The sequence below is a fragment of the Trachypithecus francoisi genome, unplaced genomic scaffold (assembly GCF_009764315.1).
Source record: "Trachypithecus francoisi isolate TF-2019V2 unplaced genomic scaffold, Tfra_2.0 Lachesis_group12, whole genome shotgun sequence".
Lineage (NCBI taxonomy): Eukaryota > Metazoa > Chordata > Mammalia > Primates > Cercopithecidae > Trachypithecus > Trachypithecus francoisi.
Genome location: NW_022681457.1, coordinates 101,688,549 through 101,976,906, shown reverse-complemented (window position 1 = coordinate 101,976,906; position 288,358 = coordinate 101,688,549). Strand labels below are relative to the sequence as shown.

The 288,358-nt window shown below is 44.3% G+C and overlaps 5 protein-coding genes, 1 non-coding gene and 1 pseudogene across 11 annotated transcripts in view; 3 read left to right on the top strand and 4 right to left on the bottom strand.

Moving 5' to 3' along the window:
• The window catches only part of LACTBL1 (lactamase beta like 1), a 21,367-nt gene extending 264 nt beyond the window's left edge, over positions 1-21,103 (bottom strand). Inside the window, exons 1-8 of the mRNA XM_033229346.1 lie at positions 20,821-21,103; positions 20,314-20,440; positions 12,966-13,101; positions 10,788-10,897; positions 7,763-7,920; positions 6,511-6,749; positions 2,004-2,109; positions 1-718 (exon numbers count right to left, since the gene is read on the bottom strand). The exon at positions 1-718 is cut by the window's left edge and continues 264 nt beyond it. Coding sequence (XP_033085237.1) covers positions 1-718; positions 2,004-2,109; positions 6,511-6,749; positions 7,763-7,920; positions 10,788-10,897; positions 12,966-13,101; positions 20,314-20,325 — 1,479 coding nt within the window. The 5' untranslated portion in view covers positions 20,326-20,440; positions 20,821-21,103. The remainder of the gene's footprint in view (positions 719-2,003; positions 2,110-6,510; positions 6,750-7,762; positions 7,921-10,787; positions 10,898-12,965; positions 13,102-20,313; positions 20,441-20,820) is intronic.
• Positions 21,104-52,751: 31,648 nt separating this feature from the next.
• On the bottom strand, positions 52,752-63,024 carry TEX46 (testis expressed 46). Of its 2 annotated transcripts, none has more exons than XM_033227899.1 (3): positions 62,882-63,024; positions 55,789-55,951; positions 52,752-53,119 (listed from the first exon to the last, which is right to left on the bottom strand). In XM_033227899.1, exons 1-3 carry the CDS (start codon positions 62,887-62,889, stop codon positions 52,817-52,819), a joined length of 474 nt encoding a protein of 157 aa, XP_033083790.1. In that variant the 5' UTR covers positions 62,890-63,024; the 3' UTR covers positions 52,752-52,816. The 2 variants fall into 2 exon arrangements, with proteins under 2 accessions (XP_033083790.1, XP_033083789.1); XM_033227898.1 differs by lacking the exon at positions 62,882-63,024 and adding an exon at positions 62,632-62,872.
• An 83-nt stretch (positions 63,025-63,107) lies between these two features.
• KDM1A (lysine demethylase 1A) lies at positions 63,108-130,666 on the top strand. Of its 2 annotated transcripts, XM_033227896.1 has the most exons (20): positions 63,108-63,612; positions 75,048-75,213; positions 89,369-89,428; positions 95,291-95,424; positions 99,082-99,160; positions 100,706-100,798; positions 101,875-101,981; positions 103,451-103,532; positions 104,827-104,921; positions 114,392-114,534; positions 114,895-114,985; positions 117,381-117,515; positions 118,596-118,669; positions 119,768-119,879; positions 124,000-124,132; positions 125,732-125,919; positions 126,289-126,403; positions 128,173-128,300; positions 128,939-129,085; positions 130,175-130,666. In XM_033227896.1, exons 1-20 carry the CDS (start codon positions 63,262-63,264, stop codon positions 130,358-130,360), a joined length of 2,619 nt encoding a protein of 872 aa, XP_033083787.1. In that variant the 5' UTR covers positions 63,108-63,261; the 3' UTR covers positions 130,361-130,666. The 2 variants fall into 2 exon arrangements, with proteins under 2 accessions (XP_033083787.1, XP_033083788.1); XM_033227897.1 differs by lacking the exon at positions 89,369-89,428.
• A 290-nt stretch (positions 130,667-130,956) lies between these two features.
• LUZP1 (leucine zipper protein 1) lies at positions 130,957-229,363 on the bottom strand. 4 transcript variants are annotated; one of them, XM_033227893.1, is made up of 5 exons: positions 220,010-220,112; positions 157,913-157,978; positions 157,349-157,454; positions 138,401-141,591; positions 130,957-136,261 (listed from the first exon to the last, which is right to left on the bottom strand). In XM_033227893.1, the coding sequence occupies exons 4-5, from the start codon at positions 141,470-141,472 to the stop codon at positions 136,136-136,138; spliced, it is 3,198 nt and encodes a 1,065-aa protein (XP_033083784.1). In that variant the 5' UTR covers positions 141,473-141,591; positions 157,349-157,454; positions 157,913-157,978; positions 220,010-220,112; the 3' UTR covers positions 130,957-136,135. The 4 variants fall into 4 exon arrangements, with proteins under 4 accessions (XP_033083784.1, XP_033083786.1, XP_033083785.1 ...); XM_033227895.1 differs by lacking the exons at positions 157,913-157,978; positions 220,010-220,112 and adding an exon at positions 229,165-229,363; XM_033227894.1 differs by lacking the exons at positions 157,913-157,978; positions 220,010-220,112 and adding an exon at positions 228,773-229,152.
• On the top strand, positions 213,383-213,489 carry LOC117093990. The gene has a single exon (XR_004441332.1). It is a non-coding gene; the product is annotated as a U6 spliceosomal RNA (small nuclear RNA).
• On the top strand, positions 214,952-215,048 carry LOC117094009 (annotated as a pseudogene).
• Positions 229,364-244,333: 14,970 nt separating the features above from the next.
• HTR1D (5-hydroxytryptamine receptor 1D) lies at positions 244,334-246,508 on the bottom strand. The gene has a single exon (XM_033229345.1). It carries the CDS (start codon positions 245,737-245,739, stop codon positions 244,606-244,608), a length of 1,134 nt encoding a protein of 377 aa, XP_033085236.1. The 5' UTR covers positions 245,740-246,508; the 3' UTR covers positions 244,334-244,605.
• Positions 246,509-288,358: the final 41,850 nt, after the last annotated feature.

Genomic DNA, 288,358 nt, shown 5'->3' with positions numbered 1-288,358 from the left:
GCGTGGCCCGAACTGGCGCAGGCGCAGCTCGCCCGCCGGCCCGGCGCGCACCTCGTAGAAGGTCAGGTTAGCGAAAGTGAAGTAGCCGGCGAAGGGGTGCGCGCTGGGCGGCGGGGCCGGGCCGGGCTCGGCCTCCCGGAGGGCGCGCTCCAAGGCGGGCAGGAGCTCATCGTAGGCCCGCGTCACCAGGTCGGGCCCGGGCGGCCGCGGCCCTGCCAGCAGCAGCACCAGGCCCAAGCGCAGCGGCGGCACCAGCGAGAAGGTGGCGGCGTAGCCGTCCAGGTCGCCGTCCTTGCGCACCACCCGGTAGCCCCGCTGCGCGTGGAACTCCCAGGGCGTGCCCGTCTCGTTGGCGAAATAGGCGCCTGGGCAGGCCAGCAGCGGCGCCAGCAGCGTCTTGGCCGCGTCGGGCCTCAGGAGCCGCCGGGGCCCGCTGCCCAGGAGCGCCACGGCCAGCTTGGCCAGGTCGGCGGCGGTGGAGTACATCTGGCCCGACGGGCGGTACCAGCCCAGGTCATAGAGTGGAGCTGGCCGCCCGCTGCCGTAGAAGCCCGCGGCAAGGCGCGCGCGCACGGCGGGCGTGAGGTCGAAGCCGGTGTCTGCCATCCCCAGCGGCTCCAGCACGTTCTCCGAGACCCAGCGCTGGTAGTCGCCCTGGGCGGTGTGAGCTGCCAGGACGTGGGCCAGGAGCGAGAAGGCCAGCGTGCTGTAATGGCACCTGGAAGGAAAGCAGTGTCAACTGGGATGAGGCCCCTTCTCACCTGCCCACACTGTCTGAAATGCCACCAGTTTCATGGGACTGGGGTGTGGGCTGGGAAGGAACCTGCTCCCCTGCATTCCAGGTGGTCAGACCTGTAAAAGACTTTGGAGCATTGACTCTAACTCTCTCTTCTACCTCTGAGAAGACCAAGGCCCAGAGAGAGGCAGGAAATTGCCAGGGGTCATACAGCAGGTTGGAAGAGGGCTGGGCTCAGCGGTGCACCTGGGAAAGCTGTCACACAAATCTTATTGGTCCTTCACACTTTAGTATGATTTACCTTAACTAATGGAAAATTAAAGGCTTACACTGCTCTGGGGAAACAAAAATGATAGTGACCATGTATGAGGCCCCTCCCTTCTTCCAGGCTGCAGCAGATACCAGTAACCAGCAAGAGGCCTCTTTTCTTTCCCAGAGCAAATACAGTTTCAGAATCTCTAAAATAGTGCCTCAGAAAGGTGCAAGGATGGGTGAAAATTCACAAATTCTACTAGGCATTCCTGAACTCTAGGCCAACTTCCTTATTTTTGCAGATGAGGACGATTAGTTAGATGAGTTTCACAGAGATAAAGTGCATCACCCAAGGTCACACTGCAGTAAGTTATTCACAGAGCTGAGAGGAGGACTCCGGCCTGAAGATGTCCAAGCATCTCCTCTCTGCATCACCTGGATCCTTTCTTCCTTAAGAGAAGTGGGTCCTGAGGTTCAGCATTTGGAGAAGCAGAGGGACAAATTTGGAAAAGGGTCACTGACCGGAGGCTCAGAAGGGGGCCCCTGAAGCTGGGGAGTGCCAGCTGTCCTCTTTCCAGCCCCACAGCCCCACTGCTCCCAGAGTGGGGCTTCTCTGTTCAGTGGCCACCTAGCTACCCACTCCTCATCTGGTCAGTAACCCATTTATTTCCAACCTGGCAAAATCTGTATTCACCTTGCTTGTTTGCTCAGTGTCTCCCTCACAAGAGTGCAAACTCCACGAGGAGCAAACTCGGTGTTTAGCACCTTCTGAGCAAAGTAGGTGCTCAATAAGGTGAATGGAAAAATCATTCCATTCGAACAGAACAGGATTCTGGGCCCAGCTCTCGCCTGCCTTGCTGGCCTCCCCTCTCTAGGCCTTGGCCTTTCCAGCTGGGGAGCAGGTCTGTCCTGGCTCTGACTACCTAGGATGAGGTGATGTGGGCTCTTTCCCAGGCAGCTGTGTCTCCCCAGGAGGCTCCTAACGTGAGGCTGGGCATCAAATTATCCTCCTTACCTGGTTCCCGGGTCCACCACCAGCACATCATCCTTGAGCAGGTTCAGGGCCTCCTGGGTGCTGCCCTTCCACAGCAGCGAAGTGGAGCGCAACCTTCTGGGCAGCCCTATGGAGGAGCAGTGGTCAGACTTACCGGGCCTGGCTGAGGGTGGGATGGTGGGCCCCTGGGTGCACTCCCTCCCCACCTTCCGTGAGTTGAGAGATAACAACAACAAATGGGTTTTTTAAAAAAAGAAAATCAGCTTAGCGTGGACTCCAGTCCTGCCTTCTCCTCCCGCCTGTGTGTCACTGGGCAGGTCACTGGGCCTCTCTGAGCCCCAGTCCTTCATCTGTAATATAAGGGAAATAATCCTTGTATCCAAGGGCTGATTAGATTAGATAAAATGTTTAATATGGTGCCTGGCACATACTAACTGCTCAAAAAATAATTGCTATCATCGACTATAGAAAGTTTGGGGTTGCCGGGCGCGGTGGCTCAAGCCTGTAATCCCAGCACTTTGGGAGGCCGAGACGGGCGGATCACGAGGTCAGGAGATCGAGACCATCCTGGCTAATACGGTGAAACCCCGTCTCTACTAAAAAATACAAAAAGCTAGCCGGGCGAGGTGGCGAGCGCCTGTAGTCCCAGCTACTCGGGAGGCTGAGGCAGGAGAATGGCATAACCCGGGAGGCGGAGCTTGCAGTGAGCTGAGATCGGCCACTGCACTCCAGCCTGGGCGACAGAGCGAGACTCCGTCTCAAAAAAAAAAAAAAAAAAAAAAAAAAGAAAGTTTGGGGTTAAGGCTGGGCGCGGTGGCTCAAGCCTGTAATCCCAGCACTTGGGAGGCCGAGACGGGTGGATCACGAGGTCAGGAGATCGAGACCATCCTGGCTAACATGGTGAAACCCCGTCTCTACTAAAAAATACAAAAAACTAGCCGGGCGAGGTGGCTGGCGCCTGTAGTCCGGCTACTCAGGAGGCTGAGGCAGGAGAATGCGTGAACCGGGAGGCGGAGCTTGCAGTGAGCTGAGATCGGCCACTGCACTCCAGCCTGGGCGACAGAGCGAGACTCCGTCTCAAAAAAAAAAAAAAAAAAAAAAAAAAAAAAGAAAGTTTGGGGTAAGGCTGGGCGCGGTGGCTCAAGCCTGTAATCCCAGCACTTTGGAGGCCGAGACGGGTGGATCACGAGGTCAGGAGATCGAGACCATCCTGGCTAACATGGTGAAACCCCGTCTCTACTAAAAAATACAAAAAACTAGCCGGCGAGGTGGCTGGCGCCTGTAGTCCGGCTACTCAGGAGGCTGAGGCAGGAGAATGGCGTGAACCCGGGAGGCGGAGCTTGCAGTGAGTGGAGATCCGGCCACTGCACTCCAGCCTGGGTGACAGAGCCAGACTCCGACTCAAAAAAAAAAAAAAAAAAAAAGAAAGTTTGGGGCTGGGCGCAGTGACTCATGTCTGTAATCCCAGCACTTTGGGAGGCAAAGGTGGGCAGATTGCCTGAGGTCAGGAGTTGCAGATCAGTCTGGCCAACATGGTGAAACACCATCCCTACTAAAAATACCAAAAAAGTAACTGGATGTGGTGGTGGGCACCTGTAATCCCAGCTACTCAGGAGGCTGAGGCAGGGGAACTGCTTGAATCAGGGAGGTGGAGGTTGCAGTGAGCCGAGATCATGCCAATGCACTCCAGCCTGGGCGACAGAGCAAGACTCCATCTCAAAAAAACAAACAAAAAAAAGAGTTGGTCCAGGTGGGGTGGCTCACGCCCGTAATCCCAACACTTCAGAGGCTGAGGCGGGAGGATCACCTGAGGCCTGGAGATTGAGACAAGCCTGGGCACCATAGCAAGACCCCATCTCTACAAAAAATAAATAATTAGCTGGACTTGGTAGCACGTGTCCTAGCTTCTTGGGAGGCTGAGGCAGGAGGACTGCTTGAGCCCAGGAGGCCAGGTTGCAGTGGGCCATATTCATGCCACTGCACTCCAGCATGGGACACAGAGTGAGACCCTGCCAAAAGAAGAAGGAGAAGGAGAAAGAGGAGGAGGAGGAAGGAGCCCTAGTTCTGTGTGTGGGAGTGACACCTACCACATCCATTGACTAAGACTCAGGCCTGAACACACTTTGTAAAAAGAGGACGCCGTGGGCACTTGAGGGATTCCTACTTTTTGGGGTTGATGGGTTTATGACTGCAGATATGACCAATCAAAGGCATTTGGGGTGGGGCAGATGGTACCTGCCTTCTCCTGCTTGGCTGTGTCAATCACAGCGAAACACAGCACCCCTCCCTCTAAAGACCAACAGTGGGTCCCTCAGAAGCTTTCAGAGCAATCCCTGCACATCCACCTTGCTTTGTTCCTGATCTTGCCCTGCCCAATTCCTGTGCCCTGGCTTCATCTTCCAGTGCCAGCCTGCTCCTGCCCCCAACCTTGTTGACTTCATCTTGACTTTTTATCACAGCTTTATGATTATAAAATAATTTATTTTAATAAGTAATTAATTGACATGATTCAAGATTCAAAGGAAATCAAAGAGCATACAACGAAAAATTTTCCTCTTACCCTTTCCCCTAGTTACCCATTTCCCCTCCCTGGAGGCAACCTAATGTTTCAATCTCTTTAGCTCCCTTCCAAAGATATCTGATGCATATATAAGCTAATATATACACTAAATATTATATATAATATTATTATATATATAACCTAATACATATACCTGTGTTATATAATATGTACATTACACATATATTCATATACACATATCCATTATATATGTATATATTATTTTAATTATTTATATGGTGGCATATAAAATATGCTGTTACACGCTTTTTTCCTACTTAGTATTCTCTCTTATTCCATCTCAGTACGCGCAGAACATGATTATCCTTTTCTTAGGGCTATACAGTGTTTGATTGTACAGCTGTGTCATAGTTCATTTAGCCACTCCCATATTGATGGACACTTAGGTTGTTTCAGTCTTCTGCTATTACAAACAGTGCTGTAGTGATCAACTGTGTATTATACATCCTCCATGCAAGACATGGGTGAGTACATCTATAAGAGAATTTCCTAGAAATGAAATTGCTGAGTCAAGGGGGACATACGTTTTAAATTGTGATATTACCAGTTGCCCTCCATACGGCTGCACCAATTTAAATTCCCAGCATTGATGGGTAAGAAGGCCTGTTTTACCAAGACCTCACTAACTCAGGGCGTCCATCATGTTCATCTTTGCCAGTCTAATGAAGGAAAACATATCTCATTATAGTTTTAATTTATATTTATGTTGTTATGAATGAAGTTGAGCATCTTTTAATATGTCTTAATTTTTTTTTTTTTTTTGAGACAGAGTTTCTTTCTAGTCACCCAGGCTGGAGTGCAATGGTGCCATCTCAGCTAACTGCAACCTCCACCTTCCAGGTTCAAGCGATTCTTCTGCCTCAGCTTCTAGAGTAGCTGGGATTATAGGCGCAAGCCACCATGCCTAGCTATTTTTTTGTATTTTTAGTAGAAACAGGGTTTCACCATGTTGGCCAGGCTGGTCTCAAACTCCTGAGCTCAGGTGGTCCGCCTGCCTTGGCCTCCCAAAGTGCTGGGATTAAAGACGTGAGCCACTACACCCAGCCCTTAATATTCTTTTTTTTTTTTTTTTTATACTTCAAGTTCTAGGGTACATGTTCACAACGTGCAGGTTTGTTACATATGTATACATGTGCCATGTTGGTGTGCTGCACCCATTAACTTGTCATTTACATTAGGTATATCTCCTAATGCTATCCCTCCCCCCACCCCCTACTCCCAGCCCTTAATAGTCTTAAGAGTATTTTCTGTGAGCTGTCAATTCTGTTCCTTTCCTTTACCCATTTTTCTGTTGGGCTGTTGGTCTTTGCAATAATTTGTAGGTGACTTTTATATATTAAGGGAAATTAGGTCTTCCTTGTAGAATTGTTTACAAATATAGGCTTTTGTTTTTAGAGACCGGATCTTACTATGTCATCAGTCATAGCTCAGTGCAGCCTTCAACTCCTGGGCTCAAGTGATCCTCCCACCTCAGCTTCCCAAATAGCTAAGACTACAGGTGTGTGCCCATCATGCCTGGGCTGTTTTGTAAAATTTTTAGAGACATGGTCTTACTATGTTGCCCAAACTGGTTTAGAACTCCTGGGCTCCTCCCACCTCGGCTTCCCAAAGCACTGGGATGACAGGCATGAGCCTCTGAGCCTGTCCTCATATTGACTCGTTGACGTGCTCTTGCCTTCTCAACTTGATTTTGACCTGCATTGATGGGTAAGACCTGCCAACTCATCTTGATGTTTCCACTTGGTCTAAATGTCCAGGCTTCAGTTCAGCTTTTACCTCTAGAGATGTTTCTTTCCTTGGCCCACCACCCACGTCCCGTGAGTGGGACGTAGGGCCAGTTCAGAAAGCAGAGACAAGAGTGAGCCCAGCCTGGCTGGATGAGAACCTGCTCCTCAGCTTCCCCACCTGAAATGGTTTGGGTCAGCCTGAGTCAGCTCTGAGACTCACCTGAGAGCTGGCTGGCCATCCTTCGAAGGGTGACAGGCGAAGGCCTTGGAGCGGGGCCCACCTGCTCCAGCCAGTCCATCAGGCCCTGCTGTTTGGGGGCTGATGCCAGACCCAGCGGGTTGTTAATGGTGAAGGTGCTGGCGTACCGCTCCAGAGGGTCGTCTAGGGAGGCCACAATGCCCTCCTCCCACAGACGGTACAGCATGAGAACGGGAAAGATCTTGGAGATGCTGGAGATCCTAGATAATGTGGGGAACACAAGGGGTCAAAGGGCATCCTGTTGGTCCCACAACCCACCTCCTGCCCCCAGCCTGCAACTTTTTAGTGTTCTAGAAAAGCACTGCATCCCTGCTTAAGTCAACATTTCCAACAGAAATTAACCAGCCTCTGTGGAGCTGCCTTTGGGATGCTTGAGAACGTAACCAGAAGCCGAGGGGCTGAGGTGGGATGGATACCCTGTGCCAGGCTCTTTTCCAGCCATTTCCCATTCAAGGACAGACCTGGGTTTGGATGGTGCCTCTGCCTCTCACTGGTCATGTGGCCTTGGGCAAGTTTCTAGACCCATCTAAGATTCAGTTTCATTGCCTGCTTCACCGGTTGTATTAATAAAAGGATGGAACGAGGTTGTGCGTGCAAAGTGCCTGTCTACATACCTGGGAGGTGGTAAGTGCTCAATACATGATAGCACATATAGCTATTGGCCCCATGCCAGGCACAGAGCAGGTGCAGTTTAAGTGCAATTCCCTCTGGACTCCTGTAAAACCCACAGTGTCCCCAGGAACAAATGTGTTCACTCTGCATCGTGAGCTTTGAGGATCCTGCAGGCAACACGCAGGAGGGGAGACTCCATGTATGCAACTGAATGTCTCCAGCTGTTTCCATCTGGGCCACTGCTGCCACTTGAAGGGACCTGCGGCAAGGACTCAGGAACTGGTTATGGTTCCTTTGTGGCACATGGTCAGGGTTGGGGGGATGGGCACAAGGTGGCCTTTTCTAATTTGGGAGGTTTAGGGCTAAGGTTCTTTCCAGAAGGGATTCCTTCCCGATCTTTTACCCCTGTGATGTAACACTGGGCACTCACTGGTCCTCTCTGGACTTCAGTCTCCTCTTCTATAAAATTGTCAAGACTTCATAATAGGCCCTGGCAGATTAGACCCCCGCCATGTTTCTCTTCAGTATCCTTATCTCCTAGGTTCCCCTTGCCCTCCCATCCCTTACCCCTCCACGGGACCCTAGAGATCGCCCAGCTGACCTGTACATGGTGTACTCATTGGGGGCCCCAGAAGCCGGGTCTGAGCCATTCTTCTTCCCAAAGTTCCCTGTCCAGAGCACAGTGTCATTGTGGATGACAACTGCAGACATGGCAGCCACGCCTGGGGCAGACATTGCCTGGCGCAGGATGTGGTCCACCTTGAGGGAGAAGAACAGGTGCGGTGACAGGCCCCCCTGCCCTCACCCTCAGTAATCATCGTGCACAGGCACCCTCTTCCACAGCCACACCCTGCATGCAGCACCCCAGGGAGCAAATCATGCCCCATGGGCTGGGGTCCCCACGGTTGGGCTTCTTCATAAGATGTTTTCTCAAAGAAACAGTTTCTTAACAAAATTCAAAAGGAGAGGGGATTAAAACAACTGCTTTAAGGCCAGACATGGTGGCCCATGCCTGTAATCCCAGCACTTTGGGAAGCCAAGGCACGCGGATCACCTGAGGTCAGGAGTTCAAGACTAGCCAGGCCAACATGATGAAAACCTGTCTCTACTAAAAATACAAAAAATTAGCTGGGCATGGTGGCAGGCACCTGTAATCCTAGCTCCTTGGGAGTCTGAGGCAGGAGAATCGCTTGAACCCAGGAGGCGGAGGTTGCAGTGAGCCAAGATCTCACCACTGCACTCCAGCCTGGGCAATAAGAGCAAAACTCCGTCTCAAAAAAAAGAACTACTGTTTTAGTCAGACCCATGTCTGATGCCCTAGAAAACCTCCAATACAGGCACATGCTACCACACCCAGTTCATTTTTTAATTTTTTTGTAGAGATGGCATCTCACTTTGTAGACCAGGCTGGTCTCCAACTCCCGACCTCAAGCAGTCCTCCCACCTCGGCTTCCCAATGTGCTGTGATTACAGGTGTGAGCCGCCTCACCTAGCCTGAACATTGATTGAAAATACCTCATAACTTTCAATGTTGAAGTGCAATGATGATGATAACAGCTGACATTTATTGGACATTTAGAATGTGCCAGGCATGGCATAAAGTGATTTTCATATATTGTCTCCTTTCATCCTCATGAGTCAATGCTAACTTCTGCCCATTTTACAGATGAGAAATGAGAGCCTGTGAGTTAGGAGGTGACTTGCCCAAGTGGCTACTGGCTGATGGAATCAAGATTGGAACCCTGTGCTAAGTCCAGCCCCACTTCTTTTTTTGTTGTTTTGATTTTTGGTTTTTGGTTTTTTGAGACCAGAGTCTCGCTCTGTCGCCCAGGCTGGAGTGCAGTGGCATCATCTCTGCTCGCTGCAGCCTCCGCCTCCCAGGTTCAAGCGATTCTCCTGCCTCAGCCTCCTGAGTAGCTAGGATTACAGACATGCGCCACCACATGCAGCTAATTTTTGTATTTTTAGTAGAGACGGGGTTTCACCATGTTGGTCATGCTGGTCTCGAACTCCTGACCTCAGGTGATCCGTCCACCTAGGCCTCCCAAAGTGCTGGGATTACAGGCGTGAGCCACTGCAGCTGGCCCCTACGTCTTAATTAACCACCAGACCACCTTGCCAAGTGATTTTACATATCCTTGGCTGAGCTCAGTCCACCTCCACTTTCCATCCCTGCACTAACTTTGCCCTTCTTTTTTTTGTTTTTTTTTTTTTGTTTTTTTGCTTTTTGTTTTTTGTTTTGAGACAGAGTCTCACTCTGTCACCCTGGCTGGAGTAAAGTGGCACAATCTCAGCTCACTGCAACCTCCACCTCCTGGGTTCAAGAGTTCTCCTGCCTCAGCCTCCTGAGTAACTGGGATTACAGGCATGTGCCACCATGCCCAGCTGATTTTTTTATATTTTTAGTAGAGACAGGCTTCCACCATGTTGGTCAGGCTGGTCTTGAACTCCTGACCTCATGATCCACCCATCTCGGCCTCCCAAAGTGCTGGGGTTACAGGCGTAAGCCACCGCGCCCGGCTCTAACTTTGCCTTTCTGAGCCTCTGTCTCCTACTCTATAGATAGGGATTCATGAGGAATGCATGTAAGTGGTTACGTGGCAATCGCACATACCAGGTGCTCAACAGAAGGCAGCATAGTTATTATTGTTGCTTTTTTGAAAATTTGCTATAACTCCTGAAAGCCACATAGCACCCTTCTGTTCTCTCTCCTTCACAAAAACCTTTCAGGTATTTGCAAGCAGTGATTTTGTCTCTGCATTGGCCCACGCTTTCTCTTCTCGGGACTCAACAGCCCTTTCCCTTTAACTGTTCCTCGGATGACAGTTTCGAGTCTCCCCCACCATGCTGCGGCTCATATACTTCTGATCATGTTTCACTTGTCTCCATGTCTTCCAAGGTAGGTAACCCAAGTGGCTGGGGTCTGATTGGCACAGACTAGAGCTGACTGACACCTCCCTCTAGGGTTTGGCCATCCTGCAATGGTAAATGTTGTGCTGGAGGGCATGGAGTGTTTAATAGTATCGCGGTGGCCTCTGCAATATGGGTTCTGTCATCCTCTCCCGTCTCAGCTTCCCTACCTCCCACCTATGGCCTCTCAGTTCTCTGTATGTGTCATGTACTTGCTGCAGCCTCCAGGCCCTTGCACGTGCTGTTCCATCTGTCTGGAGCACACCTCTCCATCCCCAGGCTCCCTCACCACGCACATGTCATCTGGGCATCTGCTACTTGTTCACATCTCAGACTAGACACCACTTCCTCCAGAAGCCCTCCCTAACTCTAAGGCCCGTTCCTTTGTGCCTCCAAAGTCCTCTAAACTTTTCTTACCCTCACTCTTGCCCCAGAGTTATAAACGTTTGGTAGCTTCACTGTTTCTCTCACTTCCAGATTAGTAATTTCTTGAGAGCAGGTCAGTGTCTTCTTCCTGCCATATCTATAGTGCCTAGCACAGAGTAGATGCTCAAGAAATACATGTTGGATGGATGGATGAATGGATGGATGGATGGATGGATGGATGGATGGATGGATGAATGAATGAATGCCACTGCCAGCTCAGAAGGACTGCCCTCCGCTTCATCACCCAGGCCCAGCCCCCATGCCCAGTTCCCTCCTGGGTCATCACTGACCTTTTCCAGGGCCTCCTTCAACACGGGGAGTGGGTGGGCCAGGGGCACAGGCTCAGGGTGCCGGGGACACATCCTCACAGGGGCAGAGGTCTCCACTGGTCCCAGGGAACCTGGAGGGAACATCACATGGTGAGGAGGGGACAGACATCAGGATAGGAATCTAGGGGGAAAGTGGCAGCAAGGGCCAGAGCAGTGCCTCGAGGACAGCCCTCCCCAGCCGAGCCAAGCCAGGGGATATTAGGGTGCAGAGACCAGCCATAGCTCCTGAGAGGCTTATGGAGCAGCATGTGTCCTTGGGGAGGAGGCACAGCCCTGCAGGCCACAGCTCCTGGTTGGTGGACACTGTACTCCCCTCTCTCTTGCTTAACAAACTTCCCATCTCCCTGTGGTCAGTGGACTTAGACCATTCTGGCTGCGTGGGGCAGGCTCAGCCATGTCTATCTGTCTGTCTGACTTGCCTTCATCCTAATTATATGTTTGGATGGACTTCGAGCCCGCTTAGGACCCAGGCCTAAACCACAGCGACAACTTATTCTCTCGCCAGAGCTAAGCATTGGGGCTTTGGGGGCCTGAGTCAGTTCTGCCTTTGTCCGGGTGTGTGACTTCCTCGGCACCTCAGGGGAGAAGGTGAGGTGCTGGCAGGACAGGATTCAGGCTGTGATATCATCACAGCAGCACCCAAGCCTTTTCCTCTAAGTCTGGATGGAGTGTGAAGGAGGATGAGCACCCTCCAGGACTATTAATACATCCTCCTCGTCTTCCACTGCACCCTGAGACTCCATCCAAAACTGAGACAAGGTCCCTGTGGTAGGTTTCATATGACCATAAATTCTTTTTTTTTTTTCTTTTTTTTTGAGACAGAGTCTCACCCTGTTGCCCATGCTGGAGTGCAGTGGTGCAATCTCAGCTCACTGCAACTTTTGCCTCCCGGGTTCAAGCGATTCTCCTGCCTCAGCCTCCCAAGTAGCTGGGACTACAGGCGTGCACCACCATGCCCGGTTCATTTTTGTATTTTTAGTAAAGCCAGGGTTTCACGATATTGGTCAGGCTGGTCTTGAACTCCTGACCTCAGATGATCCACCTGCCTCCGCCTCCCAAAGTGCTGAGATTACAGGCAGTGCTCAGCCATATGACCATAAATTCTGTCAGCTCCTTCCACCTTCTAAGATGGCTGGCTTTGTGGCTGGCCAAAAGAATGAGGCCGAACAAATTGCAACCTGCCTAGGCTAGACCTTACGGGGCTTACGCCCTGCGAACACTGCCACCTTGTGGACGGATCTGGGATAGCGGCCTTGAGAGCGAGAGTCCACGCTGAGGGAGAGGTCCCTCCTCCATCCACCACCCCGCCGCCTAAGCTGACTTGCCCGCTGCACCGGAAAGAGCCCAGGCTAGACCAGCAGCAGAGCTACCAGCCATCCCACAGAATTATGGGAAATAATCACTTGCTTTGTCTGAAGCCAGTAGGCTTTGGGGTGATTTGTTACTTAGCAATAGATAACCGACACAGTCCCAAACAGGAAAATTACAAACCTTAGGGAGGATTTCTCAACAACCCATGACATGGGTTTCACAGAATAGGGTGGTCCCAGCTACAGCCTAGGCTTTGCTCAGCCTGAGACCCAAGTAGGGGCTGGTGTCGACAGTGGTGCTCCTCCCACTTTAATTGGGAAACAGAGGGCCTGGTAGGCATCACTAGCAGTGGTGGCTCCTTTATTGAGCCTTGACCCACCCAGGAAGGAGAGGCTCCAAGGCTTGGCAGCTGCTGCCCCTGAACACCTGTGAGTTGTTCCTATTGAGGTCTTAGATACATCTGCAGGAAGGTCTTGAAAGGGGGCTAGAGCCCGGAGATTCCATCATGGTGGCCAAAGGCAGAGGAAGGGAAACACCGTTTGCTCTTTCTTTGGTGTCCTTGAATTTTACCCCCAAACTGGGTGTCTTGAAGAACCCCAGTGGCATCAGGATCCTCATTTTATACACGAGAGCATCAAGGCACAGAGAGGACACAAGACTGTCCCAAAGATGCACAGCTAGTAACAGCTGGACTCAGAATGGAGGCCAGAGTTTCTGAGTCTAAATCTTATAGTCCTCCCCTGCACCCTAGAATCAGGGTGGCAGCTCGAAGCCCAGGAGGACCCACGGGGACTATGGGGAGGAACTCTAGGCTGTCTCTGCACTCACCAGTCTTCAGCTTGGGGAGGTGATACTGCCACAGGAAGCAGCCAGTCATGACCACTGAGAGCAGGCAGAAGAAGCTACAGATGGCCGGGAGGAGCCACTTCTTCTTCACTTTCAGCAAGTTGGACCGCCAGCCAACCTCGGAGAGCAAGGACATAGGGTATAGTCCCCTTGGGGGTCAGTCAGAGGGAAGAGAGGGACCCTAACCCTGGCCCCTCCTAGGCCTCAGGTTAGCCAGACGTCACAAGAGCCCACAGCTTTGGATAAATTTCGCAGTTGTGAAACCAATGCCCTTCCCAGTGTGACTCTTTCAATAGTTCTGCCCTGCAAAAGCACCCACCCCTCTGCTTGCTGTACCTCGTTCCTCTATGGACTTAGTGAAATACCGTAAGACCAGCTGAAATGCCACCTCCTCCAGGAAGATTTCCTCAACTCTCCTGTATTAGTCTGTTCTCAGGCTGCTAATAAAGGCATACCCTTTATTAGCCTTTATATTTATAAAGGAAAGAGGTTTAATTGACTCACAGTTCAACATGGCTGGGGGGGCCTCAGAAAACTTACAAGTATGTCACATATTTCATTCTTCTACTTATATAAAATGTCTAGATAGACAACCCATAGAGACAGAAAGTACATTACTGGTTGCCAGGGATGGGGGGTAGCAAGGAATGAAGAGTCACTGCTAATGCCTTTGAGTTTTTTGGGGGGTGATGAAAATGTTCTAAAATTGATTGTGGTGCTGACAGCACAATCTTGTAAATATGCTATAACCACTGAATTGTACACTTAACAATGGTGAATTTTATGTCATATGAATTATATCTCAATACAATTCCTTGAAAATAATAGTACCTACTTGTATTCAGTTGCAAGGATTAAATGAGTTAATAAATTAGAAGACTAGCTGGCACATGATAACACTACATATGTGTTAGCTATTATTGAATGCCTCCTATGTGCTAGGCACTGAGCCAGATATTGAGGATATACTGATGAACAGAAAGGAACTCTTCCTTGCCTTTTGGAGGTTTACAGTTTTAGGAGGAGATGGGTGTTAACCAAATATTTCATTAACTCCTCCTTGCCTACCTCCCTTTCTCAAAAGCACCTCTTCCACTTCTGTCCTACAAACATGGTATTTGTCCGCCTTGCCTCCTCTATCCTCAGTACACACACAATCCTTCGGTGGTGAATTACCAAATCAGAAATGAAAGGAGGCATCACTACAGCTCCTACAGAGAAATATTATGAACAACTTTATGCCAATCCATTTGACAGTTTAAATGTGGACAAATTCCCTGAAAGACTCAATCCCCAGGTGATCTCATGCACAAGGACATCAGTCACATGCTAATGGTTTCCGATTCTCTCCTGCCCAGCTCTCTCCCCTCTACTTCAGACTCCCATTTCAACTGCCTGCAGAGCATTTCCACCTGGAAGTCCTCAAGCATCTGGAACTCAACATCCGGAGCAGAAAACTCACTTGTTTCACCCCCTCCTCCTTCTCTCGTATTTTCAACATCAGTTTGTGGCACCTACCTCCACTTAGTCATGCTTCAGGGTCTGCCTGGGCCCCTCTATGTCCTTCAATCCCTACCTCTAGTCAGTCATCAAGCCCTCCTGGCCTGTTACAATTAGAAAATATTTCAACGTTACTGAAAAATATACACTGGGCCCAGCGGCTCACTCCTATTATCCTAGCACTTTGGGAGGGCAAGATGGGAGGATCACTTGAGCCCAGGAGTGTGAGACCAGCCTGGGCAACATAGTAAGACCCTTTCTCTACAGAAAAATTAAACATTGGCTGGGTGAAGTGGCTCACACCTGTAATCCTAGCACTTTGAGAGGCCAGGACGGGTGGATCACTTGAGCCCAGGAGTTCAAGACCAGCCTGGGCAACATGGCAAAACCCTGCCTCTACAAAAAATAGAAAAATTAGCCAGGCATAGTGGCACGTGCCTGTAATACCAGCTACTCAAGAGGCTGAGGTGGGAGAATCACTTGAAGCTGGGAAGTGGAGGTTGCTGTGAGCCAAGATCACACCATTGCACTCCAGCCTAGTGACAGAGGGAGACCCTGTCTCAAAATAAATAAATATAAAAATAAAAATTAGCTGAGTGTGGTGGTACATGCCTGTGGTCCCAGCTACCCAGGAGTCTGAGGTGGGAGGATTGCTTGAGCCTGGGAGGTTGAGGCTACAGTGAGCTATGATTGCACCACTACATGCCAGCCTGGACAACAGAGCAAGACCCTGTTCCTTGCTCTCTCTGTCTGTGTCTCTCGCTCTCTCTTTCTCCATATATATATATATATATATATATACACATACACACACACACACATACACATATATACACACATATATATACACACACACGTATACATATATAATGGTGCCATATATATATAGAGAGAGAGAGAGAGAGAGAATTCATTATAATGTAATGAATTCTTGGGCACTTAACACTCAACTTTGTTGAATCTTAACATTTTATCATAGTTTTCTCATATATTTACATTTTTCAAATATACTATGTCATTACTTATTTACTTTGTCTGTTCAGTTTCCCCATCCCATAAGGATTGTTGTTTGTTTTGTTTACTGAGGTATTCCCAGTACCCAAAACAGTTCCTGGAACATAGCAGACCCTAATACATATTTGTTAAATGAATGACTGGATGAAAATAAAACGTTCTAGGTGGAGTTGAAGCCCTGTGTACCTTTCATGGATCTCAGTCCCTTCCCACTCTCCCCAAATGTAACACCCATGCTGATCTTGGTGTTTATCATAATTATGCACATGTTTATTCTTTTACTATTTCTTTATGTTTCCATAAACAGCATGTAGTATTGTTTGGCACATTTTTGAACATATATAAATGATTTCATACTGTATAATCCTCCTGCAACTTGCTTTTTTTTTTTTTGAGACGGAGTCTTGCTCTGTCGCCCAGGCTGGAGTGCAGTGGCCGGATCTCAGCTCACTGCAACCTCCACCTCCCGTGTTCTCGCCATTCTCCCGCCTCAGCCTCCTGACTAGCTGGGACCACAGGCGCCCGCCACCTCGCCCGGCTAATTTTTTGTATTTTTAGTAGAGACGAGGTTTCACCGTGTTAGCCAGGATGGTCTCGATCTCCTGACCTCGTGATCCGCCCGTCTCGGCCTCCCAAAGTGCTGGGATTACAGGCTTGAGCCACCGCGCCCGGCCTGCAACTTGCTTTTTATTCAATTAGCTAACTACAGTTCTGGGTTATTCATTTTGACTTCTGTGGAGTGTGCTGTTGTATAAACATACTGAGTAGTGTAGTAGTTAGAGCCTGGGGCCAGACTATCTTAAAAACGTGACTATTTTACAGTCCAGTTGGGAATCCTCTGCTACAAGTGAAATTTCTGGGTGGCAGGGTACAGCCATCTTCAACTTAGCCACATACTGTTCTGTTCCTCTCTAAAGCTGTCATTCCAATTTTTACTCGTCCCACCTTTGATTCTCGTTGCTATTAATATTTTTAATCTGCATCTTCTTGGCGGCTAATAACGTTGAATACCTGTTCATGTGTTTATTGTACGTATTTGGGTTTGATTTTCTTCGGCTGGACTGTTCTCCTTTGCCTGGTCTTTTTCTATTCTCTTTTCTTTACTTATTAGAGTTCTTCATACACTCTTGTTTGTGGCTTGATTTTCACTCTGTGTTGATAACTTTTGTGGAGAGGTAGAATAGTGTAGTGGTGAATCCGTGGCCAGATTGCCTGATTCGCAATCTTAGCTCAGTCACTTACCATTGTGGGACCTTAAGAAAATCAGTTAACTTCTCTGTGCTTCTGTTTCCTCACCTGTAAAATGGGGATGATAATAGTGCCTAACTCATACATTTGTAAGGATTACATGAGTTAATATATGAAAATAACACTCTCTGACACATCGTAAGCCCTATTAGCTATTGCAGAATTTTGGGATTGTTTTGAGACAGTCTCACTCTGTCACCCAGGCTGGAGTGCAGTGATGTGATCAGTTTTTGCATTTTTTATAGCGACAGGGTCTCACTATGTTGCTCAGGCTGGTCTCAGACTCTTGGGCTCAAGCAATCCTCCCACCTTGACTTCCCAAAGTGCTGGGATTACAGGCATGAATCACTGTGCCTGGCCAGCTATTACAGTATTTTTGAATAGGAGGGCTTTTGGTTTTGGTTTTGGTTGTTGCCAAATTTACCAGTATTGTTGTTTTGGTTTGCGTTGTGTATATAGTGCATGTGTGTGCTTAAGAAATCTTTCTTTTCATGGAGGTCAGAAATAGAGGTTTTTGTACTTTCACACACAAAAGAATTTTTGGTTATAGAATAAAGTAGCGATCCAATTTTATTTTTCCATATGGATAATCAGTAGTCCGGCACTATTTATTAAATACACCAACCTGTCCCCCACTGACTCGTATGCCAACTCTGAAATATATCAACAGTCTGTACATACAGACATCTGCCTTCTGGGCTCTGTTCCAGGAGAGTCTCGCTGAGTTTATGTTCCATCCCTCCCTGTCCAACCCTGCACTCTCTTCCACAACAAAGATCGCTCACATGTTGAGCACAGTGTGCCAGGCTCTGTTCCACAGGAAACAATCTGGCAAGAGAGACTTTCTATGATCCGACTCCAACAAACTCCACCAGCCCATTCCCTGCCTCTCCCCTGGCTCCTGTGTCTTTATGCCCCTACCTACCTCCTGCATCATTGCCCCTCTCTGTACTTTTGCACCTGCCATTCCCTGGGGCTGTGGTTTCCTTTTATCCTTTTGCATCAGACAAACTGTGTTCTTCCCTTAACACCCATAGGCATCTGTGAAGCCTTCTCATTCTCCCCCAGACAGAGCTGCTCATGGTAACTGGCTACTACTGGCTTCTTTGTCTAGGTCCCTATGAGGTAAGGATTCTCTGCAGCACCAGCAGAGAATTCTGTCCTGGCTCTTATGCCTTGGACACCCGGTACCCCACCGGGCACTAGCAGGTTCTCAGGAAATTCTTTTGAACTTTACATGGTCCTGCAAGTTGAAAGACTTGGGTTCAAATCTTAGCTCCACCTCATGAGTCAGTTGTAACTCTGGACAAGTCTCTTCCCCTCTCTGAGCCTCTACTTCTCCAGGTGTTGAAGAGGGTTGAGCTACTTGTAAAGAGTTTACTTTTATATCTGGAAATCTTGTGTGATTTCAAAAGTGTCTTTCAGCTGTAGAATCTGGGGTTCTCACTGAAATCATCTTTGGTCATAATATCCAAAGACTGGAAACAACCCAAATGCTCCTCAATTGGTGAGTAAACAGACCAACTATAGTAAATAGACATCTACACAAGGGAGTACTACTCAGCAATATAAAGGAATGAGCTACTAATACATGCAATAATGTGGATCAACCTCAAAGGCAAGATGCTAAGTGAAATAAGCCAGACTAAATGGCTGCAGACTATAGAATACAACTTATAGAACATTCTGGAAAAGGCAAAATGATAGGAACAGAAAACAACTCAGTGGTTGCCTGGGGGTAGGGATGGGGTAGACTACAAAAGAGCAGAAGGGACTTTGGGGAGGTCATGGAACTGTGCTATATGTTTATTGTGGTAGTGGTTATGGTATCGTATACATTTACTGAAACTCATAGAACTCTGGGAGGCCGAGGCAGGAGGATCACTCGAGGCCAGGAGTTTAAGACCAGACTGGGCAACATAGCAAGACTCTGACTGTACAAAAAAATAGAAAAAAATTGCACCTATAGTCCCAGCTACTTGGAAGGCTGAGGTGTGAGGATTGCTTGAGACCAGGAGTTAGAGGCCGTAGTGAGCTATGATCATGCCACTGCACTCCAGCCTGGGCAACAGAGGAAGACCCTGTCTCAAAAAAAAAAACACCTCATAGAACTGCACAGATTTTATTTCATGTAGATGATACCTCAATTTTTACAAAATAAAGCCATTAAAGATCCCAAAAGCACTGAGATTCTCCACCTGTTGGAAGAGTAACCCCAGATACAAAGGAGTAATGGAAGGCTCTCAGATATTGCTGCAGGATCACATGGAAGATACTCCCCTCCTAGCATGAACACAGAGCTGCAGGGGCAGTGAGGACCCCTTGGTGGGAAGGCAGCCTGCTATCCCCTAACTGGCACCTAAGGTGTGACCAGCAGATCCTTAGCTTATTTTTAGGTGAAGAATAAAATTCAGAGACATTAATTGACTTGCTGAGTTCACGGGCAGTGAATGGCAGAGCTGATTCAAGCTCTGTAAGATGCACCACTCCGCTCCTCCTCCAAACGCAGCTGGGATCTCTGCATCCCCAATTTGTAGCCCTCCTCTGGGGCCCAGCCTCATCTCAAGTCTGTCTCCAATCTCAGGATTTATTCCAACAGACCCAAAGGTGGGTCAGTATTTAATCTCTAAGCTGCTTGCCAGCTGCTCACAGTTTGACTTGCAGTAGACACTAGAAATCTCTCTCCTTTCCCTTCCCAGCTGGAAAATTGCTGGCAGCAGGGGAGGGCCCAGGAAAAACCAGGCTTTCTCAAACCCCAGCTATACCACGGCTCCGCCACCCCCCAACCCCTGCTCCTTCTCAGCTGTTCTGTGCCCCAGTCACTCTCACCTCCTTCCTCATGCTCACAGTTCACTCTGGGACGACTACTCTTTGTCCAGTCATTCATTCAGCAAACAATCCCCGAGGGCTTGCAGTGTGCTGGGCCCCCACGGAGCCAGCAGGTTGGTGGCATAATCAGACACAAGGGCCTGGGGCCAGGGAAGCAGGACTTGACTCTGGCTCTACCACTCGTTCTGGACAAATGACCTCACCCTTTTGAGTCTCAGTTTTCTCATCTGCATAATGCAGATAACAATTCTTCCTACATCTTACAGGGTTTAGTTGAGAATAAAGAAGATAGTGCATGCAAAGCCCATAGAGAGCTGTTCACCAATTGGTAGCTAGAGGTGTAATAAAGGGCTTCAGGGCTCACATATACAGATGAGCTCAGCCTAGGGGGAGGGAGGAGGAGGAGAGAGTCATTGAACAGGTAGTTGGGAATGAGCTTGGGTCACTCCAGACAGAGGCCTCTGGGGATGTACAAAAGGAAGAGGAGTTAGTTTCTGGTTTGTTTTGAGAATTCAGTGAGTTTATGTGAAACATTTGAAACTGTTCTTAAAACATTTGAAACAGTTCCTGGCCTGCAGGTGCAAGCTCTAGAGATGATGATGATGATGATGATGATGATGATGATGATGGTCATGTGGGGGGGATTTAGCCCAATATTTGAAGCCAGCAGGACGGTGGCATGGTCAGACATGTGTCAGAAGCTGACACATGGTGATGGCTTCTTGGGGCTCTGCCTCACCTCGGTCTTCATTCTCTCCAAGGCATGGAAGATTCTGGCTCTTTGAGGATTCGGCTCTACACCACAGGAGATCCTGTAAGCATGAAACTGAGTCAGAGGAGTGAAGGCAAAAAGAGGTCCTGAGGGGCTGGCAAAAAGAGGTCCTGAGGGGCTGGCAAAAAGAGGAGGGGAACAGAGAAAAGCTAGAAAACAAGGAGGGTAGCCAAGGATGCAGGGGACCAAAGTAACCCTCCCCTTCACATGCCCCCACTCCCAGGTGAGAGAAACAGCAGGCTCAGAAATCCCTGCCAGGTGACCCACCATCCCCGTTTGTCCAGGACTGTCCTGATTTTAGCACCAAAAGTCCTGCATTCCCAGAAACCCCTCAGTCCCAGGTAAATGGACCGTTGGTCACCCTGCGTGCCCCTGCATTGAATTCCAGCTCCTCTTCCCCCCACCGCCTGCCACCCCCCTATGCCTGCTCAGAACAATCTTGGTTAGGCCCTCAGGCTCTTGGCTACCACTTACCCTCTTCAGAAGGTGCCAGCAAGAACAGGGCAGTTCAGGCCCCAGCTTGGCCAACCAGTGCCTCTGGGAGTCCCCTGTGTTCCAGAGGACAGGAATGGCTTCCCAAGCTCTGAGGCACAGGCTTTACCAAGCTCTCCAGGGGCCGGCAGATGTGGCGCCTGATTTCCCCAGCGCTAATCCCTCAGAGTGCCTGCTGCCATGGGGATTAGCTTCTGGGGTCCCCGAGCAGCGAGGAAGCGGGGGGAGAGCTGTCAGGGAACATTGGGTAGCACCGTGTGACCTGAGTGCTCCAGGCTGGTGAAGAAAGGAACGCTCTATCCAAAATGAGTCTCTGCCAAACCCAGTGTGGACAAGGGATGTCAGGAGGCCACCAGGGTCACTTCCAGCTGGGAAGGGAAAGGAGAGAGATTTCCAGGCTTGGTCTGACCCCACACAAGCTCCTCAGGCACCTCTGAGGAACCCAGAGCTCCAAGGAACCAGTTTGAAGACCACTGGGGTCAGCCTAGTTGTGAAACATTCAGATAACCTGGGTTCAAATATTAGTCTGTCACTGCCAGTGTGAGCCTGTGTGACCAGGGCTCATAACCTCTTTGCCTCACATCTATAAAGTGGGGACAATAATACCACCTTGGTTAGTGTGCAGGTTAAATGGAATGTGCTCATGAAGCAGGCAGCCCAGAACCTGGCACCCAGTAAGTGCTCCATAAAGTTTGGCTTCTTATTATGGACTTGGCATTTTTTTTTTTTTTTTTAAGACCAGGTCAGCTGGGTATGGTGGCTCATGCCTGTAATCCCAGCACTTTGGGAGGCCAAGGCAGGAGGATGGCCTGAACCTAGGCGTTTGACACCAGCCTGGGCAATATAGTGAGATCTCGTCTCTACAAAAAATTTAAAAATAGCCAAGTGTGATGGCATTGCCCTGTAGTCCCAGCTACTCTGGAGGTTGAAGCTGAAGCATTGCTTGAACCTGGGAGGTGAAGGCTGCAGTGAGCCGAGATGAGATTATGTCAGTGCGCTCCATCCTGGATGACAGAGTGAGACTGTCAAAAAAAAAAAAAAAAAAAAAAAGTCGTGCTCTGTCACCTAGGCTAGAGTGCAGTGGTGCAATCAAAACTCACTGCAGCCTCCAACTCCTGAACTCAAGCAATCCTCCTGCCTCAGCCTCCTGAGTATCTGAGACTACAGGCAGGCACCACTATGCCCAGCTAATTATTATTTTTTAATTGCTTTTGGTACAGATGGGGGTCTCCCTTTTTTGCCCAAGCTAGTCTTAAACTCTTGGCCTCAAGCGATCCTCCCATCTCTGCCTCCCACAGTGCTGGGATTATAGGTGTAAACCAAAAATAAAATTCTAAGGCCCCCAACCATCTGTGAATGAACTTCCTTCTCAGCCAGCGCACTCTTAACGTAACCTGAAAGATCGAAAGACTGCTTTAAGCCTTGATGGGAAGTAAGGGTCAGATGTGCCTCATCATACTTCTCCAGCATAACATCACATAACAAAGAAAGAAAGAAATCAAAATAATTTAACCCCAAATATATTTCCTTGTTGTATCTCGAAATTGCCCTGCAAAGTTTGTCTCTTGTGGGAAAAATCTGCATTCTGTAGAGAATCCTCTTCCTTTTCCATTTCCAGACCCAGGAGATAATCAACACTCAGGAACCCTTTTAAGTCCCATAAGAAAACATTGTATAACCTATTCTCTCTGAAGCCTGCTAGCCATAAGCTTCCTCTGCACAATAAAACTTTGGTCTCCCCAATCTTTTAACCCAAACATTTCCTTTCTATCAATCTCAGTTCCTCAAACTCAACCAATTGTCAACTAGAACATTTTTAAGTTTACCTATAGCCTGGAAGCCCCCACATCGAGCTGTCCCACTTTTCTAAACCAAACCAATGTACATCTTAAATGTATTTGATTGATGTCTCATGCCTCCCTAAAATGTATAAAACCAGCCAGGCGCGGTGGCTCACGCCTGTAATCCTAGCACTTTGGGAGGCAGAGGCGGGCAGACTGCCTGAGGTCAGGAGTTCAAGATCAGCCTGGGCAACATGGCAAAACCCCATCTCTACTAAAAATACAAAACATTACCTGGGCATGGTAGTGTGCGCCTGTAATCCCAGCTACTTGGGAGGCTGAGGCAGGAGAATCACTTGAACCCGAGAGGCAGAGGTTGCAGTGAGCTGAGATCATGCCACTGCTCTCCAGCCTGGGCAACAGAGCAAGACTGTTTAAATTAAAAAAAAGCTGTACCCCAACCACCTTGGGCACATAATCTCAGGACCTCCTGAGGGCTATGTCACGGGCCATTGGTCACTCACATTTAGCTAATATTTCTCTTCAAGTATTTTACAGAGTTTTGATTCTTTTGGTCGACATAGGTGTGAGCCACCACTCCCAGCCATGACCTGACTTTCATGTCAAACTTCTACCTGGCCTCTGTGGCAGGTATCAGATCTCTCTCTGTGAACAGTCTAGAAGATTTTCTATTGATTTTAGTTGATACAAAAGATAAAACATATATTCCTTCTCAACATTAGATGAAGTTGCACATTGGGATTACTTAGGGAGCTCTTAAAAACCACTGGTGTCTGGGTCCCACTGCAGAGATCCCTGAGGCGCAGCTTGGATGCCGCAACCTTTGGAGGCTCCTTGGTGATTCCACTGTGTGGCCAAGGTTGAGAATCAGTGCCCCAGATCAGTGTGTGTCCCACTTACTTGTGTGTAGGAGCATCCTGGCGATTGTGTTACATGGTAGGTTCTGAGCCAGGGGGCCAGGGTGGGATCCGAGAGCCTACGTTTCTAACAAGCTCCTACGTGATGCTGAGGCTGGTGTGAGGACCACACTTTGAGGAGCGAGGCTCCTCTGCAACTCACGGATCACACCAGTGTCCACCTCATTATTTCAACAGAGCCTTGAATTACTATCTCCTTCTACTGATGCTCAGGGTCGGGGATGGATGGTGGCAAACCTTCTAGATCTTCTTCTGTAGCCCCCATAGCCAAAAATCTGAGTGATTTTGTCCAAACTCCACATTGTGTGGCTGGCAAAAGAGGCTCAAGAGGGAAAATGACTTACCAAGGTCACATAACAAGTTTACTGACAACAATTGACCTGGACTCTGGTCTTTTTCATTGCACTTGGCTGCTTCGTTAATCTTCTCTGCGGCTCAGAGCTGGCAGCCCACCTCTTGGACACAGACTGCCTGTTGACAATGTACCACATACGGTCCTTAGAGCCCCCTGTGCTATGTCCTCTGGTCTCCACCATCCCAGGAGGCAGCTTCTATTCTGTCTCCATTTCACATCCAAGGCAACTGATGCTCTGGAAAGGGAAGTCTCCAGGAAGTAGCAGGGCTGGGATTGGACCCAGGAGTCCTGTCGTTCCTAGACACTGACAAGACTCCTCGGTTGCTGTGAGGATTAAATGGAATGTGCTCATGAAGCTGGCAGCCCAGAGAGAGCCTGGCACCTAGTAAGGGCCCCATAAAGTTCAGCTTCCTACTATGACTTGGGTTTATTTTGTTTTGTTTTTTGAGACAAGGTCTCACTAACACTACCTAATATTAATCAGTCTACAGGCAAGGACTGTGTCTTATTCAGGTTTATGTCCCCAGACCTAGCACTCCTGGGTTCTGCAGCCCTCGCCCCCAGGACACCACCCCCTCCCTGAGAACTCCTCCCTTGCTCCTAGCCCAGTTCTGAAGGCAGCCATTTTTCACTGCAGAGACCAGCCCTGCCCCTCCTGAATTTAACTAGACGGGAACCCACAGCATGTCATACAGCACAGTGGCCCCAGGATGGCAGTAGATGCCCATGTGTAAGATCTCTGGCCCAGCCTGAGCCTCCTTTAAAGGGTAATTTACTTGCGTGTATCTCTTCCTCCAGGCCCTTGTCCAGGGGCTTTCCATCCACGAACCAAGATATTCCCCACAGTATCCCCATAGGTAGGAATTATTCATCATTGTTTACACACGAAAGATCACGTTCATCCTTTGCCCTTCATGGCTGCCTCCTACTCTTTGGGGAAAAATCAAAAACCTTACCTGCGTGGTCTAAACCTATCCAGTAGATGTCCCTGTGAGTCAGGCTGCAAGAGTTCAAAGTCCAGCTTCCCCACTTACTATCGGTATGGCTTTGGTTGGATTTCTTGGCTTCTTTTGGACCTCAATGTGCTCATCCATAAAGTGGGGTAATGAAGTAGAACCCACCTCCTTGCAGGAGGAGTGAGGATTGCATGAAATAATACACCCAAAATGTACAATACAGTAGCAAGTGCTCAGCAAATGTTAGTCACTCTTATTACCATGAGTCTCATTGGCCTCTCCTCCTGGGAGAAAGTCGGGACCTTTAAGAAAGAAGAATGTGGGCCAGGCACGATGGCTCACGCCTGTGGCTCAGCACTTTGGGAGGCCGAGGCAGGCGGATCACTGGAGATCAGGAGTTTGAGACCAGCCTGGCCAATATGGCGAAATCCCGTCTCCACTAAAAATACAAAAATTAGCCAGGCATGGTGGTGGGCGCTTGTAGTCCCAGCTACTTGGGAGGCTAAGGCTGGAAAATCATGAACCCAGGAGGCAGAGGTTGCAGTGAGCCGAGATCATGTCATTGCACTTCAGGGCGACAGCAAGATTCTGCTGAAAGAAAGAAAGAGAGAGAGAGAGAAGAAAAGGAAAGAAGGAAGGAAGGAAGGAAGGAAGGAAGGAAGGAAGGAAGGAAGGAAGGAAAGAAGGAAGGAAGGAAGGAGCAAGCTGAAAAGACATCAAATCAAAGGGCAAATTAAACTTTAAAAAGGGTCAGGCATGGTGGCTCACTTCTGTAATCCCAACACTTTGGGAGGCCAAGGTAGGTGGATCACAAGGTCAGGAGATGGAGACCATCCTGGCTAACATGGTGAAATCCCGTCTCTACTAAAAATACAAAAAATTAGCTGCTTGTGGTGGCACATGCCTGTAGTCCCAGTTACTCAGGAGGCTGAGGCAGGAGAATCGCTTGAACCCAAGAGGTGGAGGTTGCAGTGAGCCAAGATCGCGCCACTGCACTCCAGCCTGGGTGACGGAGTGAGATTTCATCTCAAAAAAAAAAAAACTTTACAAAGGAAAATGTTCCTCCTAAAGGATATATGAAGATACTTAGCATTTTCAGCAATCAGGCTTTGATTGATTCATTGACTGATCCATTCATTCACTCGCTTACCCACTGAGTCACAAGTCATGCAACAAATGTTTACTGAAGATCTGCCATTGACTGGATCTTACTCTTGGGTGTGGGGCAAAGCAGATATAGTAACAGATATTCATTGTCAATGCATTTTTATTGAGCACCTACTCAGTGCTAGGCACTGTTCTAGGTGCTTCAGATATATCAGTGAGCAACACAAAGGCCCCTGACCTGGTAGAGCCCACCTTCTAGCAGAGGCAACAGGATAAATAAGTTAAATGCTGCATTACAAAGTGATACATGGCCAGGTAGAGTGGCTCACGCCTGTAATCTCAGCATTTTGGGAGGCTGAAGCAGGTGGATCGCTTGAGGCCAGGAGCTCCAGACCAGCCTAGGCAACATAGGGGAGACTCTGTCTCTATACAACATTTTTTTTAAAAAACAAAATTAACCAGGCATGGTGGCACGTGCCTGTAGTCCCAGCTACTCAAAGAAGCTAATGAGCGAGTATCACTTCAGCCTGGGAGGTCGAGGCTGCATTGAACCATGAGCGAGCCACTGCAATCCAGCCAGGGTGGCAGAAGAAACCCTGTTTCCAAAAATAAAAATAAATTAAAAAATAAAAGAAAACAATATATGCCATGGTAAAATAAATAGAACTGGATAAGAGGGGTAGATTAGAGTATTAAATTGGGTGGTCAGAATGGGCCTCATTGAGAAAGAAGCATTTAGCAAATCACCCAAGGGAAGCAGGAGAGTTAGCTATATGGACAACAGAGGAATAGTGTTCATGGTAGAGGGAACAGCCAGTGCTCAGGCCTTAGGGTGGAATGTGCCTGGTGTGTTAAAAGAATAGCAAGGAAGTCAGTGGCTGGAGCAGACTAAGTGACGGGCAAAGTAGTAGGTGAGGTAGGGAAGTCAGAAGTCAGGATGGTCACGTAGAACCTTCTAGGCCACAGGAAGAACTTTGGCTCCCCTCCGAGGGAGGTGGGAGCCTTTGCAGAGTTTGAAAGCAGAGGAGTAGCGTGATCTGATTCACATTTTTTTTAAGGCAGGGTCTCACTCTGTTGCCCAGGCTGGAGTGTAGTGGTATGATCATAGCTCACTGCAGCCTCAAACACCTGGGTTCAAGGGATCCTCCCACCTCAGCCTCCCAAAACGCTGGGATTACAGGCCATGACTCGTATTTTTATTTATTTGTTTTTTTTTTTTTTTTTTTTTTTTGAGACAGGATCTTGCATTGTCATCCAGGCTGGAATGCAGTGGCGCAATCACAGCTCACTGCAGCTTCAACCTCCTGGGTTCAAGTGATCCTCCCACCTCAGCCTTCTGGGTAGCTGAGACTACTGGTATGCACCACTTTGCCTGGCTAATTTTTTGATTATTTGTAGAGATGGAGTCTTGCTATGTTGCCCAGTCTGGTCTCAAACTCCTGGACTCAAGCCATTGTCCCACCTTGGCCTCCCAAAGTGCTGGGATTACAGGCATGAGCCACCACGCCCAGTTGATTCTTTTTATTTTATCATTATTATTGTTCTTTTTTTTCTTTTTCCTTTTTTTTTTTTTTTTTTTTTTTTTGAGATGGAGGCTTGCTGTGTCACCCAGGCTGGAGTGCAGTGGCCCAATCTTGGCTCACTGCAACCTTCCCCTCCAGGTTCAAGCGATTCTCCTGCCTCAGCCTCCCAAGTAGATGGGATTACAGGCACACACCACCACAACTGGCTAATTTTTGTATTTTTAGTAGAGATGGGATTTCACCATGTTGGCCAGGCTGGTCTCAAGCTCCTGACCTCAGGTAATCCACCCGCTTCAACCTCCCAAAGTGCTGGGATTATAGGCATGAGCCACCATGCCTAGCCGACTTATTTTTAAAGGAGCACTCTGTTTCAAGGCCACCCTGGGCAGCATAGTGAGACCTTGTTCTCTGCAAAAAATACAAAAATTATCCAGGTGTGTTGGCACACACCTGTCTCAAAAAAAATTTTTAATTATTAAAATAAAATAAAGATGCACTCTGGCTTCAGTGCTGATAACTGACTAGAGGTAAGAAGTGGGAGTGGGGAGGCCAGTTGAGACTGCCACTCTTGTTCAGGCAAGGTATGATGGTGGCGTGGACCTCAGCAGAGACAGTGGGAAAGTGTCAGATTCTGGATATACAGTTGTCCCTCTGTCTCCATGGGGACTGGTTTCAGGACCCCTCCACAGATGCTTAAGCCCTGATGTAAAATGACATTAATATTTGCATATCACTGACACACATCCTCCTGTATACTTTAAATTATCCCTAGATTACTTATAACACCTAACACAATGTAAATGCTGTATACTTAATGGTTATACTGTATTATTCAGGGAATAACAATGAGAAAAAAAGTCTGGGCCAGGCACACAGTGGCTCATGCCTATAATCCCAGGACTTTGGGAGGCTGAGGCAGGTGGAGTTCAGGAGTTCAAGAACAGCCTGGCCAACATGGCGAAATCCCATCTCTACCGAAAATAGAAAAATTAGCCAGGTGTGGTGGCAGGTGCTTGTAATCTCAGCTACTTGGGAGGCTAAGGCAGGAGAATCACTTGAACTTGGGAGGCAGAGGTTGCAGTGAGCCAAGATCAGGCCATGGCACTCTGGCCTGGGTGACAGAGCAAGACTCCGTCTCAAACAAAAAAGAAAAGAAAAGAAAAGAAAGAAAGAAGAAAGAGAGAGAGAGAGAGGAGAGAGAGAGAGAGAGAGAGAGAGAGAAAGAAAGAAAGAAAGAAAAAGAAAAGAAAAGAAAAAAAGAAAAGAAAAGAAAAGAAAAGAAAGAAGAAAGAGAGAGAGAGAGAGAGAGAGGAGAGAGAGAGAGAGAAAGAAAGAAAGAAAGAAAGAAAGAAAGAAAGAAAGAAAGAAAGAAAGAAAATCATTGGCATTTAGAGTGTGGGCTCAGAAAAGCCTTTACTGGAGAAACGCACAAACATTCGGTGGAAGCCGAATGAGGCATTGAGTTGTTCAACCACTCATCATCGTTCGGAGAGAGGGGCAGGGAACCAGGGCACAGCGGGAAACACCATGGAGTGTGCTCCAGAAGGGGAACCCCACCTTGCTACTCTAGTTTTTGTATAGGCAAATGTGAGGTTAGTCTTGTAAGTAAAGAAAAACAGGTCTGAACTTAGACTCGGGGGAAATTGCTCGCAGTGCTGAGGACACCTGGAGCCCCCATGGGATGTAGAAGCCAAGTAGAGTCAATTCTGCTTTTGGGAAAGACGCCCTCTCTGGAATCCATCTGCTATCTGTTTACTAGGAGCCTGGAGTGAGCCCCCAGGGGCTTCCAGTACAGAGCAACTTGGTTTTCCAAGGTTTATCCCCTTACCTACAGGCTCATCAAACATAAGTATGCCCAACAGGAGTAGAAATCAACTGGGCTTATAATGGGATTTACAATGGTTGTTGGTAATGCTGGAGGAGACTCTGCAGAAGAAGGGAGACCTGGAATCATAGTACAAAGCCCACCATGGAGGCCTGAGCTACCTGACATGGAGACCATGTGAAGTCTGAGGAAAGAGCCCAAGGCTCAGACAGAGGAGTAGCCTGGAGCCATGAGGCATGGTCCCATGGTAGCTTTGGGCTTCTGGACTTGGCCAAAGGTATTCATCGAGAAACAGCAGAGGATATTGTCCAATGCAGCTAGCTACTCTCCTGGCTGGCCAAAAAGAGTGCAAAGCTGTGTGGTTATCCAGCACGACCTGAGTTCACGATAACTTCGCCAGTGAGAACCCTGGCTGTCCCTGTGGCAATTCCCTTCAGGATATCTCAGCCCATGTGGATTGTAGATTCTACCTATTACGGGAGGAAAATCTGCATAAAATGGTGAAATCTATGTACTGAATACCCAGGCATGTCTTGTCAAAAGCACCAGAGGCTGGGACTGGGAACACTGCTGTGCCCACAGGTCTTGGGTTATCATGAGGGCTCATATGCAGGTGCTATTCTTTCCAAAGAGAAAGCAAGGAAGGACATATATCCAGAGTACAAATCAAGTCCTGGGGTATACATAGGACTCCTCAATATTCTGCCAGTTCACCTCCACACCTTCCATGCAGGGGATGGGAATATGGTTGTGCCATTTACAGCTGTGGCCTGATTTCTCCCAACTGAATTCCCCCTGTGAACCAAAAATATCTGAGACAAGCCTCAATCACTTTAGAAAGTTTATTTTGCTAAGGTTAAGGACGCACCCATGACACAGCCTCAGGAGGTCCTGAAAACATGTGCCCAAGGTGGTCGGGGCACAGCTTGGTTGTATACATTTTAGGGAGACATGAGGTATTAATCGATTATGTAAGATGTAAGTTGGTTCAGTCCAGAAAGACAGGACAACTCGAAGCAGGGAGGGGGCTTCTAGGTCATAGGTGGATAAGAGACAAACAATTACATTCTTTTGAGTTTCTGATTAGACTTTCACTGAATATACAATTACTCTGAGAGGAGCATAGAGATATAGTCACTTATGCCTTAGTCTGGCTTAGTTAAACAATAAGGCAAAGGAAGCAATCAGATATGCATTTGTCTAATGTGAGCAGAGGGATGACTTTAAGTTCTCTCTGTACTTTATTCACAAGGAATTTCCTTGTGGGCAAATTGTGAAGGAGGTATGCAGTTTTCTTTTTTTGCTGTTTGTTTGTTTGTTTTTTGAGATGGAGTCTCCCTCTGTTGCCCAGGTTGGAGTGCACTGGCACGACCTTGACTCACTGCAACATTCACATACCAGGTTTAAGCAATTCTCCCTGCCTCAGCCTCCCAAGTAGCTGGGATTACAGGCGCCTGCCATCACGTCCGGCTAATTTTTGTATTTTTAATAGAGACGGGGTTTCACCATGTTGGCCAGGCTGATCGCGCACTCCTGACCTCAGGCAATCTGCCTGCCTCAGCCTCCCAAAATGCTGAGATTACAGGTGTGAGCTACCGTGCCTGGCCATATGCAGCTGTTTAATCTTTGTAGGAATAGAATGGGAGGTGGGTTTGCCTAACAGTTCCCAGCTTGACTTTTTCCTTTGGCTTAGTGGTTTTGGGATCCCAAGATTTATTTTCCTTTCACACTCTAAAGCACAGCAGTTTGTAGCAATGGCCAGCTAGGAGCAATTCCCCTGCCATGGTCAGAGAGTGAGACACCAACAAGGTCTCCCACAGCTGGGTATGGAGGACAGGGGTAGTGGTGGTGGTATATTCAGTACTGGAGGTTTGTGGAATGGAGCCTGGCCTAGGCAGCTGCTAGAGGCTGTTGAAGCTTTTCCTGTCCGAACCTGAAAGAGCAGGTGAGAGGTTATTTACTCTTCAACGCTGATCTGTTTCCTGATATCGCTTGCGTATGTTCTTGCTACATCAGCTGAGGCCTGTCATGTCCCCAGAATCAGCCAAATGATCTGTACTTTTTCTTAGAGCACTGACCTCACGGGAACCCAGCAGTCGCTATTCTGCTCTCAATGGCAGTCCCTTGAAACTGAGGATGGTGGTTGCAGAGCAGAAGGAACCTGTTGCACAGGCATAGTGACCACAGCAATGCTCTCCATTTGCAGAGGAGATGGATGGTAGGAACACTGCCCTCCTCTAGGTAAAGACAGTGTCAGAGTTGCCTGTCCGCTGTGTATGTCCATCAAGTTCCCTTCAAAAGAGATAAAAAAAAAAAAAAAAAACAGACCCAAAGTCATGTCCACCAAGTTAGCCTCAGCTAGAGCAATGTGAACTTACCAACCAATGGGCAAAGCTAATGCTCAAAAAAGAAGGGGCAATTAGGAACAGAGGTTCTGGGGTCCTGGCACATTGAGTAGACTCTTCCCCCTCCCACGTGCCTGCAAGGAATGATGAAGCAGTGGCTGATATAGCTGCTCCCTTAACCAGCCATACTAAAGCTTGATTTTACCCGCCACCTGCAAGTGGAAAGGAGAATTCCATGTTGAAATGTAATTCAGGGCCCACAGCTGTAAACACCATTCTATTGTCAGATTGTGTCATACCAGGAAACTCTAACACATGACAAAGATAATCATCACAGTCTTAAGAGTTTGGATGCTATCGGCCGGGCGTGGTGGCTCATGCCTGTAATCCCAGCACTTTGGGAAGCCGAGGCAGCTGGATCACAGGGTCAGGAGTTCGAGACCAGCCTGGCCAACATGGTGAAACCTCGTCTCCACTAAAAATACAAAAATTAGCTGGGTGTGGTGGCGCATGCCTGTAATCCCAGCTACTCAGGAGGCTGAGGCAGGAGAATCGCTTGAAACCAGAAGGTGGAGGTTGTGGTGAGCCAAGATTGTGCCATTGCACTCCAGCCTGGGCAACAAGAGTGACACTCTATCTCAAAAAAAAAAAAAAAAGAGTTTGGATGCTATCCGCTTGTTGGAAAAGAACAGCCACCTATATATCTACAGCGACGCCATGGTAATCAGAATCCGTTGTAACCAACTATCAATTTAGAATTGGTCAGATAACAAGTTATTATGCCTAGTTCACTTTGAGCCACAGGCCAATGTTGCTGGCAAGTAATGCATTCTCCATGAGCACCAGCATCTTCTTCGTAGGTCAAATGAACCCTCATTGGGCCACCTCAGACCTCCATGGGGATTTGGCTATTATAGCAGATCCAAGCATGGATCTAGTGCACCAAAGGGGATGTGATGCCCCATCATCTTGATCAGCTTTTTCATTCCAGATGCTGTCTTCGAGATGCAGTGCCTTATTGTGGTTTGTGTGTATGTCACCTGCAGATTGAGTTTGTGACTGAATTGCTGTATTTGTTTCCATGGCAGGGATTACCATATAAATAACTGGGGTCTGTCATGCCCCCAGGGATCAGTCAATGATCTGTAAAGGAAACCTGAAAGAAGACAGTCATGTAGAGGGAGGCTCCCTGGGACCCAGCCAGCCCAAAAATTGCCTAAGGTGAACCCATAGGAGGAAGCTGGGGGAGTAACCACTTCAACCTCCTCCTTCCCTCCAATCTTTTTCTAAGATTCCCTGCTGGCCAAACCCAACTGGAAGCCACAGTGCAAGGGAGCACAATGATGTAATTCATACAGATTGGCCCACTGGCAGGAGAAGGGATAGAGAGTGGACCTGGAACAGGAAGAAGAAAAAAGACACACGAGAGAGGGGTGTGACTCTAAATAGGAAGGTGAAGGGAGTCCTCGCTAAGAAGAAGTTATTCGAGCAAAGATCTGAAGGAGTGCAGTAACCCCTCTGCTATGGCCTGAATATGTCACCCAAAATTAGTGTGTTGGAAACTTAATCCTCAGTGCAATAGTTATACAACACAGAAATACATAGCCTTCTGGGAGGTGGTTAGGTCATGAGGGCTCTGCCCTCAAGAATGGATTAATACCATCATGAAAGGGCTTGACAGAGGGAGTTGGTTCCCTTTTGCCCTTCCACCTTCTGCAATGTGAAGACATAGCATTCCTTCCATCCAGAGGACACAGAGTTCAAGGCGCCATCTTGAAAGCAGACACTGGACCCTCACTAGACATTGAATCTGTGGTGCCTTGTTCTTGGACTTCCCAGCCTTCAGAACTGTGAGATATACATTTCTGTTCTTATAAATTACCCAGTCTGTCATGGATTGCTTAAGTCCAGGAGTTTGAGGTCAGCCTGGGCAACATAGCAAGATCCCATCTCAAGAAAAAATATTACCCAATCTGTGGTATTTTGCTATAGCAGCATAAAATGGACTACATCAGAAACTGGTAGCAGAGGAGTGCAGTGTTGCTGTAATAAATATCTAAAAATATAGAAGTGGCTTTGGAACTGGGTCATGGATAGAGGTTGAAACAGTTTTTTTGTTGCTGGTTTTTTTGTTTCTGTTTTTGTTTTTTTTTTTGAGATGGAGTCTCACTTTGTCACCCAGGCTGGAGTGCAATGGCACAATCTCGGTTCACTGCAACCTCAGCCTCCCGGGTTCAAGGGATTCTCTCACCTCAGCCTCCCAAGTAGCTGGGATTACAGGCGTACGCCCAGCTATTTTTTTTTTTTTTTTAGAGACAGAATTTTGCCATGTTGCCCAAGCTGGCCTTGAACTCCTTGACTCAAGTGATACCCCTGCCTCAGCCTGACAAAGTGCTGGGATTACAGGCATGAGCCACCACACTTGGCCTTTATTTACAGTTGACTCCAGATCTTTTCTTTTTTCTTTTTTTTTTAGATGGAGTCTTGCTCTGTTGCCCAGACTGGAGTGCAGTGGCACGATCTTGGCTCACTGCAACCTTCACCTCCTGGGTTCAAGGTATTCTCCTGCCTCAGCCTCCCAAGTAGCTGGGATTACAGGCGCCCACTACCACTTCTGGCTAATTTTTGTATTTTTGGTAGAGACGGAGTTTCGCCATGTTGGCCAGGCTGGTCTCAAACTCCTGACCTCAAGTGATCCTCCCGCCTTGGCCTCCCAAAGTGCTGGGATTACAGGCGTGAGCCATCGCACCCAGCCTGAAACAGTTTTGAAGTGAATGCTGGGAAAAGCTGTATTGCCATGGATGAAATATTGAGGGGATTCTGATGAGGAATCCGAAGAGTAGAGCCCCAGGGAAAGCCCCAGTCTTCTTAGAGATTGCCTAACTGGTACTGATCAGAATGCTGGTATACAGATGGACAGCAAAGGCCATTCTGATAAGATACCAGATGAAAATGAGGAGCAAGGTATTTGAAACAGAAGGAAAGTCCATCCTTGTTATAAAGTGACCAGGAGCGTGGCTGAATTGTATTAATGTCCTAGAACTTTATAGAAGGCAGAAGAGTGTGAAAGGAAAATAAGTCTCAGAACTCCAAAATCACTAAGCCAAAGGGAAAAGTCAAGCTGGAAACTGCGATGACAAACCTGCCTCCCATTCTATTCCTAAATAAGATAGCTACAAAGATTAAAAAGCTGCATACCTCCCTCACAATTTGCCCACAAGGAAATTCCTTGTGAATAAAGGACAGACAGAACTCAAAGTCATCCCTCTGCTCACATGAGACAGATGCATATCGGATTGCTTCCTTTGCCCTATTGTTTAAGCCAGACTAAGGCATAAGTGACTATTCGTTTACCCTGCTCTCACAAGTAAATTGCAGGAACTCAAAACAATACAATCATTTGTCTCTTATCTACCTATAACCTGGAAGCCCCCTACCCACTTTGAGTTGTCCTGCCTTTCCAGACTGAACCAACATACATGTTACCTATATTGATCGATGTCTCCTGTCTCCCTAAACTGTACAAACCCAAGCTGTGCCCTGACCACCTTGGGCACATGTCATCAGGACCTCCTGAGGCTGTGTTACAGGCAAGTCCTTAACCTTGGTGAAATACACTTTCTACATTGATTGAGACTTGTCTCAGATACTTTTTGGTTTACAAATTGGCAATCACGAAGGTATTCTGAATGGAGGTGGCCCTGATTTTTGACAAATCTCCTATTGGTGCTTCATACCAGCTTAAGCTATCTTTATGGCTCAACACAATAGGACAATTTGCTGAGGCCTGGGAGCTCCCCTCCTTCTAGGAAATTCCTGATCTCCCAAAATTTGGTTGAGATCTAAAGTTTATTTTGCTGTACAGCTCCTTTTCTGAAGTTTTACTTGCTTGCAACAAGGAAGGCAAGTTTTCTTGCTTCCAAGACGATAGAAGGCAGGTAACTCTGGAGGTTAAGCTAGCTTCTAATAGGGAAGCTGAGTTTGAGTTTCTTCCTGCTTCTAGGATGGTAGAGAGCAGTCTTCAGCCTGAGACTCATTTCTAGGAAACTAGTGGAATTGGGTTTTTGTTTTTTGTTTTTTTTTTCTTTTGGCTTGGAAATTCTCCTTAATGACTAAAGGTTAAAATTGACAGCTAGGTATGGTGGCTCACATCTGCAATGCCAGCACTGCGGGAGGCCAAGGCAGGTAGATAGCTCGAGCCTAGGAGTTCAAGACCAGCCTGGTTAACATGGCAAAACCGTGCCTCTACAAAAAAAAAAAAAAAAAAAAATACAAAAAATTAGTCAGGCATGGTGGCACACACCTGTAGTTCTAGCTACTTGGGAGGCTGAGGTGGGAGGATCACCTGAGCCTGGGAAGTCAAGGCTGCAATGAGCCCGATCACACCACTGTACTCCATCCTGGGTGATGGGAGAGAGACCCTGTCTCAAAAAGAAATAAAATAAAATTGACAACGGCTGGTCTTAATTTTTCCTTACCATTAGAACACTCAGTGATCATATTATTGGGTTTTTTTGTTGTTGTTCCAATCTTTGTCCCATCAGATTTTACCAATTCTCCTTAACTTGGCCAAATCCAAATGAGAATTCCAAATTATTGGGAACAAAGCCTCTGAGTTGGCTAAAATTTCCTCACAGCCACAGAAAGAAAAAAACACCATATGTTTGGTTTCTATGTTTGTTTTTTGTCTTACTTTTCTTCCACCCTATTCCCCCTTTCCCTTCACTATTGTTGGTACCAAGAAAAAAATCTAGAGAGAGAGGGCTTCTAAAGACTTGAACCCCTCAAATAACTCAAAACAAAAGCACCACTAATCGCTTTTTGGAGTGTTCTGTTTTCTTTGTGGAGTTTCAAGAGTCATGGGCAGATTCTTCTCAGGTCTAAAGCTCTGCTTTCCTGCATTGCATTACCTGACCTCTTTGGCTTTGCGGGGAGTACCAGAGATTACCTTGCACTGTGAGAGGATTTGATCTTGGCATGTGTAATGATGGACCAGAGCTACCAAGTCAGGGGCGACTGAGGATAATTTACAGGAAGTGGTCTTAGCTGTTTCCCTCCCCCGCCCCCCGCTCCTAGGAAGTTGTTGTTTAGGGTTCTAATTCTCGTTCAGAGGTGCATTCTAAAGGGTCTTCTCCATTGTCTTTCCTCTGGAAATTAATCTCAATTGGCTCGTGTGAGCATTTGCATGAAGAACTGAATTGTGGTGTTTATAAAAAAATGAGAGACTGAGTTTCTTCAGCTCCAAAGAGAAAGGGCATTTTGCTCTTCCCAGCCAAAATGCACCCCTGGGTCACTGGGGGCTGAGTGGGAGTGTCTGGGAGATTGACTCCCAGCAATGTGCCATGGCCCTACAGGAAACTCCTAACAAAATTAGTTTTAAAAGGTTAATCCAGGCTGATCTCAGTGGCTCATGCCTGTAATCCCAGCACTTTGGAAGGCCGAGGCAGGCAGATCACTTGAGGTCAGGAGTTCGAGACCAGCATGGCCAATATGGTGAAGCCCCATCTCTACTAAAAATACAAAAATTAGCTGGACATGGTGGTACATGCCTGTAGTCCCAGGTACTCGGGAGGCTGAGGCAAGAGAATCATTTGAACCCAGGAGGTGGAGGTTGCAGTGAGCCAAGATCACGCCACTGTACTATAGCCTGGGTGACAGAGCAAGACTCCATCTCAAAAAACAGAAAAACAAACAAAAAGGTTCATCCAGGAAGTAATGAGGAGCTGGTCACTCCACGCTTTGAGCCCTCCTGGAGGTGCTAGACCTCTGGACAGAGAAACAGACACATAAAAGGGCAGAAACGTCTCAGTGGTGACACACTGTGGAATCCCGCCCACAACCAGCACACTTTGACCCACTCCACTAAACCCTAGGCCACAGTTCAGTTCCTCCTTTCAAGAAAAAGATATGCAGCCAGGCACAGTAGCTCATGCCTGTAATCTCAGCACTTTGGAAGGCCGAGGCAGGCAGATTACCTGAGCTCAGGAGTTTGAGACCAGCCTGGGCAACACGTTGAAACCCTGTTGTTTGGACGAACGGAGGCAAGATGGTGCACTTCCGGGTTCTTCTTCAGCAACTTTTCCCGCATTCGCGAAAATGCAGCTGGCGCCCGGGAAGGTGCAGACCAACTGGGCATGCGCCAGGTGACGTCAATCCGAAGAGACCAAGATTTACCTGGTCGCACCTGCGGAACGCCCCCTGACACGCCCGTGCCCCGCCTATTGCCCTCCCACTCCTAGAAAAGCCGCTCCGGAGGGACACCACGCGCGGCCTTCCTCAGTCCTCCACTGCTGTCGGTATGTCAGGACTGCAGGAACTCCGTCCGAGAGCCCCACCAGGGGACTCTGTTGGCCTTCTTTGCCGGAGGCTGACAGACCTCTTCCCCACACCTTAGGTGACCAAAATAAACTTGCAGTTTTGCTCCTACACTTGCCTACTCGCTGGTTCTTTTGTGCCCGCTCTGGTGGTCTTAGAAAAACAAATCACCTGTCTCTAATAAAAATACAAAAAATTAGCCAGGTGTAGTGGTGTGCACCTGTAGTCCCAGCTAGTCAGGAGGCTGAGGCAGGAGAATAGCTTGAACCTGGGAGGCGGAGGTTGCAGTGAGCCGAGATTGCATCACTGCACTCCAGCCTGGTCGACACAGCGAGACTCCGCCTAAAAAAAAAGAAAAAGAAAAAAAAGAAAAGAAAAAAAAATGTGGGAGACAAATCATTTAAGAATGAGGATAGACAAGGACAGGCACTCCATTTGGTTTTATGATGCCTCTACTTGCAAGTGGTTGTGTAAATGGAAGGGCGTGCCCCGTTTTCTCATACTCCAGCTGGTTACACATTAGGTCTGTTCCCGTGCACATTTTAAACTGAGAGGCAAATTACATCAAGGAAAATTTGGAGCCCGAAGGTCAGCCTACAACTGTAAAGTTCCCAAGTTCGCTATCTCTCTTCTTTCTTTTCTGCTTGCCTTAAGTCTGCTGTAACTTTTCTACTGAGAGAAAATCCACTGTTGCATCCAACCAATTCTTTTTGTTATTGTTTGCAAACTGGTGAGTTTGTATTAATATCTCTTTGCAAACTGGTGAGTTTGTATTAATATCTCACGGCTAGAGCTCTGAAGTAAAAGCTATAGGATCTTTGTATGAGTGTGTATGTGTGTGTTTACATATATGTACCCATATTTTCTTATGTGGTTTTGGCCACAAGGTACCAAACTGCCTTAAAGTTAAAGGGTACTCAAGTTCAAGTCATGTGAACTTGAAGAGCATTTGGGCTTACTATTTCCTTATTTTACTTAAGTCTTATGACTTAAGTAAAATCTTTAATAAGCTAGCTTTAAAATTATTGATAAAGCAGGCTGCATACGGTGGCTCATGCTCGTAATCCCAGCACTTTGGGAGGCCAACTCTGGCAGATCATTTGAGGTCAGGAGTTCAAGACCAGCCTGGCCAACATGGTGAAACCCCGTCTCTACTAAAAATACAAAAATTAGCCGGGAGTGGTGGCGCATGCCTGTAATACCAGCTACTCGGGAGGCTGAGGCAGGAGAATAGCTTGAACCCAGGAAGTGGAGCTGGCAGTGAGCTGAGATCATGCCACTGCACTCCAGCCTGGGTGACAGAGCAAGACTCCATCTCAAATAAAATAAAATAAAATAAAATAAAATAAAATATGGTGGTAAAGCAATATTAGAAATGCCTTAAGAATGTCAGCATATGGCCGGCGCGGTGGCTCAAGCCTGTAATCCAGCACTTTGGGAGGCCGAGACGGGCGGATCACGAGGTCAGGAGATCGAGACCATCCTGGCTATACGGTGAACCCCGTCTCTACTAAAAATACAAAAATTAGCCGGGAGTGGTGGCGCATGCCTGTAATACCAGCTACTCGGGAGGCTGAGGCAGGAGAATAGCTTGAACCCAGGAAGTGGAGCTGGCAGTGAGCTGAGATCATGCCACTGCACTCCAGCCTGGGTGACAGAGCAAGACTCCATCTCAAATAAAATAAAATAAAATAAAATAAAATAAAATATTGGTGGTAAAGCAATATTAGAAATGCCTTAAGAATGTCAGCATATGGCCGGGCGCGGTGGCTCAAGCCTGTAATCCCAGCACTTTGGGAGGCCGAGACGGGCGGATCACGAGGTCAGGAGATCGAGACCATCCTGGCTAATACGGTGAACCCCGTCTCTACTAAAAATACAAAAACTAGCCGGGCGAGGTGGCGGGCGCCTGTAGTCCCAGCTGCTTGGAGGCTGAGGCAGGAGAATGGCGGAAACCCAGGAGGCGGAGCTTGCAGTGAGCTGAGATCTGGCCACTGCACTCCAGTCCGGGCGACAGAGCGAGACTCCTCCTCAAAAAAAAAAAAAAAAAAAAAAAGAATGTCAGCATACATTTTTGTTTTCATTAACTGATGAAGAGATTTCATATTTATTCCTGTCAATTACTATATGTGTCAAAATTTGGCCTAAAGGTTATTAAACTATAACCCAGCCCAAAAGAGAATGATCATTGCTTGAGTAATTTTTGATAAATAAGCCATTGATACTGATTCAGTGAAATCAACTAAAACTTGTTTAGTGAAATGACCATATATTTAATTTTATGGTTCTTACTTAGATAAACACTTGAAATTCACAAGATATAAAATGGTTGACAGGGAAATAAATTTAAATGATGACCATTGCAGTTTTCATAAATAATCTAGGTAAACTATTAAAATAAAATAATTAGTAAGGCTGAGCATATTGGCTCACACCTGTAATCCCAGCACTTTGGACGCCTGAGGTGGGTAGATCACCTGAGGTCAGGAGTTCAAGACCAGCCTGGCCAACATAGTGAAATTCCATCTCTTCTAAAAATACAAAAATTAGCCAGACATGGTGGTGGGCACCTGTAATCCCAGTTACTCAGGAGGCTGAGGCAGGAGAATCACTTGAACCTGGGAGGCGGAGGTTGCAGTGAGTTGAGACTGTACCATTGTATTCTACGTTGGATGACAAGTGTGAAACTCTGTCTCAAATTATAAAATAAAATAAAATAAAATAAAATAAAATAATTTGGTAAATGTAATGGGATAAATACTTCTAGACAAACATAATTTACAATCTAAAGTTATATTAAATTAAATCATAGATATTTCATTAAATGGGTATTTTCCAATTAAAAAATACATGTAGTAGGATAACATTCTTTCTAAAAAATGTGTGTACTTGTTAAAAGGTGAATACTTTTTGTCTAATTTGAAGCTTATTTAAAGATGCATAAAACAAGGTAAAAGGAACTAGAAAATAAGAGAGATGTAAAGAAAGTTATAGAAATAAAGAGGTATTTTTTGGTAAGAAAGCTTAAAGAAAAATAATTTTATATGAGAAAAAAAATCTTGTATGATAAATTTCTGTCTTAGAATAAAATGACTGGTTGTTTAAGAAAGAGGGATGTTCAGGTCAAACCAGAAAGTCTAAGCATGTCATGAATGGTCTGTGTAAGTCATAATAAGATTTATGGAAAAAACTTTTATATGATCAAATTGTCTATAATTGAAGGGAAATTATTTATAATAGTCTTTCCAGAGATTGGGTTTTGATTTTTTTTTTTTTTTGAGATTGTGTCTCACTCTGTTGCCCAGGCTGGGGTGCAGTGGTGCAGTCTTGGCTCACTGCAACCTCTGCATTCTGGGTTCAAGTGACTCTCCTACCTCAGTCTCCCGAGTAGCTGGGATTACAGGCACCCACATCATGTCAGGCTAATTTTTGTATGTTTAGTAGAGACGAGGTTTCGCCATGTTGTCCAGTCTGGTCTCAAACTCCTGACCTCAAGTGATCTGCCCACCTCAGCCTCCCAAAGTGCAGATTTTAATATTTTTTAAAAACCACTGATACAGTAAAGAATTAGTTAGAACAATAAAATTTTCTTAAGGTATTGCTTTATTTTTTTTTTTTTTTTTTTTTTTTTGAGACGGAGTCTCGCTCTGTCACCCGGACTGGAGTGCAGTGGCCAGATCTCAGCTCACTGCAAGCTCTGCCTCCTGGGTTTACGCCATTCTCCTGCCTCAGCCTCCCGAGTAGCTGGGACTACAGGCGCCAGCCACCTCGCCCGGCTAGTTTTTGTATTTTTAGTAGAGACGGGGTTTCAGCGTATTAGCCAGGATGGTCTCGATCTCCTGACCTCGTGATCCGCCCGTCTCGGCCTCCCAAAGTGCTGGGATTACAGGCTTGAGCCACCGCGCCCGGCCGGTATTGCTTTATTATTAATAAAATTACAAGACATTATAATTTTATTACACAAAGTTCAACTTTTATTTCTGTTTTCAGCTTTCTCTTCCTCTTTTAAAAGGCCTAAAATGATAGCTCTATCCTTCAACTCATTTTCAGCTCCTGTAAGTTTTTTTCCCTTGGGTTCTAATGATGTGGCCTGATGCTAAAAATTTTTTTTTTTTTTTTTTTTTTTTTTGAGACAGAGTCTCGCTCTGTCGCCCAGGCTGGAGTGCAGTGGCCGGATCTCAGCTCATTGCAAGCTCCGCCTCCTGGGTTTACACCATTCTCCTGCCTCAGCCTCCCAAGTAGCTGGGACTACAGGTGCCCTCCACCTCACCCGGCTAGTTTTTTGTATTTTTTAGTAGAGATGGGGTTTCACCGTATTAGCCAGGATGGTCTCGATCTCCTGACCTCGTGATCCGCCCATCTCGGCCTCCCAAAGTGCTGGGATTACAAGCTTGAGCCACTGTGCCTGGCCAAAATGTTTTATCTTAAAGGTCTAAAGGAAATGTTTCCTTCCAACGTAATATTCTGTGCTCTCAGCTTTAAATTGTTCTATGGATCCAAAAATTTTCACTTATGATGCAGGAAACACTCTTCCTGTGTCTAACTAATTCAAGTACCCTTTACATAAGTTTTGACTTGCAGTTACCTAAATGGACTCTTCATCGGGAACAGCAGTCACACCACAGAAGGTCTGTTCCCTATGGGGAGTCCATTTAGATAACTACAAGTTTTGACTCCTTAATGGTGCTTACAAAAACTTGCAGTTATCTAAATGGACTCCCCAGAGGGAACAGCAGTCACACTGCAGTTGCCTTTGGGTAACTGGCCTAACAAACAGATTTTACGCTTTATTGAAATAATTCCTGTGTAATTATTATGAAGTTTTTGTTTGCTTAGAATACATGGAGATTTTTAAAAATTATTTAAGGTTATTACATCCATGTAACTTTCTGTATGTACTGGTTTTTTTTTTTTTTTTTTTTTTTTTTTAGATGGAATCTCCTTTTGTCACCAGACTGGAGTGCAGTGGTGTGATCTTGGCTCACTGCAACCTACGCCTCCCAGGTTCAAGCAACTACCCTGCCTCAGCCTCCAAGTAGCTGGGACTACAGGCAGGCGCCACCACACCCAGTTAATTTTTTGTATTTTAGTAGGGACGGGGTTTCACCGTGTTGGTCAGGATGGTCTCAAACTGCTGACCTCGTGATCTACCTGCCTCAGCCTCCCAAAGTGCTGGGATTACAAGTGTAAGCCACCACTCCCAGCCTGTACTTTCAAAGTCCCTGTGTCATTAAGTTGCAGGGTTTTGACTCCTGCATCTAAAAAGGACACCAAGTCCTGCTAAATCTTAACTACTGGCAGCAATTAAAGCCTCATCTTCAGACCCTGTAGAAGATGCCAGTTAAAATAAACTGCATTCATGACACACAGGGCCAGCAAGTAAAACTATTCAACCCCTTAAGGCCCAGGGACTATTGTGGAAGAGGTGGGCATGTGAGATTGTAAGGGTTGATTTTGAGAGATAAATTAAGTTCAGTTTCTCTATAAATTAACCATCAATATCAAACGCACACTGATGCAAGACGAGCATATGGACCCCTGCGTCAAATTAACAAGGTTTTCTTGGAGCATTAACTTACTCCTTAATAAAAGGTTGTAAACATTATAAAAAGGCTAATGGAAATTATATCTTATGGTCAAGATGATTAAAATTGTATAGATTGTTTATAAAATTTTGAGAAACAAATTTAATTGGCCTCATTCTGTCATTATTAGGGTTTATTGTTTGGGAAATTAAGTCTCTCTCAAAGAATGAAGGTTTTTGCCTTTTTTTGAAATATTTATTACTTTCTCAAAATGAATGACTTATTTTACAATGACTTGTGACCCTATTTTGTGATATGAAGTGTTTTAATCTTTTTTATATTTGGCAAACTTTCCAAAATCAAATTCTAACTATGGTCCTCATTAATTTTTTTTTATTAGTGCCCTGAAGTCCAAAGAGACATATTCAGCTTATTCAACATAATAATATTATACAGGAAGTATTGTCAAATATGAAACAGTGTTTAACTTTCTTTGGATTATATTTATATAAATGTGTTGCTAGTATGTGTTCTAGAATTGTCTGAAATTCTTATGATTATTATGTCTTAGCATACCTTACCAGTAATAATTAAAATTATTGTGTAAAATTGTTGTATTCCTCAGAAATAGCCAAATTTACTTGTCAATTGTGTCTTTAACTATGACTGTTCTAAGACTTGTGTTTTACTTTTATCCTTTTCAAAAGGTGATTTTATAATCAGCAGAGGACTCTGACAGGTGCTTCTGAATGCAGGTTTCTGATAACTTTGGAGATTGTGACTCTAGAATAGAGGAAACACTTCTAAGACTTCCATGAAGAGCTAAGTTATTCATGAATATCAAGCAGGAGTTAATTACATAGACTGAACTAATAGGAGACTGAAATAACCCTTTTATGACTTATTGCTTAAAACATTTGATTCTTTGTTTTTCAGAGCCAAGAAAACTTCTCTTTGGAGCTATTTACAGCTGTTAATAATTCAGTAAAGTATACTTCTATAAACAATATTTGGAGCATATTTCTCTCTACCTGATTTCCCCATAATGTGGACATTAGTTGTGAGTATTCTTATGACAATATAGTTATTTGCATAAGTGCAATAAGAATCTGTTTTCTTTTGTAACAGGATACAATTGGAGACACTGGTTATTGCATCAAGGTTTTGACTGGAATAGCATGTTTTCATATATAGGCCGCTTTAAAAAATCAAAGTTGGCTGGGCATGGTGGCTCATGCCTGTAATCCCAATACTTTGGGAGGCCGAGGCGGGCAGATCATGAGGTCAGGAGTTTGAGACCAGCCTGATCAACATGGTGAAACCCCGTTTCTACTACAAATACAAAAATTAGCCAGGTGTAGTGGCATGCACCTGTAATCCCAGCTACTCAGGAGGCTGAGGCAGGAGAATTGCTTGAACCCAGGAGGCGAAGGTAGCGGTGAGCCAAGATCACACCACTGAACTCCAGTCTGGGCGACAGAGCGAGACTCCATCTCAAAACAAACAAACAAATCCAAGTTGACTTACAGAGTAAATAAAAGCCCCTTGGGAAAGCTGGCCTCATACCTTGTTTACACAGTCCCTGTACAGGTTCCTGACCTGTGGTAAGTAAAGAATGTCACTTTTTGACATGCTCAGGAGTCCCAAGTTTTCATAGGACCTTGAGGTGAGGAAATCACCCAATTAATACAGGTATTTGCAGGCACAGGCTGAGTTTAAGGCATTAAAGTTGAACCTGAGATTCCTAATGGGATAAAGGTCCAGCAAAGTCAATTTAAAAAGGGGGAGAAGCCTATATGGCAAATAATTATTATTGCTGACTTTATGCAAATACTCTGGCCAAATATAACAAGACTAAAACTAAAACTTGAAAATGACTTTGTCCTATGCATTGTCTTTAGTGAAAATGGAACTGGAGAGAGAAAAATTATATTTCAAAATAAACTGTAGTACACTTGTTGTTAGAGTCTAATCTTGCCTAATGTTTTTCCATTTTTATTATTTTCTACAGTTTAGACTGAACTCTAAAATTTTCCAGGCTAAGTCTCCAAAGTAATGTTTTCCTTTTTTTTTTTTTCCTTCTTTACTTTCCTTTTCCCTCCTATTTTTCCTGATTTGAAATCACTAAAAATTAAGCTGTGCTTTCTTAAAGCCCTGTAAACTAAAGCCAGACAATTTAAACTTCAGAAGAAAATAACAGCAATCTATTTGCATACATAAACCACTTTTATACCTGCCTACTGATGTATGGACTTAAGAGTTAATACGGCCTATATTGATTTTCCAGAATTGTTCTTCTTTTTTTGTTTGTTGTTGTTTTTCTCCCTTCTTTCCCTTATTTTCTCTTCATATGATGTGAGACTTCACAAACAGAGACCTCCAAACAGGCTTTGTGTGAGTAATAAAGGACTCAGAGCTTGGGGTTGAGACTGAAGGAACAGACAGGAGAGAAAGAAGAAAGATTTAGGATGAGTCACATTGGGAGCAGAGATTAGGGAGGGACTGATGTATAAAAGAATGCCTGGACGTCAGGCACCTCAGACCATTTGCCCATTTTTCTACAAAAATTATCTAGATCTTGTAGGATGGAGAAACCGAAAGTGCCATTTTCTGGCCATTTAGAGCCATTATCAAGTTTGTATTGTGGCCTAGCAGTATTGCAGAAGAAAATAAGGCATTTAGGTTTTTGGTCAGGTGTGAGTTCAAGGGGTGTTAAGTTTTTTACAGTTAAAGGTGGTTATCTCTTGCGGGCAGGGGTGGGGGGTCACAAGGTGCAGGGTGGGGAGATCATGAGACTCAGGTTTTGAACCTCCTGACCTCAAGTGATTTCCCCACCTTGGCCTTTCAAAGCCAATGTGCAACTTATACATATTGATTGATGTCTTCCTAATATGTATAAAACCAGGCTGTGCCCTGGCCATCTTGGGCATACATGTTGTCAGAACTTCCTGAGGCTGTGTCATGGGTGCTTTCTTAAACTCAGCAAAATAAACTTTCTAAATTCATTGAGACTTGTCTCAGATACTTTTGGCTTTACAAGAGTTGATGAACTAGGATATTTAGTAGAAGAAATCCTTAAGCAGCAAAGTGTTCAGGATGCTGCATGGCTTCTATTAACTGCTTTCAGTAAAGCCCAAGAAGAGAGAAATGATTTAAAGGCAGAACTTATAATTAAAAGGGAAGCAGGCCAGGCACCGTGGCTCACACCTGTAATCTCAGCATTTTGGGAGGCCCAGGCAGGTGGCCACCATGAGGCCAGGAGTTCGAGACCAGCCTGGCCAACATGGTGAAACCCCATCTCTACTAAAAATACAAAAATTAGCCAGGCATGGTGACGGGCACCTGTAGTTCCAGCTACTCAGGAGGCTGAGGCAGGAGAATCGCTTGAAACAGGGAGGCAGAGGTTGTAGTGAGCCGAGATTATGCCACTGCACTCCAGCCTGGACGACAAAGCAAGACTCCAACTCTGTTTCAGAAAAAGGAGGCCGGGCGCGGTGGCTCAAGCCTGTAATCCCAGCACTTTGGGAGGCCGAGGCGGGCGGATCACGAGGTCAGGAGATCGAGACCATCCTGGCCAACATGGTGAAACCCCGTCTCTACTAAAAAATACAAAAAAACTAGCCGGGCGAGGTGGCGGGCGCCTATAGTCCCAGCTACTCGGGAGGCTGAGGCAGGAGAATGGCGTGAACCCGGGAGGCAGAGCTTGCAGTGAGCTGAGATCCGGCCACTGTACTCCAGCCCGGGCTACAGAGCGAGACTCCGTCTCAAAAAAAAAAAAAAAAAAAAAAAGAAAAAGGGAGGGGGTAGGGGGGAAGCAGAATATAAACATTTGGAAATTTCTCAGGCCTGGCCATGTAAAGAATTAAAAAGTGTTTTCAGGAGAGAACACTAAACCAAGCAAAGGGCCATTTGATAAGATCAGTATGGATAGAAGGAAGCCAGATGCTATTCATCAAGACAATGGGAGAATGACCCCAAAGGCATCTCGAAGATCTTTGGGCACTTGCCCAGCCCATCACAGGCTCAGAGTGCTAAGACTTTGGAGGCAGAACAGTTTTGGAGGAGTTGCCCAGGGGACCCTGTGGGACCTCAGGGCTTGCTGTCCAGGGCCAACTCCCTGTGTTCTGGTGCAGCACTGCTCAGCCTCTGCTGGTGTGGCTAAAGCAAGTCTAGGTGCAGCTGGGGCCACTGCTCCAGAGGGCATAATCAGTGAGTCTTGGCAGCATCCATGTGGTGCTGATTCTGCAGGTGTGCAGAGTGCAGGATCTATGAAGCCATAGCTTCCTCCACCCAGATTTTAACGGATGCCTCAGAGAGCTTGGGGACTTAGGCAGTGACCTAGACCACTGCAGAGAGCCGCTCCCCAAACCCAGAGCAATGCCCAGCAGAACTGTGGGGTTGGGACCTCTGCAGAGAGTCCCGATTAGGGCAGTGCCTATTGGAGCCATAGGAATGGGAAGACCTCAGAACTGTAGAGCACTAGTGTGCTACTCCAAGCACCCACCTTCAATGTGCGTGACAACTGCAGTTAGCAAAGCCATGGGGGTAGAGTTGCCCAAACCCTTGGAGGCCCAACCCACATACCAGTGTGTCTGGGAGGCAGAACACACAGTCAAAGATTATGCAAGCCTTAAGATTTAATGTTGTTTGCACAGTTAAGTTTTGTACTTAGAGGCCAGGTATAGAGGCTCATGCCTGTAATCTCAGCACTTTGGGAGGCCAAGGCAGGCGGATCGTGAGCTCATGAGTTTGAGACCACCCTGGGCAACATGGTGAAATCCTGTCTCTATGAAAGATACAAAAAATTAGCCAGATGTGGTGGTACGCACCTATAGTCCCAGCTACTCGGGAGGCTGATGTGGGAGGATGACTTGAGCCAGGGAGGACGAGGTTGCAGTGAGCTGAGATCATACCACTGTACTCCAGCCTGGAGGATAAAGTCAGATCTTGTCTCAAAAAAAAAAAAAAAAAAAGTTTTGGACTTACTTGGGGCCTGATACTCCTGTCTTCTTTTCTATTTCTCCCTTATGGAATGGAAATACCTATCCTACGCCTGCTCCACTACCGTATTTTGGAAGCACATAATTTGTTCAGTTTCACAGGTTTATAGCTGGAGGGAAATTTGCCTCAGGGTAATTGTACCTTGAGTCTCACTCATATCTGATTTAGATGAGATTCCAGACTTTTGAGTTGATGTTAGAATGAGTGAAGACTTTGGGGGCTATCTGGATGGACTAAATATATTTTGCATGTGAGGACATAAATTTGGGGGACGAGGGAAAGAATGTTATGGTCTGAGTGTGTCTCCCAAAACACGTGTTGAAAAAAATCTCCAATGGAATGGTATTCAGAAGTGTGGCCTTTGGGGAGGTATTTAAGTCATGAGGGCTCCACCCTTATGAATGGGTCAATGCCACTATAAAATGCTTGATAGGGTTGGGCGTGGTGGCTCACGCCTGTAATCTCAGCACTTTGGGAGGCCAAGGTGGGTGGATCATGAGGTCAGGAGATCAAGACCATCCTGGCTAACACGGTGAAACTCCGTCTCTACTAAAAATACAAAAAAAAAAAAAAAGTTAGCTGGGCATGGTGGCAGGCGCCTGTAGTCCCAGCTACTTGGGAGACTGAGACAGGAGAATGGCATGAACCCAGGAGGCGGAGCTTGCAGTGAGCCCAGATTGCACCAGTGCACTCCAGCCTGGGCAACAGAGCGAGACTCTCTCTCAAAAAAAAAAAAAAAAAAAAAAAACGCTTGATAGAAGGAGTTTGTTCCCTTTTGCCCTTCCACTTATGCCTTATGAGGGCACAGCATTCCTCCTCTCCAGAGATCTAGCTTTCAAGGTGCCATCTTGGAAGCAGAGAGCCAACCTCACCAGATGCCAGAGCCTTGATCTTGGACCTCCCAGCCTCCAGAACTGTGAGAAATAAATATCTGTTTGTTTGTTTTTTTAAATAAATTATCCTGTGTCAGGTATTTGTGTGTATGTGTGGAGACAGGGTGTCACCCTATCACCTAGGCTGGTGTGCAGTGGTGTGATCTTGGCTCATTGTGAATTCGGCCTCCCAGGCTCAAGTGATCCTTCCACCTCAGCCTCCCGAGTAGCTGGGACTACAGGTGCACACCACCAGTCCCGGCTAATTTTTTTGTTTTTGTTTTTTGAGATGGGATCTCACTCTGTCACCCAGGCTGGAGTGCAGTGGTACGATCATGGCTCATTGCATCCTTGACCTCCCAGGCTCAGGTAATTCTCCCACCTCAGCCTCTTGAGTAGCTGGGACCACAGGCGTGCACCACCATATCCAGCTAGTTCTTTTGTATTCTTTGTAGAGACAGGGTTTCACCACATTGTACATGCTGGTCTCAAACTCCTGGGCTCAGGTGATTCTCCTGCCTCTGCCTCCCAAAGTGCTGAGATCACAGGCGTGAGCCACCATGCCCAGCCAGGAATTTTTTTATAGAAGCACAAACAGACTAAGACACCATCTATAAATTCTATAAGATTCATAGTGTTAATCTGCCCATTTTATAGTTAAGGACACTGAGGTACGGAAGAATAAATGATCAAGAGTTATCCAAGATCACGCAACCGAGAGCTGGTGAGTTAGGATTTAAGCCCAGGCAGTTTAGCCTCGGAGATTCTGCTTTCAAAACAAAATAGGATGTAGGAGAATCATCATAAAATGAAAGGGCAGAGAAAATGTCTGGACACCTAAGACATTGATAAGCAATCATAGAATTCCCTTTTTTTTTTTTTTGAGATGAAGTCTCACTCTTGCCCAGGCTGGCTGGAATGCAGTGGCACGATCTCGGCTGACTGCAACCTTCACCTCCCAGGTTCAAGCAGTTCTCCTGCTTCAGCCTCCTGAGTAGCTGGGATTACAGGCATGTGCCATCACACCTGGCTAATTTTTATATTTTTAGTAGAGATGGAGTTTCACCATGTTGGCCAGGCTGTTCTCGAACTCCTGACCTCAGGTGATCTGCCCACCTCTGCCTCCCGAAGTGCTAGGATTACAGGCGTGAGCCACCACGCCTGGCCTAGGTATTCTTTATAGAGCACTGCTTGTATACCAGCCACTGTGTTAGGTGCTACAGGTGGGGGAGGGACATACAGATGAACAATATTCTGTGCTTATCTTCAAAGAGCTCATAATCTAGTTGAAGCATGGGGAGGGACTGTAGTAATGTGTACAAATCAAATCCCAGCAGATTGTGAAACATTCTATTGTAGAACTGCAGATAAAATGTGGAAAGAATGCTAAGGAAAAGATTCATTATAGCTGGGTTGAGGGGAGCTTCCTAGAGTTGATGGCTTTGGAAGAAGTGAAGAACTGTGAGAGCAGAAAGGAGAAAATTAGGGATCACAGGGGAAGAAACAATGTAAGCAAAGATGTGGATGCATTTGGGGGATGGCAAGTCCTCTGGTTTGGTTAGAATGCATGTGACCTGTGTGAGAGAGACGATTTTAGGTAGAACACCAACCTAACATTAAGTCACACTGAATCAAACAGTGAGATAATGATTTCCTTTCCAGTTTTCATTATGAAGAAAAGCCTTGGCTAGGTGCTGGCTTGTCTTTCAAATGCTAACACTTGCTGATCTCACTTTTTAACACAAAACCCACTGGCTCAGATCTGTCAGTGGGCAACCGAGCTCTGGTTGAAATGTAGTAACATGAGCCGGGCATGGTGGCTCACACCTGTAATCCCAGCACTTTGGGAGGCCGAGTTGGGCAGATCACCTGAGGTCAGGAGTTTGAGTCCAGCCTGACCAACATGGTGAAACCCTGTCTCCACTAAAAATACAAAAATTAGCTGGACGTGGTGGTGGGTGCCAGAAATCCCAGCTACTCCAGAGGCTGAGGTGTGAGAATCGCTTGAACCTGGAGGTGGAAGTTGCAGTGAGCTGAGATTGCACCATTGCATTGTAGCTTGGATGACAAGAGCTAAAAACTCTGTCTCAAAAAAAAAAAAAGAAAGAAACTCAGTAACATGGTTTTTGTCTTCATGTCTTTAATTTTACAGTTGTGTTCTACTTAAACCAAGAATTTTTTTAATGTATGCAGAAATTCTTTTTTTTATTTACTTATTTTCCTTTACAGATACATTTAAGAAAAAATAGTCAACTTAAAGGGATAACAGGCCGGGCGCGGTGGCTCAAGCCTGTAATCCCAGCACTTTGGGAGGCCGAGTCGGGTGGATCACGAGGTCAGGAGATCGAGACCATCCTGGCTAATACGGTGAAACCCCGTCTCTACTAAAAATACAAAAAACTAGCCGGCGAGGTGGTGGGCGCCTGTAGTCCCAGCTGCTCGGGAGGCTGAGGCAGGAGAATGGCGTGAACCCGGGAGGCGGAGCTTGCAGTGAGCCGAGATCCGGCCACAGCACTCCAGCCTGGGCGACAGAGCGCCCTGGTTATGGCAAATATCACAAAGGTAGCATACAAATATCTGATGTTTCTGATATTCTGATGCAGAGTTTAAGGCATATGAAGAGGAGTAATGGATGGGGAAAAGGCTGAGAAGGGGTCAGGTCATGGAGAGCCTGAACACCATGGGAAGGTGGGCTTTAATCTGTCAATATGAAGGTAAGACATTGGTTCAAGAATGGGCAATTAAGCCGGGCAAGGTGGCTCATGCCTGTAATCCCAGCACTTTGGGAGGCCAAAGCAGGTGGATCACCTGAGGTCAGGAGTTCGAGACCAGCCTGGCCAACATGGTGAAACCTTGTCTCTACTAAAAATACAAAAATTAGCCGGGCATGGTGGCGGGCGCCTGTAGTCCCAGCTACTTGGAAGGATGAGGCTAGAGAATCACTTGAACCCGGGAGGTGGAGGTTGTAGTGACCCGAGATGGTGCCACTGCACTCCAGCCTGGGTGACAAGAGCGAAACTCTGTCTCAAAAAAAAAACAAAAAAATGAACAATGGACATGGTCAGAGCCAGGCTTGGCAGGGCTGGCTCCAGCCTCCGGGTTCAGGATGAGAGGGGAGACTAGGGGCTGGGGCAGGAGTGGGGAGGCTCAGAGTGAACAAGCACAGGGCCAGGGAGGAACCTGGATAGACCCAACTGCAATAGAAGGCTCTAGAAAGGGACAGTTGTAGAGCCCTGTCAGGCCATGTCACTACATGCTACCTGGTGGACCTGGTGTGTACAGATTTCTTTTCCAGAGGCGATCTTTCAGCCTCTGATCCTCTTCCTGGCTCATAGGCACCTTCCATTATGACTTACTAGGAACATTCAATGGCTTTGACTGGGTTTTACTGAGGTAAAAGGTAACATCAGCAGAGGCCAGCCCGCCTCAGCCTCATTAGCTGGGGGAGCTGGAAGTACAGTCAGACAGGGTGGGGCAAATGGACTCATGCCTCCTCATTCTGTGTTTCTTCATGGGAAAATTCCCATGTCTGCTTGACCGCCTGTGGTGATTCATTTTATTCCATATGATGAACATCTGATTTTCTAGGACCTTCAGCTTCATTTCACTGAACAAAAGCCGTTGGAAGATCTTGTCCTGGAGGGCAAAGCAGGAATGCATTCTATTGACTTCTTTTGTGTTCGTGGCCTTGTCGTTCTTGGAGTCATTTTCGGAAGTCATTGGTTTCTCTTCCTCCTTCTAAGCTCCCCACGACCAGGAAAAGGGGAAAGTTGGTTAAAAATGATAATCCCTTCCTTGCTTGAACACCTGCTCTGTGCCAGGTGGTTTACAAACATTATCTTAATAGATTCTCACAACTGCCTGCAAGGGGAGCGTCATTGCCTCATTTTGTGGAGACTTGGGACCCAGTAATAGGAAGTCACTTTCTTTTTTTTTTTCTTTTTTTGAGACAGAATTTCACTCTTGTTGCCCAGGCTTGAGTGCATTGGTGTGATCTCAGCTCACTGCAACCTCCACCTCCCAGGTTCAAATGATTCTCCTGCCTCAGTCTCCGGAGTAACTGGGATTACAGGCACGTGCCACCACACCCAGCTAGCTTTTTGTATTAGTATAAATTTTTGGTATTTGTGTTTGTAATTATTAGTAGAGACAGGGTTTCACCCTGTTGACCAGGCTGGTCTCGAACTCCCGACCTCAGGTGATCTGCCTGCCTCGGCCTCCCAAAGTGCTGGGATTACAGGTGTGAGCCACCAGGCCCTGGCTGGGAGGTCACTTTCTCAGCATCATACAGCGTCAAATTCCTGAGTCCTCCACTTGAGTTTGGTTCATAGGAATGCATGAGATGGCTCGCTAATCTGCCAGTTGCAGTGGACATATAGCCCTTAGCCTAAATATATCTCCAAAGCCTTTGTTTTTCCAGCATTTTGTCAGGCTCAGTACGATCTCAAACTGCGAAGTCTCAGGGGTCTCATGACATGCTTTTATCTCCATGATCCTCATCTCTCCCTCCCCTGGTTAATAACACTTATTTTTTTTCTTTTCGGATTCAGCTACAAACTAATGGTCTTTAAAAATATTTAAAAATTAAGCCAGGTGTGGTGGCTCATGGCTGTAATCCCAGCACCTTCGAAGGCCGAGGCAGGATGATTGCTTAAGCCCAGGAGATTGAAACCAGCCTGGGAGACATGGTAAAATCCCATCTCCACAAAAACTAGAAAAAATTAGCCCTGTGCACACATGTAGTCCCAGCTACTTGGGAGACTGAGGTGGAAGGATCACCTAAGCCCAGGGAGGTCAAGGCTGCAGTGAGCCATGGTTGCGCCACTGCATCCAGCCTGGGCCACAGAGCGAGACCCTGTCCCAAAAAACTAAATACATAAATAAAATAAGATAGTTAACTGAAAAAAATTCAACATATCAGACATGCAAAAAAGGTAAATAATACAAAAAATACTCATATTCCCATATCAACTTAAGAAATAAAATATCATAAATATAACTAAAGTTCTGTGGACTCTCCCACTTACAGCATCCTCCTCCCTCCCTGAATAGCATCACCTTAACTGTAATCCTGCATTTAAAATTTATTTTTCCATGCATTTCTTTATAAAGTAGTTCTCAATGGGAGGCATTCTGCCCTCCCCAGGGGACATTTGGCAATATCTGGAAATACTTTTGATTGTTATGAAATGGTGGGTGTGCTACTTGGCATCTCATGGGTAGGGGTCAGGGTTGCTGCTAAGCTAACAATGCACAGGTGACAGATGAGCCTCCCACAATGAAGAATTATCAGGCCCAAAATGTCAATAGTGCCAAGGTTGAGGCAGCCTGCCTGAAAATATTTTCACTGTCCATATGCCTCCATAAATAAGATAGGCTATTGTTTTGTTTTGTTTTGTTTGAGACAGAGTCTCACTACTCTGTCACCCAGGCTGTAGTACAGTGGCGTGCTCACTGCAGTCTCAACTTCTCAGGCTCGGGTGATTCTCCCACCTCAGTCTCCTGTGTAGCTGAGACTACAGGCATGCACCACCATGCCTGGTTCATTTTTGTATTTTTTGTAGAGATGGGGTTTCTTCATGTTGCCCATGCTATTCTTGAACTCCTGGCCTCAAGTGGTTGTTGACCTGCCTCAGCATCCTAAAGTGCAGGGATTATAGGTGTGAGCCACTGCACCAGGCTGTTTTGCATGGTTTTTTGCTTTTGTTTTTGTTTTTATATGGACTCTTGCTCTGTTGCCCACGCTAGAGTGCAGTGGCATGATCTCAGCTCACTGCAACCTCCGTCCCCTCGGTTCAAGTGATTCTCCTGCCTCAGCCTCCCGAGTAGCTTGTATTACAGGTGCGTGTCACCACACCCAGCTAATTTTTGTATTTTTAGTAGAGATGGTGTTTTACCATGTTGGCCAGGCTGGTCTTGAACTCCTGACTTCAAGTGATCCACCTGCCTTGGTCTCCCAAAGTGCTGGGATTACAAGCGTGAGTCACTGCGCCCAGCCTAACATGTTTTTTTAGCATTAAATGAAAGATGTCATAATCTATGTACATTTCTGCTGTCTTCATTATTCTATTTTAGAGATATATCTATGTTCATCCATTTTCATTTTTTTGATTTTTTTCACATTAAAGTAGTTGTTACTCTTGCCAAAGCATGTTGACATCAAACATGAAATAGGAGAGTCTGGGGTGGTCCTGATTAACAGCTCAGGTGAGGCAACTGACGCCTCGTGGAGGGAAGTGATTTACCCAGCACCACCTAAGAGGAAGCTGTAGAGTGGTGATTTAGACCAGAGTCTTGGATTCCTCAGTCTTGCCCCATTATTTTGACACCTACCCTGTTCCCTACCACCTAATCTAGCTGCAAATACCCCCTATCCCTGAGCTGAAGCCAAGCCCCCTCTTGCTCACCTGCTGAGGCTCTGGGAGGGTGAGCTTGTGTTCACACTTGACCAGCCAGTTGCTAAGCAACAGCAGAAGGAATAGGAACCCAAACAAGGCTGGCTTATAGCTCATCAGCCAAGCTGCCACTGCTCCTACGGTGCCCGCGGAGGCAAGTATCCCATGGAGACTCCTAAAGAGAAATATCAGTTCTGCCAGCATTATGGCATGGAGGCACACAGGCCCCAGGACCCTGCCTGAGGCCCCCCCATGACAAGAGTCATGGCCACCCACTCCTCTGAGTCATAGCCAGCTCCCTCCCCCCACCCAGCTGCCGCATAACAATAATAATAACCCCTCCTATGTCTGAAGCCACCACTATGTGCCAGACTCTTTGACAGGCAGTTTGCAAGCATTATCTCATGATGTCCTCACAACAGCCAGGTGATGTAGGCCTCCTCATTCATTCACCAGTACTTCTGGGCCTCGCAACTAGCAAAAAAAATGGCCAATACAGAGCCCCTACCATCACGGGGCAAAGAAAAGCTATTCAAACTTGGACGTAAAGGCTTTTACAGTTATACTAGCCCATCTATTGGTCACCTGATACTTTAGCGAAAGGTAACTTTGTTTAATATAATATGTAATATTGATAAGGTTTTGGACTCTGTACAGTTAGACATTAACTTTTTATTTATTATTATTTTATTTTATTTTTGAGACAAGGTCTCACTGTGTGGCCCAGGTTGGAGTGCAGTGGTGTGATCATGGCTCACTGAAGCCTCCAACTCCTGGGCTCAAGTGATCCTTCTGCCTCAGCCTCCCGAGCAGCTAAGACTTCAGGCATGTGCCACTATGCCCAGCTAATTAAAAAAAAAATTTTTGTTTTTTAGAGACAAGGTCTTGCTATATTGCCCAGGCTGGTCTTAAACTCCTAGCCTCAAGCAATTCTCCCACCTGGAGACATTAACTTTTATTATTTTATTTTATTTACTTATTTTCTTTTTTGAGACGGACTCTCACTCGGTTGCCCAGGCTGGAGTGCAATGGCGCCATCTTGGCTCCCTGCAACCTCCGCCTCCTGGGTTCAAGCGATTCTCCTGCCTCAGCCTCCCAAGTAGTTGGGATTACAGGCACGTACCACCATACCCACCTAATTTTTGTATTTTTAGTAGAGACAGGGTTTCGTCATGTTGGTCAGGCTGGTCTCGAACTTCTGACCTCAAATGATCCGCCCACCTCGGCCTCCCAAAGTGCTGGGATTACAGGTGTGAGTCCCCGTGCCCAGTGGAGACATTAGCTTTTAAAAAATGCTAGCCGGGTGTGGTGGCTTACACCTGTAGTCCCAGCACTTTGGGAGGCCGAGGCAGGTAGATCACCTGAGACCAGCCTGGCCAACACGGTGAAACCCTGTCTCTACCAAAAATACAAAAATTAGCCAGGTGTGGTTGCGGGCACCTGTCATCTCAGCTACTTGGGAGGGTGAGGCAGGAGAATTGCTGGAACCCGGCAGGTGGAGGTTGCAGTAAGCTGAGATCGCGCCACTGCACTCCAGCCTGGGCAACCACAGTAAGACTCCTTCTCAAAAAAAAAAAAAAAAAAGAAAGCATACATTGCTACAGTAATTCCATTTTGGATATTCCCAAAGAATTGAAAGCAGAGTCTTGAAGAGATATTTGTATACCAACGTTCACAGCAGAATTATTCACAATAGCCAAAATGTGGAAGCAACAAAAGTGTCCATCCATAGATGAATGGATAATAAAATGTTATATATGCACAATATTACCAGCCTTTAAAAGGAAGGAAATTCTAACCTGTTACAACATAGATGAACCTTGAGGACATTAAGCTAAGTGAAATAGTCACAAAAAAAACCAAATACCATATGATTCTACTTATATGAGCTATCTACAGGAGTCAAATTCATAGAGGCAAAGAGTAGAATGGTGGCTGTCAGGGGCTGGAAGGAGGGGCAAATGTAGTCATTGTTTAATGTGCACAGAGTTTTGCAGGATGAAAAGAGTTTTGGAGATTGTTTATGCAACAATGTGAATGCATCTAACACTACTAAACAGTATACTCAAAATGGTTAGGATTGTAAATTTTATGTTATGTGTTTTTTTTTTTTTTTTTTTTTTTTTTGAAGCGGAGTCTCGCTCTGTCGCCCGGACTGGAGTGCAGTGGCCGGATCTCAGCTCACTGCAAGCTCCGCCTCCCGGGTTTACGCCATTCTCCTGCCTCAGCCTCCCGAGTAGCTGGGACTACAGGCGCCCGCCACCTCGCCCGGCTAGTTTTTGTATTTTTAGTAGAGACGGGGTTTCACTGTGTTAGCCAGGATGGTCTCGATCTCCTGACCTCGTGATCCGCCCGTCTCGGCCTCCCAAAGTGCTGGGATTACAGGCTTGAGCCACCGCGCCCGGCCTGTTATGTGTATTTTATCACAATAAAAACATCTGAAATGAATTAGTTATTTCTGGGAAAAAACGGGTAAGTGCCACCACATCCGGCTAATTTTTGTATTTTTAGTAGAGACAGGGTTTCACCATGTTGGCCAGGCTGGTCTCAAATTCCTGAACTCAGGTGATCCACCCACCTCGGCCTCCCAAAGTGCTGGGATTACAGGCATGAGCCACTGCACTCGGCCAGGAATTCTTTTTTTTTTTTTTGAGAAGGAGTCTTGCTCTGTCGCCCAGGCTGGAGTGCAGTGGTGCGATCTCCACTCACTGCAAGCTCCACCTTCCGGGTTCACGCCATTCTCCTGCCTCAGCCTCCCAAGTGGTGGAGACTACAGGCGCCTGCCACCGCGCCTGGCTAATTTTTGTATTTTTAATAGAGTGGGGTTTCACCGTGTTAGCCAGGGTGGTCTCGATCTCCTGACCTCGTGATCCGCCTGTCTCAGCCTCCCAAAGTGCTGGGATTACAGGCATGAGCCACCGCGCCCGGCTGGCCAGGAATTCTTTATGTAAAAATATCAGTTTTAGTGACTGTGATATTCCAATATAGAATCATGCCTTGTTGGGAGGCCGAGACGGGCGGATCACGAGGTCAGGAGATCGAGACCATCCTGCCTAACATGGTGAAACCCCGTCTCTACTAAAAATACAAAAAACTAGCGGGGCGACGTGGCGGGCGCCTGTAGTCCCAGCTACTCGGGAGGCTGAGGCAGGAGAATGGCGTGAACCCGGGAGGCGGAGCTTGCAGTGAGCCGAGATCCGGCCACTGCACTCCAGCCTGGGCGGCAGAGCGAGACTCCGTCTCAAAAAAAAAAAAAAAAAAAAAAAGAATCATGCCTTGTTAGAACCATGCCTTGCTGAACGATGGGATACATTCTGAGAAAAGCGCCATTAGGCAATTTCATTGCTGTGTGAACATCATAGAGCATACTTAACATAAACCTAAATGGTATAGTCTACTACATACCATATGGTACAGTCTATTGTTAATAGGCTACAAACCTGTATGGCATGTTACTGTACTGAAAACTGTAGGTAATTCTATCTGAACACAGAAAAGGTAGAAAAGGTATGGTAAAAATGTGTTATATAATTTTATGGGACCACTACTGTATATGCAGTCTGTTGTTGATGGAAACGTTGTTATGTGGTGTTTAATTGTATTAAATTGGTTACCACTTGTTGGGGCCTTTTTTTTTTTTTTTTTAATTTTTATTGTTTTAGAGACAGGGTCTTGCTCTGTCCCAGCCCAGGCTGGAGTGCAGTGGCGTGACCATAGCTCACTGTAGCCTTAAACTCCCTGGCTCAAGCAATCCTTCCACCTCTGCTTCCCAAAGTGCTGGGATTACAGATGCAAGCCACTGTGCCCGGCCTCTGTTGGGTTTTTAGGTTAGTTCTCCTTTATTGTTATTACATATAAACTGAGATAAACAGTGTTGAAGTTAAATCTGTACACATACTGAAATGGTTCTGCCGGGCGCGGTGGCTCAAGCCTGTAATCCCAGCACTTTGGGAGGCCGAGACGGGCGGATCACGAGGTCAGGAGATCGAGACCATCCTGGCTAACACGGTGAAACCCCGTCTCTACTAAAACTACAAAAAACTAGCCGGGCGACGTGGCGGCGCCTGTAGTCCCAGCTACCCGGGAGGCTGAGGCAGGAGAATGGCGTGAACCCGGGAGGCGGAGCTTGCAGTGAGCTGAGATCCGGCCACAGCACTCCAGCCTGGGCGACAGAGCGAGACTCTGTCTCAAAAAAAAAAAAAAAAAAGAAATGGTTCCCTAGAATGCTTTCCTGAAAGTGGAGTTACTTGGTCAAAGGGTATGCATGTTTTTAAAATCTAATTTTAAGTTTTATTAAACTATTAAATGTGCAAACAAGTCAGCTAGAACTACAGGATTTAAAACAAGCTCCAATCCACTGCCTCGCCCCTTCCCCACCATCACGTTCCAAGCCTTAGAGACAACCAACTCCAACTTTTTTAGCTATTTCTTCGGTATTTACCTTGATATTTTAAATAGTATGCTTATATTGTTATTTTTTGATTTCTCAATTTAACATTATGTATTTTATATATTTTTTTAATTTTATTTTATTTATTTATTTTTTTGAGACGGAGTCTCGCTCTGCCGCCCAGGCTGGAGTGCAGTGGCCGGGTCTCAGCTCACTGCAAGCTCCGCCTCCTGGGTTTACACCATTCTCCTGCCTCAGCCTCCCGAGTAGCTGGGACTACAGGCGCCCGCCACGTCGCCCGGCTAGTTTTTTGTATTTTTTAGTAGAGACGGGGTTTCACTGTGTTAGCCAGGATGGTCTCGATCTCCAAACCTCGTGATCCGCCCGTCTCGGCCTCCCAAAGTGCTGGGATTACAGGCTTGAGCCACAGCGCCCGGCCTATTTTTTTTTTTAGACGGAGTCTCGCTCTGTCGCCCAGGCTGGAGTGCAGTGACTCGATCTCGGCTCACTGCAAGCTCCGCCTCCCAGGTTCATGCCATTCTCCTGCCTCGGCCTCTGAGTAGCTGGGACTACAGGCGCCCGCCACCTCGCTCGGCTAATTTTTTTGTACTTTTAGTAGAGACGGGGTTTCACCGTGTTAGCCAAGATGGTCTCGATCTCCTGACCTCGTGATCTGCCCGCCTCGGTCTCCCAAAGTGCTGGGATTACAGGCATGAGCCACCGCGCCCGGCCAACATTATGTATTATATTTTTACGGTGAAAGATAATTTAGCTCCCAAGCAGCACCACCCCCAACAACCTCCCTACTTCCCTAAATCCTTAAAACCTTCTCATCTTTCTCTCCACAAACTTTCTTTTTTCTCCATTCTCTTAATGTAATTCTATCACTTAGGTTAAAACAATATTCACTGCTCGGCCGGGTGCGGTGCCTCACACCTATAATCCCTGCACTTTGGGAGGCCGAGATGGGAGGATCACTTGAGGTCAGGAGTTGGAGACCTACCTAGCCAACATGGCGGAACCCCGTTTCTACTAAAAATACAAAAATTAGCCAGGCATGGTGGCAAGCGCCTGTAATCCCAGCTACTGGGGAGGCTGAGGCAGGAAAATCGCTTGAACTCGGGAGGCAGAGGTTGCATTGAGCTAAGATTGCACCCCTGCACTCCAGCCTGGGCAACAGAGCAAGACTGTCTCAAAAAAAAAAAAAAAAAGAAAAGAAAAGAAAGAAAGAAACAAAAGAAACAAAAGAAAAGAAAAAATAAAACAATATTCACTGCTTATGTTTTTATGGTCATATTAATACAGTTCACAGCTGAGCCATATGTTGTACTATGATTATATTTTCTTTTTTTTTTCTTTTTTTTTTAGAGACACAGTCTCACTATGTTGTTCAGGCTGGACTTGAACTCCTAGGCTCAAGTGATTCTCCCACCTCAGTCTCCCAAGCAGCTGGTACTACAAGTGCATGCCACCCCACTCGGATACATTTTCTTTCTTTTTTTTTTTTTTTTTTTGAGACGGAGTCTCGCTCTGTCGCCCAGGCTGGAGTGCCGTGGCGGGATCTCAGCTCACTGCAAGCTCCGCCTCCCGGGTTTACGCCATTCTCTCGCCTCAGCCTCCCGAGTAGCTGGGACTACAGGCGCCCGCCATCTCGCCCGGCTAATTTTTTGTATATTTTAGTAGAGACGGGTTTCACCGTGTAGCCAGGATGGTCTCGATCTCCTGACCTCGTGATCCGCCCGTCTCGGCCTCCCAAGTGCTGGGATTACAGGCTTGAGCCACCGCGCCCGGCCCATTTTCTTTCTTATATAGCTTTTACTCTTTTCCTTTCTACATTTGATTGCCTTTTTGTCTGGGTTTGCCTAGTTTTTTAGAAAAACTACTTAAGTACAGTTACATAAAATATACCTATTTTACGTGGATAGTTCATAGAGTTTTGACAAATACATACACCTCTGTAACCATCATCCCAATCAGGATATAAAACATTTCCATCACCCCCAGCAAGTTCTTTCTTGTTCTTTTGCAGTCAAACCTCGACCCCCATCGCAGGCAAGGGCTGATTGGAATCTATTAACTAGAGATTAATTTTACCAGTTCTTGAACATCATGTAAACGGAATAATTTTTTGACAATTTCACTTTGAAGAGACAGACTACTAAAAAGACAATTGTTTGTGTAATAAGTACAAACATGCTAAAAGTAGACAAGACCTGTTCCAGTTTTGGGTTAGCACGGGATTCCTTGAAAAATTAAAAGAATAAACCACTACTATCATTATTAGAAAGAATTAACCTGGAATAGAAAGAGGTGTTATGCCGATGGGGATGGGGGACATGGGGGATGAGGGACATGGGGGATGGGAGAAGCGCAAGACATGGGGTGCGAATGGGGTTGGGGTCCAGACAGAAGGAAAAGCATGAACAAAGGCCTGGAGACAAGAACAATTCTGTCTGGACTCAAACCTGGATTTCCTAACTTGTCTCCATTTTACTACCATCGAAACAGCTGTGCTCTCCAAGTTTTTTGCCCAGTCCAAGCAGAGCAATTATGAATGAGAAAGACGCTCTACCAACATATTTCAGTGTTTTTCCCCATTAGACTGTAAGTTCTTTGAAAGCTAGAACTTCATAATGTAACCCTTGTTACGTAGTAGGCAAGCATTAATAAATACTGGTAGAACTGACGAATAATTGGGTGAGTGAATGAACGAACGAACGCATGCAAACCGTCAAGTCCCTGGAGGAAATGGTCACCTTCGGAGGTTTAGTCTGGCCCAGAAGCCCTAAGACCACGGACAGTGCCAGGTCCCATTCCAAACACCGGGGAGACGCTCTAGGCAAGCTACACGTTCTCTGCTGCGGCGCCGCTCTAGCCGCGAGAACGCCACTCTATGGCTGCGGGGGAGGGGCGGGGCTCGTGGGCGTCTCCGGCCCTTTTTGTCCCCGCGCTGCGGGAGCGCGCTTAGCGCGTGCGTACGCGACGGCGGTTGGCGGCGCGCGGGCAGCGTGAAGCGAGGCGAGGCGAGGCGGTTCGGACCCACGGAGCGACAGACCGAGCGGCCCCTACGGCCGTCGGCGGCCCGGCGGCCCGAGATGTTGTCTGGGAAGAAGGCGGCAGCCGCGGCGGCGGCGGCTGCAGCGGCGGCAGCCGGGACGGAGGCTGGCCCCGGGACAGCGGGCGGCTCTGAGAATGGGTCTGAGGTGGCCGCGCAACCCGCGGGCCTCTCGGGCCCAGCCGAGGTCGGGCCGGGGGCGGCCGGGGAGCGCACACCTCGCAAGAAAGAGCCTCCGCGGGCCTCGCCCCCCGGGGGCCTGGCCGAACCGCCGGGGTCCGCAGGGCCTCAGGCCGGGCCTACCGTCGTGCCTGGGTCTGCGACCCCCATGGAAACTGGAATAGCAGAGACTCCGGAGGGGCGTCGGACCAGCCGGCGCAAGCGGGCGAAGGTAAGGGTGGACCCCTCCCTTAAACGACACCGCCGGGTGCCGAGCTTCCCCGAGGCTGCTCTGCCCTCCCCCACCGCCGCCCGGTCTTGGGCCCTGCGACCACTCAGACCTCCCCCTGTATCGCTGCCCACGCCACGTCCCCTCTAGCTGGACGGGTGGGTTGAGAAAGGAAAAGTCTTTGCTGGTGTTGACTGCGGTCTTTGTGCTGGGTCCCGAGCGACGTGGGAAGGGTCATCGATGATTGCTGGGAGGGGTATTTTATTCCTTAGGTCTTTCTTGCACACCTTTTCATTTTCTTGACTGGAAGATGGCTCCCTGATGTGGGGTTACGGTTGGCGTTCTTGGAGACCTCACTGGTTCACTGTCCACAGATAGGTCTGGAAGCTGTTCGGCGATATTGATGGCGTTTCAGCTGGGTGCACTAGGAGGCTGTAGGTTGATGCTAAAGAAATCGCCTTAGCTGGGGAGATGGAAAAGAAAGGGTCGTTTTTGTTTCTGTTTTTGTTTGAGCAAAACCCTGCTGTGTGGTAGGAGTTCTAGTCTTTTTTGTTTGTTTTTCTTCTTTTTTAAAATCCTCTCCGCGATCTTTTGGCGTAGAATTTTGCAGACGAGGAAGCTGCTGGTTGAAAGAACAAATAACAGTCAAAATACAAATATATGGGAAGGAGAAGATTTGACTCCGAACAGTATATACAGAGACTGCCTCAAATCTCTGTGTCCTAGATGCCGTATTCAGCGTGTCACCAACATTACCTTTTTTTTTTTTTTTTTTTTTTTGCTGAATACCAATGCAGGTATTGCTAGCCCTATTTTAGGAATGAGTGAACTGAGGCACACAATTTAAGCAACTTGCCTGAAGTCATAAAGCTAAATAAGTGATGGAACTGGAATATAATTCCCACATTCATGTTGTTAAAGGGTATCATCAGCCCTTGAAACAAAGGACCACATGGGACACTGTGTGCAGGGCACTGGGGCAATATTAGGGCGCAGACTTTAGACTTGGGCCTTTTCTGGAGATTTAATGGTCTAGTTGGAAAAAACAACCTGGATATATATGTGCGTATAATCAACATTTAAATAAAAGTTTGCAAATTATATAATTTATGCTTGAAAAAATTGTCTACATAATCTTTAAGTGTGAATACCAAGTCAGTGTGTATGGGGAGCTTCTTGAGATGAGTATTACCCAGTCTGAGAGCCCTCATATTTATCTCCCTACTTGAGCCAACTCTCTGAAGTATAACCAGTGCTGGGTAAAAGATCGTTTTGGAGGCAAGACTTTCTGGAGCTTTTAACCAAAGCATGGGTTAGAAAAGCACAGAGGTTGGTGACACCAGCCCTCAGAAATGAAATAAAGGACAGAAGTCAAGAGTGTTATTTTATGATTTCAATAGACAGGTGGCCAGAAGCCATGTATAAGATGTTTTTAAAAACAGATTTAATGGCCGGGCACAGTGGCTCACTCCTGTAATCCCTGCACTTTGGGAGGCTGAGGTTGGTGGATCACCTGAGGTCAGGAGTTTGAGACCATCCTGTCCAACGTAATGAAATCCCCGACTCTACTAAAAATACAAAAAATTAGCCAGACGTGGTGGCGGACGCCTGTAATCCCAGCTACTCAGGAGGCTGAGTTAGGAGAATTGCTTGAATCCAGGAGGTGGAGGTTGCAGTGAGCCTGGATCGTGCCACTGCACTTCAGCCTGGGCAACAAGAGCGAAACTCTGTCTAAAAACAAACAAAAAGCAGGCTTATTGGGATAATGCATGTATAATAATATTCACCATTTTAAAATGTATGATTCAGTGGTTTTTAGCGTATTTACAAGATTGTACAGCCAACACCACAAGTGATTTTAGAACCTTTTCATCATCCCCAAGGACACCTGTATCGTTACCAGTCACTCCCCATTCCTCCCTACCCCCAGTCCCTGGCATCCACTAATCTACTCTTTGTCTATGGATTTGTCTATTCTGGACATTTTATATAAAATATTACAATGTGTGGCCTTTTGTATTTGGCTTTAGCATGTTTTCAGGGTTCATTCACGTTGTAGTGCTTCCATTCAGTACTTGATAACTCTTTATGGCTGAGTAATATTCCACTGTATGGATATACCAAATTTTGTTTATCCATTCATCATTGGATGAACACTCGGGTTTGTTTCCATGTCTTGGCTATTTTGCATAATGCTGCTATGAACATTAATATACAGTTTGTTGTATGAATATGTTTTCAGTTCTCTTGGGTGTGGGCCCAGGAGTAGAATTGCTGAGTTTTATGTTAATTCTAGGTTTAACTTTTGAGGTACAACCAGTTTCCCATAGCAGCTGCACCATTTTACATGCCCATTATTAAATATATGAGGGTTCCAGTTTCTCCAATGTTCTTTTTTTTTTTTTTTTTTTAATATTTTGAGATGGAGTTTCACTCTTGTTGCCCAGTCTGGAGTGCAGTGGCGCGACCTGGGCTCACTGCAACCTCCGCCTCCGAGGTTCAAGCGATTCTCCTGCCTCAGCCTCCCAAGTAGCTGGGATTGCAGGCATGTGCCACCACGCCCAGCTAATTTTGTATTGTATTTTTAGTAGAGGCGGGGTTTCTCCATGTTGGTCAGGCTGGTCTCAAACTCCTGACCTCAGGTGATCTGCCCACCTCAGCCTCCCAAAGTGCTGGGATTACAGGCCTGAGCCACTGCGCATGGCCTTTTTTTTTTCTTTTTTTTTTTTTTTCTGAGACAATCGCTCTCTGTCACCCAGGCTGGAGTGCAGTGGTATGATCTCGGCTTACTACAGCCTCCTCCTGGGTTCAAGCGATTCTCCTGCCTTAGCCAGCCAAGTAACTGGGATTACAGGCGCCTGCCACCACCCCTGGCCAATGTTTGTATTTTTAGTAGAGAAGGGATTTCACCATGTTGGCCAGGATGGTCTTGAACTCCTGACCTCAAGCAATCCACCCACATCGGCCTCCCAAAGTGCTGGGATTACAGGCGGAGCCACCTCGCCCAGCCTCCATATAGTTCTTGACATTTAATATTGTTTGTCTTTTACTATAACCATCCTAGTGGGGGTAAAGTGGTATCTCATTGTGGTTTTGATATGCATTTCCCTAATGACTAATGATGTTGGGCATCTTTTCATGTGTTTATTGGCCATTTTAATATTTGTGTTGAAATGACTGTTCAAATCCTTGGCTCATTTTTAAAATTGAGTTGTCTTCATCATTTTCTACTAAGAGTTCTTTACATATATATTCTGGTTAGAGAAATTTTTGATTTTGATGAGACCCAATTTATTTTTTCTTTTGTTCCCTTTACTTCTGGTGTTACATCTAATAAACCATTGCCTTATCCAATGTCGTGAGGATTTACTCCTGTGTTTTCTTCTAAGAGTTTTATAGTTTTAGCTCTTGATTTATGTTGATGAAAATCTTATCTCAGTTAATTTTTGTATATGGTGTGAGGTAGAGGTTCAGCTTCATTATTTTGCAGCTTGTCCCAGCACAGTTTTTTGAAGACTGTTTTGTCCTTCAACATATAGTTAGCGCCCTCGCTGATTGATGATAAATGTAAGAGTTTATCTCTGGACTCTCAACTCTATTCCATTGATCTATTACATATTTCCATCCATTCCAGTACCACACTATCCTGATTACTTTAGTTTCATAATAAATTTTGAAATTAGGAAGTGTTCCTCAACTTTGTTCTTTTGCAAGATTATTTTGGCTGTTCTGGATCCTTTGCATTTCCATATGAATTTTAGGATGAGCTTGTCAGTTTCTGCAAAAAGGGCTGCTGGGATTCTGGTTGTGACTGTGTTGAATCTGCAGATTGATAAGTTTGGGGCACACTGTAAGATTTTACTGTTTTAAGCTATCTCCTTAAGAAAGATTTATTTTCTTAGCTAACTGATTAATTTTTTGGAGACAGGGTCTCCCTCTGTCATCCATGCTGGAGTACAGTCGCGCAATCATAGCTCACTGCAGCCTCAACCTCCCAGGCTCAAGTGATCCTCTTACCTCAGCCTACTGAGTAGCTGGGACTACAGTTGTGCACAACCACGCCTGGCTAATTTTTTACTTTTTGTAGAAATGGCTTCTCTCTATGTTGCCCCAGCTGGTCTCGAACTTCTGGGCTCAGTCATTTCTCCTGCCTCAGGCTCCCAAAGGGCTGAGATTACAGGCATGAGCCACCTCACCCAACCAAGATTTTTTTCTTTGTAATTCTCCTGTGTATATTTTAACTCATCTTACTTATCCTGTTTTGTATCCCCCATTGTAATTAGCTCTTAAACTTTCAGAAAAAAAAATTAGTTATGTGTTTGTTTGGGACAGCAGCTAGGAAGCTTAGCAACTAGCTGGTCTTGGGATCCAGAGGAAACAGACTTTAGAGGATAGTATATCCATTTAAGGAATGAAAAGCAAGCTGAGGCCAGTATAGACAGGCTGTGCTTCAGTAGTTCTTCAGTGTATGCAAGGAAAAAAGTGTATATATTTCATGACTTGGGAGCTTATCCAGTTTTGGGGACTGTGCTTTAACAGAATTATATCATTACATAATTAAAATTATGTTTAGGGTATTGGAAGGAGTTCATGTAATTGAGTGCCCCTGAAGCTCCAGTTTCATTAGTTTCAGAATAAATTCACTTTTGAGTATGTGTATGCTAAAATTATGGCAGAATATTTAAGGTTTGAAATTGATAAATTGGGCTGGAACTTCAGGAACACCATACTCCTTTAGGAATGGTGGCCTTGAGCTAGGCCATGAAATGGCAGAATTTAGAAAAGTGTTCTGGAAAAGGGTGGACTTTTTGGAGTTTAAGTATTTTATCTTCCTCTGATTCTTTTTCCTCATGTAAATAAGCCCTACCTTGTAAAGTTTAGATATAATATCAACAAAATGCTTATTGCGGTGTTTGGCATATAATTAGTAGGTGACCAGTAATTAAGGTACTACCAGTGGAGAAAAGGAAGTGGTTTGAGAAGCATCAGGGAATCCAGAGTGGACAACTGAATGTTGAGAACAGTGGTCAAATGAATTTAATTAGAAACAGGAATTGTCTAGGAACAAGATAGATTGAAGGGACCAGTAGTGTTGGGATTGTAGAGTTGTGTCCAGGTTGTAGTGAGCATTAGTTTCGTGCTATCCAGTATGGTAGCCCTTAGCCACATGTGGCTATTAAGTTTAAATTGAAATTAAAAATAGTTTCTTCAGTCACACTAGCTACATTATAAGTGCTCAGTATAGCACATGTTGAAGCCACAGAATTGGAAGCACAGATAGAGAAGTTTCCATTATGACAAAAAAGTTCATCAGACAGCCCTGAACTACATTATGAAGTGCAGACCGTAAGTACTGTGAGACTTCAGAGAAGATAAAAGATTTTTTTTTTTTTTTTGAGATGAAGTCTCACTCTTTTCGCCCAGGCCGGAGTGCAATGGTGTGATCTCGGCTCACTGCAACCTCCGCCTTCTGGGTTCAAGCGATTCTCCTGCCTGGGCCCCCAGAGTAGCTGGAATTACAGGTGCCTGCCACCATAATTTTTGTATTTTCAGCAGAAACGGGGGTTTCACTTTGTTGGCCAGGCTGGTCTAGAACTCCTGACTTCAGGTGATTCACCTGCCTTGGCCTCCCAAAGTGCTGGGATTACAGGCATGAGCCACTGCGCCTGGCAGATATAGTTTTAAAATTTAGAATAATTAAGAAATAATCTTCAGAGGAGGTGGACCTTGAGTATATGGTGTTGGATTAACAGAAAAAGATGGAAGTAGCTTTAGGAAGCTTAGAGGTTGGTAGAACAGCCTTGAGGACTTTTTCACTAGTGTGTTAGTGATTAGAATTAAATTTGAATTCAGGCCAGTCATGGTGGTTCATGCCTGTAATCCCAGCACTTTAGGAGGGCAAGGTGGGCAGATCGATTGAGCCCAGGAGTTTGATACCAGCCTTGGCAACATGGTGAAACTCTGTTTATACAAAATTACAAAAATTAGCCAGGTGTGGTGGCATGCGCCTGTAGTCCTAGCTACTCAGGAGGCTGAGGCAGGAGAATCACTTGAGCCTGGGAGGCGGAGATTGCAGTGAGCTGAGATCATGCCACTGCTTTCCAGCCTTTGTGATAGTGAGACCTGTCTTTTTTTTTTTTTTTTTTTTTTTTTTTTTGAGACGGAGTCTTGCTCTGTCGCCCAGGCTGGAGTGCAGTGGCCGGATCTCAGCTCACTGGAACCTCCGCCTCCCGGGTTCGCGCCATTCTCCCGCCTCAGCCTCCTGAGTAGCTGGGACCACAGGCGCCCGCCACCTTGCCCGGCTAATTTTTTGTATTTTTAGTAGAGACGGGGTTTCGCCGTGTTAGCCAGGATGGTCTCAATCTCCTGACCTCGTGATCCGCCCGTCTCGGCCTCCCAAAGTGCTGGGATTACAGGCTTGAGCCACCGCGCCCGGCCGAGACCCTGTCTTAAAAAAATAAAAATAAAAATAAAAAAGGCAGTGTGAATAGTCAAGGCCAGAGAGTTTATGCTGGTTTGAAAAATTTGATGTTCATCTGTTAAGCTATTAGAAAATATCACGGCCGGGCGCGGTGGCTCAAGCCTGTAATCCCAGCACTTTGGGAGGCCGAGTCGGGTGGATCACGAGGTCAGGAGATCGAGACCATCCTGGCTAACACGGTGAAACCCCGTCTCTACTAAAAAATACAAAAAACTAGCCGGGCGAGGTGGTGGGCGCCTGTAGTCCCAGCTGCTCGGGAGGCTGAGGCAGGAGAATGGCGTGAACCCGGGAGGCGGAGCTTGCAGTGAGCCGAGATCCGGCCACAGCACTCCAGCCTGGGCGACGAGCGAGACTCCGTCTCAAAAAAAAAAAAAAAAAAAAAAAAAAAATCACATAATGGGAAAATTAACGTGGCAGTTGTGCCCTAGATAAAAGGGAGAAAGGTTTTTTTTTAAATTTTTAATTATTGTGGTACGTAGTAGCTATATATATTTATGGGGTACATGAGATGTTTTGATATAGGAATGCAGTGTGAAAGGAGAAAATTTTGTGGTCTTTGTGGGTTTTTTTTTTTTTTTTTAAAGACAGTGTCTCACTTTGTCACCCAGGCTGGAGTGCAGTGGCCCAATCATGGCTCACTGCAGCCTTGACCTTCCAGGTTCAAGTGGTCCTCCTGCCTCAGCGCCCACAAGCGGCTGGAACTACAGATGTGCACCACCACCCACAGCTAATTTTTGTAGAGATGGAGTCTCGCTATGTTGCCCAGGCTGGTCTCGAATTCCTGAGATCAATTGATCTGCTCATCTCGACCTCCCAAAGTGCTAGGATTACAGGTGTGAGCCACCATGCCCAGCCCAAGAAAGATTTCTTTATAAAGACTGATGCTTTAAGGAGATTGAGGAGTAAATGAATCATTGTAATAAGGGTGGGGAGGAGAAGGAAGAGACTAAAGATTTAAATTCGAGAGTCATCAGTGTGAAAGTAAGAATAATTACTCTACCCACTCATAGTCTGCCTGTTGGGACATCTTTATGTCTGTGGTTGTAAGTAGTTGTAGAGCCTCTGAAGTCTTTGGGGTTTTTACTTAGGGGTGAGAGATTCCCAATCCTTTAGGTTCAAAGTACCCATTTTCTCAGGGGAATAGTTTTTATTAAAGTTTGTATGATTCTTTCAGATGGTTTTAAAACTTTGCTTAAATGGTCACTTCTTGGCTCTGGGCAATTTAAAAATTATCTAAAAAAAAAAAAGCTTTATTAAAGGAGGAAAGCCTTTTTTACAAAATAAAATTTTAAGCAAAAATCCCAAAATAAAACACACTACTATTAAGTAGTATTAAGAAGTTAAAATTTATAACATTTATTTTAGTTGTCAGTCTATGAGAAAATGAGGCTACTGGTGAAGCCAAATTTGAGATTGGAAATTAAGCGTGATAGTCTTGTTTTAGCCTTAGAATCCATTCTTTTCACCCAGCAACTAGACAACCAGGGAAGAATCCAATTTTGTTTCTGTATTTTGCTTTGTTTATGAAGTATTGTGGCAGTCTGGTACTGATTTGACAAGTTGTGCAAAAGGTAGGAGGTTGGTTTTGTTTGCTTGCTTTTTTTTTTTTTTTTTTTTTGAGACAGGGTCTCGACTCTGTCACACAGACTGGAGTGCCGTGTTTAGATCATAGCTCACTGTAGCCTTGACCCCCTGGGTTCAAGTGATCCACCTCAGCCTCCTTAGTAGCTGGAACTGCAGGTGCACGCCACCACACCAGGCTAAGTTTTTTTAGTTTTTTGTAAACACAGGGTTTCCCTGTGTTGTCTAGGCTGGTTTAGAAGTGGGCTCAAATGATCCTCCTCCTTCTTCCTTGGGGTTACAGGCTTGAGCCACTGCTCTCAGGTTTTTTTTTTTTTTTTTTTTTAAGCTTGCTTTGTCATCTCAGGATGCTCTCAGTTGAACAGAGATGGCAGAAGAAACTTCATTCTTAAGTCTACCTTAAATTGAGTTACCTGAGCAGCACACGTTAATATGTTGGTGGTCTCTAAAGGATTAAGATTTGTTTTAACACGAGTGTGTATTTATTTAATACATTTAAAAATTAAAATTCTAAATCTTGAAGAATCCTAGGGTTCTGTGAAACAGTTTTTTTTTTTTTTTTTTTTTTTGAGACGGAGTCTCGCTCTATCATCCAGGCTGGAGTGCAGTGGTGCGATCTCGGCTCACTGCAAGCTCCGCCTCCCGGGTTTACGCCATTCTCCTGCCTCAGCCTCCCGAGTAGCTGGGACTACAGGCGCCCGCCATCTCGCCCGGCTAATTTTTTTTTTGTATTTTTTAGTAGAGACGGGGTTTCACTGTGTTAGCCAGGATGGTCTCGATCTCCTGACCTCGTGATCCACCCATCTCGGCCTCCCAAAGTGCTGGGATTACAGGCTTGAGCCACCGCGCCCGGCCAACAGTTTTGTTTTTAATAATACCATTGGATATTATTGCTTCTACCTGTACGTATTTTTCTAATCTCTTTTGTTCCTAAAGACTAAGAACCCTTTCTAGACCAGCCTTTTCCAAGTGTTTTCCTTGTTAATTATTTCTTTGTCAAGACATTGGATTAAACAATATTGAAAAGATTGTTTTTGATGCAAAACTTAACAGTACCTTTATTTTTTATTTTTTTGAGACAGGGTCTGTGTCTGTCACTCAGGCTGGAGCACAGTGGTGCGATCATAGATTGCACCCCTTGGCCTCCTGGGCTTAAGCAGTCCTCCTGCCTTGGCATCTGCCTGCTCCCGCCTCCCAAAGTGCTGGGATTACAGGCGTGAGCCACCACGCCCAGCCTTCTCAGTACTTTTAATGTGAATTGTAACTCTCCTAGAGGGGACCTGTAAAGATTGCAGTTTCCCAGACTTGATATTGGATCCTTTAGTCCTTCAAAGAATATAGTATCTAGTGGAACATCCTTTGGGAAAAACTGAACTACAATAGAAAGGATTTTGTATTAGTCTTTGTTTTTGTCTCAAAATTTGCACATTGTCCAGTTCCATATTAGGTACTTGTTAAGTCATTATTGAGTAAATAGGATTGATGGGCAGAGGATCAAAGGACTGAATCTTTGGGGAAGGGAAGAGTCAAGCACTATTGAGGGGTAAAAGGAAAAGAAAACTGCATACTATAAAAGTTTATGGCCTATTCTGACTTCTCTCCCTCTTTGAAACTTTTTTTTCTCCTTGGTGCTTTTTCATCCATTGTCCTGAGACCTGTTTCCACAGTTTATCTCAGTTAGGATAAGGTTTAGTATAAATCATCTACATTTCTGGAGTCTTATTGCAGAGATCCTGTATGAGATGGTCATCTGATCAGGATCATTTACTTGGAACCAGATTTTCAGCTTTTTAGGGGCAGGGACACAGTCATAATTGTTTTCTCCATTGTACCATGTGCTCAGTGTTCAGTATTTGAGTAGGTGAATACAATTATTCATATATTAAATAAAATTCTTAGAGCATGGGTCAGAACTAGTCAGTTCATTCTTCTTAATTTTTGTTTCCATTTTGTAACCCAATCCCTGTTTTCGGTAAAACTCTTGTACTTCCAGCAACTATTCCCCCTCCCCCAAATCTTGTGGTCCTATCATTTAAAAAACAGAGCAAAAAGATAGTATAAAAACAGCTGGCCATCCAAAGCTATATCAAAGATGTTTAGTAAGTTAAAATGTATTACATTCACTGTAATCCACAGGACTATTCATCTTGGAAATGTAAAACATCAGATACGTGTGGAAACCACATTGTCTTTGCTTTTTTTGCACGTCTAATAAATTATCTTTTCATGGAATTAATAGTAATTAGAATCTTTTAATTGATTCCATAATAATTATCTTTTAATTGATTCCATAATAATTAGCTGTAGTTTCTTTTATTAGGAAGTCACAATGATGATTTGAGAATGTTCCAATGTTGAAAACTATTTGTAATACCATATTACACATTTTGGCTAACCAATCCATAATAATCTTTCCTGTCTTACGCTCTATTACCCTCAGTGACACATTCACTAAGACTGCTTCCTCTTTTTGCTAATGACATACCTCCCTTTCCTTTACAGCCGATGTGAATTAGTAGTAAGACCTGTATCCTCCATTTCCACGTCACTTACTCCTTAATTTATTTTATTTTATTTTATTTTTTGAGATAGAGTCTCACACCCAGGCTGCAGTGCAGTGGTTTGATCTTGGCTCACTGTAACCTCCACCTCCTGGGTTCAATCGATTCTCCTGCCTCAGCCTCCCGAGTAGCTGGGATTACAGGTGCCCGCCACCACACCCAAGTAGAGAAGGGTTTCACCATGTTGGCTAGGTTGGTCTCGAACTCCTGTCCTTAGGTGATCCGCCTGCCGCAGCCCCCCAGAGTGCTGGGATTACAGGCATGAGCCACTGCGCCTGGCCTCTCCTAAGTGAATTTTTTAAGCAAATGCACCTTTTCATAGTTTCAGTTTGACTGTTGTTATTTTCTACTCCGTGCCCTCCATTTGGTTTTTGGAATTGTTTTGCTATTTTCCGTTGGAATAGTAGTTAGAAGCACAGGCTTGGCATTAGACAGACTTGGTATTCTATTCTAGTTAACTGTATTTTTGTCTGAGGGTTATTTTAATCTTTTGTTGGAAATTCCGGTATGTGAGCATGATACACACAATTAAAAAATTTTTTAAGAAGTTGTTGAGAGCCTTAGAGTCAGTGATTTGAATGTCAGTGCTGTGATGTAAAAGTTGCAGATTAGTGTGAACCTGAACTGACACAAGATTGTTTCACGAAGGTTTTGTTTTTAATAACTACCTATTATAAGTTGGCTTGTTCCTTGTTGTATGCTTACTTCCCTTAAAATATGAAGTTAACAATTCACATTGATTGATGGTTCCAAATAGAGTCCCTAATTTTAAATGTTCACTGCATTTAGCTTTCCCTGGTATGATCTCCATATAGGTAGAATACAGAGAGATGGATGAAAGCTTGGCCAACCTCTCAGAAGATGAGTATTATTCAGAAGAAGAGAGAAATGCCAAAGCAGAGAAGGAAAAGAAACTTCCCCCACCACCCCCTCAAGCCCCACCTGAGGAAGAAAATGAAAGTGAGCCTGAAGAACCATCGGGTGAGTTGTAGTGTCCAACGACAGTTCTATTTTATCTTAGAAATAAGAATTAATGGATTTATTTCCATTCTGCAATATTATTTATGTCTTTATCTTTGGTTTATAATAAACTCTGATATTGGGGCTCCTGCCATGTGTGTCTTTGTGTGTGTGTATACATATACAGGTATATGTGTGTATGTATACACATAGATACATACGTAGTGGTACTGATATTCTTTTTGTGTGCTTGTACATATACAGGAGGAAGGTAAAGGGTGGGAATGGAAGGACAGTGGCAACATAAGGTGGTTGGAAAATAGGAGAAAATAAATGATTAGAGAAGACATACAGAAAGCTACATCCAGAGCACCAGACCTGTCAGTGACAGCTCTGATTCAGAAATTGTTCTGGCTAACTGATGGGTTTACCACGTAGTTAGATACATTATGATAAAACTTCATGGTGTGGATTGGTTTTGAGAAGTGCCTTTTCCTGGTGAACAAATATAAAAATATATTCTAGGCCAGAAAATCTAGAAAGATTATGGGAGTCTGTAGTTTTGGTTTCAGAGCTTCAAACAGCTTTCAAGAATTCTCACTAACACACCCTCAATGCTGAGTACTAGCTTTCTGAGGATGGCTGGACCAATCAGGGATATATGCCTTTCTATTTTGGAGAGCCCAAGCAAAAGCGGTGTTTCAATGAATTTTTGTAGCTCATGCCCTTAATGACATTTTATTTACTCTGTTTGACTTTGAATTTTTACTAAGTTCCTCTTCTTGAAATAAGTTTTATATTTAGAATAGCTTCAGACCCACACATCTCTCTGGTTCTTTTAGTCCTGTACCTTTTAAAAACAAAATGGTGGTTTCAGACCCCATCTGCTGTATCTTGCATGACTTACGTAGGTACCCAGATTAAGACATACTTCATTTAAGATGTTTTATCTTTTGTTTTAGCCTCTTTTTTTTAAGGGTTTTCTCCCCTATGGTGTTACTGTGAATTACCAGAAGTACTGATGCTTCACTTGAGGACATTACCAGTCAAGTGTTATTTAGGTTTGGAGCTTATCAAAGTCTGGCTAAAACTTAAAAATCAAATTTATAATTTATAGGACTGTAATAAAGTATATTAAAGGAATACAGTTTGAGAACATTCAGAAAAAAGATAGATTAGATTCTGGTTTCAGTTCCTTCAAAAGTCAGGGGTTTTCTAAGAAGAGTAGTTTTCCTAAAACTTTCTTAAAATGATTTCTTGGGCAACTCCTTGTTTGAAGGTTTCTAGTTTCAGTAGTATATTACCTTTGGGGCTAATGTCCCCCAGGCAAGTGTAGCTGCCTTTTTACTTTACACCTTCTCTCGTTATTCGTTTTTCTTCTTCCTCTTTCTAGTCTTACACATTTATCTCTCTTCTTTCTGTTCTTACCTCCAACCTTTCCCTTCACCCTGTGCTCTTTTCTTCTGTGTTCTTTTTGGTTCTTACCTTTCTTCTACCTTTGCTGTAGACCTGCTAATGAGATACTTGGGGATAACCCTTTTAATGTCTGACTTTTTTGGACTGACTTTTTAGTTCAAGTTCTCTAAGTATTACGCATTGTGGAGTGGACTGACTTTTTAGTTCAAGGGCTCTAAGTATTACGCATTGATGATCTGATATCTCAGATGCTGCCTTACCTTTTTTGTGTGGTTGTGTCTCCAGTAAATAATTGATTTACCATAGGTTCCAAGTTGATAAACGTTTCTTTGAAAATTTTAAACCGTATCTTGGTGTTGCTGTTTGCTTTTTTCTGAAAGCGTTTTTTTTTTGTTTGTGTGTTTGTTTGTTTTTAATTTCATAAATGTCAGGTATTGTTCCCACAAAAAGTAAATGTCTTAACAAAAGGATTTAGGATTTGGGAGCTGTCTTTATTGTGTTGTAGTTAATTATAATGCAGTGGTTTAGTTTAAGTTATCTTTGTTTTTGGGGGGAAGTTGAAATTTTAAGTTGAGGATGTCTTCAGTGCTTAGAGATGTGATAACAGCCAAAACTTGCTAATACATTGTTTGTGGTTATGAAAATAGTGATTGTTCCTTTAAAACAACTTAATGATTTTGAAAATTTCTGGGTTGAATTAGGGGTGTACTTTCCCTAGAAAAAGTGTCAACTTATTAGCCTGAACTACTTATGTAGTTTAGCAATAGATTGGGTCCTGATGGTGAATCATAAAATATTATCAGGTAAGTTAAATATTTGAACACTGTCCAGGGTTTCTAAGTCTTTTGTCTTATCATCTTTCGCAAAAGTTTTTAGTCAAAAGTTGAATGGAAGCATTGCTATATGACTATATTAAAAGCTTGAGAGAAGATGTAGATTTGTTTGATTTTTATTTTTTTGGAGACAGAGTCTTACTGTGTCACCCAGACTGGAGTGCAGTGGCATGATCTTAGCTCACTGCAACCTGCGCCTCCCAGGTTTAAGCGATTCTCCTGCCTCAGCCCCCTGAGTAGCTGGAATTATGGACGTGCGCCACCACGCCTGGCTAAGTTTTGCATTTTTAGTAGAGACAGGGTTTCACCATGTTGGCCCGCCTCAGTCTCCCAAAGTGCTGGGATTACCGACATGAGCCACCATACCGGGCCTGTGGGTTTGTTTCTTTACCAAACCGTTTCTTGTTCTCAGTTTTTTTATAAGGCAATCACAAGGAATTAACTTATTCTGTCAAAAATTATAGGTAAGGGCCAGGCGCAGCGGCTCCCAGCACTTGGAGAGGCTGAGGCAAGTGGATCACCTGAGGTCAGGGGTTCGAGACCAGCCTGGCCAACATAGTGAAACTCTGTCTCCACTAAAAATATAAAAATTAGCCAAGCGTGGTGGTGCGTACCTGTAATCCCAGCTACTTGGGAGGCTAAGGCAGGAGAATTGCTTGAACCCACGAAGCAGAGGTTGCAGTGATCTGAGATTGTGCCACTGCACTCCAGTCTTTGTGAGAGCAAGACTCTGCCTCAAAAAAAAATCCAAAAAACAAAACAAAAAAGTAATATTTGCATACATTTCATTCTTACCAACTTTTAAATTTGTTTAGAAATTTTTGCTTTGCTTTCTGCAGTGTGTTAATCTTAACAGGAAGAAAATATTTTGTTAATTATGAAAGCACAAGGTATCCTGAAGTCAGTGGGTCAAATTGACTGAATAAGGTTCCTCTGGGAGAGTACTGAGAGGAAGCCAGAAAGGTGGGAGCCATATTGTGAATAGCCTTGGTTGACTAAGCCAGGCTAAGGAATTTGAGCATTAGGAGTGTCAGTGGTAGCCCTGAGGTTTTTTGAGCAAGGGAGGTTACACTGAAATATGTTTTTGGAAAGACCAATCTCATGCTAAGGGTGAACTAAGGGAGTAAAGAAGCTGAGATTGGAGAGATAATTTATTGACTCTTGGTCAGTGGAAAAATGTTCTTAATATCAAAGTTGAATTTTTATGGAAAGAAAAAGTTTGGGTGTTTTTGTTGGTCTGATTGAACTTATTTAATTGGGAGGAAGTTGTCTCTGTTGACCTAAATATTGTTTTTAGATTTGTCAATTTTTGACCATAACTTAATGTGGCATTGTAGTCCTATGGTAGTCAAAATGAGTAAATAATGGATTTTTCATACCAAATATTACTGTTTATATTTTAAAACTACCTCATTTTGTTTTCCTAAACATTTCCATGTTTATATTTACTATACTTTTGCATATATTTGTTTTAACACATGGTGGTTTTACTTGGTTTCCTAGTACCTTTTCTGTGAAGGTGGAAGTTTTTCTAGGTCATGCCAACTAAACTTGAACAGGTTGTCTTTGGAATTGAGTGTTTGGTTACTAGCAGTGTCACATAATAGTGGAGAGTTTATAAAATAGAATCAAATCTCCTTCAGCTGGCCTTCATTGATTTAGGATAATAGTCCCCTGGTAAAGTACCTTTCTATTCTTTGGAGAAATGCCTTTTCCTCTCTTTGCTCAGATTGTTACCCTGTGTACATTACATTATTTTCCTCAATGAGTTTTATATTCCTGTATTAACTGATTCTCCAACACTTGGCTTTTTTATTTTCACATGGAAACATGATTCAATTTTTTCCCCCTCCACTGCCTTTCAGCGGTTAAAATTTACCAGAAAAATCTTACTAGTTAGTTCCTGGATTTAAATTTTGTATTGGGTAACTTTTCACTAGAGAACTCAAGATACATTCTGAGTTAGAAGTAACTTAGTTGTACATAGCCTGAGACTTTCATGGAAACTTATTCTAAAATAAGTAAAAGGAAATTTGAAATGGGTTATTAAGATGCCTTTCTCAAGCCGTCTTCAAGTTAATGGATTTCTCAGTAGAGACATCAGAAGTGTGCTTGTGTCTGTGTGTATATGCATGTGAATGTGTATATCATTTTTCTAGGCTCCGTGATGTCCTAATACTTAAGACTCTAATGAAGCTCAGAGGCTTCCTTTAAGTTATTGGTTAACTCTTCAAATAGATTTTGTTAGATATGATTGGTTAACAAGTCTGTATTATTACTTATTTTATGGAATGACCGTGGGAAGAATCACTTTATCTTCTTGTTTATATTCTTATTTGTACCGGAGGAAGCCCTCTTCTCTCTTATATGTGGTAATTTTAAAAGTTTGTAGGTATGTGTTTTTAAAGTCATGTAGGCTGTTTTTGTTTGTTTGTTTTGAGACAGAGTTTCCCTCTTGTTGCCTAGGCTGGAGAGCAATGGCGCGATCTCAGCTCACCACAACCTCCACCTCCCTGGTTCAAGCAATTCTCCTGGCTTAGCCTCCCGAGTAGCTGGGGTTACAGGCATGCACCACCATGCCCAGCTTGTATTTTTAGTGGAGATGAGGTTTCTCCATGTTGGCCAGGCTGGTCTCGAACTCCTGACCTCAGGTGATCCACCTGCCTCAGCCTCCAAAGTTCTGGGGTTACAGGTGTGAGCCACCACGCCCAGTTTGGCTGTTAAATAAATTAACAAAAATCATTGATGTGAGATAAAGGTATGGTAAACAATTTTGTGTGGTTTTAATAAATTTGGGGGCTTGTTCACATAATAATCATACTGTAGGTTGCAAGTATTTTTAAAATTTACCTAAAAGGTGATGTTAACCTGAATTAGTAAAAATACTAAATTACAGAAAATACACAATGTATGGGTAGAAGAATTTAAAGATTCAATGAAATTTGATCACAAATGCTGTTATGAAAATTTCATATAACAAAAGATTGAGGACCAAAAATTTGATGAATTATTTAGTAGAGCAAGTATTAAAAGGCGGTATCTTTTAGACTATTCTATAGAACTTGGCATAATAGAATTTGACCAGAGAAGAGTTGAAGATTAATTTTCTTACTTTAAAAGAAAAAGAAAAACGATACTAATATTTTCACCTTATATTAGTATAATTCTTTGTTTGTAAGATACCCTGATCTCTTCCCTGTGAGACAGTCATACTGAGTGCAGTCAGTACAGCCGTGGGTGGTGGTTGCCAAGCACTGGGTTTGGCAGCATGGATAGTAATGGCCAGAGTTCAGGTGAACCACTTTGTTTTTTTTTTAAATCATGCTGTAACTATTCTCAAGTGGCTAATCCCAGGCTTTTCTCTCTGATTTCTCTCTCTATGCCTACAAATGGAACCAGAGAAGAGGACTAGCTTTCAGGTTTAGTGAGAATTAACTCAGATTACCACCACAGGGAAGATGATAGGATTCTATTACATCCCCAAGTCCAGCAGGAGACCCTGTTTTGTAGGTTTACCAGAAGTGACTAGGGAGTTCATTCCTGACAGAGTTGTCTGTATTGTCATTTTGACATGTTAGTATAAAATAAATGCCCCAAATCATTTGAGTTCTCATTATATGAAGTATGATGCATACATTCAGAAAATAGGCATAGGGTTTGTTTTCTTGCCACCCTCCCCCTGCCTCCCCACCTTTTTGGAATAACAACATCATTTCAGTGTTCTGATTTGGATCTATGCTCCAAAATTTACTGGAGGGCTAAGGAAAAAACGTGACAGACTGAAAAAGTAATTCAACAGAATTCTTACGTTCTTATATTTTGAGGCACTATGAATAGATCAAGATAAATATGCTGTACAACACATGGTCCTCACTCTCAGATAATTTATAGCCTAGTATGAGACACAAATGTAGACATAAATGCATAATGGAAAGCAAAATACTCAAGTGTGATATCAATATAAAAATTTTAGAGGCATATAGAGGTAGGAAGGGTGAAGAGTAGAGAACTGGTAGTATGAAGGGCAAATTTTTAAAAAAATAAATGAGGCATTTTCTACAAAAATTAAGATTTCCCCCAAATGTGGTAGTTCCTCATTGACTTTATTCTACATATATTATTGTACAATGGTAATTATTTTGTCACAGTCACAGTGCTGGATTATAAGGGTTCAAAGAGAAAGATTACATCCTCCTGCAAATAATTTGTAGTCCAGTGGCTGGGTGTTGTGGTGCATTCCTGTAATTCCAGCACTTAGGGAGGCCAAGACATGTGGATCACCTGAGGCCAGGAGTTCGAGACCAGCCCAGCCAATATGGTGAAACCCCATCTCTACTTAAAAAAATTTTTTTTGAATACAAAAATTAGCTGGGAGTGGTGACACATGTCTGTAATCTCAGCTGCTCAGGAGGCTGAGGCACTAGAATCGCTTAATCCTGAGAGGCGGAGGTTGCAGTGAGCCGGGATTGTACCACTGCACTCCAGCCTGGGTGATAGAGTGAGATCCTGTCTCAAAAAAAAAAAAGGAATTTGCAGTTCATTTTAGGGTTACAGATGTTAATAAGTAGCTACAATGAAGAAACTACAATAGAAATATATAGAAAGTATGGTGAGAACTCAGAAGTTATTTTTTAATTGATAAATAAGATTGTATTTATCATGTACAGCATGATGTTTTGAAGTATAAATACATTGCAGAATGACCAAATTTAGCTGATAAACATGCGTTACCTCACATGGTTATCATTTTTGTGATGAGAACACTTACCCACTTTCTTGACGTTTTTCAAGAATACAATGTATTGTGATTAATTATAGTCACCATGTTGTACAGTATATCTCTTAGAAGCTGTTTTTAAATAATGTTTCTCCCTAAAATTGGGTTTTGAAATTTTGTGTTAAACATGAAAGGATGAAGCAGTTTTAGATCCTTGATTTTTAACTGTTTACTATTTTTGGCTGATAAAGAACCCTTGAATCAGATGCTACAAGTTTATGTTTGGTCTTTGAGAGATTGACCTGCTTTTCTTAATGATGTCATTTCATTGATTATTTTGTTGTACTTTTTATTAAGGCAAAATAGTAATTTGTTTAGCTGATCACCTTTATTTTTATAATTTATTTGAATTCTTTTTGTTGCCATCATTTATTGGGTCTGATCCTGTTGTAATAGAAGAACAAGATACTTTTTGAGGATTTTCTCATCTACGAAATGAGACTTGTTATGAGAATCAAATGAGAAAATGTGAAATCCACCTTTATGTGTAAACATCTTGTGTTTATTAAACAGAGTTGATTGAACTAAGAATAGGGTGGATTGGTGTTTTATTTAGAAAAAAATTCAGGGCAGCTTTAGACCAGACAGACACACATACTATGTTACTTTGGGAAAGTGTTGGTGGTAGGCCATTTTCAGTAATGAGTCGCTTATGAAATAGATAACTTTTTTTTTTTTTTTTTTGAGACGGAGTCTCACTATCACCCAGGCTGGAGTGAAGTGGCCGGATCTCAGCTCACCGCAAGCTCCGCCTCCTGGGTTCACGCCATTCTCCTGCCTCAGCCTCCAGAGTAGCTGGGACTACAGGCGCCCGCCTCATCGCCCGGCTAGTTTTTTGTATATTTTTTAGTAGAGACGGGGTTTCACCGTGTTAGCCAGGATGGTCTCGATCTCCTGACCTCGTGATCCACCCGTCTCGGCCTCCCAAAGTGCTGGGATTACAGGCTTGAGCCACCGCGCCCGGCTGAAATAGATAACTTTTTAATCATCTGGAACTGTTCCTGTGTGTGTGTGTGTGTGTGTGTGTGTGTGTGTGTGTAAAACTTTAATCTTGATATTAATCTTTTATGTTAAATCATGAGAATGACAGATGACTTTGGGACTTTCTAACAGTTTTTTTTCTTTCCTCAAGAGAATAATATAATTGAAATTCTTGCATCGGCTGTCGAGTTATAAGAAATATTTTGTAAGCTTTGTTATTAACCAGACACACCTTAAGCTTGGTAGTTGGACAACGTAACATCTGAAGTGTAAGCTTTCTCTGGAACGTTTTGAAAAGTGAACACAAACCAAGACTGCAGCAAAATAAGGATCAGGAAAATTTCTACTATGGAATGTGGAGGGAAATAATATGTGAAAAAGTAAATTCTTTCCATTGGCTTCTAAAGCTTTGCATTTCTCCCTAGCTTGTAGGGCCTTTTACTTTCTTTTGATGGGATCCTTGCTACTACTACGCAGTGGAAGTCTTCAAGCACAAATCTGTGGTGGTATTGTTCTTTCAGCAGTTCAGTGGAAGTTCCAGGCAAGCTCCTACTTCAAGCAAAACAATTTTTCTTTTTTTCTAAACCTTAAGAAGGCTGTTTTAGTTCAATATTTTAAATGATACTGTAACCCAGGGATTGCTATTCTAGTTGAAACTCATAATTTCATTTTGAATGCTGCTCAGGCTGATCTTGAACTCCTTGTCTCAAGTGATCCTCCTGACTTGATCTCTCCCGAAGCACTGAGATTACAGGTGTGAGCCACTGTTAATTCCTCTTTGAAACTGTGACTTTCCTTATCTTCATGAGATTAATCATGCATTTATGACTGCTTCAAATTCTCTGAGCCTGTTATTACCTCCATGCTATCTTAAAGTCTTTTAGCTGCATTCTTACTTCTGAGTTCTATTCTTTAATTTCCAGCCATCCTTAGAACATTTCCATTTAATTGTATTAGCCGGTTTCCCAAATTTCCCATTTTGTTAGTAGCATTACTAGTCTTCTGAACTTAAAACCCTAGAGTCATCCTGAAAGTTCTTTATCCCTTTTACCAAGTCTGTTATAAAGTCATACATCTTACTGTGCACAGTCTTTTTCATTTGTTAGGCCTTACCCATTTTTACTGTCACCTTTTTCTAGTGAATTTCAACTTGTATGTAAATTATTTCAATAGCCTTTCAATTGGATCTCCTTTATCTAGGTTTTCCCTCTAATCCATCTCGTACAAGGTAGCCAGATTAGTTTAACTAAAATAGCATTTGTTGTGCTGTCTTTGTGCCAAAGATCCACAGTTTTCCTCCATTACTACTAAAATCACATTCAGGTTTGGGTACTGGAAAGGGCTCGTTTTACCAATCCACTTGATCTCCCACTGCTTTTTCAGACCATCTCCTTCTGTAAGTAGGTACTGTGCAGTCCTCTGCACATACCATGTCTGTGCTTTTCTCTTTATCTTTGTAAATGATCTGTACCATAGTGGTGGTTTCACTGCCTCGTAGTCTATCCATATCTCTTGGGAATTGTTCTGAAAGCTTCCCTGATTTTCCAGGACTGTGTCAGCTTCTTGTTTCTTAACAATAACAAAAGTTTCCTTGTAGGTATTTTTCATCTTTTCTCAACTAGGTTGTAAACTCTTTAAAAACAGAGAGTCTACCTATTCTACTTTTGTATTTGTGCTTTGCAGTTTTGGGGTAGATATAGTAAACATTGTTTATTAAATAAGAAACTCAATTAGTGTCTTAATACGGTAGAGACGTATATTCCAAGTTGGCTTTAACTTTTGAAATGTTTCTTTCACCTGCTAATTTATTAAATTCAATTGAAATCAGTAGTTTGGCATTCACTTTTATTCCATAAATTTGGTCATTTTGATAAATTTATCTTGTATCGGAAAATCGTTGCTTCCTAGACTTAAAAGTTTCTTAAAATGTCTATAATTCGAATGTGATTCCAAGAAACTAGTCAAAATGTGAATCTGTGTTTCTGGAAACAACCAGTAATTTTCACCTCCTTGTTTGTTTGCCAGATAAAAGCATTTGAAAGTCAACGTAGACTTCCTTTTAAGATGTTGGAAGAGTGATCTCTTATTTTAATTCAGATGAGAAAACATTCAGTAATGTGATTATAACTACAATACTTCACGGTTCAAGAAGGACTCTTAGATCTGAAGGTCTGAAGTCAACTGAAAGGCTGTTATGTAAGATAAACCAGAAAGATCTTCATTTTCAATTTGGAGTAGCTGTGTACAAATAAACTATATGAACAGTCTCTACTTTAGGCCGATTCTGGTGGCTCATGCTCATAAGTCTGAGTGCTTTGAGAGGCTGAATTGAGAGGCTAGGAGTTCAAAAACAGCTTGGGCAACATATCGAGAACCTGTCTCTACAAAAAAAAAAAAAAAAAAAAAATTAGCCAGATATGGTGGCACATGCCTGTAGTCCTAGCTACTCAGGAGGCTGAGGCAAGAGGATCCCTTGAGCCCAGGAGTTCAAGGTTACAGCGAACTATGATGAACCACTGTACTCCACCCTGGGCGACAAAGCAAGACCTTGTCTCTAAAAAATAATTTAAAAATTAAAGAGTCTCTACGTCAAGCTTGAGGACTATTTTGTAGGTTTGGTGGTTTGGGATAAAAACAAAAGGGAGTTTCTTGTGTAGAGGTGCCAAAATCGAGGTGATATTACAAAGTTGCTTTTGAGTATTTTCATTTTCTGTTTTGAATTTGCACTCATGGAAAGCTAACAGCGCTACTTGCCTGCTTTTAATGTGTCCTGAGCCACTATCAGAAACAGAGTCCTAGGCTGGAAAGACTCAAAGAGCAGATGAATAAGGGATTTTATATATATCATAATCAGAGACTACCTGGATGAAAAGTTAGCTGCAAGCAGTGTTGTATATGTGCTGTTTTTAAGAAAATGTTCAAGAATTGGTCCATAATAGACTGCTAGTAAAGATGATCTTTCGGGTGTCTTTGGAGAAGTAGGCACCTTCAAAGTACTCTTGAGTATGATTTGAGTGAAAATAATAACTTCATTCTTTATTTCCAAACAAGTTAAACCATCATCAAGAGATAAATACCATGTTTCTTAATTTAATTTTAAGCATTTTTTTATTTTGTTTTCCATCATTTCTTATGTTATATGGAACCTTCTGCTTGGTTTTCTTCTACTCCTCTGCTTAAATAATACTTTGGGGTTTCCCTTTTTTTTTTTTTTTGAGATGGAGTCTTGCTGTGTTGCCTAGCCTGGAGTGCAGTGGTACAGTCTCGCCTCCACCTCCCGGGCTCAAGCGATTCTCCTGCCTCAGCTTCCTGAGTAGCTGGGATTACAGGCGCATGCCATAACGCCTGGCTAATTTTTGTATTTTTAGTAGAGACAGGGTTTCACCATGTTGGTCAGGCTGGTCTCAAACTCCTGACCTCATGATCCACCCACCTCGGCCTCCCAAAGTGCCGGGATTACAGGCGTGAGCCACCGTGCCCGGCCTGGAGTTTCATTTCTTTTTTGACATTTTGTTGTTATGGGATCCCCTTTAAAAATCTTTGCAGGGTATTGAATATTTTCTATATTTCCCCTGTATTTTTTTAAGTTTAAAAAAAAAAAGTATCTTTTTAAGAAGTTTTTTAATTCCTTTCTTCAGAACCAGAAGACAGGCCGGGTGCGGTGGCTCAAGCCTGTAATCCCAGCACTTTGGGAGGCCGAGACGGGCGGATCACGAGGTCAGGAGATCGAGACCATCCTGGCTAACACGGTGAAACCCCGTCTCTACTAAAAAATACAAAAATCTAGCCGGGCGTGGCGGGTGTCTGTAGTCCCAGCTACTCCGGAGGCTGAGGCAGGAGAATGGCGGGAACCCGGGAGGCGGAGCTTGCAGTGAGCTGAGATCCGGCCACTGCACTCCAGCCCGGGCGACAGAGCAAGACTCCGTCTCAAAAAAAAGAACCAGAAGACAAAAAAGACTACCTCGTTGCCCTTTTGTTCTCGTTGACCTATTGAGTACGCAAGTCAGGGGTAAGAAATCCGTCTTTTTTTGTGAATCAGAGCACCATTGATTCACACACAAGAATCAGTCAAGAGCTACCTGTAGGTTAAATTAATGAGTTTATTGTATTACATGTGTTATAGTTGGAAAAGAAGGAAAATGATAGGATTAGGAAAGATAAAGTAACTCAGGCTTAGGCTCACTTCAAAGTGTGTGTTTTTTGATTTTTTGTTTTTTTGCTGTTTTTATCTAAGTTTTTAGTGGTGAGATACCTTCATGACAAGAGACTGTTACTTTTATTTTTGCCAAGTCAGAAACATAATTTGAAAGATAACAGCTATGTTATTCCTAATCTTAAGTATGATTCTTGGAAGCTGTTTGTTTCATTGTTCTGAGTTCCTTGCTGTTCCCTTTCTTCCCCAAATACAATTCAGTTTTCTGATCCAGCTTGGTTTTATTTGGAACCAAACAAAACAATGGCAACATTTTTTTAAACCCTATGAAATTTATTATTATTATTATTATTATTTTGAGATGGAGTCTTGCTCTGTCGCCCAGGCTGGAGTGCAATGGCGCGATCTTGACTTACTGCAGCCTCTGCCTCCCAGGTTCAAGCAATTCTCCTGCCTCAGCCTCCCGAGTAGCTGGGATTACAGGCGAGCGCCACCACACCTGGCTAACTTTTGTGTTTTTAGTAGAAACGAGGTTTCACCATGTTGACTAGGCTGGTCTTGAACTCCTGACCTCAAGTGATCCGCCCACCTCAGCCTCCTGAAGTGCTCGGATTACAGGCTGAGCCACTGTACCCAGCTCTACAAAATATTTTTTATGAATAAAGTCAGAATTTACTAAGAATGAATATATCTGATTTTAAGTTTATAGTAGAGTTTAAAATACAGGACCTGTATTTTCAAGATAAGTTTTCAGATTGGATTTAGTAACCTGATCATCTCTTCATGATTGTATGCCTTTTTCCAAGGGCTATAAACAAGTATACCTTGGGCCTTGTTTGAGGAGCATAACGTTCTTGAACCTAAAGGACCCTTCAGACGAGAGCATAGTAAAATGAGTTTAGAATGAGATTCTATTCTATCTTCATAACAGGGCATATATCTTCTAGCAACACATTCTAATATCATTATCAGAAATAATGTCTTATATCTAAGTATCTTTTTATTCTCTTTGTTGTTCCCTTCTAACTCAAATGGTGGAATAATCAATCCGCTTTCTTATTGGGGCATATATTTTAAAATAAACTGTTTAATGAAGCTTGTCGGAGTTATTTAGATCATTGGGAGGTGGTGTTTTATATCTTCCAAAGATCACACTCATTTTCCTGTATTGTACCAGGTGACTAGAAGCTTAAGAGCATCATGGCATCTGTCTTGACGATAGATTTTGGAAGAGTTCAGAAGACAGTCTATTCTTTTTCAGATTGAATTTTCAAGCTTTGATTTTTTTCTTGAAGTTACTTCTACATATTAATCAGTGAGGAAAATTTCCTAACAAAGCTTATTATGTAGCATGAAGTAGAAGATTCAACTTCTTGCCTGCCTTTCTCTGTGTTCCCACAAGTGTGTGTTTATCTACAGTACTTGGCACAAGCACACAGAGTGTCTTATTATGTATTCTTTAGTTTTATTTAGGAAGTACTGGCATATTTAACTGTAGTAGTGTCTACTGTGTATAGTAAATGAAACTTCTTTGGAGACTGAGTCTTTTAATTATACTCCCTACTTTGAAAAGAAGGAGAGAATTTTTCATTAAAATTAGAAAGTTAAATGGGTATTAAGTTGATGCTGAATTGCAACGCCAGATTCTAGAGTCTATGTCACCTCCATTTCCAGTCTAGCAGCTGTTAGTAAAAGACACTTGGAATCCATTTTCCCCCATCCAGACTATTAATATTAAATAAGACTGACAGCAAGGATTTAGTGATTAAAAATACTATGTACTTTGTTCCACTGCCTTTCAACAAGAATCACCATGTAAAGTTGAAACTTCCTGACCAGAATTTGGAAGACTATGATGTAATTCCCTGGGCCTTGATTCCAGAAGAAGGAGCTCTCTGAATATGGGTTTACTAGTTGGTGGCAAATTCATGAGTCACCAACTATTAGGCCTTTATGTCCAGATATTATCCTAATTTATGGAGTAAGGTCCCTGAGTTCTCCTCTTTCCTTCCACAGGGCAAGCAGGAGGACTTCAAGACGACAGTTCTGGAGGGTATGGAGACGGCCAAGCATCAGGTGAGGGTGGCATTAGATGCTTGCCACTTAGTAGCAAGAGCCGCCAAGTAGGAATTGATGCTTGCAAGTGTTTTTGGCTGTGGTATCCACATTTTAGCCAGAAGCGCAGGTGAAATTTAACCCACAGGACATAGTAGTGTAGTAGTAGAGAGTGTAGCCAGAACAACGGCAAGCAAAACCTTTTGAAGTCCTCAGGCCGATCTCAGCCCTCCACTCTTTGTGTTTTCGAGGAGATGGCGGGTACTTTTCTCCCCAGCAGCCTTTATATTAATAGTAAACATGATATAAAACATAGACTTAGGAATCATGGGGCCCTTAAGAGAAATACAGCAGTACACACAGAGAGGAAAAGCTGCAGGCTCAAAAGTCTAAAAACACAAAGGACTGAGAGGCATTCTAGGACTAGTCAGAGAAACTACGTGGGCAAGTGACATCTTTTTAAAAATGGTTTTTACATGGTATTGGGTACCTTTTTTCAGTTAACATTACATAGTTAATCACTCTTCAGTTTAAACATTTTGTTTCTCCTGTGAAAAATGTCTTTTGAAAAGTCTGTTTGAAATACTTTTTCTGTTCAGACCAAACAGTATGAGATTTTTACTTCTAGGAAAAAGTAAAGAATTTATAGGGGCCACCATCTGGAACAGTTAAAATTTATCCCAGCAATCCAAAATAACATACCTGGATTTCATCCTTTGTCTCTTGAAGGATGTTTTTGTTCCAGTTGCTCAAAACTGGTTCATAGATATGTTTTGATAGAATTGGAATAGGCGCTACTTCACTTTTGGAGGTTGTTACTTTTCAACTGTCTTAAGTCTACTTTAAAATTATTTGTCTTGCAGTTTGCATATAACAGGTCCTGGAATTATTTGTATTTTACTCTCTCGAATTAAAGATAGTTCATTGTTAATACAGCAATTAGTAGTTAGGGGATCCAGAATGTTAGGAGAAGACTTTTAAAAATGTTGTCCCAAGGATTTCTGGTTGATAATCAGTACATGGTTATCTCAGCAAAATTAAACCCTGTTCAGAGTCTATATCTGTGGCATATAAACCTTCAAGAATGCTTTTCATCAAATGACGCACAATTAGATCTTCCATGGAACTGTTGAAGATCAGGGATGGCCTTTAGAGTCTTAATCTTGAAGAAAGAGATTGAGTTTTCTTGTTTTTTTGTTTCTGTTTTTTTTGTGTGTGTGTGTGACTGTTTGCTCTTTTGCATAAGTAAACAATATCATATATTGCTGAAAGTGAAAGCAGACTTTCATATAAAACAGTGGTGCTGCTGATTACTGTTAGTAGAACATGAATTTTGAGTGTTTCCAGGAATGATGGTGACTGTTCTAAACCCTTCAGTATCTCTCTTTGGGTATGTCATGTTCGGAAGTATGCATTTGTGAAATGATCAATCAGGGTTAGAAATGTACTTGTAAGAGATCAACATTCTTCTCTTAATGAAGCCAGATGACCCTCATGGGTATCTTGGTGCCAGGATCATATCTTGACTTCTTAAAATCCACCTCAAGTTGGTATACACATCCTAAATCTTAGAGCTACAAGAGAACTTGAGGTCATCTTGTCTAACTTCCTGCCTTCAAACAGTATTGTATTTCCCTTATTTTATGGATTAGGATCTGAAACCCAAAGAAGTTAAATAGATTGACCAGCAATACACCAGCAGTTCTGGAGAAGGAGAACCCAGGGATCTTGCTTCTTAGTGCAAAGACTATTCCTTACACCCTTAAAATCCTTTAAAATAGTGTTTGCCCTAGAAATTAAAAAATCTGAAGTATAGGAGGTTGTATAATTCTCTTTTCATTTTCTCTCACCTCCCGCTATTCCTTATTCTTTTTATTTTAAAACTATTCTAGGACTTGATATGGTACATCTCTAGTTTTCTCATTTTAAGTAAAGTCTTTAATATGTAGATCCCATCAGGCTTTTGTTTTCACGCTAGAAATCTGATTATAGTTATCTACTTGATATAAAAAATCAAAGGCAAGTAACTCTCATGGAGGCCTTCTTTCCTTTGTTAATTTTTAATATCTCTATTACCTTATTGCAGTCAAGATGTTACCTATATCTTACCAGAATCAGGAGGAAATGATTTAATGGAATAGAGGACCTGTCATCTCACCTGCCTCTCCCGCTTTTTCTCCTTCTAATTAACCTACTTCAGAAGGTCTAAATTATTCCTTCAAATATTTAACTACATTTACTATGTATTCAGAGAAAGTATAAACCAGTCAGACCGTTAGAAAGGGCAGTTCTTCTTTAGAGTGACTGCATTCTGGATGGTGATGCGGAATTTCCTGTATAAACGTGGTGAGCAGGAAGGAACTGAACAGAAGGTAAGACTGGTATTTAGGCAACCTTGGAGCTTTATAATAATTTTTGAATGTTTCAAAGACAACGTTTTGGAAAATTCTAAATTTTCAGAATACCAGATTCCATTACTTAATGGAAAACACAAACACCGAAGTACAAAACTCTCAGAGCCAAGTGTAAATTACTTGTGAATTATGTGTACCGTTTGTACTTTTAGGATGTTATTAAAATCATTTGTATTCTATAAGATTTTTCCTCTAAAAGAGATAGGTACTCATGAGTTAGATTATCCAAAGTGGTGTCTATTACTTCATTTTGATACTGTCCTATAAGAAGGATGTTTTAGCTTCTTAACAGTTTAGGTTACAAATTATATTTTTTTTTTCTTTAAGAAAAAGTTAGCTTTTTATCTTGCAGGCTTTTCACCCTGGTTTTGATAATGGTCTTCATTCCTTAAAATAAGTATCACTGAACACTAAAGGGAAGGAAATAATTATTGAGAGTTTTTAGAGACCGTTTTTCATTTTTAAAAATGATACCAGAGTATTGAGAATAGCTAGTTTTCTTAGATACTGTTTAGAAGATAGAGATGGAGAAGAATATTATTCCAAGCATACATTAATGTCACCATGTTTAGTTTCTTTAAATTCCTTTGTTTAAACTTCTGATATTTGATTTAAAAATACTTTGAAACTGCTGGATGACATATAAATAACGTTTCTTAATCATTACATGTTCTCAAAAATTCCCCAAATTAGCTAACTACATTAGAGTGATTTTTGATGAGAACATCTGAGGCCAGGCGCATTGGCTCATTCCTGTAATCCCAGCACTTTAGGAGGCCGAGATGGTGTATTGCTTGAGCTCAAGAGTTTGAGACCAGCCTGGGCAACGTGGTGAAACACCATCTCCACAAAATATTTAAAAAATTAGACATAATGGCTTGCACCTGTAGTCCCAGCTACTTGGGAGGCCGAGGCAGCCCAGCTACTTGAGCTCAGGAGGCGAAGGTTGCAGTGTGAGATTGCGCCCCTGCACTCCAGGAGCCTGGACAACAGAGGGAGACCCTGTCCTTCCCCTCACCAAAAAAAAAGAACATCTGTAGTGAGGAGGCCAATGTATTATAAAATTTGGTATTGTATCCTACATGATTTTTCTGTCATTGAAAAATAATATTTTGCAGTAGGATGTTCAATGACTACTTATTAAATGTGTAGAAGATAATGTACCTAAGAAAGAAAACTACCATTTTTGGCAGGGAGACGTGGAATTTAATAGAGATCATTTTCATGTTAATAGTATATACTTACGAATTATACCAAGAAGTAGCCTGTTTAGAGATACTTGGTTTAGATACTCAGAATTAATGTAGATAAGTTCCTTATAATGTGAGATATTTTTAGTCTTGGTTTTTTGTTTTGTTTTCAGTTTTTATTTATTTTGATTTGGGAATGGGGGCTGAGGACATCAAAGCCATGTAGTATAGAAAATTTCACATTACTGAAATAAACTGTATCCACAATAGTAAGCATTTCTTCTTTTCTTGCCTTAGTTTCATGCTCTACCTACAATATGGCTTTTACTATTTTTTCTTTTTTTTTTGGCCCAAGGAATAAATTGTCCTGACAGTCTTTAATTTTAGCTGTGGATTAATTAGATGTAAGGATTGTTGATTTGATTTAGTAACGTGAGACACAGTGTTTATGCCCTCATTATCTACAGTAAATGGATAGCTTTTCCTCCTTGTCTCTAAGAGCAGTATTTCTTAATGTGTGGCCCATAATTAGCATTAGACATTTTTGCTTGACCACTTGTTAAACATGATTTTTTTCTAGGTAGTGTTTGCCACATGAATGTCTTGTGGAAACAGACTCCTTAATAGCGTAGCTATAATTTTCTAAGTTACATCTTTACCTGCCCTGTTTTTTTAATTCTCCTAATCTTACTAATACCTTAGCATTAGTTTTGCTTCCATTGTCAGTGCTTCCAACTTCTTGTTTTATGTGCTTTAAAATAATTATATATAGCTGAGCAGGGTGGCTCACTCCTGTAATCCCAGCACTTTGGAAGGCTGAGGTGGGTGGATCACTTGAGGCCAAGAGTTCCAGACTAGCCTAGCCAACATGGGGAAACCCTATCTCTACAAAGTATACAAAAAAAATTAGCCAGGGATGGTTGTGCATTCCTGTAGTCCCAGCTACTTGGGAGGCTGAGGCAAGAGAATTGCTTGACCCCAGGAGGCAGAGGTTGCAGTGAGCCGAGATCACGCCATTGCGCTCCAGCCTGGGCGACAGAGTGAGACTGCCTCTCAAAAAAAAAAAAAAAAAAAAGATTATATATGGATATCTGGTGCCTATTTTGTTACTTATATATAATTACTTAAATGGTATGGAATTTTGAAACTCTTTAAATTTAGTCTTGATAGTTTTATAAGCTGGTGTGATAAGTGCATCCATAAGGTGATCTTATAAATATATTTGCATTTGTTGTGCTTGTGTTTTTAAGATCACCTTATAAAGGTGTACTTATCCACCAATTTATAAAACTATCAAGACAATACCCAGTTAATTAAAAGTTTGAAAATAACATATTTTTTGGGAGGTTGAGGCGGGTGGATCACCTGAGGTCAGGAGTTCGTGTCAAACCTGACCAACGATGGTGAAACCCTGTCTGTACTAAAAATACAAAAAATTAGCCGGGCATGGTGGCATGTGCCTGTAATCCCAGCTACTTGGGAGGCTGAGGCAGGAGAATCGCTTGAACCCAGGAGGCGGAGGTTGCAGTGAGCCAAGATCTCACCACTACACTCCAGCCTGGGCAATAAGAGCAAAACTTCATTTCAAAAAGAAAGAAAATAACATATTTTACTTGCAGTGTATAGTGTATGTATACACTATATGTGTATGTGTTATAGAGTATACATAGTAATATTTGTAGTATATAGTAAAGCATTTCTAATGTTTCTGCCAGAAAAGGTAAATTGCTTGCATTCTTCTGTCTTATTGTTGTCTGCTTAATTTCTCTCACTGCTTGCCAGCGTTGAATTATGATTACTAATGGATGATACTGTTGATGAGATTGTGATTTTCTGCTGTTGATTATTAAAGTCATCTTTCTGTTTCATACTGTAATCCTAAAAAGGCATGTGATTGTGTTTTTCACTCCATAGCTTCTTTTGCTTTCCTGTTAGTGCATTTTCCTTTATTCTGGTTCTTTAGTTTTAAAATTTACTGTACACCTGTCAGTAGTGCTAATTTTAATTAGATCATCTAATATAATGAAGTTATTTTATGGACGAAGAAACTATTTTAAATGCTTTGTCTCTTAAGGTAGTTGTTTCACTTAGTAAAGTATAAACTTTGGAATGTTAAGCTCAAATAAGTGGCTAATATCTAAGGAAGTTTCAGCTTTTGAGACAGTTGAAAATTTTTGAAAAGGTCAGTCTTTGAGTGAGGCAAAGGAATTTGAGCATCATCACTACCCATTTTGTATTCACTTGAACTTTTCCTAGATGTTCTTTGCTTTCTTCGTTAGGTGTGGAGGGCGCAGCTTTCCAGAGCCGACTTCCTCATGACCGGATGACTTCTCAAGAAGCAGCCTGTTTTCCAGATATTATCAGTGGACCACAACAGACCCAGAAGGTTTTTCTATTCATTAGAAACCGCACAGTAAGTTTCCATGTCAGCTTTTTCACCTGGATTATAAAAAGTACGTATGGCTTTGATAGAGAGTATGGGAAAAATAAAAAGGGAAGGAAGAATTCTATTTTTTTTTTTGAGACGGAGTCTCCCTGTGTCGCCCAGGCTGGAGTGCAGTGGCGTGATCTCGGCTCACTGCAAGCTCCGCCTCCTGGGTTCACGCCATTCTCCTGCCTCAGCCTCCCGAGTAGCTGGGACTACAGGTGCCCGCCACGTCGCCCGGCTAGTTTTTTTGTCTTTTTTAGTAGAGACGGGGTTTCACCATGTCAGCCAGGATGGTCTCGATCTCCTGACCTCGTGATCCACCCGTCTCGACCTCCCAAAAGTGCTGGGATTACAGGCTTGAGCCACCGCGCCCGGCTGGGAAGGAAGAATTCTAAAATTATCTATGATACTATTACCCAGAAATAACCTTTGTTAATAGCTATTTTTCATTTGGGTGTTTTAAAAATGTATATATAATTTTTGTTTTCATAAAATTGAGATCCTTCTTGGATACATTCTTGTGGATCCCTTTTATACTTCACAACCTCATAAATACACATTAAGAATATTTATTTAGGCCGGGCGTGGAGGCTCACACCTGTAATCCCAGCACTTAGGGAGGCCGAGGCATGCAGATCACCTGAGGTTAAGGGTTGGAGACCACCCTGACCAACATGGCGAAACCCCGTCTCTACTAAGTACAAAAATTATCTGGGCATGGTGGCGGGCACATGTAGTCCCAGCTACTCGGGAGGCTGAGGCAGGAGAATCACTTGAATCTAGGAGGCGGAGGTTGCAGTGAGTCGAGATCATGCCACTGCACTCCAGCCTGGGCGACAGAGTGAGACTCTGTCTCAAAACAAATAAACAAACCCTTTAAAAAGGCATTAAAAAACATTTAAAAAATAATAATAATAATCACTTTGTCCTTCCCTCTCAAGGTAAGAGAAATCTTTACCCTTTTCTGCTCATCTTGTTCAACCTCTTCCTCTGGTTGAATGATTTAACTTCAGTGTCTGCATAATATTTTGTCTGACAGTTGGGTTATAACTACTGGACATTTGTTGCCAATTTTGCTTTATTATAATTAACTCTGGACAGTCTTATGCATTCTTGACTCTACCTATTATTTCCTTATTATAGAATTCTAGAAGGAAAACTACCTTGTCAGAGAGTTATGAACACTTTTTAAAAGTTATGTACATATTGCCAGATTTTTTCCCAGAAAGGCTGAACCAGTCAGCTCCCCATTGCCCTGCCCATTTTTATTAAAACAGAGTTATGAACACTTTTTAAAAGTTATGTACATATTGCGAGATTTTTTCCCAGAAAGGCTGAACCAGTCAACCCCCCATTGCCCTGCCCATTTTTATTAAAACAGTCTTAATCTGTGCTCCTATAACTGGCCAAAACCATCTCTGTTCTTTTTCATTTCTTGGATTACTGAGACTGACTGCTTTTCACATTAGTCATTTGTATTTCTTCTGTAAATTTTTCTTTCATATCTTTTATTCATCAGGAATTCTTATTTAGCCATAGAGTAAGTAGATGAGGGAAAGGTGCTATTCAGAACATATTCATGTTACTCTAGGGTGATACAACACAGAAGAAATTTACCTTGTGATTCAGCTAATTTGAATATGAATATAGCTTAGAGATGTCATTGATATGTCTGCTTTTTAGCCACCACCAGTTTCTTTATTTTAGCTATTAGATTGTAAAACCACTGCTTAATTTCAGTTGTTAAATGTCATTTAGCTAGAGCAATTCATAGGTTATCCTGGGTTTTTGTAAAACAGAAAAGAACAGTGAAGATGGTGAGTTTTTAAAACAGTGAACAGAAAATTCTAAGGCTGATTTGTCTTATAATTGAATCAGTTTCTGTGTATAGCGTATCAATATTTGCTCTAAGTGGATTTTTTTTTAGACAAAATTGTCATTTTTTTGTTTGTTTTATCTGAAGAGAGTTTTCACTTTTTACTTAGATTTGAGTGATAGATTTACAGGGATCTCTGTCTTCTCTGATTCACCAAAAGTCCAGATTTGGGGAAGGGTTTCCAAACCATGTTAGATTTGTGGTCTCTGGCTGTGAAACAGAATGTAAATCAACCTCTACTGCAAGAATTTTGTCAGTTCTCTAGTCTTAAACTATAATACTTTAAAACTGAAACTTTAGGATTATTGAACTAGACTGTGACCGAAGCGTTATTTTGTAGGAGGAGGAGGAGGAAGAAGACTTGTGTTGGGCGTGAGGAACTTGGGCCCAGTGTGCACCTGAGGAAGTCCAGTTACCTTACAGTGGCCACAGAGTAGAGTATCTGTGTAGATTTGGTCATAATCCCTTAGTATTTGGTTTATTTACATATAGCCAAATTAATTTCTTCTTGGTTGAAAATTGTCTTATGGCGCAGTCTTTTTAATTTTTAGCTAAGACTTAAATATAGTAGTATTTAGTTTGTCTTGCATTTTGCAAATATATACTCACTTTGAAGAGAATTCATTTTAGAGCCCATTGATTGTACCATAATGTTTTTTATGTCTCATCTGTTTTTTCAGCAGTATTTGAAATAATTGACTGCTCCTTTCTTCTTAAACACAATACTTCCTTGGATTCGATAACTTAGTATCTGATTTTTCTCCTGCCTCCCTGGGTGTCTTCTCTGATTGCTTTGTAGGATGATCCTTAACAATTAGCCATTATGTGGACTATTTGGGAGTTCTTTCTCCTCTCGCCCTATTTTTTCCTCTGGGAATCCCTTTTCAATGCATTTGACTTCAGTTATTACCCATAAGCAGATGACTCCAGACCTCCTCTCTCTTCTGAGCTCCAGACTGTATATCCATCTATTTTATATCTCTTCTTGTTGCCTTGGAGCTGAACTCATTATCTTATTTCTTCTTTTCAGTAATTCCATTCAGTGTCTGGCATACCAGCTAGCTTAGTTGTACCAAAATGGAGATGTTGTCCTTGACACCTTTCTCCCCAGCCTCAGCATAACTAGTTGATCATTAGATTTTGTGGATTTTATCCACTTAGTATCTCTGGAGTCATATAACCCAGGTTTAAATGCCAGTTGCTCCCTGCTAGCTGTATGGACTTCGCAAGTTACTCGGTGGTTTTCTCTTTTAGGCTAAATAACCTCAGCTTCTTCAGTAATTTACTTATTTGATATGGTTTTGTGTTCATCAGTTTCTTTGTCACGAGTATAACCTCACTGTTTTAATTAAAGGAAAACCCATGTTTGGGGCCTTAAAGTTAAAAGGATGATTTTATTTATTTTTATTTTTTGAGACAGGCTCTCGCTCTGTTGCCCAGGCTGTAGTATAGTGGTATGATCACGGCTCACTGCAGCCTCGACGTCCCGGGCTCAAGTGATCCTTCTGCCTTAGCCACCTAAGTAGCTGGGACTACAGGCATGTGCTACCATACCCAGCCATGGGTATTTTGGTTGAGATGGGGCCTCACTATATTGCCCAAGCTGGTCTCAAACTCTTGGGCTCAAGTGATCCTTCCGCCTCGGCCTCCCAAACTGGTGGGATTATAGGTGTGAGCTACTGCAGCCAGCTAAAAGATGATTTTAAAGATGATTAAATGACAGATGTCTATTTGTATGTAATACAATTTATGTCATTTAAATGCAGCTGCAGTTGTGGTTGGATAATCCAAAGATTCAGCTGACATTTGAGGCTACTCTCCAACAATTAGAAGCACCTTATAACAGTAAGTAGTGTGTTCAATAGGACTAATTTTGTACTGGATTGTGAAAATTGCTGTATTCTTCTAGGAGCCTCATGGTTCCTTGATAATTTTTTCATTCATATTTCCATGTTATTTCACCTTGTGCTGTGCAAAAATAAGTCTTTTAGAAAACCTGTTTTCTGTGTTTTTATTCATCTTCTGGTCTTTAAATTGTGTTAACACATGAGTTCAAGAGATTGCTAAGTACTCTTCCTAGACCTGTTGTCCAGCTTTGATCCATGGAATACTTTGGCGCTTCATGGCTCAGTATCTGGTTTTTTTATTTTTATTTTTTTGAGACGGAGTCTGGCTCTGTGGCCCAGACCAGAGTGCAATGGTGCGATCTCGGCTCACTGCAAGCTCCGCCTCCTGGGTTCACGCCAGTCTCCTGCCTCAGCCTCCCGAGTAGCTGGGACTATAGGCACCCACCACCACGCCCGGCTAATTTTTTGTATTTTTTAGTAGAGGCGGGGTTTCACCATATTAGCCAGGATGGTCTCGATCTCTTGTCCTCATGATCCGCCCACCTCGGCCTCCCAAAGTGCTGGGATTACAGGCGTGAGGCACCGCATCTGGCCTATCTGGTTTTCTTATTTCCCGCTTGCCACCAACAATGTCATGTGATGTTTTTGCCAAAGTAAATGAGTGTTACAACTAGTTTGTGAAGGTTTGGTTTTATTCTCATTCTATTTGTGGTGGAATGAAATTCTTAAAAATTCTAAATTAGACACAGTGATGTGCCCCTATAATCTCAGCTACTCAGGAGACTGAGGTGGGAGGATTCCTTGAGCCCAGGAGTTTGAGTTCAGCCTGGGCAACATAGTGAGAGCCCTCTCTCTCAAAAAAATTAAAAATTAAATCAATACAATTCCAAAGTATGTGTTATACATTTTGGCCTGCTTCACAGACTAATAGTTCTAAGAATCACATTGATTGATTGATTGATTAGATTGATTGATTGATTGATTGATTGACAGGGTCTCCCTCTGTTGACCAGGCTGGAGTGCAGTGGCACATTCACAGCTCACCGCAGCCTTGATCTGCCAAGCACCATCATGCATGGCTAATTTTTTGTTTTTTATAGAGACGGAGTCTCTACAGTGGTTTCTGAGATCTGATCTAGCCTGGGCTAGAGTGTATTGGTACAATCATAGCTCCCTGTAGCCAGGAACTCCTGGGCTCGGGTGATCCTCCTTCCTCAGCCCCCCGAGTAAGTAGGACTATGGGCATGCACCATCATGCATGGCTTATTTTTTATAGGGATGGGGTCTTGCTGTGTTGCCCAGGCTGGTCTTGAACTCCTGGCCTCAATTGATCCTATCACTTCAGTCTCCCAAAGCCACTAGGATTATATGCATGAGCCACTGCACCCAGCCTTAGAATTACTTTTTTAAAGGAGTCACATGACCTGAAGCTTAATGGAAAAGATGTTTGTAAGGACTTCGTGATGGAGAAATAGAAGAGTTAGAAGAATATTGTTTAAACTGCTGAAAATAAAACCGTGTTTTTAATCTGCTTATTCTGTAGGTGATACTGTGCTTGTCCACCGAGTTCACAGTTATTTAGAGCGTCATGGTCTTATCAACTTCGGCATCTATAAGAGGATAAAACCCCTACCAAGTAAGGACCTCCTACCTGGCTGATAAATTTTACATTTTTTTTTTTTTTTTTTTTGAGACGGAGTCTCGCTCTGTCGCCCAGGCTGGAGTGCAGTGGCCGGATCTCGGCTCACTGCAAGCTCCGCCTCCCGGGTTTACGCCATTCTCCTGCCTCAGCCTCCCGAGTAGCTGGGACTACAGGCGCCCGCCACCTCGCCCGGCTAGTTTTTTGTATTTTTTTAGTAGAGACGGGGTTTCACTGTGTTAGCCAGGATGGTCTCGATCTCCTGACCTCGTGATCCGCCCGTCTCGGCCTCCCAAAGTGCTGGGATTACAGGCTTGAGCCACCGCGCCCGGCCAAATTTTACATTTTTAAGTTACGGTTTCAGGACTGTATATTATGTCTATGATGTTAGGATTTTATTTTGATTCATAAGACTATATTTAAAAATATTTCCAAGTTTATCTTCTTATAAGTCAAGTTTAATAAATAATAAAAAATAAAGTCTCTGAATAAATGTGCATTTCCCTTAATTTCTAGTTTGATAGCTACTTAGTAAAAGATACTGGATTTCCAATTTTAAAAAAAGAATAAAACAGTAAATTTGTTAAAAATGAGAGGAGTTCATTTTGAGGTTTTTCTCTCATTGACCCATTCTTTATGTTGTCAATAGTTGCTTTTTTTAATTCTTTAATCATTTTTTCAAAAAGAAATACTAACTTAAGACTACAAGGGTAGAGGTTAAGGGAAATAGCTTATATGCAGAATGTGTCCTAATATAATAGTGAAGCAGATTATTAACAAATTAACTAAGAATCACAGATACTGAAACACATGCCTGAGGTAATGAGAAAATAAATCTTAAGATAGTGGATTTGATTTATAAATGTTCAACACTGAATTTGAATTCATAAGTTTCAGCTGTTTGTTCATTTGTTTTCAGGTAGTTTCCATATTTTGAAAATAACTCTCTGAATTTTTTACTTTGTAAGATATTAGAATATGTTAAGAACCTAGAGGTTTTCATGAAATAAGACTGTAAGTACAAACTTTTATACCTACAACAAAATATTCTTTTTTTCATTTTTTGCTTTTAGCTAAAAAGACAGGAAAGGTAATTATTATAGGCTCTGGGGTATCAGGCTTGGCAGCAGCTCGACAGTTACAAAGTTTTGGAATGGATGTCACACTTTTGGAAGCCAGGGTAAGAATTTCCTTTTGAGTTTAGAGGCTTGACCTATTGGAAACATGGTAAGCAAATTATCTGTTGCAAATTAAGGAATTACACAACTTGAACTAAGTCAAATTGATTTGTATAGTAGAGTATTTTGGATAATGTTATTTATATTTTAAAGACATTTTTTCATATGAGTGCTTTGAAAAGTACTCTGTACTTTTCAAAAAAAAGTACTCTGTGAGGAGGGTTTTAGAGTATTTCTTTTCCTGACTGATATTTTCAGATCCTTGTTTCTTGTAGTTAGCTCTTAAATTTGGGGCCTTCATGGACATATCCTTTGTTAGGAGACAGTTATTTTTGGTGATGGAACAGAGTGAATTCCCTATTTTTGATAAAGAAAAAAAGCTGCCTCTCAGGCAGGAACCATCTTTTAGAAGCCAAGATACTGGGTTTTTTCCTGTTAGTCCTAGAGAGAGAAATGGAAACAGGAGGAGCAATAAGGGATAATGACACACAGTAGGAAAGAGAGCATCATATTAGGATGCTACTGTTCAAGCTATTTTCATGAATAATTTTTGAAATCTAATTATCTTGTAATGGCTTTAAACTGCTAATTTTTAAAAAGAGTATGGGGAAATTGAAATTAAATATTTTCCTGATATACTGTTATTAAAAATTTTATGTATTCAGGAAACATTTTTGTGCACTTTGTACATTTTGTATTGAAAAATACAATAAGGAATAATAGGACCATTATGATTCCTACCCATGAGGAGTTTATAATCTAGTGCATAGGTTTTTGTTTTGTTTTGCATTTTTGTTTGTTTGGAGTTCCAGAGTACTCTTACATTATTTATATAATCATTAAATTTTCGCTAGAACTCAGCCATACTTGAAAATCCCTGGTCAGCAGTGATAAACCTGGGCCTATTTAGGGATGAAAGGTAATGTGGACAGGCTATGTTCAGTATGGACTCCCTGCCCCTGGGCATAGGGCTGCACTGGAGAACCATTTGTCAGAAAAATTATCCTTCAGATTTTTCCCAGCTAACTTTGGGGATCAGGGTGTAAGAGTCAGATTATAGTGGTAGAAAGTTGGTATTTAAATAGTGTTGGGATTTCTGAACAAATATTTTCTATGTGGGTAGCCTCGTTCATCTTGTACATTAAAAGGTATTATAGACAGCCGGGTAGAGAGGTACCTGTGACTAAATATATCTTCCAACTGTCAAGTTGTTTTATATCACATCATTTAATTCTGTGTCATTTAGTTATATGACATTTAATTATATGTCATTTGTTGCCTGCTTCTCCTTCAAATAGTCTTCAAGTTAAACTTCATTTGTTCTTTGTGCCCATAGCACTGTTGATTGCATTCCATGTAAACTCTACATCTTTAGTTTTAAATTATAGAAGACAGAGCCACGGTATATTACTATGCCAGGTTTGTGGTTAAAACACAATTGATGATTTTGGCTATTTAATTTCTGAAACAGGATCGTGTGGGTGGACGAGTTGCCACATTTCGCAAAGGAAACTATGTAGCTGATCTTGGAGCCATGGTGGTAACAGGTCTTGGTAAGTAGCTATTGGTTTGTCCTATAGTACATGGTCTGAGACTCATAAAATAAAAAAAAATTTAAAGCCAGAGATGCAATTTTAAAGTGTATTGGTTTAGAATAGTTATCTTCTGTTAGTGAGAGGTATAGCGGTATGTGGAAAATGTAAATTGTACGTATCTTTTGACCTAGAGTACCTTTTTCTAGTTCTAGGAAATTATCCTATGAAGATAAGTAATGTGTTTGAAGCTTTGTGTGTGTGTGTGTGTGTGTGTGTGTGTGTGTGAGACAAAGTCTCGCTCTGTCACCCAGTCTGGAGTGCAGTGGCGTGATCTCCACTCACTGCAGTCCCCTCCTGGGTTCAAGCAGTTCCCCTGCCTCAGCCTCCCGAGTAGCTAAGACTACAGGCACATACCACCATGTCCACCATGCCCAGCTAATGTTTTGTATTTTAGTAGAGGCGAGGTTTCACCATGTTGGCCAGGATGGTCTTGATCTCCTGATCTCATTATTAACGTGGCATTGTTTTTGTTTGTTTTGAGACGTGGTCTCGCTCTTTTGCCCAGGCTAGATTGCAGTGGCATGATCTCAGCTCACTGCAACCTTTGCCTTCCATGCTCAAGGGATCCTCTCACCTCAGCCTCCCTAATAGCTTGGAGTACAGAAATATGCCACCATGCTTGGTTAATTTTTAATTCTTTGTAGAGATGAGGTCTCACTATATTGCCAGGCTGATCTGAATTCGTGGGCTCAAGCGATCCTCCCAAAGTGCTGGGATTACAGCCCTGGTCTCGAACTCCTGACCTCAGGTGATCCACCCACCCCACGGCCTCCCAAAGTGCTAGGATTACCACCATAATCCTATATGGGCATTAGCCAGCTTGCCCATCCCTGGCATTGTTTTTCATAGCAGAATATTAGAAACCACAGATTAGAATATTATACCATGAGCAATATACAGCCACTGAAAATCATGTAGCTCCGTATTAGCGTAAAACAATGTCCACAATATATTGCTAAGTTGAAAAGAGATTATAAAACAGTACTTACTATGATCCTTTTGTGTGTGTCTGTAATTTTATACACTTAAAATCTAGAAGAATCTATAATAAAATGTTAATTAGTGGGATTATGGGTAATTTTTTTGCACTCTTCATGTTTATCGTACATATTTTTACTTGGGGTGCTTTTTTGAGAAATAATTTACATACTGTAAGCTTTTGAGCATTTTTTGAGTAAAAATATTTTTTACTGTGAGGTTTTTGTTCTCTCTTCATAGGTCTATTGAGTTTAATTGCTTGAGTTTTTTCTAGGAGGGAATCCTATGGCTGTGGTCAGCAAACAAGTAAATATGGAACTGGCCAAGATCAAGCAAAAATGCCCACTTTATGAAGCCAACGGACAAGCTGTAAGTCAAGGACAAACAGAACTTTCAACATTTCTTTGGTTCAGTTGAAAACAATTTTAGGAGAATGGTATGGATGAGCGTATACATATATACACATACAGAGGTGTATATATATAAACTGAGGGTAGAGATGATGTGACGTTATTCTGGTTGTTTCTTAACTCTGAGCTATGTAAGAAGGGATTATTGTATGTATACACATTTACCTGTCTGTTTAACATTTATCTTTAGATATTTAATGAAGGCTAGCTAGACAGTTAATCTTTTTATTTGGCTGTGGCCCCTTACTCCAAGGGACTTGTGGAATTGAAACCTGATTCTTCGTTTTTTTTGTATTGTGCCTTCCATCATGTGCTTTAGCTCCATGTGTTCTTTATGACTTCAGTTTTGTGTTTATAGGCTAATATTTTTGATGGGCTAATAGCCAAATGGTGGTACTTACCCATATGCTTAGATAGGCTAAAGTATATTTGTTGACCAGAGGCATAGGAGCTTCCTATACTTAGTATGACTGTAGCATGGAACTGATGAATTGTATGGGGAATTGCACAGTTTAACGACTTTAAGATAGGCTTAAATTATGTCAGTCAGTCCTAATTTTTAAAAGTGAGTGAAATTCAAGTTTGTATTTAGCAGAAATTTTAGTGATTCCCTTTATCAAGATGAGAGCCCACACTTCTCAGGATATAAGCACATACTATCTTTGTATTTGGGGAAAAGGGCGATTTCCTGTGTATACAATGGGTTTAGCTACTGTTACTAAAAGTGGTAGGATCCCAGCTCTTGAATTTTGTGTGATATGTCTCAAGGAACATCCTCACTTATTCCTATCTACCTTAAGGCTTTATGGGGTTCCTATCAAGAGAAGGGCAGACTCTCAGGGAATGCTTTGGTTTCCATCCCCACCATCATGGTCCAAATTTCCCACCAGTACTTGGGTGGGGTGGGTAACAGGAGGCTTCTTGCAGAATAAACTGAGCAGAATGAGAGAGAAAGGATGAAGTAGAGATTAACTCAACAATTGAGTAAACTTCTCTTATTCTACCAAGATCTGTAAAGGATATAGAGATGAATAAGATAGTCCCTGCTATAGTGGTACTTGTACAGAAATAATTCTTTTTTCCCAACTTTTTATTATGAAAATTTAAAAACATGGACAGAAGTAGAAAGAGTACTGTAGAGAACCTGTTTTCCCAATCTTGTTTTATCTGTCCCATTCCTGCACTTTTGAGTCCAGGGGAAGTCTGGAGTATTTTAAAGCAAATCACAAACATAACATCCGTAAATATATTAATACCAGTAACATAAAGTGAAAGCCAAGGATTAGATAGAAGAGCAAATTGCTGTGGAAGAACCAAGGTGGCAAGAGAATGTATGGAGGTGTGAGGGAAGGGGCACTAAGAGATCTGGAGGGAAGAAGAACATTTGTGAATGGCAAATCAGGATTTCAACATGGGTTTATGGAAGGGAAAAGCTTTGCAGGCAGAGGAGGCTTAAGTCTAAGCTGATAAGTCTGTAAAGGAGGATGGGATTATACCAGTGAGGGTAGGAAGATAGAAAATTTAGGGTGGGGCCATGTTGTAGCAGATGTTACTTGCTAGGCTTGATTGTAGATTGGAACTTGAGAGGTTTGAGAACAGGGGAAATGACATGATTAAGTCGGCGTTGAAAGTATAATATTAATAGTAGGTAATAAGTACAGAATTGAGGTGAGGAGAAGCAAGGCTCCAGAGTAGCTATTACAGTCATCAAGAAGTGATAAGAGTCCACAGTAAAGATTAATCACTGATCATTGAGACACCATCTTTTTCTTTAGACTTTTCTGAATGTAGAGCAGGTTCATTAATTCTTTCTAACAGTAAAGAGAGAAGTTTTTTCTAGTAGAGATATCCAGAGAAATGGACTGCTTTCTTGGTATTAGATGAGCTTTAGCGCGTTTTTAAAAACACTTGTTTCTGTACCACTGCTGTCCTCAGGTGGGGCCTGCACTGGCTGCCAGTCTGTGAACTAACTGTTGATTACCAGTGTGGGATGAAATAAAGAAATTACACTGCTAACCACACTGTTAATTCAGTTGGTGATTTTTTTTTTTCCTGGTAGCAAAACTCTCAGTGAAGAAAGTGGTACATTGATTTATCCACATCTTACTAGGACCAGCCCTTTGAGTAGCACTGTAAACAGTTGTTAACCTTGTGTGTGATTTTCAGCATTTTGAATGCAAGGATATTTTCCCCAATGAAATTAGTAGTTGTCATTCAACTCTGATATGTATAGGATTTTTCTAAGTTGATACATTTATATTTGGTGCAGTAGCCAAGTGATAAGGAATATTTTAAACCATTCTCAAATTTGGGAATGGATTCTTTGCAGCTTTGAGTTATGCTTGCCTTAGTTAATCAAACATAAGGCATGCTAGTGTTTCTGTACTGCTGTCTCCAGTTGTCTGTCTCAGAGTAAGAATGGAAAACTGTTGACTAGTAAACTAGCTTTTTTTATTTTTATTTTTTATTTTTTTTTGAGACAGAGTCTTGCTCTATCACCCAAGCTGGAGTGCAGTGGCACAGTCTTGGCTCACCACAACCTCCATCTTCCGGGCTCAAGTAATTCTCCTGCCTCAGCATCCTGAGTAGCTGGGATTACAGACGTGCCCCACCACGCCTGGCTAATTTTTTTGTATTTTTAGTAGAGATGGGGTTTCTCCATGTTGGCCATACTGGTCTTGAACTCCTGACCTCAGGTGATCCACCCACCTTAGCCTCCCAAAGTGCTAGGATTACCAGCGTGAGCCACTGTGCCTGGCCTAAACTAGCTTTTGAACAAGCTTATAGGACAAGTACAAAGAGCCCCACTAATTTATGCTTATAATTACAAATACGTTTCATGGCTTTAGCAATCTAAAGAGAGGTCAGTAGCTTTATTCTGTTATTGCGGGAGAAGGAACTAAAGCTTATAGGTCAGTAGCTTTATTCTCTTATTGCAGGAGAAGAAACTAAAGCTCATAGGTCAGTAGCTTTATTCTCTTATTGCAGGAGAAGAAACTAAAGCTCACACGTGTGTTTGCCTAAAGTTATCATAATCAGTAAGTTGAAGAACCAGAATCCATTGCCTGGTGTTCTGGTTCAGATTCCCATACTTGTTTGATTACAGCCTACTGACATTTCAGGGAAGATGGGGTGAGGTGAGTGTATGCACCTCTTTCTAACTGCCTGTGTGACGACATCAGCTGAGTCTCCTTCTCTGAGAGCTTTGTTTCAGTAGTTACTCCAGGAGCCAGCAAGGCCTACCTAAAGTAAAAATTCATTCAGTCATTGATTTTTCTTTAGTAAACTGTTGGATGAAATGGGGTTGGTTCTGTTTCTGCATGCTTTGTGGACAGCTTCAGTCAAAAAAAGAGTGACTTGTTGATTCTGTTATTAGTATATAGTAATTAATGATGCCATCCTGTAGAAGGCCAGAAAGTTACTCAGAGTTGTATCACTAGTAATAATGTCTTAAGGACATATCTCCATACCCAGACATTTTGCTGCTGTAGGAAAAGAAATCATATAGCAAGTGATTTTTATTTTATGTCATTGTTTTAATCACAATCACAAGAATCCCTAAAAAAGTTGACCTCTCTGTTCTCTCTCCTATGTTTGTAGCTAGTATATTGAGTTTCTGTGTTTGTTTTTGACAAGGGACATTTATTTTATAGCTTTGGATGACTAGAACAAGGACTTCCCTAGTAAATATATTAATATGATGGATATAATATAGAGATATAAAATAATGTAGGGATACTAAGCATATCCCTCTAAATAGAAGGGATCTCCACTACCTTAAGCCTGTAAAACAATCAGAGCTAGTATAGCAGCTGCCTTCAGTTGATTGGTGATGGAGTTATACTCTGACCTATGCTGTCATCAGTAACAGCTTTAACTAGATATGGAGAAGGTTGGGAAATAGGGTAATTCATATTTCAGGGAACATTTTGCTGGTCTCTGCTGAGGGGACTGAAAACATGATTGGTCGGGGAGACAGTGGAAATGGCTCTGAATGTTTTCTGCATCTCCTGTACACCAGCTAGTAACTCATGGGCTTTACTTTTTTTTTTAGGGTATCTTAATCAAATTCCCACAGTACTGTAGCATTCTGTATCACAAGGTGTCTGGTCATTGTGTGTGTGTGTGTGTGTGTGTGTGTGTGTGTGTGTGTGTGTGTTGTTACCAGGTGAGATCTAGAGGGTCCAGTAACTACTCTGAAAAACTGAGCGTTGATTTTCTTCTTGGGAATGGCTCAGCTGTTAAGAGAATGACAGACAACATGTGAAAAGTAATGGGTGTCAGGTCTTTTACAAAGACCATTAACTATAGGTGTATTAGGTATCTATCATAACTTAGCCAGTTTTCATTTCTGTTCTTATACAGTGGTGCTTAGGTTAGTACACTTTTGACACAGACCTGTTGGCCTTTTTGGTTTTCTTCCTTTGAAGAAACATTTTCAATATCTTTATGACAGTCTTTCTCTGCCCTTTAAAATCATTACTGCCAATCCATGCTTGTTTATAAATGTGAAAATCTCATGCCTTCCTTTAATAAAGGTCCTGAAGTTGCAAATAGTTTTTGCCCTCTTAATTATAGTTATAATACTGACTTTGCTTTTCCAAACTGTTTTTATTCATTTAACAAGAATTTACTGGACTAAAAACTGCTAGAGAGAACTACTTAGACATCTTGTGTGTGCCTTTTCCATACAGTCTAATCACTGCTTTAAGGAAGTCAAAAAGATTCCTTATGGGGTGGGAGTTGGGGGAGACAACAGTCTCTATAGAATCACATTGATTATTTTGTTTTGGAGACAGGAAGATCTTGCAGTGTCACCCAGGCTGGAGTGCAGTGGCACAAACATGGCTCACTGTGGCCTTGCCCTCCTGGGCCAAAGTGATCTCCCACCTCAGCCTCCTGAGTAGCTGGGACCACAGGCACACACCCTTACACCTGGCTACTTTAAAATAATTTTTTGTAGAAATGGAGTCTCACTATATCGCCCAGGCTGGTCTCAAACTCCTGGACTCAAGTGATCCTCCTGCTTCAGCCTCCCAAGGTGCTGGGATTTATAGATAAGAGCCACTACACCCAGCCTAGAATCACGTTGAATTTTATTTGCATTAAGGATATATTCCTTCTGTAGGAATAATAGCTGTATCTCATTTCCCTTGGCTGTTGAGGAGAATCTGAATTAGAGACTCTTCAGAAGTAAATTTCTTCTTCCAGGTTTTACCAAATGAACTAATGTTAATCTTCTGCTTCACCATCATTCTAGAAGTGCTCGATGGCATGGAATGGGGAGGTGGAGATTGGCTGTGGCCTCCACTAGTCAGATTTGGCAATTACTGCTTTTTTCTGATTCTTTCTGGGGATTTCTCTGGCTAAATCTCAGACCTTTCATTACCTAGTGTACGTTGCTGCATTTAACTCCATTCTGCTCTGCTGCTGGAGAGTTTATGAAGACTGGAAGTAAGATAGGTGTAAAATGTTTTTGAAGACCTAAAGAGCTTGTTAGAATGAAACCAGAGGTAGAACTAAAGAGAGCTGTCCTTCTTCCTTTGAGATTACTTCTTGCAGGATCAGGGACCTTGTCCAGAAAGGTGTTTGGCTTTCCCACATTCTGCATGGGATAGACACACAGGCTTCCCTTCCCCTGGACACATTTAGAGATAGTCCATATAATCTACAGGACCAAGACAATCAGGATTGAACCTATTTGGAACAATGAGATTCTTCAAATTCTCTTAGTCTTGAAGGAACTATTTACCTGGAGCCTTTCATAGAGAAATAAATGGTTTCAAAAAGTCAGTCAAAATCTGTTTAAAGTGATGTCCATTTTGTTTGCTTCTTAGATAGAAGGCTCTTACATTATTGGTCCTTTCTCCAAAAATGCTTTTTAGTTTGCTGTTACAAGTTCTCACTGTGTTGCAGTGTGGAAATCCACCTGCCTTCTAATGTGGTACTTAAAACCCATTGTAATCATTCGTTGAGTTTCTTTCTCGGGATACAAGTTAAGGATCTAGATTAGAATAGTCAGGTAAGATTTAAATTATTGTGACCTATGTTTAGCGATTGCCAATATTTCAATTCCATTTTGTTGTTGTTGTTCCATAATAATTTGTAGAGCTAATAGAATCCAAGGATTCTCATCAAGGGGAAATAAATGACTTAAAGTATGGGTAGTTTGGGGTTGTCAGGGTAGTCATTTGTTAGTTCCGTTTATTGTCTGGGTATGTTAAATAGAATATTTCTAACTAGCTTGTTTTTAGAAATGATTCTGATTTAAAGGTATTAAAAACACATTTTGGTTTTCTCCCAGTCAGTATTGATTTCCTAAGGAACAAGTATTTTATGTATTATTTTCCAAATATTCCTTTAATTTCCAAGTGAAATTTTAATGTTAATGGGGGGAAAAAGCCAGGTTTCAGAGGTATCCCTGGCTGCACTTGCAATATTTCTGTAATTGCTGAGGTGGAAAATGGATGGGGCCTGGTGGCTGACAATCTCACATAATCTCATACAACTGAGCCTCGGGTTAGAATGGTGTACCGGAGATGCAGTCCTGTTATCTGGTGTCAGTCAAATGTGGCAGCAATCTTTTGGTTTGGTTTTTGTTTGTTTGATTTTGTTGTTGTTGTTGTTGTTACTGTTCTGTGTTTTTCCTTTCCTCTTTTGAGTTTTGCTTTATTCCTCACTGCTTTTTGACACTTCCCCCTCACTCCCCCGCCTTTTTTTAACTGCCTTTCTTTTGGCCATTTCTATGCCTTGACTTTCCCATTTAGTCTCTGTACTATCTGTTCCTTATTTCTCTGGTGGTTGCAGCTTCTGAGCTAACAGAATGCTTCTGTCATGCTATGTGTTTAAAGCCTTGATTTTATTGCTGTCATACAAAACTAAACTTGACGTGGCTGTTGGGCTGTTATTTACAGTTTATTTCTCTCTCTGCTGCACTGGTTAAAAGGACACTGTCAAGGTATTTTTTTCATAATTTTTCAAATCATTTTCCTCACTGTTTACAATAACCCATTAAAAGCTTGAAACCTAAATCTTTTCCTTTCAAAGATCCTCTCCATCATACATTCACACTGGTTTGTTGTTGTAGAGTTGCGCCTATATGTTGGGCTGGTGCCATTTGAGTTTTTGTCATTGAAAGCGCGTGTAAAACATTAGGTTTTTTGTGGGTGGTGTGGGTGGACTAAGGGGGAAAGTGTAATGAATCCAGTGGGCTGCTCAGCAAACAGAGGGAGGAAACAGAGGTCAAATTTGGTCCCTCTAACCTTGACAGTGTCCCTTTAAATATTTCTCTACCACACACCCTGGACCCCAGTTACTGAGCCTGAGTGCTGTGTACTTTTTCAGTATGAACTTCCCTATGTGATTGTCATCCTAGTTGCAAAGATTAAAGCTTGTCTGAAGCAAACCATCCAGTTGACACTGGAAGAGCTTTAATCTGTACCATTTGCACACTTGTGTATTGACACATTCTGCCCTATTGTAGAGGCATATGTGATCTAGTAGTCCCTCTTGCTGCTGTAGCATCCTCTTGCTAGGCATTTTAGAAGCAACACATAGAAATACCACTTTTATACTCCAAGAAAATCAGTCATACGCATTGCATCTGTGATGAATTAAGGTCTCATAACTACCTGGATTTCACATTGAAATGTAATTGTTTCCTTTTTGAAAGAAGAACCAAATTTAGATTTCCAGAACCATCTTTTGTAGCATCATTGCAGGATTTGCACTAGAAGTAGCACGTTTCTGAGCAAAATTTCGGCTTTGTTGGAGTCGCTCTGTATGACCATCACATATCACATCAGTGAGGAAAAGTAGCTGAGAAAGTAAATGAAATTCCTGACCAAAGGGTCTGTCTCTTCCATCAGCTCTCATAGCTGTGTAATAAAAGTAAGCTCTTTTTTGACCGTTGAGTTGAATGAGTAATAGGTCAGAGGTTTTTGATCCACCAGTCCTAGGTACCTTCCTGATATAAATGGCACCAAGCATCCAAAGCCTGATTCTCTGCCTCATTTAACACGAACCAGAATATTTTTAGAGATTTAGATTTTCTTTAGGCTAAGGGTAATTCTTTAATTATAAAGACACCCTGATCTCTCCCATGTGTAGTCTTTTGGAACTTACTGCTTTGAATGTGATTTTGATTAAATCAGTTATGGTGTCTGTCATATTTACAGTTCAAAGGAGAGTTGCAGTCCTCTTTCTTTTTGGGAGCAGATTGCCCTTCTTGCCAGATTCTTTCTGCCACACACTGGCTTATCTCATAGAGTGACTTGTGTGATCAGTGAAGGAGCAGAGGCCAGGGTTCAAAATCATCTGTTGAGTTGGGAAGTAGAAAAACTGTGGAGTTTCAAATGAGAGGTAGAATATTATTGGGATGGTCTTGTCAACAGTCAGTTATCTCTGATTGTAAAAGGTTGCTCCTCCTGAGTCTTAGTGTTTACTAGAATTTACTTCCATGTTTTATTTTTGTGTTACCAATTTTAGGTTGACTGTGTAGTGAAATTCTGTGTTTTGAATCACATTTCCCAGCTGATACCAGCCCAGCTTATAACAAGCAATGCTTGCCTTAAACATATTTTTTCTTTCTCTCACTTCTGCCATGAATTCAACAATAGGATTGCATATACAGTTTACTTTGGGGCTGAATTAAGCAGTAGCAGAGGGAGGATGCTTGTGAACTAACTGATGTTATCGGTAGGCAGGCACACAGCATGGCTTAGGATCATGGTCTTCCAGCTTGATGATCTGCTTTGCATTCTGTTTGCTTCATCCACATCAATGAGGAGCCAGACCTTCTGGTCCTTCATTTACTCATAGACTCTCTTAAGAGCTTTGTACATTCAATTCTGAACTTACTGGTGCCATAAAATATTATTACTGTGCAAAAGAACAAAAATGCTAGTATGTTCTTATTAGTAGCCATGAATTTCATTTCTCTTTTCCCTCCTCCCACCTGAGATTCATCTTTGAGGGGAAGCAGATACCTTGGGCTTCTTATTTTCCCATCCTGCCCTTATTCTTGGAAGGTCCTCAGATTTGTTAACATAGTTTTTGTTCTCTGGGGCTTTTCTAGTGTGTTGTTTGCATGTTAGCCAGCTCAACTTAATGCATGTCAGCTCAGTGCCACTTGTGCTCCATGTGACTTCAGTTAGCACCAGTGTGAATCTTGTGGCTGTTAATAGAGGTGGAGTCCCAGCTCTGAGGGCAGAAGTGGGAGAAGAGGAAATTGTCAGGGCCCAAACATTTCATATCTCATTTAAATGGATTTGACCACTTCATAGAAAAGAAAATTTGAATCATTGTGCTCAAAGGTTTCCCCTTTGAGATACATATTTTGACTTTTATAAACTATAGAGCATTTGTGTTTTCATGGATGGATATGTTTAGTTTTATAAGGACCAACTCTGCTATACTTCGGATTTTCAGGTTCCTAAAGAGAAAGATGAAATGGTAGAGCAAGAGTTTAACCGGTTGCTAGAAGCTACATCTTACCTTAGTCATCAACTAGACTTCAATGTCCTCAATAATAAGCCTGTGTCCCTTGGCCAGGCATTGGAAGTTGTCATTCAGTAAGTACTTTGATAGTGCTTATTGTAAAGATTTGCCATTTACATTTTAAGTTTTTCTGCAAGTCTTATTTGAGCTAGTTTTTACTTAATTTCATGTGAAACCATTGAATCCAAAATAAAAATTATTTGAAATAATTATATGATCCCTTAAGGTCCCTTTCACTTCTAAAATTCATTGCTTTTATAGTATTATACTGTATTTAACATAGCCTAGGAAATAATTTCCCACTAGCCAACTTTCTTGTTCCTAAGTATTAGAAGTTTCAGTGGGCCTTGATGCCCTTAAAGGTTTTTGATGGGCACCTGTCTTACTTTGCAAAGTTGGCTTTGAGACCAGATTATACATATTGTCTCTCTTAGGTTACAAGAGAAGCATGTCAAAGATGAGCAGATTGAACATTGGAAGAAGATAGTGAAAACTCAGGAAGAATTGAAAGAACTTCTTAACAAGGTGAAATTCTGTATTTTCTTTATAGCTGAAGAAGCTTTATTAGGAGAAAATGTCTTTAGAAATTTTAAAAGCATTTCTAAGACTTTTTTCTCCATGGAAGAGAAAGTCTGCACAGCTGGAACTCATTCTTAAGAAAATAATGACTAACAAAAGAGACTGTTTTATCTGTGAGTGTTTCAGTGTGGCATTATTGATAAATGTTACCAGAGGAAATAGATCTTTCCTCTTCTTCTGGTTCCCTTTAGCTCAGGGTTGTCCAATCTTTTGGCCTCCCTCAGTCACATTGGAAGAAGAATTGTCTTGGTCCACACATAAAATGCACTAACACTAATGACAGCTGATGAGCTTTAAAAAAAAAGAAAGAAAGAAAGAAAAGAAAATTCAGTGTTTTGAGAAAGTTTATGAGTTTGTGTTGGGCTGCATTCAAAGCTGTCCTGGGCCACGAGTTGGACAAGCTTGGTTTAGCCATTCTAAAGCTATCCCAGTGCCCTCGGCTGAATTCTAGGACTAGCAGGAGATTAGCTGTACTGGAGCCAAGTTTCCATTGGTGAAGACCAACAAATCAACAGCCAGTTCATTGGCATAATTACTTCTCTTGAGTTGCCACCACCCCCACCTCTGTTCCCCAGGGCTGAACTGTTAGGACTCTTCTCTGCCACCACCTTCCAGCGCCCCGGGCTCCAGAGCATTAAAGTCCAACCATTTGTTTCTCCTCACCCTGCCAGCTGCAAAGGTCACATGAGCTTAGGGAGAAAATAGCCCCTGGAGGGGGCCTTTATAGTGCATACTCTGGGTGTGCCTGTGACTGGACTCTTGCCTCACTCTCACCGTGCCTCATTTCTTCATCCGGTCTGATGAAGAGGTCTCCAGCTCACAGTCTTCTTGGATTGTGGTAAGGATGAAATGAGAAGAGTGACTTAAGAACTGCCAAATGGCAGGATACCTATAGGGTGCCCAGTCTCAGGCTTTGTCATTCTTGGCCTGTGTAGTATCATCAGAAACCTGAAAAAAACTAACATTAAGAATGGTTCCGGCCGGGCGCGGTGGCTCAAGCCTGTAATCCCAGCACTTTGGGAGGCCGAGACGGGCGGATCACGAGGTCAGGAGATCGAGACCATCCTGGCTAACACAGTGAAACCCCGTCTCTACTAAAATACAAAAACTAGCCGGGCGAGGTGGCGGGCGCCTGTAGTCCCAGCTACTCGGGAGGCTGAGGCAGGAGAATGGTGTAAACCCGGGAGGCGAAGCTTGCAGTGAGCTGAGATCCGGCCACTGCACTCCAGTCCGGGCGACAGAGCGAGACTCCGCCTCAAAAAAAAAAAAAATAAAAAATAAATAAATAAATAAGAATGGTTCCTTAAGATTCTTTGGCCAGGCACAGTGGCTCACACCTGTAATCCCAACACTTTGAGACGCTGAGGTGGGTGGATCACTTGAGGTCAGGAGCTCGAGACCAGCCTGGCCAAATGGTAAAACCCCTTCTCTACTAAAATACAAAAAATTAGCTGGGCATGGTAGCACACACTTGTAATCCCAGTTACTCGGGAGGCTGAGGCATGAGAATCATTTGATCCTGGGAGGCAGAGGTTGCAGTGAGCTAAGATTGTACCATTACACTCTAGCCTGGGTGATAGAACAAGACTCCGTCTCTTAGAAAAAAAAATTTTATTTGACCTTTTACATATTTAAAAAACATTTTATAGGACCAGGCGCGATGGCTCACGCCTGTAATCCCAGCACTTTGGAAGGCCGAGGCGGGCAGATCACAAGGTCAGGAGATTGAGACCATTCTGGCTAACATAGTGAAACCCCATCTCCACTAAAAATACAAAAAATTAGACGGGCGAGGTGGCGGACGCCTGTAGTCCCAGCTACTTGGGAGGCTGAGGCAGGAGAATGGCCTGAACCCAGGAGGCGGAGCTTGCAGTGAGCTGAGATCGCGCCACTGCACTCCAGCCTGGGCAATAGGGTGAGACTCTGTCTCAAAAATTAAAAAAAAACATTATGACAATTTGTTTCCGAAAATAAGTTCAAGTTACAATAGCGATATTTTCTTTTTTGTGGGTATTAAATTTATTTCAATACTGGGTTTTTTGTTTGTTTATTTAAATTAATGGGACACTCCTCATCCTTCTCATTCATTTTAGAAGGCAGCACTGATCTTACTTAGCAGATAGAGTTGTGGTACCTTTATGTCAAGCCCTGAAAGATTTCTTTCCTGTTTCCCAGATGGAATAATGTAGGTTAGAACAAGTATTTAAGAATTCTAAGGACTTTGCACTGTAGCCCTGTTTTGTTGTGATAGCAGTTTTGAGGAGCCAAAAAAGGGTACATGTGATACAGACATAAACCACATTACTATCTAGAGTGGTAAATTTGTGCTTTTCCTTCTTAGATGGTAAATTTGAAAGAGAAAATTAAAGAACTCCATCAGCAATACAAAGAAGCATCTGAAGTAAAGCCACCCAGAGATATTACTGCTGAGTTCTTAGTGAAAAGCAAACACAGGGATCTGACCGCCCTATGCAAGGTGTGGTATACATACAGGCGTAACTGGTTTTACTTGGAATCCTAAGAAATAGCACAGATGTGGGGAATTTTGGAAAAGAGAGCTACTAGCCAATCACAAGTGCCTTCAGTGCAGTGAAGACGATTTGGTACATAATGAGCCATGGGGATTTAATGGGTTAGTTTGGTTTAAGACCTGCTTGTCCTGCAGAATTCTTTTCCTGTCTTAATAATCTCATCATTTTATCTTAAATCTCAGTTTAGCCGTAACAGTTTAGAGTAAGAGTATTAAACGTGGACTTCAGAGTCATTTGGGGTCAAACTGTCTGATTCAAATCCCTAACTTGGAGTCTCGAGCCATGTAACCATGTAACCTTGGACTCCTTAATTGCCTCATCTGTAACATGGTCTTAACCACCTACCTTGTAGGGTAATTGTGAAGCTTAAATACAATTATGTATAAAATGCTTACCCAGTGCCAGGGACATGGCATGCTTATGAAATGGTACTTGCTATGATTTTTCATCCCCACTTTGTAGCACACTAATATGTTTCTTCTGTTATTTTCTCCTGTGTGCACCCTGCCTCCCCTTAATATTCCAGGCCCCCAATTGTAACTTGTCTCCAAAAACAAAAATCTCTGAGCTCTGTCTAACCCCAGCCTAAAATTGAGCCACACTTCCTATACGTGATCTGAAGAGGAAATATGATCCAGACCTTATATTTTGTGGTATAAAGAAACTAGGTGGGGCCGGGCGCGGTGGCTCAAGCCTGTAATCCCAGCACTTTGGGAGGCCGAGATGGGTGGATCACGAGGTCAGGAGATCGAGACCATCCTGGCCTACACGGTGAAACCCCGTCTCTACTAAAAAATACAAAAAACTAGCCGGGCGAGATGGCGGGTGCCTGTAGTCCCAGCTACTTGGGAGGCTGAGGCAGGAGAATGGCGTAAACCCGGGAGGCGGAGCTTGCAGTGAGCCGAGATTGCGCCACTGCTCTCCAGCCTGGGCAACAGAGCGAGACTCCGTCTCAAAAAAAAAAAAAGAAACTAGGTGGATATCTGACCCTTCAGGATAACTCAGATTCACTTAATTTTTATCAGGAATATGATGAATTAGCTGAAACACAAGGAAAGCTAGAAGAAAAACTTCAAGAATTGGAAGCGAATCCCCCAAGGTAAGGAAAACAAACACAAAAGTTCAGAGGGATAGCCTTTACTGTTCTTTCAGTTTGATTTAGAAGGAAAGTTGCAAATTATAGTGAGCTTTTATTTATGTTCAGTGAGTGGTTTAAATTGTTAAATAAATTAATGTGTGACTACTTGTGAGGTTTCTAAATCCCCTGCTCCTATACTTTAATGTGTCCTAGATACCTAAACAGATTCTTTCTAAAGAGAGAGCCTTTCTCCGTAAGATCCGATATTTGGATAAAGATGCAATAGATGGAAATTATCTTTTTTGAGGGGGTAGAAGGTGCTGTTGCTTTATACTTCCATAATTTGGGGAACTAGGGGGGCATTATACTTTATTTCCACTGGGTTTTTGACAGTGAATGCTGGTGAAATGTTTTCACTTGCATCCAGCCTCCACGTAAATCTGTTTTGTTCTGTATTCAAGGATGCTGCCCATCCTTTCTTTTTTTGAAATGGAGTCTCGCTCTTGTCGCCCAGGCTGGAGTGCAGTGATGTGATCTCAGCTCACTGCAACCTCCACTCCTGGGTTCAAGCGATTCTCTTGCCTCAGCCTCCTGAGTAGCTGGGATTACAGGTGCCGCCATCGTGCCCAGCTAATTTTTGTATTTTTAGATGGCACTTCACCTTTTGGCCAGGCTGGTCTCAAACTCCTGACCTTAGGTGATCCACCTGCCTCGATCTCCCAAAGTGCTGGGATTATAGGCATGCGCCACCGTGTCCAGCCTGCCCATCCTTTCTATAGAGTCTATGCTGTGTGTAAAATATAAGACTTTTTTTTTTTTTTTACAACTAATAAGCTTTTATGATATAAGGTAATTTCATATGAAGAATTCTTTTTTTCTCCCCCCAGACAAATGAGGCCTACAGGTAATTTGCTTTACATAGTGAGCTTGGCACTGCTCTAGACATCAGAGATAAAGAGGTTAATAAGACAGATAAGATGCTACTTTTTGATTTGTAATTTCTTCATTTAAGGCACAGCCCTGGCTTAGATTCCTCCACAGTTACTGAGATCACCTACATCACACTGAGAGAACTAGTGATATCTTTTAATAATCCTGTACTCCTTTGTTCTTTTGCAGTGATGTATATCTCTCATCAAGAGACAGACAAATACTTGATTGGCATTTTGCAAATCTCGAATTTGCTAATGCCACACCTCTCTCAACTCTCTCCCTTAAGCACTGGGATCAGGTAAGTTTCCCTTATTGTTTTTTTTGTTGCACATATCTTTGAGAGAGATTGTAAGAGAAACAGTTAATTTTGTGTCTGTGTTTTTAAACAGCTTTAGTAAGAGACATCATTTAAATACAGTGAAATTCACCTATTTTAAGTGAACAGTTTATTGATTTGCCAGATTTCAGTCATAAGCCCCCACACAATCAGGATATAGAACATTCCCATCATCCTGAAACGTTTTCTCCTGCTCCTTTGTAGTTAATCCCCCGTGCTCTGGCTCCTGGCCCTGGACAACCACGGATTTGCTTTATTACTGTAATTTTGTTTATTCTACAGTTTCATATAAAGTGAATCATACAGTACATAGCTTTTTGTGTGTGATGTATTTCACTTAGTATAGTTTTTGAGATGTGCATGAAGTTTTTGAGATTCATCTTTTTTGCCTCTATCAGTTGTTTGTTCCTTTTTATTATTTAGTAGAATTCCATTGTGTGGATGCGCCCCAGGTCGCTTATCCTTTCACTGGAGCCTGAATGGGCTTTTGGGTTGTTTCCCTTTTTTGACTTCTAATGAACGAAGCTGCTTAAGAATGTTCATGTTGGCCGGGCGCGGTGGCTCAAGCCTGTAATCCCAGCACTTTGGGAGGCCAAGACGGGCGGATCACGAGGTCAGGAGATCGAGACCATCCTGGCTAACACGGTGAAACCCCGTCTCTACTAAAAAAATACAAAAAACTAGCCGGGCGAGGTGGCGGACGCCTGTAGTCCCAGCTACTCGGGAGGCTGAGGCAGGAGAATGGTGTAAACCCGGGAGGCGGAGCTTGCAGTGAGCTGAGATCCGGTCACTGCACTCCAGCCCGGGCGACAGAGCGAGACTCCGTCTCAAAAAAAAAAAAATGTTCATGTCTTTCTCTTGAGTAAATATGAATGGAATCGCTGGGTACTATGGAAAGTGGATTTTTAACTTTATAAATCAACTTCCAAAATATTTTCCAAATTGCCTTCCTATCAGCAATGTATGAAAATTCCATTTTCTCCAAATTCTCACCAATCTTGGTAATGCCAGTTTTTAAAATGTCAGCCATTCTAATAAGTATAGTAGTATTTGCATTTCTCTGATGACTAGTGATGTAGAGCATCTTTTCCTGAGCTTATGAGCCATTCATGTGTCATCTTTGAGTAAATGTCTGCTCAGATCTTTTGCCTATTAAAAAAGTCTGATTGTCTGCTTGTTGATGAGTTTGAAGTTTATTACGTTCTTTAAATTCTAGGCAGAAGTCCTTTTTCAGATTTATGTTTTGCAAGTATTTATTTCCTTCTCATCTGGGGCTTGTCTTTAATTTTGTAAATCTGTCTCAGAGTAAAAGTTTTTACTTCAATTTTTTTCTTTTGAGACAAAGTCTTGCTTTGTTGCCCAGGCTGGAGTGGTGTGATCGTGGCTCCCTTGCAGCCTTGACCTCCTGGGCTAAAGTAATCTTCCAGTCTTGGACTCCCATTCCTATTTATAAACTTTTTCTTTTAAACTGTGTTCTTTTTGTATCCTGAAAAAAATCTTTGTCTTATGTGAGGTACAAAGATTTTATCCTGTGTTCTCTTGCAGAAATTGTATGGGTTTAGCTCTTATGTTTAGGTCTGTACTCCATTTTGAGTTAATTTTTGTGTATAAGGAAAGGTAAGTGAAGGGTTCATGTTTTTCCATATAGTTATGTAATTATTATTCCAGCACCATCCTTTTCTTCATTTGTCTTGGCGCCTTTGTTGAAAATTAATTGGCATGTAAGCATGAGTATTTAAGGTTGTCTTTTATGTTAATTTATATGTCTATCTGTATGCCACTATCATACTGTCTTGCAGGTTCTCCAACTTTGTTCATTTTTGATTGTTTTGGCTATTTTAAGGTACATATTTTCATAACAGTTCAACTTGTCAATTTCTACGAAAATCACTTTCTGGGATTTTGATGGAGTGCATTAAATTTCTAGATCAATTTAGGGTGAATTGCCATCTTAACAATATTGAGTATTCTTATCCTTAAATACAGTGTACTTCTGCAAAAATGGTTTTCTTTCATTTATGTCAGTGATGTTTTATAGTTCTCAGTGGGCAGGGCTATACCATCTTTTCTTGAATTTCAGTGTGATTTACTCTTCAAGTGAGAAATCACAGGGCTTCTTGAACCAATCTCTAAATCTGAGACTTTGACCAGACTTAAGGCAGTATAGGCTGGGTATGGTGGCTCACACCTTTTTAAACCCAACACTTTGGGAGGCCAAGGCGGGCGGATCAGTTGAGGTCAGGAGTTCAAGACCAGCCTGGCCCTGTCTCTACTAAAAATAAAAAATTAGCCAGGCGTGGTGGCAGTCACCTGTAATCCCAGCTACTTGGGAGGCTGAGGCATGAGAATTGCTTGAACCCAGGAGGTAGAGGCTGCAGTAAGCGGAGATCACACCATTGCACTCCAGCCTGGGCGACAGAGCAAGACTGCATCTCAAAAAAAAAAGGAAAAAACCAGTATGGAAGTAAATTATTAAATTTTTACTTATATATTTTAATTTACATTTTACATTTTCCTAATAAAAATTATTTTGACAGGCCGGGCGTGGTGGCTCATGCCTGTAATCCCAGCACTTTGGGAGGCCAAGGCGGGCGGATCACCTGAGGTCAGGAGTTCGAGACCAGCCTGGCCAACATGGTGAAACCCCATCTCTACTAAAAATACAAAATTAGCCCGGCGTGGTGTAGTCCCAGCTACTTGGGAGACTGAGGCAGGAGAATTGCTTGAACCCGGAAGGCGGAGGTTGCAGTGAGCCAAGATTGTGCCATTGCACTCCAGCCTGAGCAACAAGAGAAAAACTCCGTCTCGGAAAAAAAAAAAAAAATTATTTTGACTTCTTAATCTTTATAAATAATCTGATATTTTTAGTATTTGAAGAGTTGAACTTGTTAGAGGTAAAGTCTTGTGGAACTACCAGTTCCTTTATGATTTTTCATATAAATACTAAATTAGGCCCTTCTAGTCATTGATTTATCATTTGATGTTTCAATATTGTGTCTATTTGTAATAGTATAAAATTTTAAATGAGTGATTTCAACTAGAGTGTTGCTGCCAGCCCATCATTTTTATCTAATTTCCCCAAGAATTTCATGAAATTAGAAATCCTTACTAGCTTACCAAAAAAAAATGTTATACAGAAAAATTTTCAGTAAATTCAGAGAAGTAAGATCATTTTGGGGATCTTTAAATCAGGTGAAATCCTGACTTTTTTTTTACTGTGTGGACTGTCTTGGGCCACTCTTTATGATCCTAGATTAACCTGCATCTAGTTTGACTGACTTAGTTTTGGAAATCTTCCTCAACTTAAAACCTGTAAATTTAAAGAATAAAAACGGATTTTGCTCTCAGGTAAAAGAAAATGTAATCAGGACTGTGACCCTGATATCCTTCAAGTCTGTAATGTATTCAAAAGCCAGATAAAATACACTTGATGTTTAATCATCTGAATTTCCTAGATTATCATTCCCCCTACCACCTCCCTACCCTAACCACCGCAGAAGATCCGGACTTAGTGGTATTGGACTGGGATGATAAAAACTATCCAGGGAAGGCCAAGCGTGGTGGCTCATGCCTGTAATCCCAGCACTTTAGGAGGCTGAGGTGGGTGGGTCAGGAGTTTGAGACCAGCCTAGCCAACGTGGTGAAACCCTGTCTTTACTAAAAATACAAAAACTAGCTGGGTGTGGTGGCGCATGCCTGTAATCCCAGCAACTACTTAGGAAGCTGCGGCAAGAGAATCACTTGAACCCAGGAGTCTGAGGTTGCAGTGAGCTGAGATCATGCCACTGCACTCCAGCCTGGATGCCAAAGCAAGACTGTATCAGGGGAAAAAAAAAAATCCAGGGAAGAAAGAAACTTCCCTAATCTCACTGCCCAAAGATTTAGGGACATTTTGGTGTTTTCTCTTCTTTCTTCAGTTTCCTTTGATAACTGTAACTAAATACTGAGTGGTTTGTTATTTAGTTTGCCTTAAAATATGGACTGTTTCCACAAGCTTGTGTTTTCATTGTTGTACAGAACTAGTTGCAAATGACACAGATTAAGAAAAGGCTGGAAATATGTTCTTTTCTCTTCTCTTTAGGATGATGACTTTGAGTTCACTGGCAGCCACCTGACAGTAAGGAATGGCTACTCATGTGTGCCTGTGGCTTTAGCAGAAGGCCTAGACATTAAACTGAATACAGCAGTGCGACAGGTTCGCTACACGGCTTCAGGTATGTCACTGCTTTACAAAAGGTAAGAGAGAACTCTCCTGAAACAGGACTGATCTTTTGTTAGGTGTCAGGTACATTTCCTGATAGAGTGTTTAAACTATGACACCATAGGTAAAAACTGGCATTTACAGACAATCGAGCCTGTAGAGTCTTTGGTTCTAACCGTATCATTTTATAAACTGGGGAACTGAAGCAAGTCTTAGAGTTTCCAGTTTGAGCTAGTCGGATATTACTGGTGGGCAGCCCTAATCTGAAATCTGAAATCCGCAATGCCCCAGTGAGCATTTCCTTTGAGCACTATGTCAGTGCTCAAGAAGTTTTCCATTTTGGTGAGCCAGTGAGTTTGGATCTAATTTTGTTAAGTATATTCGTAACTACCAGGATTTTGGCGCCAGGGCTCCAGTAGGACCCACCCCTTCTATTTCACCATCCGCATTTTGGTCGTTGGATTCATTTTGGCCTTTTCTATTCAGCTGGGCTAATTCGCTTACGTTTGGTTCCTAGTTCTGGAGCAGTCCTGCTAATAAGTTGACTTCTTCAGAGATAGTTTCCCTGTGCTTGCTATGGGGATAGGCTCAATACTCATTATTATTGCTGGTTTCAGACTACATTTAATGTAAAGTGCAGGCAACTGTAGCGTTTTGAACTCCTCAAGATAGCTAGTCATCTCCCTCTCCGAGAACCCATGTGTGACTGTGTAGGCATGAGAAATGGAGACATAGCCATCAATCTTACCCCATGCTGCCCGTTTCCTTAGAGTTACTGAGATCACCACAGATGTTTTGGTTTTTTCTAACAATCAGTGAAACAGTTTTCCATTTAACTTTCCCATCAGAGGCAGCTTCTAGTTGACAGTGCTGAGAAGATCTGCAGCCTTGAGCCTTTTGCAGGCAGACAGAGAACAGTGAGAATAGATGTTGTGCCGTTTTCTCTAGTTCTGCAGCCACAGAAAATGAGCATGTACTGAGCTTTCATATTTATTTTGAGAGAGAGAGATATATCTCTCAAAATAAATATGGTATATAAACAGACATTCATTAAAAAATAAATGAGGAAAATGATGTTAACATAATTTGAGTACCCTCTCTGAGGTCAGCTTTGAGCTCATTCATACTCTGACAAGCTGAGGATGACTACATTCTCAAGCATAGCACGCTCCGCAGTTTTAGGCTGCATCCCCCAGATCTGCATCACAGCCTTCTTGTAGCATTCTTCTGTTGGTTGACAGTCAGAAGACATTGGTTCTGTTGGGATGAGCATTTTACTCTTTATTTTTGGTCTAAATGTACTTAACTTGAGTAAATGGTAAGGTCCTTTCATTAGTCTAGATCACCAGTGTATGGGGAGGGTAGTGTGGGGATGACAATCAAGGATTCTGAAGTTGACTACGAGGGTTTGAATCCTGGCACTTATTACCTGTGTGGCCTTAGATGTGTTATTTCACCTCTACCTCAGTTTTCTTATGTGAAACATGAAGGTAATGAAAATAGAAAAATGAGAATTGAGAGATGGATGTCCATCTGTTGTACACTAAATGTTCAGTGTCCTTATCAATGTCATATTCATCACCACTAGTCTTTTCCCACCCAACCTCTGCAGGATGTGAAGTGATAGCTGTGAATACCCGCTCCACGAGTCAAACCTTTATTTATAAATGCGATGCAGTTCTCTGTACCCTTCCCCTGGGTGTGCTGAAGCAGCAGCCACCAGCTGTTCAGTTTGTGCCACCTCTCCCTGAGTGGAAAACATCTGCAGTCCAAAGGATGGGATTTGGCAACCTTAACAAGGTAGCTTGCCTTAGACACTTCCGTCTACAGATCTGATATACAAATAGCAGTCTTAGTCATTTACTTGTTGAGGAGGGGGCCTTGCGCTTTGGGGCATTTGGCTATGCTCTCAATTGTGACATCAGGGCTGAGGCATGTCAGTTGATTCTCTTCAGTGTCTAAGTCTATCATCAAGTGTCTGTTCATACGGACTTATGGGGTCATTTCACAAACTCAAGCCTATAAAAAGAGGATCGTAAATGTCATCCTAAATAATAAGAATTTCTGGGCTTATTTTGAACGCAGATTAGAAGAGACTTCAAGGAAGTCTCTTGAAGCCAGTATTATTTGGCTCCTGTCACTAGCTCACGTGCTTCTTTCTTACGGTAGGTGGTGTTGTGTTTTGACCGGGTGTTCTGGGATCCAAGTGTCAATTTGTTCGGGCATGTTGGCAGTACGACTGCCAGCAGGGGTGAGCTCTTCCTCTTCTGGAACCTCTATAAAGGTAAATGCCTTCTAATTTTAATCTTTTCCATATCCTCACAGGAATATAGAATTTGAAATATTTTGGGTTTTCTCAATATATATGCCTTAATTTCTCTTTATTAACTCAACAAACAATTCCTGAAATATCTTCTAGGTACTGGGGTGTAAAAATACCTGCCTTCAAGGAGCTCCCAACTTAGTGGGGATACAGTAAGCGGGGAAGCAGCCTTAGAACAGGGCAGTAGGTGGCATGACGGGCTGAACGCCCAGGTTACTGGAGGTCCACTCAGACTGGAGGGACAGGCCCTGGGAGGCTTCCTACCAGGGGAAGCTTGTGTTCCTCATTCTCAGACTGACTTGCCCCAATTCTTTGCTTGCTTCTCTTACAATGTATTTAAGAAATTCCTACCTCCTGTTCAGTTATTTTCTTCTGTAATTGGACTTTATGTAGACTTAAAGTATATTTGTACACCACCTCATTCCCAGAAAAGGCTGTAAAAAGAAGACATTGGCCTTGTCACTGCAGACACATCCGCTAACCGGCTTACCCCCATCCCCAGTTCTTTCCATTACTCCTCATTGCCCCGTGGTGAATGGTCTTTCACACCCCAGCGCCTCTAACTTCACAGAGGGGGACTTGGCTCCCTGAGCACATTGCTTTCTGACAGCAGCAGCGTGTCTCTTCCCCATCCAGGCTGTCAAGTCCTGTCAGTGCCAGCCTTATAATGTCTTGCAAACCTATTTACTTTTTTCTATTGCCTACCTCCCAGTCCAAGCCATTCTTACCTATTGCGTGGACGGTTACCAATAGCTATACTGCTATTCCTGCTTCTTTTAGTGACTTTCTGCTGCTGAAAGAAAATGTTCAAACTCCTTATCTTGGCCCATGCTAAGGTTCTTCATTATCTAACTCATCTCTACTTCCTTGTCCATCCCCAGGTTCCAGGCACATTTCGCTGTTCTCACATCCTGGAAGACACCATGCTGTTTTCTGCTTCAGAGCCTCTACATGTACTGTGGTCTAGGCCTGGGGGGGCTGCTTCTCCCCCCACCCCCTCGACCCCACTTCCTTCACAGCCTGTCTTATTCAGCATTCAGGTCTTGACATAAATGTCAGTATTTCAAAGACTTCCAGGACACACACATCTCCACTGCACCAAATGTAAATTAAATTTACCCTGTATGCTTTTCCCTATAGCCTACTTTTTCTTCATAGCTTTTATCACAGTTAATAATTATCTGTGTAATTTTGCATCTGTTGCTCTATTGGAGTATATAGTTTATATCTTTTTTATCCCCCTCTTCTAGTAGTGTGCCTGCCACCTATGTCTGTTGCATAACTACTCACCAGATGGGTGACTGAAGACAGTCCTGGGCTTGGAGGGGCCTGGGATGGCTGAAAGGGAGGTAGCCATTGTCATGGAGCTATCTAAGGTAGTCAAGGTTAAGAATTCTGTGCCAAAGTAAAGGGATGCTTAATAATTCCCTTTTATTAGCAAGATCTGAAATTATATCTTCAGAACTGCTGTATTTTGTCACGTTAGAAGCAGTGAGGTGCCTGTGAATCTTACTTCACTCTGTAGTCTGCCAGCTCCTAGTGGCTGGTTTCTGGCGACAACAGTTCCATAGGCTGTTTCAGAAACATAATTTGTCTCTTTGCATTTCAGTGGTGCTGCGTGTGTCTTGTCATCAGATTTCAGAGCACCAGGAATAAGGTGGGGCCTGATAAGGACGTTTTTGAAGAAAGTCTGTAGGAAAACCCTAGAATTATCCTTTCTGTTTCCCCAGCTCCAATACTGTTGGCACTAGTGGCAGGAGAAGCTGCTGGTATCATGGAAAACATAAGTGACGATGTGATTGTTGGCCGATGCCTGGCCATTCTCAAAGGGATTTTTGGTAGCAGTGCAGTACCCCAGGTAAGTAGACAGGTGAGGTAAGCAGGGTTCAAACTCAACCAAGGTTTAATGTATTTGCAGCATGTTCTTGGTCAGGACAGTTTAAGCTAGAATTGAGGTGTGTGCCTTTACATGAATATTAATGTTTGGAGTTCATGGCCTAAGCATGGGGTTCAGAAAAGCCCCCCAGAACAAGAGCTGGGGAATCTGAAGGCTGTTAGCTACATTTCTCCTCTGGCTTTAGAGTCACACCATACCCCTGACATTTTAGACAAAATGGCCAAACTCCAGTGAGTATCTCTGGGAAGTTTTCAGAGAACCTCTTGGTACTTTTTCCTGTTCTTTGAAATACTTTAATCCCTTAGGATTCCTTTGAAGGGAAGCATATTGTGAATTTATAAAAGAGAATAAAGGCCGAACCCTGTGTAGATCTCTGGATTCACAGACAGGAAGGCAACATGGAGGCATCCTTCCTGTCTGAAGTCCTTTTGTCCACATCTATTTTAAAGCAGAGCATTCATCACTTGATCACTGGCTCTCACATCTGTTGGCCCTCTTTCTCTCACTTGTATCTCCACCCACCACTGCTTTTCCACCTTCCAAGGATTGATTTGTCCTTGGTATATCATAATGACTTTTGCTCCTGGTTTTTCTTTTAGCCCAAGGAAACTGTGGTGTCTCGTTGGCGTGCTGATCCCTGGGCCCGGGGCTCTTATTCCTATGTTGCTGCAGGATCATCTGGAAATGACTATGATTTAATGGCTCAGCCCATCACTCCGGGCCCCTCGATTCCAGGTGCCCCACAGGTGAGAACTGGCAAACTATCTGGGCTTATTTGGGAAGGGGCCAGGATCTCATGATGTCCCTGATTTTTTTTTCAGATTTTAGTCATTCTATCTTCAGACCTTTCAGATAACCAAGCACAGAGTTAAAAGGATGGCACCATTTCTGATTTCTCATCATTTGGTTTTGTAAATCTAGGCAGTCTGCATTCAGAATGGAGGAGTCCAGAGTATAAGTCAAATAACATTTTTCCTTATTCAGGTTTTCCCCCAAAAAAAGAAAACCATTTTTTTTTTTTTTTTTTGAGACGGAGTCTCGCTCTGTCGCCCAGGCTGGAGTGCAGTGGCCGGATCTCAGCTCACTGCAAGCTCCGCCTCCCGGGTTTACGCCATTCTCCTGCCTCAGCCTCCCGAGTAGCTGGGACTACAGGCGCCCGCTACCTCGCCCGGCTAGTTTTTTGTATTTTTTTCAGTAGAGACGGGGTTTCACCGTGTTAGCCAGGAGGGTCTCGATCTCCTGACGTGATCCGCCCGTCTCGGCCTCCCAAAGTGCTGGGATTACAGGCTTGAGCCACCGCGCCTGGCCAAGAAAACCATTTTTAATTGCACTTCCATTTTGTAATGGCTCACAGGATTGCTGCAAGGTCTCAATTACTAGGGGCTTCCAGGGCATTCCTGAGAAATAACCCTGGGTCCTTATCTAGACCCTTATGCCAGACCCCACTCCAAGAGCAGTAAGAATTCCTCAGTGTCATAGCCCAGACCTGCTCTGAGCTGCAAGGCTGAAGTGTCCCTGATCACCAAATGTCCCGTGCTTCAGGGTAGTGAGGCTCCCTCCCAGAAGGTACTGAGGGAAGGACGTTCTAGAATTGGGTATCTAAACTGATGAGAACACGTTAAGCATCACTTTAGGACTGAGGCTAGGTGGAGTTTTATTGTCTCATTTCTACTTGTCAATTCTGGGAAAATGCCTACTGATAAGGGAGATTCAGATAGAATGATGAATAGTAATTGGGGGGTCAGCCTTTACAAGGTCAACAGGAATTTAGTAATTTAAGTACAAGAATAAAGGTGTATGTGCAGCCTGCCAATTTTCTTTTTCCCCTAAAACAGCCGATTCCACGACTCTTCTTTGCGGGAGAACATACAATCCGTAACTACCCAGCCACAGTGCATGGTGCTCTGCTGAGTGGGCTGCGAGAAGCAGGAAGAATTGCAGACCAGTTTTTGGGGGCCATGTATACGCTGCCTCGCCAGGCCACACCAGGTGTTCCTGCACAGCAGTCCCCAAGCATGTGAGACAGATACATTCTAAGAGAAGAGGCCCATGTGCCTGTTTCTGCCGTATAAGCAAGGCTCTTCTAGCAATACTAGATCCCACTGAGAAAGTCCACCCTGGCACCTGGGCTCCTGATCGGCTGCTGGAGCTCCTGATTTGACAAGGGAGCTTGCCTCCTTTGAATGACCTAGAGCACAGGGAGGAACTTGTTTATTAGTTTGGAATTGTGTTCTTCATAAAGACTGAGGCAAGTGCTGTGAAGTAACATCTTAGTCTCTTTTTTTTTTTTTAATATATTTTGAGAATAAAACTTCATATAAAATTGGCCCATCCGTTCCTTTGGGTTGGAGTTACATACAAGATGGGGGCGTTACTCCTTTGGAAATGCCAAGTTTATCCTATGACAATAGTAATATATGTTTTCTCCAGAGAAAAATGGTTTGATCAGGTCAGAAGATAAGGTAGGGGGGCGGTCCTGTAGAAGCAGTGGATTTCTTAGTCAGTGGGACTAGACTTCCCCACTGGGGAGGGGTGTGGTGGTGTGCCAAGAACATGCGTATTAGGAAACTTTGGATGAACTTTCAAGATAAAACACGAGCTGAAACAAAGTTTGAGCCTTTGGGAGACGAGTCTGCCTTTATTCCTGATTCCCTCCATGGGTATGTGCTAAAACTTCCCAATTCTACTAAAGGTGTTGGTGTACATTTTGGGAAGCACACTACATAAGAGCAAGGGCTTAGGTAACAGCTGGTTTAACAAATTGCCACAAACTTAGTGGCTCTTAAAAAAAAAATCTAAAGTTCTGGATGCTTAAAGTCTAAAATGGGTCTACAGGGCTGCATTCATTATGGAGGCTCTCAGAGCGGGGAGGATCAGTTCATTTCCTTGCTCTTTTCAGTTTCTAGGGGTGGGAAGGCTTGTGGCTCCCACCTCCATCCGCAGAGCACCTAACGCCAATCTCTGCTTCCATCATCACATTGCCTTCTCCTGTAGTCAAATCTTTGTCTCCCTCTTAAAAGGATATATCTGTGATTACATTTAAGGCCCACCTGGATCATCTAGGATGATCTCCCTCATCCCAGAATCCTTACCGGCAAAGTCCCTTTTGCCCATATAAGATAAAAACATGTTACATGCTGGTTCCTTAACCAGGGGCTCCTGACAGATAAACTCAGTTACTACAAATCCAAGTAATGCCCCTTAAATGTGGTTTTATTCTTAGTATGAGTTAAGGGACATAATTTATATTGTTGTTCTGACTGGAAGATGAAAATGGAGAAGGCTTTTCCCCCCCGTCTTAAGAATTCATGACAGTATGGAAGAATCTGCACACCAGGATCAGGGCAAGTGGCGGAACTGATGAAAAGATGAGGGCTGTGCGCAGTGCGCAGTGCGCGGACCTCGGCATACACCTGCGTTTGAATCTGAGTTCTGCCATCAACATTGTTACTTCATGGGGATTAGCTAAGGTATCTAATCCGGGGTAGGTCCCTTAAAAAGTTTTTGTTTTTTAAACAGATGGCATAGGCAGCTTGAGAGAGAGAGGACTCTATCTGGCAACAATGGGCAAGCCTGAAAATTAAATGTTGCAAAGAAATAGCTGCTGATTATAACTCCAGTTATGTGGGTCCTACGCATGTCCTTTTCTAAGCCTCAGTTAATGTTTCCAGTCCTTGCAGTATCAGTAATTGGTTAGGTAAAATACCCAGTTTTAAGCATACAATGAAATATACTAGAGCTGCGTCAATGCATAGAAGACAGATACACAGGGATGACATTAACACTCGCATCACAGACTCGCACAGAGTATATATGGAAACGAGGGAGCTTTATTGGTTACATATCGTACTGCAGAGCCAACAGAGAGCATTCGCGCCAGAGGATACATGCAGACAGGCAGCTCCAATGATACACATGCACCCAAGGAGCCCTGAGCCACTGCTTTGCCCTGGTTTCCAGCGACAGGTTCCGGCCTCCTTGGTCCCATGCTTGGAGCAGGAATGTAGAAGCTGCTGCACCTAGACTCCAAGGGGCAGGGGTGAGACCAGAGCACCTGCCTGAGCAAGTAGGTGTGGACCAACAGACTGCCCCCAACAAAGGGGCCTATAATGCAATAACAGTTTATTTGAGGGCTACCTTCTTAGCCCTCTCAATCTTTAAAATACAAAAAAATAGACTTTATTCTCTTAAAAATACATTCCATTCAGTATGTTCTGAGCTGGGAAGCAGCAGGAAAATAGGGCCCCTTTCTCCTATGATCTTGGTTGTGAGGTTTTGAAGAGAACCCTGTTCCCCACTCGGGGTATTCAAAACATAATCCCTAAAAGCAGCTCTTTCCAAAGCAATCTTGTCAGAGAAATAACAAAACCTCCTAACAAGGTAGCGAGGGACCCAGCCTCTGGGTCCCCGTTCCTTTATTGGGAAGTGGTAGCACTTGGCACTGACCCACTAAATATAAAGAACTAAAACTGCCCCAGGACGACAAGTCCAAGAACACTATAGCACCCCCCACATCCCGAACACTCCCATGAGAGGGGTTATCTATGTGCAAGCTTGCCTGCAGCTGAGGGTGAGGTGGCATCCTTGGCCCCACTGCAGATCCCTTTAACCCACACTGACTTTTTCATTGCCACCCAAAAGCAAAAAAAACAGCCACAGCTTATTTATCCACCTTCAGCTTTCTCTGGTTTAGTATCCAAGTGGCAAAAAGCAGCAGCAGGTGGAAGAGATCAGCTGCTGGTACTAAGCCAGCTCCACTCCCTCTAACCAAGCAGCTCTATTGCCAGGTCCCCCAACTCACTAGGAACCCTCCAAAAACCATACACCTGCCAGTAAAATTTAAGAGCCAAGCTACGGAAGAAACTTGGCATAAAAGTGGGTTTGCTGACTGGGGGCAGTGAGACTATTTGGCTTGATTAAACAACTATTCAACTACAGGTCTCCCCTCTACTTGGAGGCTTCCTCCAGGACCCCTGACGATGAGGCCTGGGTCCAAACAGTCACACCTCAGTTGCTTTCCAGAAACATGCCTCCCAACTTTGGGATTTGAGAGCCAGCCTTGCCAGCCATTTGAAGCCCAGAGAAACTGAGCCTCCAGCCTTTACTTGCTATTACAATGTTATTTTCTGCAATGCTGAGGACATTTAAAAATAAAATCTATCTAGAAAGTGTGCAGATTAAAGAAACAAAATATCCTGAAATAACTGTTACAATCAAATCCTATTGCACTCAGATTTCAAGATGACAGCCCCAGCAAAAGGGCTTCACAGCTGTCCCTCTTCCACAGGACATTTTGAGTAGCAGCAGATGTTGGTGCTGCTGAAATGTGGAAAGATCCAGACTTTGGCACCAGGAGCTATATAGCACCAGAATCCAGGGCTCCAACACCCAAACACAAGAATTATTGGCGAGATCTTTTTAAGCATGGCTTGGCGCCCTTCTGTTTCCATCAGCAGAGAAGAGCCACAGACTTAGTTTCCTATACCTTCAGTTGACCACCATGGAGGTTGATTTCCTTTGAACTCTCAAGGTTGCCAACCAGTGAAGGAGAATGGCAGGGAGGCCGCAAGTGAGGGACGGCAGCCGTGAGTGAGCTGGTTTCTGGCTAGTGAGCCAGGAGAAGCAGCAGGAAGAGATCCTGGAAATAGCATCTTGAGCATTAGAGGTGGGGATGTGGAGAGGAAAGGCAGGCCACATGACAATGCCTTTAGATTGGCAACTCTAGGAAACAGAAGTATGAGCAAGATTCCTGTCCCTGAAAGTAAGGTAGGTGCTCCCCAAGCCTCCTCACTGCCAAATCTGATGCAGACAAGGGCAGGATGAACACTGATTCCCATGCTGAGTGAAGGCAGGGAAGACAAATTCCTCTGGAGGAAGTCTTGAGTCTTCCTCTTGCCAGGAGATTCATAGGAGATGCACAGGAACAGGAGATACACAGACTTGGGTACTTCCCATAACATCTAGACTCCTAGAAAGCCGGGAGATACTGTGTGGCACTGGACAAGGCTGATGCCACAAAGAGCCTCAGAGACCATCCGATCTAATCCCCTCACTTTGCAGACTGGGAAACAGGTCCAGGGAGCTTCTCTGAGCTCATCCCCATGAGATTAAAACATGAGGAAACTAAAAAAACAAGGCCCCGAAAAACAACCGAGGGCAGGGGGGGAGAACCCACATGGATGATACCTTCCAAAAGCAAAAATCATCCCATACTATTACAGATGGTGAGAACAGGTAAATCATCCCATACTATTATAGATGGTGAGAACAGGAGAACCTCAGAATACCAGATTTGGTGCCCTTAGAGATCATCCATTTCAAAGAACTCATTTTACAGACAGGGAAACTGAGGCTCCAAGAAGGCAATGACTCACCCAAGGTCACACAGCAAGGAAGTAAAGCCATGGGGAAAAAAACACAGCTTACCAGACTGCTAGTTTCATGTTCTCTCATTCTGAGGGCAATAGTGTCTGCTTCATAAAGGTAGCCTTTGAAAGAGGATCCCTTCTTTGAATTGAAAGAATGCTACAGAAAAAGCAGTGCCAAGAATATACAATTCTTTTCAACTTCCCCATATGACTGGTCTAAGGAACCTAACCAATTTATTTACGTGGCTTTCTGAAAGGTTTGCTGCATTTTGAACTACATAACCTGAGGCCCTCAGTGGGTATGTCTGTATCACCTCTCCTCCAACGAAGTCATCATGATGGTCGACTTGCAGAAATCCGGGGCCCACTTCTGTAGGAATGCATCAGCTTGGTAAAGTGCGATGCCTCCTTCATGGGGGACGGAGGAGGAGGAACAGGAGGGAGTAGTCTCATAGTCCATGCCTCTCATGGAGCTATTGCTTGTGGAGTGACTAAAGGGGAGTCACTTCGGGTCTGCTTTCCCCCGTGCTGGGCACTTCCTAGAAGGCAGAGGATGCTGGGTCAGGCCCAGCTTAGCCTAGGGATTTTCCCAAGGTGGAAACAATAAAGCAAGAGCAGGTGATGCCAGCAGCATTACTGGTGCTCGGGAAAGGAGATGCATGAGACTTGCACCTCCAGGTGCCTTTGAAAGGTGAGCAGAGAGAGCTGGGGTTGGGGAGGGATGATGTCATTCCAATGGATATCCACATGGGTATCTGCATGCTCTGCTTCCAGGAGACTGGTCAGCCAGGGGCCAGGTCAAACTTCAACCTAAAGGGTAGTCTCAATCCTTTAGAGGCAGCACAGACCCCTTTCTGCTTTAAAAGGCTGCGGAAAAGAACTCCAAGGAGAAAGAAATGAAAGCCCCCTAGATGGCGCTGATGGCTGGTAAATCTTACGGGGTACTTGAGCCCACCGGGCAAATGAGGAGTGAAGTGGATATAGTGAGACTGAGAAATCAGAACATGAACCACACAGACAGGGGCTGTCTTAGGATCCAGAAACAACCCACCAAGGAGCCGAGAAGAACTTTTGACTCCTGTGGTGTGGTGAGGACTTTTATCTTCCCCCGTTTGGGGGCCAGAATGGTCCAACTACTTGGTTGACAGGGACAAGGAGAGAGAGAGGACTCGTGCATTGGGGAAGGTTGGGCCTGGGTGACCGTCCATCTTGTAGTCTCTGATTCCCTCTGGCCAAATGGCAAAAATTACCTGAGCCACAGCCCAGCTCTACCACAGTTTCCCAGCCAAGGTTTGTGTCTTGCCTGGTTAACTGGCCTTGGATCCTTCATGGGGCAGGACAGTGGAGAGAGCTAAGAAGCAGGAGCAGAGGGTAGACAGCAGACACCCCGCAGGTTCCGTTCTCCTCAGCACAGGGCCTGGTTGGCCGTCATTGTTCCTCGGCCCGTACTCGCCCAGGTTCTGGCAGCCCCTGTTTCCCAGGCAGTTCAGACGGATCCAGGGAGTTGTGCAGTTGCCTGTAGACACTGAGTGTACAGTCTTCTCCTTCTTCCTCCTGTGCCAACAGATAACAAAAGTGCGCTGTGGAGATCAGTAAACTGAGGAACAAGACACCCTCACCTGCTACCACAATGGGTCCCTTCTAACCTAGCAGAGGCAGATATAGCCCAGACAGGCCATAAGTTAACTGCAAAGATATGCTTTTGCCTGAGTACGGGCCAATATGTAAGTTCCTTGGAAATCGGGTAGACCGGGAACTCCAAGCTGCTAGGAACCATCAGGGCAGGCTAGGAGGAGGCTCACAACGGAACAGGAGCCTTACAGAGGACAGAGCCTGGAATGGGAGCATGGGACTGGTACCCCTGAGGAGGGGCCAGCAGTCTGAGTTCTGCACATGCATGCAGGCTGCATGATTCTGGGGATGAGACCCATCCACATCCTTGGAGGGGAGCTGAAGAGAGGTCCGGACAGCTCTCTTCCTCCTTCCCACATACAAACTATCAAAAAGCTCACATGCCCGTCTCTCATCCTTTATCTCTCCTCTTAAATGTCCAAAGCTTCTGGGGCCCAAACAGCTGTCTTTCTCCCTATTCCTAGAATTCTACCTTTTTTATTTGAGATGAAGTCTCGCACTGTCTCCCGGGCTGGAGTGCAATGGCACAGTCTCAGTTCATTGCAACCTCTGCCTCCTGGTTCAAGCGATTCTCCTGCCTCAGCCTCCCAAGTAGCTTGGATTACAAGCACGTACCACCCCACCTGGTTTTTTTTGTTTGTTTTTGAGACATCATTTTGCTCTTGTTGCCCAGGCTGGAGTGCAATGGCGAGATCTCGGCTCACTGCAACCTCCACCTCCCGGGTTCAAGTGATTCTCCTGCCTCAGCCTCCTAAGTAGCTGGGATTACAGGCATGTGCCACCACACCTGGCTAATTTTGTGTTTTTAGTAGAGATAGGGTATCACTATATTGGCCAGGCTAGCCTTTAACTCCTGACCTTGTGATCTGCCCGCCTCGGCCTCCCAAAGTGCTGAGATTACAGGTGTGAGCCACCATACGTGGCCAGAATTCTATCTTTTTAATGTTCTCTTTGGTTCTCCCAAGCAAATGCAGATCAAAGAATAACATAGGCATGAGTGAGAAAGGTTAGCAGAGGAGAAAGAGCATTGGATTTAGAGACAGGAATTTTGGATTCAAGTCTTAGCTCTTCCAGTAATTCAGCTGGGTAACCTTGGGTAAGATATTTTGTGTTTCTGACCCTTAGCTTCTATATCTGAAAAATGGGGATAGTATCTGCCCCCAGGCAGATATTCAAGGGACTGAATGACACTGTGAGTAGTGAAGTACTTTTGTCCAGTGTTAAGTACCCTGTAAAGAGTCACAGGCTTTTCAAGTTAATAGTCATCTGCTTTTTTTAAAAGAAGGGAGTACTGTGTCCAGGTCCAAAGAGTTTTTCATCATCACAGGTTTCTTACTGAACAGACACTCCCAAGGGCTTCTCCAGATGCTGTTCTGACACTCTGACCCTCACACTCACGTAAGGCAGGTGGTTCTGGATTTATCAAAGCTGTAATGAGCCATACTGAACCAGCCCTGCCCTCAGACTGATGATATGAGGCAGACAGCTGTCTGGGAGAAGGCAAAAAAAGTGTCATTTGGAATTGGGTATAAGCTTATCTAAAATGGGCCCAGTGTATGCCTCGGCTCTCCTCATCCCTGAGAGGCCAGCAGCCTGTGAAGATCTGCTAACTGAGGCAGCCGAGAACTTGCTGACCTGGCTCCCCATCGCTGTGCCCTACAGACAGGGCACCAGGCCTCCTACTGTCGCCCAGAGCTCCCCAGCCGCTGTAGCTGCTTCTTGTGCTTTTCATGCTGCTCTGAGGTCCTACAGGGAGCTCCTTTAGCTGCTCTGGCAAACCAAGGGAAGAGAAGACATATTTCCTTTTTGTGTCGCCTTCATATGTGAGAGCAAAATGAAGACAACAAATTGGAAAAGGGATTTTGGAAAGTCATGCTGCCAAAAACCTTCTTTAGGAGAAAGGTCAAACCCACCTGATTTTTCAACAGTTCTTTAAGGAACCCAGTTCTACTCAGTTCTCAGGATCCTGGGTCACACAGGCCAGAGCAGAGGAGAAAAAGGAAAAGGCAAAGAAGGAAAAGGGAGAGAGAAAAGAGAGAGGGGAGAGAGGCTGGGACTCACCATGCCTGCTGAGTGGTTCCAGGCTGCGACAGTGATGGTGTCTCCTACCCGATTCCGACGGGTAAGCACCTCTGACACAGTGAGGCTACTTTGGGTCCTTCTGGAGGAGGGCTCAGGGGCATCCCCTGAACTTGGTCCTACCCTTCGAGTGCCCTGCTCAAAAAGGTAGGCCCTGGGCTGTTCAAGTTCTGAGAAGTCTGTGGAAGATCTCTGGGTGTAGGCATTGGTATTGGCAGATTCCATGGTTTTACCTATTCGAGTTGGGGGGTCTTCTAAAGATTTCAAGTCTCGCCTACTCTTCCAGGCATTCCGCACAGTAACATGTCTGGCATCTGAGGAGCCCACTTCTGAAGGGGCACTATGGCTTTTCCACCTGATTGTCTCCGCTGGAGGTGCATGGCTATTCCTCTCCACAGGATCCGATGGCTTGATTATAATGCTGCTCCGAGAGACCACTGTTTCTGGCCTGTTCTTCAGGGGCCCATCTGCCATTCTCTCCGCTTCTGCAAGCTGCAGGGTGATGTCATGTTTGTGAATGGAGAGCTCAAAAGGGGAGCTGACATGGTTGCTAAATGATGTGAGCTCTGCCGGCCCCACCTGGATATTGCTGGTGGATGTGTGCCTCTCCCTCAGGGCCTCACCCAGAGCAGCTCTGGGGCTGCTGCTGTCAGAGGGATAGATAGTAATGCTACTTGTCACTTTGTTTGGCCCTGGTTTAGAGACAGGTTTCTGTTTCTCCAACGTAGTCTCTGTTCCAGATCCTCCCATGATTTTTTTCACATCCTTATCAACAATAACAGGTTTGATGATGGCTCTAGACCGCAACGCCTCTCTGGGGCTAAAGGGCCTTTGGCTTTTTACCCCAGCACCATTGGTATCTGGGAGCTCCATGGCATTGGTGGAGGCTCTGACAGATTTCACAGATTCATTCTCTATTCCAGCATCTTTATCATTCTCAAACAGGGAGGTTCTAGGTACCCCTCGGGCTTTGGCCTTTTCTCTAGAGTTAGGCTGTGGTTTGGACTCTGGCTCTGGAGTGATGGTTGTATTTACCAGCTTGGCAGTAACAAGAGATGCTATGTCCAAGTCATCATCTGAGTCAGGCTTCTCTCTGCCACTGGATTTGATGACTCGACACCTCAAGGCTTCATGCTGACTGCTGTCTTCCATCACAACTGCTGCAGGTTGATCAACCCCTTCTCTATGTGAGACTGAAAATCCCTGAAGGATGTTCTCTTGGCTTCTAGAGCTATAAGGATACTTTGATAAAACAGGAGCCTTGGAATTTGGGGAACTGGTATCGGCCTCAAGGCCATTGGCAGCCTTTTTGCCTTTAGAGAGCCCTTCTGAGGAGGATCTTCGAGATGAGGCCAGAGCTCCAATGGCCTTAGAACAGCCAGAGTTTGCAGCCTGAGTTACTTGACTTCCATTGCCAGGCACATGTCCCCTCTTGCCAAAGACAGACTCAGAGGAGGTGTCAGAAGCCTTGTCAGCTCTACCCAATGTGTCACTGGGAACAGATCCGTGGGTGGTGTCACTAAACGTTCGTGTTGTCTTCTCCACTTTTCCCTTCAGTCCGCTCTCGGTGCCCGGCTTGGGAGTCCCCTTCCACGCTTTACTGTGCTCCTGAGCAGCTGGGGGGTAGCGACTCAGCACCGAGGGCTGCTCCCTACACTTCTTCCCTTCACTCTGGGAGGATCCGGGTGCAGATCGGTCTTCAGTTTTCTTTGTCTCCTGAGTCCCACTGTCTGTACTCACCCCCGTGTGAGAAGCTTTTGCTGCCCTCCTGTTGGCGAAACTGGGAGAAGAAACCTGCCTGTTGCTCAGAGAACAGTTTTCATTGTTGAGAGCAAACTCCCTGTTCCGGAATCGTTCCCGCTTATGCTGAGGAGACAGTTCCCGTGCTGTGTGCTTGGACAGAGGAGCCTCACTTCCGTGGCCTCTAAACTTAGTCCTCTCATGTCTGCCTTTGCTGGACAGGAAAGCATCTTCCCCTTCTACCTCCCCATTTTCTAACTCTTTCTGTTTCTTGATTTGTAGCTTTATCTCCTCCAGTTGGCTGGCTAATAATTTGTTTTTATTTTGCTCACTTAGATAATTATCCTGAAGGTCGTTATTTTTGGCCTTCATTTTCTTAAGCTCTTCTTCCAACGATTCAAAGTGTTTGATTTGCGTCTTAAGTTTCTCAATCTCTTGGTTAAGGTCTTTGACTTTGTTGTCTTCCTGATTGCGGTTCTTTTCATTTTCTGATTTGTTTCTTGTTTCATTCTCTACCTGCTTTAGGTAGTCCAGAGCACCCTTCCTTCTTGATTCTTTGGACGGCAGTGTAGAAGAGATGCCATCCTCAATCCGAAGGTCATTTCTTTCCAGATTAGAAGCATTCCTTGTATAATCTCGGTTCATTTTTTTGTTCTGCTCTAGTTTTTGAGTGAGTTCTTTTATCAATTTCTCATTTTCTTTCTCCTTTTCATTCAAGTATTTTCTCTCACTTACAAAGCTCAGAGTTAATGATTTCAGCTTTTCTAACTCTGACGCTAAACTCTGCTCAGTTTTATCCAAGCGGTCCTCAGAAGATTCTAGTTCTTTCACTTTGACTCTGAGCATTTCTAGCTCAGAGGAGATTTTCTTGGTCAGATTTCTCTCCTCGTTCAGGCTCAAACACAGCTGGGTACAGTCATTCTTACTCCTGCTGAAGGCCTCTTCTAGCTTCTCTAATTCAGCCATTCGTTTCTGAAGCCGCTCAATCTCAGATTTCAGCTCCCGGGTGAGGTTTTCTTCCTCTTCAAGTTTCTCCTTCATCAGACGACACAGATCCTCTGCTCTCTTAATTTCCTCGTCTTTGCCTTCAATTCTCAGCACCCGCTGGCGCAGCACTTCAATCTCCGCCAACATGCTGGAGTTGCTACCTTCTGCCTGAATCACCTTGTCCTGGAGATCCAGGAGCTCATCCTCTGCTTTCTGGAGGTTTTTTGTGGCTTCCTCCAACTCATCAAGGCGGCGGCTTAGACTCTGTAGCTTAAATCGCAAGTGGCGGCTGGAGGCCGTCTCCTTGTAGCTTGTAAATTCGGCCATGTCTACTGCCAGCCAGTGTGGACTCCTAGAGGCATCCAACTCCACTCAAGGGGATGAGAAATGGTTACCTTTCTCTTGGCAACCACAATCTTCTTTGACAGCTGGAGACCATCATCAATCTATAGAAGCAAAGTAGAAAGCACGTCAGTCAGCAAATGGAAAACCTGCACGTTAGCTCCCAGTTACAGAGAAGAGCTCCTATCTGTTCCCAGTGCCTGGATCATAGTGGGGGCTCAAACTCGTTGAATGAATGACAAACCTGCAAGAAAACACTGGTTCTTTATGGCCGATATTGAGTTGATAACTCGTTTCGCCCTAATAAAGAATGTCACCAGTGGCAGCATGGCAAAAAGACGTATAAGAAGCCTCAATTCTCATGGCAGGGTATAATAACATCATTACCACCTGCAACCTGCATAATCTCAGGAGAATTATTAACAATGTAAACTGAGCCTCAGTTTTACTTAGTGGTAAAATGGGCATAATGATGTCTACCATATTTCTCCCCAGTGTTGTTCTGAGATAATATGTGGAAGATCTTGGTAACAAAGCAATAAACAATCCTAAGATTATTTAAAAAAAAAAAAAAATTATCTCTTATGAGCTACTGTGACTTAAAAGCGATACAAATTGACCCATCTGCCTTGCTATAAATGGTGAGCTTCACAATATACTAAAGCAATCTCTCCACACCCGTTTTCAACATCGCTTCCCCCAAAAGTGTATTTGTAAGTGGAATTCAGGTGTGAGTTGGCCCAACCCAGCCAACAGGCAGTTTCTACAAAATGTATCCTTTGGCACTGTAAGACAAATGTCCCAGATGTTAAGGTTGATATGAAGACTGGTTTGTTTCTTTGAAAGCCATTTCTCTAGGGATATATACCAAACATATAATAATACTCCAAGGAAAGAGAGAAAGGGGAAGGTTTACTTTTTTTATGTAATTTTCTCATTTTTAAAACAGGAGAATGGATTAATAAAGGTATTTTACACAGCCTTCATAAACAGTAAGTCCTACGAAATTAAAAGGCAGACAACAGACTTCCATTTCCACCACTACGGCAAACCAGATAAACTGGAAAACCTCTAATACTATAAAACAGCTAAAAATACTGAATAAAATGTAACAATCACTTAAAATGTATAGCTGATCACACAGAAAGTAAGTGACATTCCAGCTAAAACCAGAAGAAAAGAAGACTAAATGAAAAAGAATAGTAAGTTTAAACTACCACTGAGCTGTCCTTATTAGTGTCTTGCTGATCTCCAGAACCAAGGAGTTTGGGTTCTAACAATCATGCAGGTATAAGAGACAAGAGTTTGGGCCCAATAGAGGTGGTAAGTTGAAAATAAGACTTCAGTCCCCAATCTAAAGCAAGGACTATTGGAGAACTACAGCTTCAGGATAACTAGTGAAAAAAGTCACCTCCCTGATACAGGGAGATAACAGGACCTGGGCTCCATTACGAGTTAAAGGATTATCATCCCTAGAGAATTTATAATCTTAGACCTGCTCTCACTTGAATTCAGAGTTCAAATTTATACCACCTGAGTGGTCCAGAACCTATCTGTTCTGAGAAACTAGCATAAAATGGCTATCAGCCTAGTAATATCCCTGGGAAACCTAGCTGAGCAAACAAAAGTACTCTGAAGGGAGCTACTCTCTACAGAGGTCACACAGGATTCCCACAGATTAAAGTCCAGCTGAACCCAAGCTTATAACTAAAAATTACAAAACACATAAAGATCCATCTTTTACTATAACTGGGCAGAGCAAGTTTATACCAAAAAGAACCAAAGTTACTAAGATTATTGGCTAGAAACCATACAGTAAGTACATTCCCATGTTTAAAGTCATAAAAGGAATGAAAAAACAGGAGAAAGGAATGAAAAAACAGGAGAAAGGAACAAGGTGCTATCAACAAAGATCAGAAGATCTGAAAATTAACCACATACAACAGCTACAAATAGAAAAGAGAAATGGCATATTAGAGGCAAAGGAAGATATGAAAAAATAGTGGTCAAGAGAGATATGATATTACAAAAAGCAGCACAGAGTTAAAAAGATGGAAAAGGTAAAAGAGAGGTTAACAGACAGGGGAAATATATATTAAAAAGGTCCAAAACAAGGAATTTTAACAGGCAGCCCAAAAGGATATAATACAGAATGGGGAACAGGCAATATTTGAAGAGCTAGCAGGTAAGAATTTTCAAGAGTTGATTAAAGATATGGAACCTCACATTCAGGAAACAATGTCCCAACAGGAGAAAACTAAATCTGCACCTAGACACATCATAAGGATACGGAAAAACACACCACAAACAGAAAATCTTTAAAAAGCGAAAAGAAAAAAAAGACCATTGTCTCAGTCCATTTGTACTGCTGTAACAAAATACCTGAGGTAGTAATTTGTAAGAACAGAAATTGGTCAGGTGCAGTGGCTCACGCCTGTAATCCCAGCACTTTAGAAGGCCAAGCAGGAGGATCACTTGAGGTCAGGAGTTTGAGACCAAGCTGACCAACATGATGAAACCCCGTCTCTACTAAAAATACAAAAATTAGCCGGGTGTGGAGGCACACACCTATAATCCCAGCTACTCGGGAGGCTGAGGCAGGGTAATTGCTTGAACCCGCTGGATGGAGGTTGCACTAAGCTGAGATCGTGCCACTGCACTCCAGCCTGGTCGACAGGGCAAGACTCCCTCTCCAAAAAGAATAGAAATGTATTTCCTCACCGTCTGGAGCCTGGGAATGTAAGATCAAGGCACCAGCAGGTTTAGTGTCTGCTGAGGGTTCAGTCTCTGCTTCCAAGATGACATCTAGAATGCTGTTTCCTCACAGGGTAGAAGGAATGGAACGAAAAGGGTTGAACTCGCTCTCTCAGGCCCTTTTTTAAAGATGCTGACCCCTAATATTACCTCCTTAAAGATCCTACCTCTTAAAGTTGTTGCACTGGGGGTTAAGTTTCAACACGAATTTTGGAAGAAGCAAAAACATCCCAAACACAAAAACAATCTATAATAACAACTGAATCACTTCTCAGCAGAAACTTTTAAGTAGGTGGCAAGTAGAATGGACTATAGGGGATATGGGTGGGAGCAGGAAGACCAAATAGGAGGCTATTGTAGTAATCCAACCAAAACACAGTTATGGCCTAGACCAGGATGGGGACAATACATGCGTTCCAAGAACACACGACCAAGACAGTTGAGAAATGGTCAGAATTCTGGCTGTATGAAGGTACGACCAAAGGATCTGCTCTTAGACTACATGTTAAGCATGAAGCCAATAAAGGAATTAAGAAGCCGGGTGCAATGACTCATATGTATAATCCCAGCACTTTGAGAAGCTGAGGTGGAGTTCAAGACCAGCCTGGGCACAACACAGTAAGATTCTGTCTCTATGAAAAGGTAAAATAAAATAAAATTAGAAAGTGCAGTGGCATACACCTGTAGTCCCAGCTATTTGGTAGACTGAGGCAAGAAGACTGCTTGAGCCCAGGAGTTTAAGGTTTCAGTGAGCTATGACTGTGCCACTGTACTCCAGCCAGGGTGACAGAGCAAGACCCTATCTCTAAATAAATAAGCAGATAGGCAGGTAGGGAGGGAGGGAGGGAGGTAGATAGATAGGAATTAAGGTAGACTCTAAGGTGGCTGGGCTGAGTTTGTAGCGAGGGAGGGAGGGAGGTAGATAGATAGGAATTAAGGTAGACTCTAAGGAGGCTGGGCTGAGTTTGTAGATAGGTAGGTAGGGAGGTAGATAGGAATTAAGGTAGACTCTAAAGTGGCTGGGCTGAGTTTGTAGAGGGACAGCATTATCAATTCAAATGGAGATGACCGCAGATGGAGCAGTCTGAGAAGGAAGATGAGGAGTTTCATCTGGGACATGTGTATGAGATGTGTATTAGACATCTAAGGCTCTACTTGAAATTCCTGGTAACGGTTTAAAGTGAAACCAGTCAACAAAGTTCTATCTTTTTCTCCAGTCTTGTTCAGCTGGCTGCACAGACGAAAGAATAGAGAAACCAGAGTTGGACGGAACCAGGTCAAAGCACGGCATACCAAAGCAAGAGAAGGACAGGAGAGCAGAGGATGTGTGTGAGGGACTTTAAATTCACTCAGTATAGAAGGAGGTGATGAATAGTGAAAATATAATAGAAACTAATGAATTGAAGGGGACTTGAAGGCTTGTTGGAGTAAGGGTACCAGGTACCAGAGGAAATTAAGCCTGAAATACAGAAGACAGAAATCAGAGAGACACTTCAAGGAATTGAAATCACGGAGGGACTGTAGTTATTGATAATGTCAAAAACGAAGGTATAATCACAGGAATCCTGTGGGGGAGTAGGGAGAAGTAGAAAACAAGATCATTGGAAGAGAAAAATAATTGAGACGTAAAGGTGTTACAAGGGTCACCAGCATGTAAGCACCACAAATTAACAGGAATAATGCTGGAAAGAGTGACGTTAAGACAGAATCTGAAGGTGTTGAGAAGGTAGGGGCAATGACTCAGGGCGTCAATAGATGACAGCAACAATACGGTATTAGGTGATGTTGTCCAATAAGATTGCATTTAAAACTCACAGAAAAGAGTGAAGAAACACAGTCTGAGACATAAGAGAAAAACAGCCACCACTGTAGAGAGAAGAAATGACTCCAACAATGATCCTATGAGAAAGCTCAGGGCAAAAGAAAAACAACTGAAATTGGGCCTGGAGGAGACACCAAATGCCAATTCTCTCCAAGCCTGATTCTTCTAATGGCTGCACTATAAGCCTAGAGCCACCAGATGGAGCTCAAGCTCAGCGCCTCAAAAACACCAATGCTTGAAGTTGTTGAAAAGACCAAGCCCCCCACTTCCATTCAGGTCTTGCCCACCTGATGACAGCTCCCTGTCCATCACTCGGCTTCTCTGGGTACATCTTTCTCTGTCCTCTCATCTTTGCCTCTTTTGGTCCCCCTTCTCCTTTCCCCAGCCTACCTGCTTCCTCATTCTCAAAACCATAGAAGGGAAAAAACCTTCTATGTTTATGTTTTTAGAAAGAAACCTTTTCCCTTTTAAAAACTCTTGCCTTTGGCCTTCTGCCCAGTGGTACAATTAAAACCTTGTCAATTTATACACAGTATTGGTTTGGGGGGACTTAACTAAGTTTAGACCACATACCAATTTTAAATGAGTATATGATACAAAGGATGTGTTCCCATCATAGTCACTGGAAGACAAATGATATATGATGCATCTATAAAGTGCTTTAAAACAGCATATCGTCATAAATACGCTTAAACCATTAAACTGTATATTTTAAAGAGATAAACTTCATGATACATAAAGCATATCTCAATAAAGCTGTTAAAGAAAACCCAGCTTATCCTCAAACTGTAGCATTCTCTCAGCACATCTTATTTATACTAGCTTATACTATAGTTTTCACAATCTCTTTTTCAAAAGAAGGAAAAGTTAAACTTTAGTATAGCCCCATCTATACATTATCATAATTCTGAATTAGGAGAGTCTGGGAATTATACCACTGTTTTATTTATTTGGCGTTTAGTGCCAATTTTGTATGTTCTATTCAAGACTCTGGATGATATCAACCAACCAGGACAGGCAATGAAAAAGCTAAACCCAGTAAATATGCAGCAAATACTTACTGGAAACATACAGAGAAAGCAGGTATTACACACTACTACTTAAAACCCTCTAAAGATCCAGGCTACTGTTAGGATAAAGTCCAAATTCCCCATGATGGCACCCAAAGCCCTTCATGATCTGGCCTCGCCAGCCTCTTCATCTACATCCTCGCCCTCCCTCTTCCCTCTGGGCCCTCACTAGTTTGATTCCTTCTCATTTCTTCAGATCCCACCTTAGACAAGGTATCCTTCTGGAAAATTCTGGAGTGCCTTCTTCAAATCCCAGGCCAGAATCAGGGCCTCTCTTTTTCGCTTTCACAGTCTGTTGCATGGTTCCCACCACAAAACCTATCACAATCTATTGAAGCTTTATTTACTCAATTATTCTCTCCAATTTGTGTCACCACTATATTCTCAGTACCCAGCAGGGAGCCTAGAACACAGTGAATGCTGAAAATTCGATGAATTTGACTGATGAGTGAGCCTAATTTTCAAATAGCTTGTCGGTCCCTTGGCAATGACCATTAACAGAAAACAGTAAGAATGTCCATGATCTAACCATGGATTACAAAGGAGAAAACAGATGGCAAGAGTAAACAGACAGCACAGAATCTCAGGCCCTGTCGTAATGCTCTGAAGGATCTCATCCCTAGCCCTGTGCCACTTGCACAATGTCTCAACCACAATACTCTCCCCTTGACCTGCTGGGAAGTCCTTTCTTGCAGGTCTATGCCACGCAAACAGGACACAGATATCAAAAAACCACAACGCTCACAGGATGTCCAGCTCCAGTTATTGGACCAAGTGTTGGAGAAGTAGTAGAAAACATTTCTGGATCTTCCTCCACTCCTCAGAATGAGATTTCAGAGCCAGAAGGTAGCTAAAGATCATTTAGTCAACTGGTTTTCAAACTAGACTCAGCAAATCCCCTTGGGGTCATTTAGGGGAAAGAGAGCAGGGGAGATATTTTGAGCAGGCTGAACTCCAGGCTCCTTTCCACTTACTCAACCAAAGCAACTGATTTTAGCTTCTTACCATACTGGGCTTCCCCTATATGACTTTATTAAATAAAGAGTTCTACATAGCTTTTATTTAAAATAAAATCACTTACTTCATCCAATCCCCTTAATTTAGAAACAAGGAAACGGACTCAGAAGTAAATTCTGTGCTTTCTCCAGCAGTTTAGCAAAGTCAAGGACTTCAGTCTCCTGACTATATTCAGGATTCTTCCCATTATGCAAAATCACCTCCTTATAAACTCTTTTTTTTTTTTTTTTTTTTTTTGAGGCGGAGTCTCGCTCTGTCGCCCGGACTGGAGTGCAGTGGCCAGATCTCAGCTCACTGCAAGCTCCGCCTCCTGGGTTTCCGCCATTCTCCTGCCTCAGCCTCCCAAGTAGCTGGGACTACAGGCGCCCGCCACCTCGCCCAGCTAGTTTTTGTATTTTTAGTAGAGACGGGGTTTCACCGTATTAGCCAGGATGGTCTCGATCTCCTGACCTCGTGATCCGCCCGTCTCGGCCTCCCAAAGTGCTGGGATTACAGGCTTGAGCCACCGCGCCCGGCCCCTTATAAACTCTTAAGCATTTTTACAAAATGAGGAGCTCTGAGCACTACTCTATAAACTAACGACAAAAGAGTATAAAGGAACAAACAAGCACAACCACAACTAGGGCACTACTCTACTACAGACAATACTAAGTACCTTATACATGATTTCTGCAGGAATCCCAGATCTACCATCTACTTTACATGTTCTTACATTACTCCATGGAGGTTTTCCCTCAATGTCTACACAAAGACAACACGGTAATCCCTGGGCATGTAAAATGCTTAGCAGAACACCTTGCACATAAGTCACAACAAACAGTAGCTAGTATTCCTTCTATTCAGCTTTCACAATAACCTTATGGGGCAGGGGCTCTCAAATTTTCCCAAAGTACACGGCTAGCAAGGACAGTAAGAGCAAATCTAGGTCCAATTCCAAAGTTTGTATTCTTTTAAGAATACTATACTGTTTGGCCAAGTCACTGATTTTCTCTATGCTTTAGTTCCTCTGAAGAAATAAAAGAATATCAACTCAATACCTTATAGCAACATATGCAATAAAGTTAGCAAAAACACTTTGTAAAGTCCTATGCAGGCCGGGTGTGGTGGCTCAAGCCTATAATCCCAGCACTTTGGGAGGCCGAGACGGGCGGATCACGAGGTCAGGAGATCGAGACCATCCTGGCTAACACGGTGAAACCCCGTCTCTACTAAAAAATACAAAAAACTAGCCGGGCGAGGTGGCAGGCGCCTGTAGTCCCAGCTACTCGGGAGGCTGAGGCAGGAAAATGGCGTAAACCCGGGAGGCGGAGCTTGCAGTGAGCTGAGATCCGGCCACTGCACTCCAGCCTGGGCGACAGAGCGAGACTCCGTCTCAAAAAAAAAAAAAAAAAGAAAAGAACAGAAAAGTCCTATGCATACCTAAAGTAAGTTTCATCAGGGAGAATCCTCCTAAAAATAGTGATTCACTAAGATCATGCCTTCTCCCCAGACTAAACAAGGAACTAGACTGAAAATGGGGTTAGGAGGTTACTTATCTCTGACCTTTTGGCCCTAAGCATAGCCAGAGTAAGAAATGCTTTGCTACCTCCCAGATCATCCAAAAGCAAAGTAGACGCCTCTCTTCCTACTGTCTCCCTTACTCTCTCTTAAGTATGTTTATCCAGGCAAAATTCATTTATTTAGCAGACACTTATAGAACACCTATGATGCACCCAACATTTTGCCAAGATAAGTAGAAAATCTTACCTTTGCCTGAAGTCTTCCCTGACCATCTTACATAAGATAGCACCCACCCTTTTGCGTCCTGTCTTCTATCCTGCTTTTTTTCTTTTCCTTAGCATATTGTACTATCATACATATACATCGGAAGCTCAGAAGAAGTAATTAAATGTGCCTAAGGGAGGGGTCTGAGAAGGAATATTGTCTATATTACTTGGAAAATCATAGGAAGGTTTTTAAAAGGGAAGGACAGTCTCACTTTTTCATGTCAACTTCCCCTACATTAGTATCTGGCTCAGTTCTAATTCACGCTAGCAAGATACAGTGCCAGCTGTCTCTCATTCAGGGCTCTTTCTATCAAAGTTCCTGAACCCAGTTCCAAGTGGCCCCATCCAGCATTCTGGAGGGTGGCTCTTCTTCCTGTCCTGGCAGATCAGGAAGGTCTGAACTAGAACATAATCAGGCCTGCTCTTTCTCCCAACACAGCTGCCATGATTCACTTCCTGTTCCCAATAGTCATTTAAAGAGGGCTCGGCAAACTTTTTTTTTATTTTTTATTTTTATTTATTTATTTATTTTTTTTTGAGGCGGAGTCTCGCTCTGTCGCCCAGACTGGAGTGCAGTGGCCGGATCTCAGCTCACTGCAAGCTCCGCCTCCCGGGTTTACGCCATTCTCCTGCCTCAGCCTCCCGAGTAGCTGGGACTACAGGCGCCTGCCAACTCGCCCGGCTAGTTTTTGTATTTTTAGTAGAGACGGGGTTTCACCGTGTTAGCCAGGATGGTCTCGATCTCCTGACCTCGTGATCCGCCCGTCTCGGCCTCCCAAAGTGCTGGGATTACAGGCTTGAGCCACCGCGCCCGGCCAAACTTTTTTTTTAAAGTTTGATAGTATACATGTAAGTATGCAAACTTAGTTTGAGAGTAAATATTTTAGGTTTCTATTCCAGCTACTGAACCGTGACAATGTAGTGATGAAGCAACCACATACATACTGTACAGAAGTGGATGAACATAACTATGTTTCAATTAAACTTGATTTACAAAAACAGGCAGTGGGCAGGGCATGGCAGCTCACGCCTGTAATCCCAGCACTTTGGGAGGATATGGGGGGAGGACTGCTTGAGGCCAGGAGTTCAAGGCCAGTCTTAGCAATACTGCAAGACCCTGTCTCTATTTAAATAAGTTATTAAAAATTTAAAAAGCAAAAAGACAATGGGCCTGTCTGCCAGAATTTGCCAATTTCCGATCTAAAGGATAATGGGAGCAATTTTTTTTTATTTTTTAGAGACAGGGTCTACCAGGCTGTAATGCAGTGGAACAACCACAGCTCACTGCAGCTTCCACCTCCTAGCCTCAAGCAATCCTCCCACCTCAGCCTCCCAAGCAGGTGGGACTACAGGCACACGCCACCATGCCTGGCTAATTTTTCTCTCTTTTTTTTTTTTGTAGAGAGGGGGTCTCTATGCTGACCAGGCTGGTCCCAAACTCCTGGACTCAAGCCATCCTCCCACTTTGCCTTTCAAGCCTTCTAAAGTACTGGGATTATAGACGCGAGCCACTGGCCCTGGCCAAGAGCTATTTTCAAGCAGCTTCCGCCTGACCACTTGTAGTTACCTGTTTTAAAATCTTAGGCTGTCTAAGTCTCACCATCAAATTCTTGCACATTTCTATTTAATTACAGGGCTTACATTATTTTTCCCAGAATCACAAATTCATGTAATTTGGATATGTAAACTCAGAGTTAGGAACCCAGCTAGCATACAGAGATTCTTCATGTTGGAAAGGATTTAGTGATCATCAAGTCCAACCTCCCACTCAATGCAGACGTTATCTAGCAAGTAGTCACTCAGCTTCCGTTCAGACACTTCTAATGACAGGAATGACAGTCACTTCCTCCCAAGACAACTCACTCCATCTTTGGACATCTCTAAGGTAAGATATCCTACTTATTTTTCTTCTTGGCACATTTAACCACCTGATTACTTGTAAATTTATTTACACTGATTCTTCTTACCAGAAGTAGGATGCATGAGGTCAGAAGCGTATTTTTTTGTGTTTGTAATTTTTTACTGCTGTATCCCCCGCCCCTTGAACAGTGCCTAGTACATAAAGAGTATAAAATAGTTGTTTATTAGGAAGGAGGGAGGGAGGAAGAGAGGGAGAGAGGGAATGAACAAGCTAACAAAACAATGCTGCATTTGGCGAATTTAATTCAGCGTGGCTGACACCAGAGACACAAGGGGAAGAGCAATTAACTGGTAAGGTTTGGGTGGTAGGTTTGAGGCCCCTGAAATGTTACAGCAAGTGCAGAGGCTGAGGGCGTACTGTTTGAGGAACATTCCCTTATCTCCTTTCCTTCCAAGCCCCACCAACCCACAGCCATTCCAACAGTAAACATCTTTTTTTTTTTTGAGACAGAATCTTGTTCCATCATCCAGGCTGGAGTGAAGTGGCACGATCTCAGCTCACTGCAGCCTTCACTTCCTGGGTGCAAGCAATTCTCGAGAACTGCCTCAGCCTCCCGAGTAGCTGGGATTACAGGTGTGTGCCACCACACCCAGCTAATTTTTCTATTTTTACTAGAGACAGGGTTTCACTATGTTGCCAACACTGGTCTTGAACTCCTGACCTCAAGTGATCCACCTGCCTTGGCCTTGTGCTGGGATTACAGGTGTGAGTCACCACACCTGGCCCAATGGTAAACATCTTTTAATGCATCTGTTCTCTGAGGACTTCCTTTTCAAACTATCCTTCCCTACAAGAGAAATGCACCATCCTAAATTCTGTAGATGCTTCTATCACTATACCCATGATACTTAAAATATCTGTCATTCCTCTGCTGGGCTCTGAGAGCAGGGACTGTTATCTTCATTTTTCAGTCCTGGGCACTGAATACAGTGACAGGGGCAAGGTAGGAACCTTATAAATGTTTTGTAAATAAATTAATGTAATAGTTTTATTGCATTCCGTACTGGCCAAATTTACATAAAGGGGACTATTTTCAGATCTAGGCACTACATTCTAGGAAAGATGATTAGCCTTTATGCCAAAGGCTGAAATGCAAGTGCCAAAGAGATCAGGCCAATGATTTAAATGAGTTCAAGGGCCTAGAAGGACTATAGCTAACAGGGGTTATGCTCTACTTTTATATATAATCTCTTAAATGTAGCCAATGAATTCAGATTTTAAAAAAGAGAAAATAAAAAGAATACCACTGTATAGTCCTCCAAAACACACATGCCTGCAAGTGGAAATGGGAAGCAAATTTGCAACCTGTATTGGATAAAGGGATTAAGGGAGTAACACAATCAGAACTGCAGTTTTTGAAAGACCGTTCTAGCAGGATAAACTAGGGCGCTATTTTAATAGTCAAGGCAAGAGATGGGATGAGGGCCTGAATCAGGACAGTTCAAATGGAGTAAAAGGGTGGGATGGATGAAAGATGACCTGGGCTGCCCAGTTCTCATAACAAAGTCCAAGATTGCATGAACTAATCTGGCAGCCATAGTACCAGTTTGTAGATTCGTACTTGTTTCCAAATAAACTGTTAAATCTCATTTTTAATAACCGAAATATGGGGTTTAATTCTTTTGCAGGCAATGCGATACAATGATTAAAGTTTACGAACTCTGAAGCCAGGCAGCCTAAGTTCAAACTCTGACTTTACTAGCTACTAGCTGTGTGACCTTGGATAAGTCATTTGACTTCTCTATGCTTCAATACCTGTAAGGGTATGGTATGTGTAAATGAGTTAATGCAAGAATTGCTTAGACTAGTACCTGGTCCACAGTAAGTGTCATGTAAGTTTCGGCTTAAATTATTATTTATTATTTTTGGATTTCAACTTCTTAGTTTTAATCCCTTGACTAAATATTCTCTACACTGTCTAGCCTGCAAGCATTCACTATGTAAGTCTCATAGGCATGTCTTTTCTATATCTTCATCCAAATTGATGTTCAAAAACAAAATATAACCAAAAACAGCCCTGACAGCCCTGTAGAATGTCACTAAAAACACCTCCTATAGATTAACACCGATCTACTACAATTCCTGAGTGCAATTATTCAACAAGCTCCGAAGCCAGGTCAAATTTTTTTTTGTCTTTGGATCACATGAGAAAACATTAAATACCTAATTTTAGCACTTAAGAAACATTACCTTTGTAGCACATTCCAATCCTCCAGCAACCTAGGAATCTTTCCAAAAATGAAATGTGCTGATATATACCAAACTGCTATATGGTAATTATTTCTGGATAATGTGCTTTTTTTCTGTTTTTGCTTATGTCTATTCTCTAATATTTTTATACTGAACTTGGACCGATCATTTAAAAAAAATCATGGCAAGGCTTAAAGAAAAAAAAGAATTGTTATCAGCTAGCATGATTTATTCTTAATGAATACAAGCTGGCTTCTAGGTGTCACTGTTGTTCTCATTCTTTGATCAATCAATTGTAGAATTTTAACCGAGATCACTGTCAAGTTTCCAATGACATCCTTAAACCCATGTGACCCAGATGTTAACTCCAAATAAATCAAACATCTCAGATGGGCACAGTGGCTCATGCCCATAATCATAGTGCACTTTGGGAGGCTGAGGCAGGCAGACAGCTTGAGCCCAGGAGTTCGAGACCAGCCTCGGCAACACGACGAAACTCTTCCTCTACAAAAAATACAAAAATTAGCTGGGCGTGGTGGCATGTGCCTGTAGTCCCAACTTCTCAGGAGGCTGAGGCGGGAGGATCAACCGAGCCTGGGAGGTCAAAGCTACAGTGAGCTGAGATCACACCACTATACTCCAGCCTGTGTGACAGAGTGTAAGACCGTCTCAAAAAACAAAGACAAAAATTTAAAAAAAAAAAAAAAAAAAAATCAAACATGTCTATGGGGAGAATTAAAATTTGAGAGCCTTCAAAATATGTCCAGAATCCATTGCTTTCTGGTTAGCCACCACTACCACCCAGGTCCAACCTACCATCATCCCTGCCCTGGACTACTGATTACTGCAAAAGCTTCCTAACTTGTCTCCCTGCTCCCATCACTGTCCATCCTTCCCCACCCTCCACAGTCTGTTCTCCCACAACAACCAGAGTAGGCCTTTTAAAACATCAGTCAGATCAAGTCACCCCTCTGCTCTAAACTCTCTAGTGCACCTCACTTAGAATACAATGCACTCCAAAGGTGTCACATGGCTAAGGCCCTACAAGATCTAGGTCCCATCACTCATCTGCTGCTCCTTCCCTATGACTCCACTCCAGCCACATGGCCTCCTTATGGGTCCTTATACATGACCAGTTACACTCATCTCATCCCTCACAGATTTTATACCTGCTGTTCCCTCTGCCTAGGATGCTTTTCCTTCCCCCAGATATCTCCCTGGCTGGACTCCTCACTTCTTTTAGATCTTAGCTTAAAATATCACCTCATCAGAGGCCTTCTTTGCTTGCTATACATAAAGAAGCAATCCCTCAGCTCCCTACCACTATCACCTTACGCTGCTTTTTTGTCTTCTTAGCATGTACAATCTAGTGGATGTTATTTATCTATTTACCTGTTTATTTATTTATATCTAATTATTCATTTTTATCTGTTTCTACCCATTAGAATACAATCCTTGAGAGCAAGGACTTTTTCTATTTTGTTTAATGCTTTATACTTGGTTGCAATAACTAAGGCATGTAGTAAGCGGTCAATTATTCTTTTGTCATCAGAACATTAGCCCCAGTATATAGCAAAATCTTTTATGCATAATAAGTATGTGTAGGCTGGGCGCAGTGGCTCATACTTGTAATCCCAGCACTTTGGGAGGCTGAGGTGGGCAAATCACCTGAGGTCAGGAGTTCAAGACCAGCCTGGTCAACACGGTGAAACCCTGTCTGTACGAAAACTACAAAAATTAGCCGGGCGTGGCAGCATACACCTATAATCCCAGCTACTCGGGAGGCTGAGACAGGAGAATCGCTTGAGCGCAGGAGGCGGAGGTTTGCAGTGGCAGTGAGCCAAGTTTGCCAGTGCACTCCAGACAGGGCAACAGAGCAAGACTCCATCTCAAAAAATAAAAAATAGGTATGTGTAATAAGTTTTATGAATAAAATGGTTGTTCTCCCCAAAATTTCACCAAATATATGAAAACACCATTGGTTCTTCCATTAAAAGAGACCAAATACTGGCTGCCACTCGCCCAACAAGAAATTAATTTCATAACTCAGTTCTCTGAGGTAAGAGAAATGCTCCAGGGAAAGGAACAGAACAAGAATCCTGAACCAATTAACAGGGCAAGAGTTTGCCTTGAATTTCCCCACTCCTTGGAAGAGTTCTGTATTATCCCTAACTGCGCCTATTTCCTAAGAGGGGTTGACATGAGAGCAAAAGGCTTTGTTAAGATTTCTTTCCTATGCCCAGTCACTGCTATGAGGAGAACCCATTTCCCACTCATTCTGAGTTATCCTATTGCTCTACTTTCCTAGGGAAGTTTTCTCTATCATCCAGCTATCAGTAGCAACCAAGACCACTGGGTCTCTTGGCCACTCACCACTCAAGTTCTCATTTCTCTCCCTTCTATTTCATTAGTGCTCTCCTCTGCCTTAGCCAACACCAACCAATAAAATATTGGCACATAAAATCCACATATGGCTAGGAAAAGAAGCTAGTTGTTGATCAAAAGGTTTTGTATTTTGCTTGGCTTTTCCAACGTTAAATCAGTCACAGCCTTAACCAAAAAGTAACTTTCTCAAAAGAGAAACATTACAGTGTAATGAAAATAACCCACTGTGGTGGTGGCTCATGCCTATAATGCCAGCACTTTGGGAGACCAAGGCAGGAGGACTGCGTTAGCCCAGCAGTTTAAGACCAGCCTGGACAATACAGAGACCCAGTCTCTACAAAAAAATTAGCTGGGCATGGTGGTGCACACCTGTAGTCCCAATTACTCGGGAGGCTGAGGTGGGAGGCTCACCTGAGCCCAGGAAGTCAAGGTGCAGTGAGCCATGATCATGCCACCGCCCTCCAGCCTGGGCAATGGGAGTGAGACCCAGTCTCAGAAAAAAAGGAAAGAAAGTAACGCAGGTTTGAAACCTAGTTCTACTACTTGTGTGAACTTGGAAGAGTTATTTAACCTCTCTAAGCTTGTTTCCTTGTGGTGATGACAACAGTACTTACTTCACAGGGTTGGTAGGGAGCTAACATGTCCAACAGGACTGCGCCCGACATAGAGTAAATATTCAATAAATGGTAGCTACTTCTTAAGGGTGGCCTACTTCTTTTGGTTGCTGACTTCATGCAAGGATTTTTCACCCTCATCAGGTTGATTGGTTGGTTAAAGGAGAAAACATGTAAAGTACTCAGCATAGTATTTGGTTCATAATAGGCCATCACAAATACTGACTTTCCTCCCCGCTTCCAGTAGTGGCAAAATTATAGTGGCTTCAGAAACCACCCAATCCTATTGGTATGCCCAGGTTTCACTGTACAACACACTTACCATTTAGGCAATTCAAGCTTTCCGTCAATACTTCTGGCGGCTCTCCCTTTGCTTGCAGTTTTGGAAACAGTCACTCACTATCTTTCAAAGACAGTTGTCTCTTGACCTGGATAGAATATAAACAGAATAGAAGAGATAGGTAATGCATGAATCATACCAAGACTGAGCTGACCCAGAGGGCTGTCCCAAAGACTTTTACATACAATTCACTGTCAGCAAGGGGCCAAGGTAAAACCTGCATCTAGATCCTGACACTAAAGGAACCTGGCTAAGCTGGCTATGTCTCTCTCAGGAAAGTCAAGAAAGAATTTGGCTGTAGGAGACTTCCCCTTCCCTATAAGATGATATGGTCCTAGGGTAGAACCCACTGTCTTTGCTTAAATTAAAACACCTAAACATTTCTCAATAGTCTAAAAATGTATATGACATCTTACAGCTAGGAAGCATCTCAGAAATCAACTACAGGTTGAGCATCCCTAATCTGAAAATCCCAAATTCAAAATGCTCCAAAAATCTGAAACGTTTTGAGCGCCCACATGACTCCACAAGTGGAAAATTCCATACCTGATCTCATGTGATAGGTCGCAGTCAAAATACAGGCACACAATACTCAGGTTTATTCAATGTCCCCTGGAGAAAAATAAAATTACCTTCAGGCTATATAAGATGTATAGGAAACATAAATGAATTTCATGTTTAGACTTCGGTCTTATCCCAAGACATGTCACTATATACATGCAAATATTTTTTTAAAAATCTGAAATCTAAAACACTTCTGGTCCCAGGGATTTCAGATAAGGGATACTCAACCTTCAGTTAAATGTCCTTGTTTTACGGAAGGAAACTAAAACTTGGTAGTGAGTCACGCAATTATTTAGCAGAAAAGAAAGGATTCTAGTAAAAATAAGATGTTCTAGAAGATAGGAAAAAAACATACGTGGGGTATTTACCAACCCTGAGCACTATGCTTTATGTTTTATATAAGACAATAAGAAGATAATGTTACCTCTACCTTACAGATAAAGAATCTAAGTTTCAAGAAGTGACTTGTCCAAGGTCTTACAGCTTGCTATTAAATGACAGAGTTTAAACTCAAGCCTGTCTGACTTTGAAAGTCCTTTCACCATGCTGGCTCTCATTTTGTTGCCTTCTAGACTCGGTCCTCAAAAGAGCCCCGAACCACCCAATATCAATTAGAACTAAAAATAGAGTTTCTCTGTCTGCAAACTTACCCTCCAGCTTTGTAACAAGCAGCCTTCTATAGGAGAGTTGAAAAGCCTACCATCCCATTGAATCTTACCCCTAAAATCAGAGAAGAGATACTAGAGATGGAAAATCTGGGTCAAACTTGTGTTTCTCACTTACTCTTGAGGAAAATGGAAAGGTAGCTTCTAAGCTAGTGGTAAACCTAAAGCTTTTTGTACATGATCTTACATTCAAACTATGCTCCCTTCTTTCATCACAACTGCCTCCCCTGCACACCCCTGCAAGCCACCTTGTGACTGCCTTCCAAGACTATTATTGGTCCCTTCAATCCAACTTCCACACCTCCAGCAAAACATGCATGCACGCACGCGCACAAACACACACACACACGCACCTGCACGTGCACACACACACACGAATCCATCCCTGCCTCTTCCTAGAGAGCAAAAAGGCTAGAATGAAGATGGACAAATAATGAGAGTTTTTTAAAATAGTTTAAAAGCTGAGGGGAACAGGAGTAACTCAAGCCTCAAGCCAATAAAATTTGGAAAAAAAAATTTTTTTGTAGTGATGGGGTCTCACTATGTCGCCCAGGCTGGTCTGAAACTCATGACCTCAAGTAATCTTCCCACCTCAGCCTCCCAAAGAGAAGAGCTACTGATAATATTGGCCAGGCACAGTGGTTCATGCCTGTAATCCTAGCACTTTGGGAGGTCGAGGCGGGTGGATCACCTGAGGCTAGGAGTTCAAGACCAGCCTGGCCAATATGGCGAAACCCCGTCTCTACTAAAAATACAAAAATGAGCTGGGCATGGTGGCATGTGAATGTAATCCCAGCTACTCAGTAGGCTGAGGCAAGAGAATCGCTTCAAACCAAGAGGCAGAGTTTGTGGTGAGCCCAGATCGTACCACTGCACTCCAGCCTGGGCGACAGAGTGAGACATTGTCTGGGAAAAAAAAAAAGAGTTACTGATAATAAAAACAGCTAGAAAATAAGTATCAAAAAGGATCTAGGCCAGGCACAGTGGCTCATGCCTATAATCCCAGCACTTTGGGAGGCCAAGGCAGGAGGATTGCTTGAGCCCAGGAGTTCAAGAACAGCCTCGACAACAACAAAGCGAGGCCCCCATCTCTACAAAAAAAATTTTTTTAATTAGCTGGGCATGGTGATGCTCACCTATAGTCCTAGCTACTTGGGAGACTGAGACAGAAGGATCACCTGGAACCCAGGAGTTTGAGGTTGCAGTGAGCCACAATTGTCCTAGTGCACTCCAGCCTAGATGACAGAGTGACACTCTACCTTTAAAAGTAATTTTTAAAAGGATCTATACCAAGGCAGCACCCAAGAGATGGCTTAGGTGGATGTAGGGGAAGCTTTAGCTCTCCACCCTCTGCTTTTAAAAAAGAATCAATGGAAATTAAAGTAAGTGTGATTGGTATTCAAACAGCTTTAGGGCAGTTCCACAGACGTTCTGTCCTGCCCCATCACCACCTGTCTCATTCCCCCTCCCCACCCACCGTAAACACACAACACCCACACACAAACACACACCCACACACACACATACACACACCTTCTTCTGCATAGCCTAAAACCTCTCCTACATAAAAATTCTGAACCCTAAGAAATGGTCACATAAATCTAGTCTATCTCCCCTAAGGTCTCTGCAGCCCTAACAGTGATAGCAGCACCCCTGCTAAAATCTACTGTCCCAGCACCTACCACCTACTGCCAAATTTGCTGACATGTTACTAAGGCCCAGGGGCTTTTCTCTTCAAAATAAGACAGAATGCACTGCCAAAAGGAAAGAGGAACTCCAGCTAACCCTGATTTGTTTTCAACTGTCTACATTCTCTCCTGTTTCTAAGGGTAGAAGCAGCAGCAACTGATTTCTTTCTTCTGAATGCCATTTACTTCTTGCATCCTCAGTGTACTCGCCCTCTGTCCCCAAAACAAGAGGATGACTGTAAACATCCTCAAATTCCTTAGTGATGCCACTTCAGAGAGCTTTCCACCATGACAGACCCATCCTCATCACTTCCCTCAAGCATCTCTTCTGGCACTTATTGTTTGTTGTTACTGTTGGTGGTGACAGTGGTGGTAGTATGTGTGTACGGGTCTGTCTGCCTAGAAGCAGAGATTAAAGGATCCTCACAGATCAGAGTCCAACCACCTCATTTCCCAGAGGAGCAAGTGAGTCCCAGAGGGGAAACGAGACTTGCCCAAGGTTACAAAACCAGTTCAAGTGAACATTTTTGTCCCCCAAACACTTTAGTAATAGATAAAAATGTCAGTACGAAATTCTGCTTTCAGTATGACCCTCCCACAGACAACAACTATAGTCTGGATAAAACACAAAAACTATCTGAAGTGAACAAGGGTTGGCAGATTTTGAAAATAAGTTGAAAGTTGGAAGAAAGGGCTGACATGCAATGAACTCCCCATTTTTGGAGCTCTGGCCTGAGGCTGGTCCAGCTGAAGTTCCAATTAAAAAACAAACACTAGGCTTTCTGTCCTGAAGAAACAGCCCAGAGCAGCCAGAGATCACGGGAAGTAAGAAAAAAGAGAGCCAGAGAAGGAAGGAGAGTCTCGGGTTCTGTGTGTAAATTCTGCCCAGTCTCTGGCTGAACCCTGAGCCATGCAAGGCAGGCTCAGGCAGGGCAGAATCCAAAGACCTCAGTTAAAGAGAAAAGAACTGAACTGAGATTTGAACTGCCACCCACTGCAGGTGTGAGAGAGTTTGCAGTTTTGAGTCTGAGTTATTGTCTACTAAACCAAAAACATCAACAGAAACCAAAGTTTCCACAATACAACATTCACAATGTGAAGAATACAATTCCAAATTACATAAAGAACAAGAAAAATCATATGGGTACGGTGGCTCATGCCTGTAATCCTGGCATTTTGGGAGGCCAAGGCAGGAGGATCATCTGAGCCCAAAGTGTTTTTGAGACCAGCCTGGGCAACACAGTGAGACACTGTCTCTACAAAAAATGAAAATAAATTTTAAAAAAACTAGCCAGGTATGGTGATACATGCCTGTGGTCCCAGCTACCTGGGAGGCTGAGGCAGAAGGATCCCTTCAGCCCAGTAGTCAAGGCTGCAGTGAGCCATGTTCACACCACTGCACTCCAGCCTGGGCAACAGAGAGAGACCCTGTCTCCAAAAAAAAAAAAAAAAAACCCTAGAAAAATTAAACCCATTTGCAAAGGAAAAGACAATCAGCAGAGGGCAACTCCAAGACAACCCGGATGCTGAAATTCTCAAAGATATTAACACAGCTATTATAACTAAGCTCAATGAGGTAAAAGAAAATATGCTCAAGGCTGGACATGGTGGTTCAGGCCTATAATCCCAGCACTTTGGGAGGCCGAGGAGGGCGGATCACGAGATCAGGAGATCCAGACCATCTGGCCAACATGGTGAAACCCCGTCTCTACTAAAAATACAAAAGTTAGCCGGGTGTTGTGGCACGCACCTGTAGTCCCAGATACTCGGGAGGCTGAGGCAGGAGAATCGCTTGAATCTGGGAGGCAGAGTTTGCAGTGAGCCGAGATCCAGCTACTGCACTCCAGCCTGGCGACAGAACGAGACTCCATCTCAAAAAAGAAAAAAAAAAAAAAAAACAGAAAATATGCTCTCAAAATGAAGGGGAAAAAACAGTAAGTCTCAGAAGAGAAACTGAAAAAAAAATTTAAGTGGAAATTTTTGAACAGAAACACAGTCTCTGAATTTTTTTAATTCACTGAATGGGCTTAAGGACAGAATGGAGATGACACAGGAAAGAGTCAGTGAAACATGTAAGTAGAACAATAGAAATGATTCAAACTAAAACAACTCCGGGTCATTCTCAGTCTTGAGAAAAACTACCCTCAGACCCTTTACTAAAGTATACACAGGGATAATTTTCTGTTATCAGAAAAACTGGTATGAGAGATTAACAGAATAACAGGATCACAGAGTTTTCTAGTGGTCCTAAATTATATAGGAAGTAAGGGGAAAGTAATTTTATTTTTCCCCGTATAATTGCTGAAGTAGCATTCAGGATTGTTGAGGAAAAAAGTCAGGAGGGATTTTAATAGTTTTAATAGTTTTTCTGCCCTCTGCAGTCTCTTCACCAAAAAGCCAACATGATAAACAGGCTGATGGCAGGATAGGGTGGGGACTAACCAGGGGGTATGGGGCTAAGGAAGTGCCAGCAGCTTGCTATGTATGAGCCAACCTAGATGGTTTTAAAAGCAGCTGCCCTGAATGCCATCACTGAGTCGCTTCTCACATTCAAGTCACTTCATGTTGGAGTTCAGAACACTCTAGATAAAAGTGGAAGAGGCCGGGCGCGGTGGCTCAAGCCTGTAATCCCAGCACTTTGGGAGGCCGAGGCGGGTGGATCACGAGGTCAGGAGATCGAGACCATCCTGGCTAACACCGTGAAACCCCGTCTCTACTAAAAAAATACAAAAAACTAGCCGGGCGAGGTGGCGGGCGCCTGTAGTCCCAGCTACTCGGGAGGCTGAGGCAGGAGAATGGCGTAAACCCGGGAGGTGGAGCTTGCAGTGAGCAGAGATCCGGCCACTGCACTCCAGCCTGGGTGGCAGAGCGAGACTCCGTCTCAAAAAAAAAAAAAAAAAGTGGAAGAAAAAACATAAGCTGCAGAAAACATGTCAATTTCTTTAAGGCCTGCCTTTTGCTCACTTCCCTCCTTCCTATCCCACTTGCCAACAAGAAGGAAGGAAGAGAATCCAGAGCCAGTAATCTTTTCTGACTAAAGCGGGAAACTGAGAGTAAGACAACATGCCCTTAGAGTGCAGAGAAACTTGGATGGGGAGTGAGAATCACAGGTGCTGGCCTCTAGTTCTACCACAGACATTGCTGGACTTCAGATATGTCTTTTACACTTTCTGGGTCTCAGTTTCATCAGTCAAACAAAAAGGCCAGACTGAATGATATTTAGCAATGATACACTATTGTCCTTTCCAATAACACTATAAATGACATCCCTAACCCTGCTACCTCCATTTGCCCTTGAAGAAACTATAAACAGGTCTGAAAAGACAGAAGTAGAGGCATATCATTTGATTCACTGGAGTACCTCATGTTATATAAATTATTCAAACTTTTAAAATAATTTTCCTTAAGTCTTGCATTAATACTTAAATTACATCAATAATAGATATTTCAGTACCTATCTAGAGGACTGCTGTAAAATAATGTCTTTCATCTGAAAGTGCTGCTAATTCTCCCAGAACAATTTTTTAAATCTACGTAACCTTTAGGGTGAGAAGGCAAAAATACTCTTATCTCATATGATGAGCCAACAAACTAAGGGACCTATGAGACTTTTTTAGGAAGCTAGTAACAGACAAAACTAGAATCCAGCAATCCCATCTCTATGTGTCAGGTTCTTTTTCACCTTGCCAAAGAAACCTTACCAAAGAAGAGGATAAACAAGACCAGAATTAGAAAGAACTTACATTTTTTTGTGTACTTTGGGTGTGCTTATTAATAAATGATTGATAAAGCTAACTTGAGACTAATGTATCTATTTGAAAGCTGGTACTCAAAGAACCAGCTCTGCTACTTAATTTTTTTTTTTTTTTGAGACAAAGTCTTGCTCTGTTGCCCAGGCTGGAGTGCAGGGGCATGATCTCAGCTCACTGCACCCTCCACCTCCTAGGTTCAAGCAGTTCTCCTGTCTCAGCCTCCCGAGTAGCTGGGATTACCGGCGCATGACACCACGCCCAGCTAATTTTTGTATTTTTAGTACAGATGGAGTTTCACCATATTGGCCAGGCTGGTCTCAAACTCCTGACCTCAAGTAATCCACCCACCTCAGCCTCCCAAAGTGCTGGGATTACAGGCGTGAGCCACTGCACCCAGCCCTGCTGTTTCCTTTTCTAACCAGTGGTCTATAATTGAGACTAGGCTTCCTTGCCCATGTTTGTGAAGTTTAGCAACAGAACCACATCTAAAATTGCTATTCACCTGCTGAGAGAAAGTTGGCCCAGGCTAAGCACAGTGCCTCAAGCCTGTAATTCCAACATTTTGGGAAGCTGAGGCAGGAGGATCACTTGAGCCCAGGAGTTTGAGACCAGTCTGGCCAACAGAGCAAGACCCCATCTCTCCAAAAATAAAATCAGGCCAGGTACAGTGGCTCATGCCTACAATCCTAGCACTTTGGGAGGCCAAGATGGTAGGATCACTTGAGCTCAGGAGATCGAGACCAGCCTGGGCAATATAGTGAGACCTCGTCTCTAAAAAAATTTTTTTAATTAGCCAGGTATGGTGGTGTACGCCTGTAGTCCCAGCTACTCGGGTGGCTGAAGTGGGAGGATGACTTGATCTAGGAGACTGAGGCTGCAGTGAGCCATGACCACGCCACTACACTCCAGTGTGGACAGAGTGACACTCTGTCTCATTGGCCAGGCATGGTGTATGCCTGTAGTCCTAGCTACTTAGTAAGCTGAGATGGGAGGATCGCTTGAGCCCAGGTGTTCAAGGTTACAGTAAACTATGGTTTCATCACTGCTGGGTGACAGAGCAAGACCCCGCCTCCAAATAAATAAATGAATGAATGAAAGTTGACCAAATCAGAAGGTGTAAAAAAGTAAAAGACCACTGCTTTTAAAAAAAAAAGACAGGCAAAGAGAAGAAAAAAGAGAAGAGAAGAGAAAGAAAAGAGAAAAGAAGAGACGAGAAGACAAGAAAAAAAGGAAAAGAAAAGAATAGAAGAGAAAAGAAAGAAAAGTTTGCCTGTGTGGAAGTGATAAGGAAAATGTAGAGTTGAGGATGGGTTTTGCTGTTATTTCTGTTTAAAGAGGGTACTATTCTAGCACTGTCTGTCACATGTATGAGCTGCAAGTCTTAGGAGGTGCAAGTCACCCAAAGGTTTCAAATCTTTTTACCTTCACACTCAACTCAGAGAATGTGACTTCCCTTGTACTGACTGTTAAGTGCCCAGAGTATCAATCTAGAAGTGTTTTGTTTTACATGCATCTAATCTCCCTTAGGAGAAACATATTTCATCTCCCTTAAAATGGAAGATTAAAATGCCCTTCTATATATTTGGTGGTATCAGGAGAAGAATACTAAGCTGTACATATTAGAGAGCCTGAGTGAAAAAGGTTTTCTGCTTTTATTTTAATTTGAAGGCATATTTCACAGGGTCACTATTATTTCTAACCCCTGTAACAAGTATCTTTCCATTTTATTACCTCTAGAGAACTTCCCTTTGTCTCTATTCCACACTCTCTCTCCATCCTGCCTGCTGCCCCAGCAACATGCTATAAGGGAAAACCACACATGGTATTGAAAGTCAGATGATCTGGGTTCTACTCTAATTCAGTCACATATTACTTTAAGTGATTAAACTTCACAACCTCAGTTTCCACAACTGTATATAGAGATTACATCTAAACTTCATGGGACTGTTGTAAGGATTATATAAAAATATACATTAAATGCCTAAGCATATAATGCCTGAACTAAAATATACTCTACACTTATTAATTCGATTTTCTTTTCATCACTATTCTGATTATGCCTTACACATTCTTCCCCCCCCCTCCCTTGGCACATCAGGAAGCCCTGGGGGGAAAAAAACACCTTTAGAAAGTAACTTGCTCAGTTACAGCAGAAATAATTTTAAATAAGTACTAAGAGAGGTGGATGGGTGGGGCCAGAGGTATAGTAAGACAGCATCCAAAAGGGCAGGGAAGATGCCCAAATCAGAATAATCAGGCTCCCTGCCAGTTCTCTGCCTCCCACCCCTAAGCCCCAAGTTCCTTCTTATAGCTATAACTATGTCTATCTCCTTCTTTTACTAAGTCACACTTGCCAACACGTCTCAAGTCAATGTCTACATTATTAAAAACAAACAGGAGGCTGGGCGCGGTGGCTCACGGCTGTAATCCCAGCACTTTGGGAGGCCAAAGTGGACAGATCATGAGGTCTGGAGTTCGAGACCAACCTGGCCAACATGGTGAAACCCCTTCTCTACCAAAAATACAAAAATTATCAAGGCATGGTGGTGCACGCCTGTAGTCCCAGCTAATCGGGATGCTGAGGCAGGAACTTGCTTGAACCCGGGAGGTGGAGGTTGCAGTGAGCTGAGATAGTGCCACTGCACTCCAGCCTGTACGAAACAGCGAGACTCCATCTCAAATAATAATAATAATAATAAATAAAAAATTATAAAAAAAAAAAAACAGACATGGTGGCTTGTGCCTGTAATCCCAGCACTGTGGGAGGTCAAAGGGGGTGAATCACTTGAGGTCAGGAGTTTGAGACTAGCCTGATCAACATGGTGAAATCCCATCTCTACTAAAAATACAAAAATTAGCTAGGCATGTGGCACACATCTGTGGTCCCAGCTACTCGGGAGGCTGAGGCAATGAGAACTGCTTGAACCCGGGAGGCAGAGGTTGCAGTGAGCCAAGATCATGCTGCTGCACTCCAGCCTGGGCAAGAGAGCAAGACTCCACCTCAAAAAAAATTAAAATTAAAATTAAAACTCACTCACATTCACACACCAGGTAGTACTGTGGACAGTAGAATCCTGAGTTCTACACACTTGTCTCTTCAACTTACTAGAATAGTTTCCTCGTTTATAAAACAGAAATGACAATGTGTCTTGACTACAAGATTACAAGGACCAAACAGAAGAATGTATGTGAAAGTACTTTGTATACTATAAAACATGGTTACTGTTATAGGTACAGTGAGTCTACCTTTGGCCAGTAGGTGCTAAGTTTTACTTTAAAAAGGCCTCAGTTCTACAATACTCTATTTCTGTGATCTAAGGCTGCCTATTTCCAGCTCAAGTCCTCTTCTTCCTGGCAGCTGAACATTTTATACTGTCATCCTAATTTCACTTGATTCCCTGATTTTTGCAAAGTTCCTCAAACTTCTCTAACCAAATGGGCTCTGTGTCTCCAAAATGGTAAATAAAGACCACTAGAATTGATCACCTCTAACTGTCCTTTTGGTTCTAATATTCTAAGATTCTTGGGCCTATATTCCCAATGCACTTTGTCTGTATCTCTACTCGAGCAATTTTCTTAGTCTACTTTGCATTACAGGTTTATCTGACACCATCTCCCAAAGAAAAAGCCACAGGTAGGTTGTCCTACGTTGTTTTATATTCCCCGTAGCAATTAACATGGAGCTTTATACACAAGGTACTAAAAAAGTATTAGTTGAATTGACTTGATGCTAATTTCTCATTTTTTTATATTCATCCCTACTACACCATAATTATAGACTACCTTATTCTTTTGTACTGCCATTGGCCTGGTACTGTGTGAAACACATAGTCAATATTTTTTAAGAACCTGACGTGACTAGTTCTTTTTTTGAGACAGGGTATCACTCTGTTGCCCAGGCTACGGTGAAGTGGCACAATCGTAGCTCACTGTAACCTCGAACTCCTGGGCTCAAGCAATCCTCCTGCCTTGGCCTCCTGATTAGCTAGGACATAACTGAAAGTGAAAGCAAGTATGACAACTTCGATCTTAGTTTTCATTTTAAAAATAACACTATGGGTGTGACCTTAGGCAAACTGCTTCGTTTCTCCAGGCCTCATTAAGATATCTCTTACAACTTTTAAACAAAGTCTGGAGAGGACGTTGAGAGGAATCAGGTACAAGCCCTTCTGAAGAACCCTAAGTTTATCTTTAGTATAGCACTTATCATTCTGTATTATAATTGTCTACTCGTTACTCTCCTATACCAAACTCTGAGCTCTTGAAAGGCCAGAATTATGTATTTCATCTCTGAATCCAAGCATGTGCACAGAACGTGGCACATAGTAACACTTCAATGTTCAATGGCCAAACTGCTGGAAATTACAAGTGCCTATACTTACGAATACTTTTATGTACAAATGGACTTATATAAACTTATAAGAAATAATTCATCTCCCACATGTATAACCCTTTCAAATAACATTAAATAATAGTATTTTTCTTATTATCACCAACTAAAGTCCACGTTTTGTTTTTTGTTGGTAGTTTTTTTTGTTTTTTTTTTTTAAGACAGGGTCTTGCTCTGTCACCAAAGCTGGAGTGCAGTGGTGCAATCATGGCTCACTGCAGTCTCAACCCCCTGGACTCAAGCAATTTTCCCACCTCAGGTTCCAGAGTAGCTGGGACTACAGGGATGTGTCACTACAACAAGCTAAGTTTTGTATGTTTTGTAAAGATGGGGTTTCATCATGTTGCCCAGACTGGTCTCGAACTCCAGAGCTCAAGCAATTCACCCACCTCAGCCTCCCAAAATGCTGGAATTATAGGCATGAGACACGGCACCAGGCTTAGGAAGTCCAATTATTGAACGCCCAGAATAATCTGAAATTCAGGATCCCTAAAGATACCCTGACAGGAGCCTCAAAAGGGCATGCCTCCTATGCTCTAAATAATATACCTCCTCATACATACATACATATATATATATATATATTTGGAGACAGGTCTCACTCTGCCACCCAGGCAGGAGTGCAATGGTGCAATCATGCCTTAATGCAGCCTTAACCTCCTGAGCTCAAGAGACCCTCCCACCTCAGCCTCCCAAGTATCTGGGACTGCAGGTGTGCACCAAAATGCCCAGCTAAATTTTTTTATTTTCATTTTTTTGTAGAGACAGGGTCTTGAACTCCTGGCCTCAAACGAGAGATCCTCTTCTCTCGACCTCCCTAAGTGCTAGGATTATAGGCGTGAGCCACTATGCTGACAATAATACCTAATGCTTATACATTATTTCATAGTTCAAAGCACTTTCACTTCCATTCTCTCAATCCTTAATAATGACCCCACAAGGAGGTATTATCAAATTTATTTTATATGTTGAAGAAACTGAGGCTCATATTTTAAATAATTTGCTAGCCTAAGGCAAGCTGACATCAGCTAAAGGAGGGCTTTCATATCTAGCCTCTCTTGCTTCAGTGCCCAAAAGAGGCAGAAACAAGAACACCACCATCTCCACTCCCCTGGCCTCTACAAACGAGGTGGATCAGACCACTATCTGCTATTGCTTTACTGAGCTGACTACCTCTTACGTTTTTCTTGTCTCTATAAAAATTAGTTGCCCAGAGTATTTTTATTATGTCTTAAGCAAAAAATGAGACCGGCCCAGGGAGAAAAATCCCCAAGACTACAAACAACCACATTCATAAGCTGCTGGCTTATATCTTTATATACAAAGCTGAAGAAATAAGGGCAAAATCTGCTCCAATGGGGAGTTGTAAACCCTACTGATCAAACAGCCCCTCAGCACTTAGGCAGGTAATTATACACAGCTAATTTAGTTTGTAATAGTTTTTGTACTTTCTTCAATAATTTGTACTGCCTATTGTTTTCTCCATACCATTCTAAATGCCTCAAGAGCAAAGGTCATATCTTCTAGTTAATTTACATCTGTTCCTGTACAATGACCATATAGCACCCAAACCAAAATTGGTTTTTCTGGCCTGGATATTTATATAAAGTATTACCCAAATTTAAAAATTAAAATACATAGGCTGGGTACAGTGGTTCATGCCTGTAATCCCAGCACTTGGGAGGCCAAGACAGAAGGATCACTTGAGGCCAGGAGCTCAAGACTAGCCTGGGCAACACAGTAAGACCTTGTCTCTATAAAAAATAAAACAAAATTAGTCAGGCATGGTGGCACACACCTGTGGTCCCAGCTACTTGGGAGGCTGAAGAGGGAGAATAGCTTAAGCCTCAGGGGTCAAGCCTACAGGGAGCCGAGATCACATCACTGCACTCCAGATGACAGAGCAAACCCTGCCTCAAAAATTAAAAAATAGTCTGGGCGTCGTGGCTCATGCTTATAATCTCAGCAGTTTGGGAGGCCGAGGCGGGTGGATCACTTGAGGTCAGGAGTTTGAGACCAGTCTGGCCAACATGGCGAAACCCCTCTCTACTAAAAATATAAAAATTAGCTGGTTGTTGGTGATGCATGCCTATAATCCCAGTTGCTCAGAAGGCTGAGGCAGAAGAATTGCTTGAACCTGGGAAGCAGAGGTTGCGGTGAGCTGAGATCATACCACTGTACTGCAGTCTGGGTGACAAAGAAAGACTCTGTCTTAAAAATAAATAATAAATAAATAAATTTAAAAAATTTAAAAAGACTTTAAGTAATTGACATTCTTCAACTGAGTAACATTTATAAAATCTACAGTTTCTAATAAAGAAACACCAAAAGACACTTAACACCTACAATGGTGCCAGACATACATTTGAGTGGGCACTCAATAAAGTTGTGCTGAATGAATGATAACTGAGAGCTTAAAATCCATTAAAAACCACTTAAGGCATAATAAAATATCCAGGACAAAAGTCAAAAGAAATGACTAGAGACTATCAAGTTAATTGGAAAAATAAGATTCTAAGGTAGTTCACTCAAAGTCATACTTAGGGTACCACAAGTGAACACTCTGGATTTAAGCACCACATTATATCTACAGCCAGAATGAATGCATTAGGGCAGTGACTTAGCACGAGGGTTCTCTCTGCTCAGACCAGCAGCATGCAACCAGCAGCAGCTTGCCCCTTCCCCCAGTTAGTCCCCATTACCAACGCCCTGAAGCATAGTCACAGAACTGCAGCAGTTAAGCCAGGCAGTACTAAAAGTTAGAAGGAAATGAGCATGCCACCTGACACTTTTCTGGCACAGGCTAAGCTGATTAGTTTAGGTTACAAACACAACTACAAGATTCCAGTACACTGATGAAATGACTCTTTTCCTACAAACTAAAAATAATCTATTAAAACAGGAGTGTTCCTCAAGTATTTCTGCCCTGCCAGCAACCCAAAGTTCCATTTCCTCAAATCCTTCATTAGTCTAGTCTTATTGGATCCAAGTCTCCACACCTCCCCCATTTTCCCCACTCTTCATCCTAATGCTATGAACACAGTGAAAGACCTAAACTCCTTTCCTAACCTCATGCTTTTAATGTTTCTTTTCCAATAAGCAAACGTGCAGAACTTCCATGGCTCCTGCCTTGTGTAGAGCCACAACTGGAAGACATGCTGAGCTGCAGCAAAGAATAATGAAAAACAAAGGAAAACTGAAGGACAAGCTGCAGCATGCTCAGGAAGTCAGCTAAATGCTTTTCATTCAGGCAGGAATAGGAGCCTCACCCACCTAGAAGAATACAGCATAAGGACAAATAGTGTCTAGTATAGAGCTAGACTATACTTTATCACTTTAGAACAAAGCCATCAAGCGTGTTCTAGAGACAGACTCATGTCCAAATAGCTTTAGTATCCTATAAGAATCACCAGGCTGGCAGGGCGAGGTGGCTTACCCCTGTAATCCCAGCACTTTGGGAGGCTGAGGTGGATGGATCCCGAGGTCAGGAGTTCGAGACCAGTCTGACCAACACAGTGAAACTCTATCTCTACTAAAAATACAAAAATTAGCCGGGCGTGGTGGTGCATGCCTGTAATCCCAGCTATTCAGGAGCCTGAGGCAGGAGAATCACTTGAACCTGGGAAGCAGAGGTTGCAGTGAGCCGAAATCGCACCACTGCACTCCAGCCTGGGCAACAGAGCGAGACTCCAATTCAAAAAAAAACATCATTAGGCTATCTCAGGGTTGAAGTGACATTTTCAGGGTAAACAAACTCCTATCATTTAAGCCAAATAAATCAAGACTGAATTGCAGACTTTCCAGTCATACAGAGCTGAGAGAAGGACTCAAATCCTACTACTAGGAAGTGGAAATTCCAAAGAAGCTAGAAAACCCTGTCCTCAGTAGCTCTCCCCGCTCTCAGGCCCTGAGGTAAGCCAGCACTTCCTTTCCAAGGTCAAAAATTAACCATACACTTTGAACATCCTTGTGCTTTGCAACAGCACCAGGAAAATGCCACAATGCTATACCACCCTATACAGACCTAAGACATTTGTTATTCTTGATTATTCCCAAGTGTAGTCACTTGGGATACTCATTAATGTACTTCCTAAAGATCCAACTTTCAAAGTAGTCTTCTCATGCTTATTTTTAACCTTTTACCATCTCTCTTAAAAAAAAAAAATCAGATGTCTTGGAGCACTGAAGAAGAAATAAAAAAGAAAAAGAAAAAAATAAAAGTTGGCTTATCTATACAATCTACACTCAGAAAAATTCCTCCTGGAAAAAAAAAAAAAAAAAACAACCTTGCCCTAAGACCACCCAAGGTACACCGTGGTAAAGTTCCAATGTAGAATCATGCTGTGAGCAAAAGCAAATGGAAAGCTGCAGCCCTTCATCAAACAGCATTAGAACCTTCCAAGATTTGTAAAATCAAAGAATATCAGAGATGGAAAGATACTTAGGGTGCAATAATCTAGCCTAGCCTTTCATTTTAAAGATGGGGAAAATAAAGCCCAAAGAGAGGAAATGGAGTCTTGAAGCAAAGCTGGACCTAGGACCTAAGTGGCCAGACTCCCAACTCTGGTATCTTCTGCCACATGATACCTCTTCACAAGATTGACTTTAAGGGAGTCAAGTGGCTAAAGAGAGGGTGGGCAAAAGAAAGTAAACATATGGTACCAAGCAAACAAACCAACTCTCCATGAATTCTCCCCTGCTGCTTTGTGGTGTGACCCAGGGAGACTTATTCCTCCCCCATATGCCTTAATTTCAAGAGTTTTTATCTTAAACATTATATAATTTTATTAAGAAGCAAGATACAATTATCACTCATGGCTTAATGGGGCCTCCCAACCACTATACAGGTAAAGTCAAAAACAATCGACTACTAGAATGGAAAGACTACATGAACCCTTAAACGGAAAGATTAACATCCTTTTGGGGCAAGGGGGTACATTTTTTAAAAAGATTACTCAACTAGATGGTTCCACTGAAGGAATCCACATCATCTGACTTCATATTCTGGTATTTAGACTTCGAGGAAAATAAGTTCACTTTTCTGACTCTTGGTTTCTTTAACAATAAAATGAAAGGTACAGACTTTCATTCATTCTAATGTTCTTTCAAACTCTAAATGACCTAACCTTGACAGGAGCCCTGACAGCACAAAAAAGGCAAGGTACGAAAGTGTTGAGCTTGCCCAGGTTTGGAGGTTTGCCCCATCATTTAAGTCAAATAAATCAAGCTTGAATTGCAGATTTTCCAGTCATACAGAGCTGAGAGAGGGACTCAATTCCTACTACTAGGAAGTGGAAATTCCAAGGAAGCTAGAAAACCCTGTCCTCAGTAGCCCTCCCTGGGAGCTGGCAGATACGCTTGGGTATCTGCTGGCCTAGTCCTACGCCTGAGTCCTAGCAGATATGCTTACAACCTGACAATATCAGTGGTCCCGTTAAAATTAAAATGGAGAAAACAGTGCACACTTTCTTCAAAAGTATGCCCACTAAAATGTTGGCTGTGACCCCTGTAAGGATCTAGCTGGACCATCTGCAGATGGTTTAAATTTGCCATTGCTGATTTTTTTCTATCCCCTACCTTGATATCAAGTATTTACTGTCTTATTACTAAGTAAATCATGTACTTTCTCAATATCCTCATTCTCTTTGTTTTTCTCTTTCATTTTAAGTGCATGTTAGACATTTAAAGATCTATGAAAAATAAATTCTTAGTAACAGGTAAACAACCAGAATTTTCAATAAACAGGGAAAAAACAACATTTGAGTGTGAGCAAGCTTTTTACTAAAGCACGTCAGTCTATACAGTCAATTCAGCATTCTCCGTTCAGAGGCTGCCTCTTCCCAGGGATGTGGCTAATGGTGAAAACAAAATAATGTGAGGAAAGAGGACAAAGGTTTCATTTTCTGCTGTCTCATCAACACATCTTAATATGGAGGACACAGTATATCAGAGATTAAAGCAAGAAGTTAAATCAATGCAAAAGGAAATGCAAGCTCCAATGTCAATTATGAAAAGTAACGACTCTTAAATAAGCAAGTACTTGCCTGCCTGTCTGCCTACTAAGACTGGGTTAAAGATTATTTCTATCAACAAGGTTACAAACAGTAATTTTCAACTTTTTGTATGGACATACAATTACCTGGGTACTTGTTTAAATTACAGATGCCTCGGTACCATTTTCAAATCTTCTGATTAAGTGGATCTGTTGCAGAGCCCACAGACTGTGCATTCTGATACAGATAGTCCACAGACTATACTTTTTAAAATACTGTGAAATGTGTACGGGAGGGGGATCATTAGGTGTCCTGGACACATAAATATATGTCTTCTGGAGTGGTATAACCCACAGTAAAATACATGTTCCAAGGATGGCATGCAGGCCAATTTTTAACTGTACCAGACCCACTCCCCTCCCTTCTACCTCCTAAAGCAACTTCTGAAGTCAGTGCTCTCTCTATTCATATAAAGGGCCCTTCTAAATAGTGACTAAAACACACTAGGTTGGCTCCTATTTTAGATCCTATTTTAAAACAAGCAAGGCCGGTGTGGAGGCTCATGCTTGTAATCCCAGTACATAGGGAGGATAAGGTAGGAGGATCAGCTGAGCCCAGGAGTTTGGGGCCAGCCTGAGCAACATAGTGAGACCCAACACATTTGCTTCTCCTATTTTACTTCTCTTCATGGTTCTCAGTATTTCCTGAGATTCATTATATTTTATACTTACTTACACTCTCTATTCCTAGAACCCAGAACGGTACCTGGCATATGACAGATGCTCAACAGAAGTTTAAACAGGAAGAAGGCACCATTTTAGAAAACAAAATAAGTTCTTAGTCTTACACCCTGTTCAGTTTACTGACCATACTGTCAGCTGTACCTTTCATCCTGGATGGCCGTTCTTGCTTTTGATGTTTACAGAATTCAGGAAACTGAATACAGGTACCAGCCCAGAGAGGCTCTCTGCTACCTGAGAGCTACTACTATTGTAATGTGCAATTTCTGCCCCAACTGAGCTACAACAGAAGTTTAAATATCTAGCCTACAGACAGATGTTCCCACATGCCTTAAACTCCACAGGAATGAGTTGTCTTTTACTATGTGAGAAGTAAAATGTAATGTTGGCAAATACCAGTGTGAGAGCTACAAGTTTCAACAAAAGCAGCACACAGTATACTGGCAGCCAAAATCACTTCACTCTATTCTGCATTAGGTCAGCCAAACACTTCCTGTCAAGACTCAGTAACTCTTAGGCCAGGCACGGTGGCTCACGCCTGTAATCCCAGCACTTTGGGAGGCCAAGGCGGGTGGATCACAAGGTCAGAAGATCAAGCCCCTCCTGGCTAACGTGGTGAAAACCCGTCTCTATTAAAAATACAAAAAATTAGCCGGGCGTGGTGGCGGGCGCCTGTAGTCCCAGCTACTCGGGAGGCTGAGGCGTGAACCCGGGAGGTGGAGCTTACAGTGAGCCGAGATGGCGCCACTGCACTCTAGCCTGGGTGACAGAGCGAGACTCCGTCTCAAAAAAAAAAAAAAAGACTCAGTAACTCGCACCATACATTTTTGTCTATTCATTCGTCTATGGGCAGTCATGTCTTATAAAGCACACATTACTAAGTGCTTTATATATATCACCCTGTTCCTCAAAATAATTCTGTTATTATTCTCACTTTAGAGATTACAAAATTGAAGCTCCAAGGCACTTAGCAATTTGCAACTAATAACTAATTAGCAGGGCTGGGATTTGCATTCAGGTCTACCTGACTTTAAATTCTTGGTTTTTTCACTGTAATAGTTTAATTCTTAAGGCTTCTCCCACCACCTTCCACCCTCTGCACTAAGTCTGGCACATAGAAGACATCTGTTATTTACTGAATCCATGAGAGTTAAAAAGGATAATTTAATTCAAACTCAAGGATCTGTCTAGGATCAAATTCTTCAGCTCCAATTTTAGTTTTGGGTTTTTATTTTTTATTATTATTATTTTTTTTTTTTGAGACGGAGTCTCACTCTGTTGCCCAGGCTGGAGTGCAGTGGCATGATCTCGGTTCACTGTAAGCTCCACCTCCCGGGTTCAGGCCATTCTCCTGCCTCAACCTCTTGAGTAGCTGAGGCTACAGGTGCCCGCCTCCATGCCCAGCTAATTTTTTGTATTTTTAGTAGAGATGGAGTTTCTCTGTGGTAGCCAGGATGGTCTTGATCTCCTGACCTCATGATCTGTCCACCTCAGCCTCCCAAAATGCTGGGGTTACAGGCGTGAGCCACCGCATCTGGCCTCGTTTTAGTTTTACAAAGAAAAAAATTGGCCGCACGCAGTGGCTCATGCCTGTAATCCCAGCACTTTGGGAGGCCGAGGTAGGTGGATCACAAAGTCAGGAGTTCAAAACCAGCCTGACCAACATGGTGAAACCTTGTCTCTACTAAAAATACAAAAATTAGCTGGGCATGGTGGCACGTGCCTGTAATCCCAGCTACTTGGGAGGCTGAGGCAGGAGAATCGCTTGAACCCAGGAGGCAGAGGTTGCAGTGAGCCAAGATCGCACCACTGCACTCCAGTCTGGTGAGAGAGTGAAACTTTGTCTCAAAAAAAAAAAAAAAAGAAAGAAAAAGAAAAAAAAAATTAAGTTCATTCAAGTCGGTTTGAATTTTTAAAATAGTGGAAAATACAGGTTTTTCAGTTAAAAAAAAAAAACTGGGTTTATTCCAAAATGGAATCCATCATAACATAATTCATTACTATGGGACTCTGGATATAAAGCAAGTGAAATCATAAAAAGCAGCATAACCTAGTATACTAAGACATGGATGTGAAGTAAAATCTGAATTTATGTATTAAGTTTTAGCTAAAATAGAGATAAATGTACTTGCCTCCCCACCTAACAATCAAATGTGCTAATGCTTATAAAAACACTTCATAAATGTAAAGTGTTATACAAAATTAATTATTAGTGTTGAGCCTTGAAGACAGAATAAAAGCCTCTAAGGCCAGCATTATTAAAAGTCCCACCATACTTGGAGCATTACAAGGTAAACATCTTAAACTCAAATTAGTTTATCCTTAAGAAAGAAAGGATGTGGTTTGACCATTACTAATCATTTTATAATATGTCTAAGTGCTATCTCTCCAATTGGCACTATTACGCCTCCAATAACAGAGAACTGGGATATATACCTCAATATATTATTTCACTTTGAGAAGGATTATAACCCTGGCCTCATTGTGGGAGAGGGATACTGGGTTCTATAACTAGATAATAATTCCCTCCTTTCATGCTAAGGCACTTATCTATTCAGAACATTAGATGTCAGATCTGTAATACTGAGTGATAAAAAATATTCCAGATTATTTCTTCCAGCTATAAAAGCTGTGCTTCTTAGGCGGAGCCAATAAACATTAACAGCATAGGCCTATATACCGATTAGTCTTCCCTAAGCTAAAGAGAAAATAAACAGAAAATATTCAACAATCTTAAAAGGCTATAGCATCAGTCCTAACGAATGTCACAAAGTGCATTTATCAATGACATTGCTGAGACTGATATGAAATAAAATATTTTTAAATCCAATGGAATTTGGGTAGATGAGAGAGTGTTTAGAAGCTACTGGGATTGTGTGTATATGGTGGGGCATATTTTAAATAATGATCGAGATAGAAAAATCTCATCATTAGACTCACCATTCTCTTATTTTCAGCCCTCAAAAATTAATGATCATTGCCTCATCAAAACCCAGATTATATGGCCGGGCGCGGTGGCTCAAGCCTGTAATTCCAGCACTTTGGGAGGCCGAGACGGGCGGATCACGAGGTCAGGAGATCGAGACCATCCTGGCTAACATGGTGAAACCCCATCTCTACTAAAAATACAAAAAACTAGCCGGGCGAGGTGGCGGGCGCCTGTAGTCGCAGCTACTCGGGAGGCTGAGGCAGGAGAATGGCGTGAACCCGGGAGGCAGAGCTTGCAGTGAGCTGAGATCCGGCCACAGCACTCCAGCCTGGGCGGAAGAGCGAGACTCCGTCTCAAAAAAAAAAAAAAAACCCAGATTATAAAGATGACAATGAGGCCAGGCGCGGTGGCTCACACCTGTAATCCCAGCACTTTGGGAGGCCAAGGCAGGCAAAGCGCCTGAGGTCAGGAGTTCGAGACCAGCCTGACCAACATGCAGAAACCCCGTCTCTACTAAAAATACAAAAACTAGCCAGGCATGGAAGCGCATGCCTATAATCCCAGCTACTCAGTAGGCTGAGGCAGGAGAATCGCTTGAACCCGGGAGGCGGAGGATGCAGTGAGCCAAGATCATGCCATTGTACTCCAGCCTGAGCAACAAGAACAAAAACTCCATCTCAAAAATAAATAAATAAGAAATAAATAAAAAAGACAACGAGCTTCAGAATCTTGCAACACATTTTAACATGAGTATAGCCTTCTTATAATTCAACATTTCCTCCAACCCATCTCTCAACAAAATCCTCCAACTATTCCACTCCTACTAGAGAAACAAATTCCATCCCATCAAACTTTCCTAAGGAAGTAAGATCACTTAAAAGATTTTCCTCCCCGTTTCATTCATTTTCTGCATCTGTATCTATGTTTATATATGTACCATGTGCCAGAATCACAATTCCATTATATATCTGCAAGTGATCATGGCAGACAATATTATAAATACTATAAATAAATAAGCAGATTTAGAATACAGGTGACTAACACATAAGTAAGATGTATAAAGGGTTATCCACAATAACTACAGATTAGTCTAAATTCCTTAATGCATCACTCAAGGCCCTGGCAAGCTGGAGGTTATCTTTTTCCTTCTAGGGACACACTGATCTACTCATTTCCGGAAGACAAATTACTTCATGTTATAACTTTGCCCAGACATTTTTCCTGCCTGGAACGCCCTCTCCAGCTCATCAAATCTATTCAAGAAATTCAACGCTAACCTCTCTTCGGTGGAACCTTTCCACACTCACTATTCTTTAACTCTACCCTTGTTGAAAACCTACTGACACTTGCTATACAAACATATATTACTATGATAGATGTACTGTTCTTTTATACAGGACATGCATAAACATTTGTGTATGTGTTTATGTCATAATACTCCAAGTAAAACACAAAACTCACAGAAGGTGCAGAACTGTCATTTCTTTGTATTTTTACCTGTACAATATTATGAATATAACAGTTATCCAATAGAGATATGTTTAAGAAAAAAATAAAAGAGGGAAAGAGAGGGGGGTATCCTTAGGATCCACCAAGTTAATAGTTTCCTTTTTTTTTTTTTTTTTGTAGAGATGGGGTCTCACTATATAGCCCAGTATGGTCTTGAATTCCTAGGCTCAAGCAATCCTCCTACCTCAGCCTGGCAAAGTGCTGGGATTTCAGGCGTGAGCCACCATGCCCAGTCCCCAAATTAAGAGTTTCTTGAAATTAAGCCCTTATCAATGGCCTGAATCCTTCCGTTGTTTTATGGAGTACCATTTTTATTCATCAATGGTTTCCCATCACTTAAAATAAAACTACAGAATCTGGCTATTGCCACCCCTCCTACTTCATCTCCTATCATATTCTACCATTCTCTCTGAGACCTCTTACTCAATGTTTCATATGCATACATTGGCCTCCTGAGTCCTCACTTCGGCCAGCTCATTTCCACCTTAAGATCTTTCTACCTGGGGGCCAGGCATAGTGGCTCACACCTGTAATCCCAGCACTTTGGGAGGCCAAGGTGGGCAGATCACCTGAAGTCAAGAGTTTGAGGCCAGCCTGGGCCAACATGGTGAAACTCCGTCTCTACTAAAAATACAAAAATTAGCCAGGCGTGGTGGTAGGTGCCTATAATCCCAGCTACTAGGGAGGCTGAGGCAGGAGAACTGCTTGAACCCAGGAAGTGGAGGTCATAGTGAGCTGAGATCACCCCCACTGCAACCCAGCCTGGGTGACAGAGTGAGACTCTGTCTCAAAAAAAAAAAAAAAAAAGATCTTTCTACTTGGAGCTTCCTCTGCCTTCCCATGGCAGCTACTGCCTCCTAATTCAAGTCACAGTTCAAATATCATTCCTCAGAAATGCCTTAGCTGACAATCCTAGCGAAAGCTGCACTCCTCTCACATTACTTCCTAGTATATGAAACTTCTCTTTTTCTCCATCTCTATCTGAAATGATTCTGTTGATGTTTACTACTTGTCTCTCTCAACCAGCATGTAAACTCCATGAAGAGAAGGATTTTGAGTTTTGTTCACCACTGTACCCCAGTGCCTAGCCTGGAATACTAGCTGGTATGCAGAAGGCAGTCAATAAATATTAATTTAAAAAAAAAAAAAAAAAAGAGTTTGTTTCCTCTCAGCTACTACTGTGGTTCTCCTCAGGAGCAAGAACACTGTTTCCTGCTCCTATTTATTTATTTATTTTATTTTTTGAGATGGAGTCTCACCCTGTCACCCAGGCTGGAGTACAGTAGTATGATTTCGGCTCACGGCAACCTCTGCCTCCTGGGTTCAAGTGATCCTCTTGCCTCAGCCTCCCAAGTAGCTGGGTTTACAGGCACATGCTATCACACCCAGCTAATTTTTGCATTTTTAGTAGAGACAAGGTTTTGCCATGTTGGCCAGGCTGGTCTCGAACTCCTGACCTCAGGTGATCTGCCCGCCTCTGCCTCTCCAATTGCTGGGATTACAGGTGGAAGCCAGCACATCTGGTCCTCCTGTTCCTTTTTAAAAGACAGAGTCTCGGCCAGGCACAGTGGCTCAGGCCTATAATCCCAGCACTTTGGGAGGCTGAGGCAGGCGGATCACCTGAGATCAGGAGTTCAAGACCAGCCTGACCAACATGGAGAAACCTCGTCTCTACTAAAAATACAAAATTAGCCAGGCATGGTGGTGCATGCCTGTAATCCCAGCACTCAGGAGGCTGACGCAGGAGAATCACTTGAATCCGGGAGGTTGAGGTTGTAGTGAGCCAAGACCGCGCCATTGCATTCCAGCCTGGGCAACAAGAGCAAAACTCCATCTTTCTTTTTTTAAAAAAAAAGGGTTTCACTCTGTGGCCCAGGCTGGAGTGCAGTGGTGTCATCATAGCTCACTGCAGCTCTAACTTTTGGGTTCAAGCAATCCTCTCCCTCCAGCCTCCTGCGTAGCTAGTACAACAGACATTTGCTACCATGTTTGGCTTTTTCTTTTTTTTTCCGAGACAGTCTCACTCTTATCACCCAGGTTGGAGCACAATGGCACAATCTCGGCTCACTGCAACCTTCACCTCCCGAGTTCAAGCGATTCTCCTGCCTCAGCCTTCCAAGTAGCTGGGGTTACAGGTGCCTGCCACCACACCTGGCTAATTTTTTGTATTTTTAGTAGAGACAGGGTTTCACCATGTTGGCCCAGGCTGGTCTCAAACTCCTGACCCTCTCAGGTGATCCACCTGCCTTGGCCTCCCAAAGTGCTGGGATTACAAGCACGAGCCACCGCGCCCAGGCCACACCTGGCTTATTTTTAATTTTATTTTTGTAGAGACAGAGTCTCACTATGTTGCCCAAGGTGCTATTTCCCACCTTTAATCTCCCACAACCTCTAACAGACTAAATGCACTGAAATCACCAAATAACTGCTCAACAAAGGAGGACAGAAATATGGTTATTTCCTTTTCTGGCACACCCCCTCCAGTTACATCTTTAAGTCAACAAATATTCATTAAGTACCTACCATGAGTCAGGCAGTGAGCTAGGCATCATTCTAATTTCTTACTTTTTCAATTTGTCATGCTCATCAATGATATTCTGAAAGTCAAACACCTGGTCATAAGCTAAAGAAGGCTTGACACTACCACCCCTAGTCGATCTCATTTTATTGAACAAAGAAATGTGACTAATTACAGCTACCTGCAGGGCACCATATAAACGTACTAGTTACTCTTTATGTCAGGAGACCACACAGAAAACTTTACTGTCCAATTCTTACTATGCGTCAGTCTCTCATCTACTATTGTTCTTCAAGAGAACATGTCTTTAAAAAAAAAAAAAAACTATAAGAGACATTCCTGAGAAATCTGGAGACATCCGAATACGGGCTGATTAAAAACAAACAATTTTTTAGGTGTGAGAATGGTATGGTGGTTGTGTAGCAGATTATCCTTATTATTTAGGGTGACACATCTGCAGCTTGTCAAATTGTTCAGAAAAAAATTTATTGTGATATATACAGAGACACAGATACTAACAGCTACTTAAGTATAATAAGGCAAACAGTTGATAATTACTGAATTCCAATGAATATTCTAATAAATATTCTATCAACTCTTCTATGTTTGAAATTTTTCATAAGAAGTTGGTGAGAAGAAAATGTTTAAGAACATTATTATGTGCAACTTTCTGGTTATAACTACTCGATGGTCTTTAATATAAGCTTTTACATATAATTAGACCAAAACTGATGCAGAAAATACTACAGGACTCAGAAGCTGAACCACTAAAACACAAGAAATACTGACATAAGAAGTAAGGAACCCAAGGCAAAAACCTGGGCAAAAGCCTAGGCTAAGTCCCTTCTTCTTAACCAGTCTTGGGTTCAGAAAAGAAAGACACTCTATTTTGAAAGCCCGCTTCTAGAAAGCACAACACATGTAGACCCAATCTTTCAGCCTTATCCTCCAAGGAGGTAAGTCTATGATGGGAAACTAAACTACAAAATCACAGTGACAATATATATGAACAGAGCTTTCTAAGTTCACAAGCATTTTAAAATATAATTTATTATTGCTTTATTACTTAAGCAGATATTAAGAACTATAATCACAACCACCAATGTAATAATGGATTCAAGCCAAGATTATCAGTGGATGCTAAAACCATTTGGTTGGAAAATAGTATATTCATACTCTCTCAAAGTCACCACAAAGATTTCTTACAAAGGGAAGTAGGGATCTTTACAATGGAGAGATAAAACTTAGCATCAACAATAATGAGACAGGCTGGGCGCAGTGGCTCATGCCTGTAATCCCAGCACTCTGGAAGGCCGAGGCAAGTGGATGACTTGAGGCCAGGAGTTCAAGAACAGCCTGGCCAAAACAGTGAAACCCTGTTTCTACTAAAAATACAAAAATTAGCCAGGCATGGTGGCACATACTTGTCATCCCAGCTACTTGAAGACTGAGGCGGGAGGATCACTTGAACCTAAGAGGGGGAGGCTGTAGTGAGCCGAGATCATGCCACTGCACTTCAGCCTAAGCAATAGAGAGAGACCCCATCTCAAAAAAATATGAATAAATAAATGAAGAGACAGACTGACATTATATGACTCCCAATACGACACAAGGGGAAGTACACAGCAGCATCTATGTAATATTTCTTACCAAAAATGTTTACCCTGAATCTAAGTATAAGACAACAATTAGACAAATCCGATTTATGGGACATTATAACTGGCCTGTACTCTTCCAAAGGAGAATGTTATTAAAGATATACACACAAACAAGTTAGAATGGACTGTTCTAGATCAGGGGTCTGCAAACTAAAGTTTTATAGGAACACAACAATGCCCATTTGTTTATGTATAATTTATAGCTGTTTTTCCCTCACAAGAGACAAGATGGCCCACAAAGCTGAAAGTAGTATCTAGCTCTTTACAGAAAAAGTCTGCTGACTCCTACTCTAGATTAAAACAGACACGAGGCCAGGCACGGTGCCTCACACCTACAATCCCAACACTCTGGTAGCCCAAGTGAGAAGGATCACTTGAGTCCAAGAGTCTGAGACCAGCCTGGGCAACACAGCAATACCCCATTTCTATAAACAATTTTAAAAATTAGCTGGATGTGGTGGTGCGTGTCTGCAGTCCCAGCTACTCATGAGGCTAAAACAGGAGGATCACTTCAGCCCAGGAGATGGAGGCTACAGTGAGGTATGAACACACCACTGCACTCCAGCCTTGGTGAAAGAGTGAGACCCAGTCTCTTAAAAAATAAACAAGGCCAGGTGCGGTGACTCACCCCCGAAATCCCAGCACTTTGGGAGATCAAGGCAGGAGGACTGCTTGAGCCCAGGAGTTCAAGACCAGCCTGGGCAACATGGTGAGACCCTATCTCTACAAAATTTTTAAAAATTAGCTAGGCATGGTGGCACACACCTGTGGTCCCAGCTACTCAGGAGGCTGAGGTAAGAGAATTGCTTAAGCCCAAGAAGTTAAGGCTGCAATGAGCCATGATCAGGCCACTATACTCCAGCCTGGGGGACAGCATGAGACCCTGTGTGAAACAAAAAAAACAGCAGTGGAAATTAATTGCCATGCTTTTCTTTTTTTTCCAACTTTTAAGTTCAGAGGTACATATGCAGAACATGCAGGTTTATAACACAGATAAATTGTGTGCCACGGTGGTTTGCTGCACAGATCATCCCATCACCCAGGTACTAAGCCCAGCATCCAGTAGCTGTTCTTCCTGATGCTCTCCCTCCTCCCAGCCCCACCATGCTTTATTAACCAATGAAAGCGCAATACAAAAACTCAATCCCCTGGAGTATGTTTCAAGAATAATCCATGTAACAAGGAACTATCACCAACAAAACAAATACCAATTCGCAATTCTTTGTTTGGGGCTAAATGTGTTTTGAAATTCAAAATTTTTCAAACTTTGGAAACTTAAGGACTGGGGCAGCACCCAACAGGCAAACACATTAATATTTCTAGTTAAATATGTGAACAATCCTAATAAAAGGTGAGATAAAGATTATAAATAGCCTGCTTCAATTCAGGTCAGGTTTTGCCAGGAAGCAAATTACTTTTTTCATTTTTAAATGCATTTTGGCTTTTAGAATTACATACAAAGAACTATGGACTCCTTGGGAATATTCTACACTTGTATTCAAATCATTTAATCAGCCTACACTAGTACCCACTTACGGGGTGGAGTTGGGTAGACTTCAGAGATTTTCCAAGAAAACTGTATTTGTGATTCCAACATAGTTGCATATTCCACTGAAGATTTGGAAAAACCACATTAATATGAACAAGTGGTTAGGAACAGGCACAGTACTGGAATAAATCATTTTAATCAGGATTCAAAGCAACCAGAGAGAACATGGGTTGGGATAGTGTAAAAGCACTCATGCTGGACCAGAGTTGCTATACTTATATCATAGGTAGCCAATTCAAGAGTTTAGAAACACATGTAACGGTTTCAGGCTGCGAATAGGTCCTCAAAGGAAGGGAAGATGATTAAAATTTTAAATTATGCATCAACTTATACCTAAAATATGTAACAAATATATGTTGATTTGATGCTACAAATTATTAAGGATCAGAATCTGGAGACAAATTACTATAATCCTTAGTTGAGAAGCTGGTAAATTCTTGATAGAACTCCTTAACCAGACTAACTTAGTAACCCATGACAAAGTAGTATACTGGAAATAGCAGTGAACTGAAAGTCCAGGAGACCTCAATTCTCATCTCAATTCTGCTAGTACCTAATTATACCACCTGACCCAGAAACACAGTAGACACCCAGCAAATGGGTTGCTAAATCAATGAACTTTTTTGTGCCTCTAATTCATCATTTGTGTCACAGAACACTGGATTAAAGAAATTTAGGCCGGGCACAGTGGCTCACGCCTGTAATCCCAGCACTTTGGGAGGCTGAGGAGGGCGGATCACCTGAGGTCAGGAGTTCGAGACCAGCCTGACCAACATGGAGAAACCCCGTCTCTACTAAAAATACAAAATTAGCCAGGCGTGGTGGTGCGTGCCTGTAATCCCAGCTACTCGGGAGGCTGAGGCAGGAGAATCGCTTAAACTGGGGAGGCGGAGGTTACAGTGGCGGAGGTTACAGTGAGCTGAGATCACGCCACACCACTGCACTCCAGCCTGGGCAACAAGAGTAAAACTCCTCTCAAAAAAAAAAAAAAAAGAAATTTAAAGGTCTGGTTTAGCTATAAATTCTTAAATAAAAATGCAGGTTTATTCAAATGATTAGAGTTGGTCAGAATTAATTATGACTAATTTTAAAGAAACAGACAGGGCAAGGCATGGTGGCTCACACCTGTAATCCCAGCACTTTGGAAGCCGAGGCGGGCGGATCACAAGGTCAGGAGATCAAGACCATCCTGGCCAATATGGTGAAACCCCATCTCTACTGAAAAAAAAAAAACAAAAAATTAGCCAAGCATGGTGGTGCACACCTGTAGTCCCAGCTACTTGGGAGGCTACGGCAGGGGAATTGCTCGAACCTGAGAGGCAGAGGTTGCAATGAGCCAAGATCATGCCACTGCACTCCAGCCTGACGACAGAGCAAGACTTCGTCTTAAAACACACACACACACACACACACACACACCACACACACACACACACAGAGGGTCCTTCATTAAAGAGGAAAAAACAAAAATGAAATTTTCCAGCAAAGGTAAAACAGCATTACATAGGTTCTATGGTAAGAACAAATGAGAGGGAGTATAGTATGATCTATAACATGTGCCCCCCAGGACCTTATCAACTCAAACTTTAGTACTGTATGACCTAAAAGATTAGTCCAAATCATTCACTTTACAGATGAGAAAACTGACTCTGAAAAAATTACATTAATATGACCAAGGTCATACTCTCTGGCAGCGACAATGACAGGACTAAAACCCAAACTTCCCCAGCTCCCGGTTAAATGCTTACTTCCTTTCTTGTAATCAAAGGCTTCTAGAACTGCGTAACAACAATGGTGCTATCTGTCATATGGCAATCACTTCAGTCAACATATGCTCTGTCAGAACCTCTAGTTCCACTATATCATCTTTACACATGGCATGGGCAATGAACTCTAGGCAATTAAATCAAAAAATCCACACCAAAAGTATTTCCAAATCCTATATCCAGTAAGAGACGAGTATCCAGAATACACAGAGAAATACAGAGAGCTTACGACTCAGTAATAAAAAATAGCTAACTAAAAATCAGAAAAGGATTTGCACAGGCATTTCTCCAAAGAAGATATACAAATAGCCAATAAGCATATGAAAAGATGCTCAACATCATTAACCGTTAGGAAACTGCAAATCAAAACCAAAGTGAGGCTGGGTACGGTGCTCACACCTGTAATCCCAACACTTTGGGAGGCCGAGGCGGGTGGATTACCTGAGGTCAGGAGTTCGAAATCAGCCTGGGGAACATGTCGAAACCCCACCTCCACTAAAAATACAAAAATTAGCCGTGTGTGGTGGCGGGCACCTGTAATCCCTGCTACTCGGGAGGCTGAGGCAGGAGAATTGCTTGAACCCGGGAGATGGAGGCTGCAGTGAGCCAAGACGGTGCCACTGCACTCTAGCAGGGGCCACAAGAGCAAAACTCCATCTCAAAAAAAAAAAAAAAGATGACACTTCATCCCCACTAGTATGGCTATAATAAAAAAAGACAGACAATAACAACTGTTACGAGAATATAGAGAAACTGGAACCCTCATACATTGCTATTGAGAATGTAACATGATACAGACACTGAGAAAAAGGTCTGGCAGTTTGTCAAAAAGTCAAACATAGAGGTACTATATGACCCAGCAATTCTACTCTAGGAATTATACCCCCAAAAATGAAAACTTATGTCCATACCAAAACTTGTAGAACAAGTATAATTTATGACAGCCAAAAAGTGAAAACAACCCAAATGTCCATCAACTAAGAAACAGATACACAAAATGTATTATTATTATTATTATTATTATTATTATTATTATTATTATTTTGAGATGGAGTCTCGCTCTGTTGCCCAGGCTGGAGTGCAATGGCGTGATCTCAGCTCACTGCAACCTCTACGTCCCGGGTTCAAGCGATTCTCCTGTCTTAGCCTCCTGAGTAACTGGGATTACAGGTGCATGCCATCACGACCAGCTAAATTTTTTTCTTTTTTTTTTTTTTTGTATTTTAGTAGAGACAGGGTTTCACTGTGTTGCCCAGGCTGGTCTCGAACTCCTGAGCTCAGGCAATCCACCCACCTCAGCCTCCCAAAGAGCAAGGATTACAGGCGTGAGCCACCACACCCGGCCACAAAATGTAGTATTATTATACAAAAAATTAGCCTAAAAAAATATTATTAGCCCTAAAAAAATAAAATGAAGTACTGATAGATACTACAAAATGTGGATGAACTTGGAAAACACTATAGCAAATGAAAGAAGTCAGACACAAAAGTCTACATATGGTATGATTCCATTTATACAAAATGTCCAGAATAGACAAATCCATGGAGATAGAAAGTAGATTATGATTGCCAAGGGCTAGAATAGCAGAGAATGGAGAGTGACTGCTAATGAGTATGGGTTTCTTTTGGGAGTGATAAAAATGTTCTGAAATTAAATGATGATGATGGTTGCACAACCCTGTGAATGTATTTTTTTAAAAGCACTGAATTATACACATAAAATGATTTTTATGGTATGTGGGTTATATATATGTGTGTGTGTGTGTGTGTGTGTGTGTGTATAAAAATGAGGCCAGGCACAGGGAGTCACGCCTATAATCCCAGCACTTTGGGAGACTGAGCTCAGATTGCCTGAGCTCAGGAGTTCGACACTACCCTGGGCAACACAGCGAAATCTCATCTCTGCTAAAAATACAAAAATTAGCAGGGGATGGTGGCACGAGCCTATAGTCCCAGCTACTCGGGAGGCTGAGGCAGGAGAATCGCTTGAACCCAGCAGGTGAAAGTTGCAGTGAGCTGAGATCACACCACTGTACTTCAGCCTGGGTGACAGAGCAAGACTCCATCTCAAAAAAAAAAAAAAAAATATATATATATATATATACACACACACCCATACACGCATCATATGTATATTTTGTATAAATAATATATGTGTGTGTGTGTGTGTGTGTATACATATATATATTTTTTAAACACACACACACATAGACACCAAAGCGTACTTCCCACTCATTTCCCATCCATGTCCTCTCTGGTTGGAAAAAGTAAAATGCCAACCCAAGATGAAAGCACCAAGATCTCAATTCAGTATCCATTGAGTAAGGCATGTACTATAAAGTGGGAATACAGAGATAGTCTGATCTTATGATATTCATAGTCTTATTATAAATAAAGTACGCAAACAATTACAACACAATGTGTTAAGTGCAACAACAGATGTACAAAGGGCAGAAGGAGGTATAGTTGACCCTTGAACAACATGGGTTTGAACTGCACAGGTCCACTTACAGATGGATTTTCTTCTGCCTCCACTACCCCAAGACAGCAAGACCAACCCTTCCTCTTCCTCCTCAGCCTACTCAATGTGAAGATGACAAGGAAGACCTTTATGATGATCCTCTTCCACTTAATGACGTAAATATGTTTCCTCCTGCTTATGATTTCCGTGACATTTTCTTTAGTTTAATTTATTATAAGAGTACAAGTATATAATACATACAACACAGAAAATATGTAGGTTTAATGCAGTGCTTCACACCTGGAATTCCAACACTTTGTGAGGCTGAAGCAGGAGGATTGCTTGAGGCCAGGAATTCAAGACCAGCCCTGGCAACATAGCAAGACCTCATCTCTACAAGGAAATTTTAAAAATTAGCTGGGCTTAGTGGCACATACCTATAGACCCAACTACTTAGGAGGCTGAGGTGGGAGGATCACTTGAGCCTAGGAGGCTGAGACTGCTGTGAGCTGTGGTCACACCACTGTATACCAGACTGGAGGGCAGAGCAAAATTCTGTCTCAAAAAAAAAAAAAAATGTGTTAACTGTTTATGTTATTGGTCAACAGGAGGCCATTAAGTTTTGGGGAAGTCAAAATTACATTCAGGCCTTGGAGAGAGTAAGGGCTGGGTGTATTTTCAAGCTGAGGGGCCACCCTACTACCACCCCCGCATCATGGTGTTTCCTCCAGGAGTCCAAGAGCCTTGCCATTCCTCTTGGTGCTTCCTTCAGGAGTTGAAGGGCCTGGCCATTCACCTATCCAGGCTCTCTGCTGTCTTCTGACTTAGGGCAACTACAATCATGGCTGACAAATGGTAGCCACTCACATGGGTGGGAGAAAGGGTACTACACATATTACACACATGTACTACACATCCTACACTTACACCAAGCTTCTGGCCACCTCTTGTGGCTTCAAGCAGAACCCCAAGCAGTTCATGATCACCTGAATCTTGCAGATGCACAACTGGGGGGCCACGCCCTGTCCTTGAACTCCTGGGAGCTGGTGGTACTACTGGGCAACTTGACTCACAATGCCATCTTCAACTACCACTGCAGTGCCTCGTGGGACAGTGGCATGGCACTGCTTGCCTGGCTTCTCAGAGCCTGGTGCCAGCGCTAAAAGTCCTTCCTACCCTTTGAGGCCACCAAGCTGCCTTTCTAGCCCTGGACCACCATGGAGGTGGGCATCTAGCTGGTGTGCAAGACAGGCGTGCTCGACTGGATCTACTGTGAGCCCTTCTCGGCCTCCTTGACCCCTTGACCCCTTCTCCCCCTCACATGAGCCGGTGGCACATGTGAGGCCCCCTGAGGGCCTACAGCAGTGTCTGCTGCTGGCAACACCTGCTGATGGCAGCACCCTCAGAGCCGCATCTCTCCCTGGTCACTCTGCTAGTGGCCATGATGGAGCTCCAGACCATCTCTGACGTTGGCCTGCTCTGGCATCAGAGCCAGCCAGGCCACACCAGGCTCATGCTGGAGCCCAATCCAATGCTCAAGCACCTCACAGGCTGGCTCCTTAGCCACAGTGTGACTAGGGAGAAGTTGGATAAAGAGCTCACCAAGGTTCTCCTGGAGCTGTATGGCAAAGAGGCCAAGTACAACCACAGCTACCTGGTCTGTGGACTGGGAGAGGAGCAGTCCCTACTACCCCTCTACTCTGACCAGGCCAGCGGGTTGGAGCCACCCATGTGTGACAACTAGCCTTCAGCCTGGCTCTTGGAGAATGGGACACGGCCTGGCCCCACATTCCTGGAAGGTGGGGAAAGGAGGAAGGCTAGATTTCAGGAAAGCTGCTTTCTGCTTTGAGTTCAGGGGAGCCAGGCAAGGGCGCTTGGGACCTTGTAGGGAAACAAAAAGCCTTGGGCAGTGCCCTCCCAGTGTATCCCTTGAGCCTCCTGTGGGAAAGCCACACCCTCATGCCATGTTCAAGGGACCCAAGAAGACAAGTGTGTTCTTGCCCTCAACCACTCACATGGGTATCACTGGTCAGAGCCGATGAGGGGAGCAAGCCACATCAGTGGCCACTTGGAATGAGTCTCTGGTGACACTGGAGGAAATGAGAGTAACCAAGTACATAGTATTCAGTGTGTTACATTTTGGCCTGGGCAGCAAGGTGGGTGGGCACAGCGGTGTAGCCATCCCTCTGCCACATGGGCCACCACAGCACTATAGGCCAAGCAGGGAGACCTCATGGCCCATAACATGAAATCATCTTGAAGTTTTTACTCTAATTTTTGTGTTTTTTTGGAAACAGGGTCTCACTGTCCCCCAGGCTGGAGTGCAGGGGCAAGATCATAGCTCACTGAAGCCTTGACCTCCTGGGCTCAAGTGATCCTCTCACCTCAGCCTCCCAGGCAACTGGGACCACAGGCACACACCATGCCCAGCTAATTTTTTTTTTTGAGACGGAGTTTAGCTCTTGTTGCCCAGGCTGGAGTGCAATGGTGCCATCTCCGACTCACTGCAACCTCCGCCTCCCAGGTTCAAGCAATTCTCCTGCCTCTGCCTCCCATGTAGCTGGGATTACAGGCATGTGCCACCACACCCGGCTAATTTTGTATATTTTTTTTTAGTAGAGATGGGATTTCTGCATGTTGGTCAGAGTGGTCTTGAACTCCCAACTTCAGGTGATCCGCCCGCCTCGGCCTCTCAAAGTACTGGGATTACAGGCAGGAGCCACCGCGCCCGGCACAAGCCCAGCTAATTTTTTTAAAAAATTTGTAGAAACAGGATCTTGCTATGTTGCCCAGGCTGGCCTCGAACTCCTGGACTCAAGTCATCCTCCTGCCTTAGCCTCCCAAAGTGCTGGGATTACAGGCATAAACCACTGCACCTAGCCTACTCTAAATTTTTAAAGGTCTTTTTAATGCAATATTTTTACTTAATATTTTATTTCATGGATACATGACACTTTAATTTTGGTGACAGTCATTTCTCCTTTTGCAATGGTTTTTCTCTTAAGGCAATTTTTTCTTTTTGGCATTGCCTCCCACTCTGAAAGGGCATTTTTGCTGTTTGATCACTGAGGAAGGAGCTGCCAGTCCCTTCTGACGAATCTGGATTCTCTAGGTGCGTTATGTGGCCTCGGGATAATCTGAGTTCTGAATCTGGCTTTAGGGTATGACGGGGCCAGAATTACACATTACAGCTTGTGAGAACAGAGCCCTGGTGGTTCTGGCTTCACACCTGAGGTGCTGGGCACGCAGGCATCCAACAAATGGTGGGTGCATAAAATATATATATATGTGCCGGGCGCGGTGGCTCAAGCCTGTAATCCCAGCACTTTGGGAGGCCGAGACGGGCGGATCACGAGGTCAGGAGATCCAGACCCTCCTGGCTAACACGGTGAAACCTCGTCTCTACTAAAAAATACAAAAAACTAGCTGGGCGAGGTGGCGGGCGCCTGTAGCCCCAGCTACTCGGGAGGCTGAGGCAGGAGAATGGCTTAAACCCGGGAGGCGGAGCTTGCAGTGAGCTGAGATCCGGCCACTGCACTCCAGCCTGGGCGACAGAGCAAGACTCTGTCTCAAAAAAAAAAAATATATATATATATGTGTGTGTGTGTGTCTGTGTGTGTGAGAGTGTGTGTATGTGTATATATGTATGTATATATATGTACACACACACACAGATTTTTGACAGCACCAGAGGGTTGGCACCCCAACCCCCAAATTGTTCAAGAGTCAACTGCAACTTACTACGGATCAGGGAAGGTCTCACAGAAGAGAAGATATCTAAAAGTAGATTTTAAAGAACAAATAGGCCAGGCACAGTGGCTCACACCTGTAATCCTAGCACTTTGGGAGGCTGAGGTGGGAGGATCGCTTGAGCTCAGGAGTTTGAAACCAGCCTGGGCTACATGGTAAGACTTCATCTCTACTTCTTTTTTTCTTTTTTTTTTTTCGACAGAGTCTTACTCTGTTGCCCAGGCTGTAGTGCAGTGGCATGATCTCTACTCACTGCAACCTCTGTCTCCTGGGTTCGAGCAATTCCCCTGCCTCAGCCTCCTGGGTAGCTGGGATTTCAGGTACCCGCCAACAAGCCCAGCTAATTTTTGAATTTTTACTAGAGACAGGGGTGTTTCATCATGTTGGCCAGGCTGGTCTCGAACTCCTGAACTCAGGTGATTCACCTGCCTCAGCCTCCCAAAGTGCTGGGATTATAGGCATGAGCTACCCCACTGGCCTCTATTTTTCCTTTAAAAAAAAAAAAAAAGACTAGAAGTGCTTTCTAAGCAGGTAATGGGAGTAAAGATGCTACATATCAGTCCATGGACTGACGCCATGCTAAATGTCATAATGGCATTTAGAAGCAGGGCAAATCATTTCTCCAGAGTGATCTGAGAAAGCTTGATGGAGAAATTTTTTGCTTTTGTTTGTTTGTTTTTTGAGATGGAGTCTCACTCCATCACTCGGGCTAGAGTGCAATGGCGCAATCTCAGCTCACTGCAACCTCTGCCGCCCAGGTTCAAGCGATTCTACTGCCTCAGCCTACCAAGTAGCTGGGATTACAGGCACCCACCACTGTACCCAACTAATTTTTGTATTTTTAGTAGAGACGGGGTTTCACCATCTTAGTCAGGCTGGTCTTGAACTCCTGACCTCGTGATCCACCCGCCTAAGCCTCCCAAAGTGCTGGGATTACAGGCATGAGCCACTGCACCTGACCTATGGTAAAATTTAAGCTGACTCTTTTAAAATGAGTAGAATCTATGTATAAAAAAGAAAAAGGACTAGTAGGAAATAATAAATAGTGGGCAAAATACAACTGGAAATGCACATATTTAGTTCGGCACAGCCAGAGTAACTCAGATTGCTGAAGCAGTACTGTCTAGTTACTGGTGATGGTATGACTTCAGTAGAAACACTGTCTATAGTGTTTTAGTTGCTTCAATTGTTTTTTGCACATATTCTTACCATAAACATCCCTCTAGGATTGTTATGCTGGATAAAACCTTTGCGCCAGGCTGTTTACCATCCTTATTTAATTTTTACAAGAAATCTGAGATAAGTATTAATATCCCAATTTAACAAGAAACTCAACTTCAGAAAGGTTTGTAACAGTTCACGATAATACATCCCAGCATTCTATTAGGTGTTGCAAATTTATTATCTCATTTAACTCTTCAAATAATCCTAAGAACTAGGTATTATTAGTACTTCTATTTTACAGACGAGAAAATTGAGGTTCAGGGAGGTTATGCAATTTACTCAGGGTCACAGTGGTATTAACAGGCAGAACTGGGAATTAAAATTCAGGACTGCCTTATACTAAAGCTCTCTTCCATTACAGTATAATTATCTATCTTCAGTAGTAACTCAGTCCAATCCAATATGCTTTGATTGTTATACTCTCTGCATTTCCAGTGACTAATATGGTAGCAGCCTCTTGCAAAGACAGGTATAATATACATTTGCCGAAGACAGTGTTTTTATGTATTAAATGTAAGGGAAGGCTACAGCCAGAGAAATGCTAGCCAAGAGAAGCCCCAACACAAGGTGACTTCTCAAAGACTCTTCTTTTCAGGTTTTTCCAAAGGATATGGAAGAGTCTCCAATGCTACAGTATATTAGCCTGGGAGAGAAACGCAAATAAATCTTTTCATCAAAGAGATGGAAAGAGTACATCTGACCAAGATCTGGTTACAGCAATGCAGAGATCTTGCAGTACATACTGCAGCAAAATCAGGTGCTGACAGCTGAGAGATATCAAGTTGCATAAGGCTGTAAGAAAGGAAAAAAGTCCTAGAAGTACTTAGATTCCAAAAATGTCTCTAAACGACTGCAGGAAACTGACACACGACAAGAGTGGGATTCCGTTAAATCCGTTTAAGAGTTAAATTGGTGAAACAACTCACATAACACCAAGAGATCATACTGGTAGCTCACGTCTCCCCTCATTTTACCTTTTTTTCACATAAAAAGGTAAGCTGTCTTCTCAATTCCCAGCAAATGTGATATCCTTCAAATATTGTTTCTCAGCTTCCCAGATGGCTAGGCTAGACTAGGACATAAGAAAGATTCAGGCCGGGCGCGGTGGCTCAAGCCTGTAATCCCAGCACTTTGGAGGCCGAGACGGGCGGATCACGAGGTCAGGAGATCGAGACCCTCCTGGCTAATACAGTGAAACCCCGTCTCTACTAAAAAAATATAAAAAATTAGCCGGGCGAGATGGCGGGCGCCTGTAGTCCCAGCTACTCGGGAGGCTGAGGCAGGAGAATGGCGTAAACCCGGGAGGCGGAGCTTGCAGTGAGCTGAGATCCGGCCATTGCACTCCAGCCTGGGCGACAGAGCGAGACTCCGCCTCAAAAAAAAAAAAAAAAAAAAAAAAAAAAGAAAGATTCAGTGACATCCTCCCCATCTCCCATCTAACAGCAGGAAGAGAATCAAAAACCAAAAGAAGAAAGGAGTAGCCAGCAATGATCTCTTCTCTCATTCCAAATACCACAGGTTAGTCCTGCTTATATAAGAGAGGTTAATTATTAGAACACATCCCAAGTCTTTTTATTTTTCTCTTTCAAGTTGGGGTTAAGGAATGTTTTAAATTGTCTTTCTTTTCATTTTTGTGGGGGGTCTGGAGGGGATTTTTTTGGTGGTTGTTTTTTTTTTTTTTTTTTTTTTTTTTTTTTTTTTTTTTTTGAGGCGGAGTCTCGCTCTGTTGCCCGGACTGGAGTGCAGTGGCCGGATCTCAGCTCACTGCAAGCTCCGCCTCGCGGGTTTACACCATTCTCCTGCCTCAGCCTCCCGAGTAGCTGGGACTACAGGCGCCCGCCACCTCGCCCGGCTAGTTTTTTTGTATTTTTAGTAGAGACGGGGTTTCACCGTGTTAGCCAGGATGGTCTCGATCTCCTGACCTCGTGATCCGCCCGTCTCGGCCTCCCAAAGTGCTGGGATTACAGGCTTGAGCCACCGCGCCCGGCCTGTTTTTTTTTTTTTTTTGAGTCAGGGTCTTGCTCTGTCACCCAGGCTGCAGTGTAGCGACATGATCACAGCTCACTGCAGCCTCAACTTCCCAGACTCAAGTGATCCTCCCACCTCAGCCTCCCAAGTAGCTGGGACCACAGGCACATGTCACCATGCCCAGCTAATTTTTTGTATTTTGCGTGTATGCAAAGACAGGGTTTCACCATGTTGCCCAGGCTGGTCTCAAATTTCTGGGCTCAAGGGATCCTCCTGCCTCAGCCTCCCAAAGTACTGGGATTACAGGTGTGAACCACTAGGCCCAGCCTATTTCTTTTAATTTTGTTCTGGTGTCCTTAAATAAGTTTCTTCATGGATTGCTTTGTAAAACAAGACTTAATATAACAGACTCCAGACCCTACCTCTCTCACAGGAATGCTATTTGAAGGAAATGTTAAAGTACTTGAAAAACTTAAAAGCATAACACAATAACAGGTAATATTTACTATGTTTGTTTTGTGTCATTTAAAGCCCTTTGCATGAAGTAATGTATTGTCTCACAATAACCCTATGAGGCAGATACTATTAACCTCTTTTTTTTTTTTAAACGGAGTTTCGCTCTTGTCACCCAGGCTTAGGGTTTTTTTTTTTTTTTTTTTTTTGAGATGGAGTCTCGCTCTTGCTGCCCAGGCTGGAGTGCAATGGCACGATCTTGGCTAGCTGCCACCTCTACCCCCTGGGTTCAAGTGATTCTGGTGCCTCAGCCTCTAGAGTAGCTGGGACTACAGGCATGCACCACCCCACCCAGCTAATTTTTGTACTTTTAGTAGAGACAGGGTTTCACCATGTTGGCCAGGATGGTCTCATCTCTTGACCTCATGATCTGCCTGTCTCAGCCTCCTGAGTAGCTGGGATTACAGGCGCATGCCACCACACCTAATTTTTGTATTTTTAGTAGAGACAGAGTTTCATCATTATTGGTCAGGCTGGTCTCAAACTCCTGACCTCAGGTGATCTGCCTGCCTCAGCTTCCCAAAGTGCTGGGATTACAGGTGTGAGCCACCGCACCCAGCCAACCTCATTTTTAAGATAAGTAAACTGAGGCCCAGAAAACCAGAGTTCCTTTCCCTAGTTTACACAAATATGATACGGTAGAGCTGGAATTCAAACCCAATCCATCTGAGTCAATAAATTTGATTATATAGTACTCAAATATACTTATAATATGTAACGAAAATTATGTTAGAATATTACTACACATGGATTAAGGAAGCAAACACAATAACCTAGTAAAATATTCAAAAAATATTTGAATTCTTTGTCTCCACCATCATAACACCACTATCTTTTTTTCTTTTTGAGACAAAGTCTCCCTGTTGCCAGGCTGGAGTGCGGTGGTGTGATCTCGGTTCATTGCAACCTCCACCTCCTGGGTTCAAGCGATTCTGCTGCCTCAGCCCCTAGAGTAGCTGGGACTACAGGCATACACCACCACGCCCAGCTAATTTTTGTATTTTTAGTAGAGACGGGGTTTCACCATGTTGGCCAGAATAGTCTCAACTCTTGACCTCATGATCCGCCTGCCTCAACCTCCCAAAGTGCTGGGATTACAGGCGTGAGCCACCGTGCCCAGCCCATACACCATTATCTTTATGCATTCTGAGATTAACATGTACAGGAATATAGGCTCTAGAGTCACACAAACCTAGTCACACAATGTCACTTAATAGCCGTATGGGCAAGTTACTTAACTGTGTCTCAGTGTCCTCATGTGTAAAATAGGAATAATACCTATCACATAGAATTTAAGAACTAAATGGGACCTCCATGTGGTGCCTCACACCTGTAATGCCAGCACTTTGGGAGGCCAAGGTCGGAGGATCACTTGAACCCAGGAGTTTGAGACCAGCCTAGGCAACATGGTAAAACCCCATTTCTACCAAAACAATACAAAAATTAGGTGTAGTGGTGTGTGCCTATAGTTCCAGCTACTTGGGCAGTAGAGGTGGCAGGATCACCTGAGCCCGGGGAAGATCAAGGCTGCAGTGAGCAGTGATCACACCACTGTACTCCAGCCTAGGTGACAGAATGAGACTCTGTCTCCAAAAAAGTAATAATAACGAAATGGGCTTTAAGAAAATGCTTAATGCTGGCCTGGCACAGTGGCTCATGCTTGTAATCCCAGCACTTTGGGAGGCTGAGGCGGGTGGATCACCTTAGGTCAGGGGTTCCAGACCAGCCTAACCAACATAGTGAAACCCTATCTCTACTAAAAATACAAAAATTAGCTAGGCGTGGTGGTGGGAGCCTGTAATCCCAGCTACTTGGGAGGCTGAGGTAAGAGAGTCACTTGAACTCAGGAGGCAGAGGTTGCAGTGAGCCGAGATCGCACCACTGCACTCCAGCCTGGGGTGACAGAGCAAGATGCTGGGGGGGAGGGGGGGAGAAAAAAAAGCTTAATGCGTTAAGAAAGTTGGCCAAAGCCAGGTGCTCACACCTGTAAACCAAGCAAGCACTTTGGAAGGCTGAGGTGGGAAGATCACTTAAGGCCAAGAGTTTGAAACCAGCCTGGGCAACATAGTGAGACCCAGTCTCTATTAAAAAAAAAAAAAAAACAGGCCGGGCGCGGTGGCTCAAGCCTGTAATCCCAGCACTTTGGGAGGCCGAGACGGGCGGATCACGAGGTCAGGAGATCGAGACCATCCTGGCTAACACCGTGAAACCCCGTCTCTACTAAAAAATACAAAAAACTAGCCGGGCGACGTGGCGGGTGCCTGTAGTCCCAGCTACTCGGGAGGCTGAGGCAGGAGAATGGCCTAAACCCAGGAGGCGGAGCTTGCAGTGAGCTGAGATCCCGCCACTGCACTCCAGCCTGGGCGGCAGAGCGAGACTCCGTCTCAAAAAAAAAAAAAAAAAAAAACCCACTACATGGATTACAAACTCATCTCAGAATAGTTGTTGGCACATAGTAAGGGCTAAGCAAACAGCATTAGCTACTATTGTTAGTATTTTTATTTCATTTTTCTTTGCCATTCTCCATGTAAACAAATATCTAAAAAATATTTGCCTCAAAACTATCAAGTAATCTTGAAATGGGCATATGTTTTACATTTCACATTTCAGTGTCTCCATACTTTGGTAATATTTTCCAGTAAATTTATAATCCATGTAACTAACATTGCTGCCTATGCGAGCATCTATTCTACCATTCTGAACTTAGGAAATACAAGAATACAATAGCTACACTGTGTTTCTTATGTGTAGTGATAATATTGCAAACCCTTATCTCTTAATACAAACTGCCACATTTCTGCCACATTACATTTGAGAGCCACTCTGTATGGCTTTTCATCAAACACCTCAAATTAAAATAGGTAGTATCTTCTTAAAATTACTTACTTTTTCATTTGACAAATCTTAAACCCACAAGGTAAAGTGACTTGTGACTTGCTCAAGTTCATACAGGGAGATAATGACAAAGACTGACCCAGAACCTTCAGACTGAGTTCAAAGCTCTTTTTCATCTCCCTGGGCTGAATAATTCCATTTCTTGTCAGGGGAGGTGATAAACATCTGAAAACAGTGAATGACTCAAATCTCCCAAGGTTAAAAAAAAATTTCAAGAAGCCAATCTTCAAAGGTCATTTAATGTAGCACAACAAAACAACAACCAAAGTGGCATCACTCAGTAGTTTCTTTCTCAAAAAATCAAGTCATCTCGAAAATTTGCTTTACTAAATTTGTATTAGCCTAACCCAAACCTCATGCTACTTCGTCCCAGCCACCTCTGCAACCTTCTGAAACTGGGCAACTTCAGCTCAAAATTCTAATGACAAACTCCAGGGAACTGTCACAGTGCAATGTTATAGCAAATATTCCTGAAAATACGTGGTGCTTGAGAATTCTAGTCTACTGAGATTCTCAGTGTAATTATTTTTCTGTGATAGAATCTGATTTGTTTCATGAAACCATACTAAAATAAAAGAGAACACAAAAATGTTCTCATTTAGGCCACTAATTCATATTAAAATTTCCCAAAATTTTTGGAGCAGTTCAAATCTAACAAGCATTTACCAAAGGACTTAATCCATATCATTCTTTCAAAAAGTCTGGCCTATAATCCCAATGCTTTGGGAGGCCATGGTAAGAAAACCACTTGATCCCAGGAGTTCAAGACCAGCCTAGGAAACACAGGGAGACCAATCTCTACCAAAAATGTTTAAAATTAGCCAGGTGTGGTGGCACACGTATATGGTCCTAGCTACTCAGGAGGCAGAGGCTGGAGGACCACTTGAGCCTGCGAGGTCAAGGCTGCAGTGAGCCATGATGGCAACACTGTATTCCAGGCCAGATGACAGAGTTAGAACTTGCCTCAAAAAAAAAAAAAAAAAAAAAAAAATTAATTTAAAAATAAAAATTAAGAAAGTCCACTCTGAAAACAACATAAGACTTTTTACATGTTATAGATTTAACCAGAGTCAAGACCAGAAGTGATCAATCCATTTTACACAGGAGCCACAGCAGGACTGGGGAGAGAGGAAAACAGGAAGACTAGCAAGTCAAATCAATTATTTACTTAAAAGTCCACAGAGTACAGAGCACTATAAGATGTACAGTGCCAACATGCTCCACCCTTTCTCTGCTAGTCAGTACAGGACACAAGATGAACACCAGAATCCAACAACCAGTTAAATGCCAGGCAAAATGGCCTTACCAGGCTAGATGGGGTCAAACACATATATTTTTAACTCATAGTCAAAAAGACTCAAGAAAGATGATTAACAACTTAAAATATTGCAGATATATTAAGGAAAACAAAGGCTAGGAAAATATCTGAATACACAGACATTGGATCTTTTTTTTTTTTTTTGAGACAGAGTCTTCCCTTTGTTGCCCAGACTGGAGTGCAGTGGCAGGATCTTGGCTCACTGCAAGCTCCACCTCCTGGGTTCACAACATTCTCCTGCCTCAGCCTCCCAAGTAGCTGGGACTACAGGCGCCTGCCACTGGGCCCGGCTGATTTTTGGGGTTTTTTTGTATTTTCAGTAGAGATGGGGTTTCACCGTGTTAGCCAGGATGGTCTCAATCTCCTGACCTTGTGATCCGCTCGCCTTGGCCTCCCAAAGTGCTGGGATTACAGGCGTGAGCCACCGCGCCCTGTGACATTGGGTCTTTTGAATGTACATTTACAGTAGTGTTGGGGACAGAAGATAGGAAAAGTCTTAAAAAGTGAGTGAGTGTAAAAGTAAAAGCTGCATACAGAATGTCATTTAAAAAATGTTTAGAAGTAAAAGAAGAAAAAGATGGCAATAATTCAAAAAGATAAAAAGGCAGAAATTTTTTTTTTTTTTGAGGCGGAGTCTCGCTCTGTCTCCCAGGCTGGGGTGCAGTGGCCGGATCTCAGCTCACTGCAAGCTCCGCCTCCCGGGTTTACGCCATTCTCCTGCCTCAGCCTCCCGAGCAGCTGGGACTATAGGCGCCCGCCACCTCGCTCGGCTAATTTTTTGTATTTTTTAGTAGAGACAGGGTTTCACCATGTTAGCCAGGATGGTCTCGATCTCCTGACCTCGTGATCCGCCCATCTCGGCCTCCCAAAGTGCTGGGATTACAGGTTTGAGCCACCGCGCCCGGCCAAAAAAAGGCAGAAATTTTTATTTTAGGATAGACAAGATCTCTGTATTTGTAGTCTGAAAAGAAAGACTCAATAGCGAAGGTGAAGATGGAAGAGAGAAAGATAATTGATGACAGTGAGGTACTGGACAAACTGAATACTAGAGTGTGCAATGGAGAAGAAAACTGATCCATGTGGATCCTGGAAGTCATCAGACAAAAAAGCAATAAAAATGGGGAGAGAACAGATGGTAAGGACTTTTTGAAAAATCAGAAGCTGTGCAAAAATGGCAAAACAATGGTCTAGAGGGACAGTGAATGACTAGAACTACAATGATTGCTCCCCTCGTCCAAGGAGTTGCAGAGTATTCAACCAATGAAAACAGAAATAATAGCATTCATTATAGAAAAAGCCTTGTTTTCATTTACGGGTTAGGAGATGGAAGAAATATTGGAAGAAAAAAAAATAAGAACTTGGAGGACTTTGCTCACATTTGTGCACAGGTTCTACCAGACCCAGCAGAAATAGGTAGTAAAGGGACATCAAGAATAAGGTAGAAAAGAATGAGACTGAGCTTTTAAAATACTGAGGCAATAAGGCAGATGGAACTTTGAGATAACTTTTTATCAATAGTGAAGATGAAGAAGAGTAATCTAAAGAACTTTATGGCTGCAGAGGATGAGGGGAATGAAGACAAACATACCAAAAACCTGCTGGACAGACAACAAGTCTTCAGCATTAGCCCTAATTTTCAAGTGGAATCATCTCCAAAACCCACTTTCACAGAAGCTGGACCCGAAACATCCTTTAATTTCATTTGCCAAGACTAGCAATTTGCTGAACTGTGTCAATAGTTTGTTTGTGTTTGTTTTTTGAATTGGACATTTGTTTTTAATAAAGATTTGTTACATTCTACAAAGGCATAGGAGGGACATTCCCCAAAAGATAAATGAATGCCACATGACTAGAACTGGGTATTCTATTTTTATTTATTTATGATTTAGAACTGGGTTTTTTTGTTTGTTTAGACGAAGTCTCACTCTGTCGCCCAGGCTGGAGTGCAATGGTGCGATCTCCACTCACTGCAATCCCCTGCCTCCCAGGTTCAAGCGATTCTCCCACCTCAGCCTCCTGAGTAGCTGGGATTACAGGCATCCGCCATCACGCCTAGTATTTTTGTAGAGATGGGGTTCCACCATGTTGGCCAGGCTGGTCTTGAACTCCTGATCTCACGTGATCTGCCCACCTCAGCTTCCCAAAGTGCTGGGATTACAGACATGAGCCACCGCACCCAGCCATAACTGGGTCTTTAAGGCCCCTCTGCACACTCAGACAGGATGGAAAAGGTTAGATAACACCAGTTAATATTTGGGTAGCACCTCACTGTCTCAAATTACTTTCTAATCAATTAGCTCAACTGACCCACTCTTTATTCCTATTCTTATGATATGTAATCCAAGGATAGAGGAGTAGAAAGAACATAGACTTTGAAGTCACTGATCTAGAATTCTAACTCTCCCGGTTCCCCCAGGGATATTTCTTAAACCTCTATGAGCTTCCATTTCCTCATCTGTAAAGTAGGAATAATAGTACCTATTTCATGGGGCAGTTGTAAAGATTAAAGTGTAAGTGAAGTACCTACTAGATAGTAGATGCTTAAGAAATGGTAGATAATGGTCAGGTGCAGCGGCTCACGCCTGTGCACTTCGGAGGCCGAGGCGGGTGGATCACAAGGTCAGGAGTTCAAGACCAGCCTGGCCAATATGGGGAAACCCCGTCTCTAATAAAAATACAAAAATTAGCTGGGCATGGTGGCACGTACCTGTAGTCCCGGCTGCTCAGGAAGGTGAGGCAGGAGAATTGCTTGAACCTGGGAGCCGGAGGTTGCAGTGAGCCGAGATCGCACCACTGCACTCCAGCCTGCGCAAAAGAGCAAGACTCAGTCTCGCAAAAAAAAAAAAAAAGAAAGAAATGGTGGATAATATACTCCACATGTTGCAATGAAAGAAATGGAAGACTATTTTAACTAATGTCATTATAAACTAAACCATCCAAGCTGAAACACAATTTATTGGTTACTGTTGTTAATACACACAGGGCAAATTATGTTAAACAAATCATAAAATAACTAATGTTTTCCAAAAAGTCCTCTCTACCTAACAGTTAACCTAACTAAAGATGACAGTATTTATTAGGGTATGATTTTCATAACTAGGAACTTATACAATGCTTCATGGTTTGAAACATACTGTATTTTTTTCCAAATGAGTACTTCCAAAATAAACCTTTTAACTTCCAGCTTAATCCTGGGGCAATTTTAGACAATCTCAACATCTCGCAAATAAATGGAATTGAAAAAGCATATGGATATAATACAGTCAGCAGAGAATTTGAGGGCAAAAGAGAGAGGCTATGTCCTGTCCCCTTTTCCAAATTCAGTTAACTAACATCACAAATGTTCCTCAATTCTGCCATTTCTTTACTTTTTTGAGACGGAGTTTCGCTCCTGCCCATGCTGGAGTGGAGTGACGCAATCTCGGATCACAGCAACCTCTGCCCCCTGGGTTCAAGCGAATCGCCTGCTTTAGCCTCCCAAGTAGCTGGGATTACAGGCGCCCACCACCATGCCCAGCTAATTTTTTGTATTTTTAGTAGTAGAGACAGGATTTTGCCATGTTGGCCAGGCTGGTCTTGAACTCCTAGCCTCAGGTGATCCACCCGCCTCGACCTCCCAAAGTGCTAGGATTACAAGCGTGGGCCACCCACCGTACCTGGCCAATTCTACCGATTTCATAAGCTTAAGAGCTATCTTCACTTTCTTTTCTTCTTTCTCTACGTTATTAAGTCCCATCTCTTCCTTCTCCAAAATCTCTCCAATATATTCCTTTTTCTTCCCATTCCACTTGCTAAATTCATGCCTGTATAGTGTTCACAATTTTATTTCTTTTTAAAAAAAAATCCTTAACTGGCTTCCTTTCGGATAATCTATATAACACTTCTTGATTAATGTCATAATTCCAAGTTCATCAAGTCACTGCTCAACTTGTAAACCTTCCATGATGCCCACATGTTAGCAAGATCAGGTCCAAATTCCTCAGTATGACTGTTAAGACTGTTCATAATCTCAATAATCTTATCTAATCTCCTTCCTAGTCCATAATCTAAACTCTATTACTAGATCAGACAAGTATTTGCAGTTCCCATCAATAATATGTTTATTCTAATCTCTATCTTTGCCCTTAATTTGCTCTTGCCTAGAAAACTATCTCCTCATCCTTAATTTTCTCAAATACAAAAGAAAAAAATTTAAAAAGTAAAACAAAACCTTCTCTTTCCTTTCTGCCTCCTCAAGCTCTATCCATCCACCATTGAAAAACTCGAGTCTGACTGCCTGCATGAAGCCCTCACAGACCACTTCAGCCTAAACTAATCTCAGTAAACTGTAACCTGTCATTTCAACATACACTATTAGCATAACAACAGACCTCCTAGGGCAGTCATTTTAGTCAACGGTATTTTCACCCAAGAATAGTAAATTTTTCATAAGGCTAAATTATTTAACATGAAAAAACCCTTTAATCTGAGATGATGCCCTTTCTCTTACCTGTTTTTGTTTTTGTTTTAAAGACAGGGTCTCAGTTAGTCATGGGCACTTTGGGAGTTCGAGACCAACCTAAGTGACAGAGTGAGACCTTGACTCTACTAGAAATCAAAAAAATTACCCACGAATGGTGGCGCACACCTGTAGTCATCCCAGCTATTCAGGAGGCTGAGGTGGGAGAATCATTTGAGCCTGGGAAGTCAAGACTGCAGCCCCAGCCTGAGCAACAGAGTGAGACTCTATTACACACACACAACCCAAATGTTTCTCAATTGGTCAATAAACAAACTCTATACAATGGAATACTACTCAGCAATGTAATGAGCTACTGATATATGCAATAATGTGGATGAACCTCAAAAATATGATAAGTGAAATAAGCCAGACTAAAAGGCTACAGACTACAGATTACCACTTACAGAACATTCTGGAAAAGGCAAAATGATAGGAATAGAAAACAACGCAGTGGTTGCCTCAGGGTAAGAATTGGAGTAGACTACAAAAGAGCAGAAGGGACTTTGAGGAGGTGATGGAACTGTGCGAAATCTTGATTGTGGTGGTGGTTGGACGGTATACATCTGTCAAAACTCACAGAACTTTGGGAGGCCATGGTGGGAGGACCACTTGAGGCCAGGAGTTCAACACCAGCCTGGGCAACATAGCCAGACCCCTATCTCTACAAAAAAAAATTTTTTTTTAATTACCAGGCATGGTGGCTTGTGCCTGTAACCCCAGCTACTTGGGGAGGCTGAGGTGGAAGGACTGCTTGAGGCTGGGAGATCAAGGCTGCAGTGAGTCATGATCACGTACTGTATTCCAGCCTAGGGGACAGAGCGAGACCCTGTCTTCTTTTTCTTTTCTTTGTTTTCCTTTTCTCTCTCTCTAAGTTACCTTATTATTTCCGTATTATTTCTCCCTGCTCCATTAACTGTCCTCCCATCTATTTCTCCATCACATTTCTTTAAGATTCTGGTAGTCACTTCAAAACTGCCCTAGGATCTAGTCTCAAACAAAATTCTTAACATAATCATAAGTCCTCAAGTTCCTACAGAAATTATTTTCGCATATGTTGTAAAATGTCTAATTTTTTCAAATTACACTAAGAATATATCATATTACACTCCATTACAGCTGTGGCAAGAAGCATAAAAACTGTTATTACTGATTTAAACCTACCAGGGCCCATTACTTTGCTTACACACCCTAACTACATTTTGTAAATATCTCCATAAGAATCTTCTATATTTAACTAGCTTCTATATACTTCTGTAAAGCCTTCCATTTAATGAATCTTTAAGTCCATCAAGATCTAAAAATGGCATTCTTTCGATCCCAGGAAACATAAGACAATGTTGATATCATTTACTTAGAGAGCAGCGCACACATTTCATAAAATCATTATGCGTTAAAATAATGTAATGTTCAAGAGTAAACTCAAGGTCAAATCCTAGCTTGGCACTGACCTTGGGGCAAACTGATCTCACATCTTAGGGACTCAGTTTCTTTCTCTGCAAAACGGGGATAATAATAGTACTAATATGTACCCTAAAGACTTGCTGAAAGGAGATTAAATAAACACATACAAAGTACTTAAGAACTGTAGCTGTCACACAGAAGTCAGAAACTGGTTTCATCATTAGTCCTCAATGACTAAGAATTCTTCGAAAAATCTCAATTATAAACTTAAATGGGTCAGGCGTGGTGGCGGGTGCCTGTAATCCCAGCTACTCGGAAGGCTGAGATGAGAAAATCACTTGAACCTGAGAGGAAGAGGTTGCAGTGAGCCAAGATCACGCCACTGCAGTCCAGCCTGGGCAACAAGAGTGAAACTCCATCTAAAAAAAAAAAAAAACTTAAATGAGCTGCTCATTCACTGGTGAATCACTAAAATGGCCTAAATCAGATAAATACCCCCAGGTAACTGGGAAAACAGCACATTTTTGATATAACTGTTCTAGGACTTAACCAAAAATTAACTTATTTATCTCAACATTTAACGTTACCAGTTAACATGAAACTAGATAAAAACAGACATTTATGTTCAGAAACAGAAAAATGCTGTCAGACCAAGGTAAATGATACCATTTTTCTATTTGAGTTCTTCAGCATCTGTAGAAAGCCTATGCAAATAAAGCTGGCCAGGCACAGTAGCTCACATCTGTAATCCCAGCACTCTGGGAGCGAATCACTTGAGGTCGGAGCTCGAGACCAGCCTGGCCAATGTGGTGAAACCCTGTCTCTACTAAAACTACAAAAATTAGCCTGGCATGGTGGCATGAGCCTGTAATCCCAGCTACTCGGGAGGCTGAGGCAGGAGAATCGCTTGAACCCAGGAGGCAGAGGTTGCCGTGAGCCAAGATCATGCCACTGCACTCCAGCCTGGGCAACAGAGCAAGACTGTCTCAAAAATAAAAATAAAAAATAAAGTGTTGGAAAGTGGGCCAGGAAAATACATTTCTCCCTTTAATTATAGGTAAGTTCAAATCTGTTCCTATACAGATTTGCCTGTCAGCAGACTAAAAATGTTCCTTTCTTACACAAAATTTAACAGTATTAATTTATTAACGTTATAAATAAAATCACAGTGACATTAATACAAGCTAATGTTTTCATTAAGAGAATTCCAATTTAATTGTAATACAGGTTATATTCACACCATGATTTGTTTTATAGAGGTTTCAGCACTGAAAACAAGTGCTGTTATTCAATGGCACCATCTTGGGAGGTAAGATCTTCCAAGGACTGGGATGACTGGGTGCATCTTCCAATCATGTGGCCAAGACTCAAAACTTTTTTGATGTGCCATTGACAGAATTCTCAAAGACAAACCTCACACACACACAAAATCCTAGTCTCCACCTTTTAGAATTACATTTCATTTGTGACCAAAAACAATGCTGACCACTTACTTCATTCACCACTTTCCTATCTCCAAAAGTTAAATACAAGCACCTGCAAAATGAAGACTTACCAGAATTAAGAACGCACACTATGCTCTAAAGACAAATTCAAAAGATATACACCAAATATTTCAGAATTTGGAAATGTTACTAAAATAAATACATAACTTTCCAAGGCAGGGAGCAGTGGCTCACACCTGTAATCCCAACACTTTGGAAGGCCGAGGTATGAGGATCACTTGAGCCCAGGAGTTGCAGATCAGCCTGGCAACATGCCAAAATCCCATTTCTAACAAAAGATACAAGAATTAGTAGATGTGGTAGTGCATGCCTATAGTCCTACCTACTAGGGAGGCTAAAATGAGAGGACTGCTAGAGTCCAGGAGTTTAAGGTTGCAGTGAGCTGTGATCACGCCACTGGAGTCTAGCCTGGGTTACAGAGTGAGACCCTGTCTCAATAAAATAATAATAACTTCCCATTTGGAAAGTTCTGATGTTTGTTTTTAAAAAGCAGTCCTAGGCCAGGTGCAGTGGTGCCCACCTATAATCCCAGCACTTTGGGAGGCCGAGGCAGAAGGATCACTTGAGGCCAGGAGTTCAAGATCAGCCTGGGTAACACATCAAGACTTGTCTCACCAGGCACGGTGGCTCATGCCTATAATCCCAGCACTTTGCCAAGGCAGGCAGATCACCTGAGGTCAGGAGTTCAAGAACAGCCTAGACAACATAGTGAAACCTCATCTCTACTAAAAATACAAAAATTAGCCCATAGTAGTGGTGGGTGCCTGTAATCCCAGATACTCAGGAGGCTGAGGCAGGAGAATCGATTGAACTCGGGAGGCAGAGGTTGCAGTGAGCCGAGATCGTGCCACAGCACTCCAGCACGAGCGACAGAGCGAGACTCCATCTTAAACAAAAAAAAAAAAAAAAAAAAACTTGTCCATACAAAACAAAAAAATTTTACTTAGCCAGGCACGGTGGCATGCACTAGTAGCCCCAGCTACTCAGGAGGCTGAGGCAGGCAGATTGCTTGAGCCCAGGAGTTCAAAGTTGTAGTGAGCTATTATTGAGCCACCTCAATCCAACCTGGGCAAGAGAATGAGAACTTGTCTTTTTAAAAAAAAAGAGGCAGTCATACATAATACCTTACAGTTGCCCCAGAAATGACTATGAAGCTACACACTAATGAAATTGGAAATGTGAAATATCATACCAGATCTGTGTAAAAGCAGTAAAATGATACCGAAAAGTAATGAAACACAACTGAAATTGTCTAATTTAAACATTTAAACTTATATTTGCTTACAGAGTGCCCCTGAAGGCACAGTATTTAATATGGTTAATTATATCTATTCATCTTTTTATACTTGGTTCACCTTGGTTTGAATAAACTGGGATTTTCCAAAATAAGAACTTTCCATATTGTTTGTTGTTTGTGAAAGTTTTCTTGTAAAAGATGGGCTAGGCCAGGCGCAGTGGCTCACGCCTGTAATCCCAGCACTTTGGGAGGCTGAGGCAGGCAGATCACGAGGTCAGGAGTCCGAGACCAGCCTGGCCAACATGGCAAAACCCTGCCTACTAAAAATACAAAAATTAGCACCTGTAATCCCAGCCACTTGAGAGGCTGAGGCAGGAGGATCGCTTGAACCTGGGAGATGGAGGTTGCAGTGAGCCAAGATTGTGCCATTGCACTCCAGTCTGGGTGACAAGAGCAAGACTCTGTCTCAAAAAAAAAAAAAAAAAAAAAAAGATGGGTTAGGGACCAGGCGTGGTGGCTCATGCCTGTAATCCCAGCACTTTGGGAGGCCGAGGTGGGCAGATTACTTGAGTTCAGGAGTTCAAGACTAGCCTGGCCAACATGGTGAATGAAACACCGTCTCTACTAAAAGTACAAAAATTCACCAGGTGTGGTGGCGGGCACCTATAATCCCAGCTATTCAGGGGGCTGAGGCAGGAGAAGCCCTTAAACTCGGGAGATAGAGGTTGCAGTCAGCTGAGATGACAGAGAAAGACTCCATCTCAAAAAAAAAAAAAAAAGAGAGATGGGTTGGGGGTAAGAAAAGAAGTAATCTCAGTTTAGTTTATCACATTCCATTCTAATCATTTTGACTACAGTTTACCAGAGACTTCAAAATTTGATTACTGTTCCCCTACCAAAGATAAAACTCTAGCATAGAATTAATTCATGCCAAAGACGTCAGTAACTGGTATTCTTTAAAAAAATCTCAATCTGACCCTCAACAGCTTGTGACACTGGATATCTAGCTTCTGTGTGTACCAGTTCCTCATTTGTAATAAACTATATACTTACTTCACGGGTGTGGTGAAGAATACATGAGATTATGTGCTTGAAACATGATAGGTACTCAATAAATATTTGTTGAGTGAATGAGTAAATAAACCAATGTATGAAAAATGCTTAGGATAGTGTCTGTCACATAGCCAATGGCTAACAATATCAATACCATGCCAGGCGTGGTGGCTCATGCCTGTAATCCCAACATTTTGGGAGGCTGAGGCGGGAGGATTACTTGAGGTCAGGAGTTCGAGACCAGTCTGGCTAACATGGTGAAACCCCGTCTCTACTAAAAATACAAAAATTAGCCAGGCATGCTGGCATGCGCCTGTAGTTCCAGCTACTCGGGAGGCTGAGGCAGAAGAATCGCTTGAACCCAAGAGGTGGAGGTTGCAGTGAGCCAAGATCACGCCACTGCACTCCAGCATGGGCTGTAAGAGTGAAATTCCATCTCGAAAAACAAAAACAAACAATTATTACATTACCCTATAATCTTCTGATAGTTTCATCAGAAAAGCCAAAATAATCACTGATTTAAAATACACAGTAGGTACCTCCCAAAAAATAATTTACATTTACCACTTAATTCGAAATATGTACTGAGTTAAATCAACTCAGTTGCTACTAATTTAAATTTGCATTTCTGCTTTTAACACAAGAGGAAGAATAACTACTGAGAGAGCTAACCGACAGATCAGACAAAGCAGCTTTAAGCAGATTTAATTGGCTCAAGATGTTCATTGTTGACATCAAAATAAAATGTTAGTCAACAGAAAATTCAAATAAAGTACTACCTAGTGTCTTGTTTCTGTTAGTAACTCCAATCTGAGAACATTAAACAAGCACTGATGAAGCATTTTTAAGGAACTCTGCATAGTTAATTCTACGCCACTGACAAGTTCCAAAGGAGTATCTGCTTTGTGGCATTAGGACTGGACTCCTGTACTTTCACACCCTAATATTCTCTATATTGCCTGAAGCAGTTGGTGCACTCCCGGCCTTTAGAGAAAACACTAAGCAGGATTCTAATAAAAAGAATCTATGTTAATAAGCTTAAGAAATTAAAATTGCTACCTATACATAAATATCATTGGTCATCAAAAACTCTACTAAGGACCTACTATGTGCCAGTGAAAATAACTGAGGAGGGCATTAGCTAAAATAGCTACTATTGTTTTAGCTACTCTGGAGGCCAAATCTCAGCTACTCTGGAGGCCAAAGGACAGCTTGAGGCCAGGAGTTTGAGACCAGCCTGAGCAATGGTGAGACCCCATCTCTAAAAATTAAATAAATAAGAATAAAAATAAGAAGTTAGCGTAACAGAAGCATAACAGGCAATGAGACCGGCATAAGATGGCAACTGCCTACCTGAAAAGTAGGCAGGAGCCAGGCTATACAGGGCATCATAGGTCAAAATAAAGAGCTGAAATGGCCACGCATGGTGGCTCACACCTGTAATCCCAGCACTTTGGGAGGCCGAGGTGAGTGGATCAAGAGGTCAGGAGTTCATGGCCAGCCTGGCCAACATAACATGGTGAAACCCCGTCTCTACTAAAAAGACAAAAATTGTCTTTTTAGTGTGGTCGCAGAAGCCTGTAATCCCAGCTACTTGGGAGGCTGAGGCAGAGAACTGTTTGAACCCGGGAGGTAGAGGCTGCAGTGAGCTGAGATCGTGCCACTGCACTCCAACCCAGACGACAGAGCAAGACTGTCTCAAAAAACAAAAGAGCTGAAATTTGAATTTTATTCCAAATCTAAAAGAAAACCACTAAAAATTTTTGCACGCTCACGTTAGTGTTAAATAAAAGGAGCCAGACCACAAAGAATACATACTATATGATTCAATTTTTACAAAAGTACAAAAAAAGAGCAAAATAATCTATGCTGTCAGAAGTCAGGATGGTGATCACCCTGGGAGGGAGAGGGGAGACAGGAACTGAAAGGGAACTGGATAGGGGCTCCTAGGTACTGGTAACACAGTTTCTTGATCTAGATCTAGTTGCTGCTTACATGGGTATATTCAGTTTGTAGGGAAAAAAAAAATCAAATTCCACTTTTACATGCATTTTTCTGTATATGTTATTATATACTTCAATAATGAAGTTTCTAATAATGTAATATACTTTTTTTTTTTTTTTGAGACGGAGTCTCGCTCAGTCGCCCAGGCTGGAGTGCAATTATGGAGTACAGTGGCACGATCTCCACTCACTGCAAGCTCCACCTGCCGTGTTCACGTCATTCTCCTGCCTCAGCCTCCCGAGTAGCTGGGACTACAGGCGCCCGCCACCACACCTGGCTAATTTTTTGTATTTTTAGTAGAGACGGGGTTTCACCATGTTAGCCAGGATGGTCTCGATCTCCTGACCTCGTGATTTGCCCACCTCAGCCTCCCAAAGTGCTGGGATTACAGGCGTGAGCCACCACACCCAGCCCATAATATACATTTTTAAAATATTATTTTGTCCAGATAAAAACAGGAATAGAGTGTTCACTTTCACAATACAAATACTAAAATTGGAATGGTACTGGGAAGATTAGTATGTGCCCTACACAAGGATGACATGCCAATTCACAAAGCATTCTGTATTTTTAATTTTTTTTGTAAAAATAAACAAACAGTTACAAAGGGGCACATGCAAATACGGCAGGTCTTGAATGAAAGATTACCCTGGTAGAAGTTTTCAGAGGGGTAATTCAAATAGCCAGTGATACAAAGTACCATGTTTATAAAGAATAAGGCCGAGTGTGGTGGCTCACACCTATAATCCCAGCACTTTTGGAGGCCAAGGCAGGTGGATTACGAGGTCAGGAGTTCGAGACCAGCCTGGCCAACATGGTAAAACCCTGTCTCTACTAAAAATACAATAATCAGCTGGGTGTGGTGGTGGGCACCTGTAACCCCAGCTACTCGGGAGGTTGAGGTCGGATAATCGTTTGAACCCAGGAGGCGGAAGTTGCAGTGAGCTGAGATCGCACCACTGCACTCCAGCCTGGGTGACACGGTGAGACTGTCTCAAAAAAAAAAAAAAAAGAATGTTGGGGCCAGGTGTCACTCATGCTTGTAATCCCAACACTCTGGGAGGCCAAGGTGGGAGGACTGCTTGAGCCCAGAAGTTCAAGACCAGCCTGGAAACAAAGTGAAACCGTGTCTCTACCAAAAAAAAAAAAAAAAAGTTTCTTAATTAGCTGGGCATGGTGGTGCACACTTGTAGTCCCAGCTAATCAGGAGGCTGAGGAAGGAGAACTGCCTAAGCCCAGGAGTTCAAGGCTGCAGTGAGCCACAACTGCCGCTATACTCCAGATCGGGAGAAAGAGTGAGATCCTGTCTCTTAAAAAAAAAAAAAAAAGGGCCGGGCGCGGTGGCTCAAGCCTGTAATCCCAGCACTTTGGGAGGCCGAGACGGGCGGATCACGAGGTCAGGAGATCGAGACCATCCTGGCTAACATGGTGAAACCCCGTCTCTACTAAAAAAAATACAAAAAACTAGCCGGGCGAGGTGGCAGGCGCCTGTAGTCCCAGCCACTCGGGAGGCTGAGGCAGGAGAATGGTGTAAACCCAGGAGGCGGAGCTTGCAGTGAGCTGAGGTCCGGCCACTGCACTCCAGCCTGGGCGACAGAGCGAGACTCCGTCTCAAAAAAAAAAAAAAAGAAAGAAAAAAAAAAAAGAAAAGAAATGCTGGGTCTGGGCAGGAAGTTGTGCAATACTAAAGGATTAACTATAAATTCCTTAGAACATAAGGAGGAATCTCCAGAAATTAAGAAAGTCATAGATGACAACAGCAATGCCTAAAAAGGTTAGCAATGCTTGTTATGTTGCGGCTCATATTTTAATATGGTATTTTCAAGCTCTTCCCTTGACCCTCCACTCCCATACAACAGAGAGTGTAATGACATAGATCCCACACCTGAGCATCAATCACACCTGAGCTTGAATCAATGGTCTGCCCCTCACTTGCTCTGGTAGTTAACTGCTCTGAGCTCAATTCCCTCATTTATAAAATAAGGATAATGACCACCTCATAGAGTTATTACTTTCTCAAAGGTGAACAGAGTAGTACTTCTGCAGCACAAATACTAAAACTGGAACGATACAGAAAAGATTAGTACATCCTCTGATCAAGGAGGGAACATTATTATAGTCACCCCTTTGAGCAGATCTAAAGGGTTATTTTAATTATTATTTCCTAATGGCACATGGAGGACCAATGGTGGATGTAACAAGAATTCCTTTGCTTCGGGCAGAGCAAAAAAAAAGTTTCCATTCTCAGACAAATTCATGGGTGAGAGAGGGGTTTATAAAACAGTCACCATACAGAAACAGAATGAATAAAGATAAAATCAAAAAATAAAGAGAAGGTAGAAATGGGGCTTCTTCTAGAAGCTCACTAGCAGAGTTTCCAGGCATTTTCTAAGACAGAGACAGAGACTTGAGCTAAAGCATGCTGGGAGAAGTTCAGTGACTTGAGAAATTATGAAAAGGAAGAAACAGCCGGGCGCGGTGGCTCACGCCTGTAATCCCAGCACTTTGGGAGGCCGAGACGGGCGGATCACGAGGTCAGGAGATCGAGACCATCCTGGCTAACATGGTGAAACCCCGTCTCTACTAAAAAATACAAAAAAAAAAATTAGCCGGGCGAGGTGGTGGGCGCCTGCAGTCCCGGGAGGCTGAGGCAGGAGAATGGCGTGAACCCGGGAGGCGGAGCTTGCAGTGAGCTGAGATCCGGCCACAGCACGCCAGCCTGGGCGGCAGAGCGAGACTCCGTCTCAAAAAAAAAAAAAGAAAAGGAAGAAACAATCTTCCCCACAAGCCACAATTGCTACCTAATGTATTCTTCCCTTTGTGGAATATTACTTAAAACAAGTTAGACATCAACACTAAGGATATTCTGTCATAGGTGGAAGGGCAAGGCCTTCAACCACTTTACACCATCCCCACCCTTAAGTATTATTTGAACAACCATAATTTGTTAAGCACTTCTTAAGCACAGCCAAAGATGTTAAGTTTTATATTTCAGGAGCTACCATTTCAAAAGAAAAAAAATAAAAAGTTCAACTCCTTAAATCTTTTGGTAACTTTTTCCCAAAATGTATCCTCTGTCTTAAAAGTAACTGAAATCTACTTTCTCCTGAATTTATTTATCTTTCTCCTGATCCAATAAATGTCTCTCCCTCTTATTCTTCCCATTTACCTCACCATTAAATACCTAAGGTTTTCCTATTTCCTCCCAAGTTGGCACATTAACACTCTAATATTGATTCTGACCTCACAGTATTGAATCTGAGCATAGAAACCTCAACATTTCCAGGGATAAATCTGCTACGCAATTCCTAAAAGACAACACACAGTTTAAAAAAACAAACGCAGTGGTGGTAATTATACAACTGTATACATTTGTCAAAGTTCGTCAAACTGTACACTTAAAATTGGTGAATTTTGTGGTATGTAAATTATACCTCAATAAAGCTCTTTTTAAAAAAAAAAGAAGAATGCATTCAGGGCAGGGCATAATGGCTCATGCCTGTAATCCCAACACTTTGGGAGGCTGACACTGGAGGATCCCCTGAACCCAGGAGTTCCAGGAGACCAGCCTGGGAAACACAGGGAAACCTCACCTCTATAAATAAATTTTTAAAAAGTTAGCTAGGCATGGTGGCACGCACCTGTGGTCCTAGCTTCTCAGAAGGCTAAGGTGGGAAAATCACTGGAGCCTAGGCAGTTGAGGTTGCAGTGAGACATCATCACACACTGCACTCCAAAAAAAAGGGAATACATTCATTACATTCATTCACTCATTCATCAAATATTTGCTGTGCATCTATTATATGCATCAAAGTTTATACCACATCTTTCAGCCTGGACTATCCGGGTCCTACCTGTAGTGTGCTTTACTCATAAGTTGATACTGCCCCTAAAAGCTGTATTACATGAAAAATTGTTGTTTCTGACAATGTTACCTTAATGATGGCCGCTTTACACTGGAAGGGCCATTAGCTATCCATCAGCTTCCATTACATAAATGAAATATATGATCATTTAGGTACTCTCCATTTTAACAGAAACGCTTCCATCATAAGAAATAAGCAAGCACCTAGTGGCATACAGCACATACCACTATTACAGCCTTGTATGTTTCTCTTTTTACAAAAAAAAAAAAAAGCACACTTCAAGTGCATATTGACAACACTGCTGAAAGAAAAGGCAATATTATTGGAGAACAGACTTAACTGACTTATTCTAGGGCCCACAGTCACCCAGTGGCTGAGTCAAAGGCCAAAAAACTAGGTCTCATGATTCCCAAGGCCTTGTGCACAGTGGAGAGACAACCATAGACCTGAGAAACAGACCTGGGTTTGAATTCCAGCACCATTTCTTACCAGTTGTGTGTGTGAACTTGGGACAGTCACTTTACTTTCTAACCTTTGGCTTTTTCATCTATAAAACAGGGATGCTGACCGGGAGCAGTGGCTCATGCTTGTAATCCCAGCACTTTGGGCGGCCGAGGCGGGCAGATCACTTGAGGTCAGGAGTTCAAAACCAGCCTGGCCAACATGGTGAAACCCCATCTCCACTAAAAATACAAACATTAACCGGGCATGGTGGCACACACCTGTATTCCCAGCTACTTGGGAGGCTGAGGCAGGAGAATAGCTCGAACGTGAGAGGCAGAGGTTGCAGCGAGCCGAGATTGCACCATTGCACTACAGCCTGGGTGACAGAGCACTCCGTCTCAAAAAAAAACAAAACAGCACTTTGGGGGCCGAGACGGGCGGATCACGAGGTCAGGAGATCGAGACCATTCTGGCTAACACGGTGAAACCCCGTCTCTACTAAAAAAATACAAAAAACTAGCCGGGCGGGTTGGGGAGAGCCTATAGTCCCAGCTACTTGGGAGGCTGAGGCAGGAGAATGGTGTAAACCCGGGAAGCGGAGCTTGCAGTGAGCTGAGATCCGGCCACTACACTCCAGCCTGGGCGACAGAGCAAGACTCCGTCTCAAAACAAAACAAAAAAAAGGGATGCTAACTACCACCTCACAAAATTATTGGGAAGACTGCCTAAGATCTATACCACCTAGCATAATTACCGGGCACAGAATAGGCAACTAAACAACATTAGTTCCTTTTTTTGGTCTTAAATTATTTAAGATTAAGAAAACACCTCATAATCAAGGAAGGCTAATTAACAATTGGTATTATTAATCACTGGCCAACAGAGAACCAGTGTTTGCTGTCTTCTTCATACTCCAAACCATTCCCCTCCCAGCTCACTACTTCCAGCTTTTCAAACTTTAGTTACTATGTTTAGAAAAGTGAATTAATTTTAGAAACCTGGAAAATTCTTCTAGAAGTAAATTCTTCTAGGAGTAAATTGAGCAAAACCTTAATCTGCCCCCAGGGGAATTCTGAGCAAAACAATTATTTCTGACAAGAGAAGAATTTTCTATGGGGGTAATTCAATTTAACCACACGCATACTACCAAAGTTGCAAACAAAGTGACAGAAGGCAATCTGGAACATACCGTCCAGATTCCCAAAAAAGAAATGTCCTCCTAAAAATCCAAACCCCTCCCTCCCTAATTTGAGGTAGTCAGATCTTACTAGGTGATCTGAATTCTCCCGGCTCTGACACCAGTCCAGCTCCTTAGGCCAAAACAGCAGCCGTTTGTAAAAGAAATACCCTGACCAAACCCCACCCCTCAAAACATCCCCAAAAGGCAGGGAGGTCCAGGGAATATCTTTCCCTCCAACGACAGATAAGGCACCATGGGCTCCGCAGCGCAATCCTTCCCCCAAGGTCATTCAAGTCAGCGAAGGTGCGACGGCGGAGCTGTAGGCACTCTCTGGCCTTCTGGAAATCACACTGCAGGGGTTTTGGGGGTGCCTACTCTCTTCCCCTCTCCCACCGGCAAGGGTGAGCACTGGCCTCGGCATTTCCGAAACAAGCCACAACAAGCTCTGCAGTGTTAGGAAAGGGGTTGACGCGATGAAGAAACAGATGCTCCAAAGCAAGACAGACTTTCTCGGATCGCAGAGGCTCCTCCAAGGTTATGCACAAAAACCGCAGCCACCTCCAAGAGCTCTAAACCGGGCTCCGAAGCCCCAGTGCGGCCGCTCCGGGACGCCGGCTTCCCTGCAGGCAGGCTCCGCAGTCAGAGGCCACCGGCCCCAGAAACCGCACTTCATTCCTGCGCTCCGGGAAGCCATGGCTCCTTCCCCGCCCGGGCAGCTGGGCGGGGGCCGGGGGTGCGCGGGGAGGCGGGCCCCGCGCTGCGGAAAGTTAACCGCGGCGGGCGGGGGGAGGCCCCGGCCCCGCTCACCGGCGTCCCCCTGCAGATTCCACCATTAATTAGTCCTAAGGACTGTCTACTGGCAACTTAAACAAAGCGAATGCCTCGAATTCCTTCCCGGCCCAGCGGTCTGGCTGCGAGACCAGCAGAGAGCCTGGGACGTGGGCCGGCGCGGCCGACAGCTGCGGCTGCCGCAGGACCCCTCCCCGCCCGGCCCGCGCCCCGCGCCCGCAGCTGGCCCCGCACGCCGGACCCACTGGCTCCCAAACCGCCCTCCTCCTCCTCCTGCTGGAACTCCCGGGCCCTTCCTGTCTGATCACTTCCTTCCTCCGGTGCCCGCCGGGCCCCGCGCAGCCCCCTCCCGGCCGCCTCGCCGCCCCCCGCCCCAATCTGGACCGCGCCCCTCCCCCAACCCCAAACTCGACCCCCGAAACTCTTCGCCGACCCCTCGAAAATGTCTCCTCCGCGTCTCTGCCCCAAACATTTCTCCTCGGAGTCTCGCTCCCACCAAGCAGTCTCCTCAGAACCTTCCCTCCCCCTCCCGAGGAAAAATCTCCTCAGAGTCTCTTCCTCCAACTCCACAAACATGTGCCGGATCTCGCCCCAAAAGGTCTCCTCCTGAGCCCTTCCTCCAAAATCCACTCCAGCTCTCCTCCAACTACACACCCCCATCCCTCCCCGGCTGCGCCCGCGGTTTCTTCTGCCCCGTGGCCGCGGGTGCCCCGACCTCACCGGGGACCGGCCCCCACCCCCGCCGCCCTCCCCTCCCCGCGCCCGTCCCAGTCCCCCGCGCCGCGCTCCCGCCGCCGCCTCACGGACCCTCACCTCGGCGGCCACGGACAGCGCTCCCGCCCGCGGAGGGCTCCGGCGCTCAGCTTCCAGCGACCGGCGCCTCCTCGGGCTCCGCGGGACTGACAATGATGGGCGGGGCCAAGTGGTGACGTCAGCGGTCTGGAAGGCGGGGTCTTTGTGATGGGCGGGGTTGGTCTGCAGGCCCCGCCCCCTCCGTCCTTTTTTTTCTCTTCCAAGGACTTAGGCTCCACCAAGTTTTTATTGCCTCCCTAGCTAGGTCCTGTGGTAGGCGCCCTGGGAAATCGAAATGGGAGACAAGACTTCCCGATTTCAGGAGGGGCACTTTCGGCCCGCGTGGTGGCTCACGTCCGTAATCCCAGAATTTTGGGAGGCTGAGGCGGACGGATCGCTTAAACTCAGAAGTTCGAGACCAGCCTGGGCAATATGGCGAAACCCCATCTCTATAAAAAAATACAAAAATTAGCCGGGCGTGGTGGCGCGCGCCTGTAGGCTAAAGTAGGAGGATCGCTTGAGCCCGGGGATGTAGAGGCTGCAGTGAGCCGTGATCGTGCCACTGCACTCCAGCGTAGGTGACAGAGTGAGACCCTGTCTCAAAAAAAAAAAAAAAGCTGGGCACTCTGAAGGGTTGTGAGGATTGAATGAGATAATCAATGGAAAGGTGCTTAGCCTAGAACCTGATATGGAATAATCACTCAACAAATGCTATTTCTATTACTCCGCAAATGCAGAGAAGGAACTCAGCTCGGACTCAGGAGGCATGGGTTCCAGTTCCCCGCTCTGCTATTCATTCGTTGTGTGACGCTAGACAAGTACTTTCCCATCTATGTTCCCGACTTTCATCTTCTTTAAAATGGGAGGGGGGAATAACCAGATGATCTCAAAATCCCCTCCGATACTTCTATGACATACTTCCTTTAAGTCTACTATCTAAAAAGCACCTAGGGCCCTGAGAAGTCGGGAGGAGGGCTTTGAAGACAGCCCAAGACCCACACCCAGCAGAGTATAGGACACAGCCAGAGACTGCTCTCGTTGTCGATGCCCTCCCACACGCTGGCACGCAGCAACATTCACAAGCCAGGACACAGATGGGCTGAGGGCTGCTTCCTCTCTGACTACAGCAGCATGGTTGGTCTCTTGAGATACCGCTTGTGTAAGCTCTTTATTGCCTATGGAATAAAGGCCAAAGCCCTTTATGGCCTGGTATGATCACTTCTTACCTTTACACACGCGCGCGCGTGCGCACACACACACACACAGTTTATCCAGACTTCTCTTAGCACACCCACTGCTTTCCCACATTTGACTCTTTGCTCAAGCTCTTCCCCTGCTGTCTCACCTCCCAGCTTCTCCCAGCCAGAAGGCAATCCTCCCTGTTCTGAATACCCAATAACATTGTGTTTAATCCTCACATGGGCATGAACACTACAACTTATAACGAACTGACCTTCCATTCGTTTCTTAGCACTCCCTGGAGGTCAGAACCCACACATGTTTGTGGAGCTGAAGCTTTGATGCCAGAAAACCCTGGGATCATATGTTCTGGGGTCATACTGGCTGTCTCTGAGCCTATCTTCTCATCTGTAAAATGGGGATAATAATGTAGTCTTGTGGAACATGTTTGTTTTAAAATTACCTAACATACTTTCTGGAAAGCATCAGGCACAGTGTTCCACAATCAATATGATTGTCATTCTTATTTTCTTTCTTTCTTTCTTTTTTTTTTTTTGAGATGAATTTTCTCTCTTGTCGTCCAGGCTGGAGTGCAGTGGCGCGATCTCAGTTCACTGCAACCTTCGCCTTCCAGGTTCAAGAAATTCTCCTGCCTCAGCCTCCCAAGTAGCTGGGATTACCGGCACTCACCACCACACCTGGCTAATTTTTATATTTTTAGTAGAGATGGTGTTTCACCATGTTGGCCATGCTGGTCTCAAGCTCCTGACCTTAGGTGATCCACTCACCTCGGCCTCCTAAAGTGCTGGGATTACAGATGTGAGCCACCACGCCCAGCCCCTGTAGTTCTTATTTTCAATAGTATTATATTGACCAGGCACGGTGGCTCATGCCTGCAAATCCCAGCACTTTGGGAGGATCACTTGGGTCCAGGTGGGTGGATCACTTGAGTCCAAGAGTTTGAGACCAGCCTGGACAACATGGCAAAACCCCGTCTTTACAAAAAATACAAAAATTAGCCGGGCCTGGTGGTGCCCATGCAGTCTCAGCTACTCAGGAGGCTGCGGTGGGAGGATCCCTTGAACCTGGGAGGTGGAGGTTGCAATGAGCCATGATAATGCCACCGCACTCCAGCCTGGGTGACAGATCGAGACCCTGTCTCAAAAATATATATAATTATTGTATGTTATATATATATTATATATATAATTACTATCATCGTTATTATTTCTAGTTCGTAACACCACACAGCACCTCATTACAATCCACTAAATCATTTCACGTGAAAGACTTTAGGGTTTTGAGAAAGGAAGAGGCTTGCTGAAAGTGGCCCTGCAAAGCATTCCCATTGGAACAGAGACCAGCACTCCAGTCTGCAGACCCCAGATGGATGCTGCAGTCACATCTGATGCCCCAGGGCATCTGTTATTCAGCATGCCTCCAAGCTGGGGTCAGCGTGGGGTTCTCTCTGAGAGTTCTTTGCAGCACAGCTGACCCATTTCTGCTTCGCGCCTTTCTCCTCTCACCTTCTTTACAAAGACGTGGATCTGTGTTAAACTGCCCTTGGCATCTCTGCAGTCCTCTAGGAGAGCTGCAATGAGGCACTGGGCGTTTCCAGAGCACTGGCCTGTGGGAGGAGGGGAAGAACTTTGGGGTTCTGATTAATTTCCTATGCTGCAGGCAGGCACATGGGTGTCCTGAAATGCCTGGCCTGGTCCTCAAAGGCCCCTAATAAATTATAGCTTATTTTTAGAAAAAATATTCAAAAACACCACTTCCTGTGAAAAGTAAGCATGGCCGTAAGATTGCTGGAGGCAAAGGAAGGGCCTTTACTGAGTTGCTCCTAAGGGCTAAAGCCGATTCCAAGTACTACAAACCCTTGGAAGGAAGAATCCAGGACATACCAGGGAGGTTCTGAAGAAAGAACTTTCTCCCCAGGACCCATGATCCCAGCAACCACTTATTCATTTATTCATAGCAAAACCTTTGGCACAGGAAAGATCAGGATTCAAAACCCAGCTCTGCCACTTACTAGTTATGTAATCTTGGGTTTTTAGGTCTCTGCACCTCAGTTTCTCATCTGCAAAATGGAAATAATAATACTACCTTTCTCACACAGTGCCTGTGAGGGTTAAACATCTGAAAGAGCTGCGTTCAGAGCCTGGCACCTAGTTCATGCCAGGATGTAGTGGTTGCTGTTACTATTTGAACATGTCCTCGTCCTCCCAGCAAGACCTCCCATATGCTGGACTCTGGACTGGAAGTAGGCCCTGCCCTCAAGAGGCTCCATATAGTAAAAGGAAAGGAATAGATTTGTATGATTAGGCAATAAAAGGTCTCTATTGGGCATTGTTAAGTGAAAAGAGTGAGAGTAAGTTGCTGAATTACAAGTGTAGTAGGACCCTATAGTTATAATTTGTAATATATGCTTAGCATATGCATAGAAAAATATGGAGACTATAAACAACTAAATAGGCCAGGCTCAGTGGCTCACACCTGTAATCCCAGTGCTTTGGGTGGCCAAGGTGGGAAGATTACTTGAGACCAGGAGTTTGAGACCAGTCTGGGCGACAGAGGGAGACCCCTGTCTTTACAAACAAAAAAAAAAAAAATTTTTTTTTTGAGACGGGGGTCTCCCTCTGTCGCTCAGGCTAGAGTGCAGTGGCACGATCTGGGCTCACTGCAACCTTCGCCTCCCAGGTTCATGCAATTCTCCTGCCTCAGCCTCCCGGGTAGGTGGGATTACAGGCATGGCGCACCACGCCCGGGTAATTTTTGTATTTTTAGTAGAGACGGGGTTTCACCATGTTGCCCAGGCTGGTCTCAAATGCCTGGGCTCAAGCAATCCTTTAGCTTTGTCCTCCCAAAGTGCTGGGATTGCAAGCGTGAGCCACCACGCCCAGCCAAAATTTTATTTTATTTTTATTTTTTTTGAGACAGTCTCACTCTGTTGCTCAGGCTAGAGTGCAGTGGTGAGATCTCAGCTCCGCCTCCTGTATTCAAGCAATTCTGTCTCACCCTCCTGAGTAGCTGGGATTACAGGCGTGCAACACCACACCCAGTTAATTTTTGTAATTTTAGTAGAGACGAGGTTTCACCACGTTGGTCAGGCTGGTCTCCAACTCCTGACCTCGTGATCCGCCCACCTCAGCCTCCCAAAGTGCTAGGATTACAGGTGTGAGCCATCACCAGGCATGGTGGCTCACACCTGTAGTCCTAGTTACTCTGGAGGCTGAAGAGGGAAGATTGCTTGAGCCCAGGAGTTGGAGGCTGTAGTGAGCTATGATCTCTGCCCTGCACTCCAGCCTGAGTGACAGAGAAAGACCCTGTCTCTAAAAAAATAAATAAATAAAAAAGAGCTAAATAGAGAAACTTCAGGGTTTTTCTTCTTTCGCTTTGCTGAGTTTTGTTTTGTTTCTGTTTTTGCTTTTTTTTTTTTTTTTTGAGATAGAGTCTCACTTTGTCACCCAGACTAGAGTGCAATGTCATGATCTCGGCTCACTACAACTCCACTTCCCACGCTCGAGTAATCCTCCTACCTCAGCATCCCACGTAGCTGGGATAACAGGTGCCCGCCAACACACACACCCAGCTAAATTTTTTTGTATTTTTGGTAGACATGGAGTTTCGCCATGTTGCCTAGGCTGGTCTCTATCTCCTGAGCTCAAGTCATCCACCTGCCTTGGCCTCCCAAAGTACTTGGATTACAGGTGTGAGACACTGTGTCCAGCCTCCTTTGCTGTTCTGTCTGTGCATATAGTGAGAACTTTCAAAAAAGACTTTGCTATGGAGGGGAAAGGGGGTAAAAACACAGCTACACGGTATACCAGCAGTGGGCATCTGAGCCACCTGTGCATACTGCAATAGAAAGTTCCACAGATCCTATCTCCTTCTTCATGGGGTTCCAGGAAAGCCCATGCCGAGACAATTTTCACTTCCTCCCCTGACCCAAGACCTTGGTTGCATTTGAACTTTCAACGCTACAAGCCAAAAGTAAGACATGTAATATAAGTCCCAGGAACCATGACAAGGCCAGGACAAAAAGACTTTTAAGCAGGCAGAATTTTTTTTTCTCCCTGTCTGTATTAGTTAGAATTCTCCAGAGAAACAGAACCAATAGGAGTATATATATCTATGTATATAAAATTTACTTATGATGAGAATTGGCTCACAAGATTATGGAAGCAGAGAAGTCCTACAGTCTGCCTTTTGCAAGCTGGAGAACCAGAAAAGATGGTGGTCCTAAGAATGGGGGTTTATGGGCAGGGAAGTGCTGGTATAAGTCTTAGGGTCCAAGGATCTGAGAACCAGGAGCTCCAATGTCCAAGGGCAGGAGAAGATGGATGTTCCAGCTCAATGAGAGAGAGCAAATTTTCCTTCCTCCTCTTTTTTGATCTGTTGGACCCTCAGTGAATTGGATCATGCCCACCTACACTGGTGGAGGCAATTTTCTCTACTCAATCTACCAATTCAAATATTAATCTCTCCTAGAAATATTCAGAAATAATGTTTTACCAGCTATCTGGGCATCCCTTAGCTCAGTCAAATTGACACGTAAATTCACCATCACACTGTCCTATGCCCCTTCCACACCTTCCAAAGAATCACAATATGTCAGCACCTTGTGTCTACCATGTCTAAACTTGCGCTTTCGTTTTCACTCATTATATCTTTCTGCAATTTAATTTTTTACAAGGAGTAGTATTACTGTGTCATCAGAAAAAAGGCAGTAAAGATATACATAAAAAGAAAGCTAACCAAGCTGGAGTTGGCTCACTTTTGTTGGTTTGCAAACAATAAATGATTACCCAGTATGATTGAGGCCAGTGCAAAGTCTGCCAAGAATCATAGAAAGTGAGAATAGGAAGGAATAAAATCGCCCTCAATCCTCCTATCATCCCCCGAATGGCATGATTTTAAGTTCTCTCTATTCCTTTGCTCCCTCATGTTTCAGGACAACCATTACTACGTGTATTTCATTCACTCACTCATTCATTCATTCATTCCACAAACATTTATAGATCCTTTATTCTGAACCAAGAATCATGCTGGGTACTTTACATATACTACCTCTTAAAGGTTATAGGGGTCATTATTGCTAGTATATTGCATATACTATCTCTTAAAGGTTATAGGGGGTCATTATTGCTACTATCTTGCAGACTGGGAAAACAAGGCTGAGACAGGTAAAGTCATTTACTGGTCACACATCTAGTAGAATCTAAACCAAGACATGTGCAACATCAAAGCCCAAGTCTGGGAGGAAATGGGCTGTATTCCAAAGCAAATAAGCTATGCACTCAGGCAGCCATTATCGGTCAGGTGGCTTTGGGCAAGTCATTGAACTCTTCTCAGCAGTAGTTTTGCCACCTCTGCAGAATAAGTGTATACCCAGCTATTGCATGTAAGCTAAGTGCTTTGTAAATCGTAACACATAATACAAAGGAAAGGCATCTCAGCTCTTCAGGGACTAGGTCTCACTCATCTTTGGATCTTTTGGTGCTTTCCCCGCTAGTATTTGCCTCCATTAGTGTTCATCCCCCATTACCGCACTTAGGACAGTTTTCCTCGTTTGCATCTTATTTCCCCCTCCAGCCTGGGACTTCCTCAACAGCAGGAATGATGCTTATTAATTTCTGATCCCTTTCTGCCCCTAGTACCGTGTCTGGCCTGCATCCCTCCATTCCTTTGCACTTTTATTTATTTCATAAGAAATGGCTGAGTGCCTAACATGTGCCAGGCACTACACAGACTGTAATACAGCAAAAGTCCCAAGTTTCCTGGACTGCAGGAGTGGAGAAACAGGACAACATCAAATACAATTACTTAATAACAATTCCATTAAGTGCTGCAAAGAATCAGACGAGATGCCAGAAGGAATTAGGGGACCTAACTGAATTGAGGAGCCAGAGAAGGCTTCCTAGAAGAGGTGGCCTGGAGGCTCAGACAGGGTAAGGAACATGCTCAAGGTCACACAGCTGGTAAGTGGGAAAATTGGGATTTTAACCCAGGAATGCCTGATTCCAAAGCCCATACTCTACTAAAAAACACTGTCTTTTATTTCCTCCACTTTTACTTCCTTGACTTTTTTTTTTTTTTTTTTTTTTTTTTAGATGTAGTCTTGCTCTGTCGCCCAGGCTGGAGTGTAGTGGTGTGATCTCGGCTCACTGCAACCTCCACCTCCTGGGTTCCAGTGATTTTCATACCTCAGCCTCCCGAGCAGCCAGGATTATAGGCGTGTGCCACTCCACCCAGTTAATTTTTATATTTTTAGTGGAGATGGGGTTTCACCATATTGGCCAGGCTGGTCTCAAACTCCTGACCTCAAACGATCTGCCCATCTCAGCCTCCCCAAAAGTGCTGGAATTACAGGCATGAGCCACCACGGCCCGGCCCCCTACTTCCTTGACTTTTATTGATGAGAAAGGAGTAAGGCCTGTTCAAATGAATGCACTAAAGCAATATTTTTTCCCAGCTTTTGGGGGATCACAGATTCTTTTGAGAATCTGGTGAAATCCGTGAAACCTCTCTCCAGAATTCCATGTATACAGACAGACCCACAAAATCTTGCATACAATTTCAGGGAGTTCATAGCTATCCTGAGGCCCAGGTTTAGACCTCATTCCATGGAGGACCATCGGACCCTATAGTGAAATTGTCAGAACCAGAGAAAGAGACACCAGGACCCCATAAAGAGCTCAAATCCCCAGAGAGATCTCAAGATCCTATAGGAAGAGTCTCAAGATCCAGTAGAAAGATCTGGGATCCTGTAGAGGCCCCCAAGTTGCTACAGAGTAACAGCTGGGGCTTTGCAGAAATATTCTCAAGAGGTTATAGACATAAAGGAACCTCAACCTCTCATGAAGCTGGAGTCCTCATAGCGGGCTTGGAGAGCTATAATTTTGGGGATTTTTTGTTTTTTGAGATAACGTCTGACCTCTGTCGCCCAGGCTGCAATGCAATGACACAATCACCCCTCACCACAGCCTCAAACTCCTGGGCTCAAGCAATCCTCCTGTCTCAGCCTCCAAAGTGGCTGGGACCAGAAGCATGTGCCACCATGTCCAGCTAATTTTTAAATTTTCTGTAAGGATGGGGGGGGGTCTCACTATGTTTCCCAGGCTGGTCTCGAACTCCTGGAATCAAGAGATCCTCCCACTTCGGCCTCCCAAAGTGGTGGGATTACAGGCGTGAGCCACCATGCCCTGCAGAGAGCTATAATTCTTAACCCTTGTTGGATCACTGACACCTTTGGAACTTCGAAGAAAAATGCAACACACACAACATGTTACACAATTTCAAGTAGTTCACAGACCTCTGAGAGGCCATTGGTAGCCCCTGGGTACAGAACTCCGGTTCTTGAGGTGCTGCAAGAATGTAACCCCCGCCCCCCAAACACCTCAAAAACCTGGAGCAGAACCACAGATGCGAGGCACAAACTTTAGGGTAAAACAGACCCCGAGTTGCACCCCGGCCCTGCCGTTTACTAGCCATGACCTTGAACACCCACCTAGAAACCCTCAGGCCTCAGCATCTCACCACCCAAAAGAGAGGGCTGGACGCCCTTCCCTCCCCAGCCTGGCCCCCGCGGCGTGCGCTCCGTACCCGGTGGGGCGCTGACGCTTGACAGGACTCAGCCTCTCTCCCCTCCTGCGCCAGTGAGCCATGAATCCGGCTGCAGCACTTTGTGAAATACAAATGGGCCGACTGCACCAGGCGTGCGGGAGGCGGGGGAGGGGGCCGGCGCGTTCGCCGTTTGCCGCAGTGACAGCTCCGCGCAGCCAGCCCGCCGCGGGTCTGGGAAGCCGCCGGTGCCGGGCGCGCTCTCGCCTTTCCCACCCACCAGGCAGGGCGTTCCCGCCAGCCGGCTTCCTGCAGCCGAGGGCCGGGGAGGAGGGACGGCGCTGAGGGGCCGCAGGGCCTGGCAGGCCTGGTTCCTGGCTTTCTCTCCGCGTTTCCTGAGCAGGACCGGCCGGGGGATGGGACCCACAGCAAACCTCCTTCCCCAAGAGCGCAGCCAGGAAATCGCGTCCTTATTAATCAGGTTCCTCCTCTGCGCGCTGAACGGGGCTGGTTTCCGTCCGCGATCGAGTGGGCATGGTGCGACCCACTTATCCCAGAAGGAAGCGGAGAGACGAAATGGCAGCTCCCGACCCCACGACACAGCAAGATTCCAACCCCGTGATGTCAGTGTTAACTCCATCCTACGGATGAGAAAGCTGAGGCTTTGAAAAATGAAGTGACTTATCCAAGGTCGTCATAAAAATATTACTACTAATAAAATAACGTGCTTACTACATACGAAGCACTGTGCTCCAGGTATATTTTGTCACTGGGTTCTTTAATCTATGAAGATAACTGTTGTTCCTAGTTCATAAATGAGGAAACAGAACCAGAGGCCAAGTGGCAGCTCCAGTGACACACAGCTACAAAATAACAGAGCTAGGAATTAAACTCCAGCCTCCTGTTTCCAGAGCTCAGCCTTTCTCTGTCCTGCTTCTGCATTTCAGTTGAGTAACCATGACCTTGTCTCATGTGTTTCTGGGTCCTCAGAGCCTTACCGAGAACTTGACACAAAGTAAGTGCTCAGAGGTGACTAAGGGAACCTTACGTGGAAGTTCACACTTAGAAGCACTGATAGGAGGCATCTGTCCACGTGACCCCTTCTAGCGCCTTCAGCCAAGTGAAAACTTAGCCTCTGCCTGAATACTTGCTATCATGATAAACTCTCCCCCTCCGCACACCCCATCCCATTCCCTTGTTGGACAAATACATTTGGTTTAAATGTAAATGCTCCCCCTTTTTTTTTTGAGATGGAGTTTCGCCTTGTAGCCCAGGCTGGAGTGCAGTGGCACAATCTTGGCTCACTGCAACCTCCACCTCCCGGGTTCAAGCGATTCTCCTGCCTCAGCCTCCCAAGTAACTGGGATTATAGGCGTGTGCCACCACACCCAACTAATTTTGTATTTTTAGTAGAGACAGGATTTCATTGGTTGATAAGGCTGATCTCGAACCCCTGACCTCAGGTGATCCACCCACCTCGGCCTCCAAAAGTCCTGGGATTACAGGTGCGAGCTACTGTGCCTGGCCTTAAATGCTCCTTTTTTTTTTTTGTCCATGGTTTCTTGTAAACAAGGCCAGGCCATTTTCCTCCCTGTGGCCACATTACATATTGCATGGTATTCTTAGCCATTCTATAAGGTTAGACTGTTCAATAATTTTAAGTTCCTCATAAACTGGGACAAGGTCAGCTGTTCATCAAAGCTGTTCCCCTTCCAAATGTAGAGTTGTTTCTGAGAAAAGTAGCCAGACTACATTTTCCAGCACTCCTTGCTATTAGGAACATAACTAGTGTTCACCAGTGAGATATGGGCAGAGAACATGAATGTCATGTCCTAGCCAAAGTGGTGAAGAAGGATGTATGCTTTCTCAAAGCTCTTTTCTCTCATCTGCCAATCAGATGTCAACACCAGGGGCCCCCTTGGAAGCTACACGTTGAACAGGACAGAGCATTAGTCAACCTGGGTCTCACTCATCACTTGACTGAGGGGGCCACACATTGAACTAATTTCTATTGTATTTAGGCATTGTGTTTTCAGGATTTATCTATTATAGCAGTTGGCATAACTAGTATGGGACTACCCTGGGCTCACAGTTGTATCCTCCACATGACAGAGGGCAGTACTGGTTACATGAAAGATGCTCAAAAGACATCTTCAACTGTGTCCAACTGGCTCAACTGGTCAGAAGCCATATCTGTTCATCTGATGTCTTATGTCATATCTTTTCCAAAAAGGGTCTTGAGGTGGTTTCATTGCAGCCTCGAGACCATTTGACTGATAATTAAAGACCAAGAATTCGGGAGTGATAAAAGCCTGGATCAAAGGCCACTGGGGAAAAAGAAAAGAAAGATGAAAAACTGACTAATTAGGGTAGAAATGGAGGGCTGAGTTTTCTAAGGATAGTAACTGTGAAGAGCAAACAAATCATGGCTCTGAGTTTCCTGGCAGTCAAAGTCAAGAGGGAACCAGGATGAGTTACAAATCATGTAGGAAGTAGTAAACATGTGATTGAATACACAGACCCTGGAGGCAAATTACGTTGTTTTGAAACCCAACTCTACCACTTACTAGTCACATGACCTTAAGCAGTTATTTAATTTCTCTGTGCTTCTGTTGCTTCTTCTGAAAAACAGGGTAATATAATAATAAATCCCTTTCTTAGGGTCCCTGGAAGGATTAAATGACTTCAGGCATATTTAGTTCTTTTTTTTGTTTCGTTTTGTTTTTTGAGATGGAGTCTCGCTCTGTCGCCCAGGCTGGAGTGCAGTGGTGCAATCTCAGCTCACTGCAACCTCTGCCTGTCGGGTTTAAGCAATTCTCCTGCCTCAGCCTGCTGAGTAGCTGGGATTACAGGCCCCTGCTGCCATGCCTGGCTAATTTTTGTATTTTTAGTAGAGACAGGGTTTCACCATATTGGTCAGGCTGGTCTCGAACTCCTGACCTCAAGTGATTTACCTGCCTCAGCCTCCCACAGTGCTGGGATTACAGGCATGAGCCACCGCACCCAGCCGCATATTTAGTTCTCATAACAGGCCTGTCACATGGTAAATCCTATAGAAGAATTAGCTATTGCTGTGATATGGTTGGAAGAATCAGGCCAGTGAGTTGGGAGAGACAAATTTTTCCCCGCATTAAATTCTCAGGGAATGTATTACACACGTGACCCTAATAAAATGGATGGTTCCTTAATCAGAATTGCGCCCCGTGTCACATGGTTGTTTCTCTTTTTTTTTTTTTTTTTTTTTTGAGACGGAGTCTTGCTCTGTCGCCCAGGCTGGAGTGCAGTGGCACGATCTCGGCTCACTCCAACCTCCACCTCCCAGGTTCAAGCGATTCTCCTGCCTCAGCCTCCCGAGTAGCTGGGACTACAGGCACCTGCCACCACGCCCAGCTAATTTTTGTATTTTTAGTAGAGACAGGGTTTCACCATTTTGGCCAGGATGGTCTTGAACTCCTGACCTCGTGATCCGCCCGCCTCAGCCTCCCAAAGGTTGTTTCTCTTATTTTTGGTCCAGACAAACCTTGGCATTCTACTCACTGGGTAATTCTGGGGCAGGATGCTAGAGTAACTTAAGGCTCTAGGGACCTTTCTGTTGACAGGCCAGGTAAGTTTAGTAACAAAGGGCGGAGGGGTTAGTGCCAGACAGACCCAGGAATGTTTGTTAACTTGTTCAAGCCTCAGTTTCTTCATCCAGTGAGGACAATAACACAAAAACTACATGAAAGGGTTGCTATAAAGATTACATGAAAGAATGTACATAAGGCCAGGCACGGTGGCTCACGCCTGTGATCCCAGCACTTTGGGAGACCGAGGTGGGTGGATCACCTGAGGTTGGGAGTTTGAGACCAGCCTGACCAACATGGAGAAACCTTGTCTCTACTAAAAATACAAAATTAGCCAGGCATGGTGGCACATACCTGTAATCCTAGCTACTCAGGAGGCTGAGGCAGGAGAATTGCTTGAACCTGTGAGGTAGAGGTTGTGGTGAGCCGAGATCGCACCATTGCACTCCAGCCTGGGCAACAAAAGCAAAACTCCATCTAAAAAAAAAAAAAAGAAAAAGAAAAACAAGGATGTACATAAAACGTTTATCACAATAACTAGTCTTATAGGAGGACTGCAGTATACAACCACCCACAAAATAAAAAGGAAACCAGCAAAATAAAACAGAGGATATCAACTAGAACCCCTAGAAAAAGGAGAATAATTTTTAATGTTTCAAAAATTGGAACAGAGGCCAGGTGCAGTGGTTAATGCTTGCAATCCAACACTTTGGGAGGCCAAGGTGGGATGATTGCTTGAGCTCAGGAGTTTCAGACCAGCCTGGACAACAAAGTGAGACCTTGTCTCCACAAAAAATTAAAAAATCAGCTGGACACAGGAGGCTGAGGTGAGAGGATCGCTTCGGCCTAGAAGGTCAAGGCTGCACTGAGCTACAATTGTACCACTGCACTCCAGCCTGGCAACAGAGCTAAATTCTGTCTCAAGAAAAAAAAAAAAAAAGGTGGAACAGAAATGGCACATTTCCCCCAGAGTGTGGTCCTGGGCTGTCCAAAGCATCATTTCTTTGCTTCTGGCTGGAATTCTCTTCGCCTAACTTAGTGTGGTATCAGCTCAGACTGGCCAGTTTTTGAAGCCACCCTGGCCTGGAGATGTGCTGCAAAGCCAGAATGACCACCCTGCCCCAGCAACAGACTGTCTTTGATGGGCTGAGAACCTGGAGCTTCCCTTATCGAGTGTTTCCTAGGCATCCAGTGCTGTGCTGAGTTTTACACACATTCCCTTGTCTAGCCCCTGCAATAGTCTCAAGGCATGAGCCCTATTCGTAATCACATTTTACAGATGAGGAAACTGAGGCTCAGAAAGACAAAGTGGGCCAGGCACAGTGGCTCATGCCTGTAATCCTAGCATTTTGGGAGGCCAAAGCAGGTGAATCACTTAAGGTCGGGAGTTTGAGACACACCTGGCCAACATAGCGAAACCTCGTTTCTACTGAAGAAAAAGTACAACAATTAGCTGGGAGTGGTGGCGTGCACCTTTAGTCCCCGCTACTCAGGAGGCTGAGGCACAAGAATTGCTTGAACCCAGGAGGTGGGTGTTGCAGTGATCCAAGATCTCACCACTGCACTCCAGCCTGGGTGAAACAGTGAGACTCTGTCAGAAAAAAAAAAAAAAAAGAAAGAAAGAAAGAAAAAAGAAAGCAAGCCAAAGTGACCTGCCCACAACCACACAGTCAAGAAGAGGCAGAGCTGGGACCTGAACAAAATGTGTCTGGTGCCATTATGTGTTCCTAACCATTACATCACACACTGCCTCTGCCCTCCAACCTGACTCAGAATCTCGCTTCTCTCATTAGCCAGCCTTTCTCTTCCTAGGTCGTCTGATTATATCGAAGATCTGCTTGGAAACACCTGCTGCTGGGACCAACCACTCTTCCTCTCTGGCTGGGCAGCCCCTTACCCTGGAGGAGCTGACTCCTGGGCAAGCCAGACAAATTTCACTGGAGTGCCCCTTGGCCGATGAAAAGCTCTGAGTGGATGAAAAATCAGCCATCAGTGTAATCACCACATTCCAGCCTGCAGCTCTTCTGGTTGGACTGTCTGCCTCCAGGCTCCCCCACCTCCATTCCTTGTTTTTGCTTTTTTGAGATGAAGTCTCGCTCTATCACCCAGGCTGGAGTGTAGTGGCATGATCTTGGCTCACTGCAACCTCCGCCTCCCCAGTTCAAGTGATTCTCCTGCCTCAGCCTCCTGAGTAGCTGCCATTACAGGTGCATGCCACCACACCCAGCTAATTTTTATATTTTTAGTAGAGATGGGGTTTCGCCATGTTGGCCAGGCTGGTCTCAAACTCCTGACCTCAAGTGATCCGCCCACCTCGGCTCCCAAAGTGCTGGTATTACAGGTGTGAGCCACCACACCCAACCCATTCCTTCTTTTACACCCAGCTTGAGTGATTGCTTTCAACACTGGTCTAACTGTATCATTCCTTTGCTAAATAATCTTCAATAGCTCCCTGTTGCTCCCAGGATAAAGTTCAATGTAGATAGCTTGGTCAAGTCCCCAAGGCCCAGCTTACTTCTCCAACTCTCTCTTTCTTCTCAGGCATTCTAGACTCTCAGCATCCCCGAACTCTAGACTCTCAGCACCCCTGAATCATTCATCATTTTCAGCCTCAGACCCTTTGCACATCTGTGTGTCATGAGATAAACAGAAGTATGGATGAGCTTCCACATGTATCCTGGGCTGTGGAGCTGCTGGATTCCATTAGCCTCACCTTCTCTGTGTGGCAGCAAAGACTTCCTGCCTTCTTGCAGAAACTTCTCTGCTGGACTGGAGTTGACCATCAACTGTCTGGAAAAGAGACCTGTCAGGAAGAGGGCACCAGCAACTCTAACTCTGTATAGAGCCCTGGGAAATAAAGACCTTATCTTGTACCCAAATCTAAGTGTCAGAGGCTATCTGATGAGCTAGGTGTCAGGGAGTTCCCCGGCAGCAAAAGGAAGGTAGGTTTCCTACTTGGTCTGTGTGATGCCTGTATCCAGGCTCTTAGCCACTACTCCATGCTACCTCCTCGAATGAGGCAGAATTCACCTCTGTATATGTATAATGTACATGTATATGTATATATGGATAATGTATACAGTATAATGCTGTCCTAGCCTTGATCTCCCAGGCTTAAGGGATTGTCCCACCTCAGCCTCCTGAGTAGCTGGGACTACAGGCATGCACCACCACACCCAGCTAGTTTTTGTGTTTTTTGTAGAGACGGAGTTTCACCATGTTGCCCAGGCTGGTCTCAAGCTCCTTGACCTCAAGGGATCCGCCTGCCTCGGCCTGCAAAGGCACTGCAATTACAGGTGCGAGCCACCGCGCCAGGCTGGCTTTACTATTCCCCATTCACCATTCCCCCTTGCTAAGGAAAATTGATCTGAAGAGGAAGGAGCCCACCAACCTTTGATTTCTGCACTTTTTCCTGGTGCCCCTGCGCCACCTGGTGGCCACACCTAAAATAAATTAGGATTTCTGAAGAAAGCTCTGAGGAGGTGTGGGGTGGGTCCACTTAGCAAAATTCTCAACAGCAAACTTTTCATCCCAGTTCACATTTCTCTATAAGGCCCCAGGTCTGACCAGTGCTTGAGGTTATGAGAAAGGCAGAAGTGAATTCTGTCCCACTGAAGAATCTTGGGTCTGTCACTGCCCCTTTCTGGGCTCAGTTTCTTCATCTGTTAATAAAAAAGGCAGGAGGCCGGGTGCGGTGACTCACGCCTGTAATCCCAGCACTTTGGGAAGCTGAAGCGGGGGGATCACCTGAGGGCAGGAGCTTGAGACCAGCCTGGCCAACATGGTGAAACCTCATCTCTACTAAAAATACAAAAATTAGCCAGGGCTGATGGGGAGCGCCTGTAGTCCCAGCTACCCGGCAGGCTGAGGCAGGAGGATCACTTGAGCCCGGGAGGCAGAGGTTGTGGTGAGCTGAGATCACACTACTGCACTTCAGCCTGGGTGGCAAAGTGAGACTCCATCTCAAAAAAATAAAAAGGGAGGAGGGGACTGGGCCCTACTAGTTCTGACATTCTAGGATTCATGTCTAAAGTGACTCTGCCCCCTCCCTTAGCTCAGTGAGCAAAATGTAAGCTCCAGGAGGGCAGGGAAGTTGCTGGCTGTTCATTCTCTATCCCAAGTGAATGGGGCGGTGCTTTGTACATAGGAGATACTTTATTGGGTTTGGGGCTATATTAATAGAAGCACTGTGTGTACAGTGAGGGAGGTGATAGTCCTTCTGTCCATGTCTAGAGAACTGTGTTCTATTTTGGGATCAGAACTTTGACTGGAACATGTAAAAGTATAACTTATCCATAGGAAAATGAACAAGATGATGGCTGGGGGGACCTCAAAATCACATTTTATGGAGAACAGTCGAAGGAGGCACTCTGACTCTGGTATAAAAAAGACTGAAGGGGTGTAATGTGTCCACCTTCGAACATCTGAAAAGAGCATGTGGACTTTGAGAACTAGGACCCAGGGGCTGCCGCTTCTGGGAGACAGATTTTTCTTTCCCCAAAACCAAGGGAAGCTTTCAGTGGTAGCTGGATAAATAACAAATACACGTTTGATCTCAGTCTGTCCCTAATGTGCTTTTAAGCTTGGCAAATTCCCTCACAACTTTGAACTTCAGTTTTCTCACATATAAAATGGGCATACTATGGAACATGCAGGAACATGCGGGCCTCCCAAAGTGCTGGGATTACAGGCATGAGCCACCGCCCCTGACCTAAGTTCTAAGTTTATCTTCAATTTGACTTTTTTTTTTTTTTTTTTGAGACGGAGTCTTGCTCTGCCACCCAGGCTGGAGTGCAGTGGCCGGATCTCAGCTCACTGCAAGCTCCGCCTCCCGGGTTTACGCCATTCTCCTGCCTCAGCCTCCCGAGTAGCTGGGACTACAGGCGCCCGCCTCGTCGCCCGGCTAGTTTTTTTTTTTGTATTTTTTTTAAGTAGAGACAGGGTTTCACCGTATTAGCCAGGATGGTCTCGATCTCCTGACCTCGTGATCCGCCCGTCTCGGCCTCCCAAAGTGCTGGGATTACAGGCTTGAGCCACCGCGCCCGGCCTTTTTTTTTTTTTTTTTTAATGTTATGAGGGAATCATAGAAAGCATGTTTAAAGTGCCGAGTGGGCCGGGCACGGTGCCTCATGCCTGTAATCCCAGCACTTTTGGGGAGGCTGAGACGGGCCGATCATTTGAGGTTAGGAGTTCAAGACCAGCCTGGCCAATATGGTGAAACCGCATCTCTGCTTCCCAGGAGAATCACTTGAACCCGGGAAGTGGAGGTTGCAGTGAGTCGAGATTGTGCCATTGCCCTCCACCCTGGCAACAAGAGTGGAATTCTGTCTCAAAAATAAATAAATAAATAATAATAAAAATAAATAAAGTGCCAAGTGCAAGGCCTAGCACCTGACTAGTCTTGGGTTCGTGTAGCTATGGTTAAAAAAATACAGAAAGGGTCGGGAGCGGTGGCTCACGCCTGTAATCCCAGCACTTTGGGAGGCCGAGGCGGTCAGATCACGAGGTCAAGAGATCTAGACCATCCTGGCCAACATGGTGAAACCCTGTCTATACTAAAAATACAAAAAATATATATATATATATATATATACAGAAGGGTAATGAGCACCCTGTCAAACAACTGGTACGAGTGTTGCCAAGGAGTTGGTAGAGGCTGATGGCTAGCCATGCTGGCCCTGGGGTCATACTGGTAGATGTAAATGCTGGCTTTACTATTTATTTATTTTTGTTTTTATTTTTTGAGATAGGGTATTGGTCTGTCACCCAGGCTGTAGTGCAGTGGCATGAACATGGCTCATTGCAGTCTCAACCTCCCAGGTTCAAGGGATTCTCCCACCTCAACCTCCTGAGTAGCTGGGACTACAGGTTCATGCCACCACACCTGGCTAGTTTTTGTGTTTTTTTGTAGAGATGGGGTTTCACCATGTTGCCCAGCTGGTATCAAACTCCTGAGCTCAAGGAATCCACCCACCTAAGTCTCCGAAAGTGCTGGGATTACAAACTTGAGCTATCATGCCCACTGTCTTTGCTATTTAGTTGTAGCAATACCTTGAGTGAATTACTTAACCATTCTGAGTCTCAGTTTACTCATCTGTAAAATGGGGATAATAGTAGTTCCCACTTCACCAATTATAATGCATGAGCTGCTGCTCTGATATTAGTGATCTGATTGGGGTTGTCCTGGATGACTTTGAAGGCCCTCTCCCATCTGATACCCTGTAGGTCTAGAATTCCTACTCCTTCCCTTGGGAGCAAACTACAGGGGGGCCAGGGAAGCAGGTAAATGCACTATCTTAAGACCCTCAGATGCGGAGGACTACTTATATCTATCCTTGCCAGTGACCCTGTAAAAAGGTCACTTTCTGCCTTCCTCCCCCCAGTCCACCTCTTCCTGTGACAGGTGGCTGGAATGCACCTGAGAGAGCTGAGGGCGTGGGGTGTGGCACAGGCTTGGTGGAGGACAGGCTGTCTGGCTTTGTAATCTGTTTCATGTACTTTGGCCCCCAGATGAACTGTGAGCTCCACGAGGGACCCAGCTGCTGTATGGAGAACAGAAATTAGTCAATAGCATGGGGGGGAATCAATGGGGAGGATCAGAGGTTGCCAACTGGTGGCCCAGAGGCCAAACCTTGTTCACAGGCCTGTTTGATGATCTACATAGTTGCACCATGTTTTCTGTGTGTGTGTGTGTGTGTTTACTTAATTCCTTATAAATTAACTGTGGCCTAGTCTCATTCAATAACCTTCCCCAGTTTTGAATGCTCCAGAGTTGAGCACAGGCCCCAACCACCCTGAGGTTGACATTATTATTACCCACATTGTACAGAACAAACTGAGGCAGAGAGATGTGAAGCAAGACAGTGGAAAAACTGGGACAGGTTCATTGGTTCCCAGATCAGTGCTTTCTTCACTGGTTCATGCTGCTCCTCAAAGCCACATGCCATTTTGGCCCTGGCCATATCCCCTAGGGGTTAAGAGTGAGGATTCCGGGCTGCAACTGTGTCTTGAATTCTGGTCCCACCACTTCTCAGCAATGTGAAAATGGGCAAAGTATTTAATTTCTTGGGGCTTCCAGTTCCTCATCTGGAGGATAGTAATAGGACCAACTTCATGTACGTTAAATGAGTTAACGCTCATAAAATGCTTAGGGCAGTACCTAGGTACACAGTAAGAGCTCAATAGACACTTGCTATTATCGTTAATTGAGCACAGGCTGTGTGCCAGGTACTAAGAGTACAAAGATCAATGAAATATGCCGCAGGGCTCCTAGACTGATGAGAGATCATGGGACAGTGACATGTACCCCAAGGAGACTGGCTGAGAAAGCAGAGGTGGGCCACGGTGCCCAAGTATTTAGTCAAACGTCAGGATTCACCTCCTACAGGCTGCAGCCCGTTGCCATTTAAGCTGACCTGAGGCCTGGTGTGATGGTGCATGCCTGTAGTCCCAGCTACGTGGGAGGCAGGAGCAGGAGGATCACCTGAGGCTGAGATCGCCTGAGTTCCAGGCTGTAGTATGCCATGATCATATCTGTGAATAGCCACTGTACTCCAGCCTAGGCAACATAGTGAGACCTCACCTCTAAAAAAAACAAAAACAAAAAAATGGACCTAGGGTCCTGTGACCAGGGAATAAGACTGGCTGCAGGGTGGGCACTCTGCAGTGTCTACCCACTTACATACACTATAAACTAGCAGAGTCCCAGGCTGAGCGCAGTGGCTCACGCCTGTAATCCCAGCACTTTGGGAGGCCGAGATGGGTGGATCACGAGGTCAGGAGATCCAGACCATCCTGGTTAACACGGTGAAACCCCGTCTCTACTAAAATACAAAAAAAAAAAAAACAAACAAATTAGCCGGGCGTGGTGGCGGGCGCCTGTAGTCCCAGCTACAGGCTGAGGCAGGGGAATGGCGTAAACCCGGGAGGCGGAGCTTGCAGTGAGCCGAGATCGCACCACTGCACTCCAGCCTGGGCAACAGAGCGAGACTCCGTCTCAAAAAAAAAAAGGCAGAGTCCTGTGCTACACACGAACCTGCATCGTCACCATCATGCTGTGTGTGTGTCTGTGACTAAGCGTGAAGGAATTAGGGGCATGACAGGGATGGGTGGGGAGAAGAGGAGAAAGGCTCCAAACACAGGCTTCCCCTATGGTCATGAGAAACAAGTTTATCTTTCTTTCTTTTTTTTTTTTTGAGACGGAGTTTCGCTCTTGTTGCCCAGGCTGGAGGGCAATGGCGCAATCTCGGTTCACCACAACCTCCACCTCCCGGTTCAGGCAATTCTACCTCGGCCTCACAAGTAGCTAGGATTACAGGCGCATCCCGCCATGCCTGGCTAATTTTGTATTTTTAGTAGAGATGGGGTTTCTCCAGGTTGGTCAGACTGGTCTCAAACTCCCGACCTCAGGTGATTCACCCACCTCGGCCTCCCAAAGAGCTGGGATTACAGGCATGAGCCACTGCGCCTGGCCTAAGTTCTAAGTTTATCTTCAATTTGACTTTTTTTTTTTTTTGAAACAGGGTCTTCCTCTGTCACCCAGGCTGAAGTGCAGTGACACCATTATAGCTTACTGCAGTCTCAATCTCCCCGGCTCAAGCAGTCCTCCCACATTAGCCTCCTCAGTAGCTGAGATTACAGGTGTGTACCACCACACCCACCTAATTTTTGTATTTGTAGTAGAGATGGGGTTTCATCATGTTGCCAAGGCTGGTCTTGAACTCCTGGGCTCAAGTGATCCTCCAGGTTTGCCCTCCCAAAGTGCTGGGATTACAGGAGTGCACCACTGTGCCCAGCCCTGCATGGGTGATTCTAATGCAGGTGGTCCAGGGCTGCGCTGGATGATGTCCAGCATAAGCTTCAAATCAGCACAAGAATCCTCTGGATAACCAATCATCCCCTCAGTCTTGGCCTCCCTCCTTTCTCTTTCCTTCCTGACACCCCATATTCCTGCCCCTCATTCTTCTTCCTGTGCCCAGAGACCCCACCGAATATTACACGTCTCTGAGGCTCTGTTACTGCTCTTTTCTCCACCTGGTGTGGCCTTCCCTACCTTCCTCTGCTCTGTCCCATCTCCCCCAAGAGGCCTTGTCATACTTCCCCTCTCTTGGGCTCCTATCTATTCCATATAGGCTCAGCTTTTGGCAGTCTGCTGAAGGTTTCTTTATGAAACCTTCCCTAACATAACCTTCTTTTTCTTTTTTTTTTTTGAGACAGGGTCTCATTCTGTCTCTTAGGCTGGAGTGCAGTGGCATGATCAGGGCTCACTGTAGGCACAGCCTCTCAAGTAGCTGAGACTACAGGTGCGCTCCACCATGTCTGGCTAATTTTTGTTGTTGTCGTTAGAGATGGGGTCTCCCTATGTTGCTCAGGCTGGTCTCAAACTCCTGCTTCAGCCTCCCAAAGTGCTGGGATCACAGGTATGAGCTGCCATGCCCAGCCCATAAGCAGTTTCTTTACCTCATCTATAAAATCAAGATGACAAGTAAATGAGAAAGTGTACACAAGGAGCATTATAGTCACTTAATAAGTCATAGCTGTTATTTTTATATTGCTGTTCAACCTCGAGTAGGTCAGTTTAAGACTTCTGCCAAGCACTGTAGTAACTTACACAATAACATATCTATTATTATCCCTATTTTATAGTTGAAAATGAGACAAAGAGAGATAAAGAAACTTTTTCTAGGCCATGTGTGGTGGCTCATGCCTGTATTCCCAGCATTTTGGGAGGCCGAGGTGGGAGAAGTGCTTGAGCCCAGAAGTTTGAGACCATCCTGGGCAACATAGTGGGATCCCCATCTCTAATGAAAATTTTAAAAATTAGCCAGTCATGGTGGTTCAAACCTGTGGTCACAGCTACTCAGAAGGCTGAGTCTGGGAGGTCAAGGCTGCAGTGAGTCCTGACTGTGCCACTGTACTCCAGCCTGGACAACAGAGTGAGAGCTTGTCTTGAAAAGAAAAGGGCCGGGCGCGGTGGCTCACGCCTGTAATCCCAGCACTTTGGGAGGCTGAGGCGGGTGGATCACCTGAGGTCAGGAGTTCGAGACCAGCCTGGCCAACATGGTGAAAACCCGTCTCTACTAAAAACACAAAAATTAGCCAGGCGTGGTGGCGCATGCCTGTAATCCAAGCTACTTGGAAGGCTGATGCAAGAGAATTGCTTGAACCCAGGAGGTGGAGATTGCAGTGAGCCAAGATCAGGCCACTGCACTCCAGCCTGGGCAACAAGAGTGAAACTCTGTCTCAAAAAAAAAAAAAGAAAGAAAAGAAAAGAAACTTGTCCAGGTTCACCCAGGAGAAATTGGCTGCACTTGGATTTGAGTTGAGGCATCAGGTCCTGAGCACTTTTTTTTTTTTCCTTTTTGAGATAGGATCTTGCTCTGTCACCCAGGACAGAGTGCAGTGACATGATCATGACACACTGCAGCCTCAACCTCCCACGCTCAAGCAATCCTCCCACCTCAGCCTCCCAGGCAGCTGGGACTACAGATGCGCACCACTATGTCTGGATAATTTTTGTATTTTTTTGTAGAGGCAGGGTTTTGTCAGGTTTCCCATGCTGGCCTTGAACTCCTGGGCTCAAGCAATTCTCCCAAAGTGCTGGGATTACAGGTATGAGCCACTGAGCGTGGCCTCTGAGCTCTTAATCATCACACTATCCTTAATTTCTCACATCCTGATAGCAGAGAACAAGTGCCAAGGCTGGAGCGTGGGACCTGGCATGTGGTAGGTGCTCAACAAATGCTAGGGACTGAATTGAGCTGAATGGTTTCTATATCCAGGGAGAGGGGGAAAAATCACCCAAATACCTTACTGGCCATGATGTCTCATGCTTTTTATTTGATAAGACTCAACATCTCTAATGAGTTTTCAGATCGCTAGTGAGAAAGAGACGTAAAAAAAAAATTCAGAAAAAAAATTCAAGGCCGGGCGCGGTGGCTCAAGCCTGTAATCCCAGCACTTTGGGAGGCCAAGACGGGTGGATCACGAGGTCAGGAGATCGAGACCATCCTGGCTAACACGGTGAAACCCCATCTCCACTAAAAAATACAGAAACTAGCTGGGCGAGGTGGCGGGCGCCTGTAGTCCCAGCTACTCTGGAGGCTGAGGCAGGAAAATGGCGTAAACCCGGGAGGTGGAGCTTGCAGTGAGCTGAGATCCGGCCACTGCACTCCAGCCTGGGTGACAGAGCGAGACTCCGTCTCAAAAAAAAAGAAAAAAAAGAAAAAGAAAAAAATTCAGAATGGTGTCCCACTCAAAGCTTGGGGGAGAGGCGGGGGTAGGTGTCTAAAGCCGGTCAATCTACTTCAAAGGGGTGATCATGGGTTTTAACTTCAGAATGTGAAGATGGCGCAGGGATATTGGGGAAGAAGGAAGGGTACAGGGTAGTCCATCTGGTCCCAAAACCTTCCTCCTCCCGCTACCCCTAACCTCTGAATCTCTCTCCAAGTCACTCTGTATCATTGGCACTACAAATACTGACTTTCTCTTCATGGAAACTGAGAGAGATTTAATCTAAGAAAGACTCAGTGGAAGAAACGCATGGATATTATTTTCCAAGCGAGGTGCCATGCAGAACGGAGATCCATCCTGGCTCCAAATTCTCTTTCAATTCAGGTCATTAATCTTATCCACCCTCCTTTAAGCTCCATATAGATCTCAGGTAGACCAGAGAGCCTTCCCTTTGAGCCCAGGGTCTTTTCTATAGTCAGATAGCTTCTCATCTCAACTGTATCAACTAGGGATCTCGTAGGTCACATTTCTTCCAACAAAGAGGAACTGTGAAAACATTACGTTGGCCAGGCACAGTGGCTCATGCCTGTAATCCCAGCACTTTGGGATGCCCAGGTGGGCGGATCACAAGGTCAAGAGATCGAGACCATCCTGGCCAACATGATGAAACCCCGTCTCTACTAAAAATACAAAAATTAGCTGGGCCTGGTGGCACGCATTTGTAGCACCAGCTACTCTGGAGGCTGAGGCAGGAGAATCTCTTGAACGCAGGAGGTGGAGGTTGCGGTGAGCTGAGATTGTGCCACTGCACTCCAGCCTGGCAAGAGGGCAAGACTCCATCTCAAAAGAAAGAAAGAAAGAAAGAAAATACTATGCTAAGTAGTGAAATCTTCAGTCCTGCCCCCCTGCCCACAGCTCTTTCAGAAATTAAGAAAACAACAGGAAAAAGAACAATTCTGTTGATTGAACCAAGACTCAAGATATCATTAATTAATCCAGGTCTCAGAAAATAGTAATAATAAAAAAATCCTGATTAGGTTACAGGACACAAAAGATAACAAGAGTCATCACCGAATAAGACTAAGAGGACTTCCGGAAAGGGACAATTTTCCGAAAGGCTTGCCGAAACTCTTCATTAAACACAGTGTAGATTATTGGATTGATGAGGGAGTTTAAATAGCCTAGCCAGGTGAAGAAGTCAAAGAGGGCCGGGTGGATCCAGCAGGAGTCCCGGCAGATGGGGAGGACCAGAGACACTACGAAGAAGGGCAACCAGCAGATGATAAAAGCCCCCAGAATGATGCCCAGAGTTTTAGTGGCTTTCCTTTCCCGAGCAGCAGAAATCCTCTTGCGTTCCAGGGCACTGTCAGCAAGCTTGATTTTCACGTGGCTGAAAAAGAGAGGGGAGCCAGCCGAGTGCGAGTGCCCCTCATGGAGGCTGGGGTTGAGCGAACAGAGCGAGGACCCTGCAGAGCCTGTGATGAGGTGGGCTGTGGTGAAGCGCTTCCCATAGAGTGAGGGTGGATTCAGGATGCGATTCCGGGCCGCCCGGTAGATCCGGCCATATAGGATGATGAGCAACACCGAGGGAATGTAGAAGGCCCCACACGTGGAGTAGATGGTGTAGGAGATCTGAGAGGTGTTCACCAGGCAGTCCGACATCTCCTCCTGGGCCTTGGCCTGTCGCCAGAAGAGAGGGGGAATGGAGATGCAGATGGAGATGGCCCAGACAATGGCAATCATGGTGGCCGCGTGGCCAGCCGTCCTGCGTTTACTGTACTCCAGGGCATCCGTGATCGCCCAGTACCTGTCCAGAGCAATGACACAGAGATGCAGGATGGAGGCCGTGCAGCACGTGATGTCAGAAGACAGCCAGATGTCACACAAGATTTGGCCAAAGTTCCAGGTGTGGGTGATGGTATAGGCAATGCTGATGGGCATGACCAAGATGGAAACCAAGAGGTCGGTGGTGGCCAGGGAGCCAATCAGGTAGTTGGCAGGGGTATGGAGCTTCTTGGTGAGTAAGATGGTGGTGAGTACGAAGGCGTTGGAGAGGACTGTGGCCAGTGTGATGATGGAAAGGACCACGGCAAGGGAGATCTTGAGTGCCTGGAGGGTCCTGGGATCCCAAGCCTCTGGGGTTTCTGTGGCATTCAGGGATCTGTTGGAGGCCTCCTGGGGAAGGCCTTCTGTTGACTGGTTCAGTGGGGACATGCTAGGTGGCTCTCTCTTCCCACAGACCTCCACACATTTGGCTCCTTCCTTCAAGGTTGTCCTGACAACAGAGCAAAGTCATCCTTCTGCTTCGCACTGGTGGGAGCCGTACACTAGAACAGACCACAGTGAAAAGGCCTCAAGACCGGACTATTCTCCAAGTACAGCTGTAATAAAATAAAATTAAATAATAATGATAATAATAAACAAGACCAGATTATTTGAAGAACGATGAGACAACTACCACTGGTAGTTAAAGGTCTTTCCTAAACCACAGGAATTCCAGGATGTCTCAGGGTCCTGAAGCTTTGCCCAGCAGATGGTCATGCCCGCGGGACACATACTGAATTCGTTAGACAGTTATCAGGGGATCACACCCAGGTGGGCAATGCCCTGGGATTCTTGCCTTTGGCATCTGGTTCTTTCCAAAGCTTGAGTCATTCGTGTGTTTAATGAGAACTTCAGAATTCCCCTCATAATAATTGAAACGATTCTGGATTTAGGATTGCCTCCGAGGAGCTTTTAAAACTAGACACAAAAAGAAGTTCCAGCTGATTCAGAGAGGAGTCCAGTCAGCATAGCGGCTCGCGGTTTTCCCAGGTTCATTGTGATGCCTCCTGAGCTACCTTAACTTCAGTTCCTGTCTCACTGATCGTTTAGAGCCGAAACAGACAAAACATCCTGGTTACCAAGACTCGAAGAATGCATGAGCTGGGACCAGGCAAAACAAACAGATCACTGTGGGCTCACGGAATGGGGACATATTCAGAAGATCTGGGGTTTAAAAAAGAAAAAAAAAATAGAGTTAGGTTCTAGAAGGACAATGTGGAAGCCTGAGATGAACTACATGATTATAAAGATACTACTTAAAGCTGGCCATGGTGCTGTGGAACTGGCATTCTAGAAAGTATCAGAATACAGGGGTGGGTGATGTGCCCCACCCATGCAATTCCCAGAGGGGACAAAGTGTCATAGCTGTTGGAATCATCACAAGCTTGTTAGAAGTACATGAAATCAGCTCTGTAAGTTGTGAATCAGAAAGCGTCATTCTATTTATTTAGCAACAATGGAAACAAAATAAAACTGTACATGGGGAAAGATAAAGACCATCAGGAAAGAAGTCAAATTGTTACAATGTATTTCTCTACAAAGTATGGGGGGTCGTGGCCTTTTTTCTACTCATTTGAATTTTTCAGATGTCCTATAGTGAGCATGAATAATTTTATTTTTTATTTTTTATTATTTATTTATTTATTTTTGAGACGGAGTCTCGCTCTGTCGCCAGGCTACAGTGCAGTGGCGCGATCTCAGCTCACTGCAACCTCGCCTCCTGGGTTCAAGCGATTCTCCTGCCTCAGCCTCCCGAGTAGCTGGGACTACAGGCACATGCCCTCACGCCCAGCTAATTTTTGTATTTTTAGTAGAGACGAGGTTTCACCATGTTGGCCAGTCTGGTCTTGAACTCCTGACCTTGTGATCCGCCTGCCTCAGCCTCACAAAGTGTTGGGATTACAGGCGTGAGCCTCCATACCTGGCTGGAAGTCTATTTTTAAAAATGTTTTTATTATGTTTTCTTTCTTTCTTCCTTTCCTTTCCTTTCCTTTCCTTTTTCCTTTCCTTTCCTTTCTTTTTCTCTCTTTCTTTTCCTTCCTTCCTTCCTTCCTTCCTTCCTTCCCTCCCTCCCTCCCTCCCTCCCTCTCTCCCCATTGTGGAAGTTTAATCCAGAAAATACACTCAACTTTCCAAATGGAAACTGGAAACCTAGCTGCAAAAAAATCTTGGGAACTTCTGGGTTGGCGAAAGTATCCAGGTGTCTGTCTAGAAGCTCCTGACCTCAGGTGATCCGCCTGCCTCGGCCTCCCAAAGTAGGAGGGATTACAGGCATGAAGTATCGTGGCTTGCCCCTTGAAGCTTTTTCAGACCTTGTCCTATATACCTTTTCTTCTGGTTGTTCATTTGAATTCTATATAATAAACTGGTAATTTTTAAATTATTTATTTGTTTATTTATTTATTTTGAGGTAGGATCTAGCTTTGTCCCCCAGGCTAGAGTGCAGTGGCATGACCACAGCTCACTGCAGCCTCAACCTCCTGGATCAAGTGACCCTCCAACCTTAGCCTCCCACGTAGCTGGAACTACAGATGCATACCACTAAGCCCAGCTAATTGTTTTTTGTTTGTCTGTTTGTTTGTTTTCATAGAGGCAGGGTCTTGTTATGTTGCCAGGGCTGGTCTCAAACTCCTGGACTTAAGCAATCCTCCAGCCTTGACCTCCCAAAGTGCTGGGATTACAGGCATGAGCAGCTTTAGCTCCTTAATGTTTTAAAAATCAACCACCAGCTGGGCGCGGTGGCTCTTGCCTATAATCCCAGAACTGTGGGAGGCTGAGGCGGGTGGATCACCTTAGGTCGGGAGTTCAAGACCAGCCTGACCAACATGGAGAAACCCCGTCTCTACCAAAAATACAAAATTAGCCAGGCGTGGTGGTGCATGCCTGTAATCCCATCTACTTGGGAGGCTGAGGCAGGGGAATTTCTTGAACCCAGGAGGTGGAGGTTGTGGTGAGCCAAGATCGCGCCATTATACTCTAGCCTGGGCAACCAGAGTGAAACTCTACCTAAAAAAAAAAAAAAAAAAAAAAGGCTGGGCAGGGTGGCTCACGCCTGTAATCCCAACATGTTGGGAGGCCGAGGTGGGTGGATCACGAGGTCAGAAGATCGAGACCATCCTGGCTAACATGGTGAAACCCCGTCTCTACTAAAAATACAAAAAAATCTAGCTGGGCATGGTTGCAGGCACCTGTAGTCCCAGCTACTCGAGAGGCTGAGGCAGGAGAATGGCCTGAACCCGGGAGGCGGAGCTTGCAGTGAGCCGAGATGGCGCCACTGCACTCCAGCCTGGGAGACAGAGCGAGAATCCGTCTCAAAAAAAAAAGAGAAGGAGAAGGAGAAGAAGAAGAAAAGAAGAAGAAGAAGAAGAAGAAAAAGAAGAAGAAGAAGAAGAAGAAGAAGAAGAAGAAGAAGAAGAAGAGGAGGAGGAGGAGGAGGAGGAGGAGGAGGAGGAGGAGAAGGAGGAGGCGGCGGCGGCGGCAGCTAAACCTGCAATGCAGTATTTTCCCTCTCACTCCCCAAATTTGTGGGTGCTTCATTATAAAAGATAAAAATCTGCCTGGAGGAGAGGGGAAAGCCTCAATTTAAGAAAACCAATCCTAAGCCACCAACTCCAAAACATATATTATAGTTTAAAGGATATTATAACAATATCTTTTGAAGAGCTCTTGCTATATTCCAGGCACTGAGCTAGTTTTGGGGCTAAGAGTCACCCAACCTGTAAAGTGGGCAACATGGCTCCCAACTTAGAATGACCCAACCAATGCTCAAAGAGGTGATGTCACCTGCCCAAGGCCACTTGGCTGGAAGTGGAAAAACCAGGTCCAGAGATCTCAAGAAATTTCTACCCTTGCCTACATTGCCTCAGTTGAGGATGAAAAGCCTTAAGGCATGCATGCATAGCTGGTTTGATGACCCCCTCCTACCCCAACTCTCCCCAGGCTCCACCCCAAAAGCCTCTGGCTGAAGTTTTGCTCCCATTTTGGTTCACAGGGAAAATGTGAACTCTGGTTGGCTCTTTGAAACTTTCTCCCCTGCAGACAGTCTGGGTGACTGAGGTGCGTCATTTCCCATGGAAGCCTGGTGTGCCTGCCCCACAAACTCATGCGGTCACTCCTTGAGTTCCAAGCATTCCAGTGACCTCATTTCAGTGAAAGGCGTGGGTTCAGAAAGGCTCAGGAGGCTGGTATGTGTGCAAGCCCTCCAGCCCTTGGTGACATCTTGGGAAGAAGGACAGGGACACAGGGACAGGAGCAGACAGACTTGGTTGGGAAGGCTAGGCTGTAGCTTTGAAAGAAGTAACACAATTCAGAGACTGTCTTCTCTCCTGCCTGCTATCCCTCCCCATTGTGAACAAAGGTGGGAGAAGTTTTCATAATCTAGTTGCCTTTGGAGACATGGACTGTAGCTCTACAAGCAACTCTCTCTTTCCCGTCACACTTCAAATAATAAAATGAAAAATACAGGCCAGGCATGGTGGCTTACACCTGTAATCCCAGCACTTTGGGAGGCTGAGGCCGGTGGATCACCTGAGGTCAGGAGATCGAGACCAGCCTGGCCAACATGGTGAAACCCCATCTTTACTAAAAATGCAAAAATTAGCCGGCGTAGTGGTAGGCACCTGTAATCCCAGCTACTCAGGAGGCTGAGGCAGGAGAATCGCTTGAATCTGTGAGGAAGAGGTTGCAGTGAGCCAAGATTGTGCCATTGCACTCCAGCCTGGGTGACAGAGCGAGACTCCGTCTCAAAAAAAAAAAAAATTAAAATGACAATGAAAGCCGGGTGTGGTGGCTTATGCCAGTAATCCCAACACTTTGGGAGGCTCATGTGGGAGGATCGCTTGGGCCCAGGAGTTCAAGACCAGCCTGGGCAATATAGCGAGACTATCTATTTTAAACAAAAGAAAAAAGAAAGAAAGAAAAATCAAAATGAAGCCGGGCGCGGTGGCTCACACCTGTAACCCCAGCTCTTTGGGAGGCCGAGACGGGCGGATCACAAGGTCAGGAGATCGAGACCATCCTGGCTAACACGGTGAAACCCCGTCTCTACTAAAAATGCAAAAAACCAGCCGGGCGAGGTGGCGGCGCCTGTATTCCCAGCTCCTCGGGAGGCTGAGGCAGGAGAATGGCGAGACTCCGTCTCCAAAAAAAAAAAAAAAAAATCAAAATGATAACAAGATGCCATTTTCACTTAGTAGAAAAGTACAGCATTTTAAATCTGATCATGTCATGTCAGTTAATAAGAGTAAGCAGCTTGGGAGGCTGAGGCAGGATGATTGCTTGAGCCCAGGAGTTCAAGACCAGCCTGGGCAACACGGTGATTGGAGATACTTCATAAGCAAACAATTTAGTATTATTTCATAAAACTAAAGAAGCAAACAATTTAGAATTATTTCATAAAACTAAAGATGTGATGACTACCTCATGATTCAGCAATTCCACTGCTGGGTATGCGTGGCAGAGAAACTCTTCTGTGTTCACTAGAAGACAGAAACAAGAATGGTCCTAGTAGCATGAAATAGCAAACAACTAAAAACAACCAAACGTCCATCAACAGCAGAATGGTAGCATATGGCATATTGCTATGATGGAGTGCTACAGAGAAGCAAAACAGAATAAACCACAGCTACACACACCAAAATGGTGATTATCACAAACAAGGCAGAGTGCCAAAGTCAAAAACATGCAAGAAGAAACAAACTGTTAGGGAGATAAATATATGTGGCAAAACCATAAGGAAAAGCAAAGAAATTAAAAATATAAAATTCAGGGGCCGGGCGCGGTGGCTCATGCCTGTAATCCCAGCACTTTGGGAGGCCGAGGTGGGCGGATCACGAGGTCAGGAGATCGAGACCATCCTGGCAAACACAGTGAAACCCCGTCTCTACTAAAAATCCAAAAAAATTAGCCAAGTGTGGTGGCGGGCGCCTGTAGTCCCAGCTGCTCGGGAGACTGAGGCAGGAGAATGGCGTGAGCCCGGGAGGTGGAGGCTACAGTGAGCCGAGATCGCGCCACTGCACTCCAGCCTGGGCGACAGAGCGAGACTCTGTCTCAAAAAAATAAATAAATAGGCCGGGCGCGGTGGCTCAAGCCTGTAATCCCAGCACTTTGGGAGGCCGAGACGGGCGGATCACGAGGTCAGGAGATCGAGACCATCCTGCCTAACATGGTGAAACCCCGTCTCTACTAAGAAATACAAAAAACTAGCCGGGCGAGGTGGCTGGCGCCTGTAGTCCCAGCTACTCGGGAGGCTGAGGCAGGAGAATGGCGTACACCCGGGAGGCGGAGCTTGCAGTGAGCTGAGATCCGGCCACTGCACTCCAGCCTGGGCGACGAGCGAGACTCTGTCTCAACAACAATAACAACAAAATAAAATAAAATAAATAAATAAAATTCAGGATAGTGGTTACTCCTGGAGAGAAAAGGACAGAGGAATATAATCATAAAGGGTTTTAAAAGTTTCAATTATGTTCTTTTCACTATCTCAACTCACTGCAACCTCGGCCTCCCCGGTTTAAGTGATTCTCCTGCTTCAGCCTCCCAAGTAGCTGGGATTACAGGCATGTACCACCATGCCCGGTTAACTTTTGTATTTTTTTAGTAGAGACGGGGTTTTGCCATGTTGGCCAGCCTGCCTTGGCCTCCCAAAGTGCTGGGATTATAGGTGTGAGCCACCACGCCAGGCCTTTTTGAGAAAGAGTCTTGCTCTATCACCCAGGCTGGAGTGCAGGGGCATGATCAGAGCTCACTGTAGCCTTGATCTCCTGGGCTCAAGTGACCCTCCCACCTCAGCCTCCTGAGTAGCTGGGACCACAGATACTACCACTCCCAACTGATATTTAACTTTTTTTGCAGAGATGGGCTCTCCCTATGTTGTCTAGGCTTGTCTTCAAACTCCTAGACTCAAGCAATTCTCCCACCTTGGCCTCCTAAAGTGCTGGGATTACAGGTGTGAGCCACCATGCCTGGTCTTTTTTTTTTTTTTTTTTTTTTTTTAGAGGGAGGATCTTGCTCTGTCACCCAGGTACAATGGCACAGTAATAGCTCACTGCAACCTTGAACTTCTGGGCTCAAGCGATCCTCCCAACTTGGCCTCCCAAAGTGTTGGGATTATAGGCATCAACCACCATGCCCAGCCTGATGTTCTATTTTTTAAGTAGGTGGTGAGTGCATCAATATTGTTATTCGTGTGTGTGTGTGTGTGTGTGCGTGCGTGTGTGTACTGCTTTGTAGGGAATGATGCATGTGTAATTTTTCTTTCTTTCTTTTTCTTTTTCTTTTTTTTTTTTTTTTTTTTTTTTTTGAGACAGAGTCTTGCTCTGCCACCGAGGCTGGAGTGCAGTGGCCGGATCTCAGCTCACTGCAAGCTCCGCCTCCCGGGTTTACGCCATTCTTCTGCCTCAGCCTCCCGAGTAGCTGGGACTACAGGCGCCCGCCTCGTCGCCCGCTAGTTTTTTGTATTTTTAAGTAGAGACAGGGTTTCACCGTATTAGCCAGGATGGTCTTGATCTCCTGACCTCGTGATCCGCCCGTCTCGGCCTCCCAAAGTGCTGGGATTACAGGCTTGAGCCACCGCGCCCGGCCCACTCTTTCTTTTTCTTAACGGGGGGATGGAGTCTTCCTCTGTCACCCAGCTGGGAATGCAGTGATGCAATCTTCGCTCACTGCAACCTCTGCTTTCCGGGTTCAAGTGATCCTCCCACCTTAGCCTCCTGAGTAGCTGGAACTACAGGCGCGTACCACCCTGCCTGGCTAATCTTTGTATTTTTAGTAAAGACGGGGTTTCACCTTGTTGGCCAGGCTGGTCTTGAGTTCCTGACCTCAGGTGATCTGCCCTCCTCAGCCTCCCAAAGTGCTGGGATTACAGGCGTGAGCCATCGCACTTGGTAGTGTATGTAATTTTTCTCAATCTATTTTGTATATTATGAAAAAGAACCCTATTACCAGCAATATGTTGATACATTAATACCTATTGATAATTTTAGTGCAGAAGATCTGCATTCTGGTCCCAGCTCTGCCATTGACCAGCTGGGTAACCATGGGCAAAGCACAACGTCTTTGACCCTTAGTTACTTCCTTGGTGAAATGAGAATAAAAGCCTGGCTGTGCTGTCCTAAAGAAGTATTGAGTAGCTCCAGCAAGATCATGTATGTGATATGTTGTGAACAGCAGAGTCCTGAACAAATGTAATGATGCTAACAGAGAAGGAGTACAGTGGCTACTGTACAGGCATTCTCAGGTCCCAATTCCTGTTGGTTCGCTTTCTTGCTGTGGCCACTGGGTGAATAACTTCACCTCTCTGAGCCTGCACAGCTTCAGTGATGGAGATGATAATCCAAATCTCACAGGAGTTTGGGGAGAACTGTTAATATCATGGATACAAAATGCTCAACATAGTAAATGGTTTCTTTTTGTTTATTTATTTATTTATTTATGGACAAGGTGTCCCTATGTCACCCAGGCTGGTCTCAAATTCCTGGCCTCAAGTGATCCACTCACTTTGGCCTCCCAAAGTCTTGGGATTATAGGCCTGAGCCACCATGCCTGGCCTTGTAGTCAATGGCGACCACAAATGTGATTTATCTGGGTTCTCTATGGTGCATCCAACCAAATTCAGATATCCAGGCAACAAGATCACTTCCCTCACCAGAAACAAAGTATCACTGCCCGTTTTGGTGAGAGATGTCTGCCATTGCTAAAAACCCAGACATACCGAGGAGCTTCCTCCCTGCCCACCCATTTTTCCAGGGGCCATGATAGCAGCAGCAGAAGCAAGGACCTTTCTCGGCCCCGCCTCCACCTCCAGGCCACAAGCATCTCCCCTGAAGTCCAGATCACGTGGACTCCAGACACACCGTGAATCTCCCAGCTTTGGCATCTCTGAAGAGGGGTGGAAAGAGAAAAGCAGACAGAGAGACTTATGTACCAATCTCGGCCTGTTCCAGAGACCACCTTTGATTACAGCTGATTGGACCAGGGTGGACATGTGACCCAAAATGAGCCAATCAGATTCTCTCTTGGGAATTTAGAATGGCGACCATGGGGAGCTGGGCTGGATAGAAGATGGGGGAAGATAAATCTTCTATCTTCCAAGGGTCCTGAGGCTGGAGTCAGGCTGCAGCCTTTACTAAATCAAGGAAGGTTTGGGGGGAATAGAAAAGCCAAAGGTAAACAAAAAACAGGTCTGTAGAGAGAGGCAGGAGAACGGAGCAGAGAAAGAAGCTGAGGGAGAGGAACCACCTGTCCTGGGAGAGGAGAAGGAAGGAGGCTTCCAGGCCAGGGAATACTCCTTCCCATCCTTGTATGTCAATGAGCGACCTTCTATCCAGGAAACCTCATTTGTACCAACTCGTGTTTTCCCAGCTGAGCCAGTTCACATGGACACAGCAGCTTTTGAGAAATGGTAGTAAGACAGGGAACTTTCTTCTTCTTTTTAATTTTCAGAGACAGGGACCTCCTCTGTCGTCCAGGTTGGAGTGCAGTGGCACAATCATGGCTCTCACTGCAGCCTCGATTGCCCGGGTTCAAGTGATGCTCCCACCTCAACCCTCCAAGTAGCTGGGACTACAGGCACAAGCCACCATGCCCAGTGAATTTTCAATATTTTTTTTGTAGAGACAGGGTCTCGCTGTGTTGCCCAGGGTGGTATGGAACTCCGGGGCTCAAGTGAGGCGATACTCCTGCCTCAGCCTCCCAAAGTGCTGGGATTAGAGGCTGAACTGCTGTGCCCAGTCAAGACAGGGGACTTTTGGTTCCTTCCCACTAACCAATCCCTACTGTGGGGTCCAAGTCCTTTTACCTCCTGGGCCCTTCTTCCTCATCTGTAAATTGGGGTAATGACATCTTTCACCCAGAATTGTTATGTGGCTTCAATGAAGTAGGGAGAACATGCCTAGCACAGTGGCTGGCACACAGCAGGTGTTTTTTTGAGACAGAGTCTCACTCTGTTGCCCAGGCTGGAGTATAGTGACCCAATCTCAGCTCACTGCAACCTCTGTCTCCCAGGTTCAACTGATTCTCCTGCCTCAGCCTCCCGTGTAGATTACAGGCATGCGCCATCACGCCTAACTAATTTTCGTATTTTTAGTAGGGGGTTTCACCATGTTGGCCAGGCTGGTTTCGTACTTCTGGCCTCAAGTGATCTGTGCATCTGGGCCTCCCAAAGTGCTGGGGGATCCACCCGCTTCGGCCTCCCAAAGTACTGAGATTACATGCATGAGCCACCGCACCCGGCCAGCAAAAGCTAGCCTCTTACAAAAGCAAAAGCTGGCCTCTTACAAAAGCTTCCTACCCAGGGCTCATTCAGCCTGCAGGAAGATCTGTCGCCTCCACTTTCTGAGGGCTCTTTAACTAAGTGAGTCATAAAACCTTGCCAGAAACAAAAAGGATGTATGGGTTTAATGTGTCCTTAGAAGCCAGTCTCATCTCTTTGGAAGAAAAAAGTAAGGCTCTGTGATAAAAAGATTTGTTGCAGTAGAATACATCCCCCACAGAGTAATTTGTGGCTGTTCTTTCTGTAGATGCTGTGTAGTACAGATGAGTGAGCTCTGGGTGGAGAAATCACTCTGCGCAAATCTGGACAGGGCTTTATATTTTACAAAATGCACCCACAGCTGTTATTTCATCTCATTCTCTCTGCTGCGTGGGACCTCCTACAGTCTTAGTTTTCTCCTCTGCAAAAATCAGGGTATCGAGTCTACCTCCCAGAGATATAATGAGGGTTGGATAGAACATGTGTGGGGAAGAATCTGGAAAGTTTCTTTTTCTTTCTTTTTCTCTTCGTTTTTCTTTCTTTCTTTTTTTTTTTAGACAGAGTCTCACTCTGTCACCCAGGCTGCTGTGCAGTGGGGCAATCTCGGCTCAATGTTACCTCCGCCTCCGGGTTCAGGCGATTCTCCTGTCTCAGCCTCCAGAGTAGCTGGGATTACAGGCATGCACCAGCACAACCGGCTAATTTTTTAATTTTTAGTAGAGATGGGGTTTCACGAGGTTGGCCAGGCTGGTCTTGAACTACTGATCTCAGGTGATCCACCCACCTTGGCCTCCCAAAGTGCTGGGATTACAGGCATGAGCCACCGCGCCCAGCCGAATCGGTAAAGTTTTAACATGGGTATGGGTGTGTGTGTAAGTGTATGCATCTCCCCCATTTCATGCTCTCTCTTTCTACCTCTATCTGAATGCCAGTTTTAAAATCTAATCAGTATCTTGAGGTGTAAACAAATCAGTCTTGCACCTCAGTTTCTCTAATCATAAAATCTGGAAAATGGGCAGGACATGGTGGCTCATGCCTGTAATCCCAGTGCTTTGGGAGGATGAGGTGAGATCACTTGAGGTCAGGAGTTTGAGATCAGCATGAGCAACATAGCGAGACCTCATCTCTCCAAAATATTTAACAATTAGCCAGGCATGGTGGCATGCATCTGTAGTCTTAGCTACTTGGGGGGCTGAGGTGGGAGAACTGCTTGAGCCCAAGAGTTTGAGGTTACAGTGAGCTATGATGGTGCCACTGCACTCTAGCCTGGGTGACAGAGTGAGTCCCTATCTTAAAACAAACAAACACCTCTGTGAAACATAGAAAATAAAAGGTCGCCAAAGTTCCAGCCCAGTACTTCCATTCCTAGCTGTACACCCAAGAAAAACATGTATGTACATCCACCAAAAGATACATGCAAGAATTGTTCATAGCAGCACTATTCATAACAACCCCAAACTGCAAACTACCTAAACAAGCATCTACAGTAGAATGGGCCAGGCACAGTGGTTCACACCTATAATCCCAGCACTTTGGGAGGCCGAGGCAGAAGGACTGCTTGAGGTTAGGAGTTTGAGACCAGCCTGGGCAACACAGGGAGACCCAGTCTCTAGAAAAAAAAGTTGAAGAATATTAGTGCTTGCCTGCTGCCATGTAAGACATTACTTTGCTCCTCGTTCACCTTTTACCATGATTGTTAGGCCTCCCCAGCCATGTGGAACTGTGAGTCAATTCAGCTTCTTTCTTTATAAATTACCCAGTCTCACTGGGCATGTCTTTATTAACAGCTTGAGAACACACTAATACAGTCAGTATGGATTGGTTTGCATTTTACATAATTTGACATAAGTAAAATCAGAGATCTACTCATTTTCGCCTGGCTTTTTTCATTTGGCGTAACTGTTTTGAGTTTCATCCATGTTATTGCATGTTCTCTTTTATTACTGAATAGTATTCCATTGTATGGATACACCAAAATGTATTTATCCATTTACTTGACGGGCTACTACAAATAAAGTGGCTGTGAACACTCATGTACAAAAAAAAAAAAAAGCCAGATATGACAGCACCCCTACCTATAGTCCCAGCTCCTTGGGAGGCTGGGGCGAGAGGACCTTTTGAGCCCAAGACTTTGAGGTTACAGTGAGCTCTAATAGTGCCACTGCAATCCCAGCCTGGGTGACAGAGCAAGACCCTGTTTCTAAAAAATAACTACTACAACAAACAGTAGAATGAATAAATAATTGTGACATAATCGTATAAGAGAGAGTGATTATAAGAATCACTCTTCATCAATGAGAATGGTTCCCAGCTACACACAAACAGGTGGATGAATCTAATAGACATAATGTTAAACAGAAGAAGCCAGGCGTCATGTGTGATTTAAACTTCATAAAGTTCAAAAACAGGCAAAACTGACTTACACTGAGGGAAGTCAGGCTATTGTGTTTCCTGTAAGAATGTAAAGGGGGCTTCTGAGTGCAGGTCATGTTCTGTTTCTTGAGCTGGTGTGTTCACTTTGTGAAAATTCATCAGGCTGCATACTTGTGTTTGGGGTACTTTTGCTTTTCTGGAAGTTTTGCCCACCCGCCCCCCAAAAAGTAGTGGTTAACTGCCCAAGAGCCTCAGGCACCAGCTCCACTGATTACAGGGAGAACTTGGAGTCATCACTGAACCTCTTTGCACCCAGTCCTTTTCCTTTCCTTCCCTTCCCTTCCCTTCCGTTCTTCCTTCTTCTTTTTCTTCTTCCTTTCTTTCCTTTCCTTTCCTTTTTTGAGACAGAGTCTCGCTCTGTCACCCAGCCTGGAGTGCAATGGTGCGATCTCGGCTCACTGCAACCTCCACCTCTCGGATTCAAGCGATTCTCCTGCCTCAGCCTCCCAAGTAGATGGGACTACAGACACACACCATCACGCCTGGCTAATTTTTGTATTTTTAGTAGAGACAGGGTTTCACCATGTTGGTCAGGCTGGTCTCAAACTCCTGACCTCAAGTGATCCACCCACCTCGACCTCCCAAAGTGCTGGGATTACAGGTGTGAGCCACCACACCTGGCTGCACTGGAAATGCGAATAACAGCACCAATGTCATGTGACTGTCACATGAGTGACAGAGAGGTGGGTGACTTGCCTAAGATCACATGGCAGTTTGGTGTCCCTCTCAGCTCAGCTCGATGCTTCTACTGCCCTGTGCCACCTCTCCCTGCCCCCATCAAAAGGAGCATTTTTTGTCCCTTGATTCTGGGTTCAGCATGGACTCGCTATGGTCAACAGAATGAGGCAGAAGTGACAGTAAGCCGGTGCTAAATGTAGTCCTCTAGAGGTTGTGCATGTGTCTGCTTGCACTCTGTCATTGCCATGAGAAGAACATCCCTGGGCTAGCACACTGGTCCCTGCAGGGAGAGACAAGGACATGGAGCAGAGCTGTTCCAGCCAAACCCAGCCTTAGAACAGAGCCTCTCACACAACCAGCAGACATGTGCGAGCCCAGCCAAGATCAGGAGATATACCCAGCCAAGGGTATCTATCCAGAGGAAAAGAAGTCATTATACAAAAAAGATACATGCACACGCATGTTTATAGCAGCACAATTCACAATTGCAAAATCATAGAACCAACCCAAATGTCCATCAATCAGTAAGTGGATAAAGAAACTGATTTATATGACGGAATACTACTCAGTCATAAAAAGCATTGAAATAATGGTATTTCAACGACCTGGATGAAACTGGAGACTATTATTCTAAGTAAAGTAACTCAGGAGTGGAAAACCAAATGTTGTATGTTCTCACTGATATGTGGGAGCTAAACTATGAGGATGCAAAGGCATAGGAAGGATACAATGGACTTCGGGGACTTGGGGGAAAGGGTGGGAGGGGGGCAAGGGATAAAAGACTACAAATAGGGTGCCGTGTGTGCTTCTTGGGTGATGGGTGCACCAACATCTCATGAATCACTGCTAAAGAACTGATTCATGTAACCAAATACCATCTGTACCCCAATAACCTATGGGAAAAAAAAATAAATACCCAGTCAAGTTCAGATTAAATCAGCCAACCTCCAAATACATGATTCGTAGTAATAAATGCTGTTGTTTTAATTCACCAAGTTTGAGGGTAGCTTGTTACATAGCAACAGCCAATTGATAAAGTCCCTTCATTCACTGAGTGTGTGTTTTTGTTTTGTTTTTGAGACAGTTTCACTCTTGTTGCCCAGACGGGAGTGCAGTGGTGCTATCTCAGCTCATTGCAACCTCCACCTCCCGGGTTCAAGTGATTCTCCTGCCTCAGCCTCCCGAGTAGCTGGGATTACAGGCCTACACCACCAGGTTCGGCTAATTTTGTATTTTTAGTAGAGATGGGGTTTCATCGTTTGGTCAGGCTGGTCTCGAACTCCTGACCTCAGGTGACCCACCCTCCTCCACCTCCCAAAGTACTGGGATTACAGGTGTGAGCTACCACACCTGGCCCCTTCATTCACTGAATGACTGGATTCTGTCTACTCTACTGCCCACACCTAACTGTGCCTTGACTCTTCTCTCCCCTCTCCACTCCTACTGCCACTGTTCTGTTTCAGGAGAGTGAAACCATCCTTCCTGGCTTCAATGGTCTCCCAGCCTCCACTCTTGGCCCCTCTCCATTCTCTAACCATATCCCACCCAGAATCTTCCTTTCAACTAACAGTCTGACTAGGTCACTCCCTTAAAATCCTCCAGTAGCTCCCACTGCACCTGGGATTAAGCCCAGGCTCCACAGCTTGGTTTAAGAGACTCTTCATGAACTGGTGTTTCCTTCCATCTCCAACCCCATCTCTCAGCATAGCTGGCTGTGACCTTCACACTGCAGCAGCACAGACCTGCCTGTTCTTCCGCCAGTACCCTCCTGCCATACCCCAGGCTCCAGTGCTGTTTCCTGCTGATCCTTTTTCCCTGCTGTATCCTCTGCCTGGAAAATGTCCTTTCTTCAGTCCTCTGGCTGCCTAATTCCAAGTCACCCTTCAGAGTTAGGCTCTGGTGTCTCCCCAGGAAGCTTTCCCTAACCTCCGCCCAAGCCCAGCTTGGTTCAGGTACCCCTTTCCTAAGAGCCTGCCACCCTAGCTCTCACCATATTGGACTGCCTCTGACACAGTAACAGGAGCTCCTTGAGTGTAGGGACCATGTCTCATTCACCGCTGTAGCCCGACACCTGGCCCAGAGCAAGGCATCAATACCTGTCTATGAAAGGCTCCAGGAACTGGTGGGGAATGGGCCCCGAGAACAGAGCACACGCCTGAGATGCAGAGGCCCTGGGCTTTAGCTTGGCTTTGCTGCTAACTTTCTGTGCAACCCAGGATAAGTCAGTTCCTCCTCCGAGCCTCAGTTTCTCCAACTTGAAAATGAGGTAGTTGGACCAGATCAGAGATTCTCTCGGTAAGCATTATAATCACCTACCTACAAGAGCTTTAAAAATACAAGTCAGGCCGGGCACAGTGGCTCACACCTGCAATCTCAGGACACTGGGAGGCCGAGGCAGGCAGATCACTTGAGGTCAGGAGTTCGAGACCAGCCGTCCAACATGGTGAAACCCTGTCTCTAGCCCCCCCCAAAAAATACAAAAATTAGCTGGGTGTGATGTGTGGTGGCACATGCCTGTAGTCCCTGCTAGTCAGGAGGCTGAGGCAGGAGAATCGCTTGAACCCAGGAGGCAGAGGCTACAGTGGGCTGAGATCGTGCTACCGCACTCCAGCCTGGGTAACAGAGTGAGACTCCATCTCAAGAAAAAAAAAAAAGTTTGTTAAAAACAACAACAGATATCTAGGCCTCACCCTCCAGGGGACAGAGCCCAGGCGCTGATTTTTGAAACCTTCTCAACTGCTTCTAAGGTGAAACCAAGATGAAAAACCACTGGCCTGGATGATACCTACTTATCTTCATCACTGACAATTTGGCTACCTTAAAAAAGTCAAAGACAGATGAAACCTGTTTTCAAGGCCTTTGCAATGGTTAGGGAAATATGAGGCCCCAGTGCCTTCCTGCTTTTAGCCTTGCACTGGATCCCCACAAGCCTTCAACAGGCAAGAGACCACCTCAAACAACCAAATACACTGTTAAAAGGCAAAAGCCTCTTTTTTTTTTTTTTTTTTTTTGAGGTGGAGTCTTGCTCTGTCGCCTAGGCTGGAGTACAGTGGTGCAATCTCGGCTCACAGCAACCTCCGCCCACCAGGGTCAAGCAATTCTCCTGCTTCAACCTCCTGAGTAGCTGGGATTACACCACCCACCACTACGCCTAGCTAAATTTTGAATATTTTTAGTAGAGACAGGGTTTCACCATGTTGATCAGGCTGGTCTTGAACTCTTGACCTCAATTGATCCTCCCACCTCGACCTCCCAAAGTGCTAGGATTATAGGCGTGAGCCACTGTGCCCGGCCGGCAAGAGCCTTTGAAGTTAACAACTCACTATATTCACCCATGCTGTGGGAAAGTGGGTAAAGAGGTTTTAAATTCTTACCATCTGACCAGGCATAGTGGCTCATGCCTATAATCCCACCACTTTCGGAGGTGGAGGTGGGCAGACGGCTTCAGCCTAGGAGTTTGAGACCAGCTTGGGCAACATGGCAAAAACCCATCTCTACAAAAAATACAAAAATTAGTCAGGTGGCCAGGCACCATGGCTCATGCCTGTAATCCCAGCACTTTGGGAGGTCGAGGTGGGTGGAACACCTGAGATCAGGAGTTCGAGACCAGCCTGACCAACATGGTGAAACCCTGTCTCTACTAAAAATACAAAAGTAGCTGGGCATGAAGGCACATGCCTGTAATCCCAGCTACTTGGGAGGCTGGGGCAGGAAAATCGCTTGAACACAGGAGGCGGAGGTTGCAGTGAGCCGAGATTGTGCCATTGTACTCCAGCCTGGGCAACAAGAGCAAAACTCCATCTCAAAAAAAAAAAAAAGAGAAAGAAAGAAAAAAAAAAAAAATTAGCCAGGTATGGTGTCTCAAAAAAAAAAAAAATATATATATATATATAATATATATATCACCAACTGCTCCTATTATTACTAATTGGGGGTGCGGGGAATGAATTAGTGCACCCATTTTACAGACGAAGAAACTGAGGTCCAGAGAGGTAAAATGACTGGCTCCCAGCCATACAGGTAATATATGGCATAGCTGGGATTGACAGCCAAAGTTCAGAAATAAAATAGCCGCTATTGGCCATGTGTGGCCACTGGGCGCTTCAAATGTAGCCCCTGAGACGTACCTGGTTCAAAAAAAGAATATAAAAAAAAAAGTATAAAATAGCTCACTAATAAATGTATCAGTTACATGTTGAAATGGTAATATTTTGGATGTAGTAAGTTAGTAGAACATATAAATAAAATTTTCACTTTTTGTTTTGTTTTGTTTTTGAGACAGAGTCTTGCTCTGTCACCCAGGCTGGAGTGCAGTGGCACGATCTCAGCTGACTGCAACCTCTTCCTCCCTGGTTCAAGCAATTCTCCTGCCTCTGCCCCCTGGATAGCTGAAATTACAGGTGTGCACCACCATCACGCCCAGCTAATTTTTGTATTTTTAGTAGAGACGGAGTTTCACCATGTTGGCTAGGCTGCCCGCCTCAGCCTCCCAAAATGCCTGGGATTACAGGCATAAGCTACTGCACCTAGCCTATTTTCACTTTTTAAAAATGTGGCTACTTTGAAATTTCCTAAATTGAAAAAGCACATTTGTCACTCACGTTGTATTTCTGTTGGTCGGTCCTGCTCTAGCAGTGGCTCTTAGTAGGGGTGATAGTGCTCCCTAGGGCTCAGGTCAGGAGTCTGTCCTCAGGGAACTGCATTTCCAGGGATGGGGTTGGGACAGTAGGGAGGGGGCGGCAGGGGGACCCGCTATGTGGGCATGGGGATGAGGAGGGGTCGGAATGGCCCCAGTAGTAAAGTACTGGCCAACATTTATTGAGAGTTTACTATGTGCCAGGCACTGTTCTAAGCTTCTCATGTATTAACTCATTTAAGTCTGACCGCAACCCTCTGTAGTCGATACTATTATTATTAATGATTCCCACTTCCCAGGGGAGGAAAGTGAGGCTTACGGAAATGGCTTGCCTAAGACCCTGGAGATGGGGCACTGTGGATCTAGGATTGGAATCTGGGCTTGCCCAACTCCATGCTCCACCATCCATAAAAGGTGCCAGGTAAAGTCAGTTCCACTTCCTTCTTTCCATAAATACCTACCCCACACATTCAAGAAATCTGTACTGGGTACCTGTGATGTGCCAGGCTCCATCACTATCTCCTGAACAGGACCTGTCTCTGACAGGCCTGGTGATGGGAGCTTGGCACAACTCAAAGGAAGGGGAAGGAAGTGGTGACTGCGGCACTTCTCACACTTGAATGTGTACATGCATTACCTAGGGATCTTACTAAAAATTCGGACGCTGGTTCTGTGGGTCTGCAGGGTTTTGTTTGCTTGTTTGTTTTGGGACAGGGTCTCGCTCTGTCACCCAGGCTGGAGTGCAGTGATGTGATCTTCGGCTCAATGCAACCTCCCAGGTTCAAGTGATTCTCCTGCCTCTGTTTCTTGAGTAGCTGGGTCTACAGGCACGTGCCACCATGCCTGGCTAATTTTTGTATTTTTAGTAGAGACAAGGTTTCACCATGTTGGCCAGGCTGGTCTCAAACTCTTGGCCTCAAATGATTCACTCGCCTCGGCCTCTCAAAGTGCTGGGATTATAGGCGTGAGCCACCACGTCCGGCCGGGTCTGCAGTTCTGACAAGCTCTCAGGAGATGCTGCAGCTCTGCCACACGGTGGTGGTGTGAGGGGTAGCAGTAGTGTCAGCCCCTGGATTTCAGAAGGGTATCAGAGTGTCAGACGGGAAGGACTCTTAGGAATCATTTAGTCCGACCCCTCATGATGCTGACAGGGAAATGGGCTCAGAGAGGGCAAGACACTTGCTCAAGGTAACACAGTGTGTTACAGGCTGAGACCAAGTCTTCAGACTCCCACCAGGGCTCCTTCTACTGGCTCCTGCTTGCAGCAGGAATTTGAGATGAAGGACAGAAGTATCCAGAGGCTCTCAGACCCATTTCATACTATATACTTCTGGCATTTTCAAGTCTTCCCCCAGCTCTCATCTGAGTTGCCACACTAGGTGAGTAATCCTGGGAGCCGACTGGCAGGGCTAATCATACTTTGCAAGAAGCTTTTAGAACTGCATCCCCCCTATACTGGAGCCCAACCTGTCTCTTCTCCCACAGATGCTGCACACCTGGGTCCCCAGAGAATACCTGGAGCTGATGGAGTGAGTATTTCCAGGACAGAGGATAAGTTATATTCTCTAGACTGGGTAAACAAGGCACTAACAACAGGCATTCATTTTCTTGAAACCAAACACCAAATTTGTTAGTGTTTACAGGATACGAAGTTGCTATTCACCATCTGCTTTCTCTTCTGGGAGCCACAATACAGCTGTGATTCAGAGCACAAGCTTTGGAGCTAGGTACAGCTATGGAGTCAGGTAGACCGAATTCGCGTCTCACCTGAGCCGTTTTCTAGCTTTGTGACCTTGGGCAAGTTACTCAACCTCTCTGTTTCCTCATCTATTCAATTACAGTATACTTAAAGCCTACCACATGTTGGCATGAACAATGCAGATGTGGACTCTGCTCTTAGAAGGACTTACAATGGCCCTGGGGAAACCATCCTGCAATGAGGACCACACATATGATGAGGATAATGGTGGGGCATGCAGGGAGCTATGGGAAGGAAAATAGGGGGACAGGTAGCCTGCTGCAACCTTGAGGTTTCACTCTGAAAGTGGCTTTGAAGCTGAGCGTGAGAGGGCAAATAGAATTAACAAGTGAAATCTCTTTTTTTTGAGACGGAGTCTCGCTCTGTCACCCAGGCTGGAGTGCTGTGGCCGGATCTCAGCTCACTGCAAGCTCCGCCTCCCGGGTTCACGCCATTCTCCTGCCTCAGCCTCCCGAGTAGCTGGGACTATAGGCGCCGCCACCTCGCCCGGCTAGTTTTTTGTAGTTTTTAGTAGAGACGGGGTTTCACCGTGTTAGCCAGGATGGTCTCGATCTCCTGACCTCGTGATCCGCCCGCCTCGGCCTCCCAAAGTGCTGGGATTACAGGCTTGAGCCACCGCGCCCGGCCAACAAGTGAAATCTCATACCATGTCCTGAGTTAAAAACAAACAAGGAATTAGCAAGTGAAGAGAACCTGGGGCCAATGATACCTATTCCACAGGATTGAACCTTGGATAACTCTTCCCTGCAATACACTCCAAATCCTTTTTATGTGTGAATGTATGTATGTATGTATATATGTATGTATGTATTTTTATTTATTTATTTTTAGGCAGGCTCTCTCTCTCTCTTTTGCCTAGGCTGGAGTACAGTGGCACGATTGTGGCTCACTGCAGCCTCAACCTCCTGAGCGCAAGCCTTCCTCCTGCCTCAGCCTCCCAAGTTGCTAGAACTACAGGTGCACCATCATGCCTGGCTAATTTTTAAAAATTTTTTTACAGAGATGGGGTCTCCCTATGTTGCCCAGGCTGGTCTTGAACTCCTAGGTTCAAGTGATCTTCCTGCCTCAGCCTCCCAAAGTACCAGATTACAGTTGGAAACTCCTTGAAGGTTTAACTATTTCCTTCCCCCTCCAGTGTTCAGAGCACGGTAGACTGGCAAATAACAGGAAATAACTTCTCTTGTAAGGCTCAAGTAGGCTCTGGAGAAGGATCCGTATTTCCTCCTCTCCATTTAAAGTTTTCGGTTGGGTGCAATGGCTCATGCCTGTAATTCCAGAGGTAGGAGTTCAAGACCAGCCTGGGCAACATGGAGAAACCCCATCTCTACAAAAAATACAAAAATTAGCTGGGCATGATGGTGCACGCCTGTAGTCCCAGCTACTCTGGAGGCTGAGGTGGAAGGATTGCTTGAGCCCAAAAGGTGGAAGTTGCAGTGAGCCCAGAGTGCACCACTGCACTCCAGCCTGGGTGACAAAGCCAGACTCTGTCATTCATTCATTCATAAATAAATAAATACATTTCTCCAACAGCTCCCACTTTACTCTGAATAAGATTCAAAACTCCTATGGCTTACAAGGCCCTATGTGATCTGCTGCCACCCCTGCCATCTCTCTGACCTCATTTACCAGTTGTGCCTCTTAAATATCACCCCTTTGGCAACACCTTGACCAGCCAACATAAAGCAGCTCCCCTCCTCCACCACATCACCCTGGTTTATGCTCATTTTAGCACTTAACCCAATCTGATATTTTCTGCCTGTTTGTTTATTGCATGTCTTTCCCCACACACCCCCCACTTGCCTCATGCCCTGCTAACATACACCTCCTGTCTAGCTCATCCCTATATCCCCAGGGCCTAGAACAGTGTCTGGCTGAAAATAAATAGGTGGGTCAACAGCCTGAGGAGCGATCTGGGCTGGAGGCATACATGTATGAGTCATGTGCATAGAGGTGATAACTAAAGCCAATGAGGTGGGTGAGATCACCCAAGGAGAGTGTCTACTAGGAGAGGAGCAGAGGGCCTGGGGGAGCAGAGCATCTAAGGGCTATAGAAAGGAGAATGAAGCCGCAAAAACAACAGAGAAGACGAGGACACAGTGCAAGAGTGTCAAGTCACAGGGGCCCAGAGAAGAGTGTTTTGGGGAGAAGAAATGGTCAGCAGTGTCAACTGCTGCTGAGAACAGTGAAAGACTGAGCAGGCCAGGCTCTGTGGCTCATACCTGTAGTCCCAGCATTTTGGGAGGCCGAGGAGGGTGGATTCTTTGAGCCCAGGAGTTCGAGGCCAGCCTGGGCAACATGGCGACAGTCTGTCTCCACAAAAAATGCAAAAGTTAGCCAGGCATGGTGTAGCATACCTGTAGTCCCAGCTACTGGGGAGGCTGAGGCAAGAGGATCACTTGAACTCGGGAGGTCGAGGCTGTAGTGAGCCATGATCACACCACTGCACTCTAGCCTGGGTGACAGAGCACCATCCTGTCTCAAAAACAAAAACAAATAAACAAAAAGACTGAGTGGTGTCTACTGAATTCAGCTTCCTGGAAGACATGGCTGACCCCTGCCCCTCTGTGGGCCTTAGACGGGAACCATCTGTGATGGTTCCTCACACCACCTGGTCCCTCCCTCCTAGCCACCCTCTAGGTCCTGGCTTCCTGGATGTCCCAATGACAAAGCCTACCTACTTCTCCCCACCAGTGGAGCAGGACTAAAGACTGAAAAAGGCAGGCTACTCCAGTGGCCTTGCTTGCTGCTGATAAAGTGTCCCCAAGTGTCCTCAGTCCTTGAGGAGGACTGAGACCCCAGGCCAATGGCTGTGTGATCCAGAGGACAGCACAGACCCACACCACGGGCTCAACTGGAAAACACTGGAAGCTGGTTGCAAGGAAGAGCAGAGGAGTTGCTGCTGCTGCTGCTACTCAGAGAAATGATGGCCACGAGTGGCTGAGCTCTTGTTTGGAGCTAGAGGCTGTGCTGAGTGACATTCCCATTAGATTTGTACTGTAAGCCTGTGGGGTGAGCATTGTTGTCCCCACTTCATATGGGAGGAAACCACGCCTCAGAGAAGATAAGGGCTTTCCTGAGATCACACAGCTAGTAGGTGGCCAAGGCCAGTTTGCTAATGCAACCACCCTGACTGAGAGCCCTGCTCTTAATCCCGAACTTTCCCAGACCTGGGGACTTTAGTCTTAGATTCTTCTACTGGTAGTGTGACCTTGGGCAAGACGGATTCCCCTCTCCCCATTTGTAATAAAGCAGATTTCTTACTGCCCTTCCAGTTCCGGCATTATGTGATTAGCTAGGATTTATACAGAACTTTACAGTTTCTAAAAAAGCATCTAGCGGGGATCTCACGTATTCCTACGGACCCTGCAAGGCGAGAGAATCCCCCCTCTATTTGATAGACGTGCAAACTGAGGCTCGGAGAGATGCAGTGACCTACCCAAGGTCACGGAGCCGGTCAGCCCCAGCCCGGAGCCAGCCGGGGCTCCACACCGGACGCCCCTTCAACTCCCTCCAGAGAGGGGCGGCCGCTCCACGGCGCCGCGCCCGAACCTGGCCAGCAGGGGGTAGCGCCCGGCTTCCCTCTGCGCCCGGGGCCCCTCCGGGGGCGTCGCAGTCCCCTGCCCAGGGGTGACTCCCGCCCCTCCAGATCTCGCCTGGGCGCTGGGCACCCCCAACGCGTGCGTGGGATCCCGCAGCCGCCCCGGGCGCTGCCTCAGCCCTCCCTTTTCTCCCGGGGGTCTTGACGGCGACCCCTGGTCGCCTCCCTCCGGCCGGGCAGGTCCTCCGGGACCCTCTCCATGGCGCGCGCCCGTCCGAGGGCACAGGGAGGCGGGACGCCCTGGGCCCCCGAGGCCCCAGGAGGGGCGCCGCTCCTGGCCTCAGTTTCCCGCGGACCGCCGCTGGGGCCAGGCTGCAGACGCTTCCCCTCCCCGGAGACCACGCGGCCCCGAGCGCTTACCGGCTGCCCGGCGCGCAGGTGCGCACACCCGGCGTACCCGCCCGATCCACTTCCTCGCGCGGCATCTCCCCGCCGCGGCCGCCTTGTCTCCGCCGCGACCCCCGCCGAGCTCCGGGGCAGCCCGCCCCGCCGCCCCGGGGTCCTTCCCGGCTCGCGCCCTCGCGATCCCCACCTGCCTCCGCCCCTCCTAGCGCCCTGCGGCTCCTTCTCAGCGCTCCCCTTCCCGCGCCCGCCGCTCCTCCTCGCTCCCTCCTCCAGCTCCTCCCTCGCCGGGCTCCCTCCCTACTCGGCCCCCCGCCCGCCCGGAGGAAGGCTCGGCCCCTGGCCTCCCGACTGGGGCTGGTCCGGAGCTCCGAGCCCCCGCCTGCAACTCGTAGCAGCCCCCGCCCAGCCCCCGGGGTGGGTACGCGCAGCCGAAGGGAGGTGGGAAAAGCCCCGGGCCAGCACTCTCCGGCCCCCACCTGTAGGAGGGCAGGTGGGCTGGCTCTGGGGTAGGAGTCTGCAGGGAGGTGGGCCATGCCCAGAGACACTTGGTGGAAGTCCAGTCTCCCCTATCCGTCCAGGTCCCCGGTGTTCATTCCTAGTTGGATTTTTTTTTTCTTCGTCTAACAAATATTTATTGATCTACTGTGTCAGGCATGTTCTAGGCACTGGGAATACAGCAGTGAACAAAACAGAGGTAGACCTAAGGGAGCTTCCGTTCTGTTGTGGGGAGACAATACATTTAATAAGCAAAACACATAAAATATTTATAGAGGTAAAGAGAGGGAGGAAAAGAAAGCAGAGAAAAAAGGTAGGGAGTGGAAGTGAGGGCTCAGGGGCACCTCCCTGCAAAAGTAGCATTTGAGCAAAGTCTGGAGGTGAAGGAGTAGGTCTTGGGAAAGACCCTGAGCCGGATGGTGTCCAAGCTGGATGAATGGAAGTGGGGTGGGGGGGTGGGAGGGGTGGTCAGAGAGGTAGGGGTGGGGCAGCTCCCAGCGTCCTTCAAAGGACAGATTCCGAGTGCCAGCCCCCAGCCCCCAGCAGGTGTTTGGGGTGCTGAGATAAACCAGCCTGGTTGCAGAGAACCAGGGGAGAGAGAAGACTTGAGCACAAAGACAGGACCAGCCGAGAGGCTTCCATCGAAGACACTGAAGAGGCACGAACACCGGCTATGGCTTGTGTCCAGGTTTCTCGCAGCTCATGCGGAACTGGCCTTGCCTTCTCTATCCTTATCGGGTTTTTGTTTGTTTGTCTGTTTTGAGAGGGAGTCTTGCTCTGTCGACCAGGCTGGAGCGCAGTGGCTCACTGCAACCTCCGCCTCCCAGGTTCAAGCAATTCTTCCGCCTCAGCCTCCTGAGTAGCTGGGACTACAGGCGCGTGCCACCCGCCCGGCCCATTTTTTGTATTTTTAGTAGAGACGGGGTTTCACCATGTTAGCCAGGATGGTCTCGATCTTCTGACCTCGTGATCTGCCCGCCTCGGCCTCCCAAAGTGCTGGGATTACAGACATGAGCCACCACATCCGGCTTCTTACTGGGTTTTTATCTGCTTGTTCTTCATGTGTTTTGAAACCTGTTATTAGTTAGGGGCATTAAGATTGTTGTTTTGTGTGTTTTTGTTTGTTTCTTTGTTTTTTAGAGACAGAGTCTTGCTATGTTGTTCAGGCTGGTTTCAAACTCCTGGACTCAAATGATCCTCCTGCTTTGGCCTCCCAAAGGGCTGAGATTACAGGCAGAAGCCACCGTGGCCAACCCTGTTATTTCTTCTTGATGAATTGACCCTTTTATCATTACAAAATGACCCTCTGTCCCTGGTAACATTCTTTGTCTTGAAGTCTCCTTCACTGGGTGTAGGGAGTGGCCAGCAGCACCCACCAGCACTGGTTTATTTGCAGCCCACACAGCTGTTGGACATCTGGCACACCCAAAACTCAGCAGCTCATCTAGACTTTCTATTCTGTGTCCTTCTGTGTCCTTCTGTCTCCGCATAATTCTCTACAAACCTAGCCCTCCCCTCCTTTCTTCACACCCTACCCCCTTGGTTTACCATTTGATGATTGGCCTGGAGCCTCCATCTCTCTCAATCTCTCTCTCTTTTTTTTGGAAGCCTGTGATCAATGATCATTAATAATGCAAACGTTCTTTTCGTCTTAGTGCAAATCCCAGGCAAATAAATCACTGGCAAATAGGAGTTATCGGCAACCACACCTCGGCCTCCACTCTACTCAGGCCCTAGGCTCTTTTCCCAAATAGGAAATAGGAAGGTTGAACAATGACAAAGGTAGGCATTTCCCAAAATAGGCACTGCGGCTCTTGCCCTAGGTTGAAGTCAGGAGGGAGGAAAGGGTCCTGTCTACAGAGCCGAAACACCTGCAGCTGCTGCTGGGGTCCTAGCCTAAGATCCTGCAATTGAAAATCCAAATGGCAGAGTAAATACAGACACATCTTGGGTGTGTGTCCTCAATGAAAACACCCTGACAGCCCCAGAAGCCGCCCCATCAGGGCAAACCTTGAGTAAACCTTGTACGGCATCTCAGCGCCTTCTAACAAAACATCTGCTGACAACATTGAACAATATAAGCAGCTGAAGATGGTAAATGACATTGGAAAGCTGGCTGAAGGAAAACGCTGGGTCTGCTGGAGAGGGTTCACTTCAGCTTCTGAGCCTTTACCCTGGGCTCGTGGTTATGTTAAGCACAGTCCCTGCCCTCAAGAAGCTCACAGTCCACTAAGGAAAACCCACACACAGTTAAGCACAGCACAGTGGGGAAGACCAGGAGAGAAGTAGCAGGGGGCCCACGGGGCTCAGAGTGGAGCACCTGGGAGGTAGGCAGGCAGAGTCAGGAAGCAGCTGGGAAGGGTAGCCCTGTGCTGAGTCTTGAAGGATGAGTGGGAGGCATCTAAGCAAAGAAAGAGCAAGGGATGTGGAGAAGTTCCCTGGTAGAAGGAATACTTGTGCAAAGGCACAGAGGCTAAAGATAATTCAGTTAGGGCCACTGCAAGTCTTTCTGTATTACTAGAATTGTGGAGAGTGGTTGACATGAAGCTGGGGGAGTAGGAAGGGGCCAGAATATGAAGAGCCTTGAATGCCAGAAAAAGGAGCTGGATTTTATCCTTAGAGTGATGGGAGCCAGGGAAGGGCTTTGAGCAGGGGAATGACATGATTAGACAGGACAGATTGCTAATCCCTGATGCCCTGAAACTTAATACCCAATTTTTCCTATCAATTGCCCAAGATCCCTCTTAAATTATACCCAATATATTTCTTTGAGAGCTTGGTTTTTCTCAGTTTCTTACCCTATATATGCATCTCAAAAATTTGTACTGCAGTACTCCAGCATCGGGGAAAAGCACGAAACTCTAGGAACTTGTATGTGTGAAACAAAGTGGCTCACTAAAAGCTTAGAATTATTTTGAAATCTCATTTTTATTTTTAAAATCTATAAAAGTTTTTGTTTTACTCTATCAATGCTTAATAGAAATAAAATATTTCAAGTTGCTCACCATTGAATAAACTTGACACTGTTGGGGAAAAACAAAAGTATAAGTCCAGTGATCACACTGGGTCTGAATCTTAATTGAGCTGTTTAATAGCTGTGCAATCCTGGACAGATTATCTAAATTCTGCGAGTCTCATTTTGGCCATCTGTAAAATGATCACAATTAATCATACCTACCTCATGGGGTTAGTTATGATGAGGGCCACACTGAAATCATGCATCTGAAGTACACAACACAGGACCTTGCACACAGGAAGTTCTTCAGGAGTGTTCCCTATGACTCTACTTAGAGTTGGGATGCCACACTTTTCACAATGATTTTGTGTTTACCACCCCCAATATTATGAGTTTCTAGAGGCCAGCTTGTGTCTTACTCACCTAGGTATCCCCAGTGTCTGGCACTGAATCTGGTACATTGTAAGCATTTAACCAAGGAAGGATGATGGATGGATGGATGGATGGATGGATGGATGGATGGATGGATAAATTAATGAAAGAAGAAGACACCCAGCCAATTCTATGCCCATAGAGTCCCCCTCTGCTTCAGAGGTGGGAGTCAGGCTTGTTCTTTTTTAAAGAGGGTTAAATGAATCACGTGTCAGGGGACTAGTGTCTGGGGCAAGCTTTGGCATTAGACAGTCTGTGGTTTGCAGTTTCTTCAGGGGAGAGCTGTCTAGACAGAAGGGAGGAACAAGGACTGCATGGGAATCAGGATCCTGGGGAGGGCTTCTTGGGGAATAGGAAGCCCAGGCTTCTCACTCCTTTTTTCTTCCTCATCACTCAGGATCTGGCTGAGTAAATTTGCTACCTGCCCCTAGTAGTGGAAATAGGTTTATAGCTTTTACCTGAGGATGACAAAGAGGGGTACAGCAAACCCCTCACTAGCTAGCAACAGGGTAAAGTTTTTGCTTGTTTGTTTTTGTTTTTGTTTTGAGACAGAGTCTCATTGTGTCGCCCAGGCTGGAGTGCAGTGGTGCGATCTCGGCCCACTGCAACCTCTGCCTCCCAGGTTCAAGTGATTCTCATGCCTCAGCTGGAATTACAGACATGTGCCATCAGGTCTGGATAATTTTTTGTATTTTAGTAGAGACGGAGTTTCACCATGTTGCCCAGGCTGGTCTCGAACTCCTGAGTTCATGTAATTCACCCACCTAGGCCTCCCAAAATCTTGGGATTACAGGTGTGAGCCACCATGCCTGACCTTTGTGTGTGTGTGCATGTGTGTGTGTGTGTGTGTGTGTGTGCCAAGCAATGCACTAAGGGCCTAACATGCATTCTCCTCTCCATTGCCCTGTGGGGAAAGGACTATTGTGTATTTCCACTCTATAGATGAAGGAACAGACTCAGCAGGTAAGTGACTTTCTCTTGCAAGGGTAGTGACAGGACAAGGTCCTCAGTTACATCTGACTCCCCATGAATCAGGTGTCTGTCTAGTCAACAAATAATTTGAGCATCTTCTCTTTACCCATTCCTGTGGTAAGTAGGGTGGGGCCCAGAAAGGATAAGTAAATGTGATTTCTACTTTGAAAAAGTTTCTAACCTGAGGACAGAGATGAGGGCTTCCTCATCTTTGTATTCCCAGTTCAGAGCCTGGCAAAACAGTGACTGTCGAATAAAAGACAGGTTGTTAGAGCTAGAAGTGTCTTTGGAGTTTGAGTGTACTAATCCTGTTGATTTACAGTTGGGAAAACTGAGACCTAGAAGGAAGAATTACCTGGAAAACACAGTTAGGAGAGGAGCTTGGGCTCTGCAGCCAGCCTACTTAGTTTGAATCTCAGCTCTACCACTTATTAGCTGTGTGACTTTGAGTTGGTCACTTAATCTCTCTGATTCTCAGTTTTCTTATCCAAGAAAGAGGGTAAAGTTGTGAGAATTAAGTGAGATCATCCATGCATGGGGTTTAGTACCATCATTGTTATTTTTATTATTATTTGAGATGGGGTCTTATTCTGTCACCCAGGCTGGGGTGCAGTGGCGCGATCTCAGCTCATTGCAACCTCTGCTTCCTGGGCTCAAGCGATTTTCCTGCCTCAACCTCCTGAGTAACTGGGACTACAGGTGCACGCCACCATGCCTGGCTAATTTTTTATATTTTTGGTAGAGATGGGGTTTTGCCATGTTGCCCAGGCTGGTCTCGAACTCCTGAGCTCAAGCGATCTACCCACCTTGGCCTCCCAAAGTGCTGGGATTACAGGCATGAACTATGCCTGGCCCATTATTATTAGCAGTAGTAGTAGTAATAGTAGTAGTAGTATTTTATTTATTTATTTATGAAGGAGTATTGGGGGAACCCACCCCCAATATTTCAACATAGGCTCTTTCTATTTTCCCTAAGTGTCAGTTGGTCTGAGAAATAAAAAAGAAAGAGTACAAAGAGAGGAATTTTACAGCTGGGCCACCAGGGATGACATCGCTTATTGGTAGGTCCGTGATGCACACCCGAGCCACAAAACCAACAAGTTTTTATTAGAGATTTGAAAAGGGGAGGTGGTGTATGAACAGGGAGTAGGTCACAAAGATCACATGCTTCAAAGGGCAAAAAGAGAACAAAGATCACATGCTTCAAAGGGCAAAAAGAGAACAAAGATCACATGCTTCTGAGGAAATAGGGCAAGGACAAAAGCAAAGATCACAAGGCAAAGGGCAAAATTAGAATTAGTGATGAGGGTTTATGTTCAGCTGTGCACATATTGTCTTGATAAACATCTTAAACAACAGAAAACAGGGTTTGAGAGCAGAGAACCGGTCTGACCTCAAATTCACCAGGGTGGGTTTTTCCCCACCCTAATAAGCCTGAGGGTACTGCAGGAGACCAGGGTATATTTCAGTCCTTATCTCAACCACATAAGACAGGCACTCCCAGAGCAGCTGTTTATAGACCTCCCCAAAGGAATGCAATTATTTTGCCAGAGTATTATCAATATTCCTTGCTAGTAAAAAAATTTAGTGATAGCTCTCCTACTTGCAGGTTGGTTTATAGGCTCTCTGCAAGAAGAAAAATATGGCTCTTTTCGCCCGACCCTGCAGGCAGTCAGACCTTATGATTGTCGTCCCTTGTTCCCTAAAAATCACTGTTATTCTGTTCTTTTTCAAGGTGCACTGATTTCATATTGTTCAAACATACGTGTTTTACAATTGATTTGTACAGTTAGATACAATTATCACAGTGGTCCTGAGGTGATGTACATCCTCAGCTTACGAAGATAACAGGATTAAGAGATTAAAATAAGACAGGTGTAAGAAATTATAAGAGTATTATTTGGGAAGTGATAAATGTCCATATTAAAATGAAATCTTCACAATTTATGTTCAGAGATTGAAGTAAAGACAGGCCTAAGAAATTATAAAAGTATTATTTTTGAGAACTGATATATGTCCATATTAAAATGAAATCTTCACAATTTATGTTCCTCTGCCATGGCTCCAGCTAGTCCCTCCATTTGGGGTCCCTGAGTTCCTGCAACAAAGGGGTTTTACTCTGTCATCCGGGCTGGAATGCAGTGGCTCAATCACAGCTCACTGCAGGCTCAAACTCCCAGGCTCAAGCAATCCTCCTGCCTCAGCCTCCCAAACAGTTGGGACTACAGGCAAATGCCACCACAACTGGCTAAATTTTAAATTTTATGTAGAAATAGGATCTCCCTATGCCCAAGCTGGTCTCAAACTCCTGGACTCAAGAGATCCTCCCACCTCAGCTTCCCAATGTGGGATTATAGGCATGAGCCACCACACCCAGCATCTGTGGGGTTTAGCATAATGCTTAGCACACAATCCCACGATACATTTTGCTGTGATTACTATTAAACAATTGCATAGTGAGTTAGTAACTCAGGGTTTCCTGACTCCCAGTCCAGTGCTCTTTCCAGCTCCCCAAGCTTCCTGCATCTACTAGAGTATAATCAGGGGAGGTGTGGGGTTGGTATGTGTGTGATCACATGTCCATTGTCCTTGGGAACAAGTGCCTTGTGTCCCTGAGCCCATATCTCAGTGCCTTTCACCATGCCTCTTCCCTGTCTTTGAAGCCTTCCCCATTTTCCCCCATTGACCAGAGTCCAGAGACTCACCCCTAAATGAAACACGCAATGAAATGCCTGATAACATCCTTGCACCTCCCATTGCAATTTCCTCTGGGCCAGAAGAGGTGAGGCTGAGCCTGGAAAGGAGCCATCAGGAAATTCCTGGGGAGCAGCAAGGGATGGATGTCCAAGGGCAGTCAGCGATACCATCTCCAGTATTGAGTCTCCGAGCCAGGAAGAGACAAGTCTCACAGGAGAGGTTTTGCTATTTGTTTTCCTCAGGCTTGACTTATAATGAGAGAATTTAATTAAGAACTCAATTGCCTTGCCTGGGGAATAGAAATTCGAGGGGACTGCAGAGCTGAGGCCGGTGGCCGAGGGGAAGGGAGGGAGGGTCCTATTTAGACTCAGATTGAACTGTGATGGGCTTAAGCTGCAGCAGAGAAGTTCGGTTCACAGGGGTCTTTTGGTCTAATCCCAAGACAAGACTCTTCTCCTACAGGAACTTGTGTTTTAGAGTCTGTGGTGCGAATTAAAAGATATTTAAACCAGTCAAAGAAACAGGCAAAGTTTGATATTCTCAATTGTTTTGTTTTGTTTTGTTTTGAGACAGAGTCTCGCTCTGCCGCCCAGGCTGGAGTACAGTGGCCGGATTTCAGCTCACTGCAAGCTCTGCCTCCCGGGTTTATGCCATTCTCCTGCCTCAGCCTCCCGAGTAGCTGGGACTACAGGCGCCCGCCACCTCGCCTGGCTAGTTTTTTGTATTTTTTAGTACAGACGGGGTTTCACCGTGTTAGCCAGGATGGTCTTGATCTCCTGACCTCGTGATCCGCCCGTCTCGGCCTCCCAAAGTGCTGAGATTACAGGCTTGAGATATTCCCAATTGTTCCCACTCACACTGTTAAAGAAAAAATTATTCTTATTAATAATAAGGCGGCCGGGTGCAGTGGCTCAAGCCTGTAATCCCAGCACTTTGGGAGGCCGAGACGGGCGGATCACGAGGTCAGGAGATCGAGACCATCCTGGCTAATGCGGTGAAACCCCGTCTCTACTAAAAATACGAAGAAAAACTAGCCAGGCGAGGTGGCGGGCGCCTGTAGTCCCAGCTACATGGGAGGCTGAGGCAGGAGAATGGCGTAAACCCAGGAGGCGGAGCTGGCAGTGAGCTGAGATCCGGTCACTGCACTCCAGCCTGGGCGACAGAGCAAGACTCCGTCTCAAAAAAAAAAAAATAACAATAATAATAATAATAATAATAATAATAATAAGGCAATGGTGGACTGGGCATGGTGGCTCACGCCTGTAATTCCAGCATTTTGGGAGGCCGAGGCAAGTGAATCACTTGAGGTCAGGAGTTCGAGACCAGCCTGGCCAACATGGTTAAACTCTCACCTGGGCCTCCCAAAGTGCTGAGATTGCAGGCGTGCACCACACCACACCCAGCTCTCCTGGACCTAGAAGGATGTCTGCACACATTAGACACACAGTAAGCATTTCCTGAATGAATAAAATAATATAAAGCAGGGTTATTAATTTCCTCACAGGACTGTGTGAGGTTTCCAGTTGGTTCACATCCCAACTCCTCCCTTCCCTGCTCATCTGTGAAATGGGCATAGTAAAAGTATTTACCTGTGTTGGGAAGCCCATGTGAAACCATGCCAATAAAGTGTTTAGCATGGGGCCAGGTGCATAGCAAGTGCCCCGGAAAAATCAGGAGGTTGAATAGACCGTAAAGGTTTACTCCACACTTGTGTGTGATATGGAGAAAACTACAGAACTCGGGTATATGATGCAGGAAGACAAGGGTCTGCAATGGGGGAGTCCAGGCAGGAGATTGTCGCGAGAGGTGTGGGGCCTGACTCCAGGCAGTGGTGTGGGGAAAAAGATGAGGAGGCAAAAATTAGGACTATTTCTGAGAAGTTCACTAGTTTTTTGCTTGTTTGTTTTGTTTTGTTTTTTGAGACAGAGTCTTGCTCTGTCCCCCAGGCTGGAGTGGGTGCTCTTGGCTCACTGCAACCTCCATCTCCTGGATTCAAAGCGATTCTCCTGCCTCAGCCTCCCGAGTCGCTGGGACTACAGATGTGTGCAACCATGCCCAGCTAATTTTTGTATTTTTAGTAGAGACGGGATTTAACCATGTTGGCCAGGCTGGTCTCAAACTCCTGACCTCAAGTGATCCTCCCACCTCGGCCTCCCAAAGTGCTGGGATTACAGGTTTGAGCCACCATGCCTGGCTGAAGTCCACTAGGTTCTAACTGGACTGATCCCAGACTTAGGGAGAGACACAGAGAGCATCTTCAGTTAACCCCACCACCTTCCACAGTCTTGTAAGTCACTTCCTATGTATTGGGCTAACAGAGTATTCCAGGACAACACTCCTGTGAACATTTCAATCAATAAGAGAAGGCGCTGAGGTCACTCAGGGAAACAGAGGGAGCTGGGAAGGTGGCAAGCACTGCTTCTCTCTCTGCTATGTTCTTCCGCACTAGGCACAGCACTTAAGAAATTCCTTAATTAATTTTCACAACAGCCTTTGGGGAGGGGATTATCATGCCTATTTTATGGATGAACAATCGGAGGCTCAGAGGACTGAAATAACTCTCCCCAAGTTATCTTGGGGAGCTACAAAAAAAAAAAAAAAAAGAGCCTCCTGTTAACAGGGGATTACTGGATACCAGGCACTGTCTTCAGAAGCACTTTGCAAATGAAGTCTCCTAGTCCATCCGTGAGGTCCGTGTACTTCATTATCCACATTTTACAGGTGAGGAAACAGCACAAGAAGGGTGGTCACTTGCCCAAGGTCTCATGGCAAATAAATGACAATGCCAGGATTCCAGTGTAGGGAGCTGGCTCTGGGGCCCACATCGCTTGGTCTGAGTCTGTTTCTCCAACTATGAAATATGAATCGTAGGCAGGGTGTGGTGGCTCATGCCTGTAATTTCAGCACTTTGGGAGGCCAAAGCAGGTGGATCACTTAAGCCCAGGAGTTTGAGACCAGCCTGGGCAGCATGGTGAAACCCCATCTCTACAAAAAAAAATATCAAAATTATTCAGGTGTGGTGGTGTGCACTTGTGGTCCTAGCTATTTGGGATGCTGAGGTGGGAAGATTGAGCCCAGGAGGTCGAGGCTGCAGTGAGCCATGATTACGCCACCGTACTCCAGCCTGGGCGACACAGCGAGACCTTGTCTCAAAAACAAGCAATAGTAACATCTACCTTTACAAGACTGAGGTTAAAGGAACTTAGGGAGAGTAACCAGCAGTATGCCTGGTGCCACTGACAGCTCTGAAAAGTTACTTCCCTGCCTTTCTCTTCATTGTACCCCTGAAGTACACAAGGTCCTTGTTCTTGAAGGGTTTTCCTGCTGAGTGCTTGCGTGTTACATTCTCATTATCGAGAGGAATCTGGTAAGGAGTGGGTTCTTTCTCTGTGTTGAGTTGAGCAGAGAGAAATAGGGCTGCTGTAAACCCACACACATACCAGTCTCATCACCTTATAGTCTCATCATACCACTCCCACAGGACCCAGCGAAGCTGAAAGGGAGGACTGAATTCTAAAAGGTGGCTAGGAAAAAAATAATAATAATACATGAATGCTGCTTCTAAATTTAACCTTCAGATATTGTAGAAAAGGCAGCTCTCATCTCTCCAAAGACAAGACGGTTTGACAGTCTCTGAAATTCAAGGGAACTTTCTGGTATGGATAATTAACAGACACATTTGAGATTCCTGAGCATCCTTTCAAAATCTCAGGTATTCTTTTCAAAACATAAAGAACCTCCAAATTCCATCTAGAAATAAACATTCAGGCCAGGTGTGGTGGCTCACGCCTGTAATCCCAACACTTTGGGAGGCAGAGTGGCGAGGATTGCCTGAGGCCAGGAGTTCAAGACCAGCCTGGACAACATAGGGAGACCTCGTCTCTACAAAAAATAAAAACTTAGCTGGTTGTGGTGGCATGCACCTATATAGTTCTAACTACTCAGGAGGCAGAAGCAGGAGGATCGCTTGAGCCCAGGAGTTAGAGGCTGCAGTGAGCTGCAGTTCAAGACCAGCCTGTGTGACAGAGTGAGACCCTATGTCTTAAAAAAAAAAAATTCTTAAGATAAAAAAAACAAAAACAGAAATTCAAAAGATAATTTTGGTCCAGGTCCGGCGGCTCATGCCTGTAATTCCAGCACTTTGAGGCTGAGGCAGGTGGATCACCTGAGGTCAGAAGTTTGAGACCAGCCTGGTCAACATGGCGAAATCCCATCTCCACTAAAAATACAAAAATTAGCTGGTTGTGATGGTATACTCCTGTAGTCCCAGCTACTTGGGAGGCTGAGACAGGAGAATCGCTTGAACCCAAGAGGTGGAGGTTGAAGTGAGGTAAGATCAAGCCACTGCACTCCAGCCTGAGCGACAGAGTGAGACTCCATCTCAAAAACAAAAACAAAGAAACAAAAAAGATAATTTTGAATTAGAGTTGATTTTCACCCATCAGACCGGAGAAGTTAAGAAAGACTGATAACACTGAGTATTGGCTAGGGTGCAAGGAAATGCCTCAGTATTAAGTATTGGGAGAAATGCATATTCAGGCAGTCTTTTTTGGAGAACAATTTGGCAGCATCTATCAAAATTGTAAGTAAGCATGCCTTTTGATAATTTTATTGCTGAGTACCATCTTACAAAAATACCCTCCTAAATACACACAGATGAATGTTTATCATAGTGAAAAAAACTGAAAATGCCCTAAATGCCTTTGAATTGCCTTTGGTTAAATAGATCATACTGTATCTACATTACGAACTACCATAAAGAAATTAAAAATAACTCTGTAGATTTCTATATATTGATATGATAATTTTCTGTGCTAAGTATGGTAAGTTCTAGCATATAGCTAGAAAAGTAACCCTGAAAAGAATCACAGCAAACTACTGCCAGTGGACAGCTGCAGGGAGAAGGGGATGGGGCTGGTGCAAGGAACTTTCCCTTTTTTTCTCCTGTGTACAGTATTGTTGGCATTTTTTGACAGGCATGTAATTTGTGTGATTTAAATAAAATAAACGTATTTGAGGGACTGAGGCAGGAGGATCAATGGAGCCCAGGAGTTTGAGACCAGTCTGGGCAACTTAAGGAGACTCTGTCTCTACAAAAAAAAAATATATATATTTTGAGATGGAGTTTCACTCTTGTTGCCCAGGCTGGAGTACAGTGGCACCATATTGGCTAACTGCAACCTCTGCCTCCGAAGTTCAAGCCATTCTCCTGCCTCAGCCTCTCCAGTAGCTGGGATTACACGCACTCGCCACCACGTCCAACTAATTTTTGTATTTTTAGTAGAGACCAGGGCTTCACCATGTTGACCAGGCAGGTCTTGAACTTCTGACCTCAGGTGATCCTCTCGCCTCCGCCTCCCAAAGTGTTGGGATTACAGGTGTGACTTACTGTGCCTGGCCCAAAAAATTTTTAAAAATCAGCCAGGTACAATGGTGTACGCCTTTAGTCCCAGCTATTTGGGAGGCTGAGGTAAGAGGATGGGTTGGGTCCAGGAGTTGGAGGTTACAGTAAGGTATGCTTGTACCACTGCCCTCCAACCTGGGTGACAGAGCAAGACTCTATCTCTAAAAAAAAAATTTAAAAAATAAATAAAGGAGAAAAAAGTAATTCTGAAGCTTGTGAGCAAGCTGCTTTATTTCAGCAAGCTTCATGCTCTACCTTATGTAAGAAAAGTTACTAAAGTTATTTCTGGCTCTAAAATTCTACATTACTTCTTCTTTTTTTAAAAGCATTTTCTTTGTTTCTTTTTCTTTTTGAGGCAGGGTCTTGCTCTGTCACCCAGGCTGGAGTACAGTGGCACTATCTCAGCTCACTGCAGCCTGGACCTCCCAGGCTCAGGTGATCCTCCTACTTCAGCCTCCCAAGTAGCTGGGACCACAGGCACATGCCACCACACCAGCATTTTCAGTGAAGCAAAAAAAAAAAATTTTTTTTTGGACAGAATCTCACTCAGTCACCCAGGCTGGAGTGCAGTGTCCTGATCTCCACTCGTTGTAACCTCTGCCTCCTGGGTTTGAGCGACTCTGGTGCCCCAGCCTCCTGAGTAGCTGGGACCACAGGCCTGCGCCACCATGCCCAGCTAATTTTTATATTTTTAGTAGAGATGAGATTTTACTATGTTGGCCAAGCTGGTCTCGAACTCCTGGCCTTAAGTAATCCATGCGCCTTGGCCTCCCAAAGTGCTGGGATATATAGGCATGCGCCACCCCACACGGCCCAAATAACGCTTTTAGACTAAAGGTTTTCCAGCCTGGCTTGAGTCAGGATCACCTGTGAAGCTTGTTCAGCATCTTTGAGGATTCTGAATCTATAGGGCTGATCTCAAAACTGTTGCTGAGTTGTTTTATTTTCATGTATTATTATTTTTGTTTCAACAAATGTGATAACTGAGGCTCAAAATGGGGGAGACCTTATCAATATCACAAAGCAAGTCATCCCTTGAATTGGTGGCTCCTCCCCTCCTGCCCCAGGACCTAAGCAAAAAAAAAAAAAAAAAAAAAAAGGTCGCCGTGGTGGCTCACACCTGTAATCCCAGCACTTTGGGAGGTCAAGGCAGGCGGATTACGAGGTCGGGAGATTCAGACTATCCTGGCTAACAAGGTGAAACCCCGTCTCTACTAAAAATACAAAATATTAGCGGGGCATGGTGGTGGGCGCCTACAGTCCCAGCTACTTGGGAGGCTGAGGCAGGAGAATGGCGTGAACCCGGGAGCTGGAGGTTGCAGTGAGCCGAGATCACACCACTGCACTCCAGCCTGGGGGACAGAGTGTGAGATTCTGTCTCAAAGAAAAAAAGAAGAAGCTTCCCCCTTTTTACCCCTCAGCCTCTTTCAGACCGGACCAGCTGTGAGCACCACAGAATTAAACTTCAAATATTCTAAAGCAGCTCCAAAACCATTTCCTCCCATGTGGAGGAAGATCATCGTTTGAGAAAGATGCTAAATTGCCTTAATTATATTTCTTTCGAAGGCAAGACGTGCCCATCTGCTTTCGTTGTAGGGGGTGTGGATGCATGCTGAGCACAAATATAAACCAACCCCAATACAAACACAATTAGCAGGTCTATGCCTGCCTCGTAATCTTGAAAAAACAGGAGCACAGTGCCCATGGGGTGGGTGGCAGGTCAGCTCCTGGGCTCCTCTTGAACCTGGGTTCTCATTGGAGCATGCTGGGGCGGCAGCGGGCACTGACTGTTAACAATGGGGGCTGGGGAGTGGAGAGCACAGTGCTACACTGGGGAGAGGCTGCGAGAGTGGGGGCCCCAGCTAGGACAGTGCTGACCCCATGCAACAGCAAGGCTGTAAAAGTCACAGCAGCACTGGAACCCAATGGAACCCGCTGGAACTTTCCAATGAAAGTTTTGGGTTTTCGTAGAGGAAAAAGTATACGTGCTAAATCAGACAGCTCTAGATTCAGACTCTGGCCCTGGCGAGCTATGTGACTTTGGGCAAGATATGTTACCCTCGCTGGAATTTCCTCTTCTGTAAGATGGGGATAGTCATACCTACTTCATTCAGGGGTGGAGAGGTGATATGTGTACAACTCTTGAGGCCAGGTATAATTAAATGCTTAATATTTGGCTCTTGTTATTGTTATTTTAAAATTATTATTATTATTATTATTATTATTTGAGAAAGAGTCTCACTCTTTTACCTAGGCTGGAGTGCAGCGACACCATCTCGGCTCACTGCAACCTCCACCCCCCAGGTTCAAGTGATTCTCCTGCCTCAGCCTCCCAAGTAGCTGGGACTACAGGTGCCCACCACCGCATCCTTTTTGTAGTTTTAGTAGAGATGGAGTTTCACCATGTTGGCCAGGCTGATCTCAAACGCCTGACCTCAGGTGATCCACCCGCCTCGGCCTCCCAAAGTGCTGGGATTGCAGGCATGAGCCACTGCGCCCGTCTTCCCTCTTGTTACTGTTTTGTGTTTGTATCCACCCACCCATTCCTGAAAAGCCTAGAGTTGACCCTGCATGGTCTTTCTGTCTCCTTTCTTGCTTCTGAGGCAGGAAGAATGCAGAGAAGAGATGAGGCAATTTGTACAAAGGACAACAACTGTATCTGTGTCCCAGAAGGAAATCTACACAACCTTGAGTAAGCGCCTTCACGCTCTTGGGACTCAGTTTCCCCATTTATAACACAAGGTCTAGAGGACATTTCAGCTCTGACCACCTGGTGGGCGTTTTGGTTTGGTTTTTTTTTTTTTTTTTTTTTTGAGACGGAGTCTTGCTCTGTCGCCCAGGCTGGAGTGCAGTGGCCGGATCTCGGCTCACTGCAAGCTCCGCCTCCCGGATTTACACCATTCTCCTGCCTCAGCCTCCCAAGTAGCTGGAACTACAGGCGCCCGCCACCTCGCCCGGCTAGTTTTTTTGCATTTTTTAGTAGAGACAGGGTTTCACCGTGTTAGCCAGGATGATCTCGATCTCCTGACCTCGTGATCCGCCCGTCTCAGCCTCCCAAAGTGCTGGGATTACAGGCTTGAGCCACCGTGCCCGGCCAAGGTTTGGTTTGGTTTTAAGAGACAGGTCTCTTTCTGTCACCCAGGCTGGAGTGCAGTGGCGCAATCACGGCTCACTCCTGGACTCAAGAGATCCTCTTGCCTCAGCCTCCTAAGTAACTGGGATTGCAGGCGTGAGCCACTGTGCCTGGCTCACTTGGTATTTTATGCATAACGACAGCACTAAGTTTGTCCTGCTGGGCTGCCTCCAGAGCTCATGTTGAGGGAGTGATGGGGGGACAGCAGATCAGGGAGGAGAGACCCCTCAATACTTGCTTATCACTTAGAAGAGGGTGACTGGGACCATTTAGGGCTGGGCTGAGGATGAGGGTGATTCTCTGGCAATGAAAAAGACTTGGTGTGGGCCGGGCGCGGTGGCTCAAGCCTGTAATCCCAGCACTTTGGGAGGCCGAGACGGGCGGATCACAAGGTCAGGAGATCGAGACCATCCTGGCGAACACAGTGAAACCCCGTCTCTACTAAAAATACAAAAAACTAGCTGGGCGAGGTGGCGGGCGCCTGTAGTCCCAGCTACTCGGGAGGCTGAGGCAGGAGAATGGCGGGAACCCCGGAGGCGGAGCTTGCCGTGAGCTGAGATCCGGCCACTGCACTCCAGCCTGGGCAACAGAGCAAGACTCCGCCTCAAAAAAAAAAAAAAAGAAAAAGAAAAAAAGAAAAAAAAGAAAAAGACTTGGTGTGTGCTAGGCAGTGTCCAGGAACCGATGTGACCATCGATGATGATGGCAGCTCCTATTTTTTGAAACCCACTTGGTGCCAGGCTATGTAGGGCATTTTACATATTTAAGATCTTCATTCTTATAACACTGCTAGAAAGAAATGCCCCCTTTTAAAAGATGAGGAAACAGATTTAGAGAGGTTAAGTCCCTCAGCTAAAATGGCAGGAATGGGATTCGAACCCAGGAAGATCTGGCGTCAAATTCCTGTGCTTTCCGAGACACCACTAGTTGGGAATTGCTGGAGATGGAGGAAGATAAGTCAACACGTACATATTTCCTCCCATATGTTAAGCAGGCAGACACTGTGCTTATTTCATCTAAACATTACAGCAATCCCATGAGATAGGTATTGATGTTCCCATTTTATAGATGGGCAGGCTGAGGTTCACTGAGGCTAAGAATTAGAATCATGGAATAGCAGCAGGGCTAGTTGGGGATTCCGAACCTGCTTTTATGCTGTGGACCCCTTTGGCAATCTGGTAAAACCTGTGGACTCCTCCCCACCACACCTAGCTGGGATTACAGGCATGCACCACCATACCTAGCTAGTTTTTGTGTTTTTCTGTAGAGATGGAGTTTCGCCATGTTGGCCAGGCTGGTCTCAAAACTCCTGAGGTCAAGGGATTCTCCTGCCTCTGCCTCCAAAAGTGCTGGGAGTACAGGCGTGAGCCACCACGCCCAGCCTTTATTTTATTTTTAAAATTTCAACTTTTATTTTAGATTCAAGGGGTAAAATGTGTAGGTTTGTTACACGGGTATATTGGGTGATGCTGAGATTTAGGATATGAGTGATTCCATCACCCAGGTACTGAGCATAGTACCTAGTAGGCAGTTTTTCAACCCTTGCTCCTCCTTTCCTCCCTGCTCTAGGAGTCCCCAGTCTCTATTGTTCCCATCTTTATGTTCATGTGTACTCAGTGCTTAGCTGCGATTTATAAGTGAGAACATTTCATATTTGGTTTTCTGCTTCTGGGTTAATCACTTAGGATAATGGCTTCCAGCTGCATCCATGTTGCTGCAAAAGTAATAATTTTATCTTTTTTTTTTTCTTCTTTTTTGAGATGGAGTCTCCCTCTGTTGCCCAGGTTGAAATGAAATGCAGTGGTGCAATCTTGGCTCACTGCAACCTCTGCCTCCTGGGTTTAAGCTATTCTCCTGCCTCAGCCTCCTCAAGTAGCTGGGACTACAGGAGCACGTCACCACCCCAGCTGATTTTTTTTTGTATTTTTAGTAGAGACAAGGTTTCACCATGTTGGCCAGGCTGGTCTCGAACTCTTGACCTCAGGTGATCTGCCTGCCTCGGCCTCCCAAGGTGTTGGGATTACAGGCGTCAGCCACCATGCCCAGCCGTGTTTTCTTTATCCAATCCACTGAGGGGCATCTAGGTTGATTCCATATCTTTGCTATTACGGGTTTTTTTTTTTTTTTGAGACCGAATCTCACTCTGTCGCCCAGGCTGGAGTGCAGTGGCACAATCTCGGCTCACTGAAAGCTCCGCCTCTCAGGTTCACGCCATTCTCCTGCCTCAGCCTCCCAAGTAACTGGGACTACAGGCGCCCGCCACCATGCCCGGCTAATTTTTTGTATTTTTAGTAGAGAAGGGGTTTCACCATGTTAGCCAGGATGGTCTTGATCTCCTGACCTCGTGATCCGCCCGCCTTGGCCTCCCAAAGTACTGGGATTACAGACGTGAGCCACCGTGCCTGACCATCTTTGCTATTATGAATAGTACTGTGATGAACACACAAGTGCATGTGTCTCTTTGGTAGAATAATTTATTTTCCTTTGGGTACATACCCAGTAATGGGATTGCTGTGTTGAATGGTAGTTATATATATGTATTTTTTGAGAAGGAGTCTCGCTCTGTTGCCCAGGCTGGAGTGCAGTGGTGTGATCTCAGCTCGCTACAATCTCTACCTCCCGGGTTCAAGCAATTCTCCTGTCTCAGCCTCCTGAATAGCTGGGACTATAGGTGTGCACTACCATGCCTGGCTAATTTTTATATTTTTTTGTAGAGATGGAGTTTCACCATGTCAGCTAGGCTGGTCTGGAACTGCAGACCTCAAGTGATCCACCCACCTTGGCCTCCCAAAGTGCTGGGATTACAGTCATGAGACACCATGCCCAGCGGCAGTGCTATTTTTAAGAACATGTTTTAAAATGCGTAAAATAAAATACGTAGAATTGCTAAGGAAACCAATTATAAGGAAATATAGTTGTCAAAATATGTATATATATTTAAACCCTGACAAATCCATGACATAATAACAAAAGTGCTGCTTTATTAACACATTACCTAACAAGATCTAGCGGCTGGCCTAATAACCACTCTAATTTCAAAGTAGTGATGAGTATAAAATATGTTTTCTGTAATAACCATAAAGTGATACAAAAATATCTATGATTTTTCATGGGTATGAAAGCCACAGAAATTACTAATAATAAGTGGTTTATAACCTCCATTCATAATTGAAGTGACACTAACTTTCAAATACATGATGATGAGAACACAGATGTAATTTT

Bases quoted from the DNA above. Each gene is read 5' to 3' on its own strand.
- TEX46 (XM_033227898.1), bottom strand. From the start codon at position 62,666: ATGGTAGTAAAATGGAGACAAGTTAGGAAATCCAG. The intron at 55,952-62,631 runs GTTTGAGTCCAG...ATTTCTCTTTAG, and splicing joins AGACAAGTTAGGAAATCCAG to GAGTCTCCATGGGATACTTG. The intron at 53,120-55,788 runs GTGAGCAAGAGG...TGGGGAGCTTAG, and splicing joins CCCTCCCAGAGCCTCAGCAG to AAGGAGGAAGAGAAACCAAT.
- KDM1A (XM_033227896.1), top strand. From the start codon at position 63,262: ATGTTGTCTGGGAAGAAGGCGGCAGCCGCGGCGGCGGCGGCTGCAGCG. The intron at 99,161-100,705 runs GTAAGTAGTGTG...CTTATTCTGTAG, and splicing joins ATTAGAAGCACCTTATAACA to GTGATACTGTGCTTGTCCAC. The intron at 117,516-118,595 runs GTGTGGTATACA...AATTTTTATCAG, and splicing joins ATCTGACCGCCCTATGCAAG to GAATATGATGAATTAGCTGA.
- LUZP1 (XM_033227895.1), bottom strand. From the start codon at position 141,472: ATGGCCGAATTTACAAGCTACAAGGAGACGGCCTCCAGCCGCCACTTG. The intron at 136,262-138,400 runs GTGAGTCCCAGC...CTGTTGGCACAG, and splicing joins GGAACCACTCAGCAGGCATG to GAGGAAGAAGGAGAAGACTG.
- HTR1D (XM_033229345.1), bottom strand. From the start codon at position 245,739: ATGTCCCCACTGAACCAGTCAACAGAAGGCCTTCCCCAGGAGGCCTCC.